Source organism: Stegodyphus dumicola, chromosome X1 (assembly GCF_044657685.1).
Source record: "Stegodyphus dumicola isolate Sdum_Otavi_A_Nest chromosome X1, ASM4465768v1".
Classification (NCBI taxonomy): Eukaryota; Metazoa; Arthropoda; class Arachnida; order Araneae; family Eresidae; genus Stegodyphus; species Stegodyphus dumicola.
The window spans coordinates 252,354,933-252,615,637 of NC_140780.1; the positions used below are offsets into that span (position 1 = coordinate 252,354,933).

At 33.4% G+C, this 260,705-nt stretch overlaps 1 protein-coding gene and 1 long non-coding RNA gene across 6 annotated transcripts; both read left to right on the forward strand.

Annotated features, from left to right (window-relative positions):
* Window positions 1-31,003: 31,003 nt before the first annotated feature.
* On the forward strand, window positions 31,004-224,827 carry LOC118181362 (uncharacterized). Of its 4 annotated transcripts, none has more exons than XM_035350492.2 (13): window positions 31,004-31,072; window positions 83,531-83,602; window positions 121,828-121,929; window positions 122,762-122,937; window positions 125,732-125,864; window positions 138,829-138,955; window positions 143,182-143,380; window positions 148,654-148,798; window positions 198,354-198,467; window positions 209,567-209,711; window positions 212,652-212,734; window positions 216,689-216,788; window positions 224,464-224,827. In XM_035350492.2, exons 2-13 carry the CDS (start codon window positions 83,564-83,566, stop codon window positions 224,640-224,642), a joined length of 1,542 nt encoding a protein of 513 aa, XP_035206383.1. In that variant the 5' UTR covers window positions 31,004-31,072; window positions 83,531-83,563; the 3' UTR covers window positions 224,643-224,827. The 4 variants fall into 4 exon arrangements, with proteins under 4 accessions (XP_035206383.1, XP_035206384.1, XP_035206381.1 ...); XM_035350493.2 differs by lacking the exon at window positions 31,004-31,072 and adding an exon at window positions 35,807-35,829; XM_035350490.2 differs by lacking the exon at window positions 31,004-31,072 and adding an exon at window positions 38,955-39,229.
* Window positions 224,828-247,543: 22,716 nt separating this feature from the next.
* Window positions 247,544-256,559, forward strand: LOC146993475 (uncharacterized). 2 transcript variants are annotated; one of them, XR_015038468.1, is made up of 4 exons: window positions 247,544-248,277; window positions 248,471-249,877; window positions 252,204-252,403; window positions 256,349-256,559. It is a non-coding gene; the product is annotated as an uncharacterized LOC146993475 (long non-coding RNA). The 2 variants fall into 2 exon arrangements; XR_015038467.1 differs by having other exon boundaries at window positions 247,573-249,877.
* Window positions 256,560-260,705: the final 4,146 nt, after the last annotated feature.

The window sequence follows — 260,705 nt, forward strand, 5'->3', positions numbered from 1 at the left end:
CTCCATCAGTTCTAATTTTAATTCTCATAAATCTGACTCTTTTCGACTAAAATCATGAACAAATTAAATTATCGTGAACTCTTGAAAACAATTTTAAGCCTCTTGATTTTAACAACTTAACAGAAATGACATCGCTTGAGATAAAAACAAAAAAATTCGTAGGAATTTTGTGCATATGATATAAAATTGACTCAATGTTCAGCTAAGAAGGAGGGGAAAAAATCACTCACAATTTTGCTTTTTGAAGTCCGCCATTCTTTGTGGAGGAATTCCTGCCAAGTAAGAAAAATTCAAGCTTTGGATTCTGACTCTCGAGGCCGATTTTTAGCTTGCGACGGAGGGTCTTTGCGTTTTGTTCCTCTACCGATGAATCGTCCAGTCTGTAGGAATTGGAAGTCTGGCCTCCTCTTTTGGATAGCGAACTCCTTCTGGTGTCGGGCGGTTCTCCCTCTGGAAATTCGTGAGAACTGTGTTTCTTGCTTTTGATTTTCCTTGTTTGGCGGAGACAGGGATTCAACTGAACGCTTGTAGCTCTTCCTCCTTCGTGAAGAATCTTCGCTGGTTGGCGCTGGACCTTTTTCTGCTTCGCCTAGAACGTGTGTCGCTGGTTTCACGCTGACAGACGGAGATAGTTTCCTTTTCTGTTGCGACACTCGCCTTTTCTCATTGTTGACCTCTACTCTCGCATTCTTCTGATCTTGATCTGGGGTGGAAGTTGTCGATCTTTTGTTCTTTGGAACGACCTGTTCTGACGTTCCTACAATGCTCTTACTTGGCTCCCTTCCAGTTTCCTGAAAAAAAAAAAAAAATACTTTAGCACTTGAAAATAGTTTGGCTCGTATAGCTTAACTTGATCCGTATTTACCACATTTTTCTGTCCTTTGTTATGCTTCAGATACAAAGTGGTACATTTTATTCTCTACATTATGAATGGTTCTTGAAATTTTTGGGCGAATTTCGCCACTTTATGTTTTTCTCCCTAAAAATAATTCAGCGGGAGTCTTGCCCATAGTATCATGTTTTGCTGTTGTCAGCGCAAGGCTAATTCATTGACACAGCCATCCCAGCGACTATGAAAATTCTTAATGTAACTTCGAATAATTTTAACTGCATTTTTATTTACTCGTTCCGCTATATTAGACTGCGGAGAATACGGAGCCATTTTTAAATGCCCTATGCAAAGTCCTGCGCATAAGTTTTTAAAGATAATGACTTACGAATTGTTTGCCAATATCAGAAATTACTTTTAGTGAGATTCTATACTTTAATAGATATTTGTTTAAAAATGTGACAGAAACGATTTCTGAGGCGGGTCTTTTGAGAGGAACTATCTCTATCCATTTAGAAAAATGGTCCACGATAACCAAGAGATATCTATTTTTATTTATTTAGCTTCGGGGGGTAAGGACACAACAAACCGATACCTACCAGTTCGTTAGGAAATGTAGTTTTAATACTGTTTAAGTACCCGGCCGGGCTAAATCGTTAATTAATTGACACATATGACATGGCCTGACGTACGCACTGCTTACCCTGGGCGGCTAGGACTTTCTGCCCCCTAACTTTAAAAATACGATGCGGATTAAAATGTTTTCTGGAAAAGTCTTGCGACGTGAAACTGCACTGTGCCACAGTGTCCAATATTGCAGTCCTTGATACGTTATTTAATAAAATATGAATTTCATGCAACGCCGAATTTTGCACGACCACATTATTTAATTTAACTATAGAGGAATTTTGCTTTATTGGGTTTGACCGTATCCTCTTATCAGACATCCTAAATTAGTTTAAATTCCATTTTTTCCCTGCCCATTGATTTTCCTGCTGCTTATTCTGGCGACGGCCGAGGGTTTTTCTTTTCTATGCCGAATTGCATTGATTGCCGATAGGGATAATGCTTAATCTGTGGTCTTTATTGGGGAGGAATATTAGTTAGAAAACCTTTGCCCATAACTCGACGTTCGCATTTTCTTCGAAGCTCGCCGGCTTTCGAATTTCCCGGGCCAGCTGAAATAAGCTTTTGAGTGTGTTTGTTTAGACTCCAAAGAAGTCCTGTATTGGGGAAGCAGATGCGGTTAGATTACTTATATTATTTCACGGTGGGGTCTCTTTCCGTAAAATAGATTAAATATACAAACGTTTCGCAGAAAGAAATTCGTTAATTTTTCCACCTTGATTTGGCATTTGCTGAACAGCTCCGCATCCAGCTTGGCGCGGTCTTTTACTACTCGGAACGCTTTCAGTAGAGAGTTTTTAAATGTTTCCTATTTGTATGCTTGGCTTCCTGTCTCCCCTAGCAGTAACTTGCCAGTCCCCTTGCTTAGTGATTGGCCTTTTAGATTTTCAGTGGCAATGGTTACTTTTCATAGCTCCGAAACAAGATGCAATGTAAAATGCAATTGCAACTGCTCCAAGAAAGATATTACTGAATCTTTTCTGTCAAAGGTAGCAGCTGCTTTCATCGCAGCCCGCATGGTCTCAAATCCAAACCCTTCCAATGTATTAACTGGTGCCAGTGGAACTTGAAGTCTATCAGAGATTAAACTGAACTTTCCGGTCTTCAGTGACATGATTCGACGGTTAGTGGAGCGCCAGTGTAATATCTTAACTAAACTAGAGTTTCTAGGAAGCTAAAATATTGATGAACTAAACAGAGACTACTTGCTGAGTTCTTATAGTGTAAGAAACATGTTTAAAGAAGGGTTAAAATACCCTTTTATTCTAACTCACAGATGGCCCCTCTGAAAGCCTTCATCTAGGATTTAACTGAAAATGGAAAACATAAAAACTAATATTAAATAATTAATCAGTGAAAGTTTCACACAATATATTTGAGCAGTTTGCCTTTATTTATCGATCGCCGGTGTATTACTAGCAGGCATGTATTAGGTAAGGTTGTAGAACAGCAAGATTAAACTAAATAGTAGCAAAGAGGCCAAAATGCAGAGGCCTCACGCTCTTCCACTGAAGTAACTTAGACTTCAGTTTAAATACTCGTTTCTACCTTATTTGCATAAATCATAGCCCTGAAAACTCATTCTGGTAGGAAACGTAGGTATTGAACTAGAGGGTAAAGGAAAGGTTTGTTTCAAAATAAAAATAGCTGTTAGAAAAAAAAGTAAAGCTCTACAACCGATGTTCAGTTAACTTATCTGTTCGACCATTGATGAGAAAAAAACTTTCAGTTGCTATTATTTTCTCTGAATCATCTTTAAAACCGAGTATCACTCATTTGTTATTAACTTGTTTTAATAAAAATGTTAATAAAGGAAAATTTGTATACCTTTTATTTCTTTGATATCAAACAGTTTATCTTAATGTTTAGTTAAAATTTCTTCAAGTGACAAAAGGAGAAGTAACGTCTTGCTTTATACATTTCAGCTTTAACAGAAAATTACAAAGAATACAAACCATACAAACAATTCTATTTTCTGAATTCTTTGCATTCTTTACTAAAAACCTTGCATTAATCTTCGGTAATCTATAACGGCCGGATATATTGCATTATTTGAAGTTTTGAAACTAAAGCAAGTGTCCCTTTTTTGTTCCGCAGAGACATAATTTTGGAGCGTTGAGTTTTTAAAATGGAGTCTAAAGGCATCTGGGAACCTGTGACTAAAGGCTGAAAGACATTACTTCAAAAACTGAGAGATTGCTCGGAAAACTTCCTACAGAATTTCAAAGAATATGGTGTGAAGTTTGTGGTGGTTACGCAACGAATCATAATAATTCTACCTGTCTGATCTGTAAGATGATTTCTCAGCTGAGTTCATTCATACTTCTCTACTTTGAAAAAGGAACTGCTGACAAGTGTATGGCACCTTACAGTTAGATTTGAGAGTGTTTGGGTTATTGGAACCTCTACAGCTAGCTCTGTGAGTTCTAATTATTAGGTGCCACTAATTTCGTTTCACGAGTTATAGTTATGGAAGTGATACATCTAGGTTCATGCAAACAAGAACTCATTAACATTTAAGTTAAAACTTTAAGGAATCTCTACTTGATAATTAACATAAAAGTGCAGATAACAGTCCAATTCACTATGCTAAAATTCACACTACAGTTTTACTCTAAGAGTAAATACAGTTCTAATTTTAATCTTAATCTTTCAACCGTAGCTTACCGTTTCGGTCGGGACTTCTTAAGAATCAGTTACACTGGCCAGGATTTAAACATCAATAATTACCAGCTGCTGCTTTCTCGTGGCTCCATTTTCCAGTTTGCTCCCTCACATCTCAGACTAACATATAGTCAAATAAACTTATTGCGCAACTCTCCGGTTCCAGTTACCGTACTTATATCTCTAATCTCATTCAAAGGTCTACGTAACCATCTGCAGGGACCTACATGCGCGACTAAGTCAGACGAGACAAAAAAGATGCAAAGTAAAAAAACCATCTTGCTTGTTGAAAATAAATTAATTTATCACAAGTGGAAAGTGAAAAGCACTCTGAAACTTGGCATCATGGTAACGTTCTCTAGTATAGTGAAAGCATTAAAATTATTTTTGCCGTTGCCTACATCAAATTTTATTTGACAAGCATCGTTTTTCTAATTAAGAAGCTCAAAATAGCCTTATGCATTTTAATCACAGATTTTATGCTCTCCTGACTGTCTGGCTTTAATATTTCTGGAAAGAATCGTAATATCCAAATTCGATTATGATGATGTAGTTAGTAAATTTTCTGGCGTAAGAAGTTTGAAAACAAATGCAATATGTATATATATGTTATTATTTGTATATACTATTTGTAAAAATATTTATATATAAATACAGATTTATCTGATTATTTGTAAAAGGTATTTGTATATAATATTTGTAAAATATATTTATTTCTGTTTAGACAATATTGAATAAAAAGTACTTGAATCGTTATGTTATTTCACAAATATTTTTATGTAGTTCACCTCAACAGTAACCACAGCGAAGAAAAAAATTAGGAGGTAGGACTTAAGTATGAAAATTTGCTCTCGGCTTCCAATTTTATAATCGAACATGACATTAAAACTAATTTTCAAGACTGTTATACAAAAGCAGTCCGAAATCAAAGCAATATATATATATATATATTGTATATAGCAATATATATACATACATACACACACACACACAAAGATATGTTTTGAACATATATATATATATGTTCAAAACATATTCTTTTATTTTTAATCTACAACAAGAAGAGGGTGTACCTTCTTAAATATTCAAGGAAGAAAATAATATGAATAATTAAAATACGATGTGAAATAAAGTGGTTCATAATACAAGGTATTTTCTCCCTCCTTTCTGCATTCCTTCCAGGTGTAGCGGTAGCACATTCGCAGGGCATGCGAGAGGTCAAGGTTCGAGTCCCGGTGAGGGCATTGCTCATTTTAATGCACTCCTGCTTCAAAATAACCTAATGTCTATACAGTGGTACCCGAACTAAAAGGTGGTGCATGATGATTCTTCACCACCTTGGATTTGGAGATTGGGTCCCTTAATCCCCAGTCGCCCTTTAAAAGAGGGTATACAAGGTATTTTTCCTTTCTTTCTGCATGCCTTCGTGGTGTAACGGTAGCACACTCGGCGCATATTCGAGAGGTACAGTTCGAGTCCCGGCGAGGGCATTGCTCATTTTTCATGTACTCGTGCTTCAAAATAACCTAATGTCTGTACAGTAAGAGTTAACATTGTGTAGCTCTGAAACATGGAGTTAAATAAGTTAAAGACTCATAACACGAGCTATTTATTTCTCTATATCTGTTCTCGATTTCTAAATTATAGAATTCATCATTGGCTGAACATTTTGAAAAGAAGGAAACAGCAGTTTTATCAGCTGTGCGAGATAAAATTTATATGTAAAATGTTCTGTAATGTCCCAGTATGAACTGTTGGTGACCACAGTCTTTAGCTGGATTTATTTTATTTATAAGAAAATTAATTCTGCTTTAAACAAAGCAAAAAAGTTTGTTGACAGATTAGATAAAATACATCATAGAGATGAGAAGAAAATGCATAAAAAAAGATGTGACGTAATAGTTTCGTAATCTCAAGATTAGATTAGATTACGTGGGAAATTTAATTGCTAATACTTTTAATACCATTGGAGATAAGTTAAGAGGAAAGGACCTAGATATGTTTGACATCATTGTTTAAAAAAAGTTTTCCTAAACTCATTTTAACCATTTTATAAAAATATATCTCCGGGGTAATGGAGGTCGCCAAAAGAAATTATAGTTTGTTCTCATGTCGGAGATATTCGTGTTTACTATTCTCGGTGTGATATTATTTTGCGACATTTTTAAGTGCCCTCGGAAGGTAGGCCAGTGACATAGAAAGAGAGTGCCCTTGCAGATATAGACACTGTTAAGGAAAATGACATCAAAACGCCCGATGGAATAAGTATATGATGTGATGCTGTGCTCTCAGTTGGTTATAACATTGGTTAGTGGAACAACTTATCAAGCTGATGAATTTACTCATAAAAATCATTATTCTTCATCAGTACTTTAGCTATAATAACAGCTTTTGTTATATACGTAGCAAAAGTGTGAGTTCGAAATGTAAAAGACAGAAGTGTTCAAACTGGAATTGTAGGCAAATACTAAACTGCGTTTCTAGACGATTCATCACCGCTCACACTTGGTGATGACTACAACAAATTTCGTAGTAGCAGTATATCAGCGCGCTTATGAAATTGCTTGATCTGGTCACAATTTGCCGTTGGTTTTAGTGTTTTCACTGTTTTGGCTTTTAAGAAATACCGCTGTTTCTGTTAATCGTTCAATTAAAACTGGGTCTTTGAACTTATTGCAAAACTTCTCAACCTTTCCTTCTGGTGAAGAAGAAAGAATATGTATAATTTTTAAGACTTTATTTCTCACTATGTCATAATAAAACTTTTGCTTCGTCCTTGCTATGTACGAATTTCTAATTGCCTCGTCCACTGATTTCGGAATGTTTGCCATCCTAAATTTCGCAGACCTCTTTTGAAGAAAAAAAGTTTATCTACGTATGTAATTAACTTCCTGCCAAGAAATAATTCCTCCAGTGTCTTTCCGGTAGTATTATGTTTAGTCGTTCTCAGGGTAAATTAAAGTTCGTTGACACAGTCATCCCACCGTTTGTGATTTTTTTTTTTATAAAACTAAGTTTCTATTCATGCACTCTGCAGTATTCGATTGTGGCCAATTTGGAACCAACTTAAAAATATTTCATGCAAAGATTTGTATATGTATCCTCAAAATTTGACTAATGAATTTCCTTTTGTTGTCTGATATTGCTTTAAGTGGAGAGCTTTATTTTATTTTAAATTTATTTAAAACTGGATCTGCAAAAATTTTAGAGAAAGCTTTTTTTTGAAGGAAATTATTCCTACTCACTTTGAGAAATGATCAGAGATTACAAGAAAATATCTATTTTTTTCCCATTACGTGGTTAAGAACCTAATAAGTCAATTCCTATTAATTCATTAGGGAAACAAGTTTTTATTCTATGTAGGAAACCGGCCTGGTTACTGTATACTACTGTATCTTAAACTTGCTGGGATAACCATTCTTAACTCATTATTATTATTTTTTACTTTGGAGTAAAGTAAAAGCTAGTCAATTATTTCAAAATTTGCAGTTTTATTTCGAACACCCGTCATAACAAGGTGTTAAAATTGGTCAGGGATTTTCTACTGCGTATAAATATTTTAAAATTCTGTGTGTGTTTGTAGTTCTGCTATAGTTGTTTCTCAAAAATGCAAAACATTTTAAGTTAACATTGCAAATTTCTCCTCGTTCCCCTCAATATTTAGTTTAATTCTTGAAATAGCATCCGCTACAATGTTTTCTTTTTCATGATACGCTTAGATATTAGCTTGTATTCTTGCAATTTAAGGGCCCATTATATAAGTATGGGTTTTAAATTCTTTTCGGAATACAAACTTACGACGGCACTATGGTCTGTATACGAGTTAACTGGTGAATTTCTAAAATACACTTGAAATTTTTGTACCCTCAAAAGGACGGCTAACCTCTCGGTAGCTGTATAATTTCTTATAATTTCTTTAAGCTGGGTTAAGAGTCTTCGTAGAACATGCAACAGGCTGTCCGTCTTGCATAAGCAACCCACCTACCATAAAATCCGCTGAGGATCTGCGCAGGTTGGAGAGGATGCAACTGTGGAGATTTCTAATTTGCCATTCGCTTCAGGGAATTTCAAGACTGGAGCTTGAAACAATGCTGCTTTAAGTCGTAAGAAGCTGCATTCGCTTCTGTGAGGAGGTAAACCTGGTTTTTTTTTTAAGTTTAAAAGCCGTTCTGCTATAGAGCAAAATTTTTTATGAAAGTCCTGTAATAGGAGCCCAAGCCCCAAAATGGGGCCAAATTTTTTCGCCGTATTGGGCGGTGGATAAATGTTTATCGCTACGATTTTAAAATCTTCCGTTTCGATTCCCTTTTGAGGTATCTTATAACTCAGGTAATGAAGATTTTTGGGCGCAAATTTACCACTTGGCCGAATTCACTTTTAAACCTGCTTTTTTAGAAGCGAAAACACTTCGTGTGAATCCCGAATATGTTCATCACTTGTCTTGTCACTTGTCTTCTATTATATCGTCTAAGTAAATAAACGTAGATTTTCGTAGGACTGATGTTAGAATAATATACATAAACCTGAAACTTGGGGGGGGGAGAACGCTCCGTGTAAGCAAATGACATTTTAGAAAAAGCATAAACTCCTGATTTGGTTGCAACTTTTGGCCCATCCTCTCGTTTCACGCTTATCTGAAATTATCTAGAGGTGAGGTCTAGTATCGTCATGTAGTTTACTCTGTAGATTTTATTCTCATAATTATTTTCTCATGTGTTAGTAAGAGGAAACAAGACATTTTGTTATGCTGTTTAGTTTTCTATAGTCAATAGTAAAACGCCATGCTTCGATATGGGTAGGTGGGAGGTTATTTTCCTTTCTGCCCAATACCACAGTACAATCGCACAATACTATAGCACTTTCTACAATACTTCAACGCAGGGCACTACAGAGCAAGGCACAATACTATAGCACAGGCCAAGAATACTACAACATCAGGCACAATAATACAGCACTTTCGAAACAATACTACAGGACATAAAGGCTATTTATGGGACTATATTTTCCTTCTTTAGCTTTTCGTCAATATGTTGTTCTATTATTTTTTCCCTAACCGTATCAGACCGGTAGGGTTTAACTCGGCAGACAGGGAGAGATTTCCAGTTTCTATTGTGTGGTTGAACACCTGCGTCAACCCCGAGACTTCATCAAATAAATCTGAAAATTTTTTTACCAACTGCTCCAGCTTCACTCTCTCGTACGTGTTGAATTCATTCAAGTCCATAGCCGGTGGCTGGACTCCTTTTTTTTTCATTAATTTCTAATAGCACAATAGCTTCCTGAAAATTAATTTTCGCCTCACCCCCCGCAAGCTTTAAGAAATCCATCCCCAATATTACATTCGCCTGTAGATTTTTCACTATAAAGAAAACCACCTTCTGGTGTTCATTTTTCTTGCCTGACTGGTCATCATCACCGAGAGTATTTTCATCGCAGCCTAAAATTCCTTATAAAAAAGTTTGGTCTAGATGTTTCCAGATGTTCTGCGTTTTCTGCACTCATATTCTGGAAAGCCCAACAATTTTGTCAGGGAATGAATGAAGCTTATAGATTGAATTTTGTCCCACAATTGAATAATCCTTCTCATTGATTCCAGTAAATGAATTTTTTTTAACTTTCTGATAAAATTATATGATTGTTTATAGACAATGTCGATGATGGATGAAGTTAATGTCTGTACTTTTTCCTTTCAAGATTATTCCGATCCATTAGTTATGTTGGCCCATCAGATGGCCCGATCCATCGGCTATGAGATAATGTAGATACTGTTTGAAGAATAAAAATGAATTTAATAATTCTCGGAAGTGTTCAGTGTCATAGTGTGGTTGAAGACATCCTCTAGGAAAAGAAATGTATTTCGTGGCAGACATTTCGATTTAGTAAATATTTTCATCGAAGAAATATGTTGTTGATGTAAATAGTTCTGAAACGTTGCTCCATCTATCCATACCTTTGACTGGCTTCTGTATCAAATAGGTAGGTATCATTCTCATTTACTTCAATTTAAGTATCAACTTAATTTACTCTAATTGCTCGTGAATTTGTAGATTTTTCTTTAAGCATCAGTTTCAGTTAATGATTGCCTGATGTTTTGCTGAATGCCATCGTTATAGCTTTCTCTTTAATTCTTCTATAACTTGGAGAAAATTTCTCATCCGTAAGTGGATTCGTAAGTGCCATTGTTATAACTTTCTCTTTAGTCCTTTTATAACTTGGAGAAAATTTCTCAGCCGTATGTGGAAGTTTCTTTAAGGCAACATTCCAGAATTTAGGCCGATTTCATCGCAGCTGTAAATATGGTCTTTAAATAGATCACACTCTCCTTCTTAAAATTGCTCAGAAAGTATGAGACATTTTTCTTGCAATAAGAGACTTATTATAGGCGTACTCTTAGCCTAAGACCTTTTTCACTTTTTCATATTCATCACATTTCATTTTATTTCTTTGCTTTAAAATTTCATTTGGAAACTGTCTTCGTACAATACTATTCAATTTCTAATACTTCCTTCTCCAGCTGTCGCCTGTTCAGCACCCAAATACATTGTAGTTTTACTGAACCTTTGCTTTCATACAACCATTTTTATGTTTATAGTTTGGTATTCTGAAGCGCCCTTCAAGCCATAGTATTAATGAACTGGGTTCTAAATAGACGCACACGTAAAAAGGACATCGTAGTGGCATCATGGTATAATATGAAATAACTCCGTTTCATATTATTCATATCACATTGCAACATGTTATTTTTTTCTCCAGACATTTTTACAATGTAGCGCAAACACAAGGCACTATACCCTGATTTCAGATTTCAGATAAAATGATTCGCTTAAAACAATGGGGATGACTCATTGATATGAAATGGCTATCCCCTAAGAACCTGAGTAATGTATTTTCTCCTTTCCCATACCGTGCCTTCGGAATGAAATTGGAAACATGCACGGCTAGCACTCAGGCGGTCCGGAGTTTGAATCCCGACTAGGCACTGCTTCCCCCCCATTTCTTGGTCTGAAAGAAATGTAGTGGCTATAACCGAAGGTGGTTAGGTTAGCACACTGAAATAAATTCTTTAAGTAAAAGCATCGATATAACCTAATGACCCTGTCGAGTCATTAGGTTATATCGATGCAGAAACGGGAAAAATGTGCAATGCGCTCACCAGTACTCGAACCCAGACCTCCCAAATACGCGTCGGTCGTGATACCACGAAGTTACTCCCCGAAGGCACGTGAAAAGGAGGGAGAAAATACCATAGAACTCATAGCAAGAATCAAACCTTCCTTTTACATAAGAGCTAAAGCAATGGAAAAACGAATACGAAAAACATCATGTTAGATTCCAATATATATATATTTTGTTAATTAGCAACCGCCTTTGCCGGGAATTGAGCCGCAGACCTCTGGAATACGCGGCCAGCGTGCAGAGCACCACACCACGAAGGCATACCAAGAAGATGGAAGAAATACCTTAATTACTCCCCCTTTTAAAGGGCGACTGGGTTTTTTTAGGGAACCCGATCGCCAAATCCTGGGTGTGGAGAGTCATCATCCACACCCCTTTTAGTTCGGGCGCCACTATAGAGACATATAGTATATTTTTTGGAAGCAGGCTAGATGAAAAATTAGCAACCGATTCTAACCGCGGACCTATGGGATACGCTGGCAATGTGCAGACCACCACACCACGAATGCATGCCAAGAAGGTGGGAGAAATATCTTATACTATTAATTATTGAAGTAACATGTTCTTTGAAGATAAGATGCTTGTCAATAATTACCACAAGCTATTTATAGGATTTCGCTACTGGAATGCCGTTTCCAATTTTGATGTCTGTATTCTTTTTCATATTTCCTTGCATCTTCAGAATTGGACTACCTTTCAATTCTTGAAAGACAGCCCCATTTGGCGATCGTATTTATAAGCAGTTAAATGCCAATGGCAAACTGGGAATTCCGTGATTTTAAAAGTATTACTGTACTGACAGCGTACTGAAGAATTTTGGAGTTTAGTGAATTTGGCAGGTCATTGACAAATGTATTTAAGAGCTTCGACCCAAGGATCGAACGTTGTGGAATCCACTTTGAATGATTTTTCTTAGAGAATCCCCTGCCTTCACTTGCAATATGCGTCTCTACAGTACGATACAAGGAGCATGACGAAACTGTTAGAAAGCAGAAAATTTGACAATGTATGTGTTAAGCCTTCATGCAACATACCGTCAAGTTCTTTCTTGAAATCGAGAAAACTAATTTGCTGTTAAATTTCTTCAGATTTGCTGTTAAATGTCTGAGCTATGTATTAAACTAGGTTGAGAATTTGATGGTTAGTACAGTGATCTTTCCTAAATCTGAAATCGGATTTTTCTATTACGTCACGAGTCTTTGGTGGTGATCTGTGAATCTGCAACTTAGGAGTCTTTCGAAAATTTTGTCTAATGTGGGTAACAAGTTAATGAGTCTGTCGCTTTTAGTTAACCTTGGGTTTAAAAGTTTTCAGAGCTTGATTACTGATCCAATCATACCCGCTTGGCTTTTTAGGCTTTTAATTATGCTACGTATTTCCATTGAGGAGGTATTTGAGACAAAAAGTTGATGTTAAATCTTCCATTAATGCTGGTAAACGATGTGTTGATTTCTTCATTGTGATCTTGGTTATCTAAGGGGTTGGCTCTGCTAGTTCATTGGGCGATTTCTTTGGGCGATATCATGTTGACGATATCTTTTCCCGACTGTTACGTTCTACCCATGTGATTGATGGGGGTGACCTGATTGGTTCTTTTTTTTTTTTTTTTTTTTTTTCTAAGAGCGTTAGCAATTTTTCCAACAGTTTCTGGTTTGACTTCTCTTTCTCTAAAAGTAAATCTCAACTTAGGAACTGTAGGTAATAATTTCAATAGCTATTTTTCTTGCCAGGTAATTAACATGTTTATTAGTATCAGAGTCTTTGCTGATTTTCTACGCTTTCCTATGGCGGTTCTTTTCTTTTATAATTTTCTTAATATGATTTAAGAGTTTCAAATGAGCGACATTAGCATTTGTATAGTTTGAGGTTTTCAGGGCAACTTGAATTTTCGAAGACAGCCGATGTATTTCGTTCACTTTGTCACGGCAACGATGGATACCAGTGCATTTCTTCACAGAAAATGTACCATTTGTAAAGATAAAGAGAACATTTTATTTCGAATTGTGGGAAGTTATGGGCGATGCAGATATTTTGAACACATTTTTTAAGCTTAAATTCAATGCATAACATTCTGTCCATGACTTATATGAAGCATGCGTAACGTAAAAAATTCAGCATTTTTGTTCGACCTATAAAAGCAAATAACATCGATTTATTGGAAGATTAGATGACCTATGAATGCCACTAAACATTACTTTTACTCTAATTTTTGCATGGACATACAATAAAAAGCGTCAGAACTTTAAGATTTCTTGTCAAATTAAGATGTAGCTGATCAAACCTAACATTTATTTAATTGCGAAAGATATTCATGTACACATTTTTCATGCATGAAAAATTTTAAACTTAGAATGTCGACAAAATTCAAAGCCTTAAAGGTATAAAATAATACTAAGCTCAGAAGCTTCTTAGGAGCTCATATTAGGGGATTTTTTTGGCACAATATAAAAGAAAGCATTATACGTGCATCTGATACTCCCTCATTAAAGTGAATTTTAAAGAGAAAACCATTTCGCTACCAGAAACAAGAAATGTCACAGACCATTAGCGACTTCCAAGGACAACATTTGACAAGGGCAATTAAAGCGGATGGGAACTGCGTAGTCATCGATTTACGTGTTATGGGCTACATTGTTGAATTCAACACATTTAAAATAAATCAGAAATTGGGCAATTTTACCTTCATTAAAATAATCACTGCAGCTGATATATGGGTTTGTAAAATAACTTTAAGTAGAAATTTCGGTGAAAAAAATGGCAGAATGCAGCTAATTAGTGTGAAGGAACGATTTTTCTCATAGCAGGAAATTTATTAACATTCCAGTTATTAATTTTTCAGTTACTGGAAAGTAACTGAGTAAGTATGAAAATAAATGTTTTTTCTAATTAAAAATGCCCCCCCCAGATCTGTCCCTATAAATCTCTTTTTTTTTTTCCCCACCAGCAGTTACGGAACCGAAAGCAAGCACATAATATAAACGCTTCATTTAAGTGTGTGAACTAGCAATCTTGTAAACGGCGAAATGAAATAAACAGAGGGAATATGCTACAATAGCATAAATTCGGATTTCGATCAAAGATATAATTTACGGGATTTCAGTAAAATTTTATCTGCTACTTACAGAAACTGAGAGAGCATTTTAAATCTGTGAATCAGTTACAGATATGAATGTGTTTTACGTATTGTGTGGAGAAAACTAAAATTACTTCACTAAAGGCATCACTGACGTCAGTAAAATTTTTTGTTATTCTGTACCTTTGGTGGAAAAAAACCTTGGAAACTCTTAAAACGTATAATACTGTTAGCCATTTAGCTGCTCAGAGCCGAAACCGGGGAGAATTTCTTGAGCTCTGCAGCTTGAGCACAGGACCATTGCGAAGTGTTATGGACGAACAGAAAGGAAAACTTTGAGAATTATCTTCTATCGTAAACGTTTTCTTGATACTTCACTTTGGTTATTCAAATTATTTCACATACTATTGAAATTATCCCCATGATGTAAAATTATGCGTCATCTTAAAAACTTGGAGGGTTGATTTAAGAACCAAGTTTTTCGCAAATGATTAGAATGCATCAAAATTTAATACACTTGTCTAACATTTCCTGTATGCTGCAATTGTTCTCGTTTCCTTCTTATTTTTTTCCCTTTTAGTAATCAACATTAATTGTTTTGGATTACATAACAATTTTTTTTGAGTACGTTACTTAAAATAATGTATGAGGTATCGAAAACATTTATCATTGATGCGGGGTGAGAACATCGTATATGTTATTAAAATCACAAAAGGAAGATTAGCAAGTGAAGAACAAATGCAGGTAAGGCTTGGTAATAAACAACAAACTATCTCAAGAGCCTAAAAGACTAAACATTGAGATGGTAAGAAGTTTCAAAGTAAAATTTCCAAATTATAATAACGTAATCATAAACATGAGAATCTTAAAGAGAAATGCTTAGTTTTGTATCAAAGTTCTCATTTAAGAAGAGGCTGTGAGATTTAGTTACACTATTAAAAATACAGCACTGTTCATGAAAGAAAAAAATCTGATGTGTGCACCACATGACTTCCTTGCACGGAATATTAAAATACACGCATTTTCACTGCATTTAATTTAAACTTATTGGATTGAATTAAATCTACATCATCGATACCGCATAAACCACAATAGAATAAATGCACTCTTTAGAATTCACTATATTTGTTTACCATAGCGACACTCTAGCGCTAGGTTCACTTAACTGCGTTGCATTTCGTCCATATTATAACTCAGAATGCATATACATTTATATCATTTGAAGAATTATCTAATCGTTACCACATGATCTATTCAAATACTATAATAAATCTAAAACAATGTATAAAAATAAATTAAGCAAACAAAACAAAAAAGAAATAGTTTTTCACAGACGATTCAGTATTTCTCATTCAATTAATTCAGTTCTCACTTCCCGACAAGGCAAAAATACATAAAAACTCTAAATATCTGTATAAAAAATTACGAAGTAAATCTGAAACACTTATTTCCTCGAATAAATTCCAGAATGGATTAACCGTGATTTAATTCGTAATAATAAAAGAAGGCGTTATCTTTGTTGTAGAGAAGCTTAGTTTCTCTAGATTGGCAACAAATCCGCTATTTTGCCAAGTTTGAAATGTAAAAAAACAAGTCCGCCATCTGCAAAATTCATTAGGCTTAGCTGCACTTAAGCAACTTTTAAATTGTTGATAACTCCACAAATATTGTATGCAGATTTACTAAAGGCATAAAAACCTTAACCGGAATATAAGAACAATACAATTCCTTCATTTTTAAAGCAAAAAATGCACAGTTTACAAACATATAAGAATAAAGAAACTGAGCTCACTGAACCGAGTAACAGAGAGGATATATATATATATATATTTATATACTTTTGGTGCGGCCGATTGCAGCCAAAATACGAGGTGCACATAATTCAATAATTAATAAATGCATAAAATTCAATAATTAATAAATTAATATAGCTAAGAAAATAAGATTTGTAAGCTTAATATTAGAACCCAAGTTCTCCTGCATACCACACCTTAACTACATACGTAAAATAACTCGGGAAATCTCAAGAGCCCTTTGTAGAATGCAGGGAGTCAGGTGAGGTCTTCAATCAAAAATACAAAAATCCTTCATCTTAGAGCAATTGAAAAGATGCTGCTTTACGGAACAGCTATTTGGGCACATCCAATGAATGTATGCAAAGGAAGAATACTGATTTCAATCCAACGTCCATTAATCCTCCAAACAGCAAAAGGGTTTCTAACACCAATTGCTGCCTTTTATATACTAACAGGAATTTCCTCATCGCATATTCGAGCAGAAGAGGAAACTGAATCAAGAAAAATTCTACAATTAGAAAAAAAACTGTCATAAATTAAGGAAAAATCACAAAAATCACAATTACTGAAGAAGTTACATGTAGAATTTTATGAAACTTACCCACAGTGTACAACACATAGTAAGGAATCAAATAACATAAAAAGAAATTACCAGACAATTATGGTAGTATAGAAATTAGCACATGTATAAAATGAACAAATCGAAGCTGTCAGTTTGCTATAGTAAAAGTACCTTCAATATGGAATATAATCGCCTGTAGAAGCAATACAGTACATTCAGCGATGTGTGATGCTTTCAATTATGCGGTCTATCAGTCCATAGGAAGCGAGGGCCATTGCTCTTGCAAAGCAGTTGCAAGCGCGGCAAGGATTTAAGGGGGCGGATTGAGAGCAGCTAGACGTCTCCTTAAAGCATCCCAAACGTGCTCGATAGGATTAAAGTCCGGGGATTGAGCTGGCCACTCCATGCGCATAATTGTTTCCTGTTGAAGATAATCATCTACAATGCGAGCCCTGTGTGGTCTTGAGTTATAGTCCTGAAACAGGAAAGCATCAACTATTGCCCCAGCACATGGGTGCACATAAGCATCAAGGATGTCATCTCTATAAACCGGAGCATTCACGGTTTCCCTTGGAAAGACATTGAGGTCTGTGCATCCACCCAAAGAGATGCCACCCCAAACACAGACACTGCCTCTTCCGTATGCATCTCTTTCACGGATGTTTGACGGATGATAACGGGTTCCAGGTTCTCTCCATATCAAATAAGGCCTACTATCGCGTTCTAGACTAAACCTGGGCTCATCCGTAAAGAGAATAGCCCTCCATTGCTCAGGCGTCCAGTGGACATGATATCGTGCCCACTGCAAACGGTCCCTGCTATGGCGTGACTTGAGAGCGGCACGCAAATGGTTGTTCGCCTCGCATACAGACCACCTTCGTGAAGCCTTCTACGCACAGTTGACGTTGACACCAACCTTCCGGTGGCTGCAGGAAGGGAGGATCTAAGAAGAGTCGGAGTAGCGGTTCTATTCCTGAGTGCACATAATGTTAAAAATCGGTCATCGGCGCTCGTCGTAGCAGTTGACCGTCCTTGGCTGAATCTTCTAGGTGCCGAATCTTTGAGTTGAACTTGCCTCCAAAGTCTATGAACCACAGAAGGACTCCCATTTAGCCATCTGGCCACTTCTGTTTGACTTTGTCCTGCCTCAAGTCTTCCAATGGCTTTCTATCGTAGTTCTGCAGGCAAATGATGCCTGGAGATCATTGTTACGAATCGGCGATCTCAAATTTCTGATGTCACTATCACAGTGAAATATGTGGGCTTGCTCTCAAACATGGACTTTTATGCTCTTCGCAGATGACGTATTCCGAGTGCAGCGCCACTAAATTGCATATTGGAGTTTTACTCAGCTACTCTTGCTTGGCAACATATTCAAATTTTACACGGTTTGGCTTATTTTTGAGGGAGTTATCGCTATTTTTGTGATTTTTCCTTAATTTATGATAACCAGTGTATATTACTGATCAAGAAATGAGCCCATTACATTATGAATTTCCAAAGAACCCATACTTGAGGCACCCAGCATCAGATTCGAATATCAAAACTGATATCAAAGCAGAAATTAGTGCAGCAATCGAATACCCAACGGTCTATATTGATGGGTCGAAAATTAACAACAAAGTCGGGAATGACCATGTTATTCTATCTTTTAGAAATTGATGAAGAAATCTAGGTTACCTGCCCCCCCCCTACGAATGCTATCTGCGTGAAAATAATCATTCCATTATATAGCAGTGTATTCCAAGTCTAGCTGACAGCTATGAAACGAGCAATTGTTCAAAACATCAAAACGTCAACATAATTACTATTTTTTCGGTCAGTCAGGCAGCTATCCAGGCAATTGCAGATTACAGAAATAAATCTCCAATCATAAAAATGATTCACGATTTAGCACTGGAAAATGCTAATAGTAATAGTAATAAGACGGGTAGGAGCCTCTTCTGGTCAAGTGTATAATAAAAAGCAGATACTCTTGGCCAAAGAAGCGGCACAAAATGAGTCATCGCCTACATTAGAAATACTACGCCAAGGGATAAGGGTACGTAAGTAACAAGAACTCCTTAAGAAAAAGAGCCCTTAAAATCCGGAAAAATTAATGGAATGACGTACAAGAAGGAAGAAGAGTATATACTAATATGTATAACATCGTATAACCACTTCATATGACCGTCGTATAATCACATTTTATGTAATTTCTTGATAAATCTATACTTAATAGAACATAGACATTTTCCTTGATCCAAATCTAAGCGAAACATACATATATGGGAATAGAGGCGACACCGAGCATTTGCGAAACTGCAGTAGGGTAATTTAAAATCGTATGAATCATACGATTGTATTTTTCTTTGACGCTATTTTATAATATGAAGTTCTATCTGTGCATACTGCAACCTCTGTAGATAGGGACGTTTTTAACCGCATAAGGCGACCGAGAGCTAGCCAGGTCTAGGAGCTCCTTCCTTCGGTTGTAAGTACTACAAAATTAGATTTTTTTTACTAATATATTGCTGCAAGACGCTCTTTTTCTTAGACAGCCAAGGAAAACTTAAATAAAGGGCATTTCCCTCAATTGTTATTCATATATCACGATTCTGTGGACTAAATAAACAACTAAATAAAAAAAGGAAACTCTTTCGCTTCTAGTCGAAGAAACACATAAACTTTCTAATTTATCACCTAACACTCCAAAGCGTAAAGGAATGATTTCGTTTTATTCTTAAATCCCTATTCCTAAATAGAGCACTGGGAAAACATCAACCTAAGCAGAAATACATTTTGCTTGGAATGAATAACGAGTAAAAAAGAAATATTCAAAAGATGTGGGCTTTTTCTGACCCAGTTTCTTGATGCATAAATATAAGAAAAGCAAGTGACAGAAATCGGAAATAAAATCAAAACAGGATAAATCACATTTCGAAATCTCTGTTTTATGGTAAGATACAGCTATAAGAAGCATAATTAAATTTTTAATGTAAGGCAATCAATCTTCTGTTTTCATGCATTTTTACTAGTATCTGATAGCTATAATCGAAATCAGTAGCAAATGTAGGGTTGACCAGAAATAATATTAGCTCTTGCATGTGTTTATTAATTTCCTTTACGGGGAACTTTAATATTCAAGAACAGGGAGGTTACGAATCGACATTTATTCCCATGTTTGTAGAGTTCTGCTTATGTTTAATAATAGTTACTTTATTTTGTGAACTTTTCCGGAATTCTCTTTTTTCCCTTCACGTTTCCTCGCCAGGATATAAATTAAGTAGTGAACAACAGTATTTAATCTGTTGGAGCGAAAAGGTTAGACAGAGCTTGATTTCGCTATTTTGAGCGCACGTTTGTTAGTTGCTATAAGCTGTGAGTCTTAATACCTGCTATGCATTCTTACTGTCGAGTTAATATTCTGCCGGTGTAGAGTTTCTGAGCCACCCTGCGTTGCCTAAATTGTGTAGTTCCGCACTACTCTTACCCTTAAATTTAGTGTTACTTTATTTTTTAAGGTCTCACAGCAAATGGTCGGTGTTTTGTTTGTAAGCACCTAAGTTCGTACCATCTGTTAAATAGTTTATGAGGGTCTTTTACACCCTTTTCCTGGTTGTGTTCATCTTCACGCCTGTGCGAGAATTCGCGAGGTACAACACTTAAGTAGATCTGGTTACCTTTTATAATAGCCAAGAAAATTTTATCCTACATCTGGCGCCCGAATAAATCCGGACCAATAGCCCAAGACCAGCTCACCTTCTCGCTGGCCTCATGACCTCATCGGATCCTGAAAACCCAAGGAAGAGGTTAGGTTTCTTAGTGGTTACTATGCGGGCCTCCATGAAACCCGCTGTGACATTCGATGGAAGAATATCGGTCACAAATTTTTTAAAATAGCTGGACAACCACCGTTTGCTGTATCCAGTCCCGTAATTGCAAAGGATAACGAAAGCGACCATCGCCCTACGAGGACGGTCACTAAGCTGGTTCAAAGGCATCGGCAAATTTTTATTGGGACAAGTGGCAGTGAAACTGCAGGCCATCTTGGCATTAGGAAAATGGTGAAGAGAGTATGCGAGGCAGTCTTTTTTCCACAACTTGAAAAATTTGTTAAGGAATATTTGAGGTCCTGTCATAGGTGCCATTTAGTTAAAGATATAAATTATATCCCCTCCGGGTATCTAAATAGCATTAGAGCTACTTTTCCAAATCAATTAATGGGAATAGATTTGTTAGGCTCACACCCACGAAGTGAAAGTAACAAAAATATATGTTTACTCGTTATTGCTGATCATTTCTGGAAATGGGTAGACATAGTTCTCCTTAAAAGAGCCTCAGCTAAAAGCTGTGTCTTACACTTTTCTAAATAAATATATCTTAAAATATGGTGTACTACATAGGGTTATATTATCAATGGTCCCCAGTTTTTTAGTCAAATTTTCGAAGATCTCTGCAGAGCACGTAAACAGAAATATAGTGAAAATTATTCGTAGATATGTAAAAACTTACCACCGACGCTGGGATGACTGCGTCAAGGAATTGGGTTTTGCCCTAAGAACAGCTAACATGACACTACCGGAAAAACACAGTGAGAACTATTTTTAGGGGAGGAAAATAATTACTCCGTTGGACAAATTGTTCTTTGTGCAGAAAAGGGAGGTAGAATTTAAATTAAGAGACATTCAGAAAAGGATTAATGAGGGCAGTGAAAAAAATCGGATATTGCAACAGCAAAAAGGAAATATATTATGATCGGAAAAGAAAGGATTTTAACTTTAAAATCGGGATAAGTTTTTTAAGGCAAAACATTCGTTGTCTTGGAGCCCACAAGAAAAAGTATTACATTAAATTTAGAATTTGAACAGCCATTCATTATATAACGAATTTGTTTTATTGTAGCTTATTTAAAAGGAAATAACGGCAAGAATATCACTGCAAACGTGGATCAAGTAAAAAATTATTACGACCGAGCTGATATACAAATATTCAAAGATATTTGGCAGGAATCAAGTTCTGGCAGTAAGGATGCACTAGTGCCAAATGGATCTTCCACTTCAAAGATAATGACTCCAGAAATTAAACGAAAGGAGGACAGAGTGGGAGAAACTGAAGTCAAAAGATGAAGACATTTTTTTAATGCTTGTGATGATTCTTCAGTATATAGATTAGGCTACTGCGAAACAGTCGCATCGATTGTTGATAGCTAGTATAAAGCAGGTATATGCTGCTGCATTTTTTAGCAACCAGTAACTCTTTTTACCCGTAAATAAAAACGTAGCTTATTTTACTGTGAGAACATACGAGTAGCGTACTATATATAGAAGCAGAACCATGCCTTTATGTCATTTTACGTAAGGCATAGACGCAAATGGATTTCCCTGTCTACAATGCAAGGTGGCCGGCCATTTGAATGATATGTGTATGTACACACAATGCAAGTTAACTACAGTGGATGGACAAAAATATGGAAACACCTTGTGAAATGCATGTTTGAAAAGAAAGATTGATTTTAATGAAATATGTAGGTGGCGCTGGCGTTTTTGAGTACTGACGCCACCTATACAACTTCGTAAATGTGCTAAACAGTTCAGTTGTTGTCGGAGTACTGTTATGTGAGGTTGTCATTGCATTATGTCAGAGTTAACAGACTTCGAACGTGGGCAAATTGTTGGAGCACGTATGGTAGGTGCTTCCGTAAGCAAGGTAGCCGAGGTGTTTAGTGTTTCAAGAGGTACTGTATCGAAGATTTATTCCGCATATTTGAAAAGCGGAAAAACATCATCTGCTAAATCACAGCGCGGACGAAAGTGTGTCCTGAGTGATCGTGACAGACGATCATTAAGGGCAATTGTGACGAAAAATAAGAAGACCACAGCTGCAAAAGTTACTGCTGAAATGAATGTTGTGTTACCGAACCCTGTGAGTACCAAAACAATTAGAAGGGAGCTTCATAAACAGGGAATTGCTGGCCGTGCTGCAATTGAGAAGCCACTCATTAGTGATGCTAATGCCCGTAACAGGAAAAGGTGGTGTTTAAGTCATAAAGCCTAGACTATAGAGCAGTGGAAGTGAGTAATATGGTCTGACGAGTCTTCTTTCACATTGTTTCCCACTTCTGGCCGAGTTTACGTTTGGAGAACGCCATCTCAAGCCTATAATACAGACTGCTTGTTGCCAAGAGTGAAACATGGCGGGGGTTCTGTTATGGTTTGGGCAGCCATATCGTGGTTCTCTGCTAGCCCCATGATAACTGTGTCAGGGCACATGACTGCCAAGACTTATGTGAACATTTTGGCCGATCAAGTTCATCCCATGGTACAAACTTTGTTCCCCGATGGTGATGGTGTCTTCGAAGACGACAAAGCCCCTGTTCACACAGCTCACATTGTCCAGGACTGGTTTTCTGAGCACGAGGATGAGTTGTCCCATCTCCCCTGGCCACCACAGTCACCAGACATTAAATATTATCGAACCTTTGTGGTCTACATTGGAACGGAAAGTGCGTTCTCGTTATCCACCGTCAACATCGTTATCTGAACTCGCCACCGTTTTGCAGGAAGAATGGTATAATATTCCCTTGGCAAACATACAGGAACTGTATTTATCCATTTCGAGAAGACTGCAAGCTGTTTTGGATGCCAACGGGTTTCCTACACCATATTAAGCAAAGAAACATGTTTTTTTAAAGGTGTTTCCATATTTTTGTCCAACCCCTGTATATCTGTGCACTTTAAAATTCAATAACGGTAACTATTACAATTCAGAAATCTTACAATATTTATTCATAGCTTTATATATTCAGAAAAAAATGACACAATTGATAATTTACTGTTTTGGTATGAACAGCATTAAACATGTTCGTTTTGGCAGCTTAACATTCAAATAATATAAATAGTAATGCAATTAATACAAAAAATTATTGCACTAATTTTTCAACCTTTTTTATATTTTATTTATTTTCTTTCTTTTAGCGAAACAAAATTATCAAAAGTTTTTAAAATATATCTGCTTCATCATCTGATTTGTATTCTGCAGACAGAATAACCATTCTTGAAAGCTTTTCTTGCTTATGTGAGGAATTTATATAAACTTTTATTATTTTAAATTTGCTAAAGTTTTTTTCATCATCAGCTATGGTAAGTGGCAACATTAAAAACAATCTTAATGCTGCTTCTAAATTTGGATGAAATTAAGCTAAACTATATTCTTGAACCATTTTTAAATGATTCAAGCTTCCATCTCCTCTAGTATTTAGAATTATTAAAATAGCATGGTTTTTAAAATTAGTTTTGATTAAACTTCTGCTTGTTTACATCGCTTAACTATTTAAGTGCCAAAATATAAGCTGATGCCTCTAAATCACTTAACTTAAATGAAATTAATTTTTCACCAGTTAGAAATTTAAAATAGGAAGATATTCTGCATAATTTTTATCTTTGTTTCAATTTTAGGATTAAAACATCTAACATATCTTTAATTGCTCTTATAAAAATATTTTTTCTGAAACATTAGTTTTCTTATAGATTGATTCTTAACAATCTGATTTATTAAGCTTCCTTTTTTTAGTATTTCCTTTCAAACTCTGTTGATATACTTATATCTAGCACTAAAATTTTACATTTCCAAAGAATACTTCCGGAAAAATTTTCTCTCAGCCGTTATAAAGAAAAACATATTCTTTCTACTAAGTGTGAGGCTTTATAAACAGTTACAGTTTTTGATTGCAAGGCTTTATTTACTTTCCTGGTCCTTGAAGTATTAAATTCAAACACACATAAAAATTTAAAATTCATTTCTTCGAAAAGTTATTATGTTCCTCCAACTGATTTTTCATTTGTTGCCATATATTTTAATCTCTCTTGATACCCATCTACCTTATCTCTTGATATCCATAGCGTATACTTGTGATCTTTTGATTCTGTTTTTGATTCTGTTTTTCAAATAGCTATAATGCATCCTATTTACTCTTTTAGAACTCGTTTACAAAACCGTTATAGATACTCTGCACACTTTCAAAAATATTATTATGCTCAAATTTGTAGACGTAGAGAGTTTATAAGCTAAACTATGAGACAAACAAGGAATGCATTTAGCTTGAACCTTTCAAAAAAAAAAATTGATTTTTCTCTTTTGTTCCTATAAAATCTGTAATGTTTTCTTGATTCGTTATAGATTCACTGTTTATGTGCACGTATCTAATAATTTCGCGCAGTTGTTCATCGTGCAAACTACCTGGTGCATAACCAGATCTAATAGAAAAATATAATACTTCTTTGATTGTAGCAAAATTATTAATCGAATATAGCTACTCCATTTAGACCATGGTAAAGCTTTGTTACATGGGACAAATATATCAAATAGAAGAGAAATACTCCAATGTAAAGCTTAAAAATAAAGGTAAAAAATTATTTAACCTTAATTTATTGTAAATTTCAAAATCGATGTGAAACTAAGATTGCTTTTTTGCTTTAAATGAGAACTATATTCAGAAGTCAAACAACAAAAATCAGCGTTATACCTACAAAATTTTCACAGGACTAGTTTCGATGGTTTTACCGAACCATCATCTTCAGCTGCAAAACCGCAAAATATTTGCGGTTTTGCAGCTGAAGATGATGCAGCTGAAGAAGATTACGTAAGATCGCATGATTAATTTGAATGAAGCAGTTTAGACTTATGGCGATATTTCTAAGACAGAGAGATGAAGTTGTAGAGACATTAGGTATTTTTGAAAGCAGGCAAGATGAAAAATTAGCAACTCCTTCGCCGGGAATCGAACCGCGAACCTCTGGTATACGCGCCCACCGTGCAGACCACCACACCACGAAGGCATGCGAAGAAGGCGGGAGAAATACCTTATAAAGCCCCCAAATTAAATAAGAGGTTATAGCCAAATAAATTCAGAAGTTTGCTTTCATATTTTTTATCTCACATACATATATCACTTAATATAACATGCATGTATAAATTTTGCATATATAGCGAGAATTAACCTTAAACATTTGTGAGATAATATGAAAAATATAGGTTAATACATGTACGGTTTGCATTAGTTTTACATAAGAATTAAAGAGATGTACATAAAATAACAAGATACGAAATTGCAGTATTTATCACCATAAAATAAAAGGCTTCAGTCTCGTTTCTATTTAAAATTTATATTTACTCCTGTGAAAAACTGAGGAATAACGTTATTTATACAACTCTTTTCTTCCCTGAAAAGGCATAAAGTGCTTTTCAAAGACACTGGAAATAAAATATTGTTCTTCATACCTAGTGAAATAACGAGGTTTGGAGCTCTGCCATCTACTTCCATTAGTCACTATAAAGAATTCATACGTCTTCCCCGCCCAAGAAAAACATGAAAGAGAAATTGAGAAATAAGCTTTTTATTCAGTGTTAAAAACTTATGCAGAGAAGACAGTATATTTAACTATCCGCATTGAACTAATTTATAGGATAGAGAATTCTATAAAGCCTTCGTATTTATGTATGTCTGCGAAAAATAGATAACATGATACAAAGAAATGATGTGATCTTATTACGGTATTAGCGCAGTAATTGTATAAAGATCTGAACCTGTTAATTATTAATAACATAAACTTTGTGTTTTACCCTTGAATATATAAAGCAAGTAAGATTAATTAATACAAACATCTTTTTGTAAGTAACTTTGGGTAACATCAACTTTGGGTTTTACCCTTGAGTATATAAATTAAGTAAATTAGTTAACGTAAACATATATAAGGTTTAAAAGGCGTTACATATTAATTGCGGGAGCTTTGACTGTTAGACGTAAAGTCATTAACTTCTTTATTGAATTTAAGAAATAATGACCACAAAGGTAGTTTTAAGCAAATTGTAAATTTTAGTATTTTTTGCATGATTGGAAAAGCGCCATGCAAATGAAAAATGAATTTATTTAATATGAAAAAGAGATATGATCAGCTTCCGAAATACTGTCCTGTGGCATCACACTGGTGTGAGTAATTATGAAAAACGAGTGCTTCAAACTGAGTAAATATTCAGTAAGATTAAAACGGATCTAAACATTTGAAATGTGTAGTTATTTAAAATGTTCCTAAGTCAAGCGCTATTAAAATAAATATAATAAAGAGAATAATCAATTAAAATTTCATAAAAGTTTAACTGTCATAAGCAAAGGGTTTTTTTATGAAGCAACGATGCAAGGCATACAAATCTCTCTCTCTCTTTCTCTTCTGTTTACGTTTATCGTGAACATTTGCAAATTACGATTATGACGGGAATTGAAATTAGGTTTCCTGAATTGAGTTTACCAGTCGCGAGAAACAAAGTATACTATTTACTCTTGAAATTTGTCAGCTTTTTAATAACTGAATGCCTTGTCTAGATTAGACATAATAACTAAATAATTTGCTGTATTCTGCGTGTGTACCCTCTTGACTATATTATTATGGTCTGGCGCTAGCCTAACTGGTTAGAGCTGCAAGACCCGGTTTTAAGTCTTCAGGTTTTAGGTTCTCAGAATCATCCTGTAACATTTTATGAATTCATTTCTCTCTCTCAAGAAAGTAATAATTGGGACTTCTAAAAGAAAGCTGCGTAAGTAGGCTTACTTACTTAAGTACTTACTAATACTTAAGTAGGTTTAATCTTAAATACATAGTTTACACATGCACACATCTTATACTTCTAAAATTGCAAAATACAAATATATTTCCTTCAATTTTTGGTAAAAATATGCTCTTGATCACATGCAATACATATACAAAACCGTCAATCATATATTTGTAAAAATAAATGAAGTATATGCATTCAAAGAGAAAAAGAAATTCAGTAATATTTCCTAAAATTTTGTTTGATAAATACATGATTTTACACGGATTATTAGCCAGAAAATGAAGGTATTTCTATAAAAATTTCATTTTGTCACTTTTTTGTCTTCTGAAAAAATCTAAATATTCATGCGTATTGTTATGAAGAATAGATAAATAATTCATATACTTGAATATAGATGATTATGATAATAAGTATTTATTTATCGAGGAGGTGGGAAGAGGCAAGTTGTTTTCGCGTAAAGAATCTCGTAGAATAGATTGGTTGCTATTTACTACTAATCACTATTTTCATCGCCTGTTTCTTTCATTTCTTCAGAAGATAAATTTAATTTAATTTCCATCAGTTTAAACCTCGTATTAACTTCCGAAGAAATCCTAGTATAACTAGTAATTTATATATTGGTTTATATGTGACAAATGACTATGTAAATTATCGCCTCCATTTTTCATTTTAATACGAATGTTTAAGTCAAGCTGATTTGTAAGTAATTACATGTATTTCTAGAACTTGATGTTAATTAGCTAATTAATATGATTTAGAACTTTCCTATTACTTCTCCTTACCGTAGTCCTCTCCAGAATGCAAATTAGTTGTCGCGTATTCAAGTCGAGAGTTTGAATGTTTAAGTTTCAGAGCTTCTGGCAGCCTCTGTTACAGTTATATAGTCTCCAGATCTGCTAAACTTTATTCTGGCTTCATCCATTTTTATAGCCGACTTTAAAACCGCGTCGTTAATTACTCTAGCAGTTTAAGAAGTCTATTTTGTGTGTAGTCTAAGACTGTGTTACTTGAATTCAAACTTTCAGTTTTATGCCATTTTAAATAGCCTCAAGCGACGGAGCTTCCACTATAGCACAAGTAGTGCCTTCTATAAATTTTGAGAGTTAATTAAGAAGGTTGTTTTAAACATTCGTAAGACTTTGCTATCTTAATACAGACTAAGCTATAACTCGCTGTCAGTCTAGTAAAGTTTGAAGGACATTGATTTAACCTTCTGTATGTAGCAGAACCCTACATGTTTGTTTTATTCATTCCAAAAATTCCTAGACTTTTAAATATCGTATCCTTTCGAACACGTGAGAAATAGCGTCAAAGTTATTTTAAGATAATTTTTGCATTTTAAATAATAATCGCCAACTTTATAGAAGATGAAGTTCATTATAAAAATGTACTGTCGCAATAGGCATCACAGAATGTTTTATTCAACCAATATATGCAGTTTTATAGGTAGAACAAAATCGAGACAAAATTTAAAACTGCAGAAATAAGAAAACTGAAATGCACTTTTAAATTCAACTTTTCGGTAAACATTTTGTCATTAATGCAAGTTGACAGGATCACTGCAGGCGGTTTTGCGAAGCAACACGCTCACTCTGTAAGGATCTTAAGTTTTACTAACGTTTATTTTATTTTAAATCTTTACTATCACTTCTTATTTTCTACTTCCGGCCAGAATTATAAGCGTTAACGTATTTATGCAAAGTTTGTCTGGCGAGCGCCAAGTATTTAAGTTGTGGCTTTTTACCAAGCGAGAGAGAGGAAGCAGTTAGTCGAAGCAGGCCGCTTACCTTAGAAGTTTTACTCAGTTGCTGGTTGCCTTCCAGGCCAGAGGTTTAATCCTCTTGATAACTTTAAACGTATTGTAGTGTTCACAGTTCTCTGTACTACATACGGCTTCCTGTTAATATAAGGCCAATCTTCCACGTTTATTATTTTAAAGTTAAATTAGAGTTTAGTTTTATTTTTATATTTTTACGTTTAGACCACAAGTAGTGGGTCTTTGTATTCCGAAGTACGGAAGCTATTGTAAATATAGAAAAATAAAGGGTTTTGTATACCCTTCTTGTGTATCCTGTCTACTTCCCACAGTTATTGAACATAGCTTTAGTAAGCTCTCTGTTCCGAGTCAGGTCCTTGCATGTTCCCGAAGAAAGTAAGACGGAACATTGAACCTGATAACTCGAGAAGATTTTCATCCACACGTTATCAGAAATTTCTACTTACACTCTACTTACACTCTACATAATAATAAAAAAAAGGTTTAAGCATTTACGACCATTAAAAAAACTTTTGATAAATAATTATTTTAAGAAAAGTTTTAGACATTTATGCCCATAAGAAAACGTAAGATAAATAGCGATTTTAAAAACCAATTTTATTAACCTACAATAAAATAATTTGGAAATTTTGAAAACGAATGCTGATAGCGGCGAGATGAGTAAAAAAGAAGTCTACAGCATTTTCGATTTAAATATTCCTTTTTTATTCTCCTCAGCAAACCTTTTATAGCCAACATAGATAAAATGGCACAGTAAGTACGCCTGTTCTAGAACTTCTGACTTCTGTACCTTTTACATTTTAAAATTTATTTGAAGAAAGCAGTAGGATATGTTGGCAGGACAAAAGCGAGAAAGGATATACGATGTATTCAAGACGAAACCTTTATTCAGTATAATGTTCCTCACTACTTGGACTACGCTGAACTTTGAGGAAACTAGTGGACTGTGTAGCGAATTATCGCTGGGTTCACGTATATAACGAGAAAGTCTAGAGAAGGCTTAAAATACCCTTTTATTTACTCAAAGAAAGAATACAGATGGCTAGTTCTCTTGTGTACAGGAAAGCCTCCACTTGGGCTTCAAATCAAGATAACAAAAATAAGAAACTAATCTAATACTACACTAAACTGACTTAACCGAAGCTAGACACAAATACCTAACGTAATTCGCCCTTAATTAAATTAGCCGGCGATTATGAACAGGCACTTACAATACCGCCGAGCGTAGTTGTATTAGCAACGAAGTAACCAGACGGCAAACACGCGCCCCTAAGGACTCCTAAGCTCTCCTACTGGAAGTAAGCTAAACCTTCCTTAAATACTTCTTCCACTTCATTTACATTCAACGCGATTCTAAAAGCTCCCAGTAAGTGAAAAACAAGAACGGAAAAGAAATGGTTTGAAAATTAAAAATAACTGTTATAAAATTAAAATACATCTTACATCAGGATGAGTTAGTTTCGGCTTATGAAGTCTGATTGGCTAATATTAACTGCTTGAATTACTATTGGTTGAAATCTTATGTAGGTACCTGGCTCATTAACATTATATAAGGATCATACGACAGCCAGCAATTTTGAAATTAATGCAGTTTAGAGAGGTTAATTATAAGTGTCATGGCGTGATGACCACGCATGCGCAGTTTTAGCCCAACGGCCTGCAGCGCCTCTCTCTCTTATATGACTTACTAGAGAAGAGTAGCGAAGTAACGAAAGCAACACGCTATATGCCAGCGTGAATGAAAAAAAAACGTAGTTATAATTTTGTGTTAATCGTTTGTTCTTATTTTTTTGTTTGTGGGTTAATAAAGTTTTTGTGCCGTTAAAATGGCTGGTTTATGTAATGCCCACATTTAGCGTACTTTAAGGAAACCTATAGCCAGAACCCGCTCGATAAGTAGACTATGACAGTGGTGTCAGAAAAGGAGGATATGTCATTCTTCAAAGTTCACAAGTAAACGCGTAAGTGAGTCTTTAGAAAGGTAAGAAGTACTTTGTTCAATTTATTTTGTGGTAAAGTGATATTCAAGGTTACAAAAATGGCTGAAGAGCTAACGAAATCTAAGAAAGAACGGAAAGTTATTCGTTCAACCATTACTAGAATAACAAATTCTATTGAATCATTAAATTGCAGCCGGTAACTTTGAAGACCTAGAAGAATCACTGGAAATTTTAAAAGTAAAAGCTATTTCTTTGAGAGCGTTAAATGAAAAAATTAAAACTTTGACTGATGTTAATGACATTGAAACCGAAGTCGAAAGTGTCTTGAAATACGAAGAAAAGATTGCGAAATGGAGTTTTAGAGGCGCAAAATTATTGAAAGAAAGAAGAAATAGCAATAATTCGCTAGTTTCTAATGGTTCTTCTAGTGATAGTAACAATTTATCTATTTCTGGTGTCAATAAAAGTTCTGATTATAATGTTAAATTCCCAAAGATTATGATTGATAAATTTTATGGAAACGCTGAAGTGTGTCAAACATTTTACAATTCTTTTGACACGGCAATAAATCAAAACGAAAAACTATCTAAAGTGGATAAGTTTAATTACTTTCTTAGCCTGTTAGACGGTGCAGCTTTAAAAACGATAGAAGGTTTTTCTTTATCGCCAGAAAACTACAACGAAGCTTTTAAAATTCTTAAAGACAGATATGGTAAAAAAGATCTCCTTATTAATTCTTACATGCATAAACTCTTAAACTTACGACCTGTCCGAAGTTCTAATGATATTAATGCTTTGAGAGAATTATATGACACCTGCAACGTACAAGTAAGGCCACTAAATTCGATAAGGGTCAAAACCGAATCGTATGGAAATTTACTGTACCCTTTGTTAATGAAATGTATACCTCAGGATATAACGCTTGATTTTGCTCGTCAAAACGCAGATGAGGAAAATTTTAATGTCGACGACTTCATGAAATTTCTAAAACGGGAAATTGAAAGTCGCGAACGAACTTCATTAAATTTATTTTATTCTAAGAGTTACGCTAATTCTCTCGAAAGGCATTCTCAACCCAATAAAAAGCGAAACAACTTCCACACTCGGAATTCAGTTAACGAGAACAAGTTTGGCACCAGCTAATGTAAACAAAATTGCAGCTGTTCGAACGTTTCCTTGCGTATTTTTTGAAAGCAGAAATCATGTTTCGGAAAAGTGCGTTATGTTTCCCGAAGAAAGGAAAAAGAGTTTAAAAGCTTCTAATCGGTGCTTTCTTTGTTTCGAAAGGAATTGTAGAACAAAAAATTGAATTATTTTTACTAATAGTTATGTTAATTTGTTAGCCTTTTCTTTCACTCCTTGTTTCTGTCGTGTTTCCTCGCCAGGATGTAAATGAGTGAACAAGTGTGTATTTAAACTAAAGTAGCAAACAGGTTACTCAAAGCGTGTTTTCATTATTGAGTGCGCACGTTGTTATTTCCACCGGCTGCTTGAATTCTGAATCTTGGCTTCACATTCTTGCCGCTGAAGTTTAATATCACTCCGGTGTAGGTTTCTAAGTCAAACTGCTAGTTCAAATTAATTTGCGTAGTCTTGAACTACTAGCTTATCTCTAAATTTAGTTTGTAACCAATATTTTTTTAGTTCCTCACCACAAGTGAATGGTGAAATTGTAAATATGTAAGACCGCGCCGTCTGTAAATAATTGAGTTCAATAAAAGGGTCTTTTACATCCTTTCGTTGTTGTATTCATCTCCTAGGCTTAGCTTCTAGTCTTAAGTCGCTAAACAGACTTTCAAATAGGTCTAATAGCATTTTTTGCTAGCAAATAAGACTAGGCCTCACAAGCTGTTACTAGCATTGTCAGCTTCGTTTATTGTAAAATCCTGTCTGAGCTCAAGAACATTATTTTTAAAATTAATCCTGTTGAGGTTACCAGTTAAATTTTGAAACTTAATAAGCTTTAGCTTTACTAAAGCTCTCACAGAAAGTCTTAAATTTTACTCTCATTGTTAAACTGTTATTAAAGTATACATTATAAGTATTTCTTATTTACGCCTTCGTGGTGTAGTGGTAAGCACATTCGACATGTTTTCAAGGGGTCCGTGGTTCGAGTCCGGGCAAAGGCATTTCTCATTTTTCACTTCTCCAGCATCGAAATAACCTAATATCTCTACAGTGGCGCCCGAACTAAAAGGTGATGGATGATGATTCTCCACCACCAGGATTTGGAGATTGGGTCCCCTAATTCCCAGTTGTCCTTTAAAAGGGGGAGTATATAAGGTATATCTCCCGCCTTCTTAGCTTGCCTTCGTGGTGCAGTGGTCAACACACTCGACGTGTATTCGAGAGGTCCATGGTTCGAGTCCCGGCGAGGGTATTGCTCATTTTTCACTTCTCCAGCATCGAAATAACCTAATGTCTCTACAACATATATATGTTTTCTGTCATACGTACATATATACGTGTATACATATTAATCTTTACTTCTCTGGTTTCTTTATATTTTGAAAATTTTCTGCACTCATATTTAAAAGTAAGAGAACCCAAGCACGAAATTGTATGATGCCACTAAAGAATAAACATACACGAAATAGAGAAGTTGAACTGGGTTTATTTTATAATATATCAGAAATTTGCCTTTTCCCTAATTTAAAATTCGCTCCAACTCTTTTTCTCAAGGACACGTTTTACACAATTCAGTGGAGAACACAAACCCTTTTTCATGATTTTTCCATTTTAGCCAGTTGTAAAAAATATTTCTTTAATAGTTTGACTTTTATTTGAAGATTATATGAATGCTTTTAAAAAGGATCACTAAGTTACCTGTTTATAATGCCAGATTTTCTTCGGCTTTTTTATTACTTATTTAGTGGCCTTTTTGCATTTCGCTCGAAGCATCGTTATTGGGATATAGTGAAGAACACAACGGCTATCTGCCTAAGGGCAGGAATGCCTTCGTGGAGGCTTTCCTAAGGAGAACTGGATCGCATCACGTTATGCATGGGGAAAACCAAACATACACTAGGTCGACTGTCTGGGATCGGACCCAGGACAAACTGCAAGTATACAATGATCTTAACTCTTCGGCCACTGGCGGGGCCTAACGCTTGAAGCATGAGAAGCATGCTAAAAATCAGTGCTCTTACTATACATTTCATAAATCTTTTGATGAAATTCTTCTTGTTTTCTGTCAACATCATGAAGACTTTTAAGAAAAATGCAAAAATGTGAGAGTAGAAAAATGTATTTCGAAGTTTATATTGCAGCACAATTTCCCAAATATTTTGCTATGTATTTGTTTAGGATCTTTATAATGTCTATAAAACTCCTATATTAAGTCTTACATAATAGCATTTAAGGCTTTTCTTATGGATGGCGAACATTTTTTCTATAATTTTGTGTCCCCATTTAATATCTATGCGTGAATATGTGAAATCCGATAGAATAAAAAGCTTTTTAATATTTAGCATCTGATAAGTTTGAAAGAATTTTGATGAAATATTTAAAATATTCATCATTCATATTCTTTATAACCTTTAAGTAATTATTTCATTTGACTATTTAGTATGAAGTTGGGTAAAGGAATTTTATGAAACTAATACGAATCTAAGCTGAAAAAATATTCTTTATAGGGTTTAGATTTTTCTCGTTTAAACCAGTCTTTTCTAATCCAGTACATATTAAAGCTTTTATTTAGTGACTAACAGAGCAAAGCGCTTCTGAGACCTGATTATGGTAGACATACAAATTTTAAATCCCCACATATTTGTCTGTCATATTCTTGCAGTTAAACACGGTAAAATGGAAGCTAAAATATTTGCTAGAACAGAACATTTTAAAAGCTCTCTTACTGGAATTGACGATCAGCCTTTGCCTAAAAGCATCAATAGCTTCTCTTACTGAAATAAACGAGCAGCATTTGTCTAAAAACATCACTTAGATAAACCCTCGGTTAGGTGAGGGATGATAATGATAAATGAATATGGGTGGAGAAATTTAGCAATAATTCCCGTGAAAAATTCTCTTACTTTGTGATATCTTTACCAATGCTTAGGGAACAAATACAAGAAATAAATTTTTAGTTTACAGTTTTGACCTTAGAAATCAAGCAATCTCTTTTGGTCAAACATTTTGCGAGATCATTTAAATCGTATTGATTGAATTGCTATAGCTTATCTAACCTTTCTGATGGCTTATATAGATCATCATGGCCTTTATCGTTCTTACTGATCTAAATTTGATGGTTAAGGTACAAGTAGGTTACATCGGTGAGCGAAAGGTTTGATGGTATGTAAGGATAAGATATCTTTTCTGTTCATTCGTTGCATTGACAAGAAAAGATAGTCTCTGGCTTGATAGCTTTCATCACGTCATTGGTACAGTAAACATATGAATTTTATCTAAATTTGTAGCTAAAGTGAATCTTAGTTTGACGTCTCTCTTGCAGAAAAATTGTATATATTTCGAGATAAATTCGTGATGAATAGAAGCTTTCTATGAAATTTCCTGGCTCTTCCACTAACAGAAGAATACTTCTTATCATCAACAGCATTTAATGGGTGGTGGGAAACGAGAATAGACAGTAAAGCAGGTTTAAAAATTAAAGTAACTGTTGGAAACTTAAAATAACTACTTCAAATGTAATACCACTTTAATAATGGAAAATATTGTTAGGCTTCTAACTCATAATTTGAAATAATAGTTTGGAAAATATAATTTGGATACTAATCATTAGATTCTAAGATTCTTCCAGATTCTTTAATATTTTCATAACGAAATTCTTCCATTCTATAAGGTATGTTATGTTAAATCTTTTTTTATTATTTGAATCTGTACTACAGCTTCTACATTTCGTTAGCCGTCATAAGAAAACAAACGAGTTACGACTATTTAAAGCTGTAGTTTTTTTTAATGTTTTAGACATAGAGCTTTTGGCAGCGACGCTTGCAGTTTTATTTTCTCTCGCCCAGCTTTGCCAGTTAGCATCTCGCCATTAGTCTTTTGCTGTCCGATGTAAAATAGCAACATTAAAAGTTTGAACCATGCTTAGTTAGGCCAAATTATGTAATCTCATGCTACGAATCCACTTTAGATTATAAATTCAATTCCAGCTGGTGTAATGGTCAGTGACGCTGACTCCCGTACCGCCGAGCCCGGGATTGAATTCCAGAGAAAGCATAGATGTTTGTAAGCGTATAGTGGCTGTGCGGCAAGGGGGCACTCAAAATACACAGCGTGCCGAAAGTTCTTTCGAGAGGTCAATGGTAGAGGAAGAGGGTTCAAACCACTGCCTCCCCCGAGGTATAGTTCCTCAAAATTCGGGCGGAATTGCAGCACTATTAGTGCGACGAGTCTATACCTTGTAGAGAAATTAGGTATTTTTGGAAGCAGGAGACTTGAAATATGAGCAACACCTTCGCGGAAATCGAACCACGCATCTCTGGAACACGCGCACAGCGTGCAGATCACCACACCAGGAAGACAAAAGGCGGGAGAAATACCTTATATACTCCTCCTTTTAAAGGGTAACTGGGGTATTTAGGGGACCCATTCACCCAAATCCTGGGTATGGGGAATCATCATCCACCACCCTTTTAGTTCGGGACCCACTGTAGAGACATTAGGTAATTTTTGGAAGCAGAAGAGATGAAAAATTAGCAACGCCTTCACGGGCAATCGAACCACGGACCTCTGGAATACACGCCCAGCGTGCAGACCACTACATCACGAAAGCACGCTAAGAAAGTGGGAGAAATACTTTATAACCTTTACGGGGAAATGCTGAAATTTTGTGTACCCTCTTCTACATATAACCTGCTAGTTAATAAATTGAGACTATACCTGTTTAATTATGTTAGCTACTGAGTGTCTTCCGTCAAATGTCATTTATTATAACACTTTCAAGTGGCAGAGTTTGACTGTAAGCATAAGTTGTGCTTCTGCTAGATTCAAGCTTTATACTTCTACAGACGGAGCGATACCTCGATTGGCAGTCTAGTAGGGTCAGAGGAACCTTTAAGTTATAGTAGTACAGAATTAGGGCCCTATAATTATGCCTATTTTCTTTGAAGTAATATATCATTTTACAGGAGGAACTGGCTTTCTTTGAAATGTGACATGTCATATGAATAGTATTTTTTACCATAGTAATTAATTGTTTGGAGTTTTTAATGTCAAAGTTCTTTCTACAGCGATTACAAAATTGCCATTTTGAAGATTTCACCCTAAATTCCTCTCATTTTAGTGAAGGATAAGTATTTTACCAAAATAAATTTGAGATACAGAAAAGAACATGAGTGGTCTGTTAATCTTCAAAATAAGAGCTGAAGAAATTTTGTCTCATGTCTAATGTGTGAAACTTTTCTCTAATGCTTTTTTAAACTGTTTCAGTTGTAAATCCCATACCCTTTGCCGATATTTCATTTTTATTTAGTAGTAAGATATTAAAAAAATAATATATTGAGTTTCGCTATTTCATTCACTTTGAGTTTTATCGAGTGCGAAATTGAAGAGGAATATATGAGTTTGTTATTATGGTGAGTAAAGATCAGTCATGCACCTCGCTCGAACGATATTCGAGAATGTACGCAAATAATGACGATAAATTTCCTCTCCTGTTACTTTGAAAATTAAGAGACCACACATCATGTTCTTCTCTGTATCTTAAATTTACATTAGTAAAATAGTCATCTTTTATACATTTTCCGTTATTTATCTGATAACAGAATTTATAAGACCGTAAAAAATGCAAAGAATTATCGATTCTCTCATTGTTTACTCTGCTGGTTTGAATGGTTAGCATGTTCAACTAGTAATTAGAGACCCGTTGTTCGACTCCTAACGCGAGCACAAAGGGTTTTATACTTTTCCCGCTTCGGAAGCCTAATCAATCTCTATAAACTAATCTATTAAACCTCTGAGTACTGTGAGCCTGCCCATTCATATTAAAGCTAGACTGTGTGCTTTTTATATTTGTATTTGATGAGAAAAGCTAACAGAGTTGCGTATTTTCATTATTTTATCTACAATGAAAAAAATTTTGAACAGACTTTATTTGTCAGTTTAAAGACGGAACGCTAATATTGTAGAGTCATTAGGTTAATTGAAAGCAGAAAAGATGAAAAATATGCATTCGCCTTCGCCGGGAATCGAACCACGGACCTCTGGAATACCGGCCCAGCGTGCTACCGTTTCACCACGAAGGCACGCTAGAGGAGTGGGAGAAATACCTTATATACTCCCCTTTTTAAAGGGCGACTAGGGTTTTAGAGGACATAGTTGCTAAATCCTGGGTGCGGAGAATCATCATCCACAACCCTTTTAGTTCGGGCGTCACTTGTAGAGTCATTAGGTATTTTTTAGAAGCAGAAAAGATGAAAAATATGCAACCGCCTTCTCCGGGAATCGAACCACGGACCTCTGGAATACCGGCCCAGCGTGCTACCGTTACACCACGAAGGCACTCTAGGGAAGTGGGAGAAATACCTTATAATATTATTTTTAGTTTTACGCATTTGACTCTAGCTAAATGTATTTTCCATCAACATTCTTAAAATTCGCTTTCTTAAAATTCACTAACCCCCCCCCAAATCAAATGTTTCATATTACGAGAGGTATGCAAAAGATATTTTGTTAATGTGATTATCCAAGTAAGAGAATAAGTATTTAACCTGCAAATAATAAGTTATGTTAACCTGCATTTTCTCATTGAGAATAAATACAAACTAGCATTACCGAGCCACAGATCATATGATTTAAAAATCTCAGTATCATCCAGAGATTATTAACCACGCATACGCGAGAATATCCTGGTTACAGTAGTAAGAGACGCCTATCTTAATATACAATACTTCCGTCCTGATAGCTTCGTAAAATATCATAAAATTTTTAGATTTCGACACTTCAGACAGCCGAGGATGGATGAGCCGGATTCAGACCTGATCAACGAACGACCTTTGCGGGGTGAATAAGCATTCTGATCTGCGAGTTGCGCCAGGCGCATCGTTTCCATAGTAACGTCTACAGTTCATTCACAACAAAATATTCATATGCACGATAGACAATCCTGAAAAATCGTAGCTTATTGTGTACACCTCAATGTTTGATGTTAAGGATGTGGATCACGATATGTGTTGTGAAAGTTTCCTGTTTGGCAGTTTTCAAAAGAAATAGTGAGCGACCGGGAGTGCATTGAGGTAAACTCCGTTTGTCTTATTATTGTGACTATAATACTTCTTAAAAATTAAATAATGATATTATGAGATGAAAAATAATTTTTATTATTTAACTTTTTTTCTTATTTACGCGCATAACATATTTTAACTTTTCCTTATTTCACATAATAATGAAAATGGGTATACTGATCAAATTCAAAGAAAAGAAGTAACCAGTGGTAGAAAAGTTTAAAGGCTCTGTTAAGCATGTTGAAAGGATTTTGTGTAAACACGTAAATATGTCTCCATCTCCATCTCCAACTCTTTCGCAACAGAACAATGAAATTTATTTTCCTTACAAATTTGAAGCTCATTTAAAGTACCTGAGAAACAGGAAATGTTAGATTTTGGAATGCTAGAAATGTTTAGCTTTAATTTTCACGAAACGAAGTAGAATAATGCAGAAAAATGCAGTATCAAATAACAGACTTGCATTTTTATGCGTTCATTATGTAACGAAAATAAGAGGGCTAACTTCTCTGTGCAAGAAAGATGCTTTTTCCGGAAATATTCATTCATCAATGGTACCAGTTAATTGGTATTTATTATCTCCATATCTGATTAACAATAAATTTTTATTCTCAAAGATAATTATAAGCTTAGTATAATAGTGTGTTACAAAGCTTGATCCACACATCTGTAATTTTGGATTTATTAAAAATTTATTTATTTATTTTATTTTTTATGTTAAATGATATACTGTAAAATGATGAATATCCCGAAACTATTACGAAAATTACAGATAGAACACGCTCTTTCTTTTTGCTTTATGTAATAAGCTTTCTTCATTCTGACGTGCAAAAGGAAATATTTTTTAATATTTTGCTTCTGATATCAAATTATCTTTCAGCTCCAATGCTTTATGGAAAGCAGTTTTTATTATTAGTGCAATTACCTTTTTTAATTAAATTTCTCATATCTGATGTGTATAAATAACAATAAATAAAGGATACTTTTAAGAAAAACATGTGACACAGTGGATTTATTCAGATTACTGATTGCATATCCAGAATTTTCTCTGTAAAAATGTATAGCATAAAAGGATTTAAGTCATGTGAATTTCATTCCTAGATTTTGTAATTAAACAGTTTATCTGTTTTCGAGCATCATTGTTACTTCACTTTGACTGTAATTTATTGGTAATTTAAGACTATCACGACAAAATAATATCTTCCAACGCATGGAAAATTATTCATAAAGAAGTATGGATAATTTTGTTTTCTAGTATCTGAAGCTTTGTTCGAATTTGCTGAATCTATATTGGCATTTTAAGCAATAGAACTGTACCATTAACATAGTAATACTTCTGTACATGCAAAAAAGTATAATAATAATAACAATGCGCATAGATGGCGTACTTGGTGATAAGAAGGTATTTGAGACTTTATAAATTGAAAAATGCCAGTTACAATAACCTATTAATATATAGATATGTATGGTACTAGCAAAGCATGAATTTCGGCATTTTATAGCATATATAGCCATTTTATGAAATGTTGAAAACTGGCCGACCCAATGTACGAAAGGATTAAATATTTTACGCAATGTCTAGGCAGTCTATAGAATGCTAAATGGCAAACCGAAGCACAAAATTCATTTTTATATTATATACAATGCCTAGGTAAAGCATATAATAATTCGTGCAGTATATTAGCAGTTATAATGAGCGGGATAGAGGATAGTTTTCACAGACTTGGTTCTTCTGAAAGAATTTTAAAACGATTACATGCGAGATCACAATTCATTTTATGTTCTAAGAACTTGCATGTAATTGAAGATATTTCTGGCCACGAAATTCCTCTCTGATAAGTTACAGTTGCTCAGCCCAACGGAAGTGGCCAAAGATTCGTGAAGTGTATGTGTAAAACGAATGTGGAAATATGAAATGTTTTTGTATAAAAAAAGTAATGAAATGTAATTCAAAATGTCATTCAAACCTACCATATTGCAACAAATAGGTTAATTTTAATTTCTCATTTTTTTATAGAAAAATTTTGTTTTCTTTAATAAGAAAGGCATAAATTTTGTTCCATACAACATTTATTTTACTTTATGTATTTTGAAGAAAACATTTTTTAAAGGCCTTCTTTCGCTGCTTTTTCAAAATAACGTTTCTCGTTTTGAGGAATGAACTTCTTTTAAATAACAGCGTTATCATGACCCTTTTTTCCATGCTTTTCCTAAAGAGCATTTGCCATTCTGTAGAATGCCTCGGTATTATATACAGAGCATAGGTAAAGTACATGACGATTTTCATATTTCATACTTTGCCTAAAAAGGCCAGGTATTCTATAAAATGCCTAGGCGTTGTACAGAATGCCGGAATTTCATACTTTGCCGGCAACATATGTATGAAATTATAATTTTAATCTGAAACAGCCCCTAATGTCTTCCTTCTAATATAGGTATTTATCGTTTTTATCAGCAATGTAGTAAACTGTTTATAATGAATGCTTTCTGTACTGCAAAATTTCAAAACTGATTCTTTCATTGTAATTCTATTATTATAATAATTTGAGCTGTGGCTATCTAGTTAATTAAGTGCCTCTCTGTGAACGTTGCCTTTTCTGTGACGGCGAGTTACCTCCTTTAACTTAAGCTGGATGTGGAAACAACAGACACACAAAATGCAAAATATATTCTCATATCTTCATTTTCTAACTGCTGGTTAGCTAACGCAAAATAACACGAATATTAGAGCTAAATCTTCTTGACTTACAAATTTGGCTGGTACGGGCAACAATTTAACTGGCTTTAAAGCAAGTGCTCCTACTCGAAGTTACAACTATCAACTGAGTCTGACAACCTACTTTACTAAAGTTCACACTTATTAAAAACCTAGCCGAACAGCGGCTTCGCTTAGAAGCAACAGCTAAGGTAAAGACTACAAATTATGAAAGTTTTGATTCGTTCTTCTCAATGTAAGTAAAAATCCGCGTAAAACTCTGTACTGAGTGAGATCGCGAAGAAAAGAGGGAACTAAAAAAGGCCTAAAAATCGCAACTTTTAATTAAACCTAAATGAAATATCAGACTCGCTCCTTCAAGAGCGAGATATTGAAGTCATCAAATGAAATTTTTGAAGTTTATATCTTGCTAGCTTTCTACATTTTTCCGTTCGGACCTGAAAGAGGAAACAAAAACGTCTTTGAAATATTTATATACAGTAGCATCTCTTCAAATCACTAAAGCACACGTATCTCCTATAAGACAGCTACTTGCAGTTTGCACTGATGTGCTCTACGGCCATTGTCTATGTGTGGACGATCCTGAAATATTCATATTGTGTTACCGCAAACTTTAAATCCACGGTACATAACCTTTAATACTGAGAGACTAAATTCGAGTACACCCAAACACTGCAAGGTCTCCTAATATAGGAAAAATGGGCAGAATCCTAATTTTATGTATTGGCTTTAGATACTAATTACATACTTTAAATTATCGAAACAGATTTATAAAACATTTATAAGAATCACTAATCTTTCATTATAGCATTCAATACATCTGATAAAAGCATTTAACTTTCATATATCTTTCTAGAATTACAGACGGTTTACAACATTAGAAAGGTAGTCTGACTTAGATCAGATACTTTAAATGAGCAAGATTTTTAGGCTGCCCTATATTCATCTAAGGTATTTAATTTTTGCATTTATATCTTTGAAAAATATTGAATAAAAAGGTAAAAGTAGTTTAAAATAAATGTAAAGGAAAACTGCTATTGAATTTAGATAAGTCATAAAAATTTGCGACGGAAAATGTATGCATCCCAAAATTGCATATTTCAATAAAATTTAACTTTTAAAATATATAAAATTGCAGAAAAATGCTTTGCTTGTTACGCCATATTTTCAGTTTTTGTTTTTGAAATTCTTTGTTGCTATTTCACTCAAAATTTTCGGATGCAAAATTAAATATGCTTTGAAAAATTTACCTGTTTGTCTGTGATGGTAAAATTTCAAACATAGATGCTAGGGCTGAGTCTTATGAACCCATAAATAAAATTAAAATTTTGGAAAATACTTTTAAAATACACAGAACTGAATACAAGAAATACTGTTATAGAAAAGATAAATGATTTTATTTTCAAATACAATTGGCTTAATATTTTCACTGGTAATAATGAAGACAGCAAGATACGTATAAATAAATCCTTAAGCAAAACGGGATGCTCGTGTTTACGAGATATAAAGTATACTAGCTAAAGTCACTAATTTTTGCATTACATGAAAAAATAATTACTACAGGCTACACCATGTTTTAAAAATTTATGAGAATTTGAGAAACATGAGTTTGATTTTCATGCAGAGTCTTGGTCTAAAGAAGAACACTGAATTATAGACTGTTTTGATCTTCTGTGCTGTTAGAGAACATTATCAATGATATTCAGTGCAATTATTAACACGTCTTCGAGGCAATAAAAAAGGAAAATAAATAAAAACATTATAATAAAATGAAAATAAATGAAAAAAATTATAAATTAATAAACGAAAATGAATAAGAATTATAAGAAGTGTTATTTTCATTTAACGGTAAATTCCTCTTCGTTATAAACAAAGAACAGAAATTCGAATGTACAGTGTTTGTACTCGACACGCGAAATTCTTGAAGAAAGATCAGTATAACAAAATTACTGTATTTGTTAGTTTTCTTCTAGACAGCCAAAATAAAATTTTAGAGATTTAATAAAGCAATAACGAATAGTTAGTTTTTGTTCAAAAGTTTACTATATGTTATTTCAAGTTATTTGACTTCGCTTGATGTGAGCAAAACAGAGTACGCGAAATTTAAGATTGCCACGTTATGTAAGGTAAACAAGGGAAACATTTAAAACTGGGTGTAAAATATTATTTTTAGTATTCAATCTTAAATGGTACTTTATCTGTGGGTTTGCCTTAAGATGTTTGGCCTAAGATGGCCAATACAGCTAGCTCTAAGGAATCCTATTACAAACTGCCATTAACTTCCTTTCCAGAGTTATCGAGATGGAAGGGATAATTCTATGCACATCAAGTCTTAGTATCATTTGTAGAGACATTAGGTATTTTTTAAAGCAGGAGATGGGGAAAATAATCAATGCCCTCGACGGGACTCGAACTGCAGACCTCTCAAATTCGCGTCGAGCGTGCTGTCCACTACACCACGAAGGCATGCTTAGGAGGGGGGAGAAATACCTTAAATACTCTCCCTTTTAAGGGGCGACTGTGGTTTAAGAGACCCAATCGCCAAATTCTGGTACTGAAGCATCATCATTCACCACCTTTTAGTTCGGGCGCCACTGTAGAGACATTAGGTAATTTTTTAAAGCAGGAGATATGAAAAAGGAGCAATGCCTTCGCCGGGATTTGAACCAAGGACCCCTCGAATACGTGTCGAGCGTGCTGACCACTTCGCCACGAAGGCATGCTTAGAAGGCGGGAGAAATACCTTATACATGACGTAGCCGCTGTAGTTTTATAATTCGAGAAGTAGATATCATTTAATGAAATATACACTGCTTTAAGAGAATAAGTGAAAATCTGCGTTTGAAAGAAGTAGATGCAAGGTCATGGTGTCTTCAAAGTGTGAGAGGCAATAGGACATTTTTCGTGGCATTGTAAGTGAATCATGATTACAAAAATTTTTCTGTAACAGAAGTCATTAGAAAATATTACAGACTTGAGTAAGATATTAACGACAGCGATTTCCATTGCTTCACTGATATCATTTAAGTCCAAAAGGTGTCCCAAAGATACAGCAATTGATTTCAGGGGAGTTCGAGAAAATCGCAGAGTGATTGAAAGCAGAACTTGAGCACTTGATTCCTGCCATGGGTTTACAAGTGTACCTCGAAATCTTTAGCTATCAGAAACTATATAAAAATGACAGAATACTAAAATAAAATATCGCATTGCATTGTGTATCTTTTTTTCTTTTTATAAATAGAATGAGATAATTTTATGATCAACAAATTTTATTCTTTCATAATACGCGAAGATCATCATGCCACCATCATGTCTGTAGCTTTCCTCTAATTTGAAAACAAGCTCTTAGTAAGTGGTAATGCTAGTGACAGCCATCACGCTGATCGGACGACAAAAACTAATGTATTCCAGCACTGGTTCAGTGCAACAGCTATTGAATTCTTGCTGCTTTTTTTATGATTATGTAATTGCAGACCTACTTGGACATCTTGCAAGAATCACGTTAAAACTCTTCTTCTGAACTACGCTCAGAACTTGGACAATTAGATGCTTGTGATTTAGTCATGTGAAATAAAATTTAATTATTTTGAGCTTGAATACATTACTAGAGAAAAAAAAAAAAAAAAAAAAAAGGTTATGCTGACTAAAGGTTGATTAGGACAGTTGAAGATCCTTTCAATAAATTATGAATCCCTTTTATTCAGTATTTTAACTCAGAAAGTTAGGATCTGATCCAGTGATTGTAACATCCTTCACAGATGTATAATAGTCTGGAAATAAATGAATAACTATATGTTTGACTTCCACAGTCTAAACTGGTGTTTTCATTCATAAAGCATTAATCCCATTAAACATCTCATATATGCAACTAAGGGTTACTGATTCAACTCTACTAAATAGAACAGAAAGTAATTCCTGATTATCCGCACCCTCTTCTGCCAAAAAGATAATATTGAGCTTATTGGCAACTTTGTGAAATGGCAAAAAACATTCGTCTGGTTCTCGCTTCGATTCATAGATATCGTTCTTTTCATACAGAATAATAAATAGAAGCATTTTATAAGAAAGTGTACGGGGAAAAAAAGGAAGAATTATATAGCCGGCATTTATTTTATCACAGCCGGTGGACACTATTCTGCGAAATAGCGTTAAAATGTAAGGCATGAAAATTCTCCTTGTATTCAAACAGGTGTGTGAGAGCACATGCGTGTGTTGTCTATTGTCTCATGTATACTCGAAAATAAGACAAAAACATCCTAATTCTACAAAATGCGGAAACCTGGTGTGCGGACACTCAGAAAGGACCATGCACAATGTTTGAGTCACAAATATTCCACCAACACCACCCTAGCTTCCCAAGATAACACCCAACATTACAGCCATAATTATTCAGATTACACATTACGGAATGATATTACTTATAGTTCACGTCAAATTTTGGTAACTCCAGGTAAGAAAATATTTCAAGTATTTCCATAATTTCTTTGCTTATTTTTTACTTCAGTTAATGAAATTATACATCTAATTACTTGAATAAGACTGCTATTGAATTTAGATAACTGCTATTGAATTGCTATATGAATAATTGATACATTTGATTTTACTAAACAGTTATTTTATGTTAATTACCTTTACTAGCTTCTCTCTTTCCATTTTCCTGCCAGAAGGCTGATTTCTAGGCCGCGCATGAGGTAGATAGATATAGTATTTAGAGGAAGGTTTTAGAAGATAAAATCATAGCGTGTTTCGGCTGCTGAAGGCCATGTTCGCTACTTGATGCTCTTGATAGCTGGTTACCTACGATATTGCGTTATTCTTGTCATAAGGCTTGTCACACCGACATTAGGTCTTTGAGGCAACTTGCCCGTTTTGTGTCTGTGTAGCCTTTTAAATAACTTAAGATTTACTTAGTCTAATTTAAATTCTCCTACGTTTTGAGTTAAGACGTAAATTCTGCTTGATTCTGTAAGCATGCGCAATGCCTTCTGTTTTAAGTTTTTATCTGAGTTAAATAAAAGGGTCTTTTACATCCTTCCCAGGTTTCAGTCGTATTTTCATGGACATAGTGATAAGTCACTCACGTCTAAGGTAGATTTCTCGTAGTGGATATTACCAAAGATGACGATACTTTATACGATGTTTAAAGATTATTTATATTAGACTTACAGTTGCGTTTCTACGCCAACTATCTGCTTTCGAAAGCATCTGAAACTGAATTATCGTTATTTAAAACACCGCGTCTAATAGTAAATTATAGTTGCTTAGAATATTGTTTCTGAAAACCAAATTATAGCGTTACGCTTTTCCACGTGCTTTTCAAAACTTCCTTGTCTGTTTAGATGTTGATATGCTCCAAACTAGAAAAGGGGGAGATTCCTACGTCACCATATAATAACTTTAAGCTATAATTTAATTGGTACAAAGAGAATGTTTGAAATCGTATTTCTCATCCTGAATAATCTAACTGGCGGTCTTCGAAGTAATTTTCAAAAGAATGTTAGCAAATATATTTCCCGTCAATTAATTGGTATTATTTTGATAATAATTGATTTGAAATTAAGAATTTGAAGAAAAAATTAATATTTTAATGATTTGATGTCCAATTTAAGTTTTTCATTACTATTAAAATCCAACGAAACATCCCAAGAGGTCTGGAAATATGTAAGTTATTTTCTATTTTCTTGCAGCGAGTCTTCGTAGTGAAACTGGAAAGCACGTCGGCTAACATCAGAAAGTTTTGCTGGAGAGAGCACAATTGATTTCTGTAGCCACCCAGTTTCAAGGTTTTTCCTAAATAGACTCTAGAAATATATGGCTAATTAATTTTTCCTGTGATATAGATATTTCTCAAAGCGCAGATTTGATTAAATTTTTTTTGCACTTGCTAAAATAAAAATACCCTTAGTTAACGAATTTTTTCAATAAGAATAATCGCTTTGTTAGGGAGTACATTCATATAGAATAAGAATCTAGAAATCTAGAATAAGAACTAGATTGACCGATAAGAATCTACAAATCGTGATGAAGTTTGTAGTAATTTTTCTCTAAGGTTGCAGACTTTATCAACATCGGAACATCATGAGGTGTTGTAACTGAAACTGTAGGATGAAATAAAGAAGTTTATATTTATTTGCATATGTATTATTTCGGTATGCATCGACGAAAAATTTAATGAATAAAACAAAGAGAATAGGCTGTTATTATTTATGCTGAAGCTTTACCATTTGGACAGTCTTTGCAGTTTGTTAATTTCTAGTTTAAGTATATTATTTAGAGGCTAATTCAATATATTAGAGATATTTGAAACAAATTTCTATATAGAAATTTAATCCAGCTGTCTATACGTTTGAATTTCAAAGAGTAACCAACAGAACTTTCTCGCAGGTATTTCAATTCTCTTCGTTTTGAGTTGAGCCCTAAATGCTGGTTGGTTCTGTAAATACGAGCATTGTCTTCTGCTAAACTTTTATGAGTTAAATAAAAGGGTCTTTTACACTCTTCCACGTTTCTGTCGTAATTCCAAAATCGTAATACTAAGTCACTCACGTCTAAGGTAGATTTCTCATAGTAGATGTTACCAAAGAAGACGGTACTTTGTAAGATGTTTATAGGTTATTTATTACAGTTACATTTCAGACAAAATATAAATATAAATTATAATTTGTTCCTTTCTGTCGTTATCATTACTGTTTATATATATATTGATAAATATTAAGTAAATAAAATCTAAATTTTAGTTTAAAAAGTAATTTTATTTAAAAAAAACACCTTTTCATTTTAGTAAAAAAAAATATCGGGCGATCAGCTGGTTTCAGATCACACATTCGGCCCGCATGCAATTTGAGTTTGAAGCCACGAGATTATATTATTGTGTTTGTGATAAAAGGTCTCACTTACACACGCATTGATCATAATAAAATGAATATAAACATAAAACAAAATGTTTAATTCTAATGAAAGTAGTTTTCAGAAACATATTCCTCATTTGAAGTTCAGAAACAAGAATCTACATTAATCCTGCTCCAATTTCATTTCAATATTATTGACTCGATGTCTTATCCACTTAATGCTATATGGTTGATTGAGGTCTGTGTGGAGATCGAAATCCCGCATGGGTTTTTCAAACGTATTATATGCTTCATTCTTTGTTAAAACATGAACTCTGCCTGAGGTCATTGCACTTGGCATATTTTTCCCACATGGCTGGAGAAAGTGTCACAGACCGCAATCAATCAATAAGCCATGTAATTTCTCTGAGATTTTTAGAGGATGTATCTATCATTCACTGCGAGTTATTGTACTTGGTGGCACTTTGTGAAATGTGCTAACATTTTATTTTTAAAGGCCGGCAAAGGAGTGACATTCAGGATAATTTATTTAGCTATTACATCGTGCCATTTACTGGCCTTCGAACTTATGTGTAAAAGTGAGTGTGAAGTCACATTTAAGACGATAATGTATATTTACAAATTTATTAATACGCCGAAGTGGTAACTACAAATGTGATATCATATGCCGTACCATTGCGTTAAATTTCTGTAAATATGTCAGTGTTTTGGTTTCGCTGGCAACTGATAACTTTTACAGATTATTAAATCATCACTATGACATCATATATTATTCTTAGAAAGTTAAATGAAAGATGTCGTGATAAAGTAATTGGAAGAATCTGATTACAATGACTTTATTGTTATCAAATATAGAGTAATAATTAAAATGCTAAAGTGCAATATACTGTCTAAAGACGTACTAATTGCTCATTTCTTTAACATACTGAGTAATGTGAAAAATACCTCCTTTCCGCATTTTAAATCATTACCCTAATTATTCCATTTAAAGAAGACAGGCTTCTTAGGATTTTGGCCAGGGGTTCTCAACCGGTTGTACGCGTACCCCTGGTTGTACGCAAGATAAAAATAGGTTGTACGCAAAGAAGCAAAATATTTTTAACTATTAAATTAAAAAATTAGAACCCCAACATCCTGATTGAGTTTTTTTCTCTAAAACTCGTAAATTTATGCGACCTGAGCTTTGTTCAAGAGTAGTGGTGGTAGTAGTACTTTGTAGTGGTGGTACTAAAGGTTTTCAATTTTTGTTTAGATGGTACGCGTTAGTCAAAAGGTTGAGAACCGCTGATTTAGGGCATAGAAAGAAGCTATAAAGTTGAGTAAAATCAAGTTAATCAAGGTTTATTTAAGACGTGAAACCTAGACTGGGCAAGGGAAAACAAAGAAAAAAAAGTTGACATATAACGGATTTATAAGTAAAATAGAGCTGAAAATTATGTGAAAGGAAGAAAAATCACTTGAGTATGTCTAATATACATTTTTCACGACGTTTAATTTTAAACTTGAGTCTGTACAAATATTTATATAAGGCGCGACAAGGAGAGACAGAGAAAGAGCCTAATTTTCTAAAACATTATTAGCCAGTCCTTTAAAACTGCGCGAACAGTTTAATCCCAGACTCTCGAAAGAATGCCGGTGAAAGAATTAAAGAAGTTACAGAATTCAGTTTTTTTTTTTAAATAATGAATGCAATACTAAAATTAATTCATTATTGGAAGGTAAATTAGGAATTTTTCTTTCGTAAAATTAATTAAAATTTTTGGAATATTTGCAGCTGGGAATCTAAAATTCAAGATAAAAAACTATATTGTGAGTATATTTTATTTTTCTGTTAGATAGCTTATAAGGTATTTTCTCCCTCCTTTCTGCATGTCTCCGTGGTGTAACGGTAGCACACTCGGCGCGTATTCGAGAGATCCAGGTTAGAGTCCCGGCGAGAGCATTGCTCATTAATCACGTATTCCGCATCCAAGAAACTGAATGATTCTACAAGCTGGTTATTTTTGTTGTAAGTTTAAAACAAGCTGTTCTGTTAAAAGTGCTATGCATTATTTAGAATTATTATTATGGTCTTTTATTTGCAGCGTTATAAAAGAAACGAAATTAAGGTATAGAAACAGATAATTTATTGTTAGCCTAAGCTTGACTTTCGTAAGGAGAAGGTTGTGGCACTGAAAAACTGGAGGCACTTTCCGTCCGATATTATAAACAGGAAGTCTATTTACAGAATTGGATATTAACGTTTCGCCAGAAAAATAGTTTTCATAAATCATCAATTTCATTAAATAAGCTCTACGAAAATATGTTTCATAAATTATTTTCTCTTTTGTGTCTTCTGGAGGCGTTTTAATTGGTTTTCTGCATAAACATAATGAATTGATGAGCAAACAATTTACGATTTACAATAATTTAAGCATAGATTGAAAATAATACTGTTTATGAAGAATTGGCAAAGGGTTTTTAAGATGAAAAAGCGTAATCAATATTTTAATTACGGTCAGGTACTTAATTTATTCATAGACGTACCTCAGGTTTAAGTTAAGCTGCTCAATAAACACATCTTTTGGAAACCATGATGATTTACAACGAATAACAGACAATTTTCATCTGAAAAATACTACAATATTCTACTGATATATTTTTTATACAGAAAAAATTTGTAAGTTTTGTATTATCAGTGTATGCAAATTAAAGACGAACTACATTAATTAACAAATGTAATTAAATTTATTTAATATAAATCAGAACTGAATATGGAGGAAATTATTTTCATTTGATGGTGAGTTTGTTGCTATTACAGACTCATACTGGGCTATGAAAATAGAAACGTATAAAAATATAATAATAAAGTCCCTTAAATTTAAAAACACAATAGGGACCTAAAAACAAATGTATACGAAAGGAATTTTTTAAACTCATAGGCAAAGTTTGATTTTAAAAATATTAAAAGAAAAAATAATTAAGCTTCAATTTCCAATTAATAAAAGAGTATTTATTGTTTTTATAAATATTTTCTTAGTTCACGATTATTTGAAACAAAGGATTTTTCTGTTAAATTTTCGTGTAATTATTAAAGTAACTGCAAATATATCAGTAATTTCAAGAAATTATAATGGAAGATTCCAAAACTTTGTTACTAAAGAATTCACAACTGAAAAACTATAAAATTAAAAAAGTTAAAAGAGAAGTTAATGCTGAATTCGACTTGAAAATGAGTTTCATATTTTCTAGTAATGTTAGTATATCGAAAATGCAATAGTTATGGATTACAGTATTTAGCACTAACGCTCATAAAGTTAACCAGTTATTAACCAAATATTTTATGCTAATTTTCTAGCCTGTCACCTTAATTCGCCAGAATAAGCATTATTAACTCCGATTCCTGCCAGAATGTAAATTCTTACCTTGCGCGATATTCAAATGAGGTAGAAAGAAGAGACTATTTAAAGGAAGCTTTTTGAGGGTATTATCAGAACGTATGCTACCTGTTTTGAAGGCCACATTGCTAAATTTGATTCTCTTGCTATTAGTATTCTGCAGCGTTGAGTTATTCTTGCCGTTAGGCTTTTTTTACGCCGACCTTAGGTTAGAACCAGCTTGCGTGCTATTTCAGTTTTAAGCCCGTTTGGGCAACTTATTTTATTGGCTTTAGTTTATCCATTACCTTTAATTTAAGCTATAATTAATTGCTTCTGTAAGCACGAATTGGTGCCGACAGTTAAATTTTGTTTGGGTTTATTAAAGGGTCCTTTACACCCATTCACTGTCTCTGTAGTACTTACAAGACATAATGATAATTCACAGATTGTCTTTTAGAGTTTTGGATCTAGTCTATGTTCCTTAAGAAGACCAAACTCTCTGCGCTAATGTTTTTTTAAGAACATCTCTTTTTAATTTAGGAAAACACGACTACTTATAGGAAAAGTGATATCAACATCACAACTCTAAAACACTAAATACACTTAGATTCTAAAATAGCTAAACTAAATTTATTTACGCATATAAAAAAGGCTTAAAAATGAAGCTTTAGCGCAATAGGCTCTAAAGGCTCTAAAGCTTCATTTGTAATCATTGGTAATTTTTTACTCAGGGGCGAGCAAAAAATTACCAACGAGGGTGGGAAATGCAAAGTATTGCAATAAATGTTAATAAAAATCAAAATATTGCTGAAGTAAAAAATTTTCATTATAAAAAGGAGAAATCAAGCGAGAGAAATTTTGGTATGGTCATTATTAACTAAAACGTAAATAAAAGGAGTCTTTTTTTTAGTTGTGACTAGCCTTACCTTCACGTTTGATAGTACTCGGATTCTTATGTATCCCATCTAGTCAGTCCTTTCCCTGTTGTTATTGAGTGTCATCGAAAATAATTGTCTGTCGCATTTTCGGTAATGACTGAATCATCAACTAAGTTACATAGTTCTCTTTATAACTGTGACATACAAGCCAGTTTCAGTGTGCACTTTTAAATTAGTTTCTATTTTCTTAAAATTTTTAAAGTGTTGTTTATGAAAACAATAGTGTCTCACAAAAGTGATGGGACACTTGTGCTTTACAAAAGGAAACTGTAGTAAAATAAATTAAAAAAAAACATGTAAAAATTTTTTGTGGGCGTGTTTCATACTTAAATTTAGTAACAATTATTACATAACATACATTTTCTCAAAATATTAAAATATTAATTTAATAAAAATACAATTGTTTAGAACGGAGCAAAAAATGGCTCACGTAAGTGATGGGACATTTACTTTTCCATCAAATATCTATCCAAAAATTTTACTTTTTAAAAAGTTTTAATATTTTGTTAGATTTCCTTTTACTATTAAAACATGATTTAATCTTCTTGGGATGGATTCGACTAATTTTTTTTTTTTTTTTTTGTGATTTCTGGAGTGATTTTACCCCATTCTTCTTGAAGCACCGATTTTAATTGTTGTTTTGAAGAAATGGTGTGTTTGCGAATTCTTGATTCCAATTCTTTTCAAATATTCTCTATGGGATTTAAGTCTGGAGATTGTGGTGGTGCTTTTATTATTTCAGGACAGTTATACAGCAGCCAGAGTCTAACGTTCAAAGCAGTATGCTTGGGGTCATTGTCTTGGTAGAATTTAAAATTGTTATGAAGGTTTAATTTTCGTGCTGAAGATTTCAAATTTTGATTTAAAATGTTAATATACTTGTACTGATCCATTATACTGTCAATAGAAAGAAGATTACCAACTCCAGCGGACGACATACACCCCCATACCATAACTCCTCCTCCACCATGTTTTACTGTTGGCACCAAGTTCTGTTTGCGAAATTCTTCCCTGGTTTTTCTTCACACCAAGATTCTACCGCCAGAACCAAATATATTAAATTTACTCTCATCAGCAAATAAACCTTCATTCCAGTAACCAGAATTCTTATTTATGTTGGATTTTGCGAAAGCCAGTCTGAGTTTTCTATTCTTTTCATTTACGAAGAATTTTTTCCTGGCTGCTCTACCGTGATATCCAGCAAACCGAATTACTCTTCTAATAGTCTCAGGATTAACAATTACTCCATATAATGCTTGTAAATCAGCAGCAACTTTAGGAGCACTCATTCCTGGTTTTTTTTTTTTTTTTTTTTTTTTTAATATTTCGAACGATAATTCGCTTTATTCCATTGGATAGCTTTGATAATCGGCCAGGTCTTCTTTTATCCTGAATCATATGATTCTTTTTATATCGTTTAATGATATTGAAAACTGTTGAATGACTCAAGTTAACTGTTTCAACAGTTTCTCTAATAGATTTTCCACGTTCAATATGCAAATTAATAACTAATTTACGAATTTCAGACAAAGTTTCTTTTCGTTTAGCATTCATGGGTGCACAGAGCTAAAAAACACAAAAATTCCAAAACAAACTGGAGAGAAATACTGCAGACGATTTTATAAATTATTGCCAATTGCTTTTGAGTAAAAATAAAAACCCCCAAAAATATTTTTTATTGTAGTACGTAGTAGTATCTAATGGTGTCCCTAACTTGGAAACTGCCTTAGGTGAAAGCTCTGTGACATCTGCGTCAAGCACTTTTTGAAGACCATATTTTTGAAATTTCACAATGATGACAAGCATTTTTTTTTTCGCAACAATTCACAAAGATACCCAAGCATTTTTTAAGATTTCACACTCATGAATTATTTCAAGGATTTCCGTCACTATCTGATATTTTGTCCCGAAATAAATGAACTCTATTTAGGATTATAGAACAGTACGATAAATCTTTTCCCTGACAAAAGTAAATCTATAAGGTATTTCCCCCACCTTCTTACCGTGCCTTCGTGATGTAGTGGTCTGCACGCTGGGCGCGTATACCAGAGATTTGCGAATCGATTCCCGACGAAGGCTTTGCTCATTTTTCATATCTCCTGCTTCCAAAAAATACCTAATGTCTCTACAGTGGCGCCCGAACTAAAAGGGTGTTGGATGATGATTCTTCACACGCAGGGTTTGGAGACTGGGTCCCCTAAAACCATGTCGCCTTTTAAAAGGGGGAGTATATGAAGCATTTCTACCGCCTTCTTAGCGTGCCTGGTCTGCACGCTAGGCACGTATTCGAGAGGTGCGCGGTTCGATTTCCGGCGAAGTCGTTGCTGATTTATCATCTCTCCTGCTTCCAAAACATAGCTAATTTCTCTACAATTCTATTCTGCGGTTTCCCTAGTTTTACTAACCAGTTATTTTAATTTTGGTATCGTTTCTGAATTCTTTTATTTCATCTCACCAGGATGCAAATTAAGTAGGTGAACGAGAGTATTTAAAAGGTTGAAAGGAAAAAGTTAAACAAAGCGTGATTTCGCTACTGAAGCGCAAGTTTGCCTCCATTTTGGCCTCTAGCTGTTAATCTTAGTAGAGGCTGCTCATTCTAGCTGTCTTATACCGCCGGTGTAGGTTTCTGAATCGGCCTGTTAGATTAAATTAAATTGTGTAGTCTAACACTACATTTTTACCTTTTGAATTTATTAAATTGCCTTTACGTTCTCACGGCAAGTAGCCGGTGCTGTTGCACACCCGTAAGTCCGTGCCTTTCTATTAAAGAGATGTGAGTAATAAAAGGGCTTTTACACACTTTCCCTGTTGTTTTCATCATCACGCCTGTTCGAGCAGTTCCCAGGTTTGACACTGAGATCCAATCACATTGTATGATAGCAAAGAAGGTTAGAGCATTTATACTATGATAAAAAAGTTAAGACGTTTGAGAATCATATATATTACAAAAAGTCAGACGGATGTATTTGACACACTTTATAATCTGTCGCTAGAAAATGAACTTAAACTTACAAATGAAGTAAAGAGAGCATAATAACCAGCTTAAAAGGACTCTAAGGTTGGTTCAAGCATTAATCTACCGTACAAAGTAAGAACGGCAACTAAATTTCAACTCGCTACAAAGAAAATTACCTTAAAGCAGGCTCAAAATTATCATTCTCTGAAAAGCAGCATCTTCTTGATTATATTTTCTAACCTTATACACAGCAGTTTATTAAACTTATGTATTGGCATAAGATTAAGACATATTTCTGGAATACTGAAGAGGATGGGGGCCATGGGTCTGATGGGGCTTAGGGGTAATCTATAATTGCGATCTCTTATTAAAAAGTACACGAAATAAAAGGAAGGTTAGAAACCACTGCTTTAGAGGAAGAAAGAACATCGTTTCATTCACACAATCTTAGTCTGCTTCCACACACTGGCTGCGACAGACTGATGTCTTATTTTGCACTTGCTAAGTCCTTCTGCCCACACAGCAGAAACTCACGTTACGTGTGAAGGACATGCTTATAGAAAAGGGAAATTTTATTTAGGGGAAAATATTTTGGGCCTTTGATACGAATTTTTTTGTATACGTATAAAAAAGTCGGTTAAAAAAAAGAAAAATACGGTTTAGACTATATTCAAAAATAATTATGTGCCTAAGTAAGATTGAGAAGATGAAAGAGAAGAACGATTTAACCTGACCCATAAGTGTATCCTAATGCACAATGTTCTAACATGTCAAATCCTAATGTGCAACGTCCATATACCCATCACGTAATAATGAGACCCCTAATGTACTTTTGTAAATATGTAGTGCGTTGAGTGAAGAGTTAAAAATACAAATCTAATGTAAAGAAGAAACGAGATGTTTCGTTTCAGTAAGTGTTAGCACTCCGCCGCCCAGTCGGTATAGTGATCAGTATAGGGCATGGTTGTAGCTGTCCGTTCCTTCATAGGAAAAAGCGATGGTGGCCGAACTATTGGGTAACTCCATAATAAAAAGACCACTGCATCCGGCCTTGTATAGATTAATTGACTGGGTTACATTTGTAATTGTTCACAATCTGCCATTGGGACAAAAAAAGTGTTAGCATTCCTGAACATTTGTTTCTTATCAGAGGAAAAAAAAACGAAGTTAAAAAAACCTCTGATCCACTAATCTAGGTGGCCTAACAGTAGTTTTATAGTTACAGTTACAATTACATAGCTGCTTCCTACATGAATCGGCCAACAGGCATCGTCATCTGCCGTTAGCTAACAAGAGCAAATTCTGAAATTTTAAAAAAAAATTAAATATACAGTAAACTCTTACCGAACATAGGGGTTCGTCATGAACACCTTGGCGCAGAGCAAAATTGCGTTTCGCAAAGATAACTTTGTATGGAAAAAAAGGGTTAAGTATATTTCAGATTAAGAAAGTATGAATAATATATACAAGCCAAAACGTTACTGTAATCAAAAGGTTCCCCATGGGGAAAACCACGAAAACGCCCATGCAGCCAGCCCGTTCGCAGTATTCGAACCTCGCGACCAAACTACCAGTGTTCAGCGACTTTACCTCTTGGCCGCTGGTGAGCCTGCTAATTGAAAGAATTCATTTCTATTAACGCTGAATAAGTACATGATACAATTATTTTTTGATTTAATTTAAAAAATGTTCTTTTTGTATTTTTATTTATTTATTTATTTATTTGTATTTTTAAAATTCTTCTTTGTTGACGTAAGTAGGAATTAAAATGTCTGGGTATTGATTCTTACTTTAAGCATTTCGCCCCGCTAGTACCATGTCAAATGTTTCGATATTGAACAGTTTTGGTTCTTCAAACTGTTAAAGTGTGATACTTCAATGTTCATCAGTGTTCAATACTACATTCAACGTTCAACGGTGACAGCTCATGTGTTCAATAGTTCACTCAGTGTTCAACTGCGATACTTCAATACTGTTCACCAATAGTGTTATATAATGATACTTCAAGAGCTCTTTAGTGCTCAATTGTGATAGTTCAATAGTGTGCAATAATACACTCAGTGTACAATAGTGGCAATTCAATAGTGTTTCTTCAAAGGTGTTAAATAGTGATACTTCATATGTTCAATAGTGATAGTACAATAGTGTTCAATAATACATTCAGCGTTCAATAGTGATATTGCAATGGCAACACCAATGGCAACACTTCAATAGTGTGCTTTGCTGTTTCAAATTGTGATAGAGAGTGATCTCTAGTGCGCACAATTTATAGTGAGATCTCTAGTGAGCACAACTTATAGTAGAATCTCTAGTGCGCACATTTATTATTTATTTCCTGCATTACGTGCTATGATACTTCAATAATGTTCTCCATTAGTGTTATATAGTGATTCTTCAAAATTTCTTTAGTGCTCAATTGTGATAGTTCAGCAATGTGCAATAGTACATTCATTGTTCAATTTTGTTATTTCAATAGTGTGCAATAGTACATACAATGTTCAGTTGTGATACTTCAATAAGGTTCTCCAATAGTGTTATATAGTGATTCTTCAAAAGTTTTTTAGGGCTCAATAGTGGTAATTCAATAGGGTTCCTTCAAAAGTGTTAAATAGTAATACTTCAAATGTTCACTACTGTTCAATAGTGATAATACAATAGTGTTCAATAATACATTCAACGGTCAAAAGCAATTCAATAGCGTTCAATATTACAATGGCAACACTTCACTACTGGTACTTCAATAGCGTGCACTGCTGCTTCAAATTGTGATCGAGAGTGATTTAGAGTGCGCACAAGTTATAGTGTGATATCAAATGTGCACTTATATATATATATATTTCACGCCTTCCTGCCCACATTTTATTCAGCATATCCCCAGCAATTGCAACTGGCGGCTAACACACAAGCTCCAGTGACTTCTAGTATGATGCCGGCACACGATACCTCCACATACCAGAGTACCTTAGAGCCTGAGACACTACTTACTTCAGAGACCATTTCTTACGAAGACAAAATCCATACGCTATGCGAGGAAATAAGGAACATTTTCATTTCCAAAAGAAGCAACAAATTCATCCTACCTACAGACGGCAGAGACTCTCTCCTGAAAGCATTAAGTGTTCTCAAAACCATAGCCTTACAAGGTCCTGACCACAAGCAAACGCAAACGAAGAACAGCACTACCTCTACTCCCATTGCCAAGACACAGGACAGCAGTATTCCAATCGCCTACCTTTTCAGGCACAAGATCTTACGCTCAGGCTGTGGCAACTCCACCCCTGCTTTCTACCCTCCTCATTTATCCACAAACAAAAATCTCCTATGAGAAGCTCAAGGAAAAACTAGCTGAAGACTTCCCCCTCCCAAAACTAGGTGTCAAAGTTTCTAAAATCAGACACATACAAAAGGGAGGTCTGGCAGTAGAATGCGCCGTAGGACGATCTTGCAAAGCTTACCAAGACTCTCAACAGCGTTAAAGAAAAGCAGCTAGTCCAGACCAAAACCAAAAGTCTGTCACGCATTGCCATACACGGGGTCCCAGCAACTCTACAACAGCAAGAACTTGAAAACGCCATTGCGTTGGAGCTTAACATTGCTAAGTCCACGTTAAAGATTCTTCACAGACTAAAGGACAAAGCACATCATGTCAAGTGGATCGCAGAGTGTCAGTCCCTTACTTTCCACAAAATCATGCATACAGGAAGACTTTACATTGGATGGCGGGCGCACCACATCTCGGAGTACTACAGCACAAAGCGCTGCTACCACTGCCAAGAGTTTGGCCATCTTGAACAAGACTGCCACAACAAAGTGTACTGCGCCTATTGCTCCAAGGCACATCAAATCAAGCACTGCACAGCAAGTCGTCAACCTACCTGCATCAATTGTGCAGACCTTAATCACAAGACCGGAGGCAACATACCATGCGACCACACGGCATACCACATCAACTGTCCAACATACCTTAAATACATTGAAAGCGTCAGAAGAAGCATCACCTACAACTAATCAAGCACAGAGTCACCCAGCACCGACAAGACACAGACAGGAGTACGACGCACAGCACCAACCTGACACTTTATTTTTTCCCCTCCAGATATCACGAATAGTGCCACCACATCTTCAGAGAACTCCTTGAAATGTCTGCAGGTAAATCTCCAGCGTGCTAAAGCAGCAGCTACCCACGCAACTGCACATGCCATCCACCAAAGTATTGATATTTTAGCTGTACAAGAACCCTTTTGCAAAGGCTTCCTTTCCCCTCACCTGGAGAGTTATACAGGCTACAGGCACCAGCTCAGACCAATCTCCACGAGCTGCCATCACCATCTGCAACCCAGTATGGACACCAATTAACATACATCTAGAGCGCGACTGTGTCGCCATCCTTCTAGAAACTGTCAACTTCGCAGTCACTATCGTTTCCATCTACTCATCCCCCACAGAGTACATTGCCAGCACGATTGCAGCCATCGGTACAATCAAGACCAAATGTCCCCGCACGCCTTACATACTTAGCGGGAACTTCAACGCCCATCACACCATATGGGGCTACACTGAAGTCAATACTAAAGGGCAAGAACTAGAACATTACATCGCTTCCAACAACCTACATGTACATAACTCACTAGAAGCTCCCCCTACCTTCGACAATACGTATAGATAACACACTCTCAAGAAACGATGCAGCTAATTGGATTCACAACTGGAAAGTATCTGATATGGAAAGCCTCTCAGATCATTCTCAGATCATAAATATATTCACTACAATATCACAGTTAATTCTACCATCCAAATCTACAAACGTTACAAGCTCCCCGCCCAAAATACGCCTTTTGCAAGCACTCTTCCATCGTCTCCTCAAGACAGAGCTCACAGCACCTCCATAACTGCACAACTGCTCTACAATTAGATGACTTCACTACACACCTGGCAAAAGAACTACAGCACTGTTGCGACTTGACTCTACCCATTCGCACAGTCAAAAAACTTCAAAGTATCAGCTGGTGGACCAAGCAGCGGCAGAAATGTCGGGCCCTGAGACGCCGCATCACTAAAGCAACAACCTCAAAAGAGAAATGTCGCTATCTAACCATCTATAGGAAGGAGCGCGCCAACTACAAAAGAATGATCCTCACGGCCCAAACAAAAAAGCTGGAGAAACTTCTGTTCCGCTAACAAAGACCCTCACGGAATCTTCCAAGAGATTTCGACAAATTGAGTCTTCCGGCACTACCAGTTGTACCTTCAACAGCCGTCTGCAGACCCAGACGCACACCGACATCAAACTCCCAAAAATCCAAAAGCAAATTTCAGCGCAACCACGGCTGCCATCACACTGGACACCATTTTCCCGACAGACGACCCACTGACAGACATTCCTCATCAGAGAAGAATCCAAGAAGCTACAACTACGACTTCCGCTGACGACATTGGATTACAAGAAATAGCACAAATTTACCGAATCCTCCCCAGAAAGAAAGCACCAGGACCAAATGGGCTAGACTATAATATCCTTAGAATTGCTCACAGATCTCATCCAACCTTCTTTCACCAGTACTTCAATACCCTCCTGTGGCACCACCTGTTTTCCAAAGCATTTAAAGTTGGCCACGTGGTCTTCTTCACCAAAATTTCAAAGACCCTACGAATCCTCGCTCTCTGCGTCCCATCTGCCTCCTCCCAGGGATTGGTAAAATTTACGAAAAACGTCTTGTGCAACGGCTCAGTCACCACCTAGAAGTACAGAACATCATAAGCAATAAACAATATGGATTCCGTCCTGGCCTATGAACTCTTCATGCACTCAATGATATTTGCCAAGTCATCCATCAGAACAGGATCCACCATCTCCACACGGCTTTCATCTCTCTGGACCTCGAGAGCGCATTTGACACGCTCTGGTGGCCAGCGATCAAACAAGCTCTCAGGACCGCACGTTGTCCCCAGAATATCTTCCTTTCTTTTTGCAGCTACCTCCAAGACAGATTCCTCATCGTTCCACATAACAGTGGCACTACAGTAAAAGCACAAGGGAGAGGTTGCCCTCAAAGCTCGTGCGCATACGCCAACGACGTTGCATTCCTGGTTCAAGGGGAAACAAGACATGAAATTGAACAAAGAATCACAGAGATCTGTCATCAATTCAGTTCTATCTGCCAAGCCATCAAACTCACCACCTCTGCTGAAACGTCTACAGCTCTATTAATACCAAAGCCCGGCACCAACCCCACTCTCCGGTCCTGCGTCAGACTTCAAGATCATAATCTCAAATTCAATGACACCCTCAAATATCTCGGCGTCATCTGGGACCGTGGTTTAACTTGGATCCTGCATCTCCAACATCTGCGCAGCAAAACAAATGCAATAGCTCTCAAATGAAGACAGTTTCAATACACCAACTGGGGACAAAACCCGTACATTACCAAATTATTTTATCAAACAGTAGTCAAACGCATCGTCCTTTACGCTGCAGCCACTGGTCCACACCCATTCAAGGACGCAAACAAAAGCAACTTCAGATTATACAACGTCCTTTCGCCCTTATGATGTGCAAGGGCTACCGCACTACAGCCATAAATGCTGTTATTGTCTTGGCAGGCATTCCACCTCTACATCTGCAAAAGAGTGCACTTCCAAGAATTCTACGACTCCGGAAGGCTGCCAATTTCCACGGGACCACTTACAGCCCTGTGACGTATGAACGACTCAGCACAGCTCCTCACTTACATCCTGGTCGCAAAGGAATCGGCATGCAAATTTTCCTGCTTTCTTAACATGCCTTCGTGGTGTAATGTAATTTGACGCGTATTTGAGAGGTCCATAGTTCGATTCCCGGCGAGGGCATTGCTAATTTCTTCAATTTACTGATTCAAAAAAATTCTACATGACTCTACACTGGCGCCCGAACTAAAAAAGGTGGTAGATGATGATTCTCCACCACCAGGATTTGGCGATTGGGTCCCCTAATCCCCAGTCGCCCTTTAAAAGGAGGAATATATTAGGTATTTCTCCCGCCTTCTTAGCATGCCTTTGTGGTTGGTCCCGGCGAGGGCATTGCTCATTTTTCATTTCTCCTGCTTTGAAATAACCTAATGTATATACAGTGGCCTCGAACTAAAAAAAGGTGGTGGATGATAATTCCCCACCACCAGGATTTGACGACTGGGTCCCCTAATTTCCAGTCGCATTTTAAAAGGGGGAGTATGTAAGGTATCTCTCCCGTTTTCTCAGCATGTCTTCGTGGTGTAATGGCCAGCACACTCGGCGCGTATTCGAGAGGTCCGAGGTTCGAGTTCCGGCGAGGGCATTGCACATTTTTCACTTCTTCTGCTTCAAACATACCTAATGTCTCTACAGCCTTCTTCACTATCTCTGTTTTCGCCGTCTGCTGATGTTAGAAGATAATCCAATTCTTCATTTGTCATTTCATGATGGTCATTCCCGACTAATTTTTTTTTTTATTTCTCCTTCTCCATGTCTAAAAATCCCTGGCCGCGCATTGCTTTTGCAGTTTATAAAATTTCATTGGCTTCATTTTCAATCATGGAAATCCTTTAAAATTGTTGACAACTTCTGGCCAGATCTGATGCCAGCAAGCATTCATTGTTGAGGAATTCACTTGTTCTCATGCGAGGTTAAACATTTCTATGCATTGTCTGATGTTGATTTGTTTCCAAAATGCTCTTAGTGTGTCTTGCTTCCCTTCTTTTCGTGCATTAGTTCCAGAGATTTAAACATGCCGGCTTTGAATGTTTTTATTATTGCATAATCCATTGGTTGGATTAAGGAAGTGATGTTCGGTGAAACCTCTACATATGGATGCAATAGTAGTTAGTAGAATGAATTTTACCCCAGCTCTATCCGATTTTTGAACTTTTTTTTACACACCCTTTACCTTTTACAAACCCGCCATGGGACTTCCGAACTGACGGATTTTAAATCTTCCTATTTCTTAGTGATGCTACAATTACTGACGTCCCTGCTTTACCCTGAATCAAAACCCGGGTTCTTTGGCATGAGAACAATCTCTCTTGATCACTCCCATCAGCGGCTGAGTAGTAAATTCGCTGAACACTGTTAGCTCGGTCCTGCATTGGAATCCCTGCGAACGCCCTGGTGTTTTCGTGGTTTCCCCCCCCCCATGTGTAACATATATACGAACCAGTTTCCCTTAGAAAGCTTTCCACGAAAGCATCTCTCTTCTTAGGCAGATAGCCCTCGAATGCTTTGCTATAATCAAATAAACCCATAACCCTTGTATTTTTAGCAATGTTTTATTCGAGTGTTAATGTGAAGATATTTTCTAACGGAAATAAATCACAACTGAGAACTATTTGAAATAAGAAACTAACCAGAAATATGTTTTTAGACAAATTATTATTAGTATTATTATTTACAGATTTTGTGTAAACGCTGATCATAATTTAGAACCAATTCAAGAAATGTTTTGCTAAGTTTAGCATAGAACATGTAATCTAATTTGAAACTAGTAGCGTATGCTTATTCGAAGTCTGCATATGGAATCGTTATATAGGAAAGAGTATCGATAATCACAGTACTTCGTAAATCGATTAAAGCTCATACTATCAAGACAGTTTCAAGGTCAATAAAATTAGTAACTATTAAATCAAACATATTTATGCGATCTCTTCTCAGCTTTTAATGCATCTCATATCTCAATCACAGTTTTTTTCCAAGAACACATGTTAGTTACTTTTGAATGATTTGCAGGTGGTCTGCAGTGGTCTGGTCTAAGGTTATTTTGAGCGACTGAGTGGTACGTGGCGGTAAAACATTGTTAAGACTTGTACTTGAATGAGAAACAGGTTTATGTTTTCAAGGTCTGTCTAATATTTGCTGCCATTTGTTTTCCTGTTTTAAGTAATCAAAGCATATTAATAGACTATAATAGGATTGTAATCGTTGCAGTGGCATGTTTTAATTTTTGCTTAAAATTTATGTTATATTTTGAAATCCCTTCAAAATGAGTCTTCTTAACTAGGTTTTATTCTGATCTTTCTATTCTTTTACGTTGCTTTCGCAGCGTTCATTTTAAGAGCGTGCCATTGTAATTTATAAATGATTTAAGCTGTGATCCAAACATTGCATTCTTTTCCTGAATATAATTGTTTATCATAACGAACAGCTTCAGACAATCTTGTAAGCTTATATTCTCGAAAAGACACTTCACATTTATATTTTGATTTTTTTATTTGAATACTGAGATAATTAAAATTTTTTCTTGTTATTAGTTGGGTTTTACTTATTTGAAAAGCTTTTACAAATTTAAGATATCACAAACAATCTCTGACTTGTGTGTTACATAATACACAAGTCATAGATTTGTATATTGCATAAATCTCTATTGCTTACATAAATCTAAATTTTTTTAAATAAAGTTGATTAAAAAACAGGAAAATATATCGAATGTCAGTATGACATACAGTTACTGTTACGATGAAAACACCTGAACATTGATCTGGTATTTACTCTAAATATCAATTTTCTATGTGTAGATCTGAATATTACTATCTGCAAATGTTTCATTTGTTCAACTTTATCCCAGCGTATACTTTTGTAGAAATATCACAGAAAATTTTCAGGGCCTTCACCGATGTAAAAGTATTCAATTCTTTAATTTAATATGATAAATATTTATATGATAAAAATTAATATGCTCATTCAATATGATAAAATTATTAAAAATATTGTTAATGTTTTCCAGTATTTTTTCCTTTCCATTTCGGAATACAGCACAACGTAAATGCGAAAACATATGTTTAATGTGTTGTGCGATATATTACATGGATTCTAAAATTAACAAATGTTTAGAATATTTAAAGTCGAAGGAAAGAAGACATCTGCTAGTGTTCAAAGCGTTCACATAAACTTTCCTTTTTGAAGAATACAAAGTTTGTTTTTGTTTTGTTTGTTCTTCAGGGAAATTATAAAGCCTGCTAAATAAATAAATAGTAGTTTCGAAAGCTGAAGGAATTTACGATATTTACAGATTTAATTTTGATTTTTACCAAAATATTTATTTTACTTACAAATGAAAAGTGCACTAAACCAACAATAAATACTACTAAAGCAAGTCTTTAGGAAATACAAGGGATTAATTAACATAATAAAGTTTCTAAATGAATGATCTAGGATTGCTCAAATTAATATAACTATTTCTTTTTAAATAACTAAGGAAAGCAATAATCTCTACCAACTAAAAGTACAAATTAACTGGAAGATTTGACAAGCAGTCTTAACCGTTTTCAACTGATACTGACATCGTTTTTTAAGGCCATTTAAAATAAAATCAAGCTTCTGGAATTTAAGAAGAAAAGAGAGTAGAGAGTGGAGAATGATAAATAAAAAACTGCGAAGTTTTGAAACCTGATCCATTTCCTTTTAACTACTGATGTTTTCTGAAATTTTTAAAGCACAAGCTATTTCTTTGTCTTAAACAAAGAAATAAGTTCATTATAAGATGAATGGACATATAAGCATAGATTACGGTTTAAGCATTTATGTTCTCTCATATCTCATTTCTTCACTTATCGTAATAAAATGAAATATTTAATACTTTTCCATAATCATTATCAAAACTGTGAATTAAACTTTAAAAAAAATTTAAACTAAGTATAAATGCAGCTTTATTTTGGAGTAGATTTTAAGTAAAATTCTCTCAATTTCGAGAGCAATCAGACACAAGTCCCTCTTCCTCAAAATAGAAATCGACAAGAGGAAACAAAAATACTTTTCACGAAAGTATTTTACAAATTTTGTGGCTAACATTTTGTTTGCTTTATGTAGACGATTCATGTTAGTTAACTTGAAATATGTAATATTCTAAACAATATTTCCTATCCAAATTTTTGATTTAAATTCTCGTCACTTTAAAATCAGGTATAGAAGAATACATTCTTTCTGTAATTTCCAGCTTGCTTGTTATTCAACATATTTCTTTAGTCTCTTCTTCCACTTCAGCGCAATACTAATCCGGCGCAATACTTCAGCACAGTACTTCTTTGCATGCGTATACATGTCTTTTCTCTTAATATGATACTTTGGCTTGATGTAATTTTATATTATTTCTTATATTTCTCTGTGTTCTGCATGTTCTCACGACGAATGTAAAATATCCGCGATGCATTAAGTCTACCTGTGAATGAGACACAATTCATTTAATCGCTATTTTTGCAAATTTCTAAATTGGATAATAGTATTTAGATGCAGATTGAAATGGTCGAATGAGCTGAATTTCACAATTGATCGTACAGGTACAGTTCCACTGTTCTAACTGCACGGCTCCGCTCCAGTTTGGATGGCGAACACATAGGGGAACGGATCTGAATGTTTTCCACTCCTCCTCCCTACTCCTAAACCGTGCGAGAGGACTTTCAGTTGATGAATATTTTAAATGCTCTCATGTAGTACTTACTTCTTGTCTTCTCCCGAATTAGTATTGGGGCACATGCATTCATTAGGCAGCGTAGCTAACAACTCTACTGATCAAAATGGTATACTATGGCAAGCTGTTCAAAAGTTAATTTTGTCAGAAACGGCAGAGCTAGTTCACTACTAATAGTATTATCAAAACAATTTGATTTACTAGTGGCAGCAAGTAAATGGAGTTAAGCCACGTAAACCAGCAATAACTCCACATACTAGTGGCAACAAGTAAATGCAGTTAAGCCACGTAAAACAGCAATAACACCGGAAGTATAAGTTCACGCAACAGAGGTGACAGCAATAAGTTCACACAACAGAGGTGACGGCAATAGCCCAACTCTCTCTCTAACTTTCCTACTGAACGTCGGTTTTTAAACCCTTTCTTCACAAGCTAGAATTTGTATTCCTTCACGAGCTTTACGAAATTTAAGTATTCTGGCATTAGGGGAATGAAGGCTTATAGGAAAAATTAAAAGTAAACTAGACTTCTTAAAATTAAAACTTAACTTACTAGTTAAAAATAAATATAAATCTCTACATCTTGATCATTGTTTTCTCCTATGTTTTTGATTCAAATGGTTTTCAATTTGTGCCTCTCTCCTAGATAGTTTACCACTCGTAATTGATATGAATGCTATCTTATGTCTGCCTTATATATATATATATATATATATATATATATATATATGTATATATATAACCGGAGAAAAAGGTCGCAAAACCTCTTGCATTTTTGGGATATTAGTTTCCCACTTTATTTTCTCATTTTTATTCAAGGCGTTTTTTTTTTCGTCAATTTTTTAAATAAACTTTTTATTGACTGATTTTTCATTTAAGTTTTAAAATTTTACAAATTCTTACATTTTTATTCTGCATTTTCATTGTTCATTGTCTATCTATATTCTATATACTTCTAACCATTTTTGAATTTACCCAAAGTAAACTTTTTTAAAAAAATTTTGAGTTACTTATTTATCGTGCATGTATACATACTATAGATTAACATTCTTTCTGCGTACTCCCATAATCAAATACATAAGCATTAAATATATAAATGCATGTGTGTGTGTAGTAAATTTTTAATTTGGGGGATGTGAAATATGATGATGGAGATTGTGCATAAAGATGTAAGAACAGTAGACACTTCTTTATTCTTGAAAAACTATCATTAACAGAGGCAAACTGGTGCAACCTTTGAGCCCGTTCTTGAATAATTATGTTTGTACTTTACGCATTTTTATAATGGATTTTAAACAAAAAAAGAGCTACAGCGGGCAAAAATTTTTTTATAAAGTAAAACTGAAATTTTTTCTAAAAATGTGTTAACTTTTTTAAATAAATCAGAAAAAATGTCTGAATTTTATTTAGATTTAATCTACATTTTGGATTATGAAAGTGGAAATGAAGTAAGTTTATTTAAAAAACCGATATTATTTGTTATACACCACAATCAATCGAACTAAAATTTAGAGTGCCAATTTAAAAAAAAGTGTGAGTGCGATATTTACAAAACATGGCATTTCGACATGATTTTTTGGGTGAATGATCGAACTATTGAAAAAAAAATAATCATGTCTTTACAGAAAAAGCGCTTTTTTATATCAAAGTACGTATATTAGAACAGTTCTATATTGAAATCTGATACATATTTCATATCGCGCTTTAGAGGTATGAATGGTCCAGCCTTTTTTTCCATTTTATGAACTATAACAAGACTGCGTGATCATACTAAAGTTTAGAACACATTTTAGTTGCTCAAAGACCTTTTATGAGAGCTTGCGATAAACTTTCATTTTGGCTATAGTTTGCTACCATGAAGGAGTCATTTATGTTATTCAGCAGTTCTGTAAATAATTATCATTTTCAGGTTATGAAACTTAAAAATTACATCTCTACAACTATCAGGTAAATAAGTGACAAACTGTTTTTATAAGCTTTTAGTAAGAGTTGAAAAGGTTCTGCAAAGTCAGTATAATTGTGTCTCCTTATTGTTTTCCCTTTTGTAATTTGATTTTAATTATTATATGTTTGAATATATTAATACCTCAAAATATGTAATAAAACTCGAAATATGTATCAATCTATTCTGTTACATGAAAAGCAAATTTTGGGGGAAATGACGTCTGAAATTTAATTTTGGACCTCTGAACAGATTCTGGAGAGTTTTTAAGCATTTATTTCAGAAATAGAATTCTTAGAATAATATCACATTTATTGCGCAAGTGGAATTTAATGAGTTTCTAACAGCAAGTGTCTGCAGTTTTTCTCACTCGACTTTCCAAACAAAGCCCGTCTTTGTGTTTTATATCAAATAATGTTTCTGATATCTATAGCATGATTCTGAATCTAGTAATCAGAACTCTTTTATTTACTTAGAAACTGGTTCGTTTCAAAGAGAAGATAATTTCCCATGAGGAACTGAAATGTTTTGCTAAGAAATAATTCTGCGACTATTTTCCCCAAAGAATCTCAGCAGGAAGTAAGCATGATGTGCGAAATAATCGATATTTTAATCTGAATTAAAATAAAAAGAATGATAGAAGCTATCTATGCTTGCTTTCATTTCCTTTCAATTCAAATTCTGTTTGACGTATTTAAGAAAACATACATAAGATTCTCATTTCTCAAAAGATTAAAATAATTACTAATTTTAGATAAATTAAACAGGAAAGCGAGAAATGTAAGTTCTTTGTTAGGTTTACGAGATTCAAGAAGACATTGGAATTTCAGAAACAGTAGTTTATGTCTTAAAGGCTGCATTTACAGGTTTCAAGTACAATCTTTACAAAACTGCAGTTCTTTAAAAACTCAAGTGCACGATTGTAAAAACATAATAAATCACTGTTATTTTTGTTATTTTACACTCTGTACTGGAGTGATAGAAATTGCACTCTGTTATATTTAAGTTTATCGATTGTAGGAAATATCACAAATCTTATTTTAGTATACATGGGATTATGGGGAAAAGGATTTATTATTTACAAACATTAAAGTAAATAATGCCCTTTTTTATCCTGAATTATTTTCTACACTGTCTTTAAAAAAGTAAATTCGTTTGGATTTGAATTAAAATATTTAATAGTAACTAACTGATTTAGTAAAAAAAGTTACCTCAAAAAACCAAAACTCTTCTTTGTTTTTGTCATATCCGTTCATTATCAGGAAATAGTTCCCAAAATGTTAGCCTAGGGAAAGCTAGTACAGAAAATTATCTTTTATTTAAAGTACGTATGCTGTCAAAATGTACTACTAAGCCTGTATTCTAAATAAACATATTACTAAACAGAGTTTATTGCGCTTTCTCATTTGCCAAAACTTCTATTTTCAATCATTGTACCAAGTGTTAAAAATTGCTCCTTGATAATAAAGAAGTACAAATTATTACAGTTTTGCATTCTGCATGTTCGTAAATTGAAGAACTTTCAAACAACTATGATTTTGTTAGTTTACAGTAATGGCGAGACATTTTCTGTGAATAATGAGACATGCGTTAATGCTTCAACAAAGCTTCATAATATATTTAGTTGTACAGAATATGATATTGATATTTCTTGGGGTAATGCTGTTGTCACGAGATGCATTTTTCTTGGAACTTTGCAGTATTGTCACGAGATTTGTTTTTCCTGGAAAACTGTTTCACGGTAACAAAAGTTCTGAGCATAAATTGTCAATATCTGGGGAAGTTTACGTGCTTGTTTTTCACAATTATTAATCATGTTTTCTTCCATTAAGAAACAGTGATTATTGATTTTACTGTTTTATACAGCTGTTCAAATTTCTTCAATATAAACTATTTAGAAAGTTACCTTAATGTATGAATGTACAATGGTAACTTTCAGGACGGCATTATAAAGCTCCAAATTTCACAAATATGTTTTCGTATAAAATTCTAAATAATTCAGTCATATATATAACTTCACGTTTCCATTTTAAAACACATATTTTAATATACTGCATTAAGAAATTATAAAGCTTGTATTTTCTTGAATGTTATTTAAATTTGTTGATTAACTTGTTTATACTAAATTAAATACTTGATTAAAATGTACTATCAGTGAATAGTATAAAAACATTCGTACTACGAAGCTGAAAAGAAAGTTTAAGAAAATAAATAAATATGAGCTATAAAGCTGAAAATGTTTTTCAAAACATTTGCCATTCTGTGAGGAAATTTTTCAGCGATTTTTTATTGATATCATTACTCCAGAACAGGATTTCTGAAACTGGATATGTACGGCTATGTGTAGGTCAGGTTAGGTTATTTATTGCTATACTGTGACGTTGTTGAACTCCTGGAATGAAAGACATTAAGACAGAATGTCTTTTTAGATTTATTTTAAAACTTAGTGAATTCTAGGTTATAACAAAGTTCGATTTAAATGTACAAAAAACAACGTTCCAGCATAATTTTACACAAGGCAAACCCAAAGCTTTTCCAGACGCGAGAAGCGTCCTACTCCAACAGCATTCTTCAAACAAAAGCCCTATTTATATTCTCTTGCAAAACGAGAAATAGATTCAACTCAAATCAATTTTACTCGGTCTAACTTCAAACTAGCTGGAAAAGCTGAGATTCTTCACGGGGGTATCCATGAGAATAGGAAACTCGCTAATTGTGCGCACACATTATTTGTCCCAATATACTTGTTTTAAGGGCTATTTGACTTAGACTATTATTTATGGGGTATAATGATGGAGACTATTATTTATGGGTATATTTCTAATTTCATATTTTTATTAATTACAATTTTTTTGTAAATGTTCTTGCTTCTAAACAACAATCACATTAATTTTCGTCATGAATTATCCTAGTTTCAACCCGGATTCAACCTAGTTCGGTAGTTGAAATCAATTTTTATGCAATTAAAGATGAATGTTATTTCCTCGATATGATTAAAATGGAAACGAACTATTTAAAATGAAATTTTGAATTTAAGTTTTCGAAAAATGAATTAAAAAATAATATTGTTATTAAAAAAGTCTGATATTTACACCACATGACTTCCTTGTACGGTCTATTAAATTATATAAACTGTTTTGTTGCACATCATTTTTTTTAAAATTTATTACGTGCTCCGTGCTTAGGCATTACACGGAAAGGGAGGGATGCCCTGTGGAGGACGTTTTAAGGAAAATTGGCTCTTATCCACGTTACACATGCCGAAAATCACGAAAACGCCCATGTAGGCAGCCCATTCGCCAGAACTGGAGCCCCGGACCCGAACTACCAGTGTTTAGCAGCTTTTACCGCTCGACCGCTGGTGGGTCTCTGAATTTCATTTAAACTTATTTTCTGGAATTGTTCTTATTTAGTTAACTAATCCCTCAAAACAAGTTGACAATGACATCAAAACTGCAAATTTTAGAGTTAAAAATCCCGGTCAATTTTTGTCTCATGGGAGTCAAAATTCTTATGATTTTATGTTTTCATAACAAGCGTAAAACGTTTCCAAGTATATGTATAGAAACCCGGAGATAGGATTAAAAGTTAGATTTCGTGATTTGTGGAAAGTTAAATTTAAAACAAAATGGGGCATTGCGAAAGCTTCATAATTTTAGACATTTAAAACACTTCTGTAATTGGAAGTATATGGTTACGATCAACGGTTACAAAAATGAAGCCCTAGTAAGCATTTTAAAGCCGTGTAAGGGATTAGGTATATATTTAAAAGTCCTTAAAAATAGAGATTTTCACATCGAGATGTTATAGCAGTCCATATACAAAATTTCAACGTTCTAGGGCTAATCGATTTTAAGTCATGCGAGATACCTACATACGTTCCTACGTACATACAGGCGCTACGAAAAAAATCCATTTTAAACCCATTTTACAATACATTTTGGGAAAAATTAGCCCTTTATTCTTTCCATACACCCAGACGTCACGCAAAACATCGTCAAATTGGATTCGGAAACGGTCAAATTTCGCTGAAATGTGATACCCGAAATTTTCCAACTCCCGGGGGGGGTAGGGGGTGTATGTAAAAATTATGTAATAAACTTCATGTATAGTATATTAACATGCATTAAAAGTTTTGCAATTACTATTGTCTATTGTTTCGTTTAACAATATTCCAAGCTATGTTACATAAATGATATTTATGCGCATAATTACTTAACAATAAGTACTCATTTTTCGATATTTTCAGAAAACTTAATGAAAACAGAAGTTCCGTAAAATGTAGCGATATAAATAAAGCTGCTTATATACTATAATAAACTTCTAGTATTTCTTTCTACATACAGTGAAAAAATTAAAAAAATACTTTTTTTTATGTTTGCAAAGAAATATTGGCTTTTTTCCCTCGATGTTTGACTGTGTGTAGCACTACGAAAATTGTGACGTTTCTTACAGCACAATTCTAATCATAGAAACAAACAATGATAAAAAAAGCATGAACGACTATCTTATGGAATTTCAACCAATAATAAAAAAAATTGACATCTTCGCTTTTTGATCGAGTTACGACACGCAACCATCCGTGATATCTAGGCACATGGGATACATCATCGTTTCTTAAGCAAATACATGTACTTCTGGTTCTTCTTTCTCCCTGAACTAACTCCGTCTTAAAAATAAAACTGAGTTTTTTTCACTTTCTTGACTTCCGAGCCCAGAGTTTAAATATAAACTTTCCCAGTCTAAGAAATGCATCCAAGGCGTAAGCACGTTCAATACTAAATTATCGATTTTGGTGCTGCCCTTAAAATAAACTCAGGTGAGTTGAGAATTCAGTTTGATATCGGATACTTGAGTCCCAACTCTTGCACCACTGATTATATGCTGTGTAAAATTTCTTAAATGTTTGCTGTCAGTCACTTATCTCCTTATCTTAGCAACTGAAGAAGAGTTATTTACAAATATTTATTACAATTTTTTTTTAGTAAATATATGTAAATTTCTGTTCCATTTTGTTTTATTGAGGGAAAAATATATTTCCTCGAGCCCCACAAAGTATTACATGATGCTTACAAAAACGTAAGTAAGAAAAAGCTACATCAGCTTTAAATAACACAATTAATTCAAATATCTTTGACTAAAAGGAATACACACATACACACAAAGAAAAATAATATACAAAAAAATAATTTTCAACATTTAAAATAAACATCAATAAAGTCATTAAAAACATAGTAGGTCGAGGGTAAAAAAACAAAATCATGACATAACGGTGGCCAATTAATTTTAATCTAAATTTCAGTGAATTTCGTCCATAATAAGGCAAAGGGCAGTAAAAAAATAAGTGGAAAATACTTTTCTGAACGCCGCGATCACAATAACACAAATTGGAAGACGTCAGCTTAAACCGTTCAAGATAAACATTAAACTTGTCATGCCCAGACAGAAACTGCATAACGTTAAAGTTGAGCAATAAATTCTCATTTTTCAATCTTTCAAAGATAGTTGGAAGGAAGTTTCTTGTAATATCTCCCTTATCAGAAGCGATATAACCTTAATTGCATTGTTCAATCATTTTAGCTTTGAATTTTTCTTTTTTTTTAAATTTATTTTGGAATATTTACTTCAACATTACTACCTTTTTTAGTTGCATTCTTAGCAAGCCAATCGGCCCTCTCGTTTCCATAAATCCCGGTATGGCCACGAACAAATGCAAAAAACACTGAAAAACCCTTCTCCAATAGATCTGCGAGAGACTGCTGTATATTAATAATAACATCATTACATGACGCGATATTTTTTTAGGGACTCAGGGGAGGAGAGACAATCCGTTTTTCCTGTTTTTTTATTATATGTAAATAGTTCTTTTCATTTTACTTTAACAATTTATTCACCTTTTCAATGATTTATTGGCCTAATAGGTAATAGTTCAGATCGGACTGGACCTTCGAAATACCAATTACATCTAGTAATAAATACACATTTTTAACATTTTCCAGTGCCGTAACTAGGTTTAATGATTCTGGTAAGCTTTTATAAGGTTCATTTTTAACTACGTTTTGTGTTTATTTGAAAGCTAAAAATAATGGTTACGCGATTAAATTAAACTATAGGGTGTTTCTCCCACCTTCCTAGCGTACCTTCGTGGTGTAGCGGTTCTGCACGCTGGGCTGGTACTCCAGAGGTCCGTGGTTCGATTCACGGCGAAGGCGGTTGCTAATTTTCTATCTCATCGGCCTCAAAAAAAAAAAAATCCTAATGTCTCTACAGTTGCGCCCGAACTAAAAGGTTGTTAGATGAGGATTCTCCACACCCAGGATTTGGCGATTGGGTCCCCTGAAAACCCCAGCCGCCCTTTAAAAGGGGGAGTATATAGGGTATTTCTCCCACCTTTCTAGCGTGCCTTCGGGGTGTAGTGGTTCTGCACGCTGGGCCGGTATTCCAGAGGTCTGTGGTTCGATTTTTGGCAAAGGCGGTTGCTAATTTTCCATCTCTCCAGCCTCCAAAAAAAAAAAAAAAAAAAAAAAAAAAAAATCCTAATGTCTTTACAAAACTTAACTTTTAGCTTGAGTCAAATTTAAAAAGAATCATTTGATGAATAGAGTAATTTCTTACTGTAAGTGAATAGAATTTTTTTTTAATATCAGGTTCAAAATAAAGAAAATGGAATTTTTGAATTTACTTAAGCAATCGGCTTAATAATTTTGTAAATGAGCAATGGTATGGTATAGTATATTTAATCACTCAAGGGTTATTTTTATAAGAGAAGGGATGCCTTCGTGGAGGACTTTCTAAGGGAACTGGCTTCTATGCAAGTTACACAAGGGTGAAAACCATGAAAACGCCCATGAAGCCAACCCGTTTGCTGGCCTTCTGTAAACGGAGAAAGTAATATGAAAATTTATAGAAATTTTCTTTTCCAGCCTAGATTTAAGGTGTTACTAAGCTAAGACAGTCATCGCAGAATAAAAGCCTTAACCAGTGGATTAGGAACAGATTTTGACTAAAATTCAAATAAAAAATTAATTAATCAAAATAAAACTTTAACTAAACTTCATCATTACGAGCCGAAAAGCGACAGGATATGTTTAAATATTTCCTTTTCTGAAAATGAACATTAGGAAGACACATTTGCATATTGCATTTGTAAGGAGTCATTTAGTTTTCGACTAAACAGTTTTGTTCAATTACTTATTTTTCTCTCTTCCCTCATTTCTATTTCCTGCCAGTATGATATCTCAGTTTCGCGTGATGTGCAAAAGCAGGGTGGAAAGATACTATTTAAGCTGGTGCCTGAGTTACATGGGCTCAGCCAAAACGGTGTTTGCAGTTCAGGTACCCGCCCACCAGCTCTACCCCAGTATAACATAGTAGCCGATTTTCTAACACATAAGAGTTTGTAACAACATAGAAAAGTTCATAATGAAGAAAAATATGGCATGAGTCTTTCCTGAGGATGAGCAGGTTGTCAAGTTTATGAGGGTACTGGGATGTCGAACCAATGTGAAGCCGATAGAGTCCATAGCTAGACCAGGCTGTAGCCTGAGAAGGTGATCTGTGAGCGAAAGTAAGTGTGCATGATAAGAAATGCCTTTTATCACAAAGAAACTGCCTGCACAATTAATCTGTTTACACATAAGATTAAACTAGTGAGTTATAAGAATTAGATGGAATAAGGAATTAGTAGAATATATACAGGTACACATACAGGAGTACAAGTTACATGTACAAGTTAATTTTTCTTGGTTAACAAATATAATAATTTTTTTAAAGTTACAGGAACATGCACAAAAACATAAACACTAACGTGTACAATTAGCCAGGAGGCTAGGGAAGGTGCCTTAGCACATCTAAGGGTCTTTTTCTGTTAAAATTGCTTCTATAATCATAATAGACAATTAGTATAGACGTGTTCTGGACTGCGTGTAAACTATCAAAGAAAGCTTTAGCTAACTTAGCTATATAAGGCTTGAAATGACTTCAGACAGAGCGTGTTGTGCCGTTCAGCCACGTTGCTTCGCTGATCTAAGCTTTCTATTTTACGGCGGTGCATGTTAATTGCAGGTTTACCTACGTCGATGGTACAGCTAAGAGCCAACTAGCGTTAAGTACCTATGTGCAGCTCCGGCTAATTATTTAACTTAGTTTAAATTTTTTATTTCTATTTTAGTTGCAGCCAAACATATTGACTAAGTTCGTAAGCACCAGGATATTCCTTCTTGAGTTAAATAAAAGTCTTTTCATCCTGCCTACGTCTTCTCATTAATACAGTTTGAGCTTACCGAATAATCGCTTCACAGTTTAAGTAAGGATCTAGCAAAGTAAAGTTAATTTAGCTAGAAGCTTAACATTTTAATTTCTTTACCTTCCTAAGAAATGGCTCAAGTACATCTTTAATAAAATTTGTACTGGTTGAAATTAAAATTATGAAAAATGGAATAAAATAATCTTACGTATCCCTTTACTGTATGACCATAAATCTGTGGGAAATATTTGCCTTATAATAAGTGAGAAGCCAATTGAAAAGAGTATAATGTATTTTATCCCTCCTTCTAACACGCCTTTGTGATGTAACTGGGAGCACACTCGGCCCATATTCTGGAGGTTCGAAGTGCGAATCCCGGGAAGGATACTGCATATTTTTCATGTCTCCTGCTGCAAAATAACCTAATTACTCTACAAGTGGCTTCCGAACTAAAAGGTGGGGGATGATAATTCGGAATTATCTTCAAGTTTGAATAATATTTATTTATTTCCAACTTTTATGATTAGTTTTTCGTGATTAAAAGCATTCATTCAAATCTAAGAAGTATAGGAAATGCGGTCGTGTCCAGATTATTGGGATTTTGGGGAGGCGAAGTGCTAATTCCTCTTGACAAGTCAGCATTCTTTAAAGAAATCGGCAATAATTTACTTACATTTTTATATATATATTTAAGTATATATATAATTTATATATATATATATATATATATATATATATTTACTTTATTTTTTATGTACGTACTATTCTTTTTCTATTTATTTGATTTTAAATGTACGTTTTTGAGGCATACCAATAAAAATATTAAACTTCTTTTAATTTAATTTTATTGCAAGTTTTTAATAGTGTTGTCACAGTGCTATTAAGTTTTAACATTTCCTGATTTCAAATAGCAATAGATTTGCACTTCCTCTCCTAGCAGATAATCACAAAAAGAAAATTAATAATTAAATAATATAGTATGTATGTATTTATATATAACAGCTTACAGAAACAAAGTTAACTGCACATGCCTAAATATAGCCAAAATTATCATGCTTTTCTAAATTTTCTAAAACTGTAATCGGAATTTAAAGCATTTTAAATAGCAATTTTTTAAACTTCTATATTTTTTACTTTTGAACAAAATGAATAAATACATATTTGCTACCTCTTCGAAAAATGTTTTTTCGGAAGTTTCCCACTTACGTATCTGAAATCTTTCTTCTTTGCTCAATTCAAGAATCTGTACAGTCTGAATTCGTACATATAATATGATTGTTCCTCTGCGTGTTCATATCACCTGAATTATTCTTCATATTAACTTCTGGCGCTTGGAATGAAAAATAGGACAGGCTGCACAAACAAATGAGACAGCTTCCTTTTGATGGCACATGGACAAGTCTTCGCTACGGCAAACGGACTTTCACTAAGCAGCCCAAAGCAACTCTTATTGCTTTGCAGTAAATTTTAATCTTGTAAATTTTACCTAGTAGATTTAATCTAGCATTTTAGTTGGTCAAGTGAGTCTTGGTTCCAGGAAGAAATTTTTATTTTGACTACCGAAAACCATCGGATGGATTTTTTTCCCACTCAGAAAGCTTACTGTAGGTAGTTAAAGTGATCTGAATTGATCTGGATATAACATAAGCCGAATTTAAATATTATCATTAAGTATGTTCATAAAGCTCCCAGATGGTATAATACGTAGTTAGAGGAGCTTGACTGCGATTCCAAAGGGCACGGGTTCGAATCCCGGAAAAGGCATGGATGTAAAATTGTCTATTCCTTCATAGGAAGTAACCATGGCCGCCTATTAGGTGCCTCCACAATAAAATGACCACCACTTCTGCCCTTAGTAGTGGCCAATGCCGTTATAGTTACGGAACGGATTTTAATGTTAATCAGAATGAGATCAAAGAAGATATCAGCAGAGAAACATGGCTCTTTACACGTTTTGCGAATCTACTGTTTGCATTTTATCTGACAGTTCTTTTGCCCTGGTCGCAGTTGCCTTTTGAAAGAAATGATCAATTTTACTTAAAAGTGGCAGCTATGTTAATATCCTTAATTAGCAAGAACAATTTTAAGGAGATGTAATTATAAACCATTAATTGTCAATAGTTCTCGGAACATCTTTCTATGATTCAAACGAATGGACTAATAATTCCTACATGTATTGAATCGTTTATTATTATAATGCACTTACTATTGACTATATTGGCTGTTTAAATCGGCCTAAGTGTTATCTAAAGCATATTAACGAGTATAGGCGTGCGAATGAATAAATGATGACAATTGAAAATTCTGCATTATTTAATATCTATTCTGAAAACGGATAACATTACTTGGTAATTTTAGCTATATTGCTTTAAATTACGAAATATACTACTGTAGATGAAGATCATGATTACGTATTTAGCTATATATCATATTAGAACTTTTGTAAAGCTTTTTAATGCCATCTATTAACATATGGTTTCTTCTTAGTTTAAAACTTCAAAACTAGCGCTAATTAAACATTACTTAATTGCTTAAAAATTGTTTGACTTAGAGTTCCTTGATTTTGAGTACAAAATTAGTTAATTTATTATTATAACTTAAATATATCATAATATACCATATTAGAACAACTCATCAAAATTACTATCTTGTAAAATAGATAAGTAAGTGGCTTTCTTTTTCTTTTTCAACATTCTCATAATTTTAAGAAATATTTACAAAACGATAAACTGATATACAAATATCTATTTCAATCTCAATTTCATAAAAAAGTTTTAAAAGAAAAGAATGGTTATTTTCGAAAAAAAGCACAGATAATAAGATGAAGAAAAGACTTAAAATTATGAAACAAAATCGCAAATAAAATTGATCAAAATAATAAACGCATGAAGCATGTCTCATTTACATAACTAACTGTTAGCGTAATTTAGAGATTTCCGTCAGTTAATCACTGAGATAATTACTTAAAATTCCAAATTCAAAACATTAAGCAGTTAGCCAACTTTTCTTTAGTTCATTAAATTAATTTAATTACTGAATCTTGGGTTTAAATTTAAAACAGTAGTAGATACTCTTGCATATTAGCAATATGCCAAATGGTATAACTGTTTAGCAGTTAGTTAAAACTTCTTACACTCTTCTCTTTAACTAAAGAGAATTCATTTCAAACGGATTTAGCCGTAAAGCAAAATAATGTCATACAGGCAAATCAGAGCCTATAGTTCGCAACCTGTAACTAAAATCAGGATCAGCGAGAAAAAGTAGGAGCACTTATTTCGTCAAGAGAGAAGAGACACAGGCCAGAGTAAAACATACAATTACGCAAATTTACACCTTACGTTTGGCGTAGATTTCAACCAAGACTCTATCAATTTCAAAGGTAAACAGGTACAGATCCGTCTTCATCAGAAGCAATGAAATTCTGCAACGAAGAGAGAAGGCACAGCCGTATTTATACCAAAAGCAAAGTAAAGCGACACCGACTAGGTAGTGAGACCAATATTTTTCTTATTCTTGTCACATGAAACCAGCCTTCAGTATTTCTGAAACACTCTGTAGCCTCTACTTACAATTTTTCATGAGTTAATGATCGAAATAAATGTAAAAATTAGAAGACAGAGAGAAAACAAAAGGGCAACTAATGACAAAATTAGGAAACTTGTATGCATTACATAACTTTTATAGCATCATTAAATTAGGTAAATTTTTATCAGGTATAATGAAGCCTCGGCTCACGAATTTGGCTCGTTCATGAGCGCCATAGTCATCGAAATCATAAAAACAAACTATTTTTTCTCGTAGGAATCAATGTAAAATCGATTAATCTGTTTTAAACCACAGATAATCATTTATTTAAAATTTACAACAGTAATTTGGACACAGATTTATAATATAAAATAATGCAAATCATCTAATCTAAGACGAAAAAAAAAAACGTAAATACAGTATTAAATAGATAAACTAGAGGAAAATTCAATTTAATTATATCGTATCTATAGAAAGAAAAGGGTCGGCATAGATGGAAATTGATGAGGAGGTGAAAAAGAAGAGATGGTATTGTTTAGATAAGAAGTCCCCTTTCATAAAGACATCAGGTAACCGTCTTTCTGAGACATCTTCTTTTATCTCTCCTTTGGCTTTGAGCACCATTCACTAAGTCCTCTCTGGGCCTCCGCATTGTTCACTCACTTTCACTCAGCATTGTTCAATGGGATTTGTTAGAGTGATGCAGAGCACTGTCATTGAAAGCGCTTTGCTGTAGCTTGCTAACGCTTTATTAGGGGGATATTGTTACACTAAACTTTGCACTTTATCCTATTCTGCACAAATTTAGCGGATCAAGATCACAAATTCAGCACAAATTTAGCGGATTTTTATTTAGAACTAGGTTCATCTTCTGCTCGTTTCTCTTCCTCTGAAGACACTTCTTCCATAACTTCCTGTTCTCGTTGTTTCTGAAGATGTTTCAATTCTTTCTCGTTGACCTAATATTTATGATCTTCTAACACCTTCGCGTCTTCTTTTTTAACTTATATTAACATTTCTTCGGAAAATCTTATATAAAGGCTTATGATTTTACCTAAAGACACAATTTTACAGATAACAAAACAAATCCTTAGTGTGAAAACCCTATGCCTGCAGCACAGTCTGGCCATAATTTACTCCTGGCGGAATTCAAGGTCCAGTAAATACCTTGCTACAAGGCTTCTTTAATGAGATTTAAGCGATGAAAAATATTAAAATGATATCCCTAGAATACTGAGCGTTTGTTCTGTTTCAGAGATCCTTACATTTAGCAATTAATTAAACAATTAAATTAATCATTCTTATTAAAAATCGGATCCGAATTAAAGAAAATTTAACAAAAATTGTAATCAATTATTACCAAACGACAATGAAACTTTACTATTTCATTTATTATAAGTCTTTTTTACTGCAGTTAAATATGTAAAAAAGGAAATATTCTAGTTTAGAATTAAAAGTTAATGCAGCAGAGGAAAGAATAAAGAACGGTATATAAAAGATATGGCCAAAATTTCGATTGTGATGTAATTTTCGGTGGATCACCATTTCCGTTTCTTAACGTACGTGCATAAATTTTCTTTCACTAAATTATGGTGTATCAATGAAGAAAATTTCTTTTATATACTCTAATAAAATTCTAGCAATTAGTTATCCTTTTTTTTATCTTCAGTAAATATACCGTGCATTATACAAGATGTGCATATTATTTGTTCAGCAATTTTATTCGCGAAGGATATTACTTTTTACACTCATAAATAGTGTTACATTTATTATCAGTTCTTTTTTATTTAATTTACGTCAAATCTATATATACATTCCTAACAAGAATGTAGTGTCATATTTACTATTACTATTCATGCGGGGCCACTTTCGCTTTTATCACTAAATTTATCGTTACAGCATCTATATTTTCAGGGGCCTTTTGCATTTTTGAGACTTAAATACACTTTTACCATGTTTATAAAAACCTGTATTTTATGATGCATACACATTACGATAGTTTTAGGAATAAGTTATATTTTTGGTACTTAATATCTTTATTCTTATTTATGAAAACAATTTATGTATTTTTAAATGAATACGTATCACAATGGCATAAACGCAGTTATATTATTAACAATTATTTAATACTAATTGAGACTTTATTTCTAACGCCTGCTACTAATTATGCAGGGAGCTTGATTGCGTTGAACTCCACGGATTTGATTGTCAGCTTGGGCATTACATTTCACATACAAAGTCGATTCTTTCACCAAACGTTAGCCAACCATGGTACATAGCATACAGTGTAATTCGTATAATGTCCTATAAATTTATATTTGCACTGATTTTGGATTCAAACTAAAGTATATCTTGTAATGTCTTTTTCTTTTGTTCAGGAACCTTGAACACTGGTGAAGAATCGTGCTGGAATGGGATGTGGTGGTACAAAACCAGCAGCTTGCCCACAGGTCAAAATTTGTATTTTATCTTCCGAAATGAATGACATGTAAATTAATAATTAATTTAGTCTTGTATTATTTCAAAATTTCATTATTAGAGGTGCTTATTTGTACATTTAATGGATGTATATGTAGGTTCAAAAGCGACAGGCAGGATATTTAAAAAATATTGCACGATTAACTACCTGTTAAATGTTTAGTCCTAAACCTGAGGCTTCAGGATAAGAAATTGATCAAATAAAGTAGATTTTTAGAATATAATATTTTTCATCTCATGAAACTTCTTAGAAAAAATATCTAATCTAATTTATACAGGTTTTTTGGCACGTGAGCTATTTCTTACCCAAATGAAAGGTCTTCCAGAAGAAACTGGATTCTCTAATACACAAGAAAAAATTGTCAGAATTATAACTTGAACTATTTTCATCTGATGGAAAGAAATGAGGAAATGTCGATTTTTTAAGGGTTGTAAAATTCTAAAGTTTATCCTTTCTGAAAACGGAAATTTTCAGCCCATGATTATAAATTTATGTTTCTTTGACATAAAAAGATAACGTTTAGAAGTATATATCTGAAAGCATACAATTTCGAATGCATGCATTATGGCCATGGGCCAAATTTGTACAGAGTGAATTTCAATTTTGATCATATGATGGTGGAGATTTCTTTGATTCACTAATTCATCAGTAAAAACATTTTTTCTCACTGATTTTTTCCCTGCAAGCTGAGCATAAAATATTTCTTCTTATATGAGTAGATATACTAAATTCATTACGTGACAAAATTGGAGCACTCTGATAGCCTAATTTACTTGATTCATTTCGTAAACTTGGAGTACAGTTCTACAACTATTCAGTGATTCACGAGCTTTTGAAACACTTCGAATATTCATGAGCTCTATTTTTATGAAACGAAAAATTTGATGATAAAGTGCATTTTTAGCCCCAAATGTGGCAGAAAAGAAATCTTAACTACTTACTCACACAAACATGAGAATCTCGTTAAGATTGTCTGAATGTTCTTTTTTCCCCCGACTGAATGGCATCCATTCATGAAATTATCTTTTTTTTTATTTTTATTTTTTATTTTTTTTTACAACAATGTATTCAGTTTTCCGCTTAGAAAATGATTTTTAAGCAAATGAATAACATGCTTTTAATTATTCTTAGTGCGTTCTTGCACTCGTTTTATTTTTCAGATTTTGATTTGTATTCTAGTCTACGTTTAGTTATCGCCGCAAGTGAATGGTGTTTTTGAAACGCACGAAGTCCGTGTTGTCTGTTATTTTAGTTTGAGTTAATAAAGGGTTATTTTGCACCTTTCTTCTGTGTTGGTATTTATTTCACGCCTGTGCGAGAATTCGCCAGGTTCATTGTAGGATCTAAACTAGTGGATGTGGAAAAGTAGAGACAGAATCTTAGAAGCTGGCCGACAAAAGAACGAGAAGCTTTCTCGGAGGACATTTTAAGAACTTTCTGATGAATTTTAATGAAATTTCGCACGGCTAAACCATGAAGATCCCACGCAACTAAGCCTTCAGTCGTAGGAAACCATGGCGCAATAAACTAGTACTTGGTATTCATCTTATCCACTCGGCCGGAAGGTAATCAAGCAAACTGGATTCAGTTATTACATAAAATATTTCTTGAGATTTAAAATAAAGTGAATTATATTGTAATTGCGAATGAAGTTAATTCTTTTTATAAATATGTAACTTCAGACACGTAACTGCTTAACAGCGAATTTCTATTAATACTATGCCCTTTATAATGATGAATATAATGCCTTATTTTACATTCATTTATTACCATACATTTTCTATAAATATTTCTTAGTTTATCCGGATAATTATTACTTACTAGAATTTTATCTACTATTAGACTGAGTTATCACCACTTATTTCTTTGTACTTCATACACCCATACATTACAAACGCGATAAAATGAGTTCAAATTTAAATTCTTATTCATTTTAATACTTCATTAAAATTTCCCATCCAAGATATTTCCTGCACGAACTTTAATGCTTGCCATATTTCAAGTTATTTTTAATATTGACAAAACTGGAAGACTGAATGTTTACTTTGATGCTAAAATATTACTCAGTAACAGGTTTGTGCGAACTAATTAAAATATTTCTTCCCCGGTAAAAGAATTGGATAAGCCGCTTTTACGATGCACATGGCTCTGCAAACAAGGCACTTAATTAACGTTGAATAAGTACGTGACTTCTTTGGATTACGGGAGGATGCTCGTATTTTAAATAATTAAATGCTGAGAGATTGTATTCTGCCTGTCTTTTAATTAGAAGGATAGCGTAAAAGTTTTCTCAGGGCCAAGAATTAGGATTCAGGAAAAGTGTTTTTAGTATTAGATTAAAATCAATTATTTAAATTTGTAACGAAAGATCTTTGAGCTGGTTGGTAATGAAGATTTACTCGACACCTCTTCTCTCGCTAAAATCGTTTTCGTTTTTCGGAAAATAATGAACTGTTTTATTGCTTAGAATACAAATTAGAGAGATCTCTTTAAAAATATTTCTCAGTAGACGTTAAGCGTTAAGTTAACGTCTGCCAAGTTTTAATGCATTCGATTTCGGGTTGGATTTATATTGAAAAAAAAAAAAAAAAAAAAAAGATGAATCAAGGTACAAAGGGAGAGAGTCGTTTTTTAATTAAAATCAGGAAAACACAATTCATTCATGGCATTTTAAGGAACTTTAAAATTTCAGAGTTTAACCCGTAACTCTCGGAAAGCGCCAGGTTTGGAAATTGAAAATATAGCGTACTTTTATGATTATTAAAGTAAATGGATTAAAAAGCGATTTGTGCTAAAGTGGACGAGTTTTAAAATTTTAATTTTGGTCAAGTGGAAAATATTGGTTTGTAGAATAAAAATCCTTAAAATTTACGAAACAGGCACCAAATATTTCCATTTATAAGTGGCAAGAGACTCGAAAATATTTTGCAAACTTCTTACTTATGTAAAAATAAAAATAAAAAGGGGTGGAACTGAACTTACCTTTGTCAGGACTTGTATGTCTTTTTATTTGCTTTGGAAATATGACGTGTCCTGAATAGGAACATGGAGCTTACTCAAGCTATGTTCAAATACATGTGGAATGGACACCACCAGCAAGAAGGGTTTACTTTACCCTTTATTCTCTATAAGATCACAGGTGCTCCCGCACTTCGGGATACAGAGACCAACCACTTGTGGTCTGAAAGTAAAAATATAAAACTGCTAACTAAAATTCTAAATAAGAGCTAACTTTGAATTAGTTTACAAATGCCTAACACTAAGTCTGGCCTTTTAAAAGATTACGTATATAGTACGCAAACTGCCGAAACTACAATACGTTTTAAATATCAAGAGGACTAAATATCTGGCTTTAAAGGCAAGCAGCAACATTGAAAACTCGTACAGAATGCAGTGGCAAGGCGGCTCACTTTCCCTCTCTCTCTAACTTTTGGCAAAAAGCTACAACTTAAATACTTGGGCGTTAGCAAGTAAAATTTGCATAAACAAGTTAACGCATTTAATTCTGACCGGAAGTGGAAAAAAAGAAAAGATAGTAAAGTTTTAAAATAAAATAAACGTTAGTAAAACTTAAGATCCTTACATGTAATACAACTTAAGCTTCAAATTTGCGCATGCCTCTCAGAAAGATCAAATCGTCTCTAGGATTCTCTTTCTAACATTAAATCGATGCAGAATTGGAAACACAAGTGTGTAACCTAAATCTTAAGAGTATTAAAGCTTTCAAACCTTCTGAAACGGGAAAAAAAATTTCTATGCTCTTCGAATTTTCGTTTGTTATTTCAGGACATATTTTTATTGAAGCAAAAAAGAAATGTGGAAGGGGAATAAAAAAAGAAGTTAAATTTATTTTACAAATGCCAAACACTAGCGCTTAAGCCATTAGTTCACGAGCTCTCCAGTACCTTTTAATAATGTTCCCATACCAAGGAAGTGCACATCATTGTCATGTAACCCTAAGATAGTCTGGAGTTGTGTTCACTTTTACTGAGGAATTCTACCGACATTTCCAAAAATAGTTAAATAAATCAGATGTTATTAACTAATATTACTGCATAGCTTAAAGTTTCTAACACAGTAAATTTATGCAAAAGTCTGAATATGAAATATTTTCAAAGAGAGGAAGAATACAAATTTAAAAATTATCAAATAATAGTGTTGTTATTATAAGACTAAACTCAATATGGCTTAGTTTAAATACTAGCTTAATCGTCCTAGACTGCCGTACTAATTTTCACTCCGTCTTCCCCTTTCAATCCCAGAAAAATAATTAATTACAGTGATGTAAACCGCAACTATAAAATTTATTTTCCTTTTAACTTGAAGTTGCAGAAGCTAAAAAACAAACATTAACAAAATTAATTTGCGTTTTCGTCGGGGGGGGGGGGAGGAAAAGAACAATAAAGCAATGATTCAAACAAATTTACAGTTTTAATTTAAAGCTTTTCAACTTCGTTTCTTTACTCCGCGATTCTTAACATAGTTTCATTCACAGAAAAACTCAGCAACTCACATTTTAGAGCTAAATGCATACTCTGAATGCATTTATGCTCCGCGCATTTTCGCCCACTGCGGTGCGTAACTGGAATGCGAGCTGATGACGATCAAAAGATTAACCTTGATGATGATCAAAGATTAACCTTGATGACGATCAAAAGATTAACCTCATTTCATTTTATTTTCTGATGGAGTAAACTAAACAGGAGACTCGCAGAAAAGAGTCAACACAAAATTTTTTGTTTAACTGTTTAAGATAAATCTCATTTAAGGATACCTATTTAATCTGAGGGATGTGTTTATGAGGACTTTCTAAGGAATTTGTTACATGAATTACAAGAATGAATGAGATCGATTGGTTAGAAATCAAATTTTTCTTTGTGAATATTTATGTTCCGATTTTTTTCCTTCAGACACCAGCGCTCTCTGTTACACCAGCAAGAAAATAATCTGTCCTTTAAAGAATGAAACCTGAAATCCCTACCTGAAATAATGACACTTTTGTTTATTCTTTTCTGAAGAGGAAAAAGTTCATTTAGATCTTCTACAATCCTAACTCAATAAAATTCCTTCCCTTTCAGATTTTCAGATATTTTTATTCAAACAAAGCAACTGCCAAGGCGCCAACCTAAGCAACTACTTATTCGCTGGAAATTGCATTGTTCCCTAAAATTCCAAATTGACAGCGACGGTTTAGCCAGTTGTCAGATAATAAATTCCTTTTCACTGAAATTAATTCCATCTTATAGAAATTTAAAGAAATGTGGCCACTAAAAAAATCGCCCTTATATAAAAAGCAGACTCGGACATTTTCTCCTTTTCTTCTCGCAAATAAATCCTTTAAAGCAGAACTTTTTCCTATTATCTAAATTTTTAAAAGTCTTCTAGAATACCTGCCATAACTTTATTTAGTAAACACATTTATATAAACGTTGTTTATCAAATACTTTTATACAGCCGTCTCTAAGATAATATAAACCTTTTGGGAAGTATATGTTTTTTTATTCATAATAAAACTATAGATCGGTCTATTGATTACATTTTCAAGTGCAAGAAAAAAAGCATTCTATTTATGTTAGCTAAAACAGTTGAATTAATGCAAACATATTGATTCTTCCTTTAGTAAAGGAAATTACTTTCTTATTAATGGGAAATTTCTAACTTCCCATCTATACGAATTCATCTTGTTAATAACCTTCATAAGTTTTGTCACTAAATTTCATTCTGTTTGAAGATTTAAGCAAAATTCATTTAAATAAGTTGGTAATTTTATATCCGATCAGAAGTTAAGAGCTACGTTCAATTCCCTGCAAATGAAATGGCTGGCTGTATGGGAGCTTCCTCGTTTACGCATATGTAATGCAAATTCAAGCCAGTTGCCTGGTGAAAATCTCCTTCGAAGGTATATCTCATTGTACTTATAACCCTTGCGTGCTTTGAGGCAATTCAGCTGATTAAATTCAGCAGACCCTGATTAAATTTAGACTAAATTTTTGCTGTTTTTTAAAGTGCTGTTTTTTAACGACACCATCGTAGAAGTAATCATGCTATTCGTGGGAAAGCAATGAAGTTACTTCTTCCTGTTACTGTTGTATAATCTCTCCAAACACCAGGTTTTTGGTTGAGACAATTTTGAGAATACAGTAATGATAAAAATACCGATTTTTTTCTCATTGATTTAAATATTAGTTCAAACATTTTAAATGTCCTATATATTTCAGCATAACGGGTGCATATATCTGGGAGGGATAGTTTTCTTAAAGATGAAAGGGAATCATATAGCTATGCAGGATGGGAAACGAAATCTTAACACGGTATATAGCGTTGTAAGATTAGAAAATGACGTATCAGGAAACCGTTATTCGTATTTAATGCTTTACCTGACATTGTTGGCAACCTCATAATAGACTTAAATTTTATGGCTAATCGTCTGAATGGACAGAGTTACAGGGTTTCCGGAGGAAGTCATGACAGAACGTTTGGATGATCAGCAGGTGCAGCAGGCGCTGTCCCGTGATATGTTTGTTGTTCCAGGACTATAGAACTCCCTCCGATCTAAGCGATGATCATCAGCACTTAAACGTGACAGTTAGACTACGGTGGATCAGGTTCCATTCATTTGTCTGCACGATCGCCAGACCCATCTTGCCTTGATAACGCTTCCTGAAACGACCTGGAATCTCAGGTGTACGACAGCAATACGGTATCCAGAGAATCTTTTCGTATGCATTTTCGTAGCTACCGGGGTCGTCCTATGTATGTCAGACTATTCCATGATGTTCATGATTTCGTACGAAAATGTCTGATATGTGTTATAGCTTATGAATGCAATTTTGGACAGATCTTACGATCTGTATGCATTTCACAAATATACCTGTTGTTCAAAATGTACTTTATTCACTTACGTGTTGGTCTTTCATTTATGTTCTGTGATCACTGCTCATGACGACGGTGTTTTCGATCCTGCATAACTATTTGATTCCGCTTCGTTTCTAAGCGATCTACCCCCCTAAATGTTTTCGATGGTAGATAGTCTCTAAATGGCATTTGTTAGTGTTATAGTTTAATGCGGCGTTTCTTAAACTGTAGGTCGCGAACACAAATGGAGTTGCAAAGCGAAATGCTAGAGTCGAGAAAATTTAATTCAGATTCATAAAATTTAAAGAAACGTTAGTTACAATATTTTTCCTTACATTTAATTTAAATATTATATTTTTATGCGACGGAATAATTAAATAATAATCCTGGCAAAGTTGAGCTGTAAACCAGATATGCAAATGAAAAACTATCGCTAAGCGCATCATAATAACGCTGTCGAATTGCAGCTTAAGCATATAAGATAGTTTAGAATAAAATATGCCTCAGACGCACAGTATATAACGGTCTACGCTACAGAAGCGTGCTAAGAATAAGGTCGGCTTCGCTGCTACTAGTTTAATGATAGCGCTTTTTCAGTATAATTCAGTGGTTTCCGTTTCGACGCAACAATCATGTAAAACGCGAGAACAATACGATAGTGTATTTTAATGTTTTATTCGACGTTATTTTATTTGTATTTGAGGATTTCTTTTTTTTTTTTTTTTTTTTTTCCCATGGATAAATGATTGAATTTGAGTAACAAAGGCAATGACGCAGATGGCAGAACTACGAAGTCTGTTCAAGCAGGACCTAGTAATCAAAAAGGAGCATCTAAGGTGTGAAAAGGAAACTACGATGAGACATTTCTTCAATTTAGCTTTACTTTTAACAGCTGCGATGTTAATGAACAACCTTCGTTTAATTTGCGATAACACGAAAAAAATCACGACGATAAAAAGGTGTCAAGAGCGAGAAAAATTAAGAAGCGCTGGTTTAACTTAATTATTTTATTTTCTTCTGAGGAAAAACTAGAGTAACGTGTAGAACGGGGAAGAGGGTGAGACAAGTGAGACATTTGCCTCATGTGAGTTACAAGAAAGGGTGCCAGATTAGGAACAAAACATTAGAAATTCAATAAAACATATAACTTTCCAACATTCAGATATTTAACTTCCAATTCAAATAAAGAGAGAAGCATCGTTTTAAAATATTGTTATGAATTTGTATTTAGTTAGATATTTTCAGTAGAGTTATAATTAAAATTGCTGTATTTTCCCTCGCAACGCAGCGCGAGACGAATTTTGAGAGAAAACTATGTCGGAAAAGTAAAAATAGAGGATTACGTTCATTTAACATTTAATAAATAGGTATCTCCTTAGTTTGTAAATTTAATAATATGATTTAATAAATGTAATTGACCACTATGTTAGCTGTAACCGTAAATACATCCCCTTTTTGCTTTCCAGAATTTTTTAAATTTTTTAAATTTATTTTATTCTTTTTTTTTTAAGTTTTTACTAGAATTTACAGAATTTACTAGAAAGACCGCGCGCAACCGATTAAAAACTATAAAAGCTGGAGAGAGAGCATCACGTTTCAGTTGCTTTGTCACTGTTGTTGCAATTTGTAGTTCCGCACGAACTGAAATAAATCGGAGTTAGCTTCCTCTGTATATAATGCTTTGCACTGCGTTGTATTATAACGTTTTTAGTAGTTTAAAGTATAACTACTGATTACATTGCATGATATTTTGAACTCATGTATGAATATCTCTGAGGAGAATTCCAGTATTCTGTTCTATTTCTTTCGACAAGAATAAATTTTATTTACCTTTTATCGGATTTGTGCATTCCATCTATTACGAACCCATACTCATGCAACAATTTTTGGTGTTAGAAGGGGGGTTAAATGCCAGTGACAAAAACGATGGAGGAACAATTAAGGCAATTGTTGGCAGACTTTGCTGTGTTTCAAGGAAAGACGGAAGCTGGTCAAGAATCAGTTAAAGAAGAAAAGAGCGTGCCAAGAAGAGGTGAAGGCTAGTCAAGGAAAGATCGAAGCAGGTCAAGAAGAAAGGAAAAAAAGAATTACCCTCATAATAGAAAACAAATTTGAGGGTATGGAAGGCAGATTAGACGTGTTTGAAAATAAAGTTGGACAAACTGAAGAAGTTTCTTCTGTCGAATAACAAACAGAAGAGGGAGTTTCGGCCTTAGAACAACAAATCGATTACAGAGTTTCTTTTGTCAAAGAACAAATCGAAGAAAGATTTTTCTGCCGTCCAACAACAAATCGAACAACAAATTGATGACCGGGTTGATACAGTCGCCAAAGAAATTGATACTTTAAAGAAATTCGCAAGGATGGCAGGGAGCAATACTGAGGATTTTAAATTTTAACCCTTGCCTGTTCGTTTCTCTCTGAAGCTATCCACGTAGAATGGGAAAACTTCCTGGAAAGTTTATAAGACACAATTTTCTATAGTGGCGGGTGCAAATAGATGGGATTCCTAAGCTAAGACCTGTCATCTCGCAGATTCTCTTAGAAAGAACTCTGCGGATATTCTTCAAACTCTTCCAGAAATCCAGACACTAGACTTCGAAGCTCTATCCGGCGAGTTGGAGCTCTGCTTTGGCGAGAAGTATTTAAAAGATTACAGCAAGCTTCAATTAAAATCCTGTCAAAAGAAGCCAACGGAAACACTCCAGGAACTAGCTTCGGATGTTGAAAGGCTATCCCACCTGGCCTTTACGGAGTGCCCAAGAGAAACGAGTGAACTGCTGACCCTGCAGTACTTTATCAATATCCCGAATACAGAATGATCCCGAAATACAGAAGGCTCTACAAATGGCGGATTTCAAGGACTTAAAAAGCGCTTTGGTGTACGCAAGGAAATTTGAGGCAGTCCAGCAAGCAACTTGTAGAGACCGCTACTCAATCAGAGCTACTCAAGTCCAGGAGCCAGTGGATCAAGTCACTGCTCGTCTAGAAGATTTAACCATACAACCGAGTTCCTTGAAACGGAATATTAATGACAAGGCACCGATTCTAAAGTCCCTCACTGAAGCTATCCACTTATGATGGGAAGACCTCCTGGCAAGTGTATAAGACCCAATTTTCTATAGATGCGAATGCGAATGGATGGGATTCCCAAGCTAAGGCCTGTCATCTCGCCGCTTCTCTGAGAGCAGACGCAGCGGATATCCTGCAGACGCTTCCCGAAAATCAAAGGCTAGATTTCGAAGCTCTATCCGGCACTTTGGAGCTGCGCTTCGGCGAGAAATGTTTAAGTAACTACAGGAGGCTCCAATTAAAATCCCGTCAACAGAAGCCCACCGAAACACTTCAGGAGCTCGCCACGGATGTTGAAAGGCTGTCACATCACGCCTTTTCGGAGTGCCCGACAGAAACAAGGGAAATACTGTCCCTGCAATATTTCATCGAAGGCATCCGGGACCCTTAAATACAAAAAGCACTGCGAATGGCGGATGTGAAAGATTTGAAAAGCGCTTTAGTGTACGTCATGAAATTTTAGGCAGCCCAGCAAGCCACCCGTCGAGACCGCCATCCAGTCAGAGCTGCTCAAGTCCGGGAGCCAGGGGATCAAGTCACTGCTCGTCTAGACGATTTAACTAGACAATTGAACGCCTTGAGACGGAATATTGGTGACAAGAAACCGACCGTAAAGTGCTGGAACTGCGGTGCTGAAGGCCACATACGAAGAAACTGCAGAAAACCCCAGGGCATGGAAGCTAAGACAAGAAACAGGGATACCCAGCAAGAAACAGGAATACTAATTAATGGCCATCTCACAGGGCTAAGGTTGCCAAATAATGAAAAGTCTCTGTTTAAAGCTCTTCAGACTTCTGAATGAATGGCAGCATTAATGGACGTTTCATTATGAGACATATCAATGGAGTTCCTTGCAATATGACCATCGATACAGGAGCCAATGTTACCATCATTGGAAAAGATTTGGCTCAAAAGTTAAAACGTAAACTCATCTGGACGCCGTCCTGCCAGACTATGTCCAGAAATAAAATTGACATTGATGGAAAATTAAGCGTTAACATCACGTTTGGAAGTGCCGCCTACTCTCACACGGCAAATTTGGCCGAAATTACAGATCCTTGCATACTCGGATTGGACTTTCTAAGGAAATATAATATTTCCTTGAATTTTCAAAATAACGAACGGCATTCTGCCTCAGAGGACATATCTTTATTCAGAATTAATGGTGAAGGTTTTAAATCTGTCCACGAAATCATAGCTCAAGACGATATCATAATAAAGTGCAGAATTTTTACTTTCTGGATCCATAGCCGAAAAGGGAAATTTCCGCTACGGCGTCATGGAATATCCCAAGAACTGTAACAGCACGAACGGAGTTCTAGTAACCTCAGCACTCGTCGACTATCGAGGGCCGTTTTCCTAGTGACATGTAACTAATGTTGCGAATGTAACTAACAAGGCGAGAGTTATTAAGAAAGGTGAAGTGGTTGGAGCATGTCTTCCAGTAACCAGCGTTAAACGAAACAGTAACATCTCAGAATCTGTCTTCAGAGAGCATTATGTCGGAGTTATTGCAGAATGCACAATTAAACGATGAAGAGAGGAATGCTGCGGAACGTGTCATTCAAGATTTTCAAGATGTTTCCTCCCGCTCATCTTCTCATGTGGGTCGAACCATTTGACAAAGTATAGAACCGACCCCGGTGTTTATCCATCAATTAAGCAACATACAAGACTTCTACCGATTGCTAAACAGGAAGAGGTACGAACACTTTTAAAGGATATGGAAGAAAGTGATGTTATCGAGCTTTCAGAAAGTCCATGAGCATCTCCCATCGTCCTGGTCAGAAAGAAAGAGGTTTAACTAAATTTTGAGTTGACTATCTCTGGTTGAATGAGGTTACGAAAAAGGAAAGCTACCCTCTTCCTAGAATTGATGACGTTCTGGACACCCTTTCTGAACCAAGTGGTTTTCGACATTTGATTTAAAGAGTGGGTATTGACAAGTAGAGATGCATCCTGATGACCGAGGAAAGACATCATTTACTACGGGATAAGGAATTTTGCAGTTCAAGGTGATGCCGTTTGGACTCTGTAATGAGTCGGGAACATTCGAACGCCTCGTGGAGGCTGTTTTGAAAGTTCTTTCCTTCGATTCCTGTCTGATATACCTGGATGACATCATCATCGTCGGAAAGAGTTTTGAAGAACATCTAGCAAATTTTAGAAAGGTGCTTCAGAAACTGAAAGAAGCCAATCTAAAGTTGAGTCCCGCTAATAGTAACCTTTCAGTCATGAAGTGACTTACCTCAGACATGTCATTTCTGTTGATGTTGTGTGTACGGATCCTGAAAACGTGTCAGCAGTTAAAGTTTGGAGACGTCCCGAAAATTTCCATTAACTGAGAAGCTTCCTAGGGCTTTGCACCTCCTATAGGAGATTTGCGAAGGACTTTTCTTCCATCGCAAGATCCCTTCACAAGCTGATAGAGAGCAAGCAAAAGTTCTTGTGGACAAAGGAATTAGAGGATGCATTTAATGACCTGAAGGAATCTGCTCCAATCCCGACCTATCCTCCAGCTCGACAGATAATTTATTCGTTTATTCTATTCTCGACACGTATACGAGCAATGAAAACGTCGCTGCTGTTTTGTCCCAAGAAATCAACGGCCAGCCAAGAACGTGTCATGGTCTATTACAGAGAGTGCCTGTTTAAACCGGAGAGGAATAATTGTGTCACCAGGAAAGAGTTGCTCGCCGTAGTCAAAGCCGTACAACATTTCCATCATTACTTCTACGGCAGAAAATTCCAGCGCCGCACGGATCATTCATCGTTGTCCTAGCTTCTAAATTTCAAGAATCCTGAAGGCCAAATAGTCAGGTGGATACAGAGACTTCAGGAATATGACATCCCCATCCGTCATCGGAAGGGATCATTACACGGAAACGCAGATGCTCTCTCTTGGGCATCTGCGTTCTGCATACCTTGGCCAGGAAACTGCCGATATAGTTTTAGGGATGAAGCGAAATACAAGCTGCTTAATCCGGGCGCGGAACTAATTACAATATCAACATCGGTTGATCAAGACCCATAGAGTGACATAGAAGGCAGGACCGACCAGCTGGGAGACGGCGACAGTAAACCCATAATTGATTTAATGGAGTCCTCAAACAGAAAACCTACCTGGCAGGAAATTTTGATCTATAGTCCTACGACAAAACAATACTGGGATCTCTAGGACTCACTCAGAAATTCGAATCGGATGATAGAAGGTCTTTCCGATGGCAGATGATACTTCCGAGATCCCGGATCCCGAACGTCCTTAAAGAATTACATAGCAGCTCTACTGGAGGTCACTTCGAAATAATGAAAACCTTGCAGAGAGTTCGAGGCAGCTTCTACTGGAGAAACGCAAAGGTTGACATGAAAAAGTGATGCAGATCTTGTGATGCCTGTGAGCGTCGGAAAGGACCGAAGATACGCAGCCGAGCCAAGCTGCAACGTTACAATGTGGGAGCACCTTTTGAACGTATCGCCTTTGACATCCTGACAACGCTGCCACGAACTGCTGATGGCAACAAATACATCCTGGTTGTCATTGGTTACTTCACTAAGTGGCCTGAAGCGTATTCTATTCCTAATCAACAGACTGTCACGGCACCAGAGGTGATGATACAGCATTGGCTTTCCAGGTTCGAAGTGCCGCTTTAATTCCATTCCGATCAAGAAAGAAAATGTGCATTGGCTGTAATTAAAGAACTAGGCAAGCTACTCGGCATCGACAAAACCCAAACGCCACCTTTACATCCCCATTCAGACGGCATGGTAGAGAGGTTTATCGAACCATACCTAACAACCTCTCGTTGGCGGTTTCCAGAAACCAACAAGACTGGGTCAATAAGTTACCTTTATTTTTACTGGCTTATCGCTGTGCTGTACACAAGACTACCGGCTATTCCCTATCTCAGATGCTCTTCGGTAGTGACCTTGGTCTGCACTGTAATCTCTTGTTTGGTCGCGCTCTGGATGAGTATTCTTCGCCTGAGGAATACATCCAAGATCTCGAGACCCGGTTTGAAGTGATGCACAATTTTGCACTAGATTTAGTCAACTTGGCGACGATGAAAGACCCGATATGATGAAGACCCGATACGACACGAGAGCTACAGGACATCGATTCAACGAAGGGGCCAAGGTGTGGTTGGAGAATCCGATTCGACGGAAAGGACTCTGTCCTAAACTGCAGTTACCTTGCTATGGTCCTTACACAGTCCTAAACAGGCTGAACGACGTCGTAGTTCGGACCCGTAAGTCATCGAACTTTAAGCTTAAATTCGTTCATTACAACAGGCTAGCTCCTTACTATGACCATAGTACGTAGTGTCTATAATGTAAATAGGATAAGACTATGGTCCTTTTTGTTTCTAAATTTGTAAATTTGTGCACTCATTTATCAGTTTAGTATTTGATTTGATTTAAGTTACTTATTGCAATTATTGTTTATGTTGTTTGTTATTGTAATGTAATGTTTAGCATTATACTGATGCCTCAATTGTAAGTTTGGCTTCCTTTCCAGGGATTGTACTGTCCGGTATGTGCAGTCCTTGGGAAGGGGGCAGTGATACGAATTTTGTTTTAGTTAGATATTTTTAACAGAATTATAATTAAAATTGTTGTATTCCCCTCCCGCAACGCGGGGCGAGACGAAGTTTGAGAGAAAGCTATGTCGGAAAAGTAAAAATACAGGGGTACATGCATTTAACATTTAATAAATAGGTATCTCTTTAGTTTGTATCGAAATTTGATAAATGTAATTAACCACTATGTTAACTGTAACCGTAATTACATCCTCGTTTTGCTTCCCAGAAATCTCGAGAAGCAGAATTTACTTGAAAGATCTCGCGCGGTCGGTTAAAAGCTATAAACGCCAGAGAGAGAGAGCTTCTCAGTTCAGTTGTTTAGTCAGTTGTTTAATTACTATTATTGCGATTTGTAATTCCGCGCGAACTGAAATAAATCGGAGTTAGCTTTCACTGTAGGTAAGACTTTGCACTGCGTTGTATGTTAACGTTTTTAGTAGTTTAAAGTATAAATACTGATTACATTGCGTGATATTTTAAACACGTGTACGAATTTCTCTGAGGAGAATTACAGCATTCTGTTATATTTCTTTCGATAAGAATAAATTTTATTAACCTTTTATCGGACTTGTGCATTCAATCTATTACGAACCCGTGCGCACGCAACAATATCGTAATTTAGATAAAAAAACTTTGTTAACTCTATTTACGATAATTGAAAAGCATTGCATTCTTGATACTGTATTCATTGCCGGCGCAATGTTGTCAAAAGTCTGATTTATCCTACTCATTTTTCATAGCCATCTTTGTCGTCAGAATAGCGCCTTTCAGTTTATTTGACACAGCATAGTCAAAGCAATAAGCAACAAAGTTCTTTAACTTGCTTTGTTTTCTTTATTACCTTCCTGCAAGCTGACGCATACTTTTATACATGGTTTTGCATTAGTTCAAGACAAGAGAACAAGAAAAATTTTGTAATATAAATAACCCAGATGAAGTTTAAGAGAAACATTAATGGCTTTAATTTATGCTCATAACTTCTGCGGTTTTATAGAACTGTTTTTCCTATTTTCTAACATTAAAATTTATGATTGGAATTAATATACGGATATTAACTTATGTTTAATGAAGTGGCAAATTCTAAACTTGCCTAAGAAGCCGTATGTGCCTCTATACTGCAGTTTTATTGCAGTTTCCACTGTAAGTAATTTCATTAAGCTGACAGTGGTGCATAATATGCTTTCCAAAGTCTCCTCGATTTCGCCATAATATGCTTTTTAAAGTCCACGAATTGAATTTGGAATGACGTTACGCTCGCATAGAGTTTATTTCAGCAAGACTTGAACTGCATACGAAGATTGAATAAAATTTTCTGAAAATATAATATACTTTATTATTAGTTTCTTGATCCATTTTTCGTTATGAAGCTTGGCGTTGAGCCAGACGTATTCTTCGAGTTTTCATCTTGGTGTATTTATATTTAACTTTTTTAGTTTTTTTTTACAGTTATTCCTGAATAGCTTCAGTTATTGCTAGATGGGGTTAAGCGAATAGACTCCTTTTCTTAGGTTTTATTGCTTACAAAGCGAAAATGGATTGAATTGTCTAATATCAAAGGCATAAAAAATATGATTAAAATTCTAAATTTAGTCACGGGATAATTAAAACAAACCCTTCCTAATTCTTGCATAATTCTAAGATAGTAGGTTAAAGATTGCAAAAACATCTATTTTCGCTAATGCCCGCGATACCGGAAAAAGTATCCCTAATACTTTAGAATATAGGTTATAATAGTTGTATTAAATAAACATTGTTTTGGAAGAATAACTGTAATAAAAATAAATGTTTTTTTATTCATAATTTTTATTAAAATAAAAAGTAAGCTAGAATTATTCAGTATACTCGGTAATAAGAAAGGATATTAGGTATAAAACTGTATCCAAACAACGTAATTATACTTATATTATTTATTACGTGATTAATCTTATTTTTTTGCCAGCGGCCGAGAGAGTAAGATCACCGAATACTAACAGTTCAACTTGGCTTTAGATCCTGCGCGCGGGTTTACTACATGAGAATTATAATTCATTGTTAAAGGTGTAATATAAATGAATATGATCAATAAGTGTTGTTTTCACGTATAAAAGTATACTCGAAGTTTTACTTATTTTACATTTACCTTATAAGGTGTTTCTCCCACTTTCCTAGCGTGCCTTCGTGGTGCAGTGGTTCTGCACGCTGAGCCGGTATTCCAGAGGTCCGTGGTTTGATTCCCGGCGAAGACGTTGCTAATTTTTCATCTTACCTGCTTCCAAAAATACCTAATGTCTTGACAGTGGCGCTTCCCTCTTTAAAAGGGTGTTGGATGAGGATTCTCCACACCCAGGATTTGACGATTAAAACCCCAGTCGCCGTTTAAAAAGGAAAATATATAAGGTATTTCTCTCACTTTCCTAGCGTGCCTTCGTGGTGTGGTGGTTCTGAACACTGGGCCGGTATTCCAGAGGTCCGTGGTTTGATTCCTGGCGAAGGCGGTTGCTATTTTTCATCTCTCCGGCTTTTCCAATTAACCTAACCGTCTCTACAAACGCTTTCGATAAAAGTGTGCATTTTGTTGTTAAATTAGTTAATTATGCAACTGAGATCATTAAATTGAATTTTTCTTTATTTTTAATTGACACTCATGTTTTAAAATTTCTATTTTTTAAAATTAAGATTTCAAACTTTTTGCGTTTATTGTTATATTTTTCACAAAACTATGCATTGAATGAACATTTGCAGTTAATTTTTTAAACCATTTGAATTAGGAACTTATAAGATAATCTTATTTTTCAATTGGCGTGACAGCAAATGTTTTTATTATATCTAGTAACAAAAGCATCTGAAATGCCATGCCTGATTTTGCGCAGTATATCTTAAGGAATGCAGAAATATTTAGAGCAAAAATATCAATATCTTAAACTGCAATAGCAAATTTTAGAAAAATGAAATTTAAAAAAATTAAGTTTTAATAAAAATTTTCTATTTAATGATACTTTTTTTTATCAAATTCTCTTTGCAACTCTTGTTTAAAATGTAATAAAACTACGAATTTCCTTCTAAACTTTATAGAGAGAAAAAAAGTTGAATGCGTACGGTGTCTTTGTAATGAACTCTAATTCCTGTAACAAATGTATTCACAGATGTGACAGCATAAATTTTGAAATAATAAAAATTTTAAAATAATGTATTGTAATATTATTATCCGAAAAAGGCTAGAGTTGGAGAAATATTCTGAATCCAATTAAAATACTTCGAATTTTCTATAAACGTTTCGAGAACTGACAAAACTTCTTTTACTAGATATTAACTTTCTTTTTCGTATTCCCGTCTGATACTAAATAAGTAGTTTTTCATCTAAATAATTTTAGGTTTAATGACTATTTTTTTTCCTTCTTGCTCTAGCAGTCAAATGAAATATTCACGCAGTAGTTGTGAGATAATGTTACAGCCCTTGTAGTTAACATTATCTATCTATAAGCATCGTTAGATGACATGCGAATGATTTTTCCTTGCCATTTTATTTGTTATTTACATTTAATGTGGGATATAAGAAACATCTTTATTAATAAAAATAAAGGTTTGAATGTTATTACTGTTTCGAATGGCCGCTTAAGCATTCGTCGGGAATGACCAATATCCATCGGTCATTTAACAGTTCTCATCACCGATAATGTTGCTCAAAGTTAACACTATAAGGACAGATTTTACGCCCTCGATCAAGGATCAAGGCATAATTGTTACGGAGTACCTTTACAACTTAATGCAATAACCACATCATCGTTGATAAAATTGAAATGGCTGAGAGAAAGCATACGCTAAGAAATAATGAAAGAATGCCGTTGGGCTAAAGAAAAGATCGATAGAGATTGTTCTCCGTAATCGGACAAAGAAGTAGGGGAGTTTTCAGCTCAGATTGGGTGAGAGCACTACAGGGCATCAATTCGAAGGCCTTTTCGGCTCTCTAGTATTTTAAATGCCTCATTGTCGCACATACACTGTTACACTTACAAATATTCAAGTCAATCTCGGGAATTCTAGCCAGGGTACAACGACACGACAGCTAGCAGCGCTAACCGCAGTACTGATCAGGGCGGCATTTAAAAAATTGTTATTTACATTACGTAAAATTCAAATAGCGGGATTACGTGAACTAGATGCATTATGAATTACATCAAATATTTTGAAATAAAAAACGCGTCTATCACTTTTGCTTTTGAATCGTTTAGTTAATTATGCTATGTATAGCTTTAATTTAAAAGTAGTTCAAAGATCTTAGCCGGTCGAGTGAAACATCTCTGAGATCTTTCAATCTGCCAGGCTGCGTGGATAACAAATGCTGTAGCAGTGTAAACTAATAACAGGCAAAAAAATGGAAACGCTAAACTAAAGATGTTTCTAACGTCAAATCTGCACCAGTTATGTTACGGTAAGGGAAATAAACCAAAAATTACGCATCTTGAAATAAACCTTTATTTCAGAATTAGCAAAAATGTGAAGAAATGAAAAATGAGCCACATGTGTACTGGAAGATGCAAATAACAGAAAGTTAAAATAAATTAATTTTGTTTGTGTATTTAATTAAATGCGGCAAGTCACACGAGGGTTATCTTCTCAAGAATAGAGGAATCTTTCAGAAGGGCTTCTTAAAAGAAACTGGGTGTGCTTTTAACTTATTACATAGACCAATAATAATTTTAAAAAAATTCTGCACAGCCAGCTTATTTACCTGGATATGAATGTGGATCGGACTATAAGAGTTTAGCGATTCAATCCACTCGGACACCGATGAGCTGGTAATTAATCTTAATTCTTAAATACTAAATACTAGTCGAAATGTCTGAAATTTGTTCGAAATTAAGGCTCTGCTACGAAGCTTACTGAGAGCTATAATATATATATTGATATATCTTTGAAATTTAGTTAAGGTATATTTATTCATAATTTGTGAGAGTGGTATAAATAACAGTTATAGTCACTCTGTTTTAATATATTATATTACTTTTACTCATATTTTGTTAACACCTCTCAGACTACTTCAACGATATTCATTTCCGTATGTAAATTCAAGCAAATTTGTTATAAAAGTGGACTTAGAGTAAAATATAAATGCGTAAAATAATCTTCAGACATATAAAAGACAATCACAGAAATACGTGATTATAAATTTTTTACAGAATTTCTAATTTAAAGATCCCAGTATGTACGTCAAGAACACTTCGGGTCTCTGTTTACTGAAGGAGATAAAAACGTGTCAGTTGTGGAAGTGTTCTTTGTAAAAGTCAAGCTGTGTTAAAAGCCAAATGAATTTTCTCAAATAATTATTAAGATCAGTGCAGTCGTTTTTTTAGCACCATACTTGTATCTTAAAGTTGAAAATCGCTTCTGACTTACTTTTTATCGTTGTATTTGGAGTGCCTATACTGCACTCCAAATGAAAGAGAAATGAATAATACTTTATTTTAAAATTTTCTATATTTGTTTCAGCATCTCTGCTGAAGTAGACTGCATTATGCATCTTTACATGTTTGGCTTTCATAAAAACCCTGCAGCTTAGTCTGTGACTTTAATGACTATTTCAGCAAAACTTTATGTAGTAGAACACTTCACCACCTCTTTTACTGAACAGGACTTCTAGTATTTATATAAATGCCATTTTAGTAAATAGTCATATCAAGTCCAGAACAGTAGTTTAAAACACAGTCCAAATTTTGAGCCTTTATATGCATTCGCTCTATTCTAAGTTTCAATCACAGCGCATTTCATTTCACGTGTATCTGTTTTATTTAATTTTACCAGAGACAAGTAATTTAATTTTACCACTAACAAGTATCTGTTTTATATAATTTTACCAGAGAAAAGCAATTTTCTGATTTATTTGAAGAAAAATAGAGAATATAAAAATTTTTCAACTGTTGCAAGTTAAAGTTAATTAATATACATACAAGGGAGTTGTATAGGGAGACCGAGTATAGGATTTAAGGGAAAAATTTAAAATAGTAAGTATACATGTTTTCTTTTGTGTATAAATAAAATATGTCAGTGATAGTCATTTTGGTGCATATATTTTTAGATGAATGACATGAGATCTATACAACTTCTAAGCTCTACCTGATATCGTATCTACAGATAATTTGGCATAATGTGCCTTAAAATTGCGATTATGTTCAGCAAATTACCTAAAATTGTAAGGCATAAGCACTACATCTTACTTTTCACCTAAACTAAGCGTCGTGCAACTTTCTTCTCCTACCATCACCTTCTTGAAAATACTTTCAGATGCTCAATTTTAAGTGCTCCCATAGCCGAAAAACATTTAAAGTCACAAGCAGCAGTCTTGTTCGAGATCCAAACCCAAGTCCAACGACATATACAAGAAAATTCCACCTAATATCATATCTTCCTAAGTATTCTGACAAACTAAAAGACACAGAGTATCGGACAGTTAGTCGATTTAAATTTGCAAAACGCCTTCTCAACTCAATGACCATTGCAACAGAGCCATATTCTTCAGTATTCCATTTTTATGCTTCAAATCTATTGTTTCGAACTTTTCTTGTGTCTTGTTCCTAAAAGTTGATGCATTCTCTCATATAAACTGTACTCGATACAATTCTGCTTCTTCTCACATAATAAAGCAGAGAAATATTTACCTAAGAAAACGATCACCTAAAACAATGGTGATGCACTCTTAAGTGAAACACTTAAATAAAATTTTATGATAACATATCTACTAAAGCCAGTCTTGGTTCTTTTTCAAACATCTGAGCAAAAATTATGTTTTTGATTGTAAAAGAAAAGCGAGTATAAAATCTTTGCGAAGCTTCAAGGAAGTTTCGTCGTAAGCCATATACTTGACCTTCCGTTTCAGAATCACCCAGTTACGTATCTCTAGATACTTGTTTTATGAACCTCATAGAATTCTAAGTTTTCCCTTAACGAAGGAATATAGAAAACTAAGCAACCTTGATAACCAAAAGAAAAAAATATCCGAGGAAACCTGAGTCAAAACAGGAAGACCAAATGTCATAATTAATTGATAAAAAAAGAAAATAACTTTCGTACGAACGAATTTGTTATTTTCTAACGTTTTTTCCTTTTACCTTCATCAAAAACCGTATGTGCATATATGTGTGTATCTAACTTATTTTGCAAGTTTACCGAAACATATACCGTTAACTCTTAAAAAGGAGAGAAGTTTTTTTTAACTCTGCCTCTTTCTATATTCTGTTCAATATTGGATGTAATGTTTTTTCTCATTTTTATGTAATGTATTTCATTTGCAGTACGCAAAGCATATGAATACAGTCAATCATTTTTATTTATGAACTATAAAGTTCTTTATGCTCAGCAATTAAGGAAAAAATAACTTAAATATTCTCCTAAAAATAATGAATTTCCAGACTGGAGTATCTACTAAATTTTTGTCTTTAACTCTTAATAGCGAAGTGAAAATTAATACATTTTTGAAATCGCCGGATATGTAGGTACTAGTTTTTTGTCTTGAGTATTTCCATTTGTATGACATATTACATGTCAAAATTTTATTCTAACCGTTGAACAAAGAAATTAATTTTAATAGCTTCTGTTCACAATTATATGTTTAATACTTAAATATTTTCCAGTCCAGCAAAAATGTCCAACGAACGCCTTTCCGGGATTGAAAGAAAAATATAAGATTAAGATCTAGATTTAATTACATGAATACGTAAGCGAAATTCAGGAAGGTGATGTGCAGCCTTTTATTTCAGAATGCGGAAATAACTGCAAAAATCTACCCAGCAATAAAACTCTGATGAAATAGAAACTGGGAGAATTCTAAATTAAACTATAAGTCTGAAACTGTATAGGAAATAAATAAATACATTTTGTTTGATTTTTACAGTAAAATCAACAGAAGTAGTGAATTATCTGTGTTTTTTTCCGAATATTTTGCATTCTCGAAACTCGGAAATTCCTGAATTAAATAACAAAATATATTACTTTATTAAAAATATATGCTTTAAAAAATCAAAGCTAACACACACTTTTATTATTCGTCACATAAAACTGTACACGAGTTTTGTAAAGAAAATTATAAAATTTATTATACCCCTTAAAACGTACAATAAATTATTTTTCTCCTTTCAGTTCATTAACTGTTTGCAAACATTTTAAAAACTATTTTTTACATTTCTAACACGTAAAGTAATTTTATGTAGTCTAAATAAATTTTCATATATGATGACATAATTTGCCGATGTAACGTTATCAGGTTCAATGTTTCTTCTAACCTTCTTCGGAAACATACAATGACCTGACTAGAACAGAGAGCTTACTAAAGCTATGTTCACTAATTGTAGTAAGTAGACAGGATACAGACGAAGGGTATACAAAACCCTTTATTTTTTTTCTTTATATACAATGACTTCCGTACTTCGGAATACAATGACCCTCCACTCGGGGTCTAACTTAAAAGATATCAAAATAAAACTAAACTCTAATTTAACTTTAAAATAAGATTGGCCTTATAATAACAGGAAGCGTATGTAGCACAGAGACTGTGAACACTACAATACGTTTAATTTATCAAGAGGATTAAAACCTCTGGCCTGGAAGGCAAAGTAGCAACTGCGTAACTTCTAAGGTAAGCGGCCTGCTTCGAACTCACGGCTTCCTCTCTTCTGCTTGGCAAAAAGGCCACACTTAAATACTTGGCGTTCGCCAGACAACTTTGCATAAACTCCTTCACGCTTATAATTCTGGCCGGAAGTAGAAAATAAGAAGTGATAGTAAAGATTTAAAATAAAATAAACGTTAGTAAAACTTAAGATCCTTACAACGTGTTGTTTCATTAGTTAATGGCCCTATGTTTAAAGCTGATCGCGTCGTAATTTATCATAAATTGGTAATTTATCATAATTTGTTTTGGCAATTTATCATAAATGCACAGTTCTTAATTTTTAGAAGTGAGGTATTTAAGGTGATAGTTGTTTATTAATAAGAAATAATTGAAATAATTATTACAAAAATCGAAGTGATTGCTTTTAACTTTACTAATTTAAAGAAATTTTCTTTGGGTAACGCAACATAGGACATTTAAAAATAACAAAAACTCTGAATTTTGTGATATTAATTAGTATAAAGGCGGCCATCGTTTTTCTTGATTAGATTTTACAAGCTACAGGGCAAAGGAACATCTTGAGTTGTCTGAATGAGTCTTCAGTAACAATAAATATTAAGCTAGTGACAGTAAAAATAATTGAATAATAGTATTGTATAACCATTCTTTAATGAAATACTTGAGTAATGTTAAGAAGAGGAAATATTTCTCTGATTCTGAAACTAGCGGTAAGAATTTAGTGATATTTGAACGAGATGACTAGATATCACTAATTTCATGTTTATGATCTTCGGATAATACGCGACTTGTCTGACAGAATGACAGCACCATACACTGGCACATTGGAAAACACCATGGGTGTACTTAATTTAACATCGTCATGTAATCATGTCAGTTAAACATGGTGTGTATTGTGAGCATGGCAAAGTACACTAGGGCTATCTGCCTAAGGGGAGAGATACCTTCGTGGAGAACTTTCTAAGGGAAACTGGCTCGTATACACGTTACACATAGTAAAAACCACGAAAACGCCCATGCAGCCACCCCGTTCGCGGGATTCGAACCTGGGATCGAACTACCAGTGTTCAGCGATTTTACCTCTCGGCCGGCTGGTGGGCCATGTCAATTAAGAATCTAATTAGAGAAATAAACTAATTTAATGGATACCAGACGCTGCAGCCTAAATCATTTGAGATTAATCATTACGCTTCACGGTAGGAAGAAGTTGTTCTGAATAATATGCTTCCTACGACAGCCGTTCAGGAACATTTCTCGCCTTACGTGGTGTTAACTCTAAAAATGGGAAAAGCTCAAACAACTATGTCTCTTGCAGAGACATTTTTTAGACAAGTAGACAGCTATTATAATGAGTTTGATTAAATAAACTACTGTGGTACACGAGGACAATGGGCCATACCTTTTGTGGACTGTATTCTAAGGAGATGGCTTCTTATGCATATTACTCACGGAGAGCTGTTCGACACTTTACTCTTGGTTGAATGAGCAATCGGTCCACAGATTTTACACCCTGATTACTGGCTGTACCCAGATTTTACAGCCAGTGATCAGTAGCCTGTGTAGGCCATGCGTAGGCTGGTAAATGTTCTGAGTTGGAGCTGGGTTGAAAATTCTATTTGATATGAAAATGTCGTCAAGAGCTAGGGTGAGATACATGTCCTTGTGTTGCCGGTAACTCATATGTTTAAACTAAAAAAAATGTCTTACTTACTACAAAACGAAATACCTTTTTATTTATTTATCAAAAATTGAATATTAGATGTTTTTCGGCATAATTAGTCATGATGGATTATACAGTAAAAATGATGATGGATTGATTAGATCAGTAATTCTTTGTTCTCATTTTTGGACTTTTTCTCATTTCTCATTTTTGATTCAACTTGCTGATTTACTCTTATTATTAAAAAATGATGTGGATTATTGTTGTACGCAGTTTCTTGAACCTGATTCAAAATATTATCTGTAAACGAGGCGTACAGAGTTAATAAATATATATTCAGTCCATCATAACTTTTAAGCATGTTCTATTTTAAAGTTTCTAAAATTCTGTTTTTGACTAAAAAAGAACCAAATATTTTCTTGTAATAAACAGAGAAATTTCTTGCATCAAAACATGAGTTGTCGGCAGTATAAGTATATGTAGCCCTCCTAGCTGCTGAGGACCATTTAATTATCAGACAGAATTTTTACCACGGCTTTAAGTCAAAACGCTTTTCAACTTAGAATGGATACAGCTGCTTTGTATGGTTGCAAGTTTCGAATGAGGTCCACAGGTATGTGGATTGGTTGCTCGATCACCGGGATCAGTTTATCGTGGATCTCTCCATGCGCATCGTGAATATGAGACAGTTTCCTTAGAAAGTCCTCCATAAAGACATCCGCGTTATGAGAAGAATATGTGATCAGACAAAATTTTAGATAAAATAGTTGGCATACAATCACTTTACTTCGTTTAATCAGCATTTGCTGTCTAAAGTAGCAAAATTGTTTTAACTTTTTAATGACTGAAAATTAAGATTTCAATCCGAAATGCAAAATTTGTTGAGTATTTTGCATAAATTATAATTTGTTCTATTCGATATATAAGTGAAATGTTTCCGTAATAACTGTTGGTAAAAATCAAATTTTCTACGTCCTGCTGTATGCAGCTGGTACAGATTTTAAATGATAAAATTAAGACCTTAATTTGTGATTTTAATTGTATTGGCTTCAAATATGAATCATTTAATGATTTTTTTATTTTCATACTTAGAAATTGAAACCGAAAATTTCAAACGATTTTATACTTCTGTTTCGTATTGTGAATATTTTGTAAAAATTAAATAATTGTGATGGATTATTAACCAAGAACGTAAAGTCAAATAAGAGTTACCTACTGCTTTTTTATTGATTTACTTGCAGTTTGAATAAGATATCGTAAAGTACGCTGCAACAATGTTAACTGGGCAAACTTTCATCTCTGTAACGTCCCCGAACTTCCGCTATGGAGAAACTTAGACCAGTTGTCTTTTTTTTTTAATATGTATATTTATTTTAAAAATTAACATAGGCTTTCTTGCTTAATTAAAGCGTAACATTACAGCATTATTACAGAAGGGGAAACACAGCAGCTTTTCCGACACTTGATGCTTCTTACTACCTCGGCATTTTTCGGACAATATCTAACGTTTCCGTTTCTCTTACCCGATCAGTAACAGTTATCCCTCCAAGGGGGGGGGTGTCCTTAACCTGTCTTTCCTTGATCACTTTCACTAGCCATTGCAGCGGACTCTGCTATTCGTTCTCAAGAGAAACAGGAAGTTCTCTAATACAAACCTCATGTTTGTCACATCCTATTCTGAAGAAAATATAATACTATAAATTGCGAACTCTACATCATTGCATGACATGTTAAACAAGTGCTTGAAAATGAAAACTATTCCTGCTCTTGTAATGAACATCATTTAATATAAACAAATCTTAACGCTATCAACATGTTGTCCTCACTCACAACTCTTTCATCCAAACCAGTATACAACAATGAAGAACGCGCATGTAGAGGATAAGGTACAAGGTGAATGTTAGAATGTTTGTCCTAATAAAGAATGATGAATTCGAATAGCGATAAATAAAAAAATAAAATAAACTTTTATTTAAAACTCACAAACTCATTAATGAAATAAAAGGGGGGAATAATTTATCATATATTAATTTAATGGGAAGAGATATTAAATAATTCTCTTTACTAAATTCATCTACAATTTCATAGAGAATGACAAAAACGTGGATTGCCCTTGAAAAATTTATAAATATAATGGTTTATAATATTTGATAATGCAATTAGATTATTGCGATTTTGTTATTTAGACGCCCATGCTTTTATTATTTGCAATATAAAATCGTAGAGGAATTTTGTAGAGAGAATCATTTAATCTCTTGCTCTCATTAAATTATGTGATATTATATTTTTAGCTTATTAGTAAGTTTTTATGATTTTTACTTAAAAACTCTGTTTATAAAATAAAATTATTTTCATCTTTTTTAGGTTCAATGACAGGCTATCAATAAAAAGGTTTAATTGAAAAACAATTTTTCAAAGCTCTTGTATTTCCAAAAATTGTTACATCAAATGTTTGAAAAACTCCAGCGATGCCCCCCCCCGAAAAAAAATCAGAACTATCTTAAAATCACTTATACATTTTACTTAATTTTTCTCTTCCCTAGTTGATGGTGGAAAACAATAAAATTCTGAGAGTTATAGTTTGTTCATTAAACAAGGATATGTACGAAAAATCGTTTCAACAGTAAATTTTAAAAACTCTAAATGAAATTTTGAAGTAAATACTGCACTGCGTCATACTATCATCCACAATGAGCGTGTGTACAAAATTTGAACTCGATAGCTAATGAGGGAATAGTTTCAAAAAGGATTCCAAAGTTTTTTTTATAGTGACAAACACCATGAGCGAGTTAAATAGAAATTTATAAATGTGCGGCTAGCTTTAAAAATTTCTTTAAAATCGCCTTTGTAACTATGCATTTTTAGATGCTGAAATTTTAAACTTATAGACATTAAATAGTCAAAAATAAATAAATAAGTAAAACCAAGAGATTTTCGAAAATTTGCCAAGCTATCAGAAATTAGGTTCATACATATTTCATTTTAAATATTCCGTTTTGTTCAATGATCAAAACATTAAATGTGTGAAATTTCAGTTTGACGATGATATGCGCGAAAATTCGTTTCAACAATAAATTAAAAAAGTTCTAAATCGTATTTTGAAAAACATACTTCGCCACATTGTATTATCATTCACAAAGAGAGTGTGTACAGAATTTGAATTCGATAGCTTATGAAAAAGTAGCTTAAAAAGTCGATAGCAAATTTTTTTACCATAGCGACAAACACCTTGATTAAATAAATAAAAGCTGATAATAAGTACAATGAGTACATCTGTGTCTTCGAGTTTTAGTTTGATATGTGAATTGAAATTTATGTAATAAAGTAGAAGAATTTCGAAAATATGGGTGGAATAATTTGGGTAATCATATTGTAATTCAAGTCTACCACCCATCTATTTCAATGTTTTTTACAATAATTCAAATATTACAAAACAGTAATAGTAATACCTATAGAAAGTAGTGAACTAGCTTTCAAAATGAATGTCAGGGCTTCAAACTATATTTGGGGACATAGGACGTAAAGCATTAGGGCCAAATATTCCACTGATTATTTCAAATCGTGATACGATTTCCATCGTACTTCAAATGTATTGAATTAGTAACGATGTCTTACTGAAACTATAAATCAGGTAATTTAGATCGTAACTTTTAAATGTGTTGTCTTTCCTAATTATTTTCTACCCTTTAGCGCTTATCCTCATAAAAATGCGTCAGTTTTGAAACCATTACTTTCTTTGTAAAGTTTTGTGCGTTTTTTTTCCCTTTTAAAACGATAATAAGAAGAATACACTTCATTCATAACCCTGCTCAGTACTCTACATTTTCAGAAATTCCATTGGAGTTACCTGAAATTTTATGCAAAATTGAAAAAAAATTCTTAAGGCATAAATGTTATAATGCAGATTTCCTTAGAAATTAGAGACTTCCTCATTACTTTAGATAATACGTATGTACAAAAAGTTACATATTGTTAGTAATAAGAGAGTTTTAATAATACTAATTTTCATTCTTAACCATTCGGATGCTTTTAAAAAATGAAGCAGATATAATTTACATTACTTGACTTTGGCTATTTTGTTCCATTAAATATTTCTATGAATGTGACATGAATTATATTAATTAATAAATTTGCACTCAATGGGAGAATAAAAATTCGGAAGATTCAAAGATAAAGATATGTCTAGTCAATTCTACACTTAATGCAATAATAAATTACGTTAATAGCCAAAACGTTAACCACATTTAAGTGTACTTTTGTGTTGATTGGGTCCTGCATTAAAATACATGTATGAATATCATGATTAGGCACAGTTAGAGGTAAGTACGGATAATAAAAAGTATTGTCTGAGTTCTGCATATTGATTGATATATCTACGAGATCAGTTTTCTTCACGATCTGAATCTCAAAATACATATTCTCATAAATTTTATTAGAAAAGGAAATTGTTTAGAAAACCCTTGTGAAGAAAGGAGCGAAAACGTCTTTTTGTGTGAGCGGATCTTCTGTATAGAAAGATCTGTCTCCGTTTATAGAATTAATTGAGCCAAAAATAGAACTGCGAGTATCGATTCGATAGATGCGTTAAATAGTTGCAACAATTTAAATAGACTGAGTTCTTGTTTCATTTTAAAATGGTGTTCGTGAATCTTTTATGCAAGAATACTTAACTGAACAACAGGATCAACATATTCTACATCATATTCATTTTGACAAGAGATCAGTAGGCGTTTTCCATTTCATTTTAATATCAGCAATTGAGAAGTTAAACTGTGTTGCGTCCACCAAAATAGGAAAACTGTTCTAAAATTTACGTATTTTCCGGTCTGCAACATTTTCATTGGTATCTCTGATGTGATCTAAAATGGGATCCTGAGAATTTAGCATTTCTTTAAAGAAGTCAGATAACTTTTGAAGGATTTTAATACTATTGTATAAATTAGTGAATTTTCATATGCTTTAACTCCATCATTGATGAAATAAATAAGTCTCTGTTTTCTGATAATTACGTTTTAAAGTCTGTTTATGCTTTATGTTTATTATACACATATTTCCAAAATCTAATATTTTTGTTTCATATCCCAAAAATCATGATAAATCTCAGCATCATAAGTTTACACAAATGCAAAATTCATTACATTTCACAATAAATGCTTTGTAATGTCAAAACGAACTACAGGAGAAACTAAGCCTACATTTTATATAAGATTTTGAAAAGTATACTGGGATGTAGCCATACTGATGTTCTTGTGATTGCAGGCAGATGTATTTCACTTGTCATCATTATCAATATAAAAGTCATTAAATTTTTAAACGATTAGATTTATTATGAAATTAAAAGAATATCAAGTCAGGCGCAATCTCCACTCCCTAATTTTAATATTTAAATTAACGATGCATAATTTTAAATTGCTTTGTGAAACCTTATATGCAACAGAAAAGGATCAGTCAGTTCATAAGTCTTGTAACTATGAGAAAAGTATTTTCATTGATGAAATCATTAAAATGTATTTTAAACAATAAGCTTGCACACTTTTATTAAAAGACCGTATTAGGCATATCATTCGTAGGCTCCGGATATGTGATCTCATTGGCTAATTACATTATCACAGAAAGATAAATTCTAGCAGAATATATTAAAAGAATTACCTTCAGTGCATGTTAGAGGGGTTTTTTTTTTTTTTTTTTTTTTTTTTTTTTTTTTTTTTTCATTTCCGTTTCTCTGACGAACACAGGAACTATCAAAATATAAGTTTCTTCGGGTAAAATACTCAAATGAATTCAAAATATATATTTGAGAATAAAACTTTCCTTTCAAAGGAAGTTATTTAAAAATAATGAAACTAATCCAGCATTAAGATATGGTGACATTAAAAGAAACATTTAAAGTCTACTTATTTGTTTAATAAGTATCACATTATAATTTTGTTTGACTCGTAAGAAATAGTCTGTAATTTTTTATTTAAATCTCTTCCTATTTATGTAGTTGAAGATTCCTGGTATAAAACTTGAATAAAATAAATAATATAAACTGGTATGCATTTTTATTGCTGGGTTTTTTATTCCTTCTTCTGTGAAAAGTCCTTGTGAAGAGGGATTCGTTCTACATAAGTTTATGAAAAAGGCGGATATTAAAACGCAGAAATACACTTTTTTGCAAAAAAAATCGAAGCACTATGAAGGAAGTGGTTGTTTTTGATGAAATTGTATATGTGTATAGTTCATACACAGATAATAAAATTATTAAGCAATCAAGGTCATAGTACCTGTTCACGGCTCACATTCACCCATTGAGTGTTCAAATTAGTAGTTGGTCGAACCGCCTCTGGCGGCAATGTGTGCTTGAATTCATCGAGGCAAGAAGTGGTAGAGGTTCCTAATGTCATCCTGCGACACATTCGGCCAGGCATTCATCAGTTGTGCTCCAGATTTGCGATATTTTGTGGCAGCCCGAATATGGCGGCCTACCATGCCCCAGACATGCTCGACTGGTGGATCTGGTGACCTTGCTGGCCAATTAAGAGTATCAACCGCACGGAGATAGTCCAGAGATATGCGAGCGGTATGTTGCCTGACATTATCTTGTTGGAAAATGGCCCCAGGATGACGTGCCATGGAAGGTAATGCAACCGGCCACAGGATTTTATCAACATATCGTTGAGCTGTTAAAGATGTACGGATAATGACTATAGATGACCTGCTGTCATAAGAAATAGCGCTCCACACCATCATATCAGGGATTATGGCTGTATGCCTTTGTAAAACAAAGGCTGATTAGAACCGCTGGCCCCATCCTCTCCAGACACGAACACTGTGGTCATCTGCTTCAAGAGTGAAGCGGGATTCATCACTGAAAACTATACGATGCCAGTCTGATGGCAACCATGATGATCGGCTGCGATAGACGACTCCAGAAGATTCCGCCGATGTTGTGAGGTCAAAGGCAAACGTCATAACCCTTTGCGGTACAGTGTGTTCGGTCTGTACACACCTAAAAATTTCCTTCTGTACGCACAGAAAAATTGAATGAAAAAGGATTTATAGGTTACTCTGAACCTTCTTTATTTATAGTAGATCGCAGCTCAACACAAACCAGTCCATATATTTTAGCCACATTTAGTTTCTTAAGACCCTCATTTTTCAAAGAAAACTTCCAGATTTTTTTAGGGTATAAAAGGAATTGTTTGAAAATGAATTTCTATGTTATTTTTTCGGCTGTATGCTAATCTCCTCATTCTATATTAGTTTTAAATTTTTACCTTGAAATCTTGGCTAAAATCAAACGGCGAACCCTAGGTGTGCCCAGACCGGGCTCACCGAATATCTAGGATAACTGAGAGTCTGTATTCTTTGTTTCTCCGCATCTCATCGGTCAGTTCATTGACAACAATGATCGTTTCAGCACTCTTTTGAAAGCTCTATTCAATCAGTGGGCCACTTTAGGCACACCCACAAAATTAAAACGATAAGTGCTATCTTCACAAAATTTTACTTGTGTACTCCTCTAGGCCTAATTAGACTGCCTACTTTTTTTTTTATCAAAACTCCGACTTTAAAAGGTAGCGTGCTGGAAAGGGTTAAAGTTCTCTGTAAGCATAACCGCGCCTCAGACAAGCGGCGTGAGATGGTGGACGGTACCACGGGAGGTATAGAATGCACCTTCCCCTTAGACAGATAAGCCTCGAGTGCTTTGCCATAATCAAATACACCAACACCATTATAAAATTCACAGCTGTATGATTTCAAGTTGGGATACTGTTCTCTCACTTTGCATTTCATTTACAAATCTTATACCGTAAACATAAATTTGTCGTTTAATATGAGCCATTTCGCTCTTAAAATATCTTTCCTTAGGTAAACAGTGCTAAGTGCTAGCTAAATAATCCTAATCCTCACACCTTTTAATGACATTAAATCAATACTTTTGATCACATAATTCGATATTATTAGTTTTTTGTGTTTAAATGGGTTTATTATGAACGTAAAAATAAATTTATATAGAGAATATTTGATATATTTATTTACTGAAAATGACATTTGATAACAAATGTTCAATTAAAACCACAAGCTAGTTTACGTGTGGTTTGGAAAATAACAGATTTTCATGAAATCTCACTTCTCCTTCCGTACTGGTAATTGTATATATTTTTTTAAATCCGGTTTCTTCATGCTCGAAAACGGTTAACTTGAATGAATATCTTGCGTTTTGTAGTAGCTGATCGTGCAAATTTTGTAAAATCTATTTCACATTCGTATTTTTTTGTTTTAATAAGTTAATTTGATTATATTCAATAAAGTTGTTGCTTTGAATGATTTAGTATTTGAAAATGAATACAATGTTTGCAATTTGAAAACGATGCGCTTAGTTTTTCTTCAATTGGCATGATGGTCAAAGGCATTTCCCAGAACATATTTTATTTCATCTTTATTATTTTACAATCTTACTGCACTGTAATTATTTTACTATTTTATTCCAATTTTTTTTTTATTTTAGTACGTTTAAATTGGTGAAAATATCCTCAGTAGCATATTTAAGAAATATTTCAATGTTCACAAATGCAGTATTTTAGATGGATTTCATTTTAATATTTCAAACGGATTTCGTATAAAAAGTGTACTGAAACTTCACAACAAATCCAGTTTCATGACTAATGGTAGTGCGAGAACGGTGAACTTCCTGCAAAATAATGAGTGTCTAGTGATTTACATTAAATCGTCTAACTTCCTCATTATTCGCATCCTTTGTGCGGAAACGTACGAAGTTTTAATGAGCGTTTCATGCTGGGTATTCGGTAGCTGCAAATATCTTGCATTTCTATGAATATATTTGAACGTATGATGCGAAGCAAGACATACCCTTAGGGTTAACATGATGAATAATTCAATACTGTTATTTAATATAAAAAATTCATTAAAAATGCAATATTACATATTCTATCGAAAATTTCTCCTGAATACTTTTTTGGGTTAAATGCAGACCTGAATGAAAATAAGAAATTTACAATTTATGTGTAACTTTGAGCCTGTAAAAGGAAAAGAAATAAGGTACAACTAACATGTTTAACCAACTTAAAAATTTTTTAAAAAAGAGAACAAACTGAAAAGCTTTAAAGTAATTAAAAACTTTCAGAGAATAAGTATTTTCTTCTTTAAAAATTAATTATTTTTGTTTAAGTGTAATTAAAATGCATAAAGGATGTAATAATTATTATTTAGATTACTCAGTTATATTCAGACTTTACGAAAACTTCTTTTTTTCGTTTCTTCACCAGAATGTAAATTACGTTAGACAATATGTAAGCTGACATTTTTGGATTGAGCAACAAAACGCGTTTCTGCCCCTCGTTGCCACGAATGGAGGTAGGAAGTAAGAGGAGAGGCTCTAACTGGTTTTCCTCGTACACTGCTTTGAAGCACTGTAGATCCTCTCGTGGAGACTAAAACATTCAGTGATTTACCATTAAGATCAATGGGTTTTGACACGATCGGATGTAAACATTTTGTAGTTAGGTCGTAAATATAGGTATAATCTATACTTCTTTTTCTACAATATTTCAGAGTCCTAATTATGTAAACAGAATACATTTTTAAACAACATCTCATTCTGAATGGAATGAAATGCTATACTTGTCCTAGAACAGTTTTCTCAGAATAGTTTAATTTGAATGAAATATTTTCACAAGTTTTCGTTAATTACATTAGAAAAAAATTAAGGTAATTCAGTTTTATTCGGTTAAGGATTACAAAAATTAAAGTCAACGTTTATTGTATTTTTAATATTAAATTTACGCATTATTTCTTTTCTATTTACAGAGTTTCTTCCTAAAATACTTTCTCAAATCCGAAATGATTTTTTAGTTTCTGAGGCATCTTTTAAATCGAAATTCTGAGTCGATTTATAATTAATAATCTATTCGGTTCATTTCAAAATAGAGCACCTTTTATTTTAATAGTAAAATATGTTAAATATTGGTACTAATTTCCATGTACTTAACTTTCTATGAATACTTCTGAAAAGGAATAAAAAAAGGATTTTTAAAAAATATTATTTAAAACTTGTATGTGAGTCATTAAAAAATGTAAGGAAATGGTTCTTTAATACTTATCAGATTATTTTTACCCTTAATTTCAACAATACATATTCTAAAACTCTTTTTAACTACTTCCTTAAGTACACATCTCACAGAATTTGTTTTACAATAACTTTTAACAGATTGCTTTCCAGTACGAATATTCTTGCTTAAATAGTTTTATAAATGTATTTGTCAAAATAATTTAATTTATGTTTACAATTAAATGTTGAGATTATTATATATTTAGATAATATTTATAATCATCATAAATTTAGATATATTTAATAACCAGATTTCTACACAGTAACTTTCACAGGAGTTTCTGAATGAATAAATCTTTCATTTCCGAATACATTTATAAACAATTTAATAAATATTTATGTATTTTGTTAAAGGCAGATACATTCTTTTTGAAAGCATATGCAAACATATTTCATATTTTTCATTTTCGGTGTGTGCATATTTTTAATTCCTGTACATTTACTATATTTTTCGAGTAAGGTAATTTATAATAATTTAGCATAAACCAGAAATTTTTACATAAGAAAGATGTATAAATATAATTTGAATGAAAATTACATGCATAATTTTTAATACATACTCAAAGGTCAGTTTTTCTTCGAAATGCCCCCCACGATAGCATCTCTACCTTTAGGCAGACAGTCCTTGCATGCATTACTCTATTTAAAATAAAAACCTAACCTTACCTATGTGCCTAATGACAAATATTTTAACATGCATAATTTTATATTCACATTTAGCCATCAAGTTTCAAACTTTTGACTTAAAACACGTTTTAGGATACATTCATTATCAAATTCAAATTTTCTAGTAAATATATTTTGGCAGAGCACTCAATACTTCTTTTAGACATTTTCTACCCAGTTAATAACTCTCTGATAATATTAATAAATAATAATTACATTGTCATCAGATCATAATCGGCCTTCCTTTGGCAGGATACACAAATGTTTTCACCTCCGTCGAGCCCCCTGTTTTCAAATTCTTAATAAGCTGTCTTGATGATGTGGCACGTTCACATGGTCACATCATCTTGACCGCCCATGGTACTTCCGCCGAATTCCCAAACGTATTTGTCTTTTGTTCCACATATTTGTGTAAAATTGTATATAACTTTACACAAATCTGCGGTTACAGATCAAGGAAAAGTTAACTTATTGGCATATTTGTCTGTATATTCATTAATTTGACAAGGATTGCAGCATTTGGTGGTAAGTTTATTTTTTAGTTAACCCAAAGTATAAACCCAAAGTGATTATTTTTCAGTTATATAAAAATAAAATGACGAGTATAAAATGAGCAAGTATTAAGCCACTCCTCTAAAAATTTTTAAAAAGTACATGTTACAATAACATGTGGATGACAAAAACAAATTGTTTTAGTTAAAACATTTTGGTGTTTGGAACGTAAAATAAAAGTAGCGAATACTCTATCAAGGATATCGAAAGACATATATAATTTTAAAAGTACCGTAAGGTATTTTTTCAATTTTTACTCATAACATTTTTACTAAAATATATATTTTTATAGTCCAACAGCTTAGAATTTTATAAAACAAATTCATAATCAAAATCGCTATTATATGTTATCGAAAAATAACTAAGATGTGATTTTTGGTTAATGTTATCAAATTATACAAATTGCTATTATCCATCACACAATGAATATTTCTTTTATGCGGAAGTATCCCGTTTTCCGATTTGTATGTAACTGTCTTGTGTGGAAATAATATCAAAGAGCTGTCAAGGGAGCTTCTATATGTAAACAAAAAACACGAGATCTGGAGACGAAAGCCCAGGAGAAATGCTTCACTCGTAGTGCGTGGTTGGCCCCTCCTTTCATTCTTACTTCCATGTGGCCACATTACATATTTCCTGCCAGCTCTGATAAGTTTGTAGTTATTCAGGTTTGAGTTACTGCTATCGACTTTTGAATTGTTACGCCGGTTAGAATTTTTAAGCTACCTTAGAGTACAGCTAAATAGTATCTCTAGTAAATCTACTTGTAAGTAATGCAGTTAGAATTTTAGGACAGAATCTAAATTGAACAGAATTTTCAGTTTTTTTATACAGCTATAATTATGAAGGTGCTTCATACAGTAATGTTGTATAAAATACGCTAATTTTATACAACATTTACTAATATTTAAGACTAGGTTAAACTTCAATAATAATATGTTCTATTTGCTATATCGATAACTGATATTACACTTGACCTGCATGTACAATATCTATCAAACAAACTTCCGAGACTGGATTAAAAGGAAAGTAGAGAAATTTAAGATTAAGGTTTTAATGCTTCAGGTGTTCGTTCTACGTAGTCTCCCCGCATTTGGGTACAAAACGCAAGAGCATTCACACAACCATATGAAAATGTCAGACAAGTCCTTGTTTGGGATGTTATTCAATATGCATGTCATTATGACTTGACTGTCGGAACGTCATGAGAAGGTTGACCTTTCATGTTTTCCGGAATTAAAATACAAAAGTGTCACTCGTCGCCAAGTCGAGTGATAAGAACTGGCACACATCTTTTTCGCTGGAAACTGCACAATATATCCGCCCATGTAAGCGAGCGCATTGTCGTGTGGCAAAAGCAAGCCCTCTCCTTTCATTGTTCCGGACGAACACAGTGATTCTCTTGCACAATTGATCCATGACACCCAGGAATTAATTTTCCATTTTTATCCTAGTTATGATTATATCTCAGGAAGAAACTATCTCGGAGCGTTTCGGACAGATAGTGTATAACAATCATGAATGATATACAAGATCATTCACATAATATTAATTTTGGTTGAAGGTACAGATATAGGGATAATTTTGGTTGAAGGGGGATGAAGTGAGCATAAAAGATCATAAGCACAGTCTTTCGTTATCCTCGGAAAACAATATGATACTCCCAAATAAAATCATAATGAAGATCTATTAATAAAATATATGAGTCAATTAAAACTGAAATTTATTTAAGTTTCGTCATTCTCTGATAAAATTTGCAATTTATTGCCTGATAAAAAGTTGATGTTTTCCCTAGAGCAGATATTAATCAACAATTAAATAAATGCATTAAATTTAGGAATATAAATACGCAATTTGTACATTTGCTTTGGAAATATTGCCAAATTTCCAAAGTTAAAAGAATCATTTCAAATCCCAATTGCATTTTAATATATTGAGTTTTAGATTGTATTTTTATTTTAAATTTTAAGTATTTGTGTCTCCATTTTTGTTAAAGACACTTTTCTCCTCAAAGAGATTTCTTTTCCCTATGATCAATCTTCATTATTTTATTTTTTTCTTTTACGAATAAAATGATTGTTTTGCTTTATTTGTTTAGAAGGACGATGGAAGTGCTCCACAGGCTCGACCCAGAGTCCAAGAAGTTGGAAGTATGGATGTTGGAATGGTCATCCCCGAAAAGGGAGCTTCTCAGATAAAGGTAAACCTACAATTTATAATGAGACAAAATATGCGTTAAACTAAATATTTTAGCTATGATTTTGAAAGAGAAAGAATAATATGTTCTTATACGAATTGTTAAGGTACAATTGTTAGTCATTTCTCAATTAGTCACGCCTGGTTTTACGACAGTTTCAAAAAATCTTGAATAAATTAATCCAGCATTTGCTGCACGATGCATATTGATTTAAGGACGAGAGAATCTATTTTAAATACTCAAAGAACGCTGGTTGGTAAGCGGTCATATCTGTCTGTGGTGTGATAATTTGTACTCAATCTTTTGCCTGAATATCTATCACACGCGACTTCTTAAATTTTCTTTATTTTTGAGAGGAGAGTATATCTCTGTCCATTAAACTGCGAAGAGAAAGCTTAGAAGCTATTTTACCTATTTCCTTGCTGTCCATTAACATATTAAAAAACTGGAAATTTTCTTTCATGTTCACTATCATTATAATGCTTAAGAATACTAAGAATACAATATGGATCCAGTCACTTTATATTAATTATCTGCGTTCTTTTAGATTTGGCATCTATAAAAAGTATAATGGAGCTAGGAAAGTGAGCGCATTTTTATAATTCTAGGTTATTAGATTTTCAGAAAAATTAAATTACCGTGAATTACATAACATATTTTGCTTAAAAACATAATGTCCATAAGAACAAGAGCTTCCAACCTTAAGCAGCTTTTGTACTAAATGCTAACAATTATAAATGTAAAGAAAATTTAAGGCTAGCCTGCTGTTTATTATTATCCTGCTGATTTTGTTGTTTAGTTAGCATCAGAACTGATACGGAATTATACATTTCAGCCGGTAGAAATCACAGTAGAGACGCTTCAGAAATACTTAGACCTGGAGAAGGAGATACACATATTTGAAAAAAGACATATTTTGGACAATTATCAGCTGAAAGCTGAGCAACTTGAGCAGTTGGAGAAACAATTACAAACTCTGGAAGAAAACGGAAATCTGCAAGCTCAAAATTTGTAAGTTATATGCTTAATAATAATTATTAGCAAAGTAGCTATTCACTGTATTTTTTCTTTAAATAAATTAAAACTAGGATAAATAAAATAGCTGAATGAATGTAAACAATAACGCGCACGTTTAACACTGTAGCTAGTCGTTTTCAGAATTTAATGTATATATCGTGAGTTATTTGAGAAAGTATCAAACTACTTATATTACTCAAAGCAGTAAGTTAAAATTTTTTCCCTACGTTAGTATTATACAGCCAAACTGTTCATGAAATATTTCAAAGAGTTTCACTGAAGATTTATTCGTAATTAGCTATGATCATGGATTTTAAGTTATTCGGTCATTTTCCAAGCTTTTTAAGTCGTGAAAGATGAGAAACTTCGCAAGATGCAACAAGATTATTATGTATAATTTAATCGCCACCAAATAGTTCAAAGAAAGGGGATACAAAAGTAGGAATTATACTTTACAAAAGAAGGAATCCAAATTAAACTCTTAAACATCTAAGACATCTTTAAATCTAATAAATAAGCAAAGTTTAACCTTGGGTTCAACCAATATTAAACTGTTAAATGTACGGCATTTCATACTGATGCACTTCATCATTGTTAGACTCATGTATTCTTCAGATGCGCAACAGTTCAATCACGTTAAATACGGTACATAAAATCATACATCAGAAGCCCTCCAATTTGAAAGAGAAAAAAAGAAGAAAGGGTTAAATCCTATGTATACTATCGTGAAAAGAGTGATGACAGCTGAGATAGTTAATTAAAATTGAGAGGTTTTACTTAATAATTAACTAAAATCAATAGATGCTATAATAACTGAAATAAAACACATAAAAAAGCTGGGAGTGAGCTGAAACATATAATATGATGATCTAAAGAAATTAGCGACTCGTCATGTTGACTCTTTTACACTTCAAAAGGAATTTGAGCAAAATATCAGTCATACGATTTGTATATACAGTTTAATAGTATAAAGATTATGCGAAATATTATAATGGTTGTTTTATATTAAATAATGAGAACTGATAGAAAGGAATTAGGCCATATAAAAGAGAACCTCAGATGTGGTCATAAGCAGAATTACGAAGTATGTTTTAACTTCAGGTTACGGATCCGAATGTTATGTGGGTGGTTTCATGGTTTTCCCCATTTGTAACGTGTATACGAACCAGTTTCCCTTAGAAAGTCCTCCACGAAGGCATCTCTCCCCTTAAGCAGATAGCTCTAGTGTGATTTGCCATAATTAAATACACCATACCACACACCGAATGTTATGAAGTATAATTTTCTAATTACTTTATAAGGTATTTCTCCCGCTTTCTTAACCTGCCTTTGTGGTTTAGTGGTTCTGCACGCTGGAACGGTATTACAGAGGTCCGTGGTTCGATTCCTGGCGATGGAGATTGCTCTTTTTTCATCTTGCCTGCTTCCAAAAAATACCTAATGTCTCTACAACTTAATCAACAAAGAATTTTGGAATGTGAATGTAAAAGGCATTGTACTGAAAGTGGCGAAAATTATGAGTGAAATGAATGCGTTTAATTTTATTAATAGCAATAACAAATATCAAGAATAAATTTAAATTGTAAAATGTAAGTAGCTTAGTTTTAAGCTGTATACATATTTTTTAATTAATGTAACAAACAGTTGCGTTAAAAGCTGGGTCACTTAAGTTTCGCATTTTAATTATAAGTAACATATCACAGAAAAGATGAAAACGCAGACGATAGTACATTTTGTGCTGACAGTCCACAGTTCTAACAAATTTATAGAGCAAGGTTTCGCTGTAAAACACCGAAATACAGAGTACCCCTCTGTTAAAATGCTTTTCAGCAACGGGATTCAGACACTATGTGGTTGTGCTGAAAATTGCCTGTGAATAACATGATTCCTAAATAGCGCTCTTTGGAGGAGAAAAATTAGTTGATTATCATCAGATTTTATACTCTAAGGAAATGGAAGAAGAGACGATGAGAATAAGCGATACAATCTACAAAGGAGAAAAAGGGAGGCAAAATCTCTACCCAAACATTGGAAACTGTAGATAAGTTGAGGTACTGACGGGAAGATAAAAATGCGGATTCTGTTAACGACATACATGATCAAAAGTTTAAAAGGGTGAGTGGAAAGTCTCCTTCTTTTAAATTAAAAAAAAATATATTTTTAAACTCAATCACCAAATCCTTGAGGTAACGACCATAGTATATCGAGTCACCACAGTTTACTTCAAGCGCCACTGTAGATTTATTAGGTTTATCGTCGCAGGAAACATGAAAAATGGGAAATGCCCTAACCGGGATACGAACTTTGGACTTCCTGACTATTAGACGGACGTTTTTCCAGTCACACAGCGGAAGCATCACGAAGGAGAGATAATGCGTTGTACCATAATGCAGCATTAATTTATGTCTGCATAAATGTGATCATACGCGTTTGCCTTTTATGTGCTGTATATTTATTTCGCGCTTTTTTATTTTGTTTGCTGCTTTTTATTTAAATTACTGACTTACATGAACAAACATTATTTTTGAAGTTTAGTATTAAGTTTACAAGCATATAATTTCTTATTCTGGTAAATATTCCATTATTTCATACAGAAATCTTCCCCTTTCATGGAAATAGTGATGTATTTCTGGCATTGTCCCCACCCCGTGATTTTACCAACATTTAGAAACGTTGGTCGAAATGCTGAAAATTAAATATGCCGATGTTGAGAAAATTTATTTACCGTTTGAATTTAATATATTAATCAATAACATATGAAAATTTCTACGTATTACTTTTTTTGCAGACATCAGCTACAAGCCGTTATTGACAAGACAAATGGTACTCAGTCACTAAAACAATTTTTGTTTGAAAAAAGCCAAAAGGGTGAAATATTAAACGAAGATGAAGAGGAGTATGTTGACTTGTTAAACCGGCAGGTAAAGCAATCATTGTCAATACTAATTACTCAGCCACATAAGTTAAACGTAGTAATTTCATCTAAGAAACTTCACTAATATGACTTACAGTTTTAATGACTTCTGTATTTCCATAAATTTTCCGCTTATGTTTATGATTTCTGTTTTTAAATAAGCGTTATGTTTTGAAAGTGTTATAAAAACCTGGAATTATACTTGAAAATTACCCTAATTGCATTTTTAATCTTCTCTGAATACGTTTCTTGGAAATCATACTCATGTGCTATTCATATCCTATTTTAACCATTATCAAATTTTCTCCACTTTTTGTGGTCCACCTGCAGCCGAGTAGCTAAAAAAGCAAAATAAAGAAAGCTTCCCTCTCCGTATATACATATAATATAATAAAAGGTAAATTTAACTTATTGATGCACTAAAAAGTAATTTAAAATCTTAAAATAAATGTGTTTTTAAGTCAAGATTAAAATGGAATGTTAAAGAATATTTTCGAAATTGTGTGAACTCATCCTGTCTGAACTCTCTATTTATCTTAACGTTAAACCATTTCCTATTTAATAGCTTTTATCAGGACAATTATAATGCCATAATTGCATGCAATCTGAGATCTCAAACTACAGTCTGGTAGTATATACGCTGCCAATATTGCTATGCTAATTAGATAACACCTCTGTCTGAGGTGTCTAGACACTAGCAAAGAACAGTCAAACGGCAGTGACGATAGTAATGAAAAAACTCCCAGAAAGATCTCACTTTATGAGAGCAGAAATTAATTCGAAAAGCGTCTCATAAAGTCTGACTACTTCAATTTACATAAAATTAAATATCGGTGTCATCGACACTTGAATTATATTATAACGATAAAGGTTCTTCTAGGTTAGGAAATCCCAAGATTTTTTTTTCTTTTAAGTAATGCGATTCTCAGCTTTTTTTTACTTTTGTAGTACTTTTATTACGAATGTTCATTTTTATTTTGCGCAACCTTTTGAATTTTTTTTTCTTTTTTAAATGTTAATTTCTTTGAGATTTCATTTTCATTTTCTATAATACTTTCTTAAGACAACTCTATGACAGTTCGTTCTCTAAAATACATTATTTGAGATTTATTTTAAATAGAGTTAAGGCACATATGTATTTATGATTTTTGTAAATTTTATTAACAATGTAATTTTTTACTAACAAGATAGAGTTAATTTTTATATTTAGCTTATGTAAGAATTAAAGTGACAGGTCGAAACTATCCATTTGGATATTAAGGAATATTACATTAAGATTTTTAATTTATTATTTCAAACGGTTTCTTAATAAAATTATCTTAATCTAAAAAGATGAAGAAAAATATTGATTTATGAAACAGGAATTTTACATATTTTTGATATTTTAGTCTACTAAGATTTTCTTAAAATCATACTCTGAAAGCTCATAATCCGAAATCCTGCAAAATATGCAACTTTTTCAGCGTCGACATTGACGCCAAAAAGAGAAATTTCCATACCTGACGTAATGTGATAAACTGCAAAAAGGGCACAGGTGCATAACGGAATTTATTCAACATGTCAAAGAGCATTCTTCAGATATAATGTATTCTTTGCGCCCATCTTCCAAATTTCCATTCACGGCCACATGACTAATGAAACCCTACTGCGCTGCTTTTAGATAACAGACAAAGTTATTTCTTCACTAGATGAGAGTGCATAAATATTCTTTTTTACTGTTAAGTATTTTTGAGGAAAAACGTATAAAGTAAACATGATAAAACTCAAATTTAGGATTAGCGATTACACCAATCAATCATGGGTGAGTGAGATCTTGACACTTTTGATTCCTTACGATTAAATGCAAACAAAGTCATGAAACTATGTATTAAATTACATACTGGATATTTTTAGAACGAGCATATAGCGTATAAGTAAATTTCATGCCTGGACTTGGGTTTCATCTTCAAAGTATTCTAATGCATTATGCATGTGAAAATATCGGCAGATTCTGAAATCAAATATTTCTGGTCTCAGACATTTCGGATAAAAATGCTTAAACTGTAATACTATAGTAAATAATTCTTATAAATAAAATGGAGGACTTAGAGTTCTGGTTTCGTTCTAACGAGCTTAAATGTTAATTTATGTTAATTCCCAAGATACTAGAAACGTTCTAAGGCAAAGAGGAGACAAAAGAGGTGCTAAATTCAAGTTCAACTGATCTGTTTTTCCCTATGAAAAAAAAAATTACGTATGAGGGAAAACACAAAACAAACTGCACATTTTTGTGATTTTTCATTTCAGTTTAAGCATTTCTAAATCTAATCTAAAAATTTCTTAAGATTCAAGTGCACTTCACATATTAATTTCATTTCGAATTACTTGATTCGAATATTTATAACCCGCTGGTAATTGCACCCGATAAGTCTTAGAGAGGTTCGCATTACTACGAGTATTTGAGGAATTCCTTCACTGACATTTATCAGCAGCGTGTTCTTGCCCTCAATACCTCGACGATCGATATTCCTGTTGAACTCAAAACGACTCTAAATGAATGCCCCTAGTCACCTCGCCTAGGAAATGAAATTTCTAGGAAGTATACATCTAAATGTTCTTAACGAAAACAAGTTAACTCAGAACTTTCGCTAATCAGATATAAAACAAATTGATAACTAAATAAATGTGTACAAGTATTTTCTAGTAAATGCAAGGCTTATATTTCTGGTCTGCTCTAAAAGGTATTAATCATTTTATAAGCTTGTGCATTAAATTACAAGTTAAAAATTGGTCACAATTTTTTCTTTCTATTATAAACTTTATTGGTAAGCTACATTACACTTTTTGAGCCAGTTCTCAGCGCAGAGCAGACGCTGAGCAAGTAATTATCCACCAAAAGTATGCAGAAAAAAGAAAATAATTCATGATGTTCCAGATACTTTACTTTATCTTTGTTTTTCTCACCATTGCCAAATCTCGCAAATGGAATTCTCAAACAAAAGGAAAAGCGGATTTAATTATTAACTGCCATCGGCTCATGAATTGGAAGTTTATTAGCTGGAGGCAGTGAGAAGGTTTAAAAGTTCTACGATATTTCACAGCGGGTGTTATTTGAGTAATAATTACAAAGCTTGAAAGAGATGCGATGTCAGCCTCTTTTAAGAATTATGCTAGAGGGAGTTTACACATTTTAGAACGTTTTTCGAGGCCTTTTAAGTAATGTTTAAAATGTAAAGATTATAATTTTTAATGTTTGATATGATAGCCTCTTTTCTGGACTATAAATCTGCATCTTAACGGAAACAGGTTCTAATGCATTGCAGTTTGCATCACAGAAAGAGTTTTCGTAAAATTTTCAGGTGTGTTGATTTCTATTCCTCTTTCACTACTATCAGAGTTCATCCTTTGGGCTTAGAAAAAGCTCTTTTCAAAAGACTAAATACTATTTTTCGAAATATAACTTATGGCTTTGCCATGTTAAATTTTAACTTTTTGAAAGTCGTTGGGATAATGAAATGGAATTTCTTCCGTAAATGTCGGATGTAAAACTTTCTCCTCATAATGCTTTGAAATGGCATTATTGGTCCATTTCTCACTCATCAATTTTTTTTTTATTTCCTATTGTAAGAGAATCCTGCAACAGTCATAAACTCCTTGCTAAAACTTTCTTTGCATTGACGGAACCAGGCTTTTATATTTTTTATATTCGTTTTTAATAATTATTGGTTCAATTTTTTTGTTCATTTTTGGTAAACCCATGGTTTATCAAGGGTCACAGTGTGTTTCCATTTATCTCCTTCTAAATAGTTTTCATACAGGGTGCTATGAATTGTTCTGCGATGAGCCGCACGCCTCAGCAAAAGCCAGAGAGCATTATGTTTTTAGCTTTTTTCTGTTGTAACGCTTTGTTTATTATTTTATTCATTTTTGCTGCAGATGCATTGACTGTGTAGGCGGATTTTTCTCTTTTTTACAAACAATTTAACTTTGGAAACATTAGAAACAGTGCGTATCTTTTTTGGATATTCGTTTGGAGACTTTTTTCCATGTTCAAGTAAAGGTTGACGGTTTTCCCCCTTGCTTATAATGCTGTTTATTTTACACTTAAAAGTTTTAATACTGTATATTTCACAACGTTCTTAAATTTAGGAATAGGAATATTTCTCTTCGAAAAGTGGAAGAACATATCTTTCAATCTACAGCAGGTTCTAATGCATTGCAGTTTGCATCACAGAAAGAGTTTTCGTAAAATTTTCAGGTGTGTTGATTTCTATTCCTCTTTCACTACTATCAGAGTTCATCCTTTGGGCTTAGAAAAAGCTCTTTTCAAAAGACTAAATACTATTTTTCGAAATATAACTTATGGCTTTGCCATGTTAAATTTTAACTTTTTGAAAGTCGTTGGGATAATGAAATGGAATTTCTTCCGTAAATGTCGGATGTAAAACTTTCTCCTCATAATGCTTTGAAATGGCATTATTGGTCCATTTCTCACTCATCAATTTTTTTTTTATTTCCTATTGTAAGAGAATCCTGCAACAGTCATAAACTCCTTGCTAAAACTTTCTTTGCATTGACGGAACCAGGCTTTTATATTTTTTATATTCGTTTTTAATAATTATTGGTTCAATTTTTTTGTTCATTTTTGGTAAACCCATGGTTTATCAAGGGTCACAGTGTGTTTCCATTTATCTCCTTCTAAATAGTTTTCATACAGGGTGCTATGAATTGTTCTGCGATGAGCCGCACGCCTCAGCAAAAGCCAGAGAGCATTATGTTTTTAGCTTTTTTCTGTTGTAACGCTTTGTTTATTATTTTATTCATTTTTGCTGCAGATGCATTGACTGTGTAGGCGGATTTTTCTCTTTTTTACAAACAATTTAACTTTGGAAACATTAGAAACAGTGCGTATCTTTTTTGGATATTCGTTTGGAGACTTTTTTCCATGTTCAAGTAAAGGTTGACGGTTTTCCCCCTTGCTTATAATGCTGTTTATTTTACACTTAAAAGTTTTAATACTGTATATTTCACAACGTTCTTAAATTTAGGAATAGGAATATTTCTCTTCGAAAAGTGGAAGAACATATCTTTCAATCTACAGCTTGTTTACGCGCAACATTTTAAAAGTAGAATAAGTTTAAAAGTAACAGACGATGTTTCTCGTAACGTAATAAACCATGTTTCTCGTTTTGTAATAAACATTGTTGTCAGCAATGTTTATTGCAAAACATTTACTTTTTAAAATTCTTTATCGAAATCGTTCTAAAAATGTGTAAACATCCACTGTAGTGTGGAGTTTTCTAAATTTGAGCAAAGATTTTATCAAGTGAAAAAAAAAACTAATCAGTTCCAATAATACTTTCCTGCAGCTGCATAATAGAGTACAAATATGATACAATACCTATAAATATGGCGTAATGAGCTTAAGTTTTACTAAAATATATTTAACCTAAATTTCGTGGTATGCCTAGAGGCCTATACATATGTTCATAAATACTTTCCGATATATACTGAGTGCTTGAAAATGTATAGTTAGGGGATTTATTTCTAAAACTATTCATCCTGGACATACTTTTCTAGTTACAAAGTACCCTAAAATAAGGTGTCGAGTTTTATGAAAAAAAAGAAAAAAAAAAAAAAAAAAAACTAGCACTGTGGCGGAGAAAATTCTACTATATATATAAGATAAAATACATGTAAATAAAAATTTTAACTTAAATTAATAATGACCCCTTAATTTTTCATTTTTAATCCGTGCACTCCTTTCTATTTCAAAAGCAGAAACTGTTTATAATAGCTTTTTCTGGACTATGTCTTTTCAAAGGTAATCCATTTCATGCTTTCTTATGTAATCCTGCAATGCAGACAGCTCTTATCCAATCACTGATCAAGGTACCTTTTGACTCTCCCATGCTTCTGAATGCGTGCTTCCCTTTTCCCGCTTTGCATTTTCTCTTGCTAACACGCGCGCTCGTCTCTCTGTTTCGACTATTCTCCAAGAAGTAAATCAAAGATTGTTCTGAAAATTGGGTTCATACCGCACCCATTATGATGCGTGAAGAAGAATCTGTGTATCAAAAATTAGCTATCAAGCAATAAATTATGTCTTGTCTTCGGACATGTCTGGCTGTAACGAGATTAAATTTTGGAAATTTAAATTTAGTAAAAATATATTCGAATAAAAATATAGATAATAAAAAAGAAAATTAAAAATTATTTATTTCATGGTAAAAAGCTGACTTTTCTATGGGTTTCAAGCAATAATGAGTTGACTATATACGTACATATATATATATATATATATAAATATGTAAGAAAAATAAAGAATCTTATTAAATTAGAAACGTAAATTTCCCATCTCTATTCTAAAAATAGTCATATGATTCTATGTCATATGATTCCCTCGTAATTATGATGATGTAAATGGAACTAAAATTCAACCAGCCAATAGTAATTTTAGAGCAATATTAATTGCCCAATCAAAATGCTTTGAGAACCAAAACTGACTCTCTGAATAACATTTCATCCTGAACATTACGCACTTTCTTTCTACGCTTTGACCTAGCTGCACTGCTGTCTGCCTGCTGCTGCTTTCTTGCTACAAAGTTATCAAAATTGTAAGACTTTTGGAACAGGCACATTTAATGTGCCGACTTCTGTGTAATCGCAATATATTGCTGAAAATAAAACTGAAGATTTAATCTGCCTTCGCCTCCAATTTCCTGGTCATTGCTTCTGAGTTTGAATATATTACATATATATTTACATATATGTAGTAAAATAGAAAATACGTAAAATATTAAATTAGCACTTCTCAATTCTAAAAATAGTAACCTCTTTCTACACTGTGTCATTTCTAGATTAATCCATGTCATGTGACTCTGACATAATTCTGGTGATGTAAATGAAACTAAAGCTCAAGCAGCCAATAGCTATTTTACAGCAGTAATTAACTACCCAATCAAAATGCATTGAGAACCAAAACTAACTCAGTCTAAATTAAAATTTCATCCTGAACACTACGCACTTGCTTTCTACGCTTTGGCCTAGCTGGACTGCTGTCTGTCTGCTCTTTCTATCTTACTGCAAATTTTTCTAAACTGCAAGTTTTTTGGAATAAGCACAATTAATGTGCCAACTTGTTTGTGACCGCAACATGTTTGCTGAGATAAAAAACTAAGATTTAATCTGCCTTCGCCTCCAATTTCCTATTCATTATGGATCAACACTCCTACGCCATCAAAATTCCTGCTAGTCTTCACTTCTGATTTTGTTTTTATTGTAATTGAGTCGACATGATAAATCTCTGCTGCTAACCCCAATGGATGAAGTACCTGAAAAAAATGACGTCAGCGACTTGTGTTGATTTCGGAAACAAGAGTAACTGTCTTCTCGTGATTATAAAGTGTGCCGTCAAAAAGTATTTTCATAAGCAAAACCATTGTGCATGGAATGTAAATATTTAGAGAAATCCATTTTTAAAGATTAATCTATCATAATGAAAGGGAATTAATGTTTTCGAAGATTCCGAGTATTTCAACAACGCAATCTAGCGGTTAGCTTTAAAAAAAGGGTAACCTTCGAAATGCACAAAAATTTTGTAAATCTCTCTGTGTTTCGAAAGTACCCTCTTCAACTTCTGTTTGAATTTCATACTGATGTTCTTTTCTTTAATGTACTCTTGAATTCAGATCAGTAATAACACGAAAAAATGACCCAAGTCAGAAATTCGGTCTCGAATATCTCCTTTAATTTTGCGGACAAAGCCGCAATATTATATATTTAGAGCTTTTAATTAACGAATACTTGATGAATGTTTACTAAATGCAATTTTTGATTAACAGGAACCGTACATAAAGTTATTTTTCTTTCTTTCTACAACCAAAATTTTAAGAATTTTCGTGTCTGAAAATATAGGTTTAGTATCCATATTAAGGATCCATAGCTCGTAGCCGATTTTTCCAAACACTCCGATTTACTAAACGCACATTTTAAGCAGAGTTTTGCAACAACACTCTAAATTTGGAATCTTCTTCCAGAAATATATCTCGAAATTGAAAGATTAAAAGTAAATTTAGATCCAACTCATCAGCAAGAAGACTTGAATTTTACCAAGTACATTAATGCATGAACTACATTAAAGCAAAAAGCTAAGATATTAGGACGTAATCTCAATGAAGAAATTAAAAAATCCAAGATACTAAGATATTGATTTGAGTGGAGAAATTAAAAAATGGTATGGGATTTTGAAAAGAATTAATCTCCCTTTTTCGGAGCTTCATAACAGAACTTGCCAAGGGAAAAGTGTTTTGAAGCTCCATACTTGGTCGATTAATAAGAGAGCCAAGACAAATTTCGTTCTGACATATTCACTGAAACTCGTAAACGCAGTACTTAATCTATTAGTCAAATAATTAGTGGAATTAAAAGTCTCATTGAATAGTCTCTTTTCCCTATTTGTCTTAGCTTTCTAACACAAAATTGAAAGTAGAAATATTTTACATGTATACAAAAACACAGATAAAACGTTTGCTTCAAAATATACAAATAGAAAATACCTGTGGCCTCATGCAAAAATTTTACTATGCAAAAAGCATATACGAGTAAGAAAAAATTCAATAATAGCCTCTGTTAAAGAATTAAAAGAGATAGTCCTGTAAAACAACTTAAAAAAGGAGTGGAAAATGGAAGAACAACTGTTAAGAAAATTATAAATTTAATTAATCGGAGCCAATGTAAGAATACTAGTATGTAATTTAAAAAGGGAGCAAGAATAAAAAAAAGACCATAAAGACCAATAAAGACCTAGAGATTCTCAGTGCAAAATGTACTTAGGCAACTGAGGAAGTTGGTTCTGTAGTTAAACCATCGAAACTAGTCCTGCAAAAAACTTTGCAACTATTACACTGATTCTTGTTGTTTGGCTTCTCCAATACTCACCCGTGATTATTGATAAAGATTTTATTTCATTTCCTCATTTTATTAGTTATAAAATTGCTCCGATTCTTTGCAAGTTTTAGGCACTTTTACCTATAAAATTCGGTTTTCAGCTCTTAAAGACCCATTTCTGCTTTTAATTCTTGGGAAATTTATTGAATTTTTTAATCAGTGTGATAATAGATATAATGATCAAACTTAAGAAAGAAAAAAAAAAAGAGCGTTAAAATTTCAAAGCCGAGAATACAAAAGAATATCCATAAAAACTCTTCAGCTAATATATTAGATTTTTTAAAGCTTTTTACATTAATAAACATTTACAATATTTTTCAATGAATTCCAATCTGATTCTCCCTAAAACTTTAAAAATTCCAATATTTAAGCTTTCTTACGTTTTATTATGGTTTTCCTCCAAAAAGAGGGGCCTACGTTTGCTTTTCTCTTTCCGCCACCGAATTTCCTGTAAGTAGAGTTGCTTGCTTCTACCACCTTTGTAAAAATATTTTGCTCCTGAAGTGAGTTCTGTATCACATCTTCCTCAAAATGGATGGAGTTTTATTCAAAATCTATGCCAATCGCAGTTTGCTTTTTAGAGGGGGGGGGTAAACATTAAATATTACGTATTTATCTTCCAATTAATATATATCAGTTTATTTTCTGGTGTACCATAACCTAGTGCCATTTTATTGAGTAGCTCTGTGTACTAAATTAAAAAAGATAGCTTTCAGTTGACAAAGTGGGGGCGAGGTAATATTACTTTGATGTAGAAAAGTACTTCCTCGAGCTCTAATGGTCAATTACTTGAAAAATCTCTTAAATACTTTCTCAATTATTAGTAAAATCGCAGGTAGATATGTTTGATTCTGATGACTTATCTGTACAACCGGATTTGATAGCACCAATCATTTTCTGTTCATTAAAGGTTCGATAAAATAGCAAAATTAATGTAACAAATTTAGTTTTCTTAACGCAGAAACTAAAGACACTACTTAAAAAATTATATCTAAAAATTTCACAGATAAAAAAAATTCACATGTGTTCTCATCTTTTACTTGTTTTTAACAAGTGTTTCCGATTCCTCCTGATGAGTAACTCGGTTTAAATTATATTCATATAAGTGAAATTTTTAATTTAATGTCATTTTTGTTAATGTAAATTATCATACAACATATTTGGGTCTGCACGAAAGAAAACACCAAGCTAATTAATTCCTTTGTATTCATTGTGTCTTTTCTCCGTTGATAATTATATGACACGACCTTTTTCGCAATCAGACCGGATGCTAAGTTAATTAAAATGCAGTGGTATTACGTGTACTTCTTTCGTTCTACATTTGAATTTTTCTCTGTATCATCCTCCTACATGCTTCCTTCTTTTTCTTCTTGCTTTCTTCTTTTTCTTTCTTCTTTAAGAGGAAACATTTATAAAAAATCATTATAAATGTTTCTCTAAAATCTTCTAGGCTCCTGATCGTGCTTTACACAAGTAGAGTGATTTAGTACTATACATATTAACTTAGCTTTAAAAGCTTGCAATAACATATTTTTTATCCATATTGCATTTTATACTAAGGCAAGAATTCTAAAATTAAACAGGACAAATTTTTAAATTAAAATAAAGTTTTAATGAGAAGCCGAAGAAAAAAAATCATAGCTAATTCAGTTCAAAAATATATATCATTAACAAATATGCATTTCAATCACGGCCCAGTTTTAATTCATGAATCTATCTCATTACAATAGTAGTACTAAAATTTATTTCAACAAGAATAAGATATACATTATTATAGTATGACTAAATCAGTTAGAAATTTTCGTTATGTTCAATAATTCTTACTTGTACTGTAAAGTCACTAGGGTTTTTTGAAGCAGGAAACGTGAAAAACTTGCAGAGCTCTTGTCTGGAATCGAACTCTGGACCTCTCGAATACACGCTGAGTATGCTTCTAATTACCCCACGAAGTCATGCGAAAAGGAGGAAGAAATTATCTTATATACTCGTCCTGGGCGACTGGGGATTAGGAAACCCAGTTGCCAAATTCTGGTGGTAATGAATTATTGTACATCACCCTTTTTTTTTTTGTTCGGGTGACTCTTGAAGAGTCTTTAGGCTTTTTTGAAGCAGGAGACGTGAAATATGTGCGGGACTCGAACCCTGGACTTCTCGAATACGTGTCGAGTATGCTTCTCATTACACTACGAAAGCACGCGGAAAAGAGGAAGAAAAGACCTTATAGTACCTAATGTTATAATTCAGGTTTTATAGGACCAAATATAAAATATATACATGTATGTATATCATTTTAGAATTTCAGTGAGTTACTTTGTACATTCCTAACTAGTGCATTTGCCTTTTATTCCTTTGATCAAAAATAAATTAGCTGAAATGTCACTTACTTCTTTAACTAATAATTAAAAAGTAATCATCGTAAAATAAAAGTATTGTTGCATAGTAACACTGTAACGTAACTGAATAAGAAATGTAAAATAAACTAATTGAAGTTTTAACTCGGATTATTCTTTTTACTTTCTCCATTCCTATCATTACAGCTGATAGATTTTAGTAACGCATGTGCGAACATTTATTTACTGTGACAAGATAAAAAAAAATAAAATAATTATTAAACTAATCCTAAAGAATTTTTTACTCTTGTAAAATATGTACTCAATATCGCGTAAAAGTTCAAGGTCATCCTTGCCATAAATCCTTCAGAAGTTATTAGTTTCGTGAAATCAAAATTACAAGATAAAAAATCTTTTTTTTTTTCCAACACTCATCCAGTTTTTTCCTCTCTGATAAAGTAAGATATTTAGTGCTTTTAATGAAAGATATTTATTTTTCTCGCTATATCAAATTTATGGGTACAGATAGATAATAAGTAAATAAAACTAAAGTTAGGCATTTAATCCTCCTGGCAACCAAAATTGGTTCGACATAATGAATGAGTATTTTAAAATACATATATTCCAAAGTTAATTGTCCTTCATATATACAAATTTAAGTGCAAATTAACCAAAATGAACTTAATGTCAATTAGAAAAATATTTTTTCTCATTGAAAAAGAAGAGCTAGTAGCCGATCTTTAACAAAACGTATGAAATTTTCCAATAAACTAAAGCCGATCTAAAGTTTGGTTTAGTATAATTTTGTGCAGATCCGTTTTTGTGCTACAATTTTTTTTCATACTGAATTATGAGTTACATATTTTTCTAATCGAGAGATAATCACACGCATTCATTGTAAGAAAACAATTTTATAAGTGTTCAAATTTTCCCAAACGAGGAAATAGTTTTGGCAATCACTTATGTCTAGGTCTAGGGTATATATTTTATCACTGAATTATGTACACATATTTTTTTCCAAATGGTCGTTCTCAAGCTCACTGAATTATGCTAATGTTTAAATTTTCCTTTTTACTTATTAGTCCAAAGGGACTATTGTTTTCGTTTTGCGATATGCGTTGAATCACTATAAATGTCCGTTTTACTTTACAAACTGTTGCCACCAAATACTATCGTCATGTATTATATTTGAAGAAATTCAATAATGAAGAATAAATGTATGTATGTTTCTCGCATTGTGATAAAACAACGGTACATTGAGCCATCGAATTTTGAATGACGTAATCCTCCTACGAATATGGCATGTGGAAGACCAAATTTGAAATTTAGAATTTGTTTTATTATCGATTTCATATTTTGTAAAATTTGAACGAATTTTTGATTAACAAACTCAAGGATTTCAAAGCGAGCAATGGCAACACTCTACGGGGAGGGAAACCTTTTTATCTCCAGCGCGCGGAACTGTGTATCGGAAATTCTAAAGATATGCTCATTTTAAAATTATTTTGCGACATTGCTATTGAACTGTAATGATTTAAGTGCAAAGAACATGATATTTAATAAATAAAGGTAACACACAAAAAGTTAAAAAAACGCCCCTTTGGACGTAATTTAAAATCTGAAATCTTTCAGACACTTTTTGTTATTAAATTTATTGTATACTATTCTTAAGTTATCTGATTATTTGTAATAATTATTTATTTGCTTATTAAGGAGGTGATTGAAAGACAGATTGAAAGCACTGCTAAACAGAGAGATTTATTGAAAGAAGAGCTTTCAGCACTGACAATAGATGGTGAATTGCTACAGAAATTATATGCTCAAAGAGACGAATTGCTAGGTATGGAACAATTTTCTCGATTTCTCTTTTTCTGAATTTAAATCTGCATATTCACATTATTTGTAACAACATTTTTATATGTATTATAATTCATTTCTGATTTTATATTTACCTGCATATTAATATATAGCACTCTACATTTATACACATCTACAGTTATGTTTTGAGCACACCCGTCTCGATATTTGTTCATCTAGAACCCAGTTGTCTTCATATGTATGTATAAAGTATCTCTAATAACTGTAATAGCAATTACGTCTGTCGTTTAAGAGAAGGTATTCGTTGAGTTTCATGAAACACGTTTATTATCAAAAGTATTTGCTGTGTTTGACTGTTATATTTACATTTACGACGGCCTTTTAACAGAAGGTATTCGCTGTGCTTGATAAAAATGTGCAGTGCGCTTAAAAGTTGATATATGCTATTTTCTGTAGCGAGGTGTGTGGAGGGTTTGAAAAAGACGGCTGTAGGTTTAGTATCCGAAATTTTGTCTCTAAACTTACACTTTCGGTTACAAAATTTTAACTTCAGCAATAGAGAAGAAAGCATTTGTAACCACAAAGCTTATTATTATTACTTTTGGTCTGCTCCATCTAAAGAAATTGTCCATTTAGCAAAATGTCCATTATGCTTTGATAAGTTAAATGTGATTTCTCCATATATCTAAGTGCAAAGTTTTGGGTGGTGTTAGCAATTAATAGTTTCATACGGGCCAAGTGCAAAATTAATAACTTCTGCTGCTGGCTTACTCAAGACAAAACCATTAATCTCTGTTTTATTCTGTATTTTTGTTTTTAATTTTAAAAGCCGGTTAAAGTCATTTAAAAGCAACCATTAAATTTCTAACGTATCAGTGTTTTTTCACATGAAAAAAAGGAACTTTTTTATTTAACTTGCTAAAGCATTATGAACATTTTTCAAATTGGAATTGCTATCTAGGGAAACGTGTAAAATGTTAGATTTTGTTGAGAAACATTGTACATCCTACACTGAAATAGTTTTCTACCTTATTTCCGGAAAGTTTATAATTAGAGCCGTATGGATTGCACCAATAGTTAAAGAAATTAAACCTTGGCCATCTTTATTCGAAAGTCCTTTTTATGTAAAACTATGAATAAATAGAAAAACACAAAGTTAAATGTTTCTTAAACTTCTTGAAACAAGACATTAAGAAAACAATGAAATTCTATGAAAACGAACAAGCTGAAATTTTGTGCAGTTATGCACACAATCGTCCTCAAGTTATGAAGGACAAGAAAAAAAAAGCAACTCGTTTCCATTTGCTACTGCATAAATTCCATTTATTGCGTAAACCAGGAAATGGCATAGATTTTATGGTTTCCATAGATTAGGATCGTATTCTGGGTAAAAACAAAAACATATTTCACGGCAAATGTACTGTATATTTCGACAACATAAGAGAAACATTTTTATTTACCTATTTACAAAATACCGTTTCAAAATATAATACGTAATATAAAGGAAGCGCAGTTTGCAGCTCAAATCTCTGTAAAAATCATATATCTTTATAGCAATCATGTCTTTTCGGCATGGCTGATGGTTTCAATTGTATTCAAGAAAAATTTCAGTTCTATATACTGTTAATACAAATATTATTTGTAATAAATGCAAACAAACATTCTCTAACCAGAAATAAAACAAAAGTAAACAGTAAAGGAACGGCAGATATGTTTTTAAACTGAAGGGATTTAAAAAATATTAAAAATGCGAGAAGTCAAAAATTAGAACTACCGAAAGTCTCAACAAATATCCTGTGAAACATATGGAGCTCTCTCTAGACATGCACATAAAAGTGTTTAGCAAAGTGAAGACAGAAATTATCCCTTTCATTAATGATAGAAATCTTTTGCATAAAAATTGTTAAAATGTGATCAAAACCTTATGTTAATTAATCCAGGTATCTTATGAGTTGGCATGTACTTTCACTTTCACTTTTGTCAACTTCCACCAGAATGCAAATTTACTGAAGTATAAACAAGGGCAGAGTTCTTGAGTTAAAAAAGGCAGAGCTTCTAGCCTTTGCTAAACGTTACTCTAGTACGATTCACTGCTACTTAATATGATTTAGTGGCTTTAGCTTCGGCACGCTGAGTTTGCGTCGAGGATACTTAGGGCGGGAGCCAAGGCTAACTTAGTCTGGTGTTAATTTATATGTCGCATTTTAATTTGACTTAATAATTAACATAATTGTTTTACATTTCATGCGGGCTTCAGAGACTATTCCTTTTATAATCCTGAGCTTTTGTCTAACTGTCAGGTTGCCGTATTAATAAATAGGTTTATTTTAATCCTTCACGCTGAGTTTGCGATTGCTGTAGTCTGAAAATTCAACAGAATAACAAATCGCCTGTCTGTTTTTACAGTTTCACAAGTTTGGAATTTTAAAGAAACATAGAACTATATGTTTTAAAACATCTATTCTCAATTTCTGCCTCTTACCTATCTTTCCTATATATGAAGAACTCTGATATGATGATTTAAGTTTGTTGATCAAGTAATAAGACTCTTTTGTGGCAGATTCTGTGTATCTGCATAAATTTTCAGCATTTATTTCGCTCCTTTGAAGAATGGCAGTATGTTAGGTGGAAGATCTTGGTTATCTTCGTCATTCAAGGCAAGATTTGTTATTTCTAATTATTATATCAACTTATTATTATACCAATGACTACCACTTCGCCATAAACTAACACAAATTCCATTAGGCTTACATTAGTCTTTATTTTACTTCCATTAGGCTTACTTTAGTCTTTATTTTACTTCCATTAGGCTTACTTTAGTCTTTATTTTACTTCCATTAGGTTTACTGTAGTTAAACGTTTAGTTCACAGCATTCTGAAACTGCTATATGAAGAAACGTACAGCTAATTAGTTTGAAAAATAATATAAAGAATACAAATAATGTTAAAGTATTTGCTAAGTTGCATGAGTTGAATCGACTCAAACAGTTAATTAAATATTCTTTCGTGGATCTTGGTGGTGGAAGTTTCAAAATGGAAATTTCTCTTTAAAAATTTCAAGCACTGCAATGAAACAAATATAGAGTTTTGAAATAAAACAAAGAAGTGTTATTGTATTTTCAAAGAAGTTAACTTCGTAACATCATACTGAGACACGTTTGAATTTTCTAGTAATGAGGCATTTTGTAGTTATGAGTTTCCTAACTCATGCTGGGTGGTGACAAATTTGACCGTAACTGGTATGTTCAGATCCAACAGAGAAGCAAAATATAGCAGAACTCTCAATTTTGTTCTTGAATAAAATTAACATGTACAAAATTTTATATGCATTGAGAATTCTCTCATGACAACTGTTTTCCTTAGACGATTATCTCTGAAAGTGAACACTTCTGCGAATTTACATGCTAAGGTTTTGATAATTGTGATATTGTTCCCTTGGCGACGGTTTCTTAAAACGACCGAAATCATGAAATGTTATATTAAGGCCAACACCAAAATATCCGATTCCGCTGTCAAATTTTAAATTATTTTATATGCTGCTATAAAATAAATCAAGGACTTCCATATTCAGTTCTTATTAATATACCAAAAAACTATTTTAATAGAAAATAGCTAATTATTATGAATGCTTATTGTTTTCTGTTCTCTGATTAGCTAAGTTTATTCTAGAGATCTGATGAGAGGATTATGATTTACCACTCTTTTTATGATTCATAACATTCTTACACTGTTAATATCCATTTTATTTTTTGTTACAACTTGATGGTGCTTGATACATAATTTAAGGTTGTAGAGACATTAGGATTTTTTTAAAGCAAGAGAGATGAAAAATATGCCACCGCTCTCGCCGAGAATCGAACGGAGACACGCTAGGAAAGCAGGAGAAATACCTTATAAGGTCTAATTAGAACTCTTAAACAAACACGCGTATGTTTAAAATAACATAAATTTATTATATTTATTATATTTGTATAAAATAGAAATACAAAGAAGTGTTAAATTATTAATTCGCAGTAAAATATCACTCAGTGTTCAGCTGTTATTTTTGCTGAAGTAAAATTACTTAGTTTGCTGCCTTTCTAAAACAATTTCCCTAAGTTTCCATGATATTTTTAATACTGATTCTGAAAGGACACTTTTTTCTGAATTTTTTCTTTTTCTCTGCTTCCTCTGTATATCTTGAACAATCTGCTAGTAGCAGATGCACCAATAAACAATCGATTTAAAAGCCCTTTATTATATCTCTAGACAACATCTTCGGCGGTGCATATGGGAGTGAGAGAGAAAACAGACTTGAAAAAGAATATGACTTGCTCTTAGAAAGAAAGAATCACATAGATCAAGCTCATTTTAAATGGAAGCAAGCTCAAATAATGGTGAAGCAATCTTGCGCGCAACTTGGACTTGCCGTACAGAAATGGAAAGAATTACCAGACATACCAGAACAGTAAGTCAAATAAAAATCCACTTATGGAAAACTTGATTTTGATTTAGCTCTTAAAGTAGTACTGGAAAATTTGAGATTTTTATTCCATCTTTATCCATTGCATTTAATGAGAAAACAAGATAATGGTGAAGCAATGTAAAATAATTATCATTTTTTTGCCCACGTTTTAATGAAAAGTAAAAAGATACTTCAGTGAAAAGCTTTGCATTTTAATTGCTGTTTTCTATGAAACAAGAAATATGCTACTCGGAAGTAATTTAAATCAAATTATGTGCATGTGGTAACTTATTAGTGTTACAGAAATTAAATATAACAGAGGAATACAGCTATAGTAAAGATATATTTATTCTTTAAATATTAGTAGAGTAGATTGTAGTATTTTCTTGATTATGGTTAAGCTTACTAGGGTTATCAGCCTAAAAAGAAGGGATAACTTTATGATGGAAATTCTAAAAGAAATTGGCTTGTGTTCAAGTTGCACATGAGGTAAACCACAGAAATTCAGAGGCTATTGGCCCATTGTCAGAGACATGAAACCTATCAAACTACCACTGTTCAACGGTCTTATCCATTTAGCCGTTGTTGGGCCGAATTTCTGAAAGAATACGGTGAGAGAGAGAGAGGAGAATATATTCAGAAGAAAAATAAGAAAATATTCTTATATTCACAATGTAAGCATTCCAGATTTTTACTCACATGTATTTTTTTAAACAGGAAAAGTAATGTTACGCCATTGTCAAATAATTTATATCATAAAATTAAGCTATCGAAAATCACATTTATCTAATGATATTTTCTTACACTTACTTTTTATCTGAGGAAAACTAACATACTAAAACTATGTAGAGACATTAGATATTTTTTGGAAGCAGGAAAGATGAAAAATTAGCAACGCCTTTGCCGGGAATCGAACCGCGGACCTTTCAATTACTCGCTGAGCGTGCAGACCAGTACACCACGAAGGCTTGTTAAGAAGGCGGGAGAAATACCTCATATACTCCCCCCTTTTAAAGAGCGACTGGATTTTTAGGGAACCCAAAGCCAAATCCTGGGTGTGGAGACTCATCATCCAACACTCTTTTAGTTCATGCGCCACTGTAGAGATATTAGGTATTTTTTGGAAGCAGGAAAGATGAAAAATTAGTAAGACCTTCCCCGGGAATCAAACCGCGGAGATCTCAATTACGCAATGAGCGTGAGGACCACTACACCACGAAGGCTCGTTAAGAAGGTCGGAGAAATACCTTATAAGTACACTTAGAAATATTCATAATAATAATTAATAGAATTATCCCAGAATAATTCTATTTGTGAAAACAATGTAACCATGCATTATTTAGTTTTAAAAGCATATTTTGCAATGCAAATGATATACATCAGTTCCTATTAGTAAAACCTTTTTAAACCAATCCACAGATGCAATTTCAAAGCAAGTTTAAAGTAAACTTAATCTCCTCTTTAAATGATTTCGTGAAAAATACGAGAAGACTTCCATTAATGGTATAGCATAAAGAGATAAGAGTCCAGTTCATTTTATTTTTATGTAAGATATTTTTATTTAGCAACCTAATTAGTCTTTAAGTTTGCTATTTTTGTCACTTCTTGTTTTTATCTGAGCCTGCTCATTCCAAAACTCGTAAGTTGAAGGCTATATAAAAGGAAACACTAAGAAAACAAAGACATGAATGAATAATTGATTGATTACATTAGAAGCACTGCGATCTTGGTATTTTAGCTCAAGTTTTGTCAAGTGACGGCTGTGGGTCGTATTTGGCCAGCCGCGCACTTTTGTGCGATCCGCGAGCAATAATCATGTTTGTTAAAATATTTTACATTTTATACCTTTTCACGTCTCTTTAAGTAACATTAATTTGATTTTAAAATCATTTTTAGTTTGTTAACTTGTGAAATACTTTACAATTTCGACTTTAAAAAAAATCAAAACAGAATTTTGTAGTTCTTCTTTCGTTAGCGAGTACTCTGCCTTAAGAAGGCCTTTGCTTGCACGTCATCAAGTGGCCTTTGAAACGTTCAGGATTAAAATAATAAAAATTCTGCATACTAACAGATTACAACTTAAAAAAGCTAAAAAATTTAATGTTCACCATCTTTTGCCAAGCATATGGCTCAACGCAGAATAATTTGTAGAACCCAGTTTGAAAATTATTTAGCAAGAGATATATGGAAATATATTGTGACCCTTGATGAAGCATATGGATTTACCTAAATAACTGTAACAAAAGAGGTCGATTTATTATCGAAACCGAAGAGAAAAAATATCGAGTGGAGGAAAAAATGTACAAAGCTGGTTCTGTCAATGCAAAATAAGTTTCAATAAAGGGTTTATGATTGTCACGGTATACTCTTACAATAAAAAAATTAAAAATAAGAAGCATGTAAAAAACGTTACAATCCACTCAACGTACTATCAAGACAAATTTACTTCCGACATTAACAGAAGAATTTGCATTTCTTTATCCCAGTCTGTAAATTTAACTAAAACCTCTTCTGTCATGATGATCACGATGCAGACTCATGGTCCAGAAAAAAGACTATCAAATCGAACATTTAAAAAATACTCTTACATTTTAAATACTAATTAAACGGCAGCGAAATCGTTCCAAAAGTGTATAAAAACCATGTAGTTGTCAGAGTAAGCTTTAGAGGTTCTGATTCGTGATTACGTGGATTAAATGCTCGTTAAAATTATAATTGTCAAAGCTCTTACACGTGGATCATAGATCAGAAAAAGGAATATGGTTCGCTCGGTTAAAAATATCTGCCGGGACTCATATTGACCTGTACTAGTGACTGAAACATCTATCTCCTTTGAACTAATAGGTAGCTGTTATCATGGATACACTGCAGAATAAGCATTTTTAAATATATAGTATAGCAATAATTCTCCGAACCCATTAGTCTAGAAATAATTATCTTAGTCATCATATACATTCTTTATTTTCTTTCTTGATTGAAATGCTGCCTGTCGAACATAAGACGAAACGAACTATTTTCGCGTATATCATTATTATCTTAATTACTTTCTATCATTTTACTTGAAATGCTGCCTTTACCAGTAGCAAACATCCCACGGCTGACGTGCCAAATTATAAATTTGTATCAAAGCTATAATTTGGCATTAAAAACGTCAGCCATGGGATGTTTGCTACTGGTTCCAATTAAAATCAAATTATTCTCGATTTTTGATAGTATAAAGTTACCTTGGTATATCTTTAAATTAATACAAACAGCGTAAACTGATCTTAAAGAGGTCCTTAAAGATAATAAACTGGTATAGATATAGTGTATTATTGTCTCTGTAACTCTAGCTGAGAGGATACAGAATAATAGCGTCGACGTAGGCAAAGTATTTCAAAATGCTACAAAAGAGTGGTTAAAAATTCATTTATGCTAACAACTTTAGTCATAAAAATACATTTAAAAGTTTTCAGAAAGCATTTTTTGGTACAATTTAAGTTGCACGCTTAATATCTTTAATATTATAATCCTTGATTATATGCATTTTTTAAAAATTCTGTAAACAGTTATTTCCTTAAGATGTTTTATTCTGATTCGGATGAAGATTTTATACTAAATTGATATAAATCACGTTGCCTCGTGTCACAGGGTCGTTTTTCGCTTCAGTCTAGAGCTGACTTCGAGGTAATTCCTTATGCTCTACCTTCCGTACTCTGTGTGAATGTACATAATTTCCTGTTTTAGTATGTATGTATGCATATGTAAGATAAAATATATGTAAATCAAATTTCTGGTTTTAATTTGTAATAGTCCCTTAACCCTTGTTCCGTCATTGGTAATTATTGGGATGTCTGTGGACTTACTGACTTGAATCATCGGTAGAACTTAAAGTAATCTCAGATTCGTAATTCTTGATATTATTTTTTTTTCTGCATGCAAACGTCATTAAATGCAAGTACCATTAGCTGGGAAGTAAACTTTACATTTGTTGAAGATGCGAGAGAAACGAATATTGTCAAACTGCGGATGCAGAAAATTGACTTTAATATAAATTTTGCATTAAGCTAGAGAGTTAAAAAGTCTGTGTTTACAATAATCAAGAGCTAGGTCTTTAATAATTTGTATTTCGTTGTATTTTTCAAGAATAAATTTTTCCAATATTAAAAGAAACTTATTAGTACAATAATGTAACTAGATAAGTAGTTTCTTGGGAAAGTTTGCAGAATTATAATAATTTTTAATTGCTTCATCAATTTAATTGTATCCAAAGTTGGTAAAAATCTTGTATTATTTATTCTACTTCCTCTTTTGCATTTTTGTGTTTTGGTGCTGTAAAATTTAAATTGCTGCATATTGATTTATTGGAATGATATTTACGACTTTGATTATAACAGTCTAGTTGAATGGATTGTCCTTGAAAACTAGAATCCTTGAGAAGTGTGTAGCGACTAAGCGCTTACTACTTACAACTGCAAAATAAAGTCCAAAGAAGAGTTAAAATACCCTTTTATTTTAACTCAAAAATGCTCACAATTGGCCCCTCTCGGACTTACAGGAAACCTTCTTAGGATCTGAACATAAAGTAGGAAATAGGACAGTAAACTAATTTTAACTAACTAAATCTTACCTGAAGCTACACATAAATAACTAACCGAGTTGGCCCTTATTTAAACCTTACCAGTGAATATTTACGTGCCTCACCAGGCCTGGTGAAGCACGTACAATACGGCCGAAATACTAACATTTGTTTAAAGCAACGACGTGCCCGGAAGGCAGAACACTCTCTTTACTGAGAACTTCTGATCTCTTCTACGGAAGTGGCCCAGGCTTCCCATAAATACTGGTTCTACCTCATTTACATAAAACGCGATACTAATCTCATTCTGGTAGGGGCTTGTAGGTGGGAAACAAGAGAATAAAGGAAAGCTGTTTAAATTTCACTGTATTAGTTATTCAGACACCTGCGAATTTTTTCCGTAAAAAAAAAAGGCGTGCAAGTAACCTAGTTGTACTTGTTAGTATACAGTGAAAATTTTACGAACTCGAATTATTGATGTGTTGGTATTATATAGAAATTTATAATGTATTTTGTAATTCATACCTCTAATATCCAGTAGTAAAACTGTTTTCATAATAAGCTTGTGTTTAAAAAGTTGTGTATATGTTTTCAAAAACATTTATTAATTAAATGTTTTATGCACAGGTTTAGAAATTAGTTAAAAATTTATAGTTACAAAACATTTTCTAAGTTAATGTTTTAAATGTTAAAATTTTCCCTTTTCTTTTAACTTTAGTGACATGGAGCAAAGGTACTATCTAGCTGCTGAAACGAGAAATAATTTAATAGCCGCCATTCAGAACCTTCAAGGAGCTCATGGGTTTCTACCGAACATTACATTTCCGTACTGCGCCGAAGATGAAGTTGATACTTTGAATAAGGTAAATCAGTGTACTCTGTTGTGATAAAGAAGGCCTCCGAGTAAGGCTTTGGTATGTTCTTCAATGCCCAAAAATGTTCCTTTTTGTTAAATAAAAAAGACGTCGTTTATCAGAGCCGACTCTAGGATTGCTGCCACATGCAATAACATATTTCGTCTCCCCTTTGCCATTGCTAAATTTACAATGTTGCCTTATTTGTTGTAGCATTGCTAGAGCATAACACAAGGACAACTTATTAAAGAAATAATAGGGGACTTTTCGATTACATAATTTTAAATAAAGATTTCGTATAATTATAACTTGAGCTATGATTTGGCCATCAGTTCTCAATTTTTGTGAAACGTCAGTTAAGTTTGATTAATGAGTATAATAAATTTTATACGCTATAACGGCTCATCCATTCTTAATGAATTCTTAGTTTTATTTTGCTTTATTCTGTGATGATTTATTAATGGAAAGTATAAACTGATATTAGAACTTTACTAGATACTATTACGCATTTCGTTCTTCCTGGCATTCTGTAAAATAAAAAAGAATACTTCAACATTTCTCTAGGAATATTTCACAGTTTAACTCAAATTAGTTGTGTATTCCAGTAATTGTCATTTTGCTGCTGCTGTGAAGCATTTCAAACAATATTCTGAATTATTTTCACGTAATTTCATGTAGTATTACTAGTATGGTATGATATGATAAGATATAAAACAGCGATTTTCGAACTCAAACATTAAAACCAAATGAGAGTTTACGCAATACTTAATGAGTTGTGTAGGAATATGCATTTATAACAGATTAAGAGATGTACCATTCAAAAGCCATTTTATGTACTCTTGATTATCAGTAAAGCTCATAGTGCTCATAGTGTTCGAAATCATTGTTGTGATATCGAACTGAAAATGAGTCTAATATGGAGTATGGTCTCCTCTCACAGCCAGACAGGTTGCACCATTGCAATGGTACCATTGCAGACAGGTTGCACCATTGCACCCAGACACCATTGCAGCGGTATACTAGACAGGAGGCAGCTGCAGCTCAGTAGTCCCTGTGGCTGTCGATCCCATTTCTGCAGCAAAGCAATTTTAAACTTCGCGAGGATTCTCAGAGGGGAATGGCGAGATGAAGGTGCTCTCAGAAGCGCGTCCTAGAACATGCTCTACAGGGTTAAAGTCAGGAAATCTGGTTACCCAATCCGTGCGGCGAATATCCTCAATTTCCAGATAATCGCTGATCCATTGAGCCTTAGGTGGACGAGCGTTGTCGTCCATTAACAGGAACTCAGAACCAACTGCGCCTTTGAATATTCGAACATAAGACTCTAAAACATCCTTTCTGTACATCATGGCAGTCAGGGAGCCGTTGTCAAATATATGCAGGATAGTGCGGCCGTTCAGTGTAATGTCTGCCCAAACTAATTACAGCTCCACCACCGTAATGATCCTTTTTCTACTATTTTCCTTTCATCAAATTATTGACGACTCTTTAGAGGCAAGAGTATGGCAGAGACAAATATTGCGATTTCACTCAGATCTTGATAGCTACCTCTTTTGCAGTGAATCTGATCGCTCATTTCCTTGATTTCCAGCATGTGTCTTTACTCAATGGAGGTGGAAGTTAAGGTGTCTTAAGTATCCTAAGTCCCTTTGGATATTACTGATGATATGAGAATAATGGAAGGGTCTAGGATGGCATGAAGCTTGAGACACGGTCGCTATACAAACTGGAGTCGTAGTGTCTATTGCTTATTGCATGAAAGTTATTGCCGTTGCTAGTGAGTGTGCTTCTACCTAGAAGATGTTATTCTTGGGTGAAAATGTGCTTTCCATGTGGAATACTTCTTTATTAGTGTACTGAACAAAGAAACAGTCAATTCCATCTTCTTGACCTGAACCGTTAGTATAGCACTGAAACTTTGAAGTGGAAGTGGTAGACTTTTGCTGCAGATGTGTACTTCTTTTAAAAATTTCTCTGGCAGATGGATGAATATGCAGCTTGTTGCTCAATGCTTCATACGCATGAGGGTGGAACCATGTATTGTGGAACTGCTTTTGTTTCCTAACTGGAGAACAGTCTGTAGTGTAGCTGTTATTTCTGTTTGTATATGCAGTGGTGTGAGTCCTGTCAGGATATTTGTTGCAGTTGTAGAACTTGTACAGTAGACACGTGTAATGTTGATGGCAAATAATCTCTGGATACTTGAAAGATGCTTTACCGTTCTACTTTACAATGATGTTCATACGCTTGCTTAGGTTATGATTTTTTCAGCAAATGTTGCTCAGATTATTTCTTATAATTGTAGAATTAAGCCTCATTTGGCACATTGTAATTTCAAAAGTTTGTACGCAGTTCTTAGCGACCGATTCTTGAGGTTCATTATGTGTGGTATCCAAGTAAATTCTGTATTCTGTATCTTATGCCAGTCCGAGGTATTTGAGTTTGCTAGTGATTTTAATTCTATGTCCCTTCATTTTTAATTTGGGCTTACTTGCGAGTTTGGGGCCTTTTTTCGGGATTATGAATGTCTTGGACTTTTTCGGGTAGATTCTTGACTTATTAAACTAATTAGACTGATTGATTGATTAGACTGATGCTTGATTTGGTTGCAACGATCATAGAAGAGTTTGCTTGTTTCGTTGCAGTGTCGTTTAACTTCGTCTCTTGTCCTCACTATTATTATGAAAGCTCTATCATCAGCGTAAGCAATAACTGGGGTGTCACTATGTCCTTCTGCATTAATGTTGTTAATGAAAAATCAGGTTGCACAATTTAGGTCCAGCACATGAACCTTGTGGTCAAAACTCTATCCTGTATTCTACTGATGAGGTCTGTGTCATTCATTATAAGGTGCTGTCTATTGTTCAAGTATTTTTTAAAAAAGAAATAGATGTTGCTGTGGCATTAGTGCCTCGCAGGGCGTACCCCCAGAATCGCAGACCACCGAAAGGTGTCGAATGTGCTTCAGATGTCGAGACTTAGGGACTGTATGATATCAGTTTAGCTTGTTGGTCAAAATACTGTCTTTTAGATCCATGAGAGTATGCGTTGATAATTTTCCAGCTCAAAAGCAATACTGTCTACCTCTTAATTATTGAGATTTGAGTTTAGATGGTGAGATAAGTATCTACTAATTTTTCATACACTTTTACTACCGTAGAAAGACAGACGGGGCGGTAGTAATCGGGACTCTGTGGATCTTTATTGTTTTTCAGAAAAAATACCAACTTGTCCTATTTTGAAACTACTAGGGAAGATTTTATAATGCGGTAGCTTGTGGAATGATTTCAGAAAGTGTTCTGATAGATCTTTTTAATTATGACCTTGTCGGTCCCCTCTGGATCATGAGTATTTTCTTAACATTTGTTGGAAGGCATGATGAATTTCTTCTGCTGTTTAAAGCGGGTCATTAAACGTTGTTGCTTGGATGGTGTCTATTCACATGGAATGCTGCAATGATGTGTCCAGGTTGGAATTGTCATTTGGAAATATTTTATCCAGTATTGTAATAAGTGTGTGTTCTGGGCCACTGTTGGCGGTTTGTCCAGGTTGTAAGAAGTATCATGGTTTACATGCTTTGTTGTCGTTATTTTGTGCAAAATATGTGCTTCTGCAGTATGGGTAAAAAAGCTATCATGGATAAGTTTATAAATAGCTCTTTCTTTCCTTAATTTCCATGGAAGGAGTTGATGTATAGCATCCTGTGTCGCACCTTTTAGTTTCCGTCTTATGGGCTTGCATTTGCGTTGCTGCGTTTGGGATCGTTGTTTTACCAGACTAACGTAGTGAGTGGTTTAGACTATCTCTGCGGGAGGATGTTATCGCATATGATGCGTATTTTGATGAGAAGAGATGTTGTATATGAATCCAGGGCTTTCACTGTAATTTGCTGCTTTGGGCGTATTTCTCATTGGCAGAGCAGTTTTGGGGATGTTCATTGGAGAGTTTTGACTTGGGATTGCTTTTGATTTAGTTTTGGGAAGTTTAAATTGATGTAGTGGATGCGTTTGAAATGCTGTAGGTAATGTATTTATGATTAGATGGCTCCTATCTTCCGTGTCTGTCATGACTTTCCAGTGTTGCATGATGTCATTGGCATACAAGGCTGTTAATGTCAGATCTGACCAACTCTTGCTATTTACTGTTTCATTGGAGGTGCATCTTCTGTGTCTTGTATGACCAGATCATAGGCATAGATGTAATTTTCAAGCTCTTGTCCTTTTACAGAAGTGTAGGCGTAGCCCCACGTAGTGCTTAATGTATTATAATCTCCTGGAAATAGCTTGAGAGGAGTTGGTATACTTCGTACATCTTCTACTTGTGCCACGGTATTCTTTGTGTCTATGGTAGGAGGGGACTAGGTGGAGATTATACCAATATGCAGAATTTGTAATTTCAGTAGAATTTCGACCAGTTTCGTGAGGTTTTGATGGCGAGAGGAGTCCATTGTGTATTGCAAGAGATTAGGGCTTCTCTTGGTGTTTCGGTTGATGAGTCTATAATGTTCTATCTAAATTTGTATTCCTTGGCAGCTAGAATCAGCTAGAATACTTATGTAGAGAATTATCTCTGAGTTTACGTGCAAAAGGCAAGTCGGAAGAAAGGTTAAATTACCCTTTTATTCAACTCAATATGATTCACAGATGACACCTCTTCGGCTTACAGGAAGCCTCCAATTGGGCTTAAGTTACAAAATAAGAAGCTAATCTAATGTTAACTAAACCAAAACCAGCCGAAGCTGCATAGTAATAGCTAACAGATTTGACCCTTATTTAAAGCTCACCGGCGAATACTAGCAGGCACGTAACAAGACGACCGAACGTAGTAAACTTAGGCTTAAATCAACCAACGACGTGGCCAGAGGGCAGAATACGTTCTACTAAGAACTTTTAAGCTTTTCTACTTAAGTGACCGAGACTTCAACTTAAATACTGGTTTCTACTTCATTTACTTAAAAAGCGATCCTAAAACCTCATTCTGGGAGGTTCATTTGAATGCATCAAATATTGTCTCTGTTGCTTTTATTTGTAACTGACATGTGTTCGTATATTGTATTGCGTTTTACGCATAATGTAGTATTGGATTCTGTAGAGCATGCTGTTTGTTCTGTGCTGTGGTTGCTCTTTGTAACTGCAATGTCTTTGCTCTGAATTGGGAAAACAGTGGATGTTTTAACCTCAAGGTCCTGTAATGGTGCGTACAAACCCGGAGGAATTTGTACAATTATGTTGTGTCTTTTTATAAAATTAATATTGCAATTGCCATTAAATACATTCAAGTTTTTCTCGTTTTAGTCATGTTTAAAATATAGCTAGAATGCAGCGCTTAATTTGTTATATCTTGCATCGATAATGCAGCTTAAATGAATAGGCTTAAATTTTCAGCGTTATTATACCTGGCAAAAATCTGAAAGGCGCAATAGTCCATAAGATTATTTGTGAAAGTTTTGATAGCTTGTTTAAGAAGAAATTTACATAAAGGGTTGAAGTGAACGGTTTTTACAACAGATGGCCTGTTTGAAGAAAAATGCATAGATGAGATTTTTTATCCTCATGAGTCTGTAGCTCTAATCTTTCTTCTAATGGACATAAACTACATTCATCAATTATCTCTTATAGATGAGTAACTTGAAAAATGAGATATTGTTTGAGATTTGCCAACATACACTCGACAGCTAAATCCTACTGAACGTACCGCGATTCGGCGCACAATCATTTTCCTTGGAACTTCCAGGAGCTCACATTAGCTGTACAGGAAAGCGGGTGTAAATCCTACCCACGTTTTAATACTTGCGGAACTTGTGTAATTTATAAGGGAACAGACCCTCTTCGTGAAATTATTTTCATTATTTTAAGAAGTCTTTTAACTGGAATTACATGTCTAGGATCAATATTTAAGGAAATGCCATCTAAACGATATAGTGGTTAGGAGAGGCTGACTGCGACACCGAAAGGCCTGGGTTCGAATTCCGGAGAATCCATGGATGTAAAATTGTCTGTCCCTTCATAGTATGTAGCGGTTGCCGCCTATTAGGTGCCTCCACGGTAAAATGACCACCACTTCTAGCCTTAGTAGTGGCCAATGCCGTTATAGGCGAGTGCTCGCCATTGGGAGAAAAATATTTAAGGAAATAATGCCAACAGGCAACCTTTATCCATCTCTATATTCATACAATATTCAGCTGCGTAGTACTGAAAAGAACGCTTTGTCCTCCTGACAAAATTCATACAAAAATACAGAATATTTCTTTTAGTACATAATAGATAATATTAATGTTTCCTTACTCATTCCTTGATTTGGCATACTAATGTAATATAAAATGCATGTTTCAATTTTTATTTAAAAAAGTAGAAAATAGACAATTTACGCAACAAATGATTAAAAATTAAACAGTAACTCCGATTTATCTACACGTAATTAACTTTCGGGAATCGAGGGAAAAAATATAATTCTCACGAATTCTCAAAAATTCAGAAATCAACTGCTTTTCTTAATTTTCGTTGATCGCAGGTGGTAATGATTATAACGATCATTGTCGATAAAGAGTCCTATTTAATAACTTTCTGTTATATCTGTAAGCCGTAAAAGAATATTCAAGAACTTAACATGACTATCGTTATCGTAAATTCATTTCATCTGTCAGCTGACAAACTAAAAGATATTAGAGGATCATACGGCAGTTGCTACTTCCTTTTCATGGACACCGTTTTTTTCTGTCAAGCGACGTCTCAATTTACAGCTGAGAAATTCATTACTTCACATGGTTCCTGACTGCGTCCCTTTGGTAAAAAATTATAAACAAAATACCATTTTATCTAACATCCTTCATATTTCTTTTGCTTGTTATTATTTTTACTATTTTTATACTCTTTCAGTCTTACACTCGAGAGAGTAATTAGAAATCTTATTAATAATTAATCTAATACTGAGCACTTATTTTTGTATCTGAAACTTCAGGCATTGGATTACATATCAGTTACATTGTGCTCAAGTCTCTTGAATAAGTTCTGATTTGCTTGTGTTATCCATATTTTACTGGTATGGAATTCCGATTTTTCTACATAGGCACTTTAGAACGATAGCACGCATGGGGAAATGCGATATTTCCTTTCACATGTTCTATTCAAATGCCTTTCCATTAATAATTTCGCCAACCTTGAAATCTGAAAGCTATATTCTGAATATTGAAACCTTATATTTCGCCAATCCGAAAAATACAAGGTAAAATTCGTTCTATTCTACCTCATACGGAAAACTATTTTTAGTTTTGCATGTTTTCAGCTAAAATATCGTTATTCCTAAGTTTAAATAATTCTCATTTTATTTTTATTAAAACTTTTGCTCGTCGGAGAACTCTGTGATTCTAATTTACAATACATCAATTTTTAAATTCTTCCATTATTCGAATATTAACTTGTGTATTAAAGTCTCTTTTAATTTCACAGTTTGGATGCCGTTAAACACAACTCGTAATATTACATAATCTACTTTTCACAAGTAATCGAATTTCGCTTAAAGATATCTTAACTATATTTATTTAATAAATCTCTTTATCATTTTCTTCAGAGCCTTACGACGAGATTTACTTTCTAAAATGACTTTTAGTTCTGTCTTCTTACTGTAGGTTATTTTATTGCAGCAAAAGAGTCTTGATGAAGAGACACAGATTTTCTATTCTTCGTCCGCTACTTCCTCATAAAAGCATATATTATCTTGGAAATAATATTGGCGGATTTGGGTTACATTATCTAACTTAGAATCATTGCTAAGATATTTTTTCTACTCAGATTTTGAAATCTGAGTAGAAATCACAGTAGCCATTATATATTCCGGCTGCTTCATTTTTCACTTTTCATTTCTGTTTCGGCTAGACATAGTGCATTTATTCTAGAAAACCTGTTACATATGCGATGGTAAGTCTTCAGATTTTTTCCTAACAGATACACCATCACTATCTAATCGTTATAAATACACCGGTTTCAAATTTTAGTTCAAATTCATCTAATACTTGAGTTGAGTAAGGATTGTATTTTTTCTGAAAAAACAGTTTCCATGAAACCTGTGTGTCTAAAGTGTCAGTGCGAGAAATATTCATGTGTTTTCATTTCTCATGACTCATTTCATTTTTCTACTGAAATAATCAATGTTTTATAAACACATTTGAACAGATTTAATTTTTAGATGTATTACAAATTAATTTTATTTTAATTGTTATATACTAATATCATGGTTGAAGATGGACTTCTTCAAAGTTATAGTCTTTCACCTGTGAAGATTTCCGTAATAATCTGACTTTTTGTGATGTGTAGACTAATATACAGGATGGTAGATGAAAAGGCCCGCCTCTTGCGCACCTACCAGTATTGAAGGCGGGTTACCCTGTACTATCTAAGGCTGTTAAGTTGTTTATAATTTCTCTTACGTATTAATTACAGACAAGCTATAAAATTATAGTTCATGTATTAGCAAATGAAAGCTATGTCTCATTATCATTGGTTTAGAGTGTTTATTTCCTTTATTCCGTAAATATATTCTAAGTGCCTATATTCTAATATATTCTAATATATTCTAAGTGTCTAGATCACAGACTTACTATGCTTCGCTTTGAGAGCATTTGGAATATGGTAAAGGGTTGTTTCTTATCTTCATTTTTTATAAAATATTCCTAGCATTTTTTATTCTTGTTACTCATTGTGATTTCATCTATAAAATATTATAAGAATCACATTTAAGTAAAACGTTCCCTCGAGATTTCTAATGCAATTTACCATTATAATTCATGATTTTTACAGGATTAATATTACTGTACAGAATGAAGAGTGGAAATTCTGAATACATTTTGATTCTTGTCCATACGGTTATGTAAGATATACAATAATGTCATCGTATGAGTAAATTGTTCTAAAATTTACTAAAGATAATAGCGAATGCTATATTAATTATAACATATGTGTAGCGTTCGGAATTCCTATTAATTTTGATTAATAAATTATAAAAATAAGACAGCATCAATGTTAAATGGAGAATAAAAAGTACATTATAATACATTATGTATTGCAGTTCCAGATAAAGTAATAAAAATATAACGTACACCGGAGTATAAGCAACTGTGAACAAGGGAATATGATATTTCAAGGTAATTCGCAAAAGTCGAATAAGAAATGAAGTTCTTATACTATACAAGGAAATGTGCAGCTTGAAATATGAATAGAAATAAGAACCATTCATTCTTCTGATACTAAAAATGCACCAGCAATCTCTAAGCGCTTGCAGCATTACTACATTTAGGTTTAACGATTATTGTGAGAAATAAGAACTTTAAGAGTAAAAGATCGGGAATAAAACGTGACTAAGGAAAACAGAATTAATGCTAGGAGCAAGACTGGAAGCAAATTTAAAAAGAATATGGACAGCCATACGAATATAATTCAAATATTCTTTGATCACTAATGACCAAAGTATAAGCTCAGATTTTGAGGAGTTTCCTGTAACCTGAGAATATACATACGTTTCCTCTAAGATTACTTCCATTGGTACTTCCCTATAGGCCACATACTAGTAATTAGTCTCTAGTATGAGCTGAAGCGAAGTAAACAATGACCTTTTTCTGCAAAATGTTTTTTTTAGAATAACAGTTCAATGTTTAGCCGCGTAGTTGTATTAGATACTAAGTGTTTTTTTAGCTTGTTTTTACAGTAAAATTTTACGTACCGCTTGATTTTTATGAATCTGTAGAACTTACCTCAGAATGAAACGGAGTCTATCCTCTATTTTTAGAAATACAGAATACTATCGTAAAATCGATATTGCATCCAATAAAGTTATTTTAACTTTGCATCCAATAAAGCTATATTTCAACGACTAAGGCATTTGTTTTCAGTGACACATGTGCACATATCGAGAACGTGTCAGAATGCGCTTAAAAGTTCCAAAGAATCTGTATAATGCATACAAAAGCTATAGTATTTATTTGTTGCTAGTGTTAAGAACTAAAATTAGTCATTTTTGCCAAAAGCAACTAGAAATGAGAGACAAAACAGCTGTTGATTGGAACAATCATATGCGGGAGAGACGCGTCCTTAAATTTGTGGAATCAGAAAATGAAAATATTGGCGATGTTGATTTCATTGTAGAGATCGGAAGAAAGCACTTTCGCAAGAAGTAAAAACAAGGCTGGAAGAATACTTCTTCCTTAATGGATATTTACGGTCGTTTGTTACGAAACAAAAGAAATATTTCTTGTCATAGTCCTCGATCGTATTGCTACATTGATGAAACAAAATTTTTAATATAAAAAAGTTAAAGATTAATCAAGCGATTTTCCGACTGTTCGAAGGTCCGACCCCTTCAAACAATTGGAAAATCGAAAAGTCGTTCGTGACTGTTCGAAGTCACCGGGGGTTCGAAGGGCACGAAGGGTACAGACAGAAAAACTGGAACAGTCTGGTTATATTTATTGTCAATTGCACTGCAAATACAATTTCATTATCTTGAACGCAGAAGCAGAATATAAAATGTTTCAGGAAAGTTGTAAAATGGCGAAATTTAAAACGTATCGTAGAACATCTCGCATCGCCTCGAATTCTGCCTTGTGGAGTTTATATGAAGAAAAACCAAGCCTGAAGTGACAATGACATATTTGATGCCACCCGGGGCATTTTCAGTCTGAAACAAAACTTGCTAAATATTCACCAATGGCATGCGATTAATAAGAAAGTACCTTTACATTTCCTTCTTTTTGGTTACTTCGGCTCTCAGAGGGTGTGTAGATGTATGAGAAGACACTGTTGAGTGTGTTTGAACTGTTATATTTGGTAAAGTTACAAATTGTTATCATTTTAAAATTTAACAGCTTTCGGAATTTGGGGCATTTTATTCCCCCTCTACCGCTTTAACTTCGAATATTAAATTGACGAATGGGGGAGAGGAACAACTGTATTTCACACTTAAATAGAAAAGTACATGCTATGCTTTAAAATATTTTTACCGGCAACAGTTAGGAAGACATAAACCTGCATCGAAAACTTAAGCTTCGTATATCGAAAGCATAAGCTCTGTATTAATATCTGCCGAAATAATATAAAAATCATTTTTTGAAAGATTGTAATGATTAACGAGCATTTAAACACTGAAATTCATCATTAAGTATTACTCTAATGCTGAAATACGTAACTGTAATATAAGTTGAATTTAAAAATTGAGCTATAGCAGATGAAAAAACTAAAAACATCCATATTTATAACAACCATTAGCTACAAACATTTAAAAGAATGTATTTGATGTAGTGGAACTAAAATTAGTTATTCACGTGATAGCTAATTCCGGTGTAAACTTTTGAAGCAGTAAGGGGTAGTGCGTTTATTTTCCTTTGAGGTATTTCCGATTTCAAAGAACAATACTTCTTATTATCCGATATGTTATTTTTGGGATTAGAACAGTAAATTAAAGAAGTAAAAAATTTTAGGTAAAAACCAGAAGCGAATTTCGTACCGAAAACCCATTTAATTATGTTACTTGCTTCTTAAAATGCGAAGCTGACTAGCGACCGAGCGGTAAAATCGTTGAACACTGAGTAGTTCCGACTTGGGTTAGAATCCAGGCGAACGGGCCGTCTGAATGAACTTTTTCGTCTTTTTCCCCATGTGTAACGTGTATACGAGCCAGTTTCTCTTAGAAAGTCCTCCACGAAGGCATTCTTCCCCTTAGGTCGATAGCTCTAGTGGGCTTTGCCACAGTAAAATAAACCAAACTGATCTTAAAATTCGGCTAATTTAAGCTCTTTGGTCAATTTGTCGAACTTTACATTTCTGCAATTACCGCTTCGTATTTTCTATGCACTAAAGTATTTTTTTTTCTATTATATATATATATGGTATATTTGAAATTAAAAATAGTTAAACTTACAAGCTAGGATGCCTGATAACATATTAGAGTGTGACAGCAAGAGTACTTTAGATTAATGTCAAGAAATGGTTAAGAAAATTACATTAATGGTCTTATATAAAAGAATGTCTCCGTGCAGAGATGTAGTGATAAAAGGTACTCAATAATATGCTTATTCTCATGCAGTTTTCGTACACATTATTGTTACTTTTCAGTTATTCATTCTACCATTTAAATAATCTAAACTAAAGCTTTATTTTTCCCCAAATTTATTCATAGCTATAAAAAAGTGCACAAGAATTTATATTTCTCTATCAGAGACAGATAAAATGAGTCCGGAAAATGATAAGTTAATCCAAGTATGTCAATCATATGCAAAAACTTATTACGTCATAAATAATACCTAATCAAATACTGTCATTTATCGAGTTTTTATATTGATTGTCTTTGTCTGAGCGATATTTCTCTTTGCAGATAACTTAGTTGACGACATATTTCGGTTACGATTTCAGTACCAGATGACAGTAACTATCACATTGTCATATTGTCTCAAACTAATTTTGGCATCAGAAGAAAAATGACTCATTATTAATGTTGTGTAACATATTATATGGTCTTCGTTTTCTAAAGTTTTAAAAGTCATATATATTAATGTAACTATATTAAGCTCATTTACTTTCTACAGGGCAAGAAAATTTTAAATGCTAAAACGTATTGATTCAGGTATTCGTAATTTTCAAAGCATTTGTATGATTTATGAAATAGACGATTATTTGTTTCGGTGAAAATAAGGAAGACGGTATCACATGCTTTTCTATATGTTTTATTCACTAACAGTTGTCCGTAAGATTTGTTTAAAAGTAACGCTATAGTATACTGAATCGCGCTTTATACTAAATCAAGTAGTTGCAATCAATGAATGCATTTTTCTAGGAGAAGAAAAAAGAATTATCCAATAACTAACTAATTAACTGAATATTGCATCAGTTTTCGATGCTAATTATTACCTTGTTTGAAATCGTATGTTCTAAATTTAATACTAAGTACTTATTCTTTATGCGTGCAATGTTTTAGAAAATTTGTATCACCACACAGTTCATCAAGAGCAGATAGCCAAAAAAAAGGGGGCTAATACTTACGTAAAATCAATGCAAATTAATGTATGACTTTGGTTGACCATTTAGTAATTTCGTTAATATTTCAAATAATGAAAGGTTGTTAATACAGGCAAAGTAAGAATTTGATATTATATTCTCAGGAAACAAACGGATAGAGATTAAAAAATTTCACAACATGAATCTCTAATTTCTGATACATTTGTAAGGTTCTTAGTCGTTAAAAAGAAATAATTCTAGTAAAAAAATTCAATACGTTATGCTATAAATACATTTCTGTATTATTAGCTTCCCGAAAATTGAAGGGAAAGCAATTTCTATGAAGAACTTATAAATACTCGTTTTTTATAAGTTTAATAATATCATCGAAGGAAAATAAAAGGGAATTATCTAGTACAGCTCTCCCCCTTAAACTTCTAGACTAACTGCATACTTTGATTACAATAATTTTCTCTGTCAAAAGCAAGAATGAACTAACTATTATATTCTCAGGAAACAAACGGATAGAGATTAAAAAATTTCACAACATGAATCTCTAATTTCTGATACATTTGTAAGGTTCTTAGCCGTTAAAAAGAAATAATTCTAGTAAAAAAATTCAATACGTTATGCTATAAATACATTTCTGTATTATTAGCTTCGCGAAAATTGAAGGGAAAGCAATTTCTATGAAGAACTTATAAATACTCGTTTTTTATAAGTTTAATAATATCATCGAAGGAAAATAAAAGGGAATTATCTAGTACAGCTCTCCCCCTTAAACTTCTAGACTAACTGCATACTTTGATTACAATAATTTTCTCTGTCAAAAGCAAGAATGAACTAACGCCTTTTTCTGTCATTTGACTCTATTTCCTTTGTCAGAAAAAATGCTGTGCAGGAGGAGCTCTTTGCATTGTTCTTTGCGTTTTATCTACAACCAGTTGAATCCAGTTAATTGAGTTTCGCTTACTTCCATGCCTCGTTCCCAATGCCGCTTGTCATTACGTACTTGCCATCAATTTGATTTTAAACCACTTTATGCAAGGTAGTTCTGCAAATGAATCTCATCCTGAAAAACAGTGAAAATACCCAGAAAAAAAATCTTCCAAAGGAAATGTAATAAAGTGATAAAAATTACATTAATAATTTTATTAAAATGAGCATAAAATTTTCTTTTCACCTAATTTTGAGTTTTAAAGAATGTTGCATCAGCTAGAAACAAAGTTCACATATAAAGAAGTTCTTAAACGTTTCTTTATATGTGAATTAAGATGCAGCAGAAGAGATGTGTAAAAATGCATTTTAAAAAACTACCCTATAATTCTGGCTTTCAGACGCGGAAATTACAAAGAAGCAGTAACCTGTGTAAAGAAGTGAAACGTGCTCCCTAAATTCTTTTGTCCGGCTAACACATTCATAAATTCCGAGTTCGATCCTATGGAAAGACACAGCTAAATTTTCAATGATGTCTTGCTCCCAAACTCTTTTTCACTCGACGGTTGTAAAAAGTCAACAACAAATCTTTTAATACATGAATTCATAATGAAATATTTAATTTAAAAAATGTTGTTGTTGCTAATGCTCACTTGTCTGATCTATAGCCAGCACAAGACCATGAAATTCCTCGTGGCAAGGAGTGCAAATGTACGCCTGTTGTTGGCAACAGCCTTGAGCACCATACAGGCGATAGTGAGATTTAGCTCAGTTCTGCCTCGAATTTTGATGGAGAGCACCCCGGGGGGCGGGTCCAAGGGTCTCCCAACCCTCTCCTCTACCACAAGCCTATCGAGAGGACTTTCGGCTCGCCGCATATTTAGAGAGCCTCCATACCGCACGGACATTATACATTTACAAACGTCCATGCCTTCTCCGGGATTCGAACCCAGACCCTTTGGCACAGCATTCAGTGACTAAATCAAGTAGTTGCTGTCGCTATGTCGGTTGGGCCGCTAATTTAGAAAATGTAATGAGTTATTGATGAGCATAATATATAAAGGGAAAGCATACTATTTAAAGCTAAAAACACAACTAATAAAATACGGTCATCTGATGGAAATAGTTTTCGATATTAAGATTAAAAAAATGTTTGCTTTCAATAAATTTCTAATTGCCTCTGGATAGTATTTTGTAACACATAAATTGCTTACATGAGTTGTGTATTTATTTATTTATATAAACAAGCATTACCTGTTTTACTGGTTTTATAGAATATGCACATCTATACAAACAAAATACCATTGATCGCGTGCAATTTTTAATTCTAGATGGGGAGGAAAACTTCGTATGTATGTAAAGGAGTTAAGAAGAAGAATTCCAAAGGCTTTCAAGTAAATGAAATGGTCAGCCTAAGGGGTTGATAAAGGTCTAACTAAATTTTTTTAAACCCGAGCGCGCTTACGAAATTTTGAAATAAATTATTTAATTCCGTTTTTGTGCTTTCATGAAACTGGACGAAATAATGCGTTAAAAGTAACTTATTAGAACAACCATTTAGTATGAGTTGTGCCCATTTAGAATACGACGCTGTGCGTGACGTTTTGTCTTTTCTTTCCAAGTCACGAAATTTTCTGGTAGCACGTCAGTATTGACGCGACAGTTATCATTCTCCTGCCATTTAACTCGAGCTACTATGTTCTAATTTTTTTTCTGCCTAAATAATGATTTGAGTCAATTTGAAAATTGCTAAAAAGATTTTCAAAGGCCTAAAAAGTGAACCTTAAGTAAAAATCACTAATGGGAAATACTTTCCCCACGCATTTCTCCCCTTTATTTCTTTCCCAGAAGTATGAAAAAGAATTTTATCATTTTGCAGCTTAGTGGCATTTTGATAGATGACCTAGAGCTGGAAACGCAATGGGCGGGGGGGATGGCCCTTAAAAAAGAAAACAGCTATCCTTCTGAAAACAGAAAATTATTAAATTTCACTAAATTATACCTAATTTTGTTAAATTGAAATTCATTAACACACTCATTATCACATCGATCATCAAAAGAATTCTTTGTCGCATTCTTCAGTTTTTATTCAGAAAGATAAATTTAGATTTCTTAAAACGCGTTTAAGTTGTGTTGCAAATAATATTATCAGAGTAAAGTATTATTAACAAAAAATCATATATTTGGGTTCAAACTTTATTCGAATTTTAAAGTTCTTATTATGAACAAAAGTAATTATACCGGAAAATACTGAATATTAATTTTCATTGTCGCATAATAAAATTCCTTCTTCTGTCAATTTAGTTTTTAATCCTTAAATCTGATTAAATGCAGACATTTTTTTTCTTTTGCATTGACGGGTACTAGCGATTATAGGCGTTGGCCACTACTAAGGCCAGTAGAGGTGGCCACTTTATTATGGAGGCACCTATTAGGTGGGACACCATTGCCTCCTATGAAGGGACGGACAATTTACATCCATGTTTTCTGCAGAATTCGAATCCCAGCCCTTCGGTAGGGCAATCAGAATCAATCATCACTTTCCCGTCTAGGCGGTTTATTAAACATTATAAGTGAAGATATTTATTCGTCGATTAAAATTTATTTTTTTCCACTTTGTTGAAAACTCCTTTAAAAATATAACCCATAAACATCATGTTTCATTTGATGAAATTAAGATATTTATTTGCCATTAAGAAATTTAATTCCATTTCTTAGAAATGTTAATTAAAAAAACTGTGAAATGCAAGAAAAGTATTGCAACTCAGTATGAAGATTCAAAGTTAACCAAAACATCGTTCCGTTTATGGAGAGAATGGCTTAGAAACTAAATGCAATCTCATTTTTGTTTGTCGCATTCTTTAAATTACCTTAAGCGAATTTCCTTTAGCCGATGAACTGCAATAGCTGTTCTTCGGGTTGTAACATACTTAACATGAATTTGATTTCTTGTACTACTAGTACTTTAAAAAAATCTACTGATTTGTTTGGTTATATATCAACAAAATTTAGAAGTTAAAAACCATCTTTATTAATTTCTCATATGATTTAACTTAAACAGTTAACATTATATTGATAGCATGCAACTTCAGTTTAATCCACTGTAGTCATCATCTAAGTTAGTGATTCCCAAAGTTTTAACTCTTACGAAACCCTTGTGACAATGTTCAAGTTCTAAGGAACTCCAGCGCCCATGTGGCAATATTTTGTCGTAATCCTTTTATTAACGATCATTAATGAAAACAAAAAATAGCAATGATTTTAATTGTTTGTTTCAAAACAAAAAAGTGAAGTTACAAGAAATTGGCATATTTCTAAGTATAATTATGTATAGATAAATTATAAATTTCTTTAGCAACACAATTTATAACAAATATTAAAGTGAAACCTGAGCCTGTTTTTTGGAACTTAAATTTTGAATTCGCGGTCTGATTTTCTATATACGTACGCGGATTTCATCTTCCACAGATAAAAGACAATTTCTATCTTTACTCTTAATACTTTTAAACAAAGCTTGCTCATGTACCATGCTGAAAACTGTCGCAATATATTAATTGTCTTCCTATGAATTGTTGGATACTCACTTTCAAGGGAAATCCAGAATTTGCCCAAAACTGTGTCAATAAAATCTCATTTTGAATGAATCGTCCGATTGGAAGTCCCAAAACTCTTCTTTTAACGTTAGGTTCTGAGGATTATCTGAAGTGCGAGAGAACGTCGTACAGTTCTGTTGACACGGATGGAAAATCATAATCAATTTTCTTCGACAGTTCCTCTATATGGGATACAATAAAACTTGCAATATATGGTATCTATCTTTACTTTTTAGTCTTCCCTTTTTTATCATGATTCCATTTTACAACAAGATCTTCCCATAAGTTTAATTTTCTTTCAAATCCAAGAATCTTGTCACCTGAAGTTTATTTTCGCCGCCGTCTTCCAGTTACTTATTCGGTTGATTAAAATGAGGGCCTTATGTCTACTAAATAAGCTAGCATCTGCTCCCGCATTTGATTCTCAAAGCATTTGGTAAAATCTTGTTTGCCACTTTGTTGAAAATGTGCATGAATTTCTTTCTTTAGCTCAACTCTATTAAAAACTCTTTCTCTGCTTAACCACCTGAATTGCTAAATCTCCTTCCATATTTTTTTAAGTTATCAATTTATTTATTTATTTTTCAATTCAGTTGGTAACGTAAGTAACAAGGAAATTCACACAACTGATTGATAACATCTGACGACTCTAATTGAGCATAGCTTGTCAAAGGCAACTTTTCAGTTACTATCATCGGTTAAACTCTTGATACAGTTTCACTAAGTTCCCTCAATGAAGTTAGAGTACATTAAGAATCGGTAAAAAATTGTTTTTTCCCCTATATCTTGCCGAACTCCGGTTGCGGAACGCTGATCTAGGATATTAATTTATCCTCAAATAGCATTAATAAGAAGTGACAGAAAAAACACCGCAGTGGGTCAGTTCAAAAAACTGTGAACTCTAGAACCATGGTGTCCCTTATACAGGTATTAATTAGACTACGCTAATGAAGCAAAGATTCATATTTTCGTATTTTTTAATTTTAAAAACTTAATTTTGTATAAACTACGAAAGACAATTCATTAAATGTTCCTCCGGTTTTTTTACTTATATTTAAAAAAATTTTGTACTCGCTATAAAAAAAAGGAAAGTACAAAAAGTTTGACTCTATGGCATATATGACCAAGATACTGGATATTAAATTCAGAAATCATATTCAAAATCATACACAAATTGAATAGACAAATGTTTGCATTTGCACCTAACTAAAAATAAAACATTCTTAAGTAAAAGGTTTCTCATGTTGAAATATTGCATTTCTGTGTAGAGAATATTTTGAAAAATAGTGATCAATACTATTTTAACTTAGGATTTTGTTCCTTCAAAATTGTCTGATGGGAAAGCGAAAACTAAGATGCTATTTGAGGTGTGCGCGAATGTGCGAATGCTTATATCTTTGAAACTACAAATGTTACAATCAATCTAAATAAATCATTAGATAGATGAAAGAATACATTAGCAAACACACACACACAAAGTTAAATTGAACAAAGGGTATACGCAAAGTAACGCGTCAAAAACAGCGAAATTTTGGTGACGTCAGAGCTCCGCGTGCTTGCGCGACCACGTGTGAGTGGCAGGGTCATCAGTGTGTTCGAGTTATGTTTAATGTATTTTACATATTTCGGCAAGCTAGTGGTGTTGCGATTTACAGAAATTTGACGAGTGTAGAAGATTGTGTACCAACAGAATTTACTATTGAAAATTATTATTATTATTATTATTATTCTAAATCAATAAAACTTCGGGACATTAAGATTCTTATTCTAAAGTAATAAAACTTCATGACAACAGTAATAACGTATTTTTTTAAGCCTTGAAACCTTATAAATTACATCTGCGATAATTCTTTCAGCGTTAAAAATGTAACAAAATTATAAATAAAGACATTAGTAAATTACGAAAGAATATTATTGAATGACATTCACCTTCGAATGAAAATCAACCTCGAATTATTCTGATTTAATGCATTAACCGATCGTTCAATCCAAATTAAAAATGACGTCAAATATTGCAAACTTTTGGTATCAAATATCTCGATCATTTTTTCATTGTATGGGATCAAGTATTTGGTGTTTTATTTTTTATAAATGGTACAAAATGTTCCTAAACGTATGTATAGAGACCGGAGGAGCGTATAAAAAGCTAGACTTCGTAGTTTATGCCAAATTAATTTTTTTTTAATTCTAAAATATGAAAACATGAATCTTTGTTCAATTAAAGCCTTTTTGTAATTGGAAGTGTATGTCTACTATCAATGGTTGCGAAAATAAAGGCCGAGTGAGGACTTTTCTGGACATGGTATAGTATATTTGTCGAAGCAGCATCTTTACTACGACTATTAATATAGACATAGCCAGAAGATATTGAGCTGAAACAGGAATAAAGGCTGAAGATATGAAAAGCTTAACGTCATAGGAAATACTTTAAAGTATTTTATTTGTAGTCTACATGAGTCTTACTCCAAATAATTAACAATATTATTCACTTAAAGTGTCATTTAAATGTTTCCCCTCGCACGCCAAGCACAACTTAATATAATATTGTTCCCTTGAAATCTGTGTGATAAAGAACAGGATATTCGAATCTTATTTTAGGCTTGGCAATTTTAATCAAAATGCTCATAGTGCCACGTAATATTTTTCAGAAGTTCTCTATTCTTATATTTTAGTGAAACTCGTTTAAATACAACAAAAGATAGTGAGGTTAAATCACTATATGTTGTGTACGCGTCTTCCAGTAAGAAACAGAATATTTAACATTTAGATAATATTCAACATTTATTCTTAAATATTTTTTTTCAAAGACAGTAGAATCGTAGGACACGTGCAGACTTAGAATACCATAGAACACTTCCAGTGGTATTCTGGTTTCTTTTTCAGCGACTAAACGGTTCGACTGCTTAAGTTTTCTAGGTTTCTCCGTATATAACGAATTTTACTCTTTGAAAATCCTTCACGAAGACATCTTTTCCTATAAGCAAATAGCCCTTAATTGCTATGTCGTAATAAAATAATCCAAGTCCGTTGGATTTATCACATGTTTCCTAATAGTTTCTTTGGTGGATCTGCAATCTACAGTTGAGTCATCTTACGCTAATAAAAACAAAGGAAAGCTTTGTATATTTGCGCTTACAATTGTTAGTTGATAAGGATTATAGTACTGTTTATTATATTTACGATTTTTGGTCAGAACTAAATTGGCCTTAAGATATATAATTTCTTAATGATTAATCAATCAACACATTGTTATTATACGTACTGAAATTGGAGTTTTTGAAGACTTGTTGCGGCTTTTTAAATGAAAAAAATTGAAACAATTACAGAATCCAGTTTCCTGTTACATAAAATCCAGCCAAGTATTAATAAATGCAATAGAATTGTTGGTCTATTTTTCATAGAAATTTCGGAAGTTTATTGCAGAAGTTAACGCAGTTATCACATTTTATCAAATAGAAATAAAATACTTGTAGGCATTACTTTTTTTAAAGTTCACATTTTAACGTTATCATCTTCTTACGTACTGAAACAATAGCTTGATTACTTTTTAGTAATATCCTCTTTTTCTATGTATAGAAAGAGTAGCTTGAGTACAGGATATTAAGAATCGCCTACATAGCTATATTAGATTTTCAAGAAATTTAATTTTGCCTGAATGCGCGTGACATAGATTTTGAATTCTCCGCGAAAAAATAAATCCGTCTAGTTCCATCAAATCTTATGTAGCAACATTCTAGGTTTTAATGCGGAAATTGTAGTTATTTTAGAATCTAGTGAACGCTACCAGACCCTTTTTTTTTTTTTTTTTTTTTCCTTATTCATAGAACTTCCGTTCGCATTTCCAATTGTCATCGAACAAAAAGCTTGCAGACGTAAGAAACTACTGACGAGTTATTCCTTCTCTTCCAAGTGCGTCAATGACCGTGAGAGGCTATGGTAGTGTAGTAGATGTAAAACACGACGGGAACTCTTTCCGTGGAAATGAAAGGTAAATTAAAGTGCATGTTCATTGAATTGTTCACTACCATTGTTTTCCACGCTGTGTAGATGGATTTATGCGTTGCGCTCCAAACTAAGGTCATCAGCGGGAAACAATTTGCAAAAATGTGCGCAGAACTCCATTTTTAACATGAGCCTAAAACAATGGATTCAGCTGACTCAAGTACATAGACACATTTCAAGCAACATAAAATATTAAAGAAGACGGAGCTGGGATTATGGTGACATGTGGCAAAAGCTTTTACAGCCCTAATTAGGTACTGTTGATCTAAAACATTCCACAAAAAGTTGTGAAAATATTTTATTTACCGCCCACCATTTTTCTAGATAATAACAATAATAATCTATTTGATAACACCTTGAAATTATAAAATCAAAAAGTGCTAAACTTATTTTTGATAGGTTAATAAGTAGGTGGAAACACTCTCACGCAATCTTACATCTTAAAACAAACCCTTCTTCCTCTTAGTCTGCGAAGGCTCACTGCCAACATTTTATCTTTTTCGAATACATTTCTCTGTTAACCATTTGATGACAAATATTTAAATATTGTTTAAATTTTATAGTAATTAGCATCGAATAATTGTCATTGCTCTCGTGTTAAATTTTTCACTATTTTCTTATTCAAACTGAAATGTATTATTTAACTAAATAAATTAAATATCGGATGCGGCTAAGATACAGACTGAAGCATTTTAGAAATGATTTTTCTTTCTTAAACTGGCTCCCTTGCAAAAGTATTTAATACACAGAGGTCTCTTCCTCCTCACAAAATATAAGACAATATACTCAGAGTTTTATTGTCTTGTATTTTTCCGTTTGTAAAGGCTTCCTATTCTCAATCAAAAAAATTATTATCAGTAAACTCATAATAAATTGTACATATTCTTTAAGTAAACGACATCCAATAAATTATTCAACTTTTACGATAACGAACTCATGGCTTTCTCTGTAATGCTATCTTGTCGCTCAGAAACTAAAATGAAATTATGAGTGCATCGTTCTTAAAAAATAAACTTTGTAATATCAACTAACTTGGCTTTTCTAATAAATTGCCTTCAGAACGTAAAAACAAAGTAGCGTGTTCTAATATTTATGCTGTAAATTACTTCCCAAGAACTAATTTTCATGTAAATTTGTCTAACTCCCATAATTTTGTGGAGGAAAAAAAAAGAATTTGGAGGAAGAGGTCGCCTCTTCCACCCACCCCCCAAAATCCGATGACGAACTCGGGCTCTTACATTACCGGAGCTACACGCATACCACTTAATCGCAAGAGCACATAAACGAAAAGCCTTTTCTTACACAGTTAGAAAAGAGAAATCAAAACCGTAGATAATTTCCAGTAAAATAAATGAATCGATTTTTTTTAAACGGAATACAATTGACCGCTGATGACCTTAGTTCTGCTGGCAACAGTTTGAAAACTATGTAAAGGTAACAATGTTTCATGTTGATTTCAACGTAAAAGAAAATATAAGATATTTTAAGTAGTTTTTCCACTTTCTGTGCATTTAAATTCTGTGCAAGTTACGAGGAATCTAGCTCTACAACAAAGTTTTTATACATGAAAATGTTTTACTTATCTGCTTACCTACTGGGGTAGACTATGATAACGGTGAATTAGTTTGCAAATTTTAATACAAGCTCTAGCTGATTTATAGTTTGAATTAAATTTTCTGCAAATATTTTCAACAGTTTTGAAAGCACAGTGTTGATTCACATTCTTAGAATTTAAATTAAATAGAACCCGTCCTAATATTTATTAATGAGTAATTTAATTACTGATATCAAACTTATTTCAAAATGCTTGCGTTAGAAATTATTATGTCCGAATTAGTGTGAAAAATGAGCACGCAAGCGTACATATTTACGGAATTTAAATGCTTTGAATGCTAATTCTGGTTCATTGAAAAGAATTATGCCAACCAACTTCTCTTCTTAATCTACCGGTAGTATAACACTGAACACAGAAAAAGATTCAAAATAAACTTTTTTGTCAGTTTTCCAGCCTAACAAGCTGTGTAATAACAGAAAGCCTGTGTAACCAGTGTAATAACAGAAACATCTTCACTACTTGCGGGATTAGCAGAAACAAAGTTAACCTAAAATATAAATTTTAAAATGGACTCAAAAGCTCTCCTATAAGTTTTGGATCAGGCTCTCAATTGTCACGGGTAAATGTGACTAGCACTGCTAAAGCGGAATTCAAGCAAATTTAGAATCTGGAAGAAAACAGTATCGTAATGTTGTCAAAAACTCTGTGTTAAACTTAAAATCTCTGTACCAATTAATTCACCTTCTGGGTGGTAGCCGAAAAACGTAGAAGTGGCAATAGAAGTAGAAATGATAAGATAATTGGTTAGTAAAACACAAAAATCTACAAAACTTCAGATAAAGGTCTTTACAATGCTATTGGTTCTTCGGTATGCATATTTCGCTTTCTGTAAATTGCGCGAAAAGGCGGATGTGATATTTCTTTTCCTTATTTCCTTGATTTAATATGAAACGAATTTGAGGTAAATCACAGGGTCACGTAATCTACCGTATCGCGTTGAAGAAAAATATTTCAACAACCTTAATATTAAAAGTAAAAAATTTACTCATATGGCATATTTTTACTTAAAAGAAGATACGAAATGTTCGCTGTGAAGAGAGTCGGGACAATGATGAGGCAAGAGAGGCACTTGTCTCTGGTGAATTATTACAACGGACGCCAAATTATCTACAGAGGCTGTATAAGAAATTCATTAAACCTTAATTCCTTTAAAATTTCAACTTATTAAGAATCACTGTTTTAAAATATATTTTAAGTAAAAAAAAAATATATTAACACTATTTACGATAATTGAAAAGCATTACATTCTTGATATTGCCGATGCTATTTAATCGAACCTGTGCTCGTTTTCATGGCCAACGTCTTGGCCAGAATAGGCCCTTTCAGTCTATTTGTCACAGCGTAGTTCAACATAATAAGCCTTAAAACTCTTTAAATACGAATTGTCTTGTTTATTTTACTCTTTCATGCGAAATGATTTCTATAATTCGTAATTTTTGTTGCCTGGTTTTCTATTAATTCAAGCCAAAAGATCAAAGAAAATTTTATATTATGGACAAAGTTAATTTATTCTCAAAAGTAATCCGGTTTTATGGAACTGTTAATCCTGTTTTCAAATGTTAAGATTTATGTATGGAACTACCATATTCTTATTAACTTACGTTTAATGAACTGCATAGTCTAAGCGTACCTAAAAAAGATACGCCGCCTCTATCAGCTCTTCTGTACTGCAGTTTCCACTATAAGAAATTCCATTAAGCTGAGAGTAGTGCATAATATGCTTTCCAATGTCCACGAATTAGACTTGGAATGGCGTGATGCTCGTTTAGAGTTCTTCTCACTTTGAGCAAACCCTAAAACATTAAAAACGACTGAAATTACATGGAAGATTAAATAAATCTTTCTGAAAATAAAATATATCTCATTATAAATTTCTTGATTATTTTTCGATACGAAGCCTGGCGTTAACTGAGCGAACTCCGAATTTTCACTGTGTTGTATTTATATTTAGTTTTCTCAGACCTGCATGCTTGGTTATATTTGCCATTATTCCTTGAATAGATTCAGTTATTTCTGGGTGGATTCAGCGAATCAGCACCTATTTTTTACTTTCTATAAGATTCAAATTACTAGAGGAGAAAGAAGTTACAGCAAACGTCCAACAATAAAATATAATGGAAGGTCTTTCATATGGGCGAAGTAAAATTTTCAAACATGACTCTGACTCTACATAGGATATGAATACAGTAAACGAATAGATTTATATTTTAAATTAATTATATTACTATTTGCACTATTTCAGTATTGTTTATTAAAATTCACATTTTTATTTAAAAACTTTACAGAGTTTTCCATTATCTGGTAAAGGTTAATAAATTAAAAACCCTTAACGGACGTGAAGAGAATTATCGCTATAATCTGAAAGTGAGAAAAATGTCAAGGAAAGGCTTGAATAAACATTTTTATTTAAACAGAACTTAGAAACACAAAGGCACGTTCTTGTGCTAATATTATCAACCATAGCTCTCGGTATTGCAACGAAAGGAACAGTCAAACTCAGTTTAAAATGTGGACTAGTAGTCGAAGACTGCACAATTAAATTTTTCTCTAAGCTGGATCAGTAATTTTAACCAAAGCATCAAAGAAATATGTCGGCTGCGATATAACGCAAAAACCGAGTAATTAATATTATCAAAGTTGCCAGAAAATAAACGTGGCGGCCACATGCAAGGCCAAAAGTGCATTGTGTCTTAAAACTCCCAAAATATCGGTTTAAATACTAATTTCACTCATTCGCATGAGGAAACAAGAACGTTCGGTTAGGTTTGGTTTATGTGATTATGACCTCGAGCGCTATCTGGGCTAGAGGCCGTAATTATATAAACCAAACGTTCTTTAAAAAAGAAGCCTAGGGCAGGGATGCCTTCATGGAGGATTTTCTAAGGGAAACTGGCTCGTATACACGTTACACACGGGCAAAAACCATGAAAACGCTCATGCAGCCAGCCTATTCGTGGGATTCAAACCTCACACCGAGCTACCAGTGTTCAGCGACTTTACTGGTCAGCCGTTCGTGGGTCCTGGAAACGAAAAGAAATTATATAGCAGAGGCTGAAATTATAAATAGCTAGTTTATTCAAATAAATAATCTTACAAATTATAAATTATTTTTTGAACACATAAAGCTGCAACTAAAAACCTTTGTAACAGGTATTAGTTAAAACAGTTACCTTTGTGTAATGTAAAATATACTGATATACCGAAATAAGTGCTAATATAAAATGCATATTATCCATATAAGATGATCGTCTATGATTCCAAATGAATGTGGCTATATCAGGAAGTGGTTAATTTAAAAAGGTGATGTTCAATGTCGATGTTTATTTACATTTTGAGAAATAATTGCGGTCACTTTTATAGGAGCTGATGTAAGGGAGGCGTTCATTTCAAAGGATTAATTCAGCATGCATACATGGATGAATGTTTACCTTGTAGAGACATTAGGAATTTTTGGAAGAAAGAGATGTGAAAAATGAGCAACTCCTTCACCGGAAATCGAACCCCGGACCTCTGGAATGCGCGCCAGTGTGCAGACCACCACAGCACGAAGGCACGCTAAGAAAGGCGGGAGAAATAGCTTATCTATCCCCCCCCTTTTAAAGGGCGACTGTTGTTTTTAGGGGACCCAATCGCCAAATCCTGGGCGAGGAGAATCATCATCCACCACTCTTTTGATTCGGGCACCACTGTAGAGACATTAGATATTTTTTGGAAGCAAGAAAGATGGAAAATGAGCAACGCCTTCGCCGGGAATCGAACCACGGACCTCCGGTCCGCGCCCACCGTGTAGACCACTACATCACGAAGGCACGCTAAGAAGGCGAAAGAAATACCTTATAACCTCTTTACCTCCACTGGAAAGGAATCTAAGCACTATTCTGCTACTAAGTAATTGCACTGGTGACTTACAAAATAAATGTGTGTGTAATAAATAAAAAGAACATCAGAGCGTTATGTACGTCTTTCATCTCATCTAATCTGAAACTGACTTGTTAAACGTTAAAACTGACTTGCTAAACGTTAAAACTGACTTGTTAAACGTTAAACTGTTTGATAACACCCTCGTAGCTCTTATTCTTTTATTACAAATCAACTCAAATATTTCCCAGTCTATATTAGTGAATAAAATTGTGTTACTGTGTAAGTTGTTTTCTCCCATCTTTCCACATATCTTCATGGTGTAACTGGAAGCGCATTCGATGCGTATTCGGAAGATCCGGATTTCGAATCCCGGCGAGGCCACTGCACATTTTTTCCGTTATTGCATTGATAAAACCTAATGACTCTACAACGGAAATTAATTAGGTGATCATAAACATTGTAAATATCACATGAAATATTGGCAGGAAACGAAACGATGAATTGTTGATGGAAACTGAAAAATAGCAAAGAATATTTGAAAAAATAAAATACGAAATACTAAGTTATAAACTTTTCCAACATAGCAATGAACAAATTTCTGTAGAATGAAATATGCAGTTTAATTTAAATACTGAGAGAGTGATTATGTTAGTAACTAAAAGTCTCTGCCTTAAAAAAATTTTTACATTTCTTTTCACTGTCTTAATTTGACATTATCTTAATTTTACTCAAACAAATAAATTTTCTCCTAATTTTAGATTTATCATGTTATGTCTACTACTATTTGAAACTGCTTATTCTGTATATTTTAATTCGCAAAGAATAACATCCATTCATTTATTAAAACTAAAAAATCATTGACGATGAGCATCGGAAGAGTATTTCGCACAGATATTTTTCAGCGTTAGCTTTGAAAACATTTTCTTGCACGTTATATTTACCGATTCCGCGATTAGTTAGATCTGAGTTAACGAAAAATAAGGAATCTCAGGTATTCAGATACTTTATTTAATTACTATGTACATTTTTTCATGTAACACCAGCATCTGAAAATACGTGTCTTCTAAAAATATGAGTACATGTCTCGGCATAAAAAGTCTGTTTACAATACGAATTTTTATAGAACTAATAAGAAATCAATATGCAATCAACAACACTTCTCAAGAGATGAAGTATTGGAAATCGTCGATGGACACGCTGAAAACATAGTTCTCGAAATCTTAGGCTGGACTGTATGATTATCAAAAGCTAAGAAACCAGTCTTCAGAAATCTTGTGATTTTGCAGTGGATTTTATTTATTTAAATCTGAATAAAAATCTTTTTCTTCACTTTTCTCTTATTCTGTGTTTAAGAAATATTTGTGATATTTAGAAGGATGTTTCTAAACTACATCTAAAAATTGGGATCGTTAATGCCTTGACTGTTTTTGCTTACTTACACTGCGCTTTTTATGCCCGAGTGAATGATAATTTTTCATCTGAACCGAGCAGACTGAACATAATTAATATGTAAAAGGATTTTAAAAATAATGTCGTTATACATCACTAATTAGATTACACTTTTTAATACATTTCACCGAAAATAAGAAATTAAAAAGAGAGTTTTTAATTATTATTTTAAGATAATCATTATATTAAATCCATAAACAGAGACGAAAAAAAGATTATATCTCGCATATTCTGTGAAATCTTCCTGTTTTAAATTGAGTAATTAGAATATTAAATCGAAATTATTTTCTTTACGAAAGTGACTTCCAGTTTATAATTTACGTTTAGAATGCAGATGGATTCAATTTATTCCTTAAACATATAATAAATTAAACTACAAATAAATTTGAAATCAGATCCTGTTATTTTTTTCTAGTTTGCTAAATAATTGCGTCTATTTCGGATAAGAAATATTATTAGTTTCGTTTCATAATCCACTATTTTCTCGTCTTAAGAGGGAATACTAATTCAAAAACATTTAAAAATTCAAGGGTTTAGTAGGACGTTTAAGGTGATGCAAACCTAGTAATAAAAAGAAATCTAAGCTAAGAAACCAGATTTTGGTAAAAAGTCGGTTAAATATTCATCTGACAGCGCTTATACTGTTCTCCTCTTCAAAGGTCTTAGCCCATATTTCTATTAGCTTCCTGTTAAGAAATTCAGGTGTTAGGCATTTTACACTAGTACTTTTCTTTTCCCTTTTCTACTCCAAAATTTACAATAAGCTAATGCAAAATTTACAACAAACTAATTTACAACAAGCTAATACCTGCAGGCAAAACTTCATCTGTTATTGAATTCACGTATTTCGTAAAAATTAAAGCCTGAAGTACCTTTCATTGCATATGCAGTGCTAGGATAATAGACGGTAATTCATTTCTCTCGTGCTAGCATGAAACTGCATCTCTCACTTTTGTAACCCATTCCAATGCCTTAAATTCTTAGCAGGATATGTGTATTATTATTGCCTAGTTACATAAATTAATCTGACTGCTTCTGTGCCAATTTTGAATTAATATTTTGTATATAATCTAGGTAAGAAAAAATTATTAAGAAATTATAATATGTCATAAAAAGATGGATTTAAGAAAATAAGCGGAGACTTGTCTCGTTACAGAAGTTAAATAAGACACATTAAACCTGAATTCATTATAATGCCTAATATAGCATTTTACTGAAAGCATCCAAGTAGAGATATTTAAAATTGAAAAAAACTTGGAAAGTTTTATTGAAATTTTTTTAAATTAATTAAAATTGTGAGGAATTTTTTTTTTAAATTAATGAAAAGGCAAAAAATTTATGGTAGGTGTAAAAGTAAAAATTGAAGCTCTTTAAATTTGTAAAATTAAATAAAAAATAAAACGGGAGCTGATGTTAATATTTAGGTTACATTAAAAACGTCAGGTTGCAAAGTGACCTTTTGGGGGGAAAGAATAGTTTATTTGAGGGGGGAAAACACTTTTGTCTATATTACAAGGATTTGGAGACCGAAAAAAAAAAGTGATGTTTGCATTTTTGTAATGTTACATTTTTTCTGTTATCAGATATACGAGAAGTCAAGTTGCAGTCCCTAAATTTCCAATAATTTTCTTGAAATAAATCTGGAATATTTATTACTTGATTTCAGCTGAGTAAATTGAAAAGAACTTTAAAATAAAAAGGCATGGGAAAAAGAAAACACATTCCAATTATATTTTTATTATACTTCATGAATTAAAAAAATACTGCACAATAATATGATAGGTAAATGTTGTTTAATTCCCGTTCTTCAAAAAAAACTGCGCCAATAAAGTGTAAAACTCAACGAAAATAGCTGAGAAAAACCATATTCTGTAATACAGTAAAATCTACGCTCTATGTCATGACTGTGTTTTCACTTTTGGAACAATAATACTCAAAATCGAAATCGGAAGAAGCACAAAAGATGCCTGAGATAATCTCATATTCAAAGCAGCTTAGCTCTTCTTTAAACGGTTTACATTATATTTAACAAAATTATCATAACCGAATGGCTGTCATTTATTTGTTTAAATAAGATTTCAGATAGGTTTTAATTCATTATACTGTAATAAACACTCGACAGCTATTTGCTTAAGGGAGAAATGACTTCGTGGAGGAATTTTGTCAGAAAAACTAGCTCGAATTCTCGTTATTCACGGAGAAGACTATAAAAATCATCCAGGTTGAATTGCTAGTGTCTATCACTATTGCTCAACAGTCGTATTCAGGCGCTAGTTTGTGAATTTTCTTGGGAACTCTTTTTAAATACTTATTTATTACAGGATAGTAATATCTTAAGTTAGTGTAGAATAATTTGATTAAAAATTGTTAACAAAAATAAATTTTTTTTCATCCCTTTCTAAATATTAGTTTTATCGAAAAAATAAACAGTGATGTCCAAATCTAATCTGAGTATTTCATGACGAGCTTTTAATTATAGGTCTGTATTGTAACCATTAAATCCAATGCAATAAGAAATAATTTATGTGCTGTTAACAACTGGCAAAATTCTACCATCTGGCATTTACTTCGTTTCAGTTCATAACGCTTGGTATGATTTGATCCTTTCTTCTTCAGTTACAGATGTTTTCATATAAAAAGGATTAGTTAATTTCACCTAGATTTTTTATGTATCGAATTAGGAGCTACTGTGGTTATTTATTTATATTTATTTGGATATTTTATCATATCAGTAGTGTAATGAGGAAACGGAGAGTAGATCTAAAAACAATTAACTAAATAAACAATTTATTGACCCCTGCTTAAATATTTATGAAAACGAAAGTAAGTATAAAAGCTTACAGCATCGTTTTATATTATGTTGCATTAAAGGACACGAGTTAAACTGTTGTCATAATATAAACCGCTTTAGAGGCTAAATTAAACAGTTTGTCTTCAGTGACCAAAATGTAAATAATTGAAATCTTTGAATTAGTTCTTTGAAAAAACTTCCAAAGAATTCAAAAATATTCAGAAAAATATCTTCAGTATATCCATTACTTCATTTTAAAAATTCAATTTAATGCAAAGCTTTTAACTTTAAGTTACTTAGATTTTTGTCACTAATTTTATGCTCCATTCATATTTTTATTCAGATTTTTTTAAATTTAGTATCCTAATGAATTATAAACTTTTAAAAGATCGAAAGCAGATGTCTTAAAAATATCTCAACGATAGATTGCTCTAAAAAATGCTAAGGAAATTATTTATCGATCAGAAGATTGTCATTATTAGATTCTTCATTATTCTTATTGATTCAGAAACTTTTCAGTACGGATTGAGTTTAACATTTGTTCGTTTTGAAAATACTGTCAAATTGCTGCAGAGCGTTCATTTAACACCTAATTAAAATTTAAAGATTTTCCAAAATTCATGCACGTCTAGACGAATAAAGAAGTGTTTGTGCAACTGCGCAATAGGTGGAGCCACTGTATGTCTCATTAGAATTTTGCATTTCGGTAAAAAAGTGCAAGCACCAAGGGTGCTGCTTATGTACGAGACACAATTCCAATAAAATGAGAATCGCCATTGCGAGATTTGTCAGTTCCCAAGAATGCCCTTTTATTGAAGACCTTTTAAAAATCCTACAGCAATTCACAAGACACAAAATATCTAAATAGCAAAAATTTTTACACAGCAAACTAAAGGTTAGAAAAAGGCAAGCAGAGATTTAATATTGCTACTCATTAAGTTACATTTTACATTAAGAATTGCCGTTGGGAGTTTAATATTTCTATCTTATTTATGTCATGATCAGATGCACTAATGTATTTGTTATCAATTAAGCGGGATATCTCGCGAAATTTCTTAGCCGGTTTGTTATAAACGCTTCTTAGTCGAAAAATATTCACCTCTTCGTGAACTTTATTATATCGCACTTACTCATATGTATTGCTGTTAAACAGTATTTTGAGCAGTCTGTAATTACTAAGATGTATTTCCGTTAAACAGTATTTTGAGCAGTCTGTAATTGTTTTCGGTTGTTAGGGCATCAGTATGCTCAAGCAGGGCCGCAAGTAAATTTTCTTCAATGAGTAATTTGTTGTCTACAGATGGAATGCTGTCCCGAGCAATTAAATGGAAAAGCCTCGCTTCACGTGCTCTAAATTTCTGAAAAATTTAGGGTCCATGTGAGAGTATCAGCGAGGATCACTCCGAGATTCAAGACTTACTTAGCCCAAGGAAGGGTATTGCCATATAAATTTAGGTTCCAGTTAATCTTTGTTCTGGTAAGTAGAACTGCTATTGATTTGTTGACTGTTATTTGTATTTTGCACTAGATTAACCAGCTTGAAGGGCATGTAAATAGTTTTGTAAATGTTGTATGACACGTTTTGTGCAAGGATGGCTGCGTCAGCATGCATTGTTATTGCAATGCGTAGTATCTATGGAATGTCGTTCACATAAGTGTTAAAAAGCATGGATCCTAAGCGGGGCGCCGGATAAAAGAGTTCAGCGGATGGGATGTATATTAGAAAAGCGAGCGACAAAGCATGTAGATGTTATGCAGGATTTAATCACATTTGTGATGTTCCCTTCCTTTTAAGCCCCGTTTGTTTATCGCACATTATATAGGCGCTGACTGAGAATATATATGTTTTTTTCATTCATGAAGGAACGTCTTCTGTTCAGGACTACTGCTTTAACAATCTTGTTTAAAGATGGTAGAAAACTAATTTATCCATAGTATAACTGTTTATCCATGGTATCCATTCTGGTGAAATTTGCGGCTTTTTGTGTTTCAGAATGAGGTTAATCAGAGCAGTTTTTCTGATGTTCGGAAAATATTGGTAATCGATAATAATATTTATGATTTTGGTGAACTTTAAAATCATCTTGAATGGCAATTTCTTTCATTGATTCTAATCTTATCATTGATTCCATTAAATCCAGGTTTTTTTTTAAATCTCAAAATTCTTGAACTGTTTCTTTCATTCTTTTGTTTACACAAAACTGAGATTCCATATGCTTTGTTAAAAGTTCTGTTTTCTCAGTTTCAGTATAGGGATCCTTTGAGGCTTTTAAGAATCGAAAGATTTATTTCTTCTATCGAAAGACAGCTTTCCACAGAAAGTTGTTTTCAATAGACAGAGAGATGATATAGTTAGAACAGTCGAGTTGTGCTTGTTTATTTGTTAGAGACTTTGTGTAAGCCGATTCATATTAACTACGTTTAGGCTTTCTCGTGCGTCGGTGTCTCCTTCTGACGGCTTTCCGCTGTGTAATCAGATTTATAAGCTCAGGTGAGCGCTTCGTTTTTTTCTTTATGAGTATTTCTATTACACTCATGTCCATAAATTAAGGCTAATTCGGAGTCACGCGGAAATCGAACTCTAAAATAAATATATCACCTGTAAATCACTACACACATCTTATCACACATCAAGAATCACATGCAAATTTCAGGAAGTAACCAGATGACACCGATGGTACGTCACAATGACGAGAGTGTAAGAGAGTGATATATAAGGAATACAGGAAAAGAAGTAAAATTGCTCACAGGCGCTTTATAAGCATTTCAGTGCAATAACCGAATAGTTAGGACACAAAGGACGCATTTGGATGATTTTTTACGTGGTAGAATTATCGGCCGTCTGGAATGTGGGCGTACCCAACTGGAAGTATCAGACGAACTTGGAATTGCCCAGAGTGTCATCTCCAGCAACGATTCCAAGATGATGGTAATGTGAGTAGACGTTACAGCACAGGTAGCCCCAGAATTACAACGCCGAATGAGGACCGGTATTTGGCAGTTACTGCCAAAAGAAACAGGTGGAGCACAGCCTCAGACCTGTCTCGTCAGCTCTCTTCAGCCACTGGTACCACAATTTCAAGGCAGACCGTGTACAGATGCTTAGGACAGATTGGTCTATATGCTCGTAGACCTGTCAGATGCGTTCCACTTACTGCAACTCACTGTCGCCTGCGGTTAGCCTGGAGTAGAGAGCATGCATTGTGGACACCGCAACAGTGGGCTTGTGTGATGTTTTCCGACAAGTACAGGTTTAGCTTGCAGTCTGATTCTCGCCAGACTTTCATATGGAGAGCTCCAGGTACCCTTTACCACCAAGAAAACATCACTGAATGACACCGTTACGGTGGTGCAGGAGTACTCGTTTGGGGTGGAATTATTCTGGTTTCAGAACTGACCTGCATGTTCAAATTGGAACAATGACAAGCCAAATCTATCGGGATGTCATTAAGGAACAACATGTACGTTTGTTTCGGGGCGCCATGGGCGCACAATTTGTGTTTATGGATGACAACGCCCGTCTTCACCGTGCAGACATCGTAAGCGAATGTCTTCAATCGAGGGATATCACCCGTATGGACTGGTCAGCATTCTCACGGGACTTGAATCCAGTAGAGCACGTGTGGTACATGCTTGGCCGACGAGTTGCAGCCCGTCAACCTCCTCTACATGTCTACCAGAACTTCGGAGAGCATTGCTTTTTGAGTGGTGTAATATCCCCCAAGATCAGATGGATAATTTGATACTCAGCATGCCTAGGTGTTGTACGGACTGTATTGCATCGTCTGGGAGACATACAATGTATTAACAATCATACCAGTCATTTAATATTGTTTTTTTTTTTTTTTTTTTTTTTTTTGTAAATAGGTGTTTTTTGTAATTTGCTCTAGGGAGAAAAAATCGCTAATTTTTTTTAATAATATCAAACATATAGCATCTTTTTTTGCTCTTTACCTTTTGTTTAATAAATAAGCTTTACAAATTAGTCAAATTTGTTTTGCTTCTAACTCTTCCCTTGCCTGATTTTGCATTATCCTTAATTTATGGACATGAGTGTACAAGTTGCACAGGCAGAGACGTTGCTTTCAGAAAAACCTTTAATTTTTAGCTTCATCCTCGGGTGTATTGTTGAAATGGTGCAGCGAGTGTTGATTAGAGTTTTGGCATGTTTTAGCCAGTCAATAATAAGGGTTGTTCTTCTGATGCGATTAGCACCTGATATCAAGGATCACACTGACTGGGTTATGATCAGAGGAAAATTTATCCATAACGCAGAATTCTGAAATTTATCGGTGATTCTAAAATTATATATTTAAAGTTTAAATATCAGTGCAATTTACACAGAAAGAAATAAGAAAGAAACAAAATAACGAAAAAAAGAACTAAGCAAAAGAAAGTTTATGCTTCAGAAATGCAAATAACAGTCATAAATAGAAGTATTTCGAAATTATAAATCGTCTACTATTTTTTTAGAGAAAATATCACTTCTAAATAGTCTAATATTGAAAAAAATAATTAGGTAAACTAAGTGTATAACTAGACAAACTAAAAAACGTTTTCACAGAAAGGAACCTTAAAATAAATAAATAAATAAAAATAAAAGCTATTGTTTTTCACCTTCAATAACCTTTCATTGATTTTTGCATATATGTCATGGATACGCACGTAAGTAAAATAAATTTAGTACCTTTAACTTCTTTTGTAAACATAGTGCAATCGAAATTATTTGTTTCTTGTCATCTAAAGAAAACTCATTATTGGACTGAATAAAATAACATAACTGTTAGCAAGCGATGTACGATGGGGTAAAAAAAGAAATTTTTATGTTTATTTTCACGACGGATTAAAATAAGTAATCTGAGTTACCGCAGTACGTATCAGAACGCACTGCGAAAAACTGCTTAATAGAAAAATTGCTGTGGTATTCGAGTATTTAAGTAGTTCTTTATAGCATGGTTTTATATTTTGTTCTACTTTTTTTTTAAAATGTGCAAATTTAAAAAAAAAAAAAAAAGATTTACAGGAAAACATCGTGTAATTTATAAAAATTAAATATGATACAATATCTTCATGAACGAATAACATAAAAGCATAATTTTTGCTTCAACTAAATAGTAATTGATATTTGTAAGTTACGAAGCATGTAGATGACAATTTCAATTAAGTTGCTTTCAAATGAAATTTATCGGAATTAATGAAAATATATTTGGAGCATAATATGTAATTAATAGTGCTAAAATGTTTCTACCCTATGCCATGTAGAAGGATAAAAATTTTGTATATATTAAAAATTAGGGCTTTGTTTATATTACATTTGTTTCCTTTTTCTTATTTCCTTTATTATATTTCTGTGTTACTAAGTATTAGATTTATATATGATATTTAGATGCGGTTTTAAACATTTATTATTGAAAAAAACTTAGAAAAGTATATCGCGGTGTCCGCCGAAAACATCGCAGAGAAAATAACGCAAGGTGAATACATCTTCGGATAAACCATCATGGGAGGGAAAAAAAAAAAAAAAAAAAAAAAAAAGCAAGGAGAAAACACCATAGTTTTAAAACAAACATTTCGTTTTAAAACAAACATGGTACAAAACATTTTCGTCGAAAATAAAGTAGTTCAAACTTTAAAAACATTGTCGTGGAAGATATTGGGGTAAAATTAAAGCACCTAGAAATCCTCTCATGAGGATAGCCTGGCAGACATGCATTAGTCAAGCTTTAAAAATTGTAACTGCAAATTCGTATAATGATTTGTGAGAGCAAGAAAGAATGAGAAGTATTTTTAAATCCCAGTTTCGGTTAATTTTCCTCCGCTGAACTGGGCAGCAACAGTGACAGAGCGGAAAAATCGCTGAACACTAATAGTTCCATCCGGCAAATGAGCTGCCTGCATAAGATTTTCGTGCTTTCTTGACGTATAACGTTGGTGTAAAGACCGAAACCACTACACAAAACCCCGGTTGTGATACAGGGTTTAAAGAAACTTCTGACTCAAGTTCTAACAGTAACATGAATTTTAACAAAATAAAACCATTAACATTTGTGGTTCATGACGATGTATATGGGACGTGGATACATTTAGTCCGGCAATTTCAGAAAGTTATTAAACAAAAAAGTACATTATTATCAGTATTCATCAGAAGTGATAGTTCTCACGGGCCAAAATGCCCATAGCTCCAGCAGGAACGTCTTGGCTCTTCTCAAGAAAAAAGCACCTTCCTTTCTCGCTGCTGAAAACCTTACTAACCCACGGTGTCGTTACCTGCGCTGAATTCCGGGGGAGGGAGAGAATACCCTCACTCGTACATAACAAATGTATTCACATTCTGACCCCGATGAAAAGACTTCTTTTATCCCTTTGTCCCGAGGAGCGACATTCGAGGGTGCAACCGAAATCGTTACCAAAAGCACATCGATGCAACAGGATTTCTTCTCTGGTATGAAAGAAGTACTATTGCATTCGGAAATCAATCATCCTGGGAAAACAACAAACTTATCACAAAGCCACTTCCTAACAAAGTCCTTCATAAAGCAATACTCCTTTACGAAGATAGCTTTAGTGTGTTTTTCCATAATTCCATAAATCCAAATCCTCTGCTGAAATCAGCATCCAAACGATTAACTGCACGCTGTACATGAAAATGTTAATGATACTTTAGGAAGACGAACAAACTGAAACAAAATTAGATATAATTTTCACTAAAAGAATATCAGATTAACAAAGGTGAAGGAAAATATTCTGATAATTTGATGATTAACTAAACAATTTTAATAGAAGTTGTAGAGACATTAGGGATTTTTTGGAATAAGGCAAGATGAAAAACGAGCAATAGCCTTCGCCGGGAATCGAACCACGGACCTCTGGAATACCGGCCCAGCGTGAAGAACCACTACACCACGAAAGCACGCTAGGAAGGCGGGAGAAATACCTTATATACTCCCCCTTTCAAAGGGCGACTGGGGTTTTTAGGGGACCTAGTCGCCAAATCCTGGGTGAGGAAAATTCTCATCCAACACCCTTTTTAGTTCGGGCTCCACTGTAGAGACATTAGGTTGATTGGAAAAGCCGAAGAAATGAAAAATTAGCAAACGCATTCGCCAGGAATCGAACCGCGGACCTCTGGAATAGCGGCCCAGAGCGCAGAACCACTACACCACGAAGGCACGCTAAGAAGGCGGGAGAAATACCTTATAAAGTGACCTCAAGCGGTTTTTCATCTTCTTTTTCTTAATCTTTTTTAGACTATATTTTTATGAAAAATTACCAATAAAACTTTATAAAAGAGTGTAATTAATTAATGACCTAATTAAGTTAATTACGTAAGCTTAAAATTATATTTATTATTTTAATTCGATTTAATTTTCTAGTAATTTTCAGATTTGAATGCTTGAGTTTCCTTCTTACTTTTTCAACAAAAATTTATTAGTTAATTCAAAAATGTGAAATGCAAAAGTAAAAATATTTCTTATTCCTACTTGCACTCACAAATCATTATGCGAATATGTACTTACAACTTTTAAAGCCTGAAGAATACATGCCTGCGATGATTTCTATGTGCTTTATTATTTTATCACAATATCTTCGACTACAGGGTTTTTAAACTGCAGAAGTTTTTGAACCGCTTTATTTTCGACCACGATGTTTTAGAACTGTGATGTTTTCTCCTTGCTTTCTTTTCTCCCACGATGTGTTGTCCGATGACGTTTTCGCCTTGCGTTGTTTTCTCCGTGATTCTCATATCGCAAGTTATAAAAATTAAATATTGTGATAATGCATTAGGAATAGCGACAGTCTTAAAAGATTACAAGAATCACTCAAAGTCAGGATAAATGTTTTCAGATTTCTCCTAAAATGATGTAGATTTAGAAATATTTATTGATATTAATTTACTGAAATATTTATTGATATTTCTACTAAAATGGAATTTGTAGAAATTTAAAAAAATTTTTTTCAATTATCTGTCTTGATATTTAATTCCAGACGCAATAGTAATAAGAAAACGTGCAAAATTCTTACATTAATTAAGAATAAAAGATATTTCTTCAAACATGCGGATGTACAGATATGAGCTCAAATATATTTCATTAAATTCAGGGTTAAGTGCATCGAATAATTATATCTGGTTAAAGTAATACCCGGAATAAAATGAGCAAATGTTTTTTAAATTAAACTCACTGGTTGAAGTCATTCTTATCATTGTAAATAATTAAATACTGTAGAAAAATATCTTATGGGTGTTGATGGTCGTGGAAAGATCGTCTTGTGATGAAAGGAATCCATATTACCCTGCATATCGCTGTATATCCTGTGATATCATGTGGTTGTTTTCCACTGTTCTACATTGATAATATTTAAAGCCAAGATTGTTTCTAAAGAATTGTTTTTTCATTATGGTTAAAAGATATTTTGAACTGTACGAATATATCAAGATTCAGTATTGTGCCATTAAAAATGTAGTTTCTAAATGAATATGGGAAAATAAATTTAAAGTATTTTTGAACCATACACTATAAATAATAATAAAAATAGACATAACGAAAAATCAGTATGAAAAAAATAAACTGTTTTAGCAGTGGGAATGCAATAGGCACATATCACTGAATTTTACAAAAATATTTTCTGAATTTCGGTCTAACCACAACTACAGATGAAAATTTAGCTTAAGCTTTTAATATAATTATTTCTGCTATTTTCAAACTTGTAATTTGAAATCAAACCATGGGATTAAAAATTTAAGTAGAACTTTGGTAATTCTGAACTCAAATAACGTAAAGACTTAAGAGTTTTATTTGCCAGAAATAAGGTAATATATTTGCAATACAGCAGTGGATCTTCTATAAAGAAAAACGCTTTTCAATAATATGGATTTTACTAAACATTTTTAGCAAAATCCCAAACAAACGGACAATATCTGTCTTAATACAACAGAAAGATAAAGAAATCAAAGAAAAATTCTTGACATTTGCTCGTCTAGTTCTCGGTAAAGTAACCCGTAGCTTGTTTCATATGTTACTTGCATTAATTTGTAACTAAGAGGTGGTTACAAAGCACGGGAAAATTATCTGCATGAAATAGAGATACCTTACCAAGGAAAATGTTAAACAAATCTATATATACAAATGTGTCAGCTTGAGAAATGTGAAGTGCTGTGTGTGAGTGTGAGAATAGAAAAGTGAGCACTCAGCAAACGAAGATAGGTTTTTCAACTCATCTCCCCCGTTTGCTTCTTAATCTTTTAAGTTCATTCCTCTAATTTCTGTTTTAACGCAGTATTGGCAAACTGAGAACTTACTACTGAATGGGTTATACTCGTAATAAAAATTACGCTTATTTCACATTTTATCATATAAAAATATTCAAACAAACAATAATTCTTTAAAAATCGTATATGAATAATAAAGATTTAATTTTAATTTAATTCAGTTTTATAAAATGAAGTCAATTTCCAAGAATGAATAAAAGTGAAATGAAAAGAGTATGGTAATTACTATTATTTCAAAGCAAACACGAAAATTAACACAAAACACAAGATTCTGAAACGCGTATTTTAATACATAGCCTGAAATACATCCTGGAGCATTAAACTTGCTTAAAATTTACTATCTTGTTTCAGCAGTTTATACCCAAGATAAGGAATATTTTAAGCTTAAATATCTGAATTTCTGTTCACCATGAGACATGTTGCTTAAACAAATTAGAAATTCTTCGCATTATTCTAATTTATTATTCTTAAAATAGCTGCTGTTCTGACTTATTACTAGTTTAGCTTGTGGCTGGAAACTTATCAAGATAAACAAAGTATCAAAAGCCTTTTCTTTCAGTAATTCTACAGTCAAAATCCCACGTCTTTTGTATAGGTTAGAGAATGGTTTTTCTAAATAAATTTACAAAACATTTACTGCTTTTAAAGCTTTTAAAGGTGTTATTATACCTAGATAATAATAGGTCACGAAACATAAAATTATTATTTGCTGTTAAAATAAACAGCTGAGATAATGCGCCGAGATCTTTCACAATAATATTACTTAAAATTAGCTGTAAAATGTTGCATATATTAATTAACTTGGCAATTAAGTGTAATGATAATATTAATTACATCTTTCAATCTGTAATACTATTATTTATACAATATTAGTTAAATCTTGTAATTATAAACTTCGTAGCACTGATATAGTGGCAACACACTAATAAATAGTCGCAACACTGAAATATGGTTTTTTATACTGGTTTCATCAGTGAACTATAAAATGGTATTTTCAACTGATTTCAATATCTTTGTTGGAAACAACATGAAAATTTATGACACATGCAAGTATTTGATTAAATCATTTATTATCTCATCGATTTTTTAAAATTTATTATTTCTTTCTGTGGAGCATAGACTTTTGTGTTAGAGTTTGAAGATAAAAAAAAATAAGCTGATCATGAGTTCGAAAATAAATTAAAAATAGTTGTGCAAATTTTTTAATCGTACCGTCATTTAAAATCTCGTAACAGAAACAGAGAGATTCAGAGTAGTTTATTACTTACAACAAGTATCATTTTTGAAAACATTTAGACTGCGTATAGGTATTACCTTTTATCAAATTAAAACAGCAAACCATTAAACAAATTCTTTTAGCAAAAGATATGGCCCTTTATAAAAACCATATTTCAGTGTTACGACTATTTATTAGTGTGTTGCGACTATATCAGTGCTGCGACTATATTTTATTATGTAAAGCGTAATGAAAGATTCTTCCCGTGATATTTAATAACACAAATATATCAACCAATAGTAGATTTACCCCCATATTTAATAATATTTCTTAATTTATGTTACTGGTTTCGAGCTCTGTTCTGAACTGTTTCATATGCACTGAGCAGAAGGAAGCTATTATGTTATTTTCACAAAGGTATTGTGTATTATTTGAATATTCGTGTTCATGAATCTGCAACCTTTCCGACCTTTTAAGGATTTTAAACGCCCTATTACAGCCATGATCTTTACCCTTTCAACAACTGCAATTTTCGGAAAAAATGAAAGGTATAACTTTAGGCTATTAAAAGAGCGTTTTTAAGCTGCTGAGTGATTATGCGCAGTTTTTCAAATATCGAACCGACCAAGAAAGATGATTGCGTGACTGTCTCCAGTAACGACAGAAAATTATCTTTATTAATGGCTTAAAGGACTAAAAGATAGCTATGGCTAATAAATTGAAGAAAATAAAGAATTTTTTCGTGCAGTACTCTTAAACACTAATCTTATAACATGTTTATACTTGCTTCCTTTTATAAGCGTACACAGGCTTTTATGCCAGGGAAACATTTTCCGATTGAACTCCTTACACAATAACCTTTATTTATTCACAGTGTTGAAATTATCAGGCAGGAGATTGTTATATACTTTAAAAAAGATAACCGAGTTTGCGAAATTCTTTCGATTTAACTTTATTAATTAATTCTGATATCGATGAATGCAAAGGGAAGTAGTGTAAAAGAAGAGATACGTTGCATTAGAAAGTGTTCTTTTAGGAACTCATAATATCTTATTTGATAGTACAAAAAATATTTCTTCCATTTTTGTTGATCTATCAATTACCATTTAAATTATGTGAATATTTAAGGAAATCGAAGTCAAATTAGTGGCAAACGTGCTGTGCGAGTGTAATACAGTTATACCATAAAAAACAATGCAAAGGAAGGATATTAATCACTTTTATTATCCAAAGAAACAGAAAAAAACAGAGTAAATTAATGGAATGTACTTTAGTTGAGAAAATCAAAATAAAAAGGTTGTTTTGCAGTTTAATATAGTATGTGGTGACTTCTGATAGCCGCGCATGCTTCACAGCGACTGCCCATACGTGCTATGAGAATGTGGATGAATTGTGCCTTCAAACAGCTCGATCCATTAAGAATAGCTCTCTTCAGTTCTCGAATACAGTTTGGTGGGTGGAGAAAGGCTGCATTTTGTCTCCCGAGCATATCCCACACATGCGGAATGGGTCACTGCATGCGCCGGATATTTTCACTTTCAAGGAAGTTGTTGACCAGGATCGCACAGTGACAAGGCGTGTTATCATCAGTTTAAATGAGTATACGACAGACAGCGCCTCAAAACAGGCAAATATAAAGCTGAAAGACTTTGTCGTTTTTTAGCAGTAACAGACCCTGTGTCAGAGACGTGGAGGTCTGTGTGGCCAACCAGCATTATGCCTGCCCACACCATTACTTACTTTAAAGGAAAGTAATGTCTTTCCGTGAATTTCTTAGATGAAAATTAGTTCCGCGTTCTGTCCATGTTATTGGCTGAGAATTAGTGTTCAGAGTAAACCGAGACTCGTTATTGAAAATCACATTGGCTCACTCTTGTAAATTCCAGTACTAATCTTTCAAACTCCAGTTTGGACGAATGCGTTTGGGCAAAGGCATCAGAGGAATACAAGCGGCTGGCCTTCCGGCATACATACCAGTTTGATAGACCCTCTATGAAGAGTTTGCCTCGAAACTCGTACTTCTGTGGCTGCTGTGAGCGCTGAACCGAGTTCTCTGGCACAATTGTCCTTCTGACGTCGGGAGGTTATTGCCAAATATCTGTCTTGACGAATGGTTCTTACCATTGGTCGACCTTGTACTGGTCGTCGGTTAACAACTCCCGTATTGAGAAATCTCTAAGACAGTCTTGAGGAGATCATGGCAGATTCAGAGTTTGAGACACTTTGGTTTGAGATCATCCACATTCCAGCATTCCAATAATTCTTCCTTTCAAAAACATTCCCATTTGGAGTCTTTATGCCGCTCTTCGGCTTTTTCGATCATTTAGTTCGCTCCTCAGCAGAGCAGTTGCACATTACCTGTCTGATCTCCGTATGGCACATAAAACGGTTTGTACTCTTTCTGACGTGCGTACATGTTTTTCGCATCCCGACGTCGACTGAAATGTTTTACATATGCACACTGTTTCATCTTCAAATAATGATTTGACACAAGTGATTTTGAAGAATTTAATTAGTATTTACTCACATTCTTCAAGAGTTTAGGAGTTATGCTTAACTTCTGGACACCAGTGTACGCTTATCCCTCGCCCTCCATTTGAAATTGACACTTTCTAACTTCATCCTATGTATCACTGGTGGGAACAACTTTAATAGAGCTTATTTGAAAGCTTGATACAAGTAACTTGGTTTACAAACAGGGCTTAATAGCTCCATCCCGATAAATTTACATCAGTTTAAAACCTGCTTTTTTAACATTAATGCGATTATTACTATCTTTTGTGATTCCGGCACAGCGTACAACACAAAATAATTTCCTCTAAAAGCTGTAATAGCGACCCTGTTCAATCAAATATAATATTTGGCTTGGCCGTCATCATAAACGCGTCTGTTAACTGGCCGAAACTTTTTAATGCCGAGCTGCCTTGCTAAGGATCGAATCTCGCTGTGGTCAACACATTTCTATCTAATAATGCCCTTACATTTGGTCTTTGCGCCATTTAAACTTTGAATAAAGCTATAAAATACTTTGCAACAGTTTTCCTCCAATTTACCACTCTGGGTACCATTCTGTTATAGATTAAAAATAACTTAAATATATCAATACAGTATAAATAAGGTATTATATCTGTTCTATAATGTTAATTATCCTCACCAGAATACCTACTAATAAAAGTGACAGATATAGAATTAAAGCAATTTAAGTTTATTCTGCCTCATCACTTGTCAGTGCTTAAATCAAAATATACAAACACAAATTTACCAGCCAGCCTGTACCTGATTTAAAAATCCAAGTTTCCTTTCACAAAGAGTAATGCAACTAATTTAATTTAATTTGATTCAGAGACTACAAGATTCCTAGACCACGACAGAATTTCAAAAACACACTCGCCAAAACAGGATCTAACCTCGATCTAAAGTACTCCTAGCAAGTCCAGTATTAGAGTGTAGACTATTTTCTTCAATCCGGCAGGGCAGCGAAACATAGGCTTAATTCCCCCACTCCTATTAGCAAAATCCTAAGTTCCACAGTAAAACTGCTTGCCACTCAGTCTACATAAATTCTAGGATGGCGAGAAGAGGAAGAAAGGGAAGAAGTACATTAAAATTACATTTCGTTAGTAAAAGCATTTGCTCTATAACATAAAACGCGACGCTCTAGTAAGTTATCATCAGAGTCTGACGAAATTGCGTATGCCCCAAGGTTTACGATAAAATATGCAAATTGCTAACTTTTAGCAGACATTAACCGACTAACTGAAGCTCCAGCTCAATGCAGCTGAGCTAAGAGACTTTTCAGCATTTATTGTAATAAATAGATACTCCATAGATAATCTAAGTTAATTTCTCTCAAATGTCTATCTCATTTCAGATGCAAAAAATCATTGCTACTTTTATTCTCGCTGAAATAAATAAGTAATAAAGAACATCTGTTTCATACGAATTGTACAATATAATAATGATGATGATGATAATAATAAAAATGTTTCTTCGTGTAATAAGAGTATAGATTCAGTCATAAAGTCCCAGATTCGTGGATTCACGTTACTTACATTTCTTTGTTAGGTAACTGTCATGTGTTCACATGTGTAATTACCTAATCAAGAAATAGACGATTTTATTTTTTCGCTTCATAAATAGATTAATTGCTATGCTTTAGTTCTAGGAGTATCTAGAAATGGAATCACATGCAACACCAATCAACGATTCAAGCTCATCTAGAGTAGCAGGATTGTTTCGATAGACAGCGTCTTTCAATGTGCCTCACAGAAAGAAGTCACAAGGACTCAGATCGGGAGAATATGGAGGCCAAGCTATTCCTGTGTCAGTAAATTGAGGATAATCTAACGCAACCCCAAAGTATTCACGAAGAAACTGAAAAATTTATTTGTTCGATGTGGTCGAGCCCCATCTTTCAGGAACCAGTCGATACCTGGTCGATCCTCCAACGCTAGTTGAGTGCTGACAAATTGTTCCAAAACTGTAACGTAACGTTCAGTAGTTATCGTTTCTCGTACGAAAAAGGGTCCGATAATGCATACCGCAGCCCATGCCATAACCTTAGGCGAATGCAGTGTTTTTTCTTCACACAAATGAGGATTTTCGTTTTGTTTATTCAAATGAAAATGTGCCTCATCTGTGAACCAGATGCAGCTCACATCAAATCTGTCGTTGTCGATCATTGTTAGAATCTGATTCGCAAAGTCAACCCTTTGTTGCACAGCTTTCATGGATATGGCCTGATGACTTTAGATTTTGTATGGAAACAGCCGTAGGCTATTTTTAAATATTTTTTGTGTGCTCGTGTACTTCAAACCTGTCTCTGATGCAATCCGTCGGATGCTTTTCCTAGGATTTTGCTGAAAAATCCCAGAAACTTTAGCTGCATTTTCAGGAGTGACTATAGTTTACTTAGGCCCAACATTTCCATTTCAATCATCAGCCACGCTGCCAGTCCATTCGAATTTCGCGAAGAGCATGCGAATGGTTTTCGCATCGGGTCCAACTGGAACATTAAATCGGTTTTGAAAACTGCGACGTGTTGCCGTAGGACTGTGTTCTAATCGGCGAAATTCCAGAAACAAAATACACGTTGTTCAATGGACTACGTTATTCACTTTCTACGCTAGCCTCTTTTCACTAGCCAACAGTTGTACTGCTCACTTTCGACGTCGAAGCACATTTTAAAGGCTATTGATAGGTCATTGCGATTAGAGCGCCATCTGTTAACGATTTTCATAACTAAATTTTATAAACTTTTGTACACCATTTTTACAGTTTTGCTAATAAACGTACAGTTTACCGCATAATTTTATCGATCTTTGTTGTAGAGATATTGAATTTTGAAATCGGGGCTTATTCGCTGATCACCCTGTATGTTTCGTATCCTATAAAAATGATGATATTTGATTTCTGCTTAAACAAAAAAATAGTTTTCTAAATCAGCAAGTTAGTTTTCATGATTTAATTGGGAAAACAAACAGTTTATATTATTTTGTTTGCATATATTCCATTCTGTTTCTGAAAATAAAGCAAGAATTTTGTGTTTCATTGCGTTACTTATTTTTTTGCCTTGTGTTTCACACATAAGTTCTTTCTCGAATATGTATGGCTAATGAAAATATTGTTTTTCTATCATCAGTTCCATTTCTCTGTATTCAGCAAAAGCAAGTTCTTTCGTGTTTATGTCAATTAGGTTTCATGTTAAGGCAAATTTGAACAGTTTTTTTGCATATACGAAGGAGCACAGAGGTAAATTGTGTATAGTTCTTCTCATAAAACCATTATTTTCTGGTGGCTACTTGAAAAATTATATTTCTCTTTGTTGGCATAGCAACTAACAACATTTCGTTATTTTCCTCATGCTAAACAAATTTTGAGTTTTTTATACCTCAGTATTTTCAGACTTCAAAGTTCACATCTTCAAATTTAATGTGTTTTTTTTTTATTATGCTTGTAAACACCTTAAGAAGTAAGAAAAGGCTACGGATTGTCTTTGAAATTAGACTATACTTTGAATCTTCGTGATCTAAACTTATGATAGTTTCTGGAATTTATATTCAAATGAAATGAAATATCAAATGCATAAATTTATTCCTATTTCATGTATATGTATTACTTATAATTTTGTATGTAATATGTCTGTTTTAAAGACCCGTCATCTTATATTCAAATTGCCTAAAGATTGAAATTTCGAAAATTTTTTACCTTATTATGTATGTTATTAATTTAGTTAGATAGGGCTGCAATGAAACAAAATGAATAATGCACCAAATACAAAATATTATAATATTTTTTACTACCACATAGTGCTACGTAGCTATCATGGACCCATTCCATCGGTCTGCGTAGAAATGAAGTTCATTCATTTTCCGCTTCAAAGTCAAACCTTCCAGTGTTATTTTTTAACAGAAATTTTCTGATACCATTCAGTAGCTCAGTCGTAAAGTTAAATATCCGCACATATAGACAGGGTTAAATTGAAATTTCAGCCAAATTCCAGATCTTAGTAATGTTGTCCAACTTACGTTATATTTCAAAATATTATGAATTGCACTTTACCTTTGTTGCAGCAAACAAATGGATGAATGGAATCGAAGAAACCAATCAAAATACACGGCACTAGACAGCAGATATCATTCGATCACATCGCTAATGTTAAGAACCTGATTCTTTCAGGTCTCATGCTTTCCGAAACTTACCCGAAGGCTCATTGGACTGAAACAGACTGATCTCGCAGAGAAGTCCAAAAATCAAAATTCAGGTTCGTACTAGCCAACTCAAGAAACTTCAGCGTAACATTTCAGAGTTGGGTGCATTAGTGTAATAAATTTTGATTGTATAACATGAATTTTAGCTTGATTTACATAGCTTCTTAGAGAATACCTAGTGTGAGCTGAAATTAAATGAATCAGACTCACCACAAACCATGAGATTTCGCTCAAAAGTTAAATACACATTATTCGACGATTGGAAACGATGCATGTATGCCTTGAGAGAGTGGAAATGTGGATGCATGTATGCAGTTGGGAAACATGGATGTATATATGCAGTATTTAATAGTTTCTTATAAGAAATGTCTTTATAATTTTTCTCGCTGTGTAAACAAAACATATATGAATTTAGACAAAATTATTATGCGTAGCAAAGACTGAATCCAAGCTACTTTTCAGGTTCCAATATATAATTTAAAACAGCTCAATATTTTAAACGCATGATTGAAGTTAAATTTTCATTTGAAGAAGGAATTGTGAATTTTCCAATTAATATTATTAATGCGTATCAAACAAAACTATAAGTACTGGAAAATGCTGCGTATAATTTTAGAAAATGTTTGAAACGTTATATGTAAAAACAATGTATATATAAGAAAGAAAGAAATGAGCAGTTATACTTTTTCTATGAAAATACTTATTCTTTATTCATTATTTTGCATTATATTTCAGTCACCGTTCAGCCTACCAGCAACTAAGTATCGAATATTCAGACTTCTTAAAAAAACTATAAGCGAGGTAATAGATGAAAGTACCTTCAAGAAGTTACTAATTTCAGTTATACAGACTGTTTACTTTTATACGCATAAGTGCTTTTAATTCTCAGTTAAACCTATCAACTGAAATCTAATTGTCTGTATATGAATTGCTAAATGAAAATGTTTCCAACCATAAAAGGTACTTTCATCACATTCTAATTGTTCAAGTGATTATTCCGAGTCTTCTTGATTAGAAAATAAACCATTTCAAAATTTTCATTTGCTATTTTCTAGCACAGTTTAATAATTTCTATTTTCGGATAAATTTTATTCATGAATGTGTCATTCGTTGTCAAAATAATGATAGATATAATTTTTTTTTCAGGCTGTAACTTTCATTTTCACAGATATGCAGACACCTCAGCGTTATGATCATGCTCTCAACTGTTACCACACTACATATCGTCGCTCAGGGGCCCTGAGGCAATGGTTCGATCAGGTAAATAACTTTACTTCTCTCTAACGCATAATTTAGTTTCTAATTTAATAATGCAAACTTGGTAAAACTTCCTAATGTGCGATATAAAGGTAGCCTTCAATTTTCATGGGATTACCGTTCCTAGATGAAGCGCTGTTATTAGAAAACGGTGTTAATTGAAACGATTTTATAATACGAAGCAGAGTGTTAATGAAATGTATACCGCACACGCAAGCAATATAACTAATAATATATGGTGCTGTTCATTTAAAATTATGAAAAAACGTAAATTTAGCAGTCCTTAAAATGATTTTTTTTTTTTTTGTCTTTTTTTCCGTCATTGTGAATAAACAATTTTTCACGTGGCATTTGTTTACGAGAATGTCTGCTCTTATCACATATGGCTTTTTATTTCGCCGACTTACGGGAATTGCGTAATATGAAAACAATCCTGTGATATCCGCAAAATATTTAATTCGTTATTAGACAATATTAAAAAGTGAATCCCATTACAGCTCTGCTAATGAAACATTTACTTACGCAGAGAATTAGAGACATTTCTCTCTTGTATTCTCATGGTGTAGTGACTATGTTATTAGTAACTTAGAGTGCATATTGGCACATACGGTTAGCAAGTTTGATTCTTAGCAAGTTCAGTATTCATTTTTCAGATTCCTGATCAAAAAGTAGCTAATTCCCCTTGATTTTGCAGCACAGTAACTTGGATACAGAATTATTCCTGCGGTTATTTTATTATTGCTGTTTTTATTACTATTATATAGAAATTTTCTAATAATTTGTAAATCCGTGTTTGGTATGTTCCACAGTATTTGGCACTGCTAGGTCTTACGGTCAGTCCAAATGAAACTCAACTTCAAGATATCTGTTCATTTAAAGTATTTCATTAGTAGTTTACTTCTATTAATTTCAGCAACTATAAGTGCATATTTAATAAATTATGTTATTCTTAAATTTATTTTTATTTCTTGTTCAACAATTTCTTATATACCTCTATATATGCAGTAGCGAATGACTAAACGAAATAGTGACTACAAAAAGTACATACTAACATCTTAAGCCTTCACAAATCGAATGCAAGCTTTAGTTAGGTGAATACACGGAAGTTTAAAAAAGCGTATGGGAGTCAAAGAAAGTGGACAACTGTGGTGACAAACGTTTTCGTTTTGACCAAGGATTATTCTCTCAGTAAAACATCTTTGGAATGGCCCCAGCTCTAGAGCTCTCAATAGAAACTTAACCAAAGGTGTACTACCGATACATCGGTGCTGAGCGTATCATTGTCCTGCGAGTAAATGACGGATACCCACGAACCATTTGACGATTGAGTTATAAGGTATTTCTCCCGCCTTCTTAGCGTGCCTTCGTGGTGTAGTGGTTCTGCACGCTAGGCCGGTATTCCAGAGGTCCGTGGTTCGATTCCGGTGAAGGCGGTTGTTAATTTTTCATCTCTTTGGCTTCCAAAAAACTTCTAATTTCTCTACAGTGGCGCCCGAGCTAAAAGGTTGGTGGATGATGATTCTCCACACCCAGGATTTGGCGCCTGGGTCCCCTAAAAACCCCAGTCACCTTTTAAAATGGGGAGTATATAAGGTATTTCTCCGCCTTCTTAGTATGCCTTCGTGGTGTAGTGGTATGCAACGCTGGGTGCGTATTCCAGTGGTCCGTGGTTCGATTCCCGGTGAAGGCGTTGCTCATTTTTCAAGTCTCCTGCTTCAAAATACTTATTGTCTCTACAGAGTAGCTGTAAAATTCTTTAGGCTTATACATAACCATCCATCGAAAGGCAAAATGTAACTGAGATCACATCCACGCTAAAAGCAGAACTCAGCCCTTCAGAGTAGAGGGTACGGCAAAGGCTATAGAAGCAAATATCATACTAGGTTACTACCATTGACTAAGAATCATCGGCTTGTCTCTGGAACATCAGAACTGGACTTACACCAGCACCGAGACCAAACACCGAGCAGCACCGAGTTATGCGGCCAAATGTATCTGGAACAATGTATGCCCTTATAGGGCCCATGAGGTGTTGCCCTGGATAGTTGCGGAACCTGGACTAGACCTAAATAGTCCAAGTAAGCCGCACAGGTGTCCAGATTCTGATCTCAACTGTCAACTGTCGTGCCATGTTCCACTGAGCTAATGGGAGTCTATACAATGAAAACATGAATGCATATTCGTACGTTTGTTTTATTCATATTTATGACACTGTGATGATTTACGTAGACTTAATATGACACCTTAAGGACATTAATGCTTCTGTAGTAGACATTTACGTGACGCGCTACCCTATTATGCTGTCTGATCCCTCGCACCCTTGCATGGTCCGCTTGCATCCTAAAGAATATGGTTATTTCGGTAGGATAATGCTCAAAACTTCCAGATCAGTATTATCCATATTTGTTGTAAGAACACTCAGCTAAGTTTCAAACTTTCTAGTGCTTTGTCTCCAGGTTCAAGCCTCGGAAATGATATTTAAGGAAAGTTGCTGGCAGTATTGTCAAACGCATGGCTTTTAGCTCTATCCTTCTTACAGCATCTGGTCAAGTTGCAGTCTTGACGTGTGCATATTTGCTTTCATGCTTATGATAGGCTGACTATTAGGTAAGATATTTTTATAGTTCTGTCATTCAGATGTATAAGAACATGCTAAATTTTGATGTTAGGAAATCAACAAAAGATATATCATGATTGAAGAATCAGTAGTAAAACAAAATCCATCAGTATCTTAAGAGAAATCAGGTAAACAAACATTAAAAATATGCTATTAAAAGTGGAAATTTTATCAGTTCCTTTTACATTATCAGAAGAACAAATAAGAAGAAGACAAAATCAGTAAAATCGAAAAATTCATGGATGGTACATAGCAAAGTCCTTAGATCGCGAAGAACTTTTGAATGTAAAAAGCTAGAGTTATATTAGTTGTGTCTACCTACTGTAAAACAGTTATGCCCCATCATCTGAGACAAACTGACAGATGTGACAGACAGAGGTAAGTTTGGAAGTTAGCATTCCCATCTCTAAAATATGAGAAATAGCGATAAAAATTCAATAGCGAATGCGAAATGTGTCATCAATTCATTTTGAAATTATGCGCTACATGAACCTACAATTTGAAATAGTTTCAACAGAAATCCTGAAACGCATTTCTCTATGGATCCCTTTACGGGTCGGGCATAATACATTACTATTAACAATGCAAATAACTATTAACAATGTAATAACTTTTGTAGAGACATTAGGATATTTTTGGAAGCAGGCAAGATAAAAAATTAGCAAACGCCTTCGCCGGGAATCGAACCACAGACCTCTGAAATACGCGCCCAGCGTGCAGACCACTATACCACGAAGGCACGCCAAGGAGGCGGGAGAAATGCTTTATAGAAATACCTTATACTTTAAAAGGAATTTGTTTCCGAAACAGTTACCGATGGATGAAAGCTTGGGAAATAGTATGCAAATGAAATGCTACTTATGTAAACAGATGATGCGTTATAGACTTAATGTGAAATTGCTACCGAAATGATCTGACTTAACTGTATTGGGCTTCTTCTGAGGTCATTTTGAAAGGTGTTTACATCAGGTGTACCCATGATGTAAACGATCTAGGAGCACATGTTATCAAAACATGTAGTAATGTAACGCTGCTGTAGATTATCCAACTAGAAGTTCTGTCTCGAATACATTTGCGTATTTCGATGGTGGATTCATCGAGCATGCTAACTATTAATACTAACATTTCGGAATTCGAGAACATAATTTTGTACTTTTCTCCTTCATAATTTTCTACTGCTAAATACGATTGTTACTATATAACAAAGCTGTAGTACCTGTTATCAGTAAACTTGCATCCGCCTAATGATGTCTCACGCGCGATCTGTACGTTACCGGGGGATCTACGTTTCAAAACTCAGCTACATATATATATATATATATATATATATATATATATATATATATAAGACATCATTTCATACTAACTCGGTAACGGTCTAATATTAACTCGGTAACGGCTCTCATAGTTTTCGTGATAAGGCGCTATATTCCAAAATATAGCTCCAGGGGTGTTGCTCTTAATTCTAATATCATGAGTTCAAAAATTATTTCGGTGATTTCATTACTATACACTCTACAACCTTACGTTTCCATAAAAAGTCTTTATGCAGCATTTTATATTCGCAACCATTCATCATTAACATATACTCCCAGTTACAAAAATGTTTTAAATGACGCAAATGTGCATTTTTTTTTTTTTTAATTTTAAAATTAATTTTTTGAAAATTATGAAGTTTGTCTCTTAACACCTTTTCTCCAGATATGTTGCTCATCGAATATACCTGGTCTGGAGTTTTAAGCAAATGGTCCATCATACAAAAACCGCATCTACATCAGATGAACTTTTGAAACGTGAGAAAGCAACATAGACAGACATACCCCAAGGGCATATTTAAAGCCTGTTTCTTTCAATGCCAAGGTGTCTCCCAGCAAATGTTGCCAGTTATGGTGGCTACATAGAATCATAATAACATTGTGTTTAGCAAGTCGAAACGGAACTGTAATTTGAATCAATCCTCCCTTGTATCGTGTATCATTTATCCAGTAAATATAGCTTTGGTATCTTTTGTTCTCCATGGTACTGCATTTTGGATGCCAGCTGTGTAATTTTAGAATAGAAAGGGATGTTTACCATATTAAAAAGGATACATTAGGTGTTGTTACAAGTTAAGATTTTACTTTACATACGTATATATTGTAGCACTTTTCACAAATACTATACTCCCTGAACTATGTTTTTGCCACTTTTATTTCCTTTGTACCAGTATTATAGTATGAATAGCCATTCATCGATCATAAGGGCCTGAAATATCGTGGTATGTTTTCCCCATCTCCATGGAATTCTTTCCCTAGAACTGTCCTTTAAATTTTCTCATATTTTATGCCATTTGTTGTGGAATATTTTCTCGTATTGATTAGCCGTTCACACAAGCTCCATTTAGTTAAGAATAGATCGTTGAAAAGAAGGAAAGTACAACATTTCCATTTTTTTTACAGTAAAGATTTATTGGCTTTTTGTGTTATAATCAAGATATCTCTTAGAATAATATTTTTATAAACCATTGGAAAGTTTGTGCAGACCTTCAATTTTTCTGATGTTGAACGAAGAATATAACAAGCATAATATTTCATTTTTTTAACGTTTGGGGAGGGAGCAATTATACACTGCTACAAGCAAATTATCCCCACCGCCCCCCCCCAAAAAAATATAAAGTCAACTTAAGATAATAAACAAAAAATATAATGTTGATTTTAAATAATAGTTAAAAAGTAGTTAACTGAATGCTCATAAAACTAGGGACTCTTTAATTAGCATTAATTTTTATCCATATCAAAAGCTTTGCTAAACGCGTTCTTATACTTATCAGAATGAAAAACGCTGACTGCGAACGATAGTGTTAAAGGAATTTGTAACGACGTCGGTAAAATACGGTTATAATTTAATGCCTCTTTATTAATGTGATAATTAAGTTAGTATAATTATAATTACAGTTTAGAGTATAATTACAATATATTTACATACATAACACACAGAACTCTATATTAATAATATGTTATTAAATGAATTTTTTAATTCACTGAAATCTAAACTTCTACTTCATTCACAAATAACGATACGGAACCTTCAAACTAGAACAACACACCCATTCAATTGCACTAAATTTGGATAGTATCTTCTGAGTCAATATTTACAGTCTGGGGTTATTAAATATTGATATAAAGAAGTAAAACACAAGAATCTTTTGTTTAAGGAAGTGGGTAGTTAGAATACCACACAGTGCTCAAGGCTTTAGACATGGGTTGTAGCTTAATGACACATAAATTTCAGAAGGAGTGAATAAGCATTTTAAATGCGCTATTGTTTCCTTTTTGCTTTTTTTAATAATTCCATTGTGTCATTTTAAACCTGTAATATAACTGTGGCAGTTTAAATTTATTTTAACGTCTGTAGGAGTACAAATATAAAATGCAAAGATTGGCACTTTCGAATTAGTTTTTATTTTATATATGTAGTTAGACGGGACAGCTGCATGCAACATCTTCGAACAGTACTTCTAAAAGGCAGTTTTTAAGTGAACTAAGGGGTAGAGGAAAAATTAATCTTAATTACTGGAATTATAATGAGGCTGATTCAAATGTGCAAGGTCTATGCTAATTAAGCAATTATTATGATTTGAACCTTTACTATAACTTCTTCTTACTGTACTCTTAACCAAAATGCAAACTAGTTGTTTGACTAAATAAGCTAAGAATTTCAATGTTTTAGAGTTAGAACTTTTGGCAGCCTCCCTTGGAGTTACATCCTATAGCCAACTCTGCCAAAACTTTTTTCTGGCTTAGCCATTTTGTTAACAGAGGTTAATTAATTGAGCTTAAAGATGTAAGGTATTTTCCCCCTCCTTTCCGCATTCCTTCGTTATGTAATTGGAAACATACTCGACGCATATTCGAGAGGTCCACGGTTCGAGTTCCGGCGAGGACGTTGAATATATTTCACGTTACAGAATCGATAGAATCCTAATGACTCCACAAATAGACCATCTGTATAGTCTCCGACTACGTTACTTACGAGTTTCACTTATGTTATTTACCCGCAAGTGGACGAGTTTTGTTTTGTAACTCAAGTGGTGCCTTCTATAAGATCTAAGGAGTTAACAAAAAGGTTACTTTAAACTTCGTAGGACTTTGTCATCTTGATTGAGATTAGAGTTGTAATTTGCTTGCCAATCTAAGAGGGTTTGAAGGACTTTGCTTTAAGCTTCTGCACAAGCAAAACTCTAAATCTGGCGTGGCCAGTGCTGAATAGATAAGTACCCACCATTGGATAAAAATAAGAGTTTCTACAGCACAAAAAATTTTAACGGAAGGATTCTGGTATATTGTGGACATTATGCGTGCATCAGTAGAACCACCCAGTTGCTTGATTATAGAAACTCGGTTTTTCACATTTATCGATATCTTAATTATCGATATCTAAAAATATTGAAGTGGTCTATTGCATATGGGCTATTGTGAAAGTGGTCTATTGCATGACCGTCCTACAAGTCAAAAACTAGCGATGACCATAAAGTTTGAAGCTTTGTTCTCTCCCACTTGAACAGCTCCTCTACCACTAATGTAAAAACGGGTTTTCTTCCTCTTCCCAGCCAAATATCAATGAACCTGGTGTTTCAAATTTCATCATTTTGAGGAGCCCTATAGCAATGATTGAAAGTTTTCTAAGAACCTTTAGATTCCGAAATGTCCGTAAAGGAGCTGGTATAAAACCGGCATTTTGCTAAGAGAATTAACTCATGAAGAGCGATTTTGCAAACTGCTTATGATTGTGAATGGCGACTCCGATGAAAACACGTTCTCCTCCAGTAATTGCAAGTTTTGTAACTGTTGGTGCGTGGCGTTGAAAACATTTGCATGTGTTCTACTGGTATTTTACAGTAAAATGCCCCCTAGTAGGATACTTGGAACTAATTTGATTTTTTTGAAAGATGTTTTTCCTATCCTTTTATTACGACAAACGCAAAGTTTCACACTTTCCAGAGGACTTACGTGACTCTAGGCACCTCTGAGTAGGGAAATTTTAATTATGGACGCCCTATACATTTTAGAAGTATGAAAACGATAGCGATGTCTTATTTTGTGAAAATAGCGTTCAAAATTATATTTATTATGATATTTAATTTCTGAAAGTGTTTAATGCCAAGCATTCTTGCTTACTCTGAAAAACTTTACTGTAAGTCTAGAGTCCAGATATCAAAGGCAGGGTTTGGCTGGTATGTTGATGTTAATCTTTTTTTGCAGGATTCGCTGTTCGTGCCTATAGTTATAAGTTTTATGACCTATACCAAAACGAAATTTAAAAGTATTTTGCAATGTTTTCGGGGAAAAGAGGATCCTCATTTTCGCTCTGACCACCATGTGATACAGACGCTCTCTCCTAATATCATTACTCCTAGTAAAAAATGTTTCTTGGCCTACCCTCTATTTTACGATTCTGAAAATGCAGCCTTACCCATTCGACACTGATATCATCTGCGCGCAGGCGCTTGCAAAGACAAAGTTTACCCAGATTAGCATGTTTATGAGTTAAGGGAAATTTTATAGGGATGTGCGTTAAAATCAGTTCTTACATTTGAATCTCCCCATTTATGCTTGTGCTTGTTTTTTGTTATTGTTTAAATTCTGTTAATTTAAAGTAGATCTCACTCATTTAATTTTTATTTGGTTATCTTTATATGGTGTCATAAGCTTTCTGTGTAATTGTGTAATATCTGTAAGGTACTGTTGAACTGGGCAGTAACAGAAATGATAATACTAAACAGCCGAGAAATTGGATAGGATCAAACATTCTGCTAAAAACAACAAGGGGGGACAGACCAGTTGGCTAGACAGCTACTATTAACTAAAATAAAATTCATTTTAATTTACGATCTCTAAATGATTCTGAGCAGCACAAATCGATAAACCGTTGTCATATTTGGTTCTTCCGATTGCTTGAAATTACTCCTATCCTGTGACTTTGTGGATCCTTATGATTACTTGAAATCGTCACGAGATAAAATGGGAGGAAACTGCCCTTCTTGGAGGTGCGATATACGCGATTACAACTGAAAGGGTCGTCTGTAGCACATCCTCTTTAGTTTTCTATTGATAAATTTGGAAATTCTAGAGTCAGACTACCTTATCGATGAATTAAAATACTGTACATGAATGAAATTGTGTCTGCTTATGAAAGAGACCTGACCGTAAGTGAAAAATCGCAAAAGAATTACAAGATGTTGGATCATTTACATTGCGAACGGAGCATTTAAGAGATACTAAATTATGGTAGGAGTTGTATAACATCATTTGGGATCTAGTTCGGTTTATAATCCGAGAATCTGCATATTAACTTTACAAAGATTTGTTTGGTAATACCCGTTAGTATCTAAACCTAATAAAAACAAGAGAAAGCTTTGCATTTGAATACTTGCATCTACCAACGGAAAAAAGAACGAAATTGGAATCGATAAGTGTTGGAGGTTTCAGCCAGGTTTCTAAGTGCTGTTGCTTCGCTTGGTCACATGACTCATAGCCGCGGCTTCTGGTCGATAATGTTTGGAAGAAGCAGTCAGCACGCCGCTAATACTGATATGATGGAGCCCATGACGACGGTTAAGATATCCTTTCAGACTAATAATTATGCGGCTTGCTTTTAGGAAAATAGCTTTTAGAGATATACTTTACAGAGAAGGTACAGTTTTCGTTGAGTGTATTAGCTGCAGTTTGTGCAAGTATTTTCATATTGGTTTTCTTCAACTTGAGAGATCCAGCAAGAGGTGCAGGAACTTGTAAACTGCTCAATATAGGGATCAGGCTTGAACAATAATTTGATTTGTCTGCTGTTCACAATGCATATCAAGACAAAATTTTGCAGAAAAATTATGATATTTTGTGGTGAAATTTTTATTTTAAAGAAGCTATTTTTTTACTAGCAAAACTTCTATTATATTTTAAACGTAAATATTAAAATTGTATTGACGTTTGTGGTTATGTACTAAAAAAGTATTTGCTTGTATTTGTGATGCACGTACTCTGGTATTTAAGCTGCGATTACCTTCGACTTAATATTGAAAATAATGAATCGAAACTTTTCTGCTGAAAGGAGTATTTGGCTATTTATGAGGCCAAACGAGAGCTTAAAACAAGAGTTTAGGCATGTACCCTAGCATTCAAAACAGCTTGTGTCAGTAATTATTTCTTCTTGGTATAGTATGTGCTTATTGTTGCTAATGTTTTACAAATAGGAATGCATTGTCTGTTTTATAGCAGTATTTAGCAATTAAATTGAATTGGCGTCATTTTTTCAAATCATCTAATATAATCTATGTTTCTATAGAATTATCAGTATTCACTCCTTCCATTCTAAGAAACAAATTTATTAAAGCCATGTTAAATCGCAAAATGCTGTAGAACTTAAAACACGCCTTCAATCACAATATATGTATCCATTGTAAACGTGTTACAAACAGCTGCATTGTAAAATCTGCAATAATAATGTACTTCGTGTTATGTTCTTTTATACTATATTTTTAAAAATCGTCTAACATCTTTTGTGTAACGTTGAGAAATCATCTTAGAACTAAAACTCATCTTAATGCAATAAAAAAAAGACAAAAAAATTAGAAATATTTTCACAATTGACATCATCATATATGTCCTCTAGAAATTTTAAAATTTAATTTTATTAAAGCAGTACTTCAATGCAATTATTCAAATTAATAGTGGACGTGCCACCAAAAATACAGATAAATACATATTTTGAAGCAAAATTCAGTTACGGTAATGTACATGAAATAATAATCTAAAAATCTGCATGGTGTTTTTCTATGAAGTTATTTGTCTTCTTCTAAGTCAAGCCACATACTGAAGATCATTGTCTATTAATCTACCTAATTCTTTAATATTGTGAAATTATAAACTAAAGCAATAGAATATACAGAATTTGGGTTCTTCTGCTCTAAAGAATTAATAATATTAAGATTAGTCTATATAAAATCATCTAAAGAGGTGGATAATATCAATACAATATATGCTCCAGTCCATGCTAAAACATCTTGGACAAAACGCATATAAACGTAAATAACCCATGCTTGAATATGTTCTTTTCGAAATACCAAGCTCTTTGCAGCAGGGTTATAAAATTGGATGATAAAATCCCATTTAAATTGCGTAAATGGTTTATACCGTTGATGTATTTTACTCTAAGATATGTGTCCACTCATGCGAAATGTAAGCTAAAACTGAATTATTTGCGTGTTATGGGAAATATATGCGGTGATGGAAATGCGTCCGAAGAAGAAACATCTCCCGAGCCAGATGTTTTCAGGTCTAGGGATAGAACGGACCGTCATGAAAGATACCCTGGTATCCATTATCATGAGGAAAACCGCCTTCGAGATGGAGTTTTTCGTGGAAAGGATATTGATAATACAGAACCTAAGTGTAGTTGTTACGGGCCAACTCCTGATGAGCGCTTTTTTATACAACGTTGTCCTCATCCCCAGGTTCTAAATACAACCATATCTAAGGACCTCGCATCAGTTACCGAAGAGAGTAAAGCAAAGGCACAAGAACTAAGACAGGAAAGAATCCATCTCATCAAGATGAAAGTGAAAGAAATCACTGGAAAAGATGTTGATTTCGATGCAAGTAAGTGTTGTTTATATATTAGTAACTGAATGATGGGTAAAACATTGAGATTTCATGGACAACCAAATTATTGTCCAAATGCATTTAATTATAGAAATATTAATAAGAAAAAACATTAAGTTACTTTTACGCTCTGTATCTTATGATATCTAATTTTGGAACTTCAAGTGAGCAAAAGAAACTAAGCTTTCATGTTCAACACCTGTAAGATATTTAATATGAAATGTACCAACAATACAGTTTTGAACGGCTTTAGAAAATATCTAAATAACTGATCATGTTTTTTCTACTAAAGTTAAAACTTAAAATTGATAACAAATGTCCAACGCTGCTTATGGGACACCAATTAACACAAAGCATTTAAGTTAACAAACATACCATTTAAGTTACGCTTCCAAAACTTCTGCTCTAATGTATTCTTTTCTGCCTAGTAGCCGCTTTAAACAGATAAATCAAATCACTCACCATTTCTCATTAGAACAGCAGCTGCAATACACGATTTAAAGAATTTGATAAATTGCTGGGTCAACAGAAGTCCACCGTTGCTGATCCTTGCTCTCTAAATTCTAATTGCACTTATTGCTTAAACTTAATTTGATTTGCATTCACTTGCAAGATAATGGGGAAAAGATTATAAAAGAGGAATGAATTAAAAGTAAATGGTTATTGAAATAAACTTTGAAAATTGTTGAAATAAACTTAAAAGATTTTTCCTCAAACATAAAAAAAAATGATATAATGTTCCAGAAGATAAGATATTGTTGCAACTAACGTAAGTTTGAAGTTTAGGAAGATAGTTGTTAGTTTAGTGAAGTTTTAGAACAGCGGTTAAAGGATGTTTTTGATAAAATTACATTTCCATTTATTATATATATCATTTTCAGTTTTTGCCGTTATACAATGGAAGTAATAACGATCTTAAAACGTTCTCAAGCAGCCTCTTTAGGTCTTAAATATAAGAGGAATTGATGTTAAATTTTATTATGTAGAGCTAGGGGATTTCCTATTCATTTTCAAACAGAAAATTTGAATTACTATTGAATAAAATGTTTGATACATTTGCAGTGTAAACTAAAATACTTAATATTGCTACAATTACTCAGTGTTTAATAAAACACATGAATTCAGCTTATATGGCTTCAATAGATCTCTAAGAACTAATTTTATTTTTTAATTATAGGACATAACAATTTAAGAAGTGTTACAGCATCCTTTGTACGCAAAGCGTTATCTATACTTTAGATTTAACTTGGAATTTTAAAGCAGTTAGCGATAAGCTCTTATTAAATACTCTTTCCTTTCAAACCGTTAAGTACTCATTTTCTTTTACAGAATTAGTTGTTTACGTATATATCGACTGTTAATGTTCCTGAGTCTTTTCCTTGTAGTTAACTTGTGATTTAAAGTATTTTTGTGTTATTTCCATTTTACTTTTCTCTTTACGAAGGATTTTGAGCAGCTGTAGTAGATCTTTAATTGCAGCAAAATTACGCGTGATAAACATGATTTTCATGAGTCGCCATTTCTGTCACCAGTTTTACTATCAGAAATTTAATGACGAAGAAACTAGAAATTCATTTACAACAAAAGATAATAAGTTATGACCATTTAATTTCAGAAATGTTGTTTAAAAAGCACCTGCACGGAATGGATGACTAGTGGATATCATCACCTTCAAGGTTTTCCCCTTGTATCTCTACACGTTTACCTAATAGTATTCCCATTTCTGGAAACAGGCCTAGAATTCATTTTTTAGAATGTTGCTGAGTACCTGTCTTTTCCTAGATATACATCAGGAAATATTATGTTTAAAAATGGGCTTTTAATTTTGAAATTAGCCATTAAAATTAGCCAAAAACACAATGAGGTATGCCAGTTGAACAGGTAGGTAATGTCTCTTTTTTCCTCCAAAACGTCTTCCACAATGAAGTGAATGCGAGTGAGAAGCAAAGACTTGACAGAAAACTTTCTCGTGACACATTATTCAGTTAAAATTAGTCTATCTACTTCTTGATTTATTTGTAATTCTTCAGCTATAAATCTCACAACTATAATCCTTTTTAATTATATCGCAATTTTGTTAGGTTATTTGCTTCTAGTATCATCCGTCACATCTTCTAAATTTGATTACATTTATTATTTGATCCCATCATCTATATTATTGAATTGTACTTGATTCCTTACAGCTTTTAAGCGCCCTTTACTTTTTCATAGCAACATTTTAAGTACCAGTTCAAATATTCGAATGTTTCGGTAGCTTTTATTAATTTTTGGGCAAAATTTGACAAGACCCGCTCTAAATTTTAATCGCCCATTTTGACGTGGATGTGAACACAACGATACCTATTTTCTTCTCATGCGTTAACTAATATCTACTTTTATTAGCTTGAGATTTAGGTATGTATATATTCACGCATATTGAAAAAACTGCTAGCGAATTTTGATAAAATTACTTCACGGATAACGTTATGCAGCCGTTATGGGAATTAAAATATCATAATTTGTATCGTACACAAATATGCAGCAAAATTAATAACGAATTCGTGCAGGGACTGTTTAGATGATACAACATTTTTCATATAAAAAGGGAAAAGTAGTTTTAGTAGTGTTCCTGTTCATCCAAAGAGCAATGTTAAATATTTATTGCAAACTGGAATCGTAAATTCTAGAAATATTGTTCCATCTATAAAATTTTGTACTTTGCCTGCACATTTTCAATAGCCAGTAATACTTGTTGGAAAATAAAGTACATTTAAGGTAATAATAGATATATTTGGTATTCCAAATGAAAGAAAAAGGATTATTTTAGTAATGAAGATATTTTTATTGAAAAATGTAAGAAGAAACTTGCGTGTTGTAAACTCATTTAATCATAAAACGTTGGCGTTATATTATAAATAAGCATTCCATTTATTTTAAACCATTTTTCACATTATTTAGGGTCTTTTGACTCTGAAGCCGAAGACCTAGCAGCCGATGAACAAGTAGCTAAGCTTTTTGAAGCAGAAAGACTGGAAGGAAAGGTAAGTTTATCATTAAATAAAGATAAAATTTGTAGATTCGTTCTTTACTTGAATGGGTTCCTGTTTATTAAGTTTTTGAGCGAAATGTGCACATATATTCTACACTTTAGTACTTTTTCCAGCATACGCTAATTATGGCCATTAACTTTGCCACTTGTTTTTATTGCTGATTTGTATCGTCAATGATGATAATAACAGACTGCTATTAAAGAGAAGAATGCTTAGAATTTTGTTCAGTGTTTACTTAAAGTTTTCTGAGCATAGTCAGAAACGATGTAACATCAGCTTCTTAGATTTCGCTAGAAATTAGAACAGACTGGGCTGGATGCATAAATGCGCTAGTTAATTGTGTGAATGACGACATTACTATGATATTCTCGTGGATATCAACGTTGGAACTTAGAAAATGATATCGTTGCAGAAGTGCTACTTATAGTTTCGATGCAGAATAGCTGCTCTAAATGCGCTCGTTAATTATGTGATGATGACACTATTATGATTCCCTGGTAGACATCAATCCCGCAACCTAGAGGATAATATCAATGCAGAACTGATAATGACTTTATAACTTTTGTCACAGTATATAAAATGGGTCATTGTTCATTATCTCCAAACATCATGTAATTCAAGCCCACAAAATAAAAGACTGAAATATTAAGTTCACTGAAAATTAAAGCGAATTATTTCAGTCTTTTGCACTTGCTGTTGAAACGTTGTATGCCAACTCGCAGCATTGCTCGAGCCCATTATTTAACAAAGACCCACATTCTCAACGAATATCTTGTACTTGTTTCTGACATAGTGCCTTCCAATGATGATCATAACTTATCTATTGCTGCTCAAAATTTTCAAAATATATTTAGCAATATGTCAAGAAAAATCACGGACTGTGTTATGAAAGTTTGTAATGAAACAAAATGTTGCAAGAAACTCAATGATATCTTTAAACGAGTGTTATAACTTCATAATTAAGAAACCTCTAGTGGCGAAGAAACTAGACAAGAAGCATTAAAATGAATTAAAATGTTCAAAAGCAAAGAATCAGAAGTGTTGTCTCAACTGGAAGAAGAAAGACCAGAGCTATACTTCTCTCATTTTTGGTAAACTATTCGTTAAAGTACACATATTCGTACCTGTTTGGAATGCCTTTAAGTATAACTGTCTAATTATTTTTTTATTTTACATATTTTAAGCAATATTTATAATTAATTTTCCTTCATAAAAAATAGCTATATAACTGCAGCAAGTACGTGAATGTTTAACTAATAATCGAAATATCTTTTCAAATATAAATTAAACAACAAGTAAAACAATATATATAAAAGTTATATATGAAAAGGACAAAAATGTTACATATACGGTACAGTTCATTCCGTTACCACGGATTATAAAAAAATCGATACAATTTAAAGTAAGTTAATAAACTTTAGATTCTTTCTGGAAGACGATTTTGAGACATAAATGTACTTTTAAATGTGTATGATGAGAAAACTTTTAAAACAATGATACATTCACCCCATACAAATTCAAAGAAAAGGAGAATTCAAAATACGCCATGAGTATAAGAAAAACAACAGCTTTACTGTCAAATGTTGAAGACACTAATCGCTTTAGAACATCCAAGTTTGAAAGTAACTTTCTGCACGCACAGCTACAGAACACAGCACTTAATCATAAGCACTTGAAGTCTACGTGCATTGAGGCGGTGAAATATTAATGAGGAAATTTCTAAGATATGAAGCCATTCTTTTATCTTGATGACAGCATTGATTTCTGATGAGATATTTTTTGTTCACTTTATGGGATAAGATATTTGAAGATTTTATGCCGTTTCTCTCTTAATGGAGCTGCCATCCTCCCAATCGATGCCAACACTTAAACTAACTGTAAACTAACTGAATGCTCTATTTCTTTCTGCAAATAAAATACGAGTATAATGCAAGCGTTATCAGACGCTTAGTCTGAGAACAAAACTGAAAGGAGAAAGTAAAATTTGAGTCTCTAAAAGCTGTACTATTTGTGGTAAAATAGGAAAAACAGAAATTCGATTTCTTGCTTTGATATCATAAAGTGATGTTCAGATCTAGTTATCGAAAGTAACTCATTTATTTAAACTGACAAAGGAATTTTTGTTTACAGATTTCTTAAGTTTTTGGTAGTCTTAAGTGCATATTTCTTTCGCTTTTTTTCGCCATTACTTGATTAATGTTCGAGAAATTTCTTTTGCAGCGCGCCCAGACAAATCTGTAAATGCCTCTTACCTGTTTTACTGTTTCCATATGGCATTTTACTATTATTTTAAATTATGTCTGGATATTTTCAACTAGAGAAAAATGAAATTTAAAACTCATGCTAGAAGTGTGTTATCCAGATAAAAAGGCCATTGGAAAATTTTTTAGACTGACACCATTTTTCTTTCCCGATGTCAGGTAGGGTAACCCTGTTGTAGATTTGTGAAAAAAAATTTTATTTAAAGATTTCTAAAGTTTTACATAGTCTAAATACATACTCGATTCGCTTATTTACCTAATACTTGATTAATCTTCAAAAAGTTATCTTTTTACATCTATGCGTCTGAATCTGCAGTTCAACAGCCATGAATTTCAGTATTTGGGCTTGATGACTGAAAACGTCAGAGACGTTTTGCGTCTTTGAGAGTATTATCTCTCTTTGCATATTTAGATACATAATTATTTATTTCAGAAAATTACTTAAAATGAATTAATTCTTATGAGGAACTCAATTTCATCAGAGAAATCAGACGTTTCTTCACAAAATGAAAGTTTTGCTGTATTTTTAATTATGTGCTGTTTGTTTGAAAATCGTCAAGGAAACTTTTTCTACTTCAAATTTCTTTACAGTTATGCCTTTCTGATAATTCCCTTGAAAACCAAGGGAGCAATTCTTGTTGAATTATTGAATTATTTTATCTTTCATAGCTTATAAGTTTAAATAAAGCATTTTAATTGTAGATTTTCATATTATAATTCGCGGAATATAATCTTCAACTAAAGCTGATTTCAACAAAGGAAAGTTCTAATAAACGCATGAATTTGTAAATAAAATAGTTTAAGTACTTTAAAAAATAAATGTGAACTGAAATTACAGCAACGCCCTCCAGACCGACACTATACAAATTCCAAATAAATCTACTTATATAAAAATAATCTTAAATTAACACGAGGAATGACGAAAGGTAACTTCTTCCTTAGATTAAATTAAATGATGGCATTATAGCAAACTACTCTTCTCTTTCAAATACTAAAATACTAGATCAGCTAGCTAAAAAGTTTTCTTCACTTGTTCCAGTGTTTGCTAAAACAACAGAGACAAATAGCCAAAGCATTGAATTAATGTAATCGAATTTCTCATTTACTTATTCTGTAAGCAGTTAAAGGTGTCCTTCTCACGTGAGTTAATAGTCAGTTAGGAAACTGGGATGATTTGAGTTTGATTCCTTGCAAAAATCTAGCTAAGTTGTTTAAAATTCTCTCTTTTCTTATACAAAAATCCTGTAGTTTATGCTTGCTTTTAGTTTTTTGCTCCTTTTATATAATCTTTAATTTACATATTTCTCGGGCGAGGTGGAATAGAAGATGGGGCAAAATACAGCCTAAATGCCTAACTGGTTAGCTAAATTATAGCTGCTTGTTTTTGCAGATTTTCACTAGTGAATGAGAGTATAAGCATATAAAAATCTTTACATGCACTGCAAAAGTGTGTTGCCTTTCAATAATGCTCAATGTTCTGAGGTCAGGCCATTTAGCATCTTTACTGAAGACGAATATTCCCCTAATGTGTTTTTCCATAACTAATTGATTTTTTTAATTTAGATATGTGCTTTCAGTTGTACTTATAATAAAAACAATTCATGTTTTATTTTTTATGGAATAATTCATACATGCAAATATTTAATAACTCATAATTACTTCCCGATTGCTACTTAAATTTCAGAACCAAAATTTTTTGACCGCAAGCTCAACTTTGCCTCCAGCGCCTACACCTGTACCTGTGTCAGATCTCGCACCAATACCTAGCAACGAAGAAATATTTGGTAAGTACATAAATATCATTAGAACTGCTTTTTAAGTATGTTATCCAAAATATCTTCTTATGACTTTTTTTATTGTTGCCACTTAATGTCTTTCAAGAACTGTGGGAAATGAAAATCACTAATGCAGTTTTTCTAATTCATGTCATCCTCCTTGCATTCGCGCTAATCAGAATGATTTTTTTATTTGATTTTTAGTTGATGTTACTTACATACATAAAAACTGTGTGTTATCAACAAATGAATGGGAGAATTAAATTTGGAGTCAATATTTTGGATTTTTAACGATATTTTGTTGAGATGTAGTTCAAATTATGATTTTAGTTACAAAATATTATCCAGATTGCAGAAGAGTAACGATGAACATTTTTAATTCCTTTAGAGTTAAAACACAAGCTCTTAAGATAAAAATATTAAACCAATAAAGGAAACCACTCAGTGTTGTAGAGTCATTAAGTTTTCTGAAGATAAAGAGTAGACGTAAAGAATTTGCAGTGCCTTCGCCGGGACTCGAACCCTAGACCTTTTGAAATACGCGTAGAATACGCTTCCGATTACTCTATAAAGGAAGGTAGGAAGAGGGAAGAAAATAACTTATAAATTTAACCAGATTTTGAAAACTTGCTAGAGTTAAATCTGGTCTCCATCAGCTTTCGGTTGATCAGTGTCTGCATTTATTGATCGATCTCAGCCAATGTACTGTGATCCGAATGCTTCTCGGAAGTTTTTAAAATTTCAATATGTACAACATTTCTACGATTTAGCCTGAATATCTTGTACAGTCATCACTGTGCGCAAGGATCTGATTCCTAATTCAAGCAAAGAAGCAAGACGTTTCATTATGGACGATTCCAAATTCCTCGTAATTAAACTAGCCAAGGAAAGCTAGTAATATAAAGAAAACAAATTTGATATTTTTTGACATAATGTGAAATGTGCACCCTAGGGTTTCCGTCGCTCTTGAGAACAGACAATTAATCCCCATTTTTTATATTTAAAGGCTGCTGAGAGAAAACGATCGTTGCAGAAGCCCTAAGTTAATGGATGAGATCTAGTGTCACACCAAAACTGCGCTACAGCTGAAGATACAGCAGTTTTTATGTAATTCACAATGTTACTTCCTCTTACTTCATTGCTAGATTTAGAACCCTATGACTGTTTTTATATACCGATTGAAATTATTGCAATCATAATACAAACTGTAACATATCTACATTAACGCAGGACCTTACTGTTTGAAGCGAATTGTATCAAATTTATTTCAAATTTTTAAAATTCCTGAAGGTCTTATATGATTTCTTTTTAATGTTATTAGTAAGTCTTTTATATATTTAGCTCAATATATCATTGTTTGGACATTGATTATGCATTTATTGGGAAGTATAATTGTTTTATGAAGACTCTGCAGGAATGTCTTCCCGATCAAAGGTGGGTTGAGGTGGAATTGCTAAGTTATAATTCAGTGTTAAGTTTCAGATTTTACTGTACCAATGATTTGCTTATGCTTGCCTGAGAACGAGATAATTATGGACGGGCTATCTTTATCTCATACCATGGTGTTTAATTAAGAAGCTACAACAGCTAGAGAAACTTAGTATTGTTGACAATGTTCTCCATTATTTTATGCTACCCGTACTGTAACTAAGCATGTCAGTGCTATTTTGCCACTATTTATGCAACCTTCTTTATCATATTACAAATAGAAAATTTCATTTCATTTAAAAACGTCAGCTCAATGCTTAGATACACACCAGTACTGCTCATCCAGAGCTTCATGCGTAATGTCGACACCTTTTTGTCGACAGCCCAGTTGCCGACCTGTCTTTGATCGTATAAATGCTTGAATAAGGAGCACGTAATCTACTTAGAATGCTAATTAATTTATCAGCAAATTGGTCAATATATGGGACTTGGCAAATTAGGATAATATATTCTCACTAATTGCTAGTTACTATATCTGTACGTATTGTTGTTACATATCAGGATATTATATGCGCACAGGCAGCTAATTTCTATATCTATACTGTGACATCTAGTTATTATAGCTGAGCCAGAAATGGCACATTATTGACATTTTTCTCTTATGTAGGGGGATCGCTTCATAACGATCCCTCCGGCAGAACAGTGCCGCACTCTTATGCAGGTTGGACCCTGTATAAAAAGAGCGATATCTTCATAATGATGCCACGGCATAAAGAAGCGTGAAAGAACTGAAGATCAGTCTCTCGCAGTTACCACAACACTTATGGCAAACCGAAGTTTTTAATAAACGTGCACATCTCCGTTCTTTTTCGGGAATAGCCAGCTTTGCTTTCTGGAAGCGCAGATTTCAAACGCTGACTAAACTAAAACAGTGTTTCCCAAACATAGGTTGCGTCGTGAAATAATTTTCGTTGAAGTATATTTAAAAAGAGAAGCTATATAGAAAAGTAAAAAGCTGAAAGATATTTAGAAAAAATATTCATTATCAATCAGTTAAAATACTTTTTTTCTTCAGGACCACATTATTATTTTTTTTTCATATAGAGCAACATTTTTCTAGAGAATTCTTAGAAATCAATTTTCTCTTTTTTTGCAGAGAGTTCGCAGGTCGCAAAGCTAAATTTTGGGAAACACTAGAATGAAACAAATATTAAATTGGGGAGGGGATTCATAATATGGCAATAATAATATTGAAATGCTTTTTTATATTTGAAATCGACATGTACATTGATAGCAGAAAGAAAAATCAAGCAGGATATTTAAACTACTATATAAAACGTATGAAAAACTGAATATTTGATAGCATATAGAAGATGTCGTGTATATTCTTTTTGGATTCCAAAACGAAAGATTTAAGTAAAAAAATATGTTATTCGTACTTAACCCATATGTGAGCAGCAGTTTGTCAGTTCGGGGAAGACAAAGTTTGATTTATTAAAATAGCTGAGTCCTCCTTCGACAAGCACAACCTCAAAAATTGTTCTGATTGACGAAAATTTCACCCCTCTGCCGGTTCTGCTTTTTGCATGAAAGTACCGGCACCTTTATGTCATTTCACCATTTTTCATAAATGGTAGGCAGCTTTATAACAATTCAGCGTTTTTCATAAAAGTGCCGAAGAGTTATTTCTTCCCCTGCTAAATTAATTAATCAGTAACTGAAACCACAATTTTATTTACATAAGAATTCGCTCAACTTTGTGTAAAAAACGTCGAATTAGTAATGATCAATTTCAAGCAAGAAGGTGATCTTCAGTTTATGCACGCTCTCCTATGCTACGGCATCGTTATGAAGATTTTTGTCTTTTCGAACACTGGTCGACTTACCTAAAGGTGCGGTACCGTTATGCAAAGAAACTGTTATGAAGGAGACCCAAAAGTAGTTGTTTTTCCTAAATCAGCATAACTCCTAATGCTTACTAAAATTATGAAGATTTTAGTTGTTGTTGTTGCTCGTATAAGCAGCTTATATGAATTTTCATCAGGTCTAGATTATTCCTACTGAGTGTATTTTTTAACCCCTTGAAGAAATGTTGTTTACAATCATTGGTATATGCTTTCTGTTTCATGCAGAAATTAGAAATGCAAGAAAATATTATTGTCAATAGAGGATGCATAAACTCGTTCATTTATCTTCGATGTTATAAAACTACGTTGCTTATTATCTCAGCTTTGATCATTTAAAAAACCATTTTATCTGGAGTTTAAACAGTATTTTGCAGCAAATGTTATTTTTTACCATGAATGTATAGTGTTGCGAGGCCCCAACTTGTCAGCAACAGTGGTAGTGACTGCTATGAACTGTAAATTACACAAACTCGTAAGAAAGGTTTAAATCCCTTTTTATTCCACTTTAGAAATAACATCTGCGTTCACTTGACGCTCACAAACTACGCCGACCCGGCGATTTAACAAAACAGAAATGTGAAACTAAAAAATAAATGACAGGATGAATAAATAACGAGATCACTACCTACGAGGCTCTAAAATCGTAACTAACTTAACCGCGTTCTAAGATACAGCTGAGATTCAGCGAGCTTACTGATTAAGCAGTTGAAGATTCAACGAACTGCCGAAATAGGCACACAGGCCGAAACGCGCAGTTCTTAAATTTCTACCTAGCAACCTTCACGCTCGCGATTCAAGAAGCACACATACAAACTCGTTTCCCTTCTACTTAAATTCAACTTACTTCTGCTAAAATTTGAGAGCCCACCAGCGGCCGAGCGGTAAAGTCGGTGAACACTGGTAGTTCGGTCCGAGGTTCGAATCCCGCGAACGGGCTGGCTGCATGGGCGTTTTCGTGGATTTCCCCATGTGTAACGTGTATACGAGCCAGTTTCCCTTAGAAAGTTCTCCACGAAAGGCATCCCTCCCCTTAGGCAGATAGCCCTAGTGTGCTTTGCCATAATTAAATACACCATTGCTAAAAATGCTAAAATTTGAATACTCTGCGCGTTCTACTAGAATTTACATACTCTGGCATTGGCAATTCTAGGGGAAAGTAAAGGCTTGACAGGAAAGATAGCTTAAAATTTAATGTTAGTTAAAATAAATATAAACCCTACAAATGTGATAAGCTTAGTAGGTCGATTATAAAATTTCTTACTTCTTGTGTATACTACAGTCTTACAACACAAGATTTCATAAGTGTAGAAATTTTATAATAATATATACTGATTTTAAATATAGAAAATTTAATTATATTTTAAAGCTAATTTATTCCAAATTACAGACACCAAACATCACTATGCATTTTTTTCTTTAAAAAGTATTTTTTATATATATTTTTGTATTTTTATGTTTATACATAACTGCAATTAAAAAACAAAATATAGAAACGAAGACGGAGTTACAAAATCAAAATTTGTTTTTAATTGAATTTTAGTTTTACTTATTCAGTTTTGAAAGTTGTCAACAGTATTTATTGTTTTTATTAAGAAGTGAAGTAAAATAATTTTATGAGTTTTATAGTTGCTATTTTTTATTTTAAAGAAATTTTAAGGGTAAACCTTTCTTCAAAGCCTTAAACTGTAATCTTTTGAACTGCAAATGTTTCTTCGTTTTTGATACAGATGAATACATGTTTTGCATCCTTGATAAAAAAAAAAAAAAAACTAAATTATTACTCAGCATACTCAAAGGCTTAAATGTGCTAAGAAATCATAACTTGCAATTGTTTATCACAGTGTGTGGTAAGTACTGCTTTCATTTTAGCTGCTTTTACACCCCCAGAACGAAAAAAAATATTGTAGATGGTAGATAAGCTATCTTCGAGATATTTTTTTTTAATTAGAGGTAAAATCTGAGTGCGCGACTATACACGAGAGCGATTAAATATACGAGAGAATATGGTAGCTTTAAAACTTTATAATTAACTATTCAGTTGCAGTTCGAAACAAAAAAATTTTAATTCTAAAAACGCGTGCTAGTAAATTAATTGCACGTTTTAGTAAGAATTTCAGAATAATTGATATTAAATCAGCATTTAAAATTAATCTATTTCACTGATAAATTTTAATGATTGACTAGATTTATTATACTGCTTTATAATTTTTCTACAGTCAGTGCTTGCTCTAAATCGCTCATTATAATGATCATTCTAGAACAATGATTTGTGTAATGCCCTAGATATTTTACCACCTATGCTATGTTACTTTTACATCTGATATAAGTCGCTCAACCGGAATAGTGTTTAGCGACGCTGAGCGCCGTACCGAAGGACCCAGGTTCGATTAGAAACCTGTAAATGTATAGTGGCTTTACGGCATTATGATACTCTAAACACGCTACTAGCTGAAAGTCCTGTTGAGAGGTTGATGGTAGAGAAAGAGGAGTGGGAGACTCTCGGACCCATACGTCCGGCGTACTGTTCGTCAAAACTGGGAGGGGAACTGAGCAAAGTCGTACTGTCACCTTTATAGTGCTCAACGCTCTCGCCGTGGCAGTCTTGCACTCCTTGCCACGGTGAATTTCCTCGTATGCTTATTCTGATGTTACTGTCAGACAAGTGAAATAAGTCACAACAACAACAATGTCTGATGCGAGACTGCCTGAATCATGTGTAACTAAGAAACATCTAGAGCATCTTTAACAAAGAGCAAAATGAAGAACCTAATGGACAAGAATGTGACTGATCCTTTAATCCAGGAATGAAAATATAAAATTGGGTTCTGCCTCTCTTGCATTTTCAGGAGACCTTCAACTTAAAACACAAGGTCAGTTATAAATTTTCGAAGCTCCTAAAATGCTAGACCCATCACATATGCTTTTTGTATAACGCCATAAATCTATCTATCTAAAACATGTATTTTGTGAAGAAAAGACTGGAATGTTAGTTAAAGTGATATCTGGTATATATTTAGATTTTGAAGAGAAAATGAAATGCTCTTCGCCAATATTTTAGGTACAAAAAACTTTCTCTGTTAGCGATTGGTAAACACAAATACATTATGCTCTCAAAAGGTATTGAAAACCTTAGATGTTACTCTAAAGAAATAATGCAAAGTAACGGAGGAGTGCAAGCGTTTTTGAGAAAGGTTGAAGTAAAATAATCATCATAATTAACAGTTACGTTGAAGTGTTGAACCGACATGGATAGCATAATTGTCAGTCCTTTTGTGTTGAACCTTGCTGCGAAATGAATCCAAAATGTTTTTACCGGTTTGAGTAAATGAGATGAATGCGAGTTTTAATATGTAGCGATTCTCTTTCCTTGTTGCAGTTAATACAAAAAACTGCTGTTGAAATTCAGGTTATTATTAAAGCCTTACAAGCTCTTGGTACCTATCAGCTTTCACTTTGTTTATGTTCGTAGACAAGGAAAAATTTGGAAATGAGAGGGCTGATGCTCTAGCAAAGCTAGCGACGGAAAGTCACGTTGATTTAAATCTCCATATTCCATTCTCTCACTAAAATCGCTTTTCAGTTTTCTACAGATCTTAGATGAAGTCGAATTTTGTCAGAATATGACCACTTTAAGAACTATTTAAAACGTTTTGGGCTTGCTTCAAGTGCTTTGTGCAGCTGTGGTAATGGTGATGAAGATATAAACTATGTTCTTCTTGAGTGTGTTCTTCATGCCCAACATGTGAAGATACTTCAGACCACTTTAAAGCACTTGGTTTGTCTTGGCCACCGATTTTTTCTGAATATTTACGGACTAAAACGACAGTTTCTGCTTTTCAGAATTTCATTATCAGTTTAGATCATTGAAATATTATTTTATTACTTTATTTTAAATTTTGCTTTATTTTCCTATTTTTTACCTATTTGTTTTTCCCCATTCCTTTTTTCTCCCAAGTGCTGTTGGGCTTTTGATTATTTATTTCATTACTGCTATACTTAACTGTGTAAATGTATTTTTCAGAACACGAGGAGATGAAATTAAAGTTTTAAAAAATAAAACTGTAAGAAAATATGCCGTTTTAGCAATACTTTAAATAGCAATTTTAAAATGTTCCATTTATTAGGTCAAGATATATGTTTTGCATCAGCTTGCCCCGTTTTAAGTTTCAAGTTTCTTTTAGCAACAACAGAATGCAAAACAATTCAGTGCAATTGTCTTACCAACCTAATTAGCACGGCTTTCTCCTTTTTGTCTTTATTTATTTAGCTTTCCGACGTAAATTATTCGTAATTCTGAATAGAAATGTGAAATGATTTGGCGATTTTAAATTTTGTATTATTCCTTGCAGGAAAGATCGATGAACTGAGGAGAAAGCATGCTGTTGAAATGGCTGATTTTGAAAAGGCACAGACAATCAACAAAGCCCGTACAACGCAAGGTTTACAGGAGAAGTTACAAGCAAGAAGAAGTCGCAGAAGTCGGATGCAAAACCACGAAAAAGAAATTGAAGCATTACAATCTGCGTGATACTTTAAATGTCTGAAAAAATGTGCGCTTTCATAGAACTGTTCCTCTGATTTTAAATATAGAAAACTTAATTATATTTTAAAGCTAATTTATTCCACAACATTATTTTAAAACACAAACTTAAGATATATACAAATTACCTAAATTAATATATCTCTAAAGTTAAATAAATATTAGTTACTATGTTTGCATTTAATATTTACACAATTTAAATTTGAAACGTGCTTTTGCTTACACAAATTTTATTAAATTTACTATTATATTTACTCTCATCTGCATTTACACAATAACTTACGCAAGTAAAAAGGTTTTGTGAAAACCAACACTTTTATTTGCTTTGACAGATTTTTTTTCTTTATTTCTTTGGTCAGTACCTGAAAATATACTGAGGAGATTTATTTAGCATTTTTCATCACTGAAGTTCCTGTGCTCTGAAAACATCTAATATTTTATAAATGTTGCGATTAATGTATTAAATTATATGTGGTTCCCTACAATGAATGATTGTGATATTCTAATTTCATGGATAGAAAATTTCTACAAATTTAGATTATATAGGAAACGTTATTCAGTTGTGTTATTTAAAAGTGAGAAGATGTATTCCTACAATTAGCAATACAAACATTTATGGTCCTGGAAAGATGAATTTAACACAATAAAAAAATGGAAATTGTTTTTACCCAGAGTTCATGTTTATGTTTAATACAAACGTATAATTAATTATGTCTGAAAAAAGAAACAGCAAAAACGAAAAGTCATATTATCATAAATATTACTAAAAATTTGAAATTTAATTAATATTTTAACTGAAGATATTAAAGAAGAATTATTATTTAATAATAATAATTTTCTTTGGACCGTGATTCTTCTCTTTTCCTCAGATTTATGCTACATTATGGTCCAAATGTATTGAGGACGTCGATCAAAGAGTGCCGTCTACTAATCAGATAGTAATGTGTAACTACTTTTACCATTTGAAGTTTATAAACCAAAATATGAATTCATATTTTTTGTGTCTCCGCGTATCCAGACATGATTAATTTAAGACAGGTCTCCGGGAATGAATATTGGGATTTCATGAGGTTTCTGTATAAAGAGTGTATTTAGGGAAAATGAAGGGGCTTTTATTTGTGAAATTCAAGAAGTTTGCGCTCATGTGCGTTATGTACATATGTCTCATTGTATATGAGGCCACATACTTTGTAAACGGTTGCAAAAATCACATAGCTGTCAAATTTCGATCTGTCAACATCTGTGTGATAGCAACAAGTTCGAGATTATCCTAAAGTCAGGTTCCAGCGAATCCAGTAAATACAAACGGAAGATGATGAGTTATAGAAGTAGAATGTTTTTCAATCAGACAGCCGTTCCACTTTGGGAATCATGTGAAAGACAGTTTGAAAGCTTCATATAAGCCCGCAACCTCTCAAGAAGTACTGATCTTACTCCAATAGAGTTCTTCCTTGGGACAACGTTGTCAAAAATGAGACTGACAATAAAAAAAAATTGATAGTTTTAACCATCTTAGGGAAAGAATTGCGCAAGTATTAGATTAACACGTTGAGCGCCACGTCAGCCATTTGTGGCTGACACTCGACTTTCCGTTTAGGCCGCCTCAGCCATCAATAGCTGACACTCGACTTTCTGTTTAGGCCACGTCAGCTATCTGTGGCTGACACTAGACTTTCTGTTTAGGCCGCGTTAGCCATCTATGGCTGACACTAGACTTTCCGTTTAAGCCGCCATTTCCGAGTCATGCCATTCTCCAGCAATCTCCTCCTCGTCGTCAGAAGATGATAAAAATACATCCTCTCTGGGCAGTTTTCTAGCAAGAATAATTTCACTGCTGCTATCGGTTTCACACTCTCGAACTGACATTTTGACGCTTAGGGTTAAAGAAAATTTTTTTCTGCACGGGGCCAAGAACTGGTTTGTTGTAAAGGGAACACCAGCCACGAATCTATTTCGATAAAATGTTATCTAGTTGGCCAAACAAAACAAACAAAGAAAACAAAACAGATTTGGCGAATAACGTGTTGAATGAATGCCTATAGGAATCACGTTCCAAACGTGAACTATCTTCTACTGCTATAAAAATCACTGGCTCTACAATACCAGCGCTTTTAAGCGGCGCGCGTAGCCTGAACGGGATTGCCTAAGAAATACGCGTGGCGCTCAACGTGTTAAACAGGTTAGGATTTCTGTTGTAACTGGAAGCTCAAATTTACTATACAAACAGCAAGTTATTTCTAAGTCTTAAACAACTCACAAAATACTGAAGGAGGTTAAAATAACCTTTTTATTTGGTCTTAAATATAACAGAACATGCACAACTTCTGCTACAGACAAAATTTCCACTACTTATAGATATACGTTAATATAAAAGACAATAAAATTCAAATGTTGATAACTAAATCTAAGATTACACATAGAATAGGCTAAGGTAAGCTGGCTAAGATAATTATGGACGCATATTTTAAAATATCGGTTTTCAAAATGCTAAAACCAGAATATCACTTTTAAACGGAGCTGGTGAAACTACTAACAGCAAGGAGCGTTTGCCAGAAGCTCTAAAAATAGCAATTCAAAATCCTGAATTTAAATGCACAAAAGCTTATTTGCATTCTGGTGAGGAATACAAAAAGGAGAAGTTAGAGTAAAGGTTTTAAATCATAGTAACTGGTCAATTAACTAGTAATATAACCTTACAACATTCTTATCAGAATATGGATTGAAAGAATGTGAAAGACTAATTATTGAAACCTTACATAAGTATATTTATATAATCTATGAAAAATGAAATGGTACATTACAAGATTTGCATGAGATATAAGAGAAAATGAAAGCACAAAAACTAAACAATGAATGAAAAACAGAAGCACAGAATACAAATTATTAGCACAAAATGTAATGCTAGACGACGAGAAACTTGAAAAACATCACGTTGGATTTCATAACAATAAATCTTGAAAAATTTCCAACATTTCTTATTTAATTCTAGTTTTTTGTTGCAAAAATTAACTAGTTGGCAAAATCATAAGAAGCATACATAGTGAATGCAAAATTGTAAACTGAACTAATTTTTAAAAGTTAAAATTTTTTTTGACTCAAAAAAGTAAAAAAAGAAGAAAGTAAAACCTCTCTAGTTTCGAGGTCCATTTGACTTCCTTGTCGCAAAATTCATAAAAGTATGCATACGTAATTTGATGCGTTGGCACTTCGGTCACGTACTGTAGTTATACTCTTCGTGGAGGAAAATTATTATATCGGCAAAAACGTCACATGGAACGACATTTAGCCCAAAGTGTAGCTGAGCCTTTACGTCTTTTCCCTTACAAATTATTTTATCATAAGAGTTTCCTAAAAACTAAACTGCCTACAAATGTTAAAATCAAACCAATGTTTTTAAATTTGTGCTTCTATAGTGCTGAATATATCTTTTAGACATTTTGGCTCAAAACTTTAACATCCATAGATGTATAAAGTAATAATTGTACATCCCTAAGAAAGTAATGTAATGTTAAGGAACTTTGATTGTATATTTGTAAGACTCAACTTAGACTATATAAAACATTTTCCATGCAAAGCAATTTTTTTTTTACTATTTGTCATAATTTAAAGGAAAACTATCATATAGTAAAAGCTTATTTTATCCGATTCCTTTCTTAATTTTTCAGTTTGGAGCCATTAATTTAAAACTAGCTTTTCAAGCTGTTATATGTCACACAATATTTGAAATACCTCATATAAAATGAATTGATAATTGTAAATATGTAAACAAAGTATTTTTCTTTTCCGGTATTACAACTTTTTAATAGTGTTGTACGCATTTGTGAAGAATTTTATCTAAAAATATAGTCATAATAAAAACAATCCGTTTTAGTTTCTGTAATTGGTAACATATACTATGTACCTTTTCACTGTTGTATTCAGAAGCTAACAATAATACACAACCACAGTAAGTGTATGCTTATTTATTGTCATAAAGGCAATAACATGTATCGATACCTCATTGCAGGAGGTGCCAGAAAATTACTTCTGGTGTTACAAAATGGGCTTGTAGCTAACTTCCTAATGAATTTTTAACAAAATACGCAGCTTTTTTTTATATTTTCTTTAGCAATCTTTGTGTTTTGCCAATATATTTTTTATATAAAACAATGGGTCAAAATTTTCCGTGGGAACAGGGACTTTAATGCTGACTTACAAATAAAAAATACGTTTTAATTGATCAGAGTGTTATTGAGAGCTTTATTTGTAAAAAATAATTTTAATAAATTATAATAAACTATACTAATAATAGATGGTATAATAAGGTTCCTACCTAGAATTTACAGCCAAGTGTGTGGAATCTTGAAAACCGGTAAGCGAATAATCACTTTAGCTCAGAGAACAGAAACTCAAGAACGGTTAATTACCCTTTATTGTTCAAAATAAAGTTTACAGATGGCTCTTTCTCAGGACGTACAGAACAGCCTCCACTTGGGCCTTTAACTGAAGAATACTAAGAACTAAACCAATGCTAAACTAAAAAGAGATAACCGAAGCTATCAAAATTCTACAGGAGTTGGCCCCTTAAACGCTAACTAAACGGCGAAGCTATCACGGGTCTGAAATACGGCCGAGCGTAGTAATAACTTAGAGAGAAGTGTAGCCAAAAGGCGAACGCGCGCTGTTGAGAATCTCTGGCTCTCTAACGAAGTCAGAGGAACTTCGACTTTTAAGTACTGCTCTTCCTTCATTAGCATTTAACCGCGATTCTGAAAACACATTCTGGTAGAAAACTGTAAGCTTAAATTAGGAGCGTCAGGAAAGTGGCTTTAACTAAAAATAACTGTTAACAACTTAGGATAAACCTTACAGTATAATGGGTTTAAAGCAGGTAACAGAAGCAGCGTAATATATGAAATATATAAATTTTGCACTTAGAGGTAACTAAAACTGTCTCTTAAACGAATGTGATATATTTATTTCAATGTTTAAATTATTCATAGCAATTCAAACATGTAGCAATAATTCCAGAAACCATGCTCTGCATTCGCCTCTGAAGTCAGATTTCCGCAAAACTACGATCTAAGACATATAGCGCATAAAGTATTTAGTCTGAAAATAATTTTTAAAATGTAGGCATAGTTCATATATAAAGTCAATCAATATAACTATATGAATTTTAAATAACACTTCGTGTTAATAGCTACGCACACACATACACACACACCCTCGCGCGCGCATACCATGCAGGGTATGGATACTTGCCGAATACAACACTCCGAATTTCAAGCTTACGCAAGGACTTCCATTTGGAAGCTCTGATTTCGAATTTCTTCAGCATAACAGAGTGCGAAGTGAATGTTTTTGTTGGTATTATTGCTTTTAAACACTCGAAATATAGGGCATAAATGTGGAAAACATCAAAATTCAAAAGAGAACAAATTGTTGATGCTTCTCTGACCAATGCATTGGTTGTATAAAATAGGTCATTTGAATGTATTATATACAGGGTGATTTTAAATTGCTTTTACAAATTAAGAGGGGTGATAGTACTCATCACGATGAGCAATAGTTACCGTAGAACATAGGGTCGCATTCCACTCTGAGAGGCAGAAAAGAGGAATATTTGAATTCCAACCTGAACTTGCAACAATGTTGGGAAAGCGAACGAACGAGAACTAAAGTTGCACAATCAGTTTAGTGAAAACCTCACAGAGAGTGCACGAAACGGATAAAACCGAAAACTTGGTTTTCGAGTGTTAATGCGAGGTGAGACTTTGATGCTTAGCTCAGGTTAGATGATGGGCTCAGACCCGTTATTGCACACTCAAATGCATATCTTTGGTTGGCAAGGTGTCACTCTCGCAAACGATTGCAAAAAGTTAATTATCTAATCAAGAGCTGAATATTATGAACTAACTCCAACTTCCGCTGTATGCCGAGATTAGCATGAAAAGTTCATGCTGTGTTCCGGCTGTCACAACTTCGTGTCCCATAGAAGGGCGCTTCATGTAGAATGAGCGCAGCACAGTTAAGTCCAGGAGGACAGGATAGAAGATGACGAAGGGGAAAAACTGCTACCTTGATACTTGATATCAAGATAGTAGTTCCCCCCTAATAATTTAGATAATTAACTTGTTGCAATCGTTTGCGAGGTTGAGACCTTGCCAAACAAAGATTTGCATTTGAATGCTTGCCATTAAAGTGTGAGCTCGCATTAACACTCGAAAGCCAAGTTTTCAATTTTATCCGTTTTGTGAACTCTGTGAGATTTTCACTAAACTGATTGTGCAACTTCTGGTCTTGTGCATTCACTCTCCCAACACTTTTGTAAGTTCAAGTTGGAATTCTAATATTTCTCTTTTCTGCCTGTCAGAGTGAAATGCGATCCTATGTTCTATGGTAATTATTGCTGATCTGGATGAGTAGTATCAAGCCTCTTAATTTGTAAAAACAATTTAGAGTCACCCTGTATTATGTTCTTTCAGTAATCTATAGAAATGATAGTTTCTTTGGGTGAAAATACATCTGTAATGTCGCATTGTATTAATCCAAAAATTACGACCATCCTTTTTGTGATATTTCAAATAGATAACCCTTAGTGCTTTGCCATATTCAAATAACCGCTTGGAGACAAATTTTCTGTATGTCAGCAATATATTTTATATGTTACAAAATTGATGTATATGTTACAAAATGCTCTAGCGTTTTTACATGTTACTTTCACTGGATATGAAAAATGAAAACATTACAATTGTAATGTTTGGAAAATCTACAGTACACATTAAAAAATTCAGCTTTTTCTTCAAATAGCTTATCCTTTTTTATTCTTTTCTTGGAGCAATGAGAATATAACTAGAACAACATCGCTGGTGAGTTTGTGTGTCATTTAAAATCTGCAAGAACATACTAAACACCCTAATTGAAAAACTAAGGAAATTTCACTTTACTGCAGTGGCTTAATTTACTGAATACCTGAATTAATCATTCAGAGATGATTAGAGCGTTTTATGCAGACACTGGCAGCATATGATCTCGCTTCCATACTAGCAGTTGAAAGAGGATGCAGTCTAGTAAGTTATTTTCCTCTCCTGATAGCAAATCTTTTATGGTGCAATTGGAAAGCAGAAGGTCCGGAGTTCGAATCCTGGAGAAAATATTGCAGTTTTTTCTTGTTACCTCTCCAAAATAAAATGCCTGCTGATCTCTACAAGCACCCCAACTAAAAGGTGGTGGACAATAATTCCTCCCTCACCAGGATTCGATAATTGGGGCCACTCTTCCCAGTCACTTTTTAACAGGGAAAAATGTAGCATATTTTCTCCCTCTTGCAAGTCTTCGTGGTGTAATTGAAAAGCATATTATAACTGGAAGGTCCAGAATTCGAAAACGATGAGGACACTGCACGTTTTCCATATTACCTGCTCCAAATTAAAAAGCCTAATAGACTCTACAGACTTATATCGATGGTAGAATATTACATTACAGTTAAACGTTTGATTTATCTCTAACTTTGTTTACATATTACCCTGTGTTAATGACACAATATAAAGTTACAAGAATGTTCACCTTCTATTTGTTTTTATGTTTATTTTGGCTAAGATAAACCGCTATCGACATGCATTATATTCATATATGGCCAACCTAGCATTTTATTTAAATATTTTTAGATTACATAATTTATGTACTAGTTTTATCAAACTACGTTTAATCTCAGAAAAATATTTCATTATATTAATCGAAGAAACTCTGAATATAAATAAAATAGCGTAATTCCTATCCGCATAATTGAAAATAAAATTCTATAGCTAATTTGAATCCTGTCCACAAAAGTTATTTTTACAACCGTTGTTCACAGTTGTTTATTTTTTAAACCGATGGTCTACGAAAGTATTTTAAATGTTTTCGTAGTTTTTTTCGGCTTATGTTCATGGTCTAGCATTGTAGTATTTAAAAACATGAATTTTGGAAAATTTACGAGATCTAACACTTCATATATTTCTTCGTTCTCTATATTTATGTCTAGGATATAAAATGTAACGCAAAACGTGTGAATCCTATACGACAAAAATTAACCAAGATATTTGAGTTTATATTCGAAAATTTTCCTCAGGGGCACATATATTGAGAAGTGAAATGTTTGCATTTGTACATAACTAAAAATAAAATAACAGTTTTAAAAAATTTATCATACGTTAACAGATTAAATGATGAACATTTATTTGTGCGCAGAGAAATGAAAGAATGAATTATGAAAAGAATTTATTAGTATGAAATTTTTCAAAACTGAGATCTTATTCAAAGAATATTATAGAATTCGTGTTCTAGGGAAACGCTGGCTGGCTTGAATATGGACACGTACCCAACTCGTAATATTAGCATTGAATAAAAAGGAAAAATACTTTTGATTTAATAAATTTTTGAATTATTACCAGATTATGATTCTAAAGTTATAAAATTTCATAGGAATATTAATAAGATATTTTTAGATTTATAAATTACTTGTTAGGAACTTCTTTCGGTATGCCAAATAAAACAAGATTTTTAATTAAAAATATTATTAAACGAAAAAGAATATCATTGAATGGCATTTGTAGTCATTGTCATCTCTGAATGACTTGGTTATATTCTGCATCTAGATAACAAACAGAACTTTGATCACATCCGATAAATCAGTAAGTTTTAATTAAGTAAAATAGTAATACTTCTCTCTAAAGTAAAATGAGTTTGGTATTAAATCCAACTTCATAATGCAGCCCTTTCTCGCATGTTCTGCCTCAAAATTATTTTCGGAATGCTTCTGTTATGCATTCTCTATGTAACTTCCTAATTTACTGAATTATTTAAGAAGAATGACTTCAAAGCGTTCATGGAATAATAAATCTATTTCACTAAAACCTATTTAGAACACACTCCTAATGCCACTTCACTATAAAAACGTCGTCATACTTATTATGAATTTGGGTATATAGACTTCCACTAGAAAAAGCTCCTCGGTTTCTAATATATTAACTTTCATTACTAAAATATACTGACTTTCATTAGAACTGATTTCCATTAGACCTCTATAATGTTTGCGAGATAAAGCTTATTTTGTGAGTGTTCCAATATCAAATGAAACAACATACTCAAACCAACGTTCCCTGTAAGCGATCTGCAACGATCCTATTTACATAGCAACTTTTGTTTCATTTTTAAGTTCATGTTTTTTTCGGCTAGTTAAACTTGAAGTATGAACTTCTAGTAACTTATGTACAATTCTCCCTCCCACGTATGACTGAAATTTTTATTTCGTTCCTTAATCTCAAATAAAGCTCCTAGCTAGATATTATCGTTTACTAACAGAAATTATCGAATAATTATATCTTTAAAATGAACGTATGTATCACGACTTCGTTTTTAATACTTTAGATTTCTGTTTATTTACAGTGTCATGGAAATGAACATAGACAACTAATTTAAGAACATCTACATTACCTTCTCTTGCGCAAACAGATGGTACTCAATGTACTACATACAGACAGAAATTAGTTGTAAAGGGGGCATATTAAGTTCAGTTCCTAAATGCTCTGCTTGAAAAAGATATGCTGTCTTAAATTCCTCACTTTGCCCAAAAGTTAATATAGTATTTCAGTAAGAATGAAGCCATCCAGAACTGCCATGTTGATCTAATTACATAGAAAAGGATTTATTTCCTCAATGTTCTTTTACCCTTTTCTACCTATTGAATATTTTATTATGCCATATTTCTCTATTTAGCATAATACAGTCATTCTTTATTTTCATATTTCATGAATTATGTAGGACTTCTGAGATTCAATTTAATTAGTGTAGTAAGCATGAGTCACAGTACAAAATTTTACTTGCAATGTTTTTTCCAAAACAAGGCATTCATGATAATTTTTAAAAGGAAACAATTTGAAATTCTGAGTTTTATTTTTAACTCCAAAACAAGTCTGAAAAACTTCAGAACTTGGATGGAATTCTATTCTTTCTAGTAAGCGGAAAATAGGCATAGGGAGAAGTAACTCAAAATGTTTTGACTTAAATGCTTTTGTTACCAAGGGTAACTTGCACCTGTTTTAAATTTTTGTTTCAATGTTACACATTTTACTGCCATACGTTAACTGTCTCCATGAGTCTCACCAAATTAAAAAAATTGCAACTTGCAAAGTTTCGATAGCAATGCAACTCAGTTAATGCAAAAATTCCTGAATTGCATAGGATATTTTTAATCAGGAAATTTCGTTGCAAATTTTAGTTACACTTTTATTGCCAGGTTTTATTTAACAAAGCTAAAATCGCGTAAGTTTACTTAAGATGACTCATTATCTGTCTTCACTTGGCTCACTTAAGTACCTGCAGGTGACACAGGACACAGACGTATAACTTAAACTTATAATAATACGCTTATGCTGTGATCACTTGATATCACCAAGTTTAGCGCAGGCAATATCAACCCTAAAACGGCATCTACCTTTGTCTCCATCTTTACTTGAAAAGCCATTTTCTGCTCATGCGCTACGAGCGGGCGTGTCTATTTGACTTAACTGAGAGAGGATAAGACCTGAAGAAGCTGAAGAAACTTTACAACAATCGGAGTAGACAATAATAATGTACTTCACAGCGCTCAACGGCTGAAAACCTGTTCAATTATTTCTTTTCATTGTTTCAGCGAGTATTTGAGAATCGTACTTTGTTCCCAATACTTAAATGGCCCGAATGATTCTGTTTTCTTTAATCATTAAATTAAAACGAATTAAATGAGAGAAAATGAAATTAATTATTAACTTCTTTGTGCATGCTGTCATAGTATAATTAGTTAGTACATTCAGCCAGCAACTGGTTGATCTGTATGTATATTTCTCTTAGTAAATCGTTGTCAGATATTTCCAAATTCTTGAAATGACACTTTTGACTACATTTAAGTCTTTACAGACTTGCGTCAGTGTTTCTCCCGCTTTTGTTTTTCCAGCTGCATGCCGTTTGTTGCAATCCATCATAAGTCTTCCCAACAACGTATTCCAACTTCCTCTCGCGAAAGTTTTATCTATCTATACTTATACGATCATTGAAATCAGAATTTGAAGCACCCCTTTGTACACCTTTTCACACGTTCTTAATGACAGTGTACAAAAATTTTCATTTTCATACAGCTAAAATGAATGCCACTGAATGACGTGATAACATTGACCTTCAGCTACCAACCAACTACATTCATTACACTTCACTTGAAAAAATTAACATAAAGCATCTCTTATGGTTGTTACTTCAGTTCTTCTCGCCACTGTAGATGGGCGCCCCAGATTACATACAATTTATCCTACGCTGCAGGAAATCCACCGCGTCCTATCACCTGACACCTTGTAGGGTATTTTCTTGCAGGGTGTCTTCACTTTGAAGCAAATCAGGCTAGTACATTGGAACTTCGGAAATTTGAATCCCAGTGAGGGCACAGCAGATTTTTTCCAAAAAAAAAAAAGTACTAATAGACTGTACAACGGCCTCTGAATTAAAATATGTTGGACGGTAATTCGTTACCAGCAGATTTAGTGACTGAATCTCTGCCTTCCATGTCGCTCTTTATGTGGAGAGGGTGTAAGGTATTTTCTTCTTACCGCTACCTTTGTGGTGTAATTGGAAGCACATCTGGCTAGAAAAGTGGGATATCCGTAGCTCGAATCCCGAGTTGGGCTTCTCTCGGCTCTTCGGTTTCCTGACTCTAAAAAATAAAAATCTCTCAAGCTGTGTATTAGCAACTTAGGACAGTTGCCTGACTTAGGACAGTTGTCTTGTTGATAGGTAAGTCAGGCGGTTTCGAATTGTTTTCTTGAAAGGTAAGACGACAGAAAACTCGAAGATATGACACAGCAACGAACGTTAAAATTTCAGTAATGCAAAGATTTCAGGTCAAAGTAAAGGATATGCGAACTAGAGCAAGAAAGGCATATCTACCCAATGAATACTTCACAACATCAGTCCAAGTTCAAGGCCAGCATGGGGTTAAAAATTGCAGGCATCCAACATTCGTTCTCTTTGGTGCTTTCCCATATGGTTACAGATGTTAAAATACTGAAAGCAAAATTGGGGGGTCTTTAGAAAAGACGGCGTCAGACCACTGATGCATGCATGCATATCATCGAATACCCCATTATAGGCTCTGGTTCTTTAGGCACTTACGCATTATAGGCACTGTAGCGGCAAATCTAAGTAAATTTTGCATTGAGGGTAACCCATGGCCGCTGCAGATGTCATCGCACCATATTGCTGCGTGCGTACGGGTTCGTAATAGATTGAATGCACAAGTCCAAAAATGGGTTAATAAAAATTTATTTTTATCAAAAGAAAGCTTTCAGAACTCTGGAATTTTCCACAGAAATATTCGTACTAGTGTTCACAGTATAATCAGTAGTTATACTTCAAACTACTTAAAACGTTAAATACAACGCAATGCAAGCCGCATCTAAACAGAAAGTTAACTCAGATATCTCAGTTCACGCGGAACTAAACAACTCGTATAAACAATAAGTAAGCAACTGAACCGAGATGCTCTCTCTCTCTGGCTTTTTATAGTTTTCAACCAGTCGCGAAAAATTTCTAGTACTTTCTGCTTCTCTAGATTTCTGGAAAGCAATAAGAGGATGGAATTATGGTTACAGCCAACATAGTGGTCAATTACATTTATTCAGTTTCAATATAAATTAAAGATAATGCAAATACGTTAGGATAATTATGCTGTGCAACAAACTCAATTTAGTGATCCATTGTACTCGGTGTATCTGTACGATCCGCAACAGAGAAGCAAACAAGGTGTCTGTCGTCGCGGGCATTGGTGACTGGGGAATACCTCTCCTCACATCTGTCTGTGGTCTTCCTGGACCCATCCAATGCAAATTCTCATAATTCTCACTGCAGCCTGATTTACACGAGGAGCAACTGAGCAGTATGAGCCGCATTCCCTAAAGTCTGTGATCTTCCCGCAATCGAATTCTGATGCATGCTCGAGTTCTTCTTACATGAGCAATAGCATGACCTTCAGAACAAAACACAGCCAATAAATGGGATTTCTGAATGAATAATCAACATTTTGATTTGCCCTTTTATATTGCTTTAAGGTGTTATTACAGTTCCTCATAATGTGCACATAAATGTTTTACCTTTCATGCAGATTTCAGGTCTATTGGGCATTTTGTGTAAGATATAGCAGTTTTAAATGGCCAGCAGAATGGCCCTTTAATAAGCTTCAGTACGATTATTTACTGGGGCCACTTCTGTACGTATTTAATTTAAGATATTTGTATAATCAACAATCGCAAGGAGACAGTCTAGTGATTATCTTTGCCGAACGCAGTCTCGGCACTCGGTACTTACTAAACGTTATACTGAGCAATTGCCTGAGAAATCGTACAGTGTAAGGAGATGTTATAGTGCTATTACGCTGGTGTGCAAAAATTAAGGACGAAGTCAAAAAATTAGCATATCAGCTGAACGAAGAGGCAGAGCGGACAGAAAGACCAATCAGGAGATTAAGTAAGGTGATGTACGGTAGCACATGCGCAGATATGCAGGTAGAAATAATGGGGGATTGTCTGAGTAGTATAAAGCATGTTGTCGGTGTAAGATCAGTATTTCTGGCAAAGAGATTGCACGCCGTATAGCAGTTAAAATCACACCGAGTTGCTGCCTCAAAGAGAAATGACGAATAATCAATCTGCTAGACGACATATGGATGCTTTTACCCGAGGTCGAATCATTGGGAAGTTGGAGGAAGGCCGCAGTGTGACAAGTGTGGCTGCAGAGTTCGGAATTGCTCACAGCATCGTTTCACGACTTTGGAGACAATTTCAAACTACAGGAACAGCTATCCGGGGGTTTAGTAGTGGTCGTCCACGAGGAACCACCGGTATATTGCCTTACAGGCCAGAAGAAACAGGCGGCAGACAGCGGGAAAAATCGCTAGACACACGACACAGGCGACTGGACGACCGATATCGCGTTTTACCGTGGCCAGAAGACTGCACGGTGTGGTCTGTTTGCACGACGCCCTGTACGGTGTGTACCTCTAACGCCTGCCCTTCGGAGAAGGCGTTCTCTGTGGTGCCGGGCACACCGGAATTGGAGAGACAATGAATGTGGACGAGTACTCTTTACAGATGAGAGCAGATTCAGTCAGAGTAGCGATTCTCATCGCATACTCATCTGGAGAGAGCGGGGAAGCTGCAATCATCCCTCGAACATCATTGAAAGGGACAGATATGGAGGTGGCGGTGTTCTCGTTTGAGGAGGCATCATGCTTGGTAGTCGTACAGACCTTCACATCTTCGACGCAGGTTCAGTCAACGGGACCCGTTATTGTAACGAGATTCTTCTTCCATATGTGCGTCTTTTTAGAGGCGCTATGGGTCCGCAGTTCCTTTTCATGGACGACAATGCACCATGTCATCGCACAGTAGCTGCCGAACAGCTCTTAGAGAGTGAGGATATTGAACGTACCCAAGCAGCACCGGAACGTTCCGAAAACGTTCAGAGTCCGTGTCATACCGTTCTATAACGGTGTTAGGCGTATTTAGAACGTTCTACATAACGTGCTAAAGTGGTGCGTGTAACAACCGTGTATTTAATACGTACATTTCGACGTACAACAATCGTGTTTTTTGAAACGTTCCCAGATTGAGTTATAAAATACGTTCGACATAACGTGCTAAAGTTGTTTATGTTAGAACCGTGTTCTTAGGACGTACATTTCAACGTAAAATACTGGTACTTTCCGAAACGTTCTCAACATGTACTAGAAAATACGTTCTAAACGACGTGCTAAAGCGGTGCGTATTATAACCGTGTTCTTAGGACGTATATTTCAACGTACAACACTGGTACTTTTCGAAACGTTCTCAACATGTGCTAGAAAATACGTTCTAAACGACGTGCTAAAGCGGTGCGTATGATAACCGTGTTCTTAAAACGCACATTTCAACGTACCATCCTGGTACATTTCGAAACGTTCTCAACATGTACTGGGAAAAACGTTCTAAATTACGTGCTAAAACGGTACGTATTATAAACGTGTTTTTAGGACGTATATTTCAACGTACATTCTGGTACTTTTCGAAACGTTCAAACATGTGCTAGAAAATACGTTCTAAACGACGTGCTAAAGAGGTGCGTATTATAACCGTGTTCTTAAAACGCACATTTCAACGTACAATCCTGGTACATTTCGAAACGTTCTCAATATGGACTGGGAAAAACGTTCTAAATTACGTGCTAAAACGGTGCGTATTATAACCGTGTTTTTAGGACGTATATTTCAACGTACATTCTGGTACTTTTCGAAACGTTCTCAACATGTGCTATGAAAAACGTTCTAAACGACGTGCTAAAGAGGTGCGTATTATAACAGTGTTCTCAGAACACATATTTCAACGTACAACACTTATACTTTTTGGAACGTTCTGATCATGTGCTAAAGTACGTTCTACAGGACGTGGTAAAGCTGTGGGTATTATAACCGTGTTCTTCGGACATGCATTTTAAAGTACAGCACTGGTTTTTTCGAAACGTTCCGAGACATACTATAAAGTACGTTCTGCGTGATGTGCTGAAGAAGTGTGTGTTACAACTATATTCTTATAACGTACATTTAGAAATACAATACTGGTATTTTTCAAAACGTTCTCAGCATGTGCTATAGGCCCCCAGCGGCCGAGCGGTAAACTCGCTTGATACTGGTAGTTCGGTCCGAGGTTTGATTCCCGCGAACGGGCTGGCTGCATGGGCGCTTTCGTGGTTTTTCCCATGTGTAACATGTATACGAGCCAATTTTCCTTAAGAAGCCCTCCAGGAAGGCATCTCCCTTCCGTGTAGTGCCTAAGAGCGAAGCACGTTAATAATAAAAAAAAAAAAAATGTGGTATAAATTACTTTATACATGACACGCTAAAGCTAATTACACCGTGTTTCTTAAGATGTTCTTTTCAGAGCATCCATTGGTAATTTTCGGATGGCTCACTGCATGCTATCAAGCGCATTCTACATGACGTGCTTGTTACACCTGTATTTTTCTGTACATTTTAATATATAAAACTGCCGTGTTGTACCATGTTCTTCGTTAAAACATTTGGAGCGTGTGCTATAAAGTACATGCTACTCACATTACAATTATACTAATTACCTAGGTTTCAGGCAACCGTCAAATTATTCATTTTCCATAAATACTTCAATATCTTTTATTTTGCCGCAGTATTAGTTATAGAAAACATTTTCATTAAATATGTACTGTAAAGACAGTTCGTAAGGCTTGTATTTCAAAAATAGATAAAATAATGTTACTTAAAAACTGTATTCTGCTTATTAAATGTAAGTTATTTAGAATTTCAAAAAAATATTTAAAAGTTCCTGCATATTTTTTCAAATGAAATTATGTCGATTTTTTTTTTTTTTTCATTTCGCATTAATCATTTGTGTTTGCAGTACATTCATGAAACGTGTCATGAACTTTCTACTAGAACAACCATGTGAATAGTATGTAGCTTTCTATGTGCAATATTGGTATCTTCCATAACATTTGGACATGGGGTAAAAAAACTACATGTTATTTGCGTTACAAATGCGATTGTACATATTTAGAATAGCAACAGAATTATGATGATGTTAGGACACGTTTGCGAGCGTGCTAATTTTTTCCCCTAAAATGCACGAATTATTCGTATTGCAGGTGTTAAATGTCGTTGGTGATGAACTGTTTCTTTCAAGTGAAAGAAGAGAAAAGTCACTTAATGATTTTTATTTAAGAAAATTGTTTAATAAATTTTGTTAATTTTACAAACATGTAAACACGGATACAATAATAATAATAATAATAATAAAGGATACAAATTTGGGGCGACATAATCCGCTTTTTTGCTTGAATATTTTCCATGTTTCCCACCGCCTAAAACAGGCGTCATAAAGAGGATATTTGTCAGGCACACAGACCAAAATCTCTCGCGAACCCCCACCTTCACATATTGCAACAATCTATGATATTGTACAAGATTTACAAGAGCAGAGTGATACTATAGAAAATTTAGGATAAAAATGAGTCAATGGAAAATCAAACTTATTTTCGAGCGCATGTAAAATAATTAACAACACATGGACCCGAACTCTTTAATTAATTACTTAAGGGGCCTCGAGGACCCTAAGTAATTGATATGCGGGTTACCGAATATCAGTTATAGTGAGAATTGAAAAGTGCATGACATCAGTAGAAGACCACTAGATAACAAGCATTAGTAAATGCCAATAATCTTATCTAGTATACGTTAATGCTTAATTGCTTTTCTTTGGAAGAAATGAAAAAGCCTTGGGATTATTGCAAGATTTGGATACCTAAATACGCCACAAATGGAATCCCTTCTGAGTGATCACTAAATGATTCAGTTGTCCACTATTACGTTTTTACAGAAAAATTAAAAATTGAAAATTAGGCAGCATAAGAAATTTATAAATTCAAAATATCTTGATATTTTACACTTGTTATCCATTTTCGTAGACATGAAAAAAATAGTTTTTTCAACAGCATTTTAATTTCATACTCTATATATTTGTTGCTTTAATTTTTTCCCTGTTTGAAAACTCTGCGAATTGGGAAAATTTAATCCTGTTATTTTTCGCAAATTTAAATAATTTAATCATTATTCGGAAGATCACATATATGAAGCTGAAATTTATCAATGATTTTTAATCACATGCTAGAAATTTGTGTATATCTGCATCGAAACTGTTACGAATATTATTAAGCTGTAGATTTTCAAATGAATTTATATAGTTCCTTTTATATAAATTTGTCCTTTATTCATATCAACTTTTAACTCAGAATTTGATTTCCTGTATGAAAATCATGTCGTCCAATTAACTAGAAGCTATTTACATATTATTTCTGATATTTAGCAAAATATTCGTTGTTTTAATGAAAAGCAAATTTTATTTGCATTGCTCATCTATTTGCAATAACATGTAAACAAAGTATTCTTGAAAACGCTTAACTTCTTGAACAATCGTGCGTGCAAAGCTTATGCACATTCGGTAAACATGGAAAATAATATTTTACTTTACTTCCAAAAGTTTTTTCGCAGAAGTCTATGAGCAAATGTTTTTGATTTCCTTAAAATTTTTACCCTGTGACTATGACTCATTCTCGAGGATTCAAAGTTTTACACCGAACTTGGATGAAAGGCCTCAGGTTCCCGCTGCTTTTGACCATTCTCAAACTAGCTTTCAAGACATCGTGGGGCGCCAAGTGCATCGCTTGTGGCCACGTCTGTTAACAATAAAACTGATCTTTCTGGTTACTGACCGCTTTATTTCCTTTTCCCGAGATACAATAATGTTTACGTCCATTCCCAAAATGCCAATATAAAACAACAATTGGATCGTTTCAAGATATTCGATGATTAAGAACTTTAGGTTTTCGTTATAACACTGCGAAGTTCATCAATTCCAGATTTCTACAACTTTTCAATTAAATCTAAAAGTGCATTTTATTTCCCTTCATAACTATATCCTTTCAGTACTTACTCTTATTATTATTATCATCATCAAAGAACCGTTTTTTGTATACTGTTTATAAGGAACAGAAAATGTTTTACTTTTCACTTAGCTCTGTTATCTCTGATGAAACAAAACTTGGTATATACAAAATTTATTCACTTGTAGAGCAATAATCACATTTAGCCTACAAATAAAAGATTTAAAGAACTACCCAGATTTTTCAATTCAGAATTTAATATCTAGTACCAAGTACTTTAGAACTCTGAATATTTGGAGTTATAAAATACTTGTTTCGTATCCGTAATTAGTTCAACAAAGTAAATAAATATTTTCTACATCCGCTAATCCAAACGTTAATTATGAAACAGAATATGCTCTTATTCAAGAATAATTTTATTTTAAATATGTGCATACTGCTATACTTAGCGATGAAAATTTCAAATGAAGCGAGTTTCAAATGAAGCAACACAAAGCGAGTTATGTGTTTCTTCAACAAAAGAAAAATAGCTTTCTAGCAACATGGTGGTTAAAAAGAAGATTTTTCTCTAATAAACTGGCTAAAATAACGCTGATTATTGTTTAGAAACCAAACCTATATGTTCAAATATTTGATTACTATTATATAAATGTTCACATAGAATTAATTAAAATTTACCATAAATTTTAAGAATATTTATTGTTAAAATATCCACATAAAATTATCGCCCCCCCCCAAAAAAAAAAGAAAGAAAGAAAAGAGAAGGAAAACTTAACTTAAATGGTTCAGTGTAATAAAATCTATAAAGACTTTATATTTTTAATAAACGTGCACATATAAAATTTCAAATACACTCAAAAAATCCTTTTGCGACTACAGTATTTTAAATTGTTGCATACAATACGTCTGCATGCATATAACAGCATTCGAAACCTGTTAAACATTTGTATATCTTCTTTTGTAATAAAAAATTATGGGATTTTCATAAAAATTGAAATCTGATCTTGCAATATCCAACTTAATAGCTAATATGAGTTTAAACTGAAGGCATTCTGTACCATTTAAATTAAACATGGCCATAAAAATTTTAACTTAAATGACATACGGTGCATTTAAATGATGTGTATAAGCATAAAAATTTTTTATTAACAGGGAAATTTATTATTTTCATATTTATATAAAGCTAATGATCGTTATAACGTCATTTCGCATTTTTAGAAAATGTATTTGAGTATCAACGGTATATGAAATGTAAACCAAATAATTCAATTGAAAATAAAATTCAAAATAAAAATTGCACAATGTTATGGAAATAATGTTTAAAAAATATTATTCGTTTGTTCTATATTGCACGCTAGACGTAATTAACGTCAAAAAAAGTTGAATGTGATTTTAAGAGTGATGATGTGCGTTCTACTTTAGTTAGCATTATTTCGATATTTTGAAACTGTAACGTATCATGGAAAAATGTTCGCTGAATTACAATTTTATTTATTACCTGGTCTTTGGATACCTTGCAGATTGCCGTGTAGAGTCATATATGATGATGGAAAACATGGAAGGTAAAACATAGTCGAACACATGCATGAATTTTTCAGGAAAACACAGAAACTCGTTATATCTTGTTATGCTCATAGCAGGCATGAATTGCACTATTTATTTATTCGTAAAAGGCAGGGATTTTTAATTTTATTTTCTGCATCTATGTACCGCGAAAAATTCTGATAGTCATGTACAATTCACGCTGAAAACAATCTGCGAAACTAGTTGAGAAATGAGAACTGAAAGCTGTAGTCTCAAATTCCGAGCATTCGTAACTTAATACATTCTTAGGAATGGACAGTCTTCATCAGTTATTTAGCCACTCCATCACCGAGAACTTTGCTGTGAGTGCGACCGATCTTCTGCCGTGAGAAAGGGAAAAGTTTCGTTGCAGTTTTGATGGAGAACACTCCGAGGGACTCTCACCGCTCTTTCCTAGCCAGTAAAACACTCGAAAAGACTTCCGACTCGTCAGTCTTATAAATGCTTCTTTAGAACTGGTAAGTAAGAACTTAAAAATATAATATATATTTTAAAATATTTTAAAGAAAAATTTAAAAGAAATTCCATACGTTTCTGTGAGACATCTAGTTAAATAAATTGCAGTGTTTAGATTTTATTTATCTCTTACGATCTGGTCTAATACTTATTTTCATTGCAATAAAGTTAATAAAATAATTCAGCAGAAAGGTTTGCAATTAGAAATCGCAATTTACAGGAAGAAAGTGCCGCATTTGAAGAGTTCTTTTACTATGCTTCTATTCTATTGGGCTATGGAAAACAACGTAATTTTGAAAATTGTTGATGCACAAAATATATTTCATAAGTAACTTCAATTTTTAATTTCAGAATAATAGGGTGAAGGGTAATAAATTAGGTGATAATCTAAACATAGTATAGAAATTGCAATTTAAAAGAGAAACCCCGTTAAGGGGCCCTATGATCCAGCTTGCGAGGACTACCAAAATTACTTAAACCGACCCTAACGATACGATATGTTTTACCTAATTGTGGAGAACAGTTTTTCCTGCTATTCTGTTTACATTATAAGATTTTTCGCCCTTCTTTCCGCATACCATCGTAGTGTAACTGCAAGCACGCTAATACGTATTCGGAGGATTCGGAATTCGAATCCTGGTGAGAGTACTGCGGATTTCTTGTTTCGTGAGTTCTAAAAAGCTTTACAAGGGGCGCCCGAAATAAAAGATGGTAGACAACAATTCGTCACTACCAGGATTTTTCGACTGAGCCACCTCATACCTAGTCACCCTTAAAACAGAAAGTATATAAGACTTCTTTTCCTCACGTGTTTCATGTTTCCTGGATCGATTTAACCTAATGATGCTACGATACCGTAACTGATCCTGCTATTCTGTTACTTATATAATCGACTCAAAAATAGTAACCAATGACACAAATAACAGGATCATGTTCCGAAAATGTAAAGCAGGCGTTATTCACGGTGGTGTCAGTAACGTTTTACAAGAACGCTCTGAATTATGCCTATCTGTTACACCTTTTATCCGTATAATCGCACGTCAATTACCGGTATTAACAGTTTCCATTACATGTAAAGACAGTATAAAAGTGTCTCATAGACGGTATAGTGGTTAGGGAAGCCTACTACGATACCGAAGGTCCCGGGTTCGAATCTCGGAGAAGACATGAACGTTTGTAAATGTATAGTGTCGGTGCGGCATGGCGGCACTCTAAATATGCGGCGACCCGAAAGTCATTTCGTGGGGATTGGTGGAAGGGGAGAGGAGTGGGATATCCCCGGGATGCTCTCTCTCAAAATTTGGGGTGGAAAATAGAAGTCCAACCTCTCTTCGGAATAAGCTCTGGCAACCATTGTTCCATGTAATATGGACACGACAACAACAACAAAGTATAAAAGTTTACGTAGTAGAGCACATTAAAACGTGTCACATGGACAGTGTATGTTCATGAAGGGTATCTTTTTTATATGTTTAAGTATGATATTCATAAATGTCTCTTAAGAATAGTTTAATATATATAAATCAAATACGTATGTGCATTTATGGATTCTTTGAAATACTAATGTTACTTTAAATATCATTATGATGTAATAAATAAAGATGTATGCTTTTTAATATTTCACAATGCATTTAAAAAGAAAGCTAAGAAAAAGGATGCTTTCTCGTGAAGCATTCAGATGCAGAATTCAAAAACACGCACGAACATGCCCAATAAATAAATAAATTAAATTAAACTAGGAAAAGGACACTCTAATATTTCTGTGTTAATGGATTTAAATTTCAACCAACTTTTGTTTACTATCAGATATAAAATATTTCATCATAGTCGTGCTATGGTACGTTGATTTTTCTATGATAATTTTTCTAAAATTATAAAAACATTTGTTGATGTCGACGAGAATACGAAAATATGTTGGTTTTCTGCCATAATTATCTGAATAAATTTTGAAATTAAAGTAACTTTTGCAATGTGTGGAACTTACATCACTTGCAAGGAAAGCTGCTAGTTAAATTCTAGACTTAATGAAAAATTTTAAAATTAACACCTCCGTTTTTGATTAACTATTAAACTATTACCGTATAAAAACACTATAAAAGCCAAAAAGTCTCTGCAGTGAATGTGTTGTAAATTGTAAAGTGCCTAGTAAAACATTTTTAATTTTTGGTCGATGGATTAATCAAAACAAAATGTTTTTTGTACGTTTACTTTTTTATCATCTCACTTGACTTATGGATCTGCACACAGTAGACTTTAGGCTGGAGCTCTTTCCGCTTCTCCATATGTTGTCCCACAGCGCTATTTCTTTCAAGGACGAAATCACTCTTTTCCCCTCAAAGTACTCTCCCTCAAAGCAGGGGGGGCCCAAGAGCGATGCGTAGTGCAGGGAGAAAATTATGCCACCTGCGCATGACGTCATGTGGGTGACAGTCGTTAGTTCTCGGCGTTTGTTTACATTCGTTGCATTTGATCTGGGATACATTTGATTTGTGTTGTTAATTTGCTTTTATACCTAGTCGGAAATGGCAAGTTGTGTTATAGCGTTGTGTCAGAATTATAGAAGGAAAACTAAAAGTCAAGGCATCACATACCATCGTTTTCCAAGTGATCGTAAATTATGGACTATTCGCTGCAAAAGAGCAGATAATTTCAACATCGAAAATGCCAGAATATGTGCTATTCATTTTATCATAATTTTCCTTTTATGAAGGAGACTTATAGCGAGATATTTAATCTCAGTGTCGTGTTTACCAATAGTGACTACCTGAATGATTAGTTGATAAATTCGCTTATCCAAGTTAATTCACATGTTTTGGTTACTTTCTTTACATCCCAAAAGTAATTCTATGTATTGAAGCAATGTCTGGGTTAAGCATTGAGAACTAAGTAAACTGATACATGCTTCAGAAGAAAGAACAATTTCTCGACCACACTATGATGCAAACATCGATGAGCGAGCAACATATTTCCTTCAATGTTGTTTAACTGATGCATATGTCTGATGTAATTTAATTGATATAACTAAGTGAACTTACACATAGCTGACTCTGAAGGAAAACAAATCTGTGTATAATGCTAGAATACAAATAGCGAAAGAGTAAGTAGATACTCTTCAGTGTTATTTAACTGCTGCATATGTTTTAATTTTGATTCCATATAACTTGTTTTTAATTATAAGAGAAAGAAAAATAATTTAATATTGAACACATATTTTGAGTATAACAAAAGTATTTTAAGAAACAACCTGATAAAAATACATTAGTAATTAAAAATATTTAATTTGTGTACAGGCTGAATTGAAACTAAGATGTGGTGGTGTATTTAATTATGGCAAAGCACACTAGGGCTATCTGCGTAATAGGTGTGATGCCTTCTTGGAGGACTTTCTCAGGTAAACTGGCTCGTATACACATTACACATGAGGAAAACCACGAAAACGCCCATGCAGCCAGCCCGTTCGCGGGATTCGGACCGAACTACCAGTGTTCAGCGACTTTACCGCTCAGCTGCTGGTGGGCTGAAACTAAGATGTATGGCAAGTTTATTATTATTATTATTATGCGTATATGTCTAAGAAAATGTATTTTAATTGTTCCATTTTTAATGTATGGAAGGAAGAATAGGATGCCGATATCGAAGATTATTTACTATAGCAAATAATCACGTCAGGATAAATGTTATATAGAAATCTTGGGAGTGTAAGGGGTTATAAGAGTACTTTTAGATTATACTGAAAAAATATGCACTTCTGCTAAAATCTGAAGTGAATCAGTATGAAGTGACTTTTCACTTTAAAAAGAATGTGATAAGTATACTATTTAAAAGTATAATGACGGATATTAAGAAATTTGTACAATTTTATGGTATTTAAATATGAATTTGTTAAGTCAAATCTTTTTATATATATTTTTGCTTGAGATATGTAAATTAAACTGAAAATCACGATCATATCTTTCTCATGGAATGTCAAAGTTCATTTGTATTAAAAAAAGTGCATGAGCAATGAAAATAAATAGAACAATACTTTTTTATTATGTTTTTACCATGGTCTTAGCAGTTATGCCATCATGTGTTCTGTTCAACAAAATTTATTTAGTGCAAACAATACTACGAAAAAATATTGAAAAATACCTTGTTTTACAATATTTATTTCCCTTAGTTAACTTAAATATCGTTTTTCATTTTCTAAGGCTTCCCTTTACGAAAAGAATTTAATGTTTATAATTATTTTCAGCATTCGTACGAATTCTATGCATAAAATAAACATTTTCTTTAACAAAATACTTAATCGGAAAGTATATACCCGGTATTTCCGGTGTATCTACCACATATAAAATGATCATTTTGCTTTAGTTTACATTTTTTCCATTACCAAAATCATGTAGCAGACGCGTCGGCCGATGCGTCCTGTCTCCCGGGTGACGTCACTACCAGCAACCAATGGCACGCTTTTTCCGTTCCTGGCCTAACCTTAGTATATTAAAGAACCTTGCCTCAAAGTATGCCCTGCGGTCCAAAAAACGTATGTAACCAATCAAATCCTGAAATTACTGACGTCCGGCTGACTCTGACCTCAGTCATTCTTAAAGAAGAACGATTCGAAAGACCGGGATTTGAGGTCATCAAGAACACCGCTAAAATTATTCCAGATCGAAGGGAAGTATTGATGTCTTTGTTTTATCCGCTCTACTAAAAGTGTAAGTAGGCATATTTTCACATTTTTAATCGTATTTTTAATAATGAAAGTTTGATAAAATTGTTTTGTATATGTCTAAAATCTTCCATATGCTATAATCATGTTGATCTCAAACTTATAACTGCCAACTCAAGTTTTCAACTCAGTCCCAGTTTTTCATCACATCTCCAAGTAAATTACCAAATCTCGAGATTTTAAAGTCTCGAAATTTAAATCTTTACTGAAGAAAATTTTTCCTATAAAAAAAAAAAGAAATTTATCAAAATAATGAAATTTTTAATTAGGCGAATTGTATTCGTCCACCTGTAATGATTTTCATAATAATTTTTCTTGTTAAACTTTATTCCACAAAACTGTATTTCTTATTAATTTTATTGACCTTAATAAATTTTTCTTATCGGATTTCGTTTAATCTGAGTTGTTTTAATCTGCTGTAGACATCAGTAGATTTTTATGTGAATATTTAGGCAATGTTTAATTAGTTAATTTTCGTGTATAATTTTGTTTACTTTAGTACCTGGCATATTACTAATTTTATCTAGTGTTATTATGTATGTTAATTATTAATTTCACATGCATCGTATATTTAAAAATACTTTGATAAATAAAAGCTTTGCTTCACTACTGAAGATTTCCTCAGCATAAAAAAGCGAGGAAATAAAAAAAAATGAAATTAGTAAAGAGCATAAATTTTAGACTATCTAATAAAATGCTAATGCATCTTACATCAAAATTGAATTACAAGTACTATAGTAACCTGAACCATCATGCATCATAAACTGAATCAAAGCGAGTTTGGAATTTCTTTGAAATGGTATAACCTCGCAGAGTGAAAAACCTTTCATTTTTCTAGAGCAAACCCGTATTTAAAGAAAATCTCCCGTCTTTTAAGATTTTCCAAGGCTGGAAACTATGATCTGCATGCATATACGATTGTGTTTATGGCTTTAGAAATACAATTTTTATACTATTGAAATGTAGTACTGGTATTTTATGCACGTACTGTTTTCATTAAATTGTAAAGAAAAATTAAAACACTAAGATAATTAGATATCTTATATTTACACAAGCAATGAAATAGACATTTTTTATTATTTAGAGTTAAAAACTGAAATTTTGGCTAGTTTTTTTAACTTTTTGATAACTATTTTAGAGCAGTTTAAGTTCTCCAGCTAAAGAGGCAATAAATAAATAAACAAATAAATAAGTAAAAATTTGAACTTTCAATAAATCACTGGAACTGCACTGGAGCGATGTAAATGAAATATCTTCATCTCACATTGGTCTAAGACATTACGTACCAAGCGAATGTAGTCGTAAACCTAGAATGCTTTAAGAAATACAGAGTTGGAAGGCAACAAAGTTTCATGTATTTCTTTTATACACTAGGCCTGTTGTTATGAGTTCAATTTTACCATCTGCTATGTACAACAACTTTCTTTTACTACATGTGGAAATTTTTAATTTTAATAAAGCCTTCAGATATTGCTTTCTCTAATGATGCATTTGCAGAAAATGATTTAAGAGCTTTTGTTAAACACAGTATTCGATTACATGGAAAAATATTTATTTAATAATTTATTTAATAATGTATAATGTTCTATCTTTGATTCATTTAATAAATGATGTTCAAATATTTGGGCCTCTTGACACTTTTTGTTGAAAACATTTGAACTTTTTGGGGGAACTGAAAAATATGCTTTGTGCTCTTTCAGAACCTTTGCAGCAGCTTGCACGCAGATATGCTTAACAAACACGTTTTGACGAAGAAAAGGAATCAATAAGTGAAATTAGCAAAATATATCGTTTCAACTCTCAGAATTTAAGATATCTGCTGACACTGTGATAATTGTTGTTTATTTATAGACAAATCAGTTCTAATAATCAAATATCTGTTAGAAAATTCATCGGAAAAAGAAATTGTTTTTCTACAGATTTAATAAACAAAAAGAATTTTAGTCATCCTTTCAGTTCTCTAAATTTAGGTGTCAGTATAATTTCAGAACTATCAATAAATTTAGAATCTACATCAGTGGAATCTGTTAACTGTATATATATGCTAGTGGCATATAGGGATTATTATGTTTGTTATCCATTATGTTTTTAATCAGGTGTACTAACAGAGTTTCCCTCACCTAGAAAATTTTAGACTGCCATGGAAAATACAAAATATATTCAGAAAGTCAGGGAGGAATTTTCCCAGAATGTCAGGAAGGTTGAGTTCGTATAAGACAAGCTTTTTAATGTTGATAATTAACTACATATAAAGTAAGATTGCTTCAATTCAGTCTCAGAACATTTACGGATTTATTTCATTACATTCACAGAAAATGGCATTTAGCGTTGTACATTTGCTAATGACCGATGAAGTGGCTGTCGTCCAAGCAAATGAGTGTCAGATGATAAAAAGGGACATGTAACTGGCCTTCGTATAAAGAAAGAAGTCACATGAAAAGAGCAATTCTGGAACACAGAGAACCAGATACATGCTGAGAGAATTTTTATATTGTTATCCTGAGAGAATATTGTAAGTATTCTACAAATGATTTTTACGTCTGTTTTCCCATATTAATTTAATTGGTAGGAAGTTTTTCGAGAGCATAAAATTGAAATAATGTTTTCTGAATTGAAACATTGAAATTTTAAAAAAATGTTTTGATGCGTAGGAAAATGTATTAAGCATACTTTAATTTTTCTAAACAAATATTATTTGTCCTTATTCTCTCTAATTAATTGTGCTCATATTATATCAGCTTATGTTTTAATAGTTTCGCTCCGAAATAAATCATATCTACATTCTTAATTATGGTTCATAGTGAGACTCTAATATTCAATATACTTTGCTAGTTTGTGAATTTTAATACAACCTCTTTAAAAACTTACCCATATATAAAATAATGGATGCTCAAAGGAAGACTGAACGAGAGATTTTAGCCTGCGGATCCATATAAATGTCAAATTCAATTCCATTTAGTGAAGTCATGAATCAGGCTCCAGAATGTTAACACTGTGTTTAAATTTAATTTAAAAATTTATTTTGCCTCATCGGTTGCTAAATGTATAACACTAGCGAAGACTGGGAGTTCGTCTTGGCTTCTATTCCAGACGAACGGTTTTGTTGCGTAGTTGGTTTTCGTGGTTTTCCCATGAGTAGCATGAATACGAGCCAGTTTTCCTTAGAAATTCCTCCACGAATTCATTCCCTCCCTTAGGCAGATATCACTTGTACACTTCGTTATATTCGAGTATCCTTAAATAATCATTAAATAATTTTTAAACAGTTTTAAATTTTTTGAAAAATTTTAATTTTGAATTAAGCTTTTGGTCTTTTAATTCAAAGGACTCTTTGATTACTTGTACAATTAATCCAGATATAATTTGATTTCTCTGTTTATAATTCTATATTCTTTCGGCTGCTCTTTGACAAAGACCGAAGATATTTTTTAATTCTTTAAATTTCATGCGAACTTTGTTTTATTTATGTATTGATTTAATTTTGCTCCAATTTTGTTTTCCATGTTTTTGATTCATTCTTTTGATTTGTGACTTATTGTTACAGAGTTCATCATTTTAGGTTTATATTAACTCCATTTGTTTCAATTCACATGTCTCTCTGTATGTATATATGCAAGGAAGAGGAAAGTTCAAAAGCGATTGCTTAAAAGTACATTTGGAAATTAAAATTTTAAAATCAAAAATACCCTCACTTCCAATATTTCACTTAACATGATCTTTGAGGCTAAATCGCGATTTCAAAATACATAAAAATCATATTCTAACCATAATTCTAATCATATTCAAAAAATTTCAATGATTGTTTTCAAGGATTGTATATTTTTCTTCAAGTGAATTTAACTAAATTCAAATAGTGACATTACAGAGCGTGTTAATTTTGTATTTCAATCTCGAAAATGATTGCTTTAAACGGCGACCATTTCGAGAGCATTTTGACATAACTGACGATATATGAAATTGAAGCGCAATTTGTTGGCGACGTTTGGTGCTAAAAACTATTCTTGACCAATAATCTTCTACAAAATTAATTTTAGTAAGTGTTATAATTTGTTTGCTATTTCACTTTTAAACTTTGAAAAACCGTCAGTCATTTCTAGGATATCCCATATTGATTTTTTACTTTATATTTATTAATTATATACATATGTATAGATTTATATATATCCGTCGATCTGTTTTTTTATATGTGTTAACTTTTCACATATCACATCGATAAGATTAGTTTTTAGTTCATTCACATGTTTTCCAACATTGATTCTAACAGTTTTATTTCGCGTGTAGGCTGTTTTTTTACCTTTCCATGTTAATATATTTTTAAAAATTACTTCCATGTTAATATTTTAAAAAAAAATACTGCGTTGAACTATTTTATGGAGCCACAGCTCCTGGTAACTTTTTAGCAAGCTCACTAGAATATTTCTTCCTATTATTTCATATTTTTGCAGCATTTTGCCCAAAAAAATTTTTAAGACCAAATAGGTCTTACGTCAAATTACTTGTTAGCTTTTCAATTTCTATTTCAATATATATATATATATATATATATATATATATAAAGGGGGGTCTGATTCCTCTTCCTCTTGGGAAAGGAAAAAAAAAGACTTCTATATATATATATATATATATATATATATTAATATATATGGCATTGCTTATTAAAAGTTTTTTGTGGTTAAAATTTATCAGACCTATTTTAGTAGAATCTAATGAGTAAGTATTATGTTGCGCTTCTTGTAGTTGTTCTCCATCACAGGTTTAAAATCATAAGCACTCATTTAATGAATCATGAAATAGCTTTAGCACAACTTTTATATTAATAGATGTAATTGTTGCCCCAAAATTTGGCTACTCGGCTTTCCTGAAGTCTATTGCTCTAAAAAAAGAAAAGTCTATAGTAAAATGCTTTATTCAATTTAAAACAAGGGTGCCAAAATTCCTAAATACATATTTGTAGGAATGAACAGAATTGCATATTAAACGTTTTTCTCACTTACACATTTCTCCATTTACGTTGACAAATTTTCATGACTAAATACTACTTCACTTTTTGTTAAGATTATTCCACGTTTAATTAGATACCTGCGCAAATTTAATACAAATAAAGCACATTTAACAACATATAATGACACAATTCTAACTAATCAATGCACTAATCTCTAATATTAAATTGAATTTACATTGTAATTTGATTTTAAATTAATTGTAAATCTCTCATATTAAATTAAATTTTAATTTGAATGAAACACTAGGATAAAAATTATTCTGATTACTGAAATGTATTCATATATGCAAAATGTAAATAGCAAATAACATTTCAAATCAAATTTCTCAATTTTATATTTATACTTATTATATGTATAATAAATTTAAAAATATTTAGGGAGTCATATTAAGATATTTTTGCTTGTGATTCAAAGTTCTATTTAATTTCCTTAACATTCGTATTAAAATACATATATAGTGTGTACATACATACACACACACACATATATATATATATATATATAATAATTTATTTCCTAAACAATATTGTTTAATTGATTATATTATCTCCTAAGTTTAATTAAAGTAGAATTATTTTAAAAGAGTATATATATATATATGTAAAACATTTATCTTTACATGCATATGCACATGTAGTTAAATTTTTTATCATAGTTGCACTGTATTCTGTTATATTAATATAAGCATTTCAAGGTGACATTTTCCATGCTCCTTATTTTCGTTCGTAACGTATATGTTGCCATCCCTTCAATGAAATAATTTTTTCTACTCCATGACTGTAACTCATATGAACCTTTAAGTGCGGTGCCGAAATAAAAGGAAAATAGGAAAAACGAATCTCCAGAATCGAAAATCTTTTGCAGCACATGTTACCCTTGTTCACTAGAGAAACTAAATGGGGAAATAGCTACTTGAAAGAAACACAATTCGACATTTTTTGTTTGTAATATTTCATAATTTTATGACCATTTCATTCTTTTCAAATATTTTAACTAGACCAGCATTTCATGATTTAAATAATCATTTTCGTTTCTTTTCTGGCAAGGAAACAAATTTCATTTTTTTATTGTTTATAATGCTATCTGAGAATGCCAAAAAATGAGGTATTTGTATTGCAAACCTCAAAATCTTTAACAAAATATATCTGTTAAAAAATCCTTTTTCTTAATTCCATTACATTTTTAGTTCTCGTTTTCTAAATAACAGTTCAATTTGCAATTATCTAATTTTTGAAAAATTGAAATTTATCTAAAATTTTGATTTTTTTAAAATCAACTCTAACGGCGAAATCTCAAATTGAAGCATTATTCAATAGTACTATTTCAAGATAACATAATTTTACATTAAACCGACCACATAGGATGAAACAGCATCGCTTTTATTAAAGTTTGAGAAAATTTATTTTTTCTTGATTATTTAGTTTTAAAAATATATTTTTTTTTTATTCTTTTAGGTGCTTTCAAAGAAAATCGGGCCACCAGAGAGGTACCTTGCAATATTATTGAAAATATTATAAAAGACTGGTTGAAAAGTGTTTCATTTAGAGAAAAGTATCATAAACAAAAAGGAAAATGTACAACAGAAGGAAGTTTGTAAACAATGGAATAAAAAATTTGTGTATTAGCTTGTACGAAAATACTGTAATTAAAGTTATTAATTGTTCAGTTTGTTTCCTAACTTTCATGAAGACTTGGATTGGTAGAGGATACTTAGCTTAAGCAAATATTGTATCTTATACATTGTATTACTGAATATGAAAATAATTAGTTCATTGAATTTGAATGTTTGATTCTAGAAGAGAAATTTATTACATGAATATGCAATATGGAAATTAATTTCATTACATTTCCTTTAACACTTTTAATTTTGCTTTAAAATTTTATGAAATAATATAAAACTATCAGTTTATAGATTTAGGGAATTTAATGCATTCCTAGTAGCTGAATTAAATTAAAACCTTTTGCAATAAATGCTTCAAATTTTAAATTATGACAATAATTATATTTTAACTGAAAATTGCTTGTTAAGAACCTTATCCATTGACTGGACCATCCACTGAACTAATTTTATAAATCAAATTTATGGCAAAATAATGAATTTGTGAAAGATATATGTCATTTTATTTGTTTATTAACTTTCAAAATACGCCTTCTAACTTTATAAAAAAATTACATGGACAGAAGTTAATTTTAACAGAGAACTGTTTAGTACAGTTAAATTGCTTGTAAACAGAACACAAGAAAAAATATTTATTATTTTAAAAATTTGCATACCTTTAAATGCAAACTTTTAAATTTATTTTAATGACAAGAAATATCCAAGCATTCACTTTAAATTCCCATCATCCTGATGCTTTTAGTCTACTGCAATGACAAAAACTCTAGACAGCAGTAGTCTCATATAAAGTTTAAGTACAGTTATTAAACTGGCATATCAGAGCTTATTAGTGTTGAAAGAAAACAATTTGTTTTTAATTTACTGCAAAAAAGTACCGAGGATTATATTTAATAAGAAATAATTATTTCGTCCAGAATATAATACAGTCTCCCATTAAAATAGTTTGGTGTATATGATCACATCAACAAGGTTTCAGAATTTTGAAAATTGCAATGATTCTGGCCATATATTAAAAATCGTGATTTGCAGTCTGATTCCTTTTCCTTCCAATGAGAACAATAACTTAATTTCTTGGTTAATTTATTAAACTTAAAATACATTTCTATCATTAGAACTGTAACAAATCTTGTTTTTATATGTAGTTAATAAGAATGGTGTGTAAAACTTCTATGGGAATATAAGGTCTAGATAATATTGCATTGGAGGAATTGCATGTAAATGTAGAGAAAAAGTGTAAAGTTTAATTAATAAATGGCATGTATGTAATGAACTAAGAGAATAGAAAAAAAATAGAATTTGAATTTTGATGCACATGTAAAGCATCACATATATTTGTAAATGTAACATTTCAGGCTCAACTCCTCAAACAGATGATGTCTTTTCCAGAAAATTGCAGTGTTCTCTTCCGTTAAAGAAATGTAAATTATTATATGAATTCACTATTTGGAAACTAAGTTTCGCATTAGACGCAAGTATTACAAACACAAATATTTCATGTACTGTTGTCCTTCAGAGACTGTACATATAGACCGGATTCAGAACGTTCTAGTTAGACGTAACTCAAAACGTTCTAGTTAAACGTGATTCGGAACGTTCTTTGCATGTTATACAGAAGTGTTAACAGTACAAGTATTTGACGTGGTATTGCTCGTCATAAACCCTTAATCTATAGACGACATTCAGAACGTCTGCCCAAACGTTAAGAGAACGTTCTGCTAGCACGTTATAGAAACTTTCAAAGAACGTTCTAGGAACGTTATATAAAATTATTACTAGTACCACATTTTGACGTTCTATTGTCCATTAATGAACTACATCTTACAGACGTAATTCAGAACGTTTTGCCTGACCGTTAAAGAAACGTTCTGCTAGAACGTTGAAGGAACGTTCTGTTAGAAGGTAACGGAGCTTCCATATAACGTTCAAGGGACGTTTTATAAAATTGTTAGTAACACCATTTTTTGACGTTCTACTACCCGTTATTGAACTGTAACATACTGACGTGATTCACCACGTTCTGCCTGAACGTTAAAGGAACGTTCTGTTAGAACGTTAGAAGAACATTCATAGAACGTTATAAAAAAGTTATAGTAGTACCACGTTTGACGTACTACTGTCCGTTATTGAACTGCAATACATAGACGTGGTTCAGAACGTTCAGGTAAAACGTGCCAAAAACGTTGTACGTTAATGACACGTTGCATGAAAGTGTTACAAACACAAGTATTTGACGTGTTATTGCCCGTCTTAGAACTGTAACATGTAGACGGCATTTTGAACGTTCCCGACACGTTGGTGAAGCACTTGACCTGAACGTTCTCTGAACGTTCTTGTGCTAGTTGGGTATGGATTGGCCGGCACAATCTCCGGATCTCAATCCCATCGAGCATGTATGGGATTTTCTAGGCAGACGCTTGGCAGCTCGTACCTTACCCCCAGTAACGATTCCGGAGCTTCGATTGGCGCTGCAAGACGAATGGGCAGCAATGCCTCAACAACTCATTGACACCCTCATTCTCAGCATGGGCAGACGCTGTGAAACCTGCCTAGCAGTCAGGGGAGATCATATCCCCTATTAAAGACCGGATGTTTCTTGCTGGACACCCATCACAGGGATGTTTCGGCCTTCAGTCGCATTGCGCTCCATGCTACTTTTTCAATAAAGCTTCTTTTTATCCCTCTGATTTCTCCTTTAGTAAGTGTTGCTTACATTACTCATGTCCTTACGTATTGGGGATCTTACGGTATTAAATGTGTTGATTTGGAAAGCTTTTGTACAAAGTTATATTGAAAAAAACCTTTTCGTCCTTAATTTTTGCACACCAGTGTATATTAAGTCCTCTGTGCATAACGATGTTTCTAAAGACAGCGTATAACGTTCGTTTGTTATTGAAACGGTTTGAAATGCCACAAAGAATAATGGGTCAGTAACGAAATAAAACTCTTACCCATACTACACTATAACTTTAGACCAGAATATTGCTTCTGAGGAAGCTCTGAGATTTTCATATTTCCAGATGAGACGGTTTCTTGTTTTTACTGCTTTGCTGAATGCAATACTTTGTCTTTCCATAAAATTCAGAAGGAATAAAATGAGACTTTGCATAAAAACTAATATGAGAAATAATTATAAATAATAATCCCATGTGACTCCAGTATTTCTACGTTAACTGCATTGTGCTGCTGTCAAAATTCTGCTAGAAATAAATTTCTAAACTTTGGTAAGACATTTGGATCACACTGCAAGTGATCACTCTGTAGGTAACCCAATGGATTCAGGCCTACCAAGACAGGAGAATAGTCATGTGCTTATGGGGTTTTCGAGGTATGAGTGCACAAGAGCGTAATGTTGCCGGGCGACATATCTAGTAAGATCAAAAATGAAACTAGATTCTATCGAGAGGGCTTAGCTTTTAACTCTTGTAGGGTTTTCCTTATTTTGCATAATAAATTCATTTTATGTTTTATTACCTGTTCTAAACTTCTCAACTTTCCCTCACAGTCTCTCGCCAGAATGTAAATTTAAAGTTAAGTGAAGTGCTATTTAAATGTGGGAATATCTCAGTTTATTTAGAGCATGTTTCGCTAGCCAAGCACAAGTTTCGTTGTTATTTGCGGTCACGCTAGTAAGCCTCTTGGCTTTATCAGATTAGTATCACGTCGGTTAGATTCCCGTGAGTCCACCTCTTAGGCGTAAATTTAAGTGCGTTCTTGCCCTATTTATTTCAGGTTGATTTGTATAATATTCTACTTTTTAGTTTCCACAGCAAGTGGTCGGTGTCTTTGTAACGCACGAAGTCAATGCCTTTCTGTTAATTAGTTTGAATTAATAAAGGTTATTTTGCACCCTTCTTCTGTGCTGGTATTTAACTCACGCCTGAGCGAGAATTCGCCAGGTTCAGTGTAGGATCTAATTTAGTATATGTGGAATAACAGAGACAGATCTGTTTCCGCTGAAGTTATAAGCATATTGCCTGGCGTTCCCTCTCTCTCTCTCTCTCTGAATATTACATTTTTTACTACTAAAACTCTTTTATCAATAACCAAAAGAACAGATTTTAAAACAGACGAAAACAAAATAATGACTCGCCGTGCCTTTGAAAAATTTGGTACTAATATGGTACACCCATCAAAAGGCAATATGTTATCAAAGAAGTATTCCTAAAGTTGGAGAGCTCGGTATTTATATATAG

Coding starts and splice junctions, on each gene's coding strand:
- LOC118181362 (XM_035350492.2), top strand. CDS start 83,564: ATGGGATGTGGTGGTACAAAACCAGCAGCTTGCCCACAG. Junction 125,865..138,828: donor TTGACTTGTTAAACCGGCAG/GTAAAGCAATCA, acceptor TTGCTTATTAAG/GAGGTGATTGAAAGACAGAT. Junction 148,799..198,353: donor AAGTTGATACTTTGAATAAG/GTAAATCAGTGT, acceptor TTTTTTTTTCAG/GCTGTAACTTTCATTTTCAC.